General features: G+C 51.4%; 2 protein-coding genes across 13 annotated transcripts; both read right to left on the reverse strand.

Annotated features, from left to right (window-relative positions):
• Window positions 1-15,247: 15,247 nt before the first annotated feature.
• LOC104369038 (RAD18 E3 ubiquitin protein ligase) lies at window positions 15,248-70,144 on the reverse strand. Of its 6 annotated transcripts, XM_042799662.1 has the most exons (15): window positions 69,217-70,144; window positions 68,917-68,998; window positions 65,364-65,425; window positions 63,876-63,946; window positions 55,000-55,355; window positions 52,776-52,875; window positions 49,875-50,059; window positions 45,657-45,733; window positions 44,924-44,984; window positions 38,050-38,184; window positions 34,686-34,839; window positions 23,990-24,061; window positions 21,666-21,728; window positions 19,833-19,950; window positions 15,401-15,488 (listed from the first exon to the last, which is right to left on the reverse strand). In XM_042799662.1, exons 1-14 carry the CDS (start codon window positions 69,274-69,276, stop codon window positions 19,833-19,835), a joined length of 1,596 nt encoding a protein of 531 aa, XP_042655596.1. In that variant the 5' UTR covers window positions 69,277-70,144; the 3' UTR covers window positions 15,401-15,488. The 6 variants fall into 6 exon arrangements, with proteins under 6 accessions (XP_042655597.1, XP_042655598.1, XP_042655600.1 ...); XM_042799663.1 differs by lacking the exon at window positions 19,833-19,950 and having other exon boundaries at window positions 15,248-15,491; window positions 69,217-70,143; XM_042799664.1 differs by lacking the exon at window positions 19,833-19,950 and having other exon boundaries at window positions 15,248-15,488; window positions 69,217-70,142.
• Window positions 70,145-96,118: 25,974 nt separating this feature from the next.
• Window positions 96,119-222,987, reverse strand: LOC116960443 (SLIT-ROBO Rho GTPase-activating protein 3). 7 transcript variants are annotated; one of them, XM_042799400.1, is made up of 22 exons: window positions 222,565-222,724; window positions 161,041-161,233; window positions 155,578-155,740; window positions 145,156-145,218; window positions 139,389-139,574; window positions 137,858-137,986; window positions 126,865-127,086; window positions 126,268-126,369; window positions 125,815-126,012; window positions 124,462-124,546; window positions 122,014-122,041; window positions 117,045-117,075; window positions 116,298-116,358; window positions 115,808-115,885; window positions 114,565-114,699; window positions 108,896-109,001; window positions 108,390-108,617; window positions 106,849-106,928; window positions 103,991-104,171; window positions 103,267-103,416; window positions 102,571-102,898; window positions 96,119-100,237 (listed from the first exon to the last, which is right to left on the reverse strand). In XM_042799400.1, exons 1-22 carry the CDS (start codon window positions 222,629-222,631, stop codon window positions 99,821-99,823), a joined length of 3,231 nt encoding a protein of 1,076 aa, XP_042655334.1. In that variant the 5' UTR covers window positions 222,632-222,724; the 3' UTR covers window positions 96,119-99,820. The 7 variants fall into 7 exon arrangements, with proteins under 7 accessions (XP_042655334.1, XP_042655333.1, XP_042655335.1 ...); XM_042799399.1 differs by lacking the exon at window positions 117,045-117,075 and adding an exon at window positions 118,786-118,888; XM_042799401.1 differs by lacking the exons at window positions 102,571-102,898; window positions 117,045-117,075 and adding an exon at window positions 118,786-118,888 and having other exon boundaries at window positions 100,094-100,237; window positions 222,565-222,727.
• Window positions 222,988-240,859: the final 17,872 nt, after the last annotated feature.

Below are 240,859 nucleotides of genomic sequence, written 5' to 3' on the forward strand. Positions count from 1 at the left end.
CTCACCTCTCCCACTCCTGTGCTCACCTCTCCCACTCCCGGGCTCACCTCTCCACTCCCGGGCTCACCTCTCCCACTCCTGAGCTCACCTCTCCACTCCCGGGCTCACCTCTCCCACTCTTGAGCTCACCTCTCCCACTCCTGTGCTCACCTCTCCACTCCGGGCTCACCTCCCACTCTTGAGCTCACCTCTCCCACTCCTGTGCTCACCTCTCCCACTCCCGGGCTCACCTCTCCCACTCGGGCTCACCTCTCCCACCCGGGCTCCTCTCCCACTCCTGAGCTCACCTCTCCCACTCTCGGGCTCACCTCTCCCACTCCGGGCTCACCCTCCCACTCCCGAGCTCACCTCCCACTCCCGGGCTCACCTCTCCCACTCTTGAGCTCACCTCTCCCACTCCTGTGCTCACCTCTCCCACTCCCGGGCTCACCTCTCCCACTCCCGGGCTCACCTCTCCCACTCTGAGCTCACCTCTCCCACTCCCGGGCTCACTCTCCCACTCCTGTGCTCACCTCTCCCACTCCCGGGCTCACCTCTCCCACTCCCGGGCTCACCTCTCCCACTCCTGTGCTCACCTCTCCCACTCCCGGGCTCACCTCTCCCACTCCTGTGCTCACCTCTCCCACTCCTGAGCTCACCTCTCCCACTCCCGGGCTCACCTCTCCCACTCCCAGGCTCACCTCTCCCACTCTTGAGCTCACCTCTCCCACTCCTGTGCTCACCTCTCCCACTCCCGGGCTCACCTCTCCCACTCCCGGGCTCACCTCTCCCACTCCTGAGCTCACCTCTCCACTCCCGGGCTCACCTCTCCCACTCTTGAGCTCACCTCTCCCACTCCTGTGCTCACCTCTCCCACTCCCGGGCTCACCTCTCCCACTCCTTGAGCTCACCTCTCCCACTCCTGTGCTCACCTCTCCCACTCCCGGGCTCACCTCTCCCACTCCCGGGCTCACCTCTCCCACTCCCGGGCTCACCTCTCCCACTCCTGTGCTCACCTCTCCTACTCCCGGGCTCACCTCTCCCACTCTTGAGCACACCTCTCCCACTCCCGAGCTCACCTCTCCCACTCCCGGGCTCACCTCTCCCACTCCCGGGCTCACCTCTCCCACTCCTGTGCTCACCTCTCCCACTCCCGAGCTCACCTCTCCCACTCCCGGGCTCACCTCTCCCACTCCCGGGCTCACCTCTCCCACTCCTGAGCTCACCTCTCCCACTCCCGGGCTCACCTCTCCCACTCCTGAGCTCACCTCTCCCACTCCCGGGCTCACCTCTCCCACTCCCGGGCTCACCTCTCCCACTCCCGGGCTCACCTCTCCCACTCTTGAGCTCACCTCTCCCACTCCTGTGCTCACCTCTCCCACTCCCGGGCTCACCTCTCCCACTCCCGGGCTCACCTCTCCCACTCCCGGGCTCACCTCTCCCACTCCTGTGCTCACCTCTCCCACTCCCGGGCTCACCTCTCCCACTCCCGGGCTCACCTCTCCCACTCCTGTGCTCACCTCTCCCACTCCCGGGCTCACCTCTCCCACTCCTGTGCTCACCTCTCCCACTCCTGTGCTCACCTCTCCCACTCCCGGGCTCACCTCTCCCACTCCCGGGCTCACCTCTCCCACTCTTGAGCTCACCTCTCCCACTCCTGGGCTCACCTCTCCCACTCTTGAGCTCACCTCTCCCACTCCTGTGCTCACCTCTCCCACTCCCGGGCTCACCTCTCCCACTCCCGGGCTCACCTCTCCCACTCCCGGGCTCACCTCTCCCACTCTCAGGCTCACCTCTCCCACTCCCGAGCTCACCTCTCCCACTCCCAGGCTCACCTCTCCCACTCTTGAGCACACCTCTCCCACTCCTGTGCTCACCTCTCCCACTCCCGGGCTCACCTCTCCCACTCCTGAGCACACCTGTCCCACTCCTGTGCTCACCTCTCCCACTCCCGGGCTCACCTCTCCTACTCCCGGGCTCACCTCTCCCACTCTTGAGCACACCTCTCCCACTCCCGGGCTCACCTCTCCCACTCCCGGGCTCACCTCTCCCACTCCCGGGCTCACCTCTCCCACTCCCGGGCTCACCTCTCCCACTCCTGGGCTCACCTCTCCCACTCCCGGGCTCACCTCTCCCACTCCCGGGCTCACCTCTCCCACTCCCGGGCTCACCTCTCCCACTCCTGTGCTCACCTCTCCCACTCCCGGGCTCACCTCTCCCACTCCTGTGCTAACCTCTCCCACTCCTGAGCTCACCTCTCCCACTCCCGGGCTCACCTCTCCCACTCCCGGGCTCACCTCTCCCACTCTTGAGCTCACCTCTCCCACTCCCGGGCTCACCTCTCCCACTCCCAGGCTCACCTCTCCCACTCCCGGGCTCACCTCTCCCACTCCTGTGCTCACCTCTCCCACTCCCGGGCTCACCTCTCCCACTCCCGGGCTCACCTCTCCCACTCCCGGGCTCACCTCTCCCACTCCTGAGCTCACCTCTCCCACTCCCGGGCTCACCTCTCCCACTCTTGAGCTCACCTCTCCCACTCCTGTGCTCACCTCTCCCACTCCCGGGCTCACCTCTCCCACTCCCGGGCTCACCTCTCCCACTCCTGAGCTCACCTCTCCCACTCCCGGGCTCACCTCTCCCACTCCTGTGCTCACCTCTCCCACTCCCGGGCTCACCTCTCCCACTCCCGGGCTCACCTCTCCCACTCCTGTGCTCACCTCTCCCACTCCCGGGCTCACCTGTCCCACTCCTGTGCTCACCTCTCCCACTCCTGAGCTCACCTCTCCCACTCCCGGGCTCACCTCTCCCACTCCCAGGCTCACCTCTCCCACTCTTGAGCTCACCTCTCCCACTCCTGTGCTCACCTCTCCCACTCCCGGGCTCACCTCTCCCACTCCCGGGCTCACCTCTCCCACTCCTGAGCTCACCTCTCCCACTCCCGGGCTCACCTCTCCCACTCTTGAGCTCACCTCTCCCACTCCTGTGCTCACCTCTCCCACTCCCGGGCTCACCTCTCCCACTCTTGAGCTCACCTCTCCCACTCCTGTGCTCACCTCTCCCACTCCCGGGCTCACCTCTCCCACTCCCGGGCTCACCTCTCCCACTCCCGGGCTCACCTCTCCCACTCCTGAGCTCACCTCTCCCACTCTCGGGCTCACCTCTCCCACTCCCGGGCTCACCTCTCCCACTCCCGAGCTCACCTCTCCCACTCCCGGGCTCACCTCTCCCACTCTTGAGCTCACCTCTCCCACTCCTGTGCTCACCTCTCCCACTCCCGGGCTCACCTCTCCCACTCCCGGGCTCACCTCTCCCACTCCTGAGCTCACCTCTCCCACTCCCGGGCTCACCTCTCCCACTCCTGTGCTCACCTCTCCCACTCCCGGGCTCACCTCTCCCACTCCCGGGCTCACCTCTCCCACTCCTGTGCTCACCTCTCCCACTCCCGGGCTCACCTCTCCCACTCCTGTGCTCACCTCTCCCACTCCTGAGCTCACCTCTCCCACTCCCGGGCTCACCTCTCCCACTCCCAGGCTCACCTCTCCCACTCTTGAGCTCACCTCTCCCACTCCTGTGCTCACCTCTCCCACTCCCAGGCTCACCTCTCCCACTCCCGAGCTCACCTCTCCCACTCCTGTGCTCACCTCTCCCACTCCTGTGCTCACCTCTCCCACTCCCAGGCTCACCTCTCCCACTCCCGGGCTCACCTCTCCCACTCCCGGGCTCACCTCTCCCACTCCCGGGCTCACCTCTCCCACTCCCGGGCTCACCTCTCCCACTCTTGAGCTCACCTCTCCCACTCCTGTGCTCACCTCTCCCACTCCCGGGCTCACCTCTCCCACTCTTGAGCTCACCTCTCCCACTCCTGTGCTCACCTCTCCCACTCCCGGGCTCACCTCTCCCACTCCCGGGCTCACCTCTCCCACTCCCGGGCTCACCTCTCCCACTCCTGTGCTCACCTCTCCTACTCCCGGGCTCACCTCTCCCACTCTTGAGCACACCTCTCCCACTCCCGAGCTCACCTCTCCCACTCCCGGGCTCACCTCTCCCACTCCCGGGCTCACCTCTCCCACTCCTGTGCTCACCTCTCCCACTCCCGAGCTCACCTCTCCCACTCCCGGGCTCACCTCTCCCACTCCCGGGCTCACCTCTCCCACTCCTGAGCTCACCTCTCCCACTCCCGGGCTCACCTCTCCCACTCCTGTGCTCACCTCTCCCACTCCCGGGCTCACCTCTCCCACTCCCGGGCTCACCTCTCCCACTCCTGTGCTCACCTCTCCCACTCCCGGGCTCACCTCTCCCACTCCTGTGCTCACCTCTCCCACTCCTGAGCTCACCTCTCCCACTCCCGGGCTCACCTCTCCCACTCCCAGGCTCACCTCTCCCACTCTTGAGCTCACCTCTCCCACTCCTGTGCTCACCTCTCCCACTCCCGGGCTCACCTCTCCCACTCCCGGGCTCACCTCTCCCACTCCTGAGCTCACCTCTCCCACTCCCGGGCTCACCTCTCCCACTCTTGAGCTCACCTCTCCCACTCCTGTGCTCACCTCTCCCACTCCCGGGCTCACCTCTCCCACTCTTGAGCTCACCTCTCCCACTCCTGTGCTCACCTCTCCCACTCCCGGGCTCACCTCTCCCACTCTTGAGCTCACCTCTCCCACTCCCGGGCTCACCTCTCCCACTCCCGGGCTCACCTCTCCCACTCCCGGGCTCACCTCTCCCACTCCTGTGCTCACCTCTCCCACTCCCGGGCTCACCTCTCCCACTCCTGAGCACACCTCTCCCACTCCTGTGCTCACCTCTCCTACTCCCGGGCTCACCTCTCCCACTCTTGAGCACACCTCTCCCACTCCCGAGCTCACCTCTCCCACTCCCGGGCTCACCTCTCCCACTCCCGGGCTCACCTCTCCCACTCCTGTGCTCACCTCTCCCACTCCCGAGCTCACCTCTCCCACTCCCGGGCTCACCTCTCCCACTCTTGAGCTCACCTCTCCCACTCCTGTGCTCACCTCTCCCACTCCCGGGCTCACCTCTCCCACTCCCGGGCTCACCTCTCCCACTCCTGAGCTCACCTCTCCCACTCCCGGGCTCACCTCTCCCACTCCTGTGCTCACCTCTCCCACTCCCGGGCTCACCTCTCCCACTCCCGGGCTCACCTCTCCCACTCCTGTGCTCACCTCTCCCACTCCCGGGCTCACCTCTCCCACTCCTGTGCTCACCTCTCCCACTCCTGAGCTCACCTCTCCCACTCCCGGGCTCACCTCTCCCACTCCCAGGCTCACCTCTCCCACTCTTGAGCTCACCTCTCCCACTCCTGTGCTCACCTCTCCCACTCCCGGGCTCACCTCTCCCACTCCCGGGCTCACCTCTCCCACTCCTGAGCTCACCTCTCCCACTCTCGGACTCACCTCTCCCACTCTCGGACTCACCTCTCCCACTCCCACTGGGACAAGCAAAGCCCGTGGGGCAGTGCAGCCCCGGGCAGGGGCCCCGGCAGCTCCCTCCTCTCTCCCAGGAGCTGCTTCGCTCCGCGCACCGGACGGGCCCTTTCTCGGAGCAGTCGTGCCCCTGCAGGGACCAGACCGTCCTACGAAACCCAGATCATGCCCAGCTGGCTGGGGGGAAAATCCGATCTGTGCAACTCAACAGCACCGATGTTTGCCACATGGAGGAGAAACTAAACCCATACACGCTCGTGACTCTGCGCCCAGAGGCGATGACGACGTCTCCCCTGCTCAGACCACAAGCTCCATCCCACCCGTGCAGGTCGGACAAGTGATCCCGGGGGGCCAGGGCCCGCCCAAAAAATGAACCGGGGGTTTCGCCCCAACTCAGCGTTGCCTCTTGCTGCCACGGCACCACGGCGCCCCCCCCGCCCGCCCCGCGAGCACCAGAGCAGCTTTGGGCAGCAGCTGGCGGTGTGGATGCGTGCCCGGGGAAGGGGGCAACAACCTCCCTCCCCGAGCTGCGCTTAAAGCACGGCTTTAGGCTTTAAGCTTCAGAGCACTCAGTGCTAGCTCCAATTCCGCCTGCTCTTGGGAAGCTGCAGCACCCGGGTGCCCCGACTGCAGCACCCACAGCAGTGACACCCAAGGCCCTGGCAGCTTTGAAGCATTTAAATTATTCGTGGTAGAAACAACCTGCTGTGGTTTCAACTTTGATCCATGCCCAGCTACTATAAATTGGCCTTTTTTTCTGTAATTTTCAGTAATTTGTGTTATAAATTGCACTCTCTGCAGCAGCAAAATGATGATGCTGGGAGGCATGTCCGCCATGTAAAAGCAGTAATTAGCACTGTTCATCATGGGGACCCTGCCCGCCCTCTCAGATGCAGATCCTTAGAAGCATTAGGATGCATTTTTTTCTTGTGGTTTACTCCCTCCTGCTCAGCAGATGCTGCTGCACAAGGGCAGGGGAAGCCTCACTACCTGCACCTGCTGCTCCCTCAGCGATGCTCACCCGTAGCAGAGAGGAGACGAAAAATCCTGCAGGTTGTTTTCCTCAGCATCCCTCCCACATGTCAGGCTCCACTGAAATCCCTTCAGCTGCAGTCAGGGTCTTTCACTCTTATTTCTGGAGAGCACAAGGCGGAGAACAGCGGTTACCAGCCACAGAGTGCGAACAAGTATTTCCAGCAGATAAATTGTAAATTCCCTGTTGATAGTATTTACAGGCAGAAGTGCCTCCTGGAGCGCAAAAGCAGAGCTCAGATTTCGGTATCACAGTGAATTGGTTTCAAGGACCTGTCTAAGGACTGATCGCTACAGCTAAAGCTAATACACGATCGAAAAATCCACTGAACAACAAGAACAATAAATGTTAATTACTTAGGGGGTAGACACTGAAGTTCTGTGAGAAAAAACATGGTCAAACCTCCCTGAATACTCTCTGTGAATAATTTGCTCAGCTGTGATCAGGAGGTGAAATAAGTATTTAAAAACACAATTATACGAAACAGATTTTTAAGAGGCTTTTGTGAAGATTTACCGCGTAAGCAGGGACTCCAGCAGCCAGGGAGGAAGACGGCCAGTTCTGCGCCATTTGGGGGGAACGTTATTTTTAATGAAGCTGCTTTCTGACTGCAGCGCTCTCCATTACCGTGCCAAGGGCCTCCCGCACAGCCCACGCCAGAGATCGAAGCCCCTAGGAAAGCGGTTTCCTTCTAAAGAACGTGCAACGACTTCCCAAAGGCCCGGGACGGCGGGGGGAGCCGCTGCGGGTCACCTTGCTGGGTGACAGCGGGGGGGGGAAGCCCCGCTCGCCCGCGGACGGGTGGTCCCGGGGCCCTTTGCAGAGCCCCGAGCTGCCACCGTCCGCAGCCAACCCACCCCCCCCCCCCCCGGCTCCAACCCCCCGGATCGTCCAGGATCACTGGTCTCCCACATCCCCAGCGGTGCCGGGAACACGGGGCCCTGCCATGCCCCCTCCCCAGGGGCGCGGGGCGTCCCCGGGGGGCAGCTCCCCCGGGCTCTGCGGTGCCCGGCGGCTGCTGCTGCACCGCACCGCACAGAGCAGCGGCGTGGAGCGCGCCCTCGCTCCGAAACAACTCGCCCGGCGCTCGCCCATCCCCGGCTCGGCCAGCCAACCCCCCCCCCAAACAAACAAACAAATGACCAAGCAGAGCGGGCGCTGGAGGGGAGCGGCACTCAGGATTTGGGGAAAACAGCAACAGGCCGTTTTCAGGTGCACAGCCCGCCTATTTGCGTTTTAGAAGTGATCTCCAACCGGCCGCGCAGGGTGTCAAAATGCTGATTTAAAACCCCCTCGCAAGCGGCTGGTTTGCTGGCGGCGGCTCTCCTTCCCGCCGAAGGGCGGCCAGCACTCGCCCGTACGGAGCGACGCTCGGCAGGAATTGCGGCAGCGGGCGCCGTCCCCCAGCTCCGCTCGCCACAACCGCCTTCCAGGTGTGCAAAACTCCGGTTCACCCCCATAACCCCGGCTGAACCCCGAAACGCTGCCTCTGGCTTAGAACCGCAGTGGTTTATAGTCACGGAGTAAGTGGGAGCGTCACGCAGCTGCTCCTCTGAAGCCGGCACACGTGCAAACACGTTGGCAGCAGCAAGAAATCCTAAGGTAAAATTAAGAAACCAATTGTCAATTAGGAGCTCATTTAACCTCGCACTCCTCGGGGCCCTTCCGGGTGTGCGTGCTCACGCCTGCCTGTAAATAGCATTACTCACACAGAAACGGGAGCTTTATTTAGACTGTGCTGTACCTGGAGACCTTTGCAGTTCTCCACTGACAACTTTGACTATCATTTTCTCCCTACAGGCTGAAAATTTAATTTCACTTCTTAAAACATTCCCGATGGGGTTTTTTTGTTTGTTTGTTTTGCAGTTTAGCTTTCCTCATGTATCTGCTTTCACACGATTTTGTGCAAAGAATTCTTCTTGATCGCAGTGTTAACACTGACACACTGTTATTCGCTGGAAACTTCAGCTGTTAAAACGACCAGCAATAAAACTGTAGCACAACGAAGGATGCAGAGATTTTCCCAGGAAGACTCAAATCTATACCTTCTAGCACAAGATGCCCTAAAAAGAGAAGTTTCCAGCTCATTTCAAGTATTTACAGGCAAACGATTAAGTTATCCCAGCTGGACAAGTGTCAGGGCTGCGGCACGAACGAAGCCGCCCGCGGTGACTTACAGCCCTGCCAACGCCCCGGCAGGGGAGCAGCAGCGACGCTCGATGCGGCCTGAGCTGCGGCATCAGTCCAAGATGTAATTTTCTACCTGGACAGGCCTGGGCGATGGTTGCTAAGAGATTACCCGTCCCGAAGAGGAGGAGCTGTCGCTGGGGCCCTCGCACGCTCGGCGCGAGTCAGCGGGCGCAGGAGCTCCCGGGAGCTGCTGCCGAGAGCACGACGTGCTCGTTAGCGAAGCATCTTGCTGTACCCCAAACCGGGCTGAGCTGCGGAAACACCGGGCAAAGCTGTGCTTCACATGGAGCCTGTCGGACGGGGCGGGGGGGTAAGGGGAAATGAACTGCAAAACATTTCAAGCCCGTTGGCAGCGGAGATGAGAAGGCATCCAAATAGTCACCTCCCCACACCACTGCGATGGATTTAATGAAGTTAACCCGGCGCCCGGGAGTTAGAGCCCTTCCGCAGCAGCAGCCCCGTTTCCAGTGCTAACACCGGCGATGCCAACCCAGCTCCACACGCAGAGAGGAACAGGCAGGACAAACAATACCGGCAAATAAATACAATCCTTTTGTGATGAATCAATCGCAACGCCCACACTTGAATCTTCTCCCCCAAAAGATGGCAGTTTTCAGCTCACCTCTGCTGTTCTTGCATAAATCTGTACTTTTCTTAGAGAAAACACAAGGTTGGTAGGAAACCCGATGCCCCTGCCCCTAATTGTAGCACAACGTCATGTTTAGGCAGCACTCACCCTCTCACTCCCTAAGCAGTCGCTCACATACAGGAACCATCGGCGTGGTTTTGTGCACTGGCTTTTAACTGCAGAATTGCAAACACTTTCCAAACAAGAGGCTTATTCAGCATCTGTGGGCGTGCGGCTGAGACACCGCTGGGTGTCACAGCTGCCGTGCCAGGGGCTGGCAATGCTAAGCGAGGCTCCCCGACGCTTGCAGGGAAGCTGCCGACACGTGGGGAGGTTCCACAGAGCCTGGGGAGATCTGCTGTCCCATCCCCGTGTCCCATCCCCGTGTCCCATCCCCGTGTCCCATCCCCGTGTCCCCATCCCCGTGTCCCATCCCCGTGTCCCATCCCCGTGTCCCACCCCCGTGTCCCATCCCCGTGGGCCAGCAGCCAGCTGGTGGTGCTGGGGCGGGTGCTGGACTGGGGGTATAGCCAGGGTATAGCCAGTGGCGTTTCTGCCTATCCTGGCTGCTAGCGTGGCTGGCATTTAGGCTCCAGAACCTTCAGGGAGTTATCTAAAAGGTCAAACTTTGAGAAACATTTCAGGCTTTTTTTTTTTTTTTTTTCCCCTTTTATTTTTTTTCTCCTTCTTTAAACGCAGCTTTCGAGCTGGTTTGGAGGGAGGCTGGGTTTCACGGCTTCCTTTTTCAGAGCTGTACGCCAGCACGCACGAAACATCCCAGTGCAAATCCAGGCGTTTTCTAAGAAACGCATGGGAAGGTCACCTTTCACAAAATACAGGGTGGCCGAATTTGGCTGTACATCAGTCCAAACACACAGGGCAGATGCAGGCTGGAATTAGACTGAAATTAGCAACGGCTTTTTGCAAACAGAGCAGCCAACACGCCAGGCGGGCAGTGCTTGGGAGCTCACTAAGCCCCAGCAGTGGCCGCATTCCTGCACCCCCAGGCCCCTCGCCCCCCCGCCGGCGGTGGCTGGGGAAGCCCCAGTGCAGCTCCCGCGGCCGGGACTGGCGGCACCGGGTGGTTGCACCCCTGAAGCAACGGCCCCCCCAAAACAGCTGGAAGGCCGCCCCGAGCCCTCCCCGGACCCCCGCAGCCCCGCTTCCCAAGGGGAGAGCAGCAGCACACGCCCAAGTTTTGCACCCAGCGCCCGCAAGCTGCCGGTCCAGCCGCGCTCCTGCCCGGGCCCCCCCCGCCCAGAGAGGGATTCACGAGCTGCGCGGGGCGAGCGCGCCGCTCCACGTAGCAGAAGGCAGCTGTGAGCGCGAAGCGGGGCGCGGTAACTCGAGCCAAAAAAAAAAAAAAAAAAAAAGTTTGGTTTTGGGGTGCGTGGGTCGACAAAAGCCCAGAAGTGGCTCATTGCTCCTCTACGACCCTAACACACACCTGAAATAAGAGAATTCACAGGGGTGAAAAAAATAAAAATAAAATCGGGCTTGCAGGATCATTTCGCAATGGAGTCTTTCACTCATCAGTTAATACCCTGGAGTTTATATACGATACTGTCTTTTATCTGATTATTAAAATAATTGATTTTAAGCTGCCTGCACTGGAAATTTAAGAAGTTTTCATAGGGAAAGGAATGTTGCATTACAGTGTCCTCCCTGAATAACGAGTTTTGGCAAATAAAACAGTTAAAGCAAGGGAACTCTTAATTAAATTCTGCTTATCGCAAGCACGAGCTGGGATGGATTAGTTTCATTCGGTTTATCACACCCTGCAGCTCCGGAAGGCAGGATGGAAATCCCAGCCGGGCATCCCTCGCTGTGCCGGGGGAGCAGAGGGGTCGGGACCCCCCGCGGCCCCCTCGGTCCTCCCCCAGCCCAACTCCCGGCGTTTCGGCCGCGGCCCCCCCGGGCGGCAGCGCGCCGTAGCTGGGGAACGCCTCCGCTCCCACGCTAGCCCCAGAGAGCAGCAAAGGCAGCAGGAAACCCCCTCCGAAATCCTGCCCCTGCCTGCGGAGCCCTCGCGCCCCCCCCGGGGACTTGGCTCCCTCTTCACGGGAAGGTCTCCGGGAGTTGCCGGGGTGAAAGGGCCGCGATTCGCGTTTGGTGGGGTTTGTCCCCTCAAGACTTCGCTCCTCTAGTAACGGAGACGGTGCGTCCGCAGAATTCCTCCTTTCTACAAGGAAGAGTCACTGCGCCTTGCAGGAGGAAGGGGCACCAGCATTACGCTTGACTCGGCCACTTAATTACGTGAAAACAAATCCAAAAAAAAAAAAAATATATATATATATAGACAGTACAGCCAAGAGAGCCTTGAAAAGCATTTCCTCAGGTTCCCCAGACCTCCGCGCCTCTGTTCCACACAGCCCAGAACACATTCCCCAACTCCCCCCACCCCGGCTCAGCCGCTGCCTCAGCCCACGCGACCCACGGCAGCCGAAGCGAAGGCGCGGGGGGGGGATTTGCTCCGTCCCCTCCCCGCGGGCCCCCAGAGGTGACGGGCAAGAGCCCGGGGCGCAGCCGCGACGTTCGGATCCGGCATCCCGCACCGTAGAGCCCACCCCAGGCACCGGCCCAACCGCCACGCTGGCCACGCAGAAAGGGCAGCCGCAAGCGCCAGAACCGGTGTGGAAAAACCAAACGTCCCGAGGCTTGTATTTGCAGAAAACAGAGCAGAGAGATACACGTAAGAAATAAACATGTGGGGGTTTTTATTTTAACTGACAGCAGCTCTTTGGGGAAAGCCCGCCACAGATCCAAGGTAGCACCAAAGTCTGCGTTTCACTGCAAATGACAACAGAAGGGTTTATACTCAGAACCTATTTGCAAAAGATTAAAACACTGTTAGGAAGGTTAACGGTCTCGCTCTCTGCCCAGGCTGACAGGAAGGGAATCCTTCGAAGCGCCCACAGCAGAGGGATGAAGCTCTGGCTTTCTGCTTGGAGAAATAACGATTTGATTGAACGAATGGGAAGAAAACAGTCATTCCCAGAGCCGACGGCCTTTTCTACATCGCGGAGTATGGCTTCAAGGGCAACTTTTATCTTGTGCTCAAGCGCCAGGGGCCTGGCTCAGCAGCCCCCAGGCCCGGCAGGACCCCCCCGCGGCGCCAGCGGCGGCTCCTCGCCTCGCTCCGCTCGGGCGGGTCGCAGAACCTCGCGCCCCGGGACAACGCTGACGGGGGCTCGCGCCAGCCCCCGCCGCACCGACACAGCCGGGACGCGTGCTTCCCATCTCCTCTGCTGCTACTCACCCTCCCCTATCGATTTGTGTCCTGGGTTGAGCGAGTGGTGGAGTTTTTTGGTGGCAGGGGAGGGGGCTATCGGGGCGGCCCCCTGTGAGAAGCTTCTCGAAGCTCCCCCAGCTCCAAGTCAGCTCCACTTCTGTTTGGGAAATTGAGCCCATCAGCTGCGCCTCTGCGATAACGTATTTAAGAAGGGACGTGGTGAGGAGCAGTGGGACTGGTGAGGAGGAGTTGCTGCAGCTGCATGAACACCAAGGTCAGTGGAGGAACGGAAGAAGAAAGGAGGGGGGAGGTGTGCCGGAGCAGAGACCCCCCTGTATCCTGTGGGGAGACGGCAGGGCGGCCCCCCCACCACCCATGGAGATCTACGGTGGAGCAGACATTGATTTATGGCCTGTGGCTCCTGCTCAGATGATCAAGGTTCTGTGCCCGAAGAAGGCCGGGGTCTCATGGGAAAAGGCAGCCCCGCTGCTGTAATTCAGCGCTGGGAGGATTGCAGCATGCGGGGGAGTCCCACGCCGGAGCAGCTCGGGAAGGGCTGCAGCTGTGGGAGGGAATCCAGTCGGAGGAAGTTAGTGACCCATGACGGAGCAGTGTGGGGAACGCTGCGGCCCGTGGGAGGGACTCATGTCAGAGAAAGTTTGTGGAGGACTGTCTGCTGTGAGAAGGGGACCACGATGGAGCAGGGGGAACAAGTTCCGGACACTCCCCTCACCGAAAATAAGGGAAGTGGCAGCGCTGACTGCACCCCCCATTCCCTGCCCCTGTGCCCCTGGGGGAGGAGGTAGAGATATCGGGAGCAGAGCTGAGCCCGGGAAGAAGGGAGGGGTGGGGGGAAGGTGTTCTCAAGATGGGGCAATGCTTCTCACTGTCCTACTCTGTTATGTGTTGTTAGTGTCTGTAATAAATGTATGGTTTTTTTTTTTCTTCCCCTAACGAGGCTGCCTTTTGCTCGTGATCATAAAGGGGAATTTTTCCCCATCCCAGTCCTATCTCGAACCCCAAGCCTGGCTCTCTGTCCCTTCTCATTGCCGGAGGGGAAGGGAGAGAGAGCTGCTGCATTGTGGTTGGCTGCCAATCAGGCCTAAACCACGACAATTTGTTTCTACGAACTTTCCAGCCCGCACTTCCTTAAATAGATTAGACTATTTCTCCTTACTGGGCACTGAAATACGTTTTCATCTCAGAGCAGCAGCCCCTGCCTTTACCCGCAAGCGGCACCTGGTTCCCAAGCCGCCCCGGCAGCACATGTACAGCCCAGCCCCTGCCCGGGAGGGAGAGCTCCGGGGCAGTGAGGCACCGCGGGACCCGCAGTCCCGGGCAGCGGGCAGCACGGCCCCCGACCGCCCTCCCCAGGCCGAGCCGTGGCCAGCCACAACCGGGGCAGAGCCCAGCGGGCACCTCCGCGGCTTCCACTTACTGACCACACTCCTCTTGACAGCCAGATCTCAAGTCCTATGTTCCAACAGTACCAACAGAGTTTTCCGAGACTATTTTCTGCGTATGACAGCGGCCATCAGTACCACACTGAAGAAAAATGAAGTGCTGCTAACTCAAATATAATTAAAACGTAACGATAAAACCCTCCAAGGGATGCTCAGCAGCTGACAAACTGATCTACATGAATTTCAGACACACTGACCATTAGGCACGCATTTTTAATCTTCCCTGGCTAACCGCACAAAATGTAAATCTGTCTTGTATTAATTGCTATAGTTAAAAGGCACACCAAAAAAGGCAGAAGTCAGTAATTACTCTCTTTCAAAAGATGTGCTTTAAGACAAACAAACAAAATCAGCTTCCTGGTTTTCCTCTACGTTTACTTACCTCAGTGGATTTACTACAATTTATAGTCACTGCAGATTTAAGCCTGTTCTAAAGAAAAATACTGCCTGCTACCGTGGTTTGAGGAGGAATAGTTTAGGAAGTACAATGTCCAGTTCCCGTTACAGCTACAGTCTAAAGTCAAAAGACATGTAACCTGCAATCTTAAAAAGATTCTGTGCTTGCTTTGTGGAGCCCCCGCTGAAAGGCTCCCATCAAAGCTCCAGGGCTCCGTAAGAACACTGAGTATTTTGCATGGCTTGTATTTTGCTTACAAGTTGTATTTTTAAAAGCCTACCCTGTTGTTCAGGCTTTCTTTAATTGTATTGCATTACTTTATTAAAAAACTCCATCATCCTCTAAGAAAGACAAGATTTTTTTAACGTTAATGTTTATTTTAAAGTTAGAATACTTGATGTCCATTGACCTTCCAATTTCTTTCAAATTTAACGACCTTAAACTGAAATGACACATACTAAGGAGCAAGTTTACACAGACATATCTAAAATAAAAAGTGAGTTTCTGTAGAGCAGAAGTCCACCCCATCCCTCGGCTCCCCCCACACCTCCCCCCACGCCGAGCCAGGAACCGGTGCATCAGCATCTGCCCGACCCCCAGCAAAGCAAAACGCCGTCCCACGGTCCCAAAACTGCCGCCCCGAGGGCAGAGTGGGGCCCAAGGGGAGGCAGCAGGCAGACAGCCCCACGTCCCGCCGGCCCCACATCCCGCCGCCTGGCCCCACATCCCGCCGGCCCCACATCCCATCACCTGGCCCCACGTCCCCCCACCCAGCCCCACATCCCCCCCTGGCCCCACGAGCCCACGCAGGGCTCCGGCACTTCGTGTCCCATCTCAAAGTTCGAGGGCCCAGAGAGCTGTGAACAAAACACATCAGCACACCAATCCGGTTACCTTAAGGCAGTATGAACGACAGGTGAGAACTCGGCATTTTATTAAGCACCCAGATACACTGAAATCTGGGAGAAACTAAGAAGTATTTCTCAGCGTTAAGGCTTCTGCACGGCTTTAAGCTTCACAGCGCTGCAGCTCTAGCTCCTCTTCCGCTTGCTATAGGGAAGCAGTTGATTGTTCTCTGGCATCTGGGGCCAACGCAACTTCCTTTTGTTAACTCTCAGACCCAGAAAACTGCTGCTGGGGGAAAAAAAAAGAAGAAAAAAAAAAAAAGGAAAAGTGTTTTGAAGATGCTCTGAACAGAGTAAATCGTAGAGGCTGTACTAAAGCGCTGTGAGCGGTGCGTGGGCGCACACGCACGCAGGTGTCACGGGGAGGGGGGCGAGCAGGAACGCGGCTCTGGCTTCGTGTTCAAAGACGAGAGCACCCCGAAGCCAGCCCCGCCGGCCGCCCCAGTGCCTCCCCTCCCGTCCCCAGGGAGCGGCTGCAACCCTGACCACGGCTCGGCCAAACGGGGGAAGAGCCCCCGGCGCCGATGGAACCGTGACCACGTCCTGCCAGGAAAGGCTGGCTCGAAGCAGTCGTGCCCAGGGGCACAGCCCCCGAGGAGAAGGCCGCGTGGTTTTGGTCACGGTTACCCAAGAAGGAAACAGGCTCGCTTTGCCAGAGGCTCCTCTCGTTTATGGACAAAGAATTTTCCAGTGGAAACTCAAAGAAGTGTTTTCTTTTTAGTCACAGAGTTAATTTTAAATAAAAAACCTGTTAGGCCAGCCATATTTAAATCAAGCAGCTAATAACCATCATCCAGCCTTGGAGCTTAAAATTCCACATAGCGTTGACATGAAAGATACCGCCCATCCATCAATAGCTATTACTAATTAAACATTCCTTATAAATGAACTCTGGGTTTTTCTACCATTTGCTAGGATGAATCCATCCTGCGGGCACTTGGCTTAAACTGGGACTTCACAAGTGAAAATAACAGCGGAAAACTCTCAAATGCCAAAGTCCATGTCTCTGTTGACTGCCCCGAGATATATACCCGGGGAGATTAAGAGGAACAAGTCGTACTTCAGAGCTGGGCTGAGCACCGCGCTGGAAGCAGAGCTCCCGCGCCCGAGAGCACGGAGCACGGCCAGGAAGGTCAGCGCAAGTCCCAGCACGGTCAGATTTAGCCTGGAGCCCTGGGACGGCCGTGCCATCAGCGCACGTGCCTGCAGCCCTCCCACGCTGCAAACCTCCCGCGGGTGGTTTCTGGGGCCTTTCCCTCCCGGCTGTACCCTCCGCTCCCCGAGTTCCAGCCCCTGCACTCGGCCACTGGAAAGCATCACTCCCTTCCAATCTAGAAGCAGCTAAGGTTTGAAAAGTTAGTGGAAGCAGGTATTAACAGAGCCCCTTTCTGCACGTCACCCTTCTTGCTGCTGCAGTTCGCGGCGCTGCGTTATTTAGGTTCAACGCGAACGCTGAGGCTGTTCAGTGAAACCTCCAAGCACGGTAACGCGCAGCCAAAGGCAGCCCCACGCCGAACGGGAACGCACAGAAGCTAACTGCTGACGGGATTCATGAACGGCCACATGGGTCTTTTAAGAGTGCCATGACACAAATTATTTTTTGCTGTTAGATTAAGCTCTAAAGCAGCTATTTTCAACCAAACCCGAAGGAGCTATTGCACTTTGTATCCATCATACCCAGCTCCCGCACATGGGCTGTATCTTCCCTTCCAGGTCGAGGAGATTTGCCTATCTGCCTCCAGCTCTGCAGCTGTGCGACTGAACGAGGGCTAATTAATTAACCTCGGCAGTCAGGTCATTAAGAGCCACGGAGGAGCGGCACTGGAGCAGCACGCTCCGTGGGGACAGGAGAAACCATGGAAGTGACACACAAGCCCTTCTCCAGAGCATGTGGCTTTGGCCACTGATAAATGAAGGGTGGACAACCTGCACTAGCAATTAACAATCCCCTGTTAATCACCTTTGCTCTTCCCATCCCGGGGCGTTTTGCTAGCTCCTTACAGCCTCCGAGCCAGCCCGAGCCGCTCCCACCACCCACGGCTCCGGCGCGAACCCCTGAACTAAATTAGCTCCTAATGGTCTGCAGAGCACGTCCCCATGCCCGGCAAAACAATGCAAGGCTTCTTCCCCAAAACTAACTGCATTAAGTAAAGCTAAAACACATTAAGCTCTTAATGTTTTTTTTTTTCCCCTAAAATTAATTGCTGCACTTGCCCGCAGACCTATAAAGAGCAGAAACAGATACGCAGGCAGGGCTGTGAAAAAGGGGGATGGCTTACCAACTTTGGTTTATTTATTTGTGATCCTGTCAGATACAACCGGCCCACAGGTACAGTCTGAGAAGAATTGCATCGCTTACTAATGAACCGCTGAGGTCCAGCTTGAGATATCCTGTCTGCGGGTTGACAGCAAACTGCTAAGAAGTAATCCCCGAGATTCAGTAAATGATTTCAAAGATGATTATACAGTTAATACAGAGAAACCTGCCGGGGCTCATCTAGTGTGCTGAACTTGACGACCTATTTAAATCCAGGGAATATTATCTCTAAGCATCTCCAAATGCCCTCGTAGCTTACGATGGCAAAGTAAACCCTCTGTGGCAGCCTCCATCTCATACCAAATATCCCACTGACACAACTGTATTTGAGTTTAAAGTGCCCGAGGACGACTCACTTTTATTTTTACTTCCATAAATACTTCTACGACCCTGCCTCTGTTTATAGGTATTTCATACACTTTATAGATGACCTGACCACTTTCTACTGTCCTTTTGCTGTATCCAGATTTTGTTCTACAACGAAATATCTCACATTTTCTGTTTTGCTGAATTTAAGATAGGGCTCAAACATCAGAAAACAGTAACACCAAATGAAATGAGGAATTAATTATTTTCCATGCAAATAAAAAAATTTTAAGAAGACAACTGAAAACATGGGGAAGTTAATTACAACTTTTGCTCATCTAAGCCATGTAGTAAGTGACTGCTAAGCCAGAGAAGACACTGGTCGCAAAAATATATTTCAAGAAGTAACTGATTAAAATCAGTCTAAAGACCCGCCCTGCGAACACTATGCCCTTTGTCTTAGCTGGGACTGCCCACACGATTTATAGCTGCTTATGTAAGTTCACAGCGTGTTTAGATCAGACGTTTGTGTGATACTGGAGCCCGGGGCCCAAAGAGCAGCAGAGGTGCAGCACCCCCGGGGCCCGCTCGAGCACCCCGGAGCCACGGCGCTCCAGCCAGGCGCCACCGGGGCACCCCGGTGGCACTGCCACCTGCATCTCGTCACAGCCTTCACACTGACCCAGCCTCTCGGAAAGAAACAAATAACTAATTCTTGGTCAGTAACATTCTGAATCGGCCAGCGAGAGACAGCCTGTGCCCAGTACCAGCACCGGTGACTTCAGAGGAGTCTAAAACCAGCTTGTGCCTCAAATCCCAAGACAGAATTTGCAGAAAAACCAACCGGTGACCTATCTGAGAAAACACACACCAGCACAGGAATCACTCCACCAAAACTCCAGTGAAGTGTGACACTTCACTGGAGAGAAAGGTAACAATGTCAAAAAAATGCCAGTTAATGAGCTTCCACTTTATCGTGGGGAACTTGTGGAGGATGCAAGGTACTCAAACGGCTGGCAAGGGGAAACAGAATCGCCAGGCAGGGGGGATGGGACACAGAGGGGCACAAACCAGACCAAAACTTTTGTTTTTCACAGAACGTCCCCCAGGAGGGTCAGCTATAGCAAGGCCTCAGGTGGAACAGTATGAATACGGCACACTGTTCTTCCCCCCATCATTCCCTTCCCCAAAGGAAGCTAGAAAAGAAAAACACCGAGAGGGATTAGAGGCGTAGGGAACATGACTTGTACGGGAAGGGTACAGAAACTGCTTTTGTTTCCTCTGGAAAAGATAAGACCAAGGAGAAACGGTAATAGTCTTCCAAGGTGTAAAATTTCCACTTCTTACCTGGCTTGTACATGTCACTCACTCTGAAGCAAAGAAATAACCACCCTTTTAATGATGGCAGCAGTTAAGCACATTAACACCAGGAGACTGTGGATTCCTCACCACGGGACATCTACATCAACCCATTAACTAACGGCCCAGCAGCCCTTTTCCCACCACTGCATGTACGGGATTTATGAAGACACCAGACAAATGACTGGAAGCCTAGGAATTTAGCAAAACCCATCTGAGTTCCTAAACACCATCTGGTATTATTTTTACTATAGTTACAAGGAACACAAATGACAGCACCTGCAAAGCTTTAGAGAGAAAAGTATTTTCTTATTCATCCGACAGCTCTGTGGGTTTGTCTTGACCTGAACTTAAGCATGCTGGATGTCAGCTAACACCTTCAGACAAGAACACACATATCCTCAAACTCTGGGAAAAAACAAGAAGTATTGCCAATCCCAACTACTTTAGAGAGCATAATATAGACCCCAGAATGACACAGAAAATTAATTTTATCTTTGTCTTCTAAAACCAATCTCCAGCTAGTTTCCTCTGTACATTCTCCACCCCAGAAGTGCAGAACAATGGTTGCACACTGCGGACACGTACTCATCTCACTGGCACAGCTCCCTTCTTTGGCAGGCAGCCTCCTCCACTGCTCCCCTGGAGCAGAGGGCCCTTCCCAGGGAGCACCAATTTTTTGAATCCTGTGACTTGACTCACTGTCCTGAAGTGTAAAGGGCACAAAAAAAAAAAAAAAAAAAAAAAAAATCATCTGTTTTGATTACAAAATACACAATCGCCTTCACAAAAATACAATTCAGAGATTTGTGTTTCTTCCCAACACATCACGAAGCAGACTGATACTGTCATCTGCTGACACAAGAATGGGTTAAACAAGCGGTTGCTGCCCGGAGGTTTTGTTTAACGCAGCAATTTCTCGCTGAAATTAACATTTCACAGGTAATTCATAATTACACAATGAGGTGGCTACCAAGGACTTTGGCTGACCCCTGATCTCGTGATCCCTGACCCCTGTTTATCAGGGTCACGCACAAATCTTGTAGCAGATCTAGAAATACCTGTGAAAGGCAGTTGTGGCTGCTCACCCTTTGATACATGGCAGCAGCACCAGGTCATCATCACCGGGGGGACAGAGACCAGAATCCGCGATACCTACAGCCAAGTATTTCTGCCTTTACTGCCCGTCTCAAGGAGCCACTTGCAGGTGCTACAAAACAAAGCGTGCTTTTGGGGGTCCTCCCCGTAAAGCCCGCTCGCCTTCCCGTCGGGACGCCTCCCTCTGCATGACAGCCTGTATGGCTACTTTCTGTTTTTCCAGTGGCGCGCTCCACCACTGGCCTGTGCCACCACTGTAACCAAGGCCTTGGCACTGCTTCCATTAAAGCTCCTTAAAATCCATTAGGTTACCTAAACGCGTGTTTTAAGAGTCCCAAATGTTACATCTGTCAGTAATCGTGTATTTTAAGAGCCATCACAACCTATTGACCACATACGTATGTAATGGATAATAGAGAACATTGTGTCATAAATGCTCTTTAAAAAGCAGACTATGAGAATTAAATGCAGTATGGTTCCCATCACGCCCCTAAAATCAACTACCAAAGTGCACGTGATGTTTGGAGAGAGATCCCAGACCGAGCCAGTTTCAGCTCCAGGGGTGAACTGTTCTACTCTTGCAGGCTCCACCAGTCTTCATTCCTGTTTCTTTGTATAACCACAGAGCTTTTCCTTTGATTTGACACTAAACTATTCCAAATTTCACTATAACTGCACACCTTCAGCACCCAAATTTCCCGTATTTCCTCTGCATCTTCATGTATCTAAATTGGGTACTTCAGGAATCCTTGGATGGTTTCTTAGTACTTCTTTGTACAACACCTTGCACAGACAGACCCAAATTCTAAATTTTACCACTATATAATAGATGGGGATTTTTGGTTTTAAGAAATAAGATATTCAGATTTTAAAAACAAGAAAGTGCTGTTCTCTCTTCTTGTTTACTTTGAACAGAAGTAAATCAAAACAGATGCTGCAATTCCAGCATGTTCAACTTGACAGGGAGGTAGGTGAGACTGACAACAATGTAACTTTAAATGCAACAGATCAGATTCTTTTAGTTTTCCATAAAAATTAGTTCCCTCCGTTTTTTTTTTTCTTTTTAAAAAATAAATATTCATAATCAAGCATACCTTAGAAAAATTATTTTCAACTAGTCATCTGTGGATCCCTGGAGCACCAAGGCACTATTTTCCAGGGATCCAAAAACACTGACCAAATTGTGCCCCCCACAACTGTGGAGATTCTCTAAAAGTTTGACTTTTCAGAGGCATCTGCAGAAGACGTGTAGGGATTCCACAGACTGGAAACTACTGATCTGTATCAGTCGCAAGGACTTTACCACTCATATATTCTACTTACTTGGCCGAGGGTGCTGGGCATGTCTCGAGCTCTTGCAGTTCTCTCAGAATGTCTGAACTGGAGCTGAAGGGAAAAACAAAAGCAGATGTCAATTAGTTTAGCAACACCTCCTGCACAGCGGGGCTCTACCTAGCGAAGGCAGTACAGTCCGGAGAGGAGACGGACCTGCCCACGCAGCGCTGGCAAGGAGAACTCATTTCAACCAACAGCACAGTCCCGAAAGTGCTGTCTCTGCATCACAGAATCATCGGACTTATTACTGGATCTTATTCTCATTATTTAACATACAAGTCAATTCTCTCTGTTCATGTCTGCTTTCTGGTAACTGCAATAGCTTTATATTCACAGGCACCAGACAATTCCTCTGGAAAGGACTTGCAAGATACTTTGGTGGGTAAAGTACATTTCAAAGAGTAAAGGCACTTCCTTCAAAACGCGAGGCTTAGGCGTCAGCTTACATTTTGACCGTAACAAAAAAAAAAAAAAAAAAAAAAGACTCAACATCAAAGAAAAATCTTCACGCTGAAATTGTTAGCGACACAAATGCAAACTGCCAAGACCGCCGGCGCAGCCAGACCAAAGGCAGGGGAAGGTGCTGTGCCAGCCAGCACGGGGGCCGCGGCTCGCGGGGCTGCGCGAGGTTCCCCGTGCCGGCCCCCAGCGCCCGCCCGCCCCCGAGGGAGGATGGTCTGGCTCCGTGGTCTGATCGCGCATTCTGAGAAGAATACGACTGACCGCTGAAAGACATGTTTCATAAAGCTATTTATTTCTTAATTAAAATAATTCCTTTAAAGCTTTAATGGATGCTGTTCTTAAAGGAAAAAAAAAAAAAAAAAGCATCTCAGTGCCTTGGATACTGCAAATCGAGGTGAATGGGGATTGAATCGAGCTAGATGCATCATAACTTTTTTTTTTTTAAAAAAAAAAAAAAAACAACCTGCTTGAAAAGATGTAGTTTTTCATCTTCACACAAATTCACATTCTAACATGACAAGGAAAATACTTCTTTTCTAAGTCAGTATTTATACATTTGCAATACAGAACACAATAGGTCAAACTCGGTACCAGTGCTGGATGGGGGAGAAGCTTCAATGTAAAGCATTTAAGATGGTAGCTCAAAATAAATAAACAAACAAATTAATTAATAAGAACCACCCTACATCACGAGTTTTATGGCAAGAGGCTACCAACCTGGCTAACAATGCAACCAAGCAACTCCTGTCGAGCTGTTGCAGTAGTAGAACCCACAATGTCATCCCAGGCTGCTTTTCTAAGAACCACACCAACGCATAAAGTCTTTATGCTTACTGTGCTCCTTTTGAACACTTATGCCTATATAAAATTTAAATGTATGTTTTAGCCTTTTCTAGCAGCGAGGAGTTCTACGATGCTCCCTGGGCTAGGGGCCAAGCGCCCAGCTGCACAGCTGGAGGCTCCCATCGCAGGAACCCGGGGTCACGTCGAGGCGCTACCGTGACGCGGCTGAGCCCCAGCCCTGCCCGCAGCCACGACGCAGCAGAACTTTGCCCCCTACATCTGCACGTGTTTTACAGCACTCACAGAGGCCACTTAAATCGGCGTGTTATCAAATCCAGCTATCACTACTGCATCAACTTCGGAAGAACCCACGTGTGTGCAGATACATGCACGTGGGTACAAACACACACACGTGTTTAGTGAACTACAAGTATGAGCTCAGTGACACCAGTCAGACCCCTTCACGTGCTCAAAGTCTAACAAAAAAAAAAAAAAAAACAACAAAAAACCAAGACAACAATAAACCCAAACAACTCCACAGATGATTTCAGCCTGTATTTTAAATCAGAGAATTTTGCCAAATTTCAATAAAATCTGAATTAAGTGAACAAAATACCCTGGTCAATTATTGATAAATAACTTTCATCGCACGTTCAGACTCCGTGATATAAACTACTGCAAAATTCTCAAGTATATGCCAAATTGCAGGGTCGCAGAAATCAACTAACAAGTTGGAAAATGTTTTCTGGAACCTATGTTTCAAAAAGATGCCTGTCAGCTCAAACCCTCTGCATGTTATTGCAGAAATTACATAACAAACTGTGTTACACAAATAGTTGGGAGATTTTAGTGTAAACCACGGGACAGCACTTGGATACCAGTTCTCTTGGATTTACTTTAAAGGCTTTACAACAAAATTAATCCCCTGTTTGTTAGAAGATAGCAGACAAAAATTGTAAAGATACAACCCCCCGGCCATAACTTTATATATACATAGACACTGGTGTGTTTATATGTTTGCTCAAAACACGTAGTAAGGAAAACAGCCCGAAGATACTCATTCTCACAGGACAGACTCCAGCGTGGCAAAGCAGAGTCCTGATAACATGGACAACTGCTGAAGTTCACAAATGGTATTTCTGCCAAAAAAAAAAAAAAAAATCATTTTAAACAACGTGTCTCATACTAGAGAGGCTGTGTTTGCACAGAAGCCCCACGGAGTGATTTTTTCAAAGGCAGAGCCTGGGCCGGGGGAAGGGGAGAGCCGCTGGCCGCCCGGCCCCGCTTGCACCGTTTCAGCATCGTTTGTGCCCGACGGGGACCGCTCCGTGCAGACCTACGGCGGACTGCACTCCTCCCCCAGGACTGCGGCCGAACGGCCCGGCACGTCCTCTGCTCGAGAGTTACAAATTAAAAAGCAAGGACAGCTCTATGCACAACTTCCACACCCCGGCTGCAGGAGTCTAACATCTCAGCTTATTACCCGGCTCACAGATTTTTGAGAACAGAAGTTCAGCAAAACACTTAATATTACACAAATATTAACGCTACTGTGGCGATAACTACAGAAACAGCAACGGGATTTCAAGGGAGAAAAACACCACCAGAATGCCTTAGAGAAACCTTTAATGCGTGCATATTTGGTCATAAAAAAGATACCAAAAAACATCCACAAAGCACTGGTGCCACATGGAGAAAATTATTTTGAAACAAAATGGATTTAATGGGTCAGTGTGGCTTCCTCGAAGCACGAGCCAAGCAGGGCCGTGGCTTGGTAAGGCAGCTGTCTGCTGGAGCCGTCACAGCTGCCCGCGCTCCCCCGGCACCCAGCTCCCCTCTCCCCAGAGTCTGGGCTCAGGCAGCCGCTTACATTTTTTATTTCGGCAACAAATCTAATACAAAACGTTCAAATGCAAAACATGGTAAGACGTGCTGTAAAAACAATGTTGTATGGAGAAAGCTGTAAAGTCCAGCGGTTTTTTTTTTTTACTGTTAAAACCGTAAGTCCATCAAAAACTCCTTTTTGGTACACCAACGGGATGCCCAAGGAATGAGCTGTTATCATACTTCTAAATCCTACCCCAATGTACCCATTACGTTTTGAAAAAAAAAGGGAGGAGGACAAGAGGCTATTTGTGTGATTTTAGGTCCCCTAAAATAGAAAAAGAGCAGGTTTGATGCCTGAACATGATGTACTTCCTTGCCTTGAAAAATGTAGTGTTATTATCATTTATCACCGTGTTTGTCACAAGCAAAATAATAAAAGTGAAAAAATTTGGCTAACACTCAGGCCAATAATGCAAGTTCCTAATTTGCATGTGTAATCCACAGTCTGTGCCTACCAAATTACTTTAAAACCCAGCACAAAATGTACAAGTGAGCTACCACCTTCGCCTGTGCACGTAGATGTGAATGGGCCAGCAACTCACGAGCAATCAAAGTCCCTCAGCAAACCAAATCAACTTTTATGCTGTAACTGCATTGAGACGGAGGATGTATGTGTAACATAACTATATAAAACCAAGCTGCAGGGTTATGAACTTTCCAGCTGTAGCTAAAAAGCCCTTTGTTTCAGGATTTCTTCAAACAATCCCTTGTTCCGAGCCAGGCACTCAATGAAACAGTTCTCTGCATCTAGTCTCTCTTAAACATCAATTTCTTTTACAAAGACAGGGCAATTGCTTGATTTTGAGTTGAAGTAATTATATACCTTTCTACCACATGCAGGGGAAAAGAATTGTTTGAAAATTTAAAAAAATCCTTAAATATGCCAGACAGTTGAAAAAAAATAATCAAAAAAACAAAACCAAAAACATTTTCAACTAAGCAATAGAAATTTTGACCACCGACTGGGTGTTTCTTCCCCCCCAAAAAAATCTCCTAAGATCTTCTTGGTATTGAATGATTAGTCCTTACGCTGAAGAAAATTAATTAAATAAAAAAGAAACAGCGACCTCATTGCACATGTTGTTTCTATAAATTTTACCCAAAGAGATCACCAAATTTTGAATAGTTTTGTTAATTTCTTCAGTATTTTCTGCCTTTTCAATACCCCATAGATATCTACCAATATGGAGGAGGCCAGATAAAGCAAAACACATCTTCAGCCTTTATTCAGATTCCAAATCCAAGACAATCTCCCACAAGAGGTTTTCTGTCTTTTTCTTTAATACAAGTCATTATTCTATCCTAAGATTTTACGTATCAGTTCCAGGTGAGTAAAATTTTATGGCAAAACCACTAAAGTTCTGAAACTTCACTGCTCAAGATGCCACAGGCTGACAGACAAGGTGACAGGGTGTAAAGTGTTCTAATTTCCTGGACTCACTCACGTTTCCATGTGGAGAAAAGTGCAGCTCCAAGGACTCGAGCAATTCCCCAACTTTGCCTCACTTTTCTGCAGGATTACTTTATTCTGAGCACTTACAGACAATCAACCAAGAGTAAACTACTCCCTTCTAGACCGTCATTTCGATTTGACTTCTACCCTCTCCCCCCCCCTCCCTTTTTTTTTGGTTGTTAAGATAAACACACCACCTTAAAACAGAGAGAAGAAACCTGACATAAGTGTGAGGAACACGTCTCATTCTAAAAATGAAATTTGTTTATTTTAAGGCAGATTAAGTTCCTTCATGGTGAACAGCCAGTGTCCTTTAATCAGTCCATCTTGCTGTGCATTATGTACTTCGCTCTGGCATGTGTATTGTGCATTTTTTTCCCTCAAGGCTGCCATGAGAAATGAGCTCCAGCCCGTCTCATTTTACCAATGTCATTTGAAGGTGAGCGCCCAGTCGCAAGGAGTGAGGGAAAATGGTTTTCTCCACCTTGCAATTCCGCTTCGGCTTCGACGTGCCTGTGATAAACGGTATGAGTTTGGTGATGGAGATGCTGCAAGTCCTGCGTGACATCCAAGATAAATGGTTTCCCACGGGGTCTTCCCTGGCTTCCCAGCACCCCCTCTTCAAACCACGCACCCCTGAGCACGGCTTCATCTTCCTGCCCGTGGAGGGGACCAGGTTCGCCAGCCTTGACCTTCCCGCAGACTCCCCGTGCAGGGCCCTCCTCTCTGCTAAACCTTACACAGGTTCCACTAGTTCACTGTTTTTCTTGGCTCTTTCCAGGCTTTCTGCGGTCCCTTCTGCGGCTCGAGAGCATGCCTTTGAGGCTCTGCCTTTGGGAAATGAAAAGATCTGCTGGATCTATCTAAACTGCTTTCCCTAGGAGCCTGGCAACAGTCGGGCCATCGAGGCTGAAGCACTGGAGAGCTCTGGGGTACTATCGCTTCTGTTTTGGGGGCTCAGAGGTGTGCAAACCCCACGGCTCTTGACTAGGGACTGATGTTTTTCTGGATACGTGTCATAGATAATCATGTTTCCCCCCCCCCATCTGAGGTCATCTGCTGCTACCATTTGAAATGACTTCTCCAAGACAGCCTCCATCATGCCTCGCAGTTCGTGGCCATTTGTTAAGGCTCGCCGTTTTTCTAAGGCAGGCATCAATCAACAACACAGCAGAGAAGCATCAGCAGCCTTCCACAACAAACCCGTATTAGAGGCGAAAAATCAAAGGGAAACCACTCCTATCTAACACTGGGCTATATATCATCTCTGAGCCAAAGCAGTCCAAGATTTATTAACTCAAAAATGTACTAGAGAACTGAGACCGGCAGTTATTCCCCCGATCAACACATTTTCACATACTTCTCTCATTTGACAGTGATGGCCAGCCTAGGGACCAGGACAACGCCTTCTTTAAACTCAGGCTGAAGCAACTGCCCGGGAAGAGCTTACACAGCTTTTTCAACCATTCCATCTTGTCAACAGTCTCTTTGAGAAATTGATGTCTGCTGAGAGGTTTTCAGAGGATTGCTGCCATCCAGTGAACTCCACACTAACTGAAGCATAGCTCCCTATTTCTACCTCTTCTTCCACTGATGAACTAAAGCCCAAATTCTGCAAAGCACACAAATCCAAGACTAAGTGACCGGCTAAATCCAGATCTTAGATCCTGGTCAACAGATCCTAAACTTAATGCCAAAAAGGCCCACTTACTGCAAACGAGGCCCCTTGCGTGGGCATGAATCTCACCTGGCAGACGCTACAGTCGCTCTGTGTATTCCAACAGCAGAGAGATTTATACAAGCTGCAGATACACCACTTTTCCACCAGGATTTCAAAATTAAGTCACTGGGTTTCAGTGTACACCTCAGTGTCTTTGACAAGGCCAACAATATATACTGTCTGCTGTTGCAAGTCTTTCTAGTCATCAAGAACGGCCATTTCCTTCTAACACAAAACTTTAAACAGAAATAATTTGTTTTAAAAACTGAGTATTATCCCCATTATATAAAATACTTTTAATAGAATATTTCCTCCAGATAGTTCATTAACTGGCTTATCACTGTCCCACCTAGTTTCTTTTCCAGTTTTCCTATTGTTTAAGTAGTTGCATAAAATTTGGCATCTGTCCCAGAAAGTAAAAGAACACAATGGGACTATTATCTGGAGCACTAAAGTTCTATGAAAGCTTTAAGTATGGCTTCATAGCTTTGAAAAATTATCCTTTAAAAGCCATGGCTTTGTTTTGGTGTTTATCTGTTATGCACATTTCACTCTCTTGGTGGGATCATCAATTTATGAAGAGACCAAATATGTTTGGGTCAATGCTATAACCTCTATGCATGACCTGCACCCTTTTTGCAGCAGGTGTAAAATTTTATCAATTGCAAGTACCAACTTTTGAATAATATCAGTACATCAGTGATTACTGTACAATGTATGAATTTCTAATATTAACCAACTGCTTCCTTAGCAAACACTGGTGCGAGATTGACAGAAAACATAAGAATCATTAATTTCTTGCAGCAGGTTTTTACAGAGCAAGCATTTAAATTCTCTGACTTCAAGATTGTTACGTTATATTCTATATGCTGCTCAAAATCCTGATTTTCTTTTGATCCATCATAACATCAGCCCTCCAGTTAGAAGTACTCCCTTTATAAAAACACAGCATGCAGACTTGGACTTCCAAATATATTTCAAGTTTTGACATTTCAATGTGAAAAACATCTACCCTTGTCAAAGGATATCCTCTTATTATCAGAAATAAAATACAAGCCTCAGAAAATCATTACTTGGTACAATAGCACAATGCTACTTAAACCCTCGAAATCTAAATCATTCTTTTTTTGATTTGCGTTATATTTATTTCACTACAATTAGCAAAACATTAACCCCATGGTAACCAGAGTGAGAAATCTACCTCTCTCTCGTGCAGTTTCTATGACTATACCTACTTCTTACAACCCCTGAAAATCCTGCCATAATCCAGGTGCATGAACTAACGCCCTAGTCCAGGTCCAGAAACGTGTGAGCAGCATACTGGGAGCGTGAGCCGCGGCCCAACACCGCGCTGCGCCGGCCGAAGGCAGGCTGTGGGCACGGCAGAACCTGACGTGTCTCCAAGGGCCAAACACTGGGACGTTAGACCTGCTGTTTTTTCAGAGCAGCTCTCAGGAACAGAAACAGTAAAGACGAAAAGCACGTTTAATTCTTCTTCATAAGCGTTTCTCCACATCAGTCTTTGGAGAGGGGTGATCCCTGAAACCTGTTTGTTTCCAAGAAAACACACTGAATTGTTCTTCAGAAAGTACAGTTTGGCACAAGGAACACTGTGGTCAAACGAGAGGGGACTTCCACGCATCACAAAGCATCACTTTCCCCTCTAGCTGAGCATTGCCCCTCCAGCAATGAGAAGGGACAGAGAGCCAGGCTTGGGGTTTGAGATAGGACTGGGATGGGGAGAAATCCCCCTTTATGATCACGAGCAAAAGGCAGACTCGTTAGGGGAAGAAAAAAAAAAAAAGAACATACATTTATTACAGACACTAACAACACATAACAGTAGGACAGTGAGAAGCATTGCCACATCTTGAGAACACCTTCCCCCCACCCCTCCCTTCTTCCCGGGCTCAGCTCTGCTCCTGATATCTCTACCTCCTTCCCCAGGGGCGCAGGGGCAGGGAATGGGGGGTGCAGTCAGCGCTGCCACTTCCCTTATCTTCGGTGAGGGGAGTGTCCGAAACTTGTTCCCCCTGCTCCATCGTGGTCCCCCTCTCACAGCAGACAGTCCTCCACAAACTTTCTCCAACATGAGTCCCTCCCACGGGCCGCAGCGTTCCCCACACTGCTCCGTCATGGGTCACTAACTTCCTCCGACTGGATTCCCTCCCACGGCTGCAGCCCTTCCCGAGCTGCTCCGGCGTGGGGCTCCCCCGCATGCTGCAATCCTCCCAGCGCTGAATTACAGCAGCGGGGCTGCCTTTTCCCACAAGACCCCGGCCTTCTTCGGGCACAGAACCTTGATCATCTGAGCAGAAGCCACAGGCCATAAATCAATGTCTGCGCCACCGTAGATCTCCATGGGTGGCAGGGGGGGCCGCCCTGCCGTCTCCCCACAGGATACAGGGGGGGGTCTCTGCTCCGGCACACCTCCACCCTCCTTTCTTCCTCCGTTCCTCCACTGACCTTGGTGTTCATGCAGCTGCCGCAACTCCTCCTCACCAGTCCCACTGCCCGTCACCACGTCCCTTCTTAAATACGTTATCGCAGAGGCGCAGCCGATTGGCTCAATTTCCCAAACAGAAGTGGAGCTGACGTGGAGCTGGGGGAGCTTCGAGAAGCTTCTCACAGGGGGCCGCCCCGATAGCCCCCTCCCCTGCCACCAAAAAAACTCCACCATTCACTCAACCCAGGACACGATGTATTATCTTCACTTTTCACTTCTCTGAGTACAAAAACAAGTTTGGATGTAAAGGATGAGAATCTACAGTGTGTATGTAATGCCCTAAGGCACACCCCAGAGCCCAACTGCCAATTAGACAACGTAAGGGGCATGTGGGGGGGTTGATCACAAAAAAAAATCAAAACACACACAAAAAAAAACAACCAACAAAAAACTCCCACCACTTTGTTGAACTTCTTGATCATTGCAGTAGCTAGCTTCCAAGGTTAAGCAAACTGCCCTATATTTAAAGAAAAATAAATAGAAACCATACCACACATACAAACCAGGGGATATGCACAAAGTAGGAAAGTGAAGAGAAAATCCCAGAGAGATTCTGAAAAAACAATTCTGTGCAGACTCTAGTAATTCTGTTCCTGTTCCACAGGAGCTGAATTTAAGAGTAAACCACAGGGAGCTATTAAGCATGGGTTTTTTTGAAAGAAGGTCCAAATATCTGTGATACATATCCACTGGTCTGTACAACTGAGAGGTTCTGTGTTTGATTCAAGAAGTCTTTGGAAATATTTCATTTGGAGAGAGTGAATGTGTGAAATGAAGGAATAAACAACTCTGCCTTGAGCCAGACATAGCACAAACAAATGCACACTGTCCAACAAAATCTGCCAACTTGGTTCATGAAAGCACATTCAGATCATTAGTAACTGCCACATGCTAATATCCTTTAGCAAGCTTTCTTACAGTCTCTTAGGCACACTTTCATCCAGACTTTAAGTTGATACACACAAGCCTGCAGACAGAAAAAGGTAAAGAATAAAAGTTGTACTTTGATGTTAGAGGCCATGGGGAGAATCATTCTCAACATTGTTCACACACCAAACTGGCAGGGAAATAGAGATTTAATGATACCTTGGATGAGCTAATACAAGCCCTTTCTACCTCCCAAGAACACGCTCTGTAAGATTAGAACTCCAAGCTTTCCAAGGCCCTTAATGCCAAAAGGTTAATTTGCAATCAGGAAAAAAAAAAAAAAAAGTATAATAGGGAAGAACAGGAGCACCTTGTTTAAATTCTGGATGAGGAGCCAAGCTGAAGGCATTTATTTTGTGAAACCAACATAACGATCAGAGCTCAAGGGCGACTGCAGCATCAGGCACGGTGAGGATGAAGCAGGTCCCTCCATCACCTGCACACCCATCAAATGTGACAGCTCGTACAGACCTTGCACTACCCTGGGGGAGAGCTTCTGCCCGGGCTCCTGCCCGCCACCGCCCCCAGCCCCGCGTCAGGATCCGGCTGCTTCCCCAGAACTGCCTGGCCACGGCAGAGCGGCCACGGCCCAAGCTGCAAACTGGACAGCTGAGGCTTCAGGAGTACAAACCCAGTCTCTGGAACAAAGCCACAGGGCTGGTGTCTTCCCTTCTAAGTGAGCCCTGAGGAGCTGTTTTCCCAGGCCCATTTCATCTTTCAGTACGGATCCTGAGTGGAGCAGCTTCAAAGAGAGATGGTCACAACCCTCACAGTGCAAGCTTGCAAGAGCCCGGCAGGAGACGCATCTCCCCCTCCAGCTTAGGGCTTAGTTCTTGGTCCATTTCGAAAAGGGCTTCAGCGCTTAAAATCAAGAGGGCTCTGGCTGTGGATCACAAGGCACCGCTGCTAAGCCAGGCACCTGCACGCTGCCACGGGCAGAGTTTAAAGACAATCTGACCTGTGGGGTCCAGCACCAAGTCCTTCCGACTCACTGCCCCGCATGCTGCTTCACACAAAGCCAGTTCCAACACCCTCAACTCTTCTGAGGTTTCAGAGGAGAGGCTGAGAGAGCTGGGGCTGTTTAGCCTTCAGGAGAGAAGGCTCGAGGGGATCCTACCAATACACAGCAACACCTGATGGGAGGGAGCGAAGACGACAGTCTATTCCCAGTGGCATCCACTGACAGAACAAGAGACAACCAGCACAAACTGAAACACAGGGAATTCCCACGAAACATAAGAAAAAGCCTCTGTGCTGTGCGGGTGGTCAAATGTTGCAGCAGGTTGCCCAGGGAGGGCCTGGAGTCTCTGTCCCCAGAGCTGTTAAAACCTGACGGGGCACGGTCCTGAGAAGCCTGCTCCGGCTGACCCCACTCTGGGCGGGGATGGACCAGAGGGTCGCCCAGCCCCTGTGATTCAGCGTGTCCTACTGAGACCTGTGGATTCTGCTCTGAAGGCCTGACCTGAAAATAAGACGCTCAAATATCAGGTATTGCAACGTGCAAGTCTCCATGAGTCCAGAGCACTGGACCCTATAAGTAAAGAGATTACCGAGGAAAAACTATCATCATTTGCACGACGTCCTGAGAACCGCAGACAAAACTAGTACATCAGTAACCTTAATGGGTTTGTTGTTAAACAGTGGATACAATGAAATGCTACATTTATCAAATTTATAGTAACAATTCAGGCAGAAAGACACATACAATAAAGAGGGGAAAAGCCACCGGGAGGGGAAAAACTTTATTCGTATATAACACAAGCTTGAAGCCAAACAAAACCGTAAATGGTATTTTGAAAGAGCCACAAAGACCCTTTGTGCCTCCACATAAATGACCGGCCCAGCCAGCGTATTGCTGTTTACAGACAAACTTTTACTATATGCTCCCTTTAGTTCAAGTAAATGGAAACAGGCAGCAAAACCTGTTCATATAAAACAAGGACATTTAACATTTGGAGCTCTCTAATCCCTGAGTTAATCTCTTTCCTATGTCTTCCTAGGCTTTCATTCACGGTTTAATATTTACCTTTGTGAAAAGCTACATCTTTAATCCCCATGCTGACTTTTTAAAACTCTTTGTGAACCAAAGTGAATTTAGAAAACTTTGTCCCTGTTAAACTTTTCAACAACTAAATTGTTCTTTTAATAAACAAGGATGAAGCCAACCAGTATATTATTCTTAATATGTGCAGAACAAGGAGGAAGAGGCACACACCATGGGTGTAATGGGTGAGAAATTAAGGAATGTTACGCCTAGCTCAGCTGTTGACCTTCACCTACTTCCTCTGATTATCTTCCACTTCTAAACAAAGGAAACCTTTTTATTCCTAGTAATGCGGACCTGAAAAGGGTGCCCTCTCCTCTCATTTCTGTTATCAACAAGACAGCAAGATTATTTTCAAGATTAGCTCTCTTGCTTTTAGACACATATCAAAAAACAGTTATCCTGTATTTGTTTTCAATAACTTGTCCTCCATAGACTGGGGCCACAGCAACCAGTATAGCAATAGGACGTTTATCTCAATATTCATCTTTGTCATCTTTGAAGTAGTAGATAACAAATTATGATCCATGAAGATCTTAGATACAAACACAACCTTCAGAAGCTAGACAGATCTTATCAGCAGTAACAGCTGAGTGTCCTTCCAATGAAATGATCATTGCGCTATCAAAGGCATAAAATCTTACATTATTTATAAAGCCTTCCTGAATCCTTCATTTTCTGAAACCACTTATTTGCAATTTCAGGAAGCAAAGCTAAATGCATGAAGAAAGAAAAGTGAATGGCTGTCAGGACTTCAAGGTTCAGTAGCATTCTACCACTGACTGCAAATCATGGGTCACTTAAACTCTATTTCTTACAGCAACACTCAAAGAGCTACTGAAAGACACTATATAAATATTTTGGACCTCTCTAAATAAAGCTTCAAACAAAAGGGAAGATGATGCAGTGGAAAAGAAACACCAAACCTTTTCCTGGTTCCACAGACATTCCAGTCACTGTTTCTGAATCAAAAGGAATACTCACACTGCCACCCCTCTATCAAGTCACTACAAAACTATTAAAGGAATTCTGAATCTATTTCAGCTCCATCCCTCAAACAACTGAACAGCCAGAAACAGGGAAGAGAATGAATCGGTAACCACAGATTAGGAACCCATCCTAGGAAGTCAGATATATATATATATTGCTTGAGGTTACTGGCAAAGTTTTTCCATGTTTGGTCTAACCTAGTACAAACCAGGGAGAAGAGACTCTTCTTCACCAACCTGCTTGTTGAATCAGATGAGAGTGAGAATGCAGGAGAGACTGATCTCTGGCTTTCCTCCAAGGAATGAGATTCACTTTTGCCATCAGAAGTTTCTGTTTTGATTATCTGGGTTTTTCCAAGGACTATAGCTGTATGATGCTCTTCTCTATGCTCTACCAAGAAGAAAGGCAGAGATTAGCAAGAATGACAAAGCAAAATACTATTGCTTCAATTTTTGCAGCCTGGAGATAGATTTTAAGAAAAAAATAAGTTACAGATATTTAAATACCAATGCCTCATTTCCACATAGATGCTTCCTGAAACTCTCTCAGTTTCAAAGGTTTCTTTTTCTGCATAGTAACAAACAAACAAAAAAAAAACCCCACAAAATAAAAAAACCCCAACAAACAGCCCACCCTCTAATAAGCAGAGGCTGAAACAGAAACATTTCATTGTTAGGAGTTTCAAACACAAACAAGGACTGAAATAAAGGGTAAAGCTATTTGTCACTTTTCATAAGAGGAAACTTTATTTCAGAAATTAGCAAACACTTAATGAGACAGCGCTGCTGTTCGCTGCTTCTTGCCACCAATTCACTTCACCCACTGCATGAGACAGCTTGACAGCTTTAAAGTTTTACAGGTCAAGTTAATAGGCTTGTTTTCAATAAAAGGAGCATTACAATTTATTTCCTTATGCATCTAAGACAGATGTCAATTTAGATAGTTGTCATTCCCATTTTTTAATAGGAAAAATCATTTCTAGACAACACATATCCGACACAAATTGTAAAAGCATTTATTATGTCAAGTGTTTTTAGCTATAAAAAGATGAACAATTCTCTGAAAAAGATACCTTCTACCTCTCCAAAGAGTAAACAAATATAGACTAGAAAGTACGATATGTAAAGATAAACTACTCTTACACCATAGCCACAAATATTTTTAAACAAGTTATTTAACTAGAAAGTTGCACAGGACATTCAAACCGTATCGAGACTCATCTCATGAATAACCCTTATTATGGCCATGCACAGAAGTGTTCTGTCCACCCCCACGAACCAAGCTATACCCCCGCCCAAACCCCTTGGACTTTTCTACCCCTCCAGGAATGATTTTGACAGAAATGGCCAAACAGAACTGTAATTAGAGTGTGGAGGAGCTATACAGTCTCTGAATTCAGCTACAGCTTGCCCTTTCCCTTCCACTAAAATGCATAATTAAATATTTTTGTCTGTTGAAAACAACTGGCAGATTACAGTGAGTCAGCTGTCCAACTAATGAAACATTATTCTAAAATGAACAGGTTAAAAATAGCAAAGGGCCTGTGCAATAATGGAACCCAGAAGAGGTGTATCACAGGTATTTATCAAATTCTTATGGTGCTTCCCCTTAGGCAAAGCAAAACCTTATGTTTAAAAGTTATAAAATATAAAGACTGAAAATCGAACATTTTAAGTTTAAATATGCAAAAGAAGATGAGGTAAATCAGGAACTGATGATTAAAACATCACCAAAAACAGAGCGAGATTTTCAGGATTTATGTTACACCAACCAGTACTACAACAGAGTGCAATGAGAAATATAAAGGGTTTTTAAAAAAAAAAAAAACAAAACAAAAAAAAAACAACACAAAAGTATGTTTTAAGTCTGTACAATTCCACTACTTCCATGAGAATCCAAATAAAGTGGGCAAGGAATGCATACAAGCCTTTGCTCTTCTCAACAGTTATGCTTTCAAACGGCAAGTCATCAGACCACTGCTGGCTTTCCTCCTTTCACGTATTATAATTTTCAGTGTAATGAAAAGGTAATTGCTGTTAATAAGGAACACTGAGGAAACAGGCTTTAGGCATCTGTTCCTTCACTCATAAATCATCATCTTGTTTTGTTCAGTGGCTTACAGTCCACCAGGTGCAGATGTCTGGCATAAAACTAGAAACGGGAATTTCAGATTGTTGAAAGCTCAGTGCACAAAAAGCATAATGAAAATATTGCAGGTTTGTCAGAACCAGACAAGGTGGTATCATGTCCCTCAGTCAACGTGATACAGGATGGCACGCCTGATATAAGTTATTTTCTACCTGAGCACTCTTTTAGAAAACATATATGGCATTACTTCAGCTTCTCAAAGTCTGCTGTTCAGTGCAGAAAGAAAAGTCTTACACAGAAGACAGAAACCCAGTAATTCATAGTAGCCAATCTCTCCACAGAGCATGGCCAGACATTAATATTTCAAAGTCTGTGATCCCATCATCTAACAACACACTGCTTCTGTAATGCAATGTAAATTATGTCAAACAAGATAAACTTTACCTTGAGATTCCTTAATTTTTTACCCTTCACATGGCAGTGATTATGAGTTGCATCAAGGTCTGCATGAAACGGTAAGGATAAAATTCATACTATTATGAACAGTATGCTAGAGGAAACAGCCCCTGATGAGTTCAGCTCAACCCAGGAGAGCAGGGATTTGTGAGAGCTGATGCAAACTGAACTGCCACGCTTTCCCAAGGATAAACAACAGTGCATCCAATTCCGGGCAATGGAATTCTCTCCAAAACTCAGTGTCTTGAACAGATTATAATTCCACAAGTTTTATTAGGTTGAGGAATGCTCTTCTAAATCACACGTTCAAAGATATATGTACACTGCCAAAGCGGCCAGTCACATAAACCAAATGAGAGTGCACAAGCCTATAGGGAACAAGTTAAAAGCACACATGGGTATTTCTTTGATGCTGTGGGTAGTGAGGATAACAAACATATGCTAGATGTTGTTCCTAACTCAAAGAACTGAGTAACTGCAGCTCTGCATTCCCACATTTCACTGTGTTGACATATATAAACACACAAAAAAAAAGAGAGGCAATATACTGTATAAACAGTCTGAAAGAAGCTGAAGTATTTTATTGCTTCAACCTCGGGATAAATAAATACTTGTTCCAATCCACACAAATACCTTTGCAGTCCCAAATTATTGGCTCCCTATCACATTAATGATACAGGAAAGCTGATACCCATGCCCACCTTCATCTTACAGGTGCAGATTGCCACATGCCCACTCTCCGCAACTTCAGTAGATTTGGATTGGAACACAAGATCCCATTTCAACCAGCTAATTAAAATTTGCACCTAAATAAAGCACATCTACACACAATCCCATTCAAATCAAACGAATCCTATATTCGTGACGGGCTGTGCTTATGTATCACACTAAAATCAATGGCAGTCAATCTTTCTAGGGTCTGTTTGATTTTCATGCTTTTTGTTTTCCCCTTAAGGGCTGTGGGAGAACAATGGGAGGAAAGAGCATTTCTTTGGGAAACCTCCTACTCGTTAGCGTGGATCGAAGAGGGGGACTGTATCAAACAATATTACTAACCTGTGGCTGGTGGCAATTCTTCGACAGTGACTTGCTCTTTGTTTTGAGCACTTTCTGTTTTCCTCTTGCCACTTTTCTTCCACCGACTATTTATCTGATTCACCAAAAACTGGAATTCATCTCTGTGTTTCTTTCCTGAAATGTAACAGTGCATTACTGACCATTGCCACAGAACTCTTCAGGTATAGCATAAAAAACGAAAAGGACGTGAACAGAAATAAACACAAAATACTGAATTAAAGACATTTTTGTTACAGTAGATAAAAACAAACTCATCACTGCAGTGTTCCATATTCTGTTAATGATCCAAAACTGTGTCTATGCTTTTACAGTCACTCAGCGGTCAAGAACACTTGCGCAGATGAAAACTTAATTTCTGCCCAGAAGAACTGTGTTTCTTTCTTCTTTATATTATCTTTTTTTCCCCTAAACTTGTTAAGTATTGCAATTACCATTGTGACAACATTTAATATCGTAGTCGTGGCACCAAGCCTGTCAGAGCTCAAGGAGCATGCAGACAATGCTCTTAGTCATATGGTTTAGTTCTGGGTAGTCCTGCAAGGAGCACTCTGCTAGAGAGAGTAAAATCTCATGACTACTCTGCCAATTGCTTTAAAGTCGCTTTGGGTTTTTTCCCCCGTTCCTGCAGTAAAGCAATGTCGAGAGCTTTTGTGTCATGCTTATTATACTGGTTTGATTCAGATCCTCTGAATCACAGTTAACTGCTCTTTGGCATATGCTTTGCACTTCCTATAGCTTAGTACGTTTTAAGCAATCCTCTGGTATTCAGTTAAAGCAATGTTGTTTTTTAATCTAGATAATTCAAATTCTTTACTTAGGCTGGGAAAATACCCAGTGTCCTCAGACAGGCGATGCAGATTACCTGGCCCTCGCTGGGCACGAAGGGAACACGTTGTTTTCCTGACAGAACACACCAGCTTCTACTGAAACAGCATATTTGACTGTAGCTACCCACAGGCAACACATCATGAAGCTCTATCAGTCCATAAGCCTGGCTTTATATGGATATGGTACAGTGAAGGCAGCAAACGAATTTCCATTTTTTTGGAAGGTCTTTCAACAAAACATCACTCTGTCTCAAAAGGCCAATTGTGTTTCTCAAAGTAGTTCAGGTAAAGTACTCCCCCCGGCGCCCCGAGCAGAAGGCGGGCGGCACGCTGCCAGGGAAGCTTCCCCGCCGCCGCGCTACGGCCACGGACCACACAGAGCAGCTGCCCGGGAAAGGGCAGCACACCCTGCCCCACGCACACCACTGCCTCTCCTCCCTCCCTGCTCCCACGGAGCTGAAGGCGGCTTCAAGTCTCCGCCCGGCAAACGCCGCGCGCGCGCGCTGCCCCGTTACACGTGCAGGAAGGACGAAGAGAAACCCCGGCACAGAGGATGGGCGGCAAAGCGAACGGGAATCCTCAGGATAGAGAGCCGAGGGCTAGCAAGGGGCAAACTGGGCCACCTTCCACCCAGCCAGCCCAGCCGGGCCCGCCCCGCACTGCGGGCGCGCACACGCTTCCCAGCACGCCACCAGCACCGAGTGCAGCGCCCAACCGGCGGCAGCAAAGCCAATGGCCTGGTGAATCGGGGCGCTTAGACCCCAACTCGGAGCTCGGCTGAAACAAAGAACTCCCTCAGAACTTTTCTGTCTTGCTTGTTTGCTTCTGTTTTCCTTTTTTTTTCACATCAGTCTCTGAACTACCTCCTCTTCCTCTGCAGGGAGGGGGGGGAGAGGCAGGAACAACCCGACCCTCCCCACGGCTGCAGCCTGGCTGCTCCCCGTGTTTCCAACCCACGAGGCTCCCCCTCTCCGCCCCCCTCCTGCCGCCCCCCCTCTCCCAGCCCGGCCGTGGGGTCTGGCTTCCCCCCCCCCCAGCACCCCTGACCTCAAGACCTCCACCACGACACGTCTCCCCACAGCACCGCCCGGCCTCGGCATCCCCCTGGGCACAGACACCCCTCGCCGCGCGCCGCACGCGTAAATCGTCGCTGCACCTAACCCACACCTGCGTCCTGCTGCGGCGGTGGGAGCGGGGAAAAGCCAAGATAAAATCCTATCGGGTCCTGCCCCACAGAAGGAAACAGATTTAGAACCGACTCCCTCTCCCTGCGTAGCTGAAAACGCCACATAAGGTCAACAACTCTTTTCATAAAAAGAAAGTTCTTGTCCCAGATCCTTCTGTTTAAGCCGCTGCACATTCATTACGTAATTCCTTTGGTGCTTCAGTTTTTCCAGTATTACTATTTTTTGTTGTTTTGCTCTATGGTGTAACTACAAAGCTTTTCATGTAAAAAAAAAAAAAAAACATCCTGGCAAAACAAGGCACTATTGGGATATGCTGTAAATCATCGCTGTGCTGAAATGACATACCACACACATTTCATAAAACTCCAGGCATTTCAATAATAAAACTGCAGATACAATTACAAATATTTAAAACTCAAGAGATAAATCAGTAAGCCTCCGAATAATGTTGCAAATTACAAGATTTATGACTACCTTTTTTTTTTTTAATTTATCTCTTCTCCTGTAGATTTTTTTAACTCCCTTAAATAGAGGCCTGACCATGAAAAAAAAGTAGAATGAGGTTGACATGGGGTTGAGGGTGCCACTGAGCTCCCGAGGAGCAGAAGGAAGGTGCTGCAGGGGACAGTGCATTTAATCGTACCCACCGAGCGGGGCAGGTGCTCAAGCAAAGCTTCCAGCTGGCATATAAACCACCCTCAAGTTCATCGAGCCAAAGATATTAATTGCTATTTCAAAAACTCTTCACACACACAAAAAAAAGTACCACCAATATCATTTGCAATTTGCTAGGATCCTGGGAAATTGTAAAGAAAAGAAGGAGAAAGGTTTTATCTTGCTTTTCAACAAGGCTGTTTTGTAACACCAGTGCGTTGTGTGTTTCATATGGAAACATGTTCATACACAACAAAAAGTGTATGGTTGGGGTGTTTTAATCAGAAAATATGTCAGAGTTAATTAATTCATTAACTCAGCTGTGAATTAGGGACCTAAGGGGCAAGTACTGTAAATTAAAAGGAAAAAAACCCCTTCATGGTATCATACAGTTTTTTAAAGTCCATCTGTGCTACAGTGAAAAAATGACGTTTGACAAAAGTTCTTTTAATCTCTGTCCTCTAATTTTAATGTAAAATTCTTCCTTCATGCTTATGATTTCTTCCCTATTGCTTTTATGAGGAATCATTTGCTGACATTAGTTAACATTTACCTCTTTGGCTATCACTTTTTATTAATTTTAAAACCATATGTTCCCATTAAAATATTTTTCTATCTTCTCTTTTTTCCTCTTTCTTTTTTTTTTTTTTTTTTTTTTTTTGAGACCTTTAAATGTTCAATTAAGATGCCCGAGTAAAATTTATTCACTTGGAGATCTTGGTAATTTTGAAGTCATGGCCTTTTAACAATATAAACTCAGTAAATTACCCACTTTCAGAAAATTAAGACAGCATACAACAGATCCAGAGAGCAAGAGGAAGGTCAGGCAACGCCAGGCCCGCAGCGTGGAGGTGGCTGGGGGGGCCCCGCTCCCGCCCCCCAGCCCAGTGACGCAGTCCGACCGCTCGCCAGGTCGCCACGGGAAGGCAAGGAGGGCTCCAGCCTTCCGAGGGGCTCGGCGCACGTCCGAAATGTTTCAAAAAGCAAGTCAAGCGGGTCTCTAGTACGGGCTCAGTTCTCCGGGACAGCACGGCCCTGCGACGCACCCTGCGGCACCGCGCCGGAGCGGCACGTCCCGCGGCAGCTCCTGGGCCACCCCCCGGCACCCCCAAACGCTCCCGGGCTGCGGGACAGGGAGGGGGGGGCCCTGCTCCCCGCCGGCTGGGCCCCGGCACCGCCCCGGGGCAGCCCCTGCTCGGCAGGAGCGGAGCGGCTGGCGACAAGGCACCTGCCCCGCGCCCCGGGCCTCCCCCCCTCCCTGAACTTCGGATTTGGTCTTTCCAGGGCTACTAAAGCCCCCCCGGGGAAAAACACCCAGTTTGGGATTAATACTTTTTAAAGTATCTTACTTCTTGGTTGGGTTTTTTTGGTTGGTTGGTTTGCTTGTTTCTTTTTATTGCTAGAGATTTCTGCATGGCAAGAGAAGAATTATTAACCAACTATTTGGAATCCGAGGCGAATGCTTAAGATTAAAAATCACAAACAGTGCATGTACGCTTAAAAATATATATATTTTCTCAGGAACGGCAACAAAAAGCAAGGGAAAAATTTGCTAAAGATTTAGGCCCTTATTTAGCCTTCAGAGAAACGCAACTAAAATCAACAAGGCTAAATCTAGCTGCATTATGGAGTAATTTATACGCCTGAAGCAACGCAAGGAAACACAGGAAATATGACCATATTGCAGATTTAAATACACCCTTAAGTATAATCAGAACAAGTTGTCCCTTCGTTGCTTTGCTCCTCTGTGGCTCAAAGCAGAGAAGTTTAACGTTCTTTGAATGCTGTTTTAACGTTACATGGCTAACCACCACGTTTGGGGGTGCGAGCAGCGCGCAGGTGAAGCAAAGCGAGTAGGAAACAACAGGAAAGAAACTGTGAATAATAAAACACCACTAGGGAGCTAAGTGCAAAGCAATGCGATTTAAAACCTGATGTACAAACAAACCAAGAAGGGTCAGAAAGTCATCTGTAAAAAATCATTAGCCTTTTCTTTACTAAATTACTACAATAGGATGCAAGTCCTGTAATCTTCACCTCTCACACGAACATTTGCTTCTAAACTAACCGTAAAGATGGTTAGATGGTTCCACAGAGAAGAAAACATTATTCTCAAGTTTGATCATACAGTAAGGAAATGACAGTTTAAAATACGGTGCTTTCCCAGGCTCAAGTTAAGTAGGAACCAGTTCTCTGTTGAAAAAAAAAACAAAAACAAACAAAAAACAAACCAACAAAAAAAAACCACCATCAAAAAAAAAACCACACACAACCCCCCCAAAAAATACAAAAAAAAGGTCCCCCCCACCAAACAAAATTGTATTATTGAACTATAGCTCTCCCTGAGATATTTTTCTTAATTTTTGTCTCTTCTTTCCCTTAAATATTTACTCCAGCTACACTTCCCAGAACAAATGCTGTTATTCTGTCAGGGCAGAAGCAGGTTTAACAACCAACACAGGCACTGGTTCCTTGCACACACAGAGGGAACTCAGTATGGAAAAAAAAAAAAAAAAGGAAACAATCCGCAACAACAAAACCATAAAAAAGATGACCCAGTCTGCACTGAATCCCAGCTGCCTACACAGGAGGGAGGGGAAGAGCTCAAAGGAGCAGAGTATGCTTTGTAAGAGATTGCTTCAGAACCCCGGGGCTGGGCGGGAGGGGAGAGCAGGAAAGGGTGCAGGAAGGAGAATGAACCTGCGAGTGCTTGTGGAGAGGGGTAGGAAGGAAGGGAGCGAAGTGAGGAGCACTGTGAAACCCTGGGTGAGGTGAGAATTGCGGTATACACATAAAATAATGGAAAAGCATTTTTAGCTCAGTTAAAATATACTTTTTGGCCACTTGGACAACTTAGAAGTGTAAAGAACTCACTACTGAGCTCACATGCAGCCATTGAGAATTTCAGAAATGCCGTATTAAACTACCGTGGCTACATTGCTTGTCGTTAATGTCACTCTGCACTGGACACCAAACCTAAAAAATAAGGTATAGAAAGAGTAAATTTATACAAACATATCTGCTACAGGATGAGTTAGAGGACTTGGGAAGACCAACCACCACGCAGAATACAGGTGCATTTTAAATAAAGCCAATGTCTGATCATTACGAGCGTAGGGGAGAAGGGAATATCTGAGTAAGAGGAGAACCCAGGATCTGTGTTACTGGGTATATACTGGTGAGCGCAGGGCCAGGACAGCCAGCGTTCACCCCACCTTGCCAGCCCCGCACGCTCCCTGTCTCTGCAGCGGCCCCAAGGGCTCACAGCCAGCAGAGCTGCCTGCAGGGCAGGAGTCATACCGTGCCCAAAACCTCAACAAAGGGAGAAAACAACATCAAACCCAAGGCTAAGAAAATTCTACACGTATAAAAATATTCAGGAGTCCATGCCATTGTTCAGAGAGACACAATAGTAGGTAATAAGCTGCTTTTTTACAACGAGTGACTTAATACAGACATATTCATATGCTGCAATTCCAAGTTCTAACAAAGCACAGAACCGGCAAACTAATTAACCAATTTACATGAACCGCTGAGTAATTCAGATTATTCTCAGAACATGCCAAAAAATCTGGGGCAAGGAAGGGTGCAATCTCACAAGCAAAGCACGATCAGCCTTCACTGCAGCCACGACTGCTCTTCTGCTCTTCAAAGCCAGCACGGCAAGAATTGCACGGGTCTCACGCAGCGCAGGACGCTGCAACGGAGCTCGCGCTCCAGGTGGCAGCCCGGCGGGGCCCCACGCTGCCGGGGTCTTGGAACCTCAGAGAGGTTCTGCAACTTGCTTCTCCCTGAGGGTTCCCAGCGAAATCGTACAACCACGCATCACACATCCAGCCCGGGAGACACAAAAATGCTACTCTGCTGTTCTTTATGTCCAACGCGCACAGGAGGAGGGTTAAGAGGGCAGGTAGAAGCGGCGGTGTGCTAAGGAGGCAATCAGGTTCCATCTCAGTGTTATCCGGCCCTGGCAGTGAGTTTTGGCAAGTGGCAGTACTTAATGGAAGCTGAGTTTCAAAGAGGTAGTTTCAGCCCCAACAGAGAACTTCCAGCTTTGATGTATTAAATTGGGGGCAGGGGAAGGACACACACATGAAAAGCATCACTTTTGCGTGTATATTTTGGTACAAAGGAAAACAAGGTGAATTTAAAAGCAAAATTAAGTGAAACTTGCGTATTACTTACGATAGTCAGTGTGGATCTCATCTATTTCTTCCTCTGTCTGGTCCTTTGTGAAGGTCAAGATCTACAGAAATCATACAAATGTTTATTTACAGAAACAAAAGGTTGATAAAACTACATACGTTAAAACTAGAGGGATCAGCTGCCTGTTTCCCCCCACCAGCTCTTACTGTCGCATCCACAGACAGTAGTATATATTTAAAGTACATACGCTGTTTTGCTTTGCTTTCACAAAGTCAACAGGTCTAGAGCCAAGGCAGCCCATATAACACCCAGCATGTGTGGACCATAAAGTATTACCTAATAGTGTGCAACAAACATGCTCCAAAAGTCACAAAAGTATCATATGTTATGGGAAAAGAACAGGCACTATTGCTGATACAGAAGCAAGGAATTTACTTGCTAAATCCTAGAGGATTCTAGGAAGCAAAATATTCCCCACGCTGCCATGGAGGGTCAGAATCCTCCAATGTGACCAAGAGGAACATTTCTGAAGAGTTTTTACTGCAATCAAAAAAATGCCCCTACTCAGATGGCTCAGGCATAGAACACAAAGAACTGCCCATGACAAATGACTGGTATGAGAAAATCATGTTGACTGTAAGATGGTGTATGCAAATTCCAACATGCAACCTGGGAGTTCCCATAGTAAAGTGACAGGCAAACATGCTCAGTGCCCACGCAGCGATTTCCCCTAGCCACCCCCCTTCTTTGAGAACAAAGATAATTAACTCACATTTTCACTGGGTTTATTAAATTCAAGCTCAATCCGAATCTTCTCATTCTTTTCCAGCTCTTGAACGACCTCTGCAACTGTTTGAAAATACAAGAAGGGGCTCACTAAAACAGGAGCTCTTAAATAAAAAGAGGTAATAGCGCTGAATGAAACCGCCATGAATTTAAATCATGCAGAGACAAACCAGCATTAGCTCTCCAGCAGCGCAAACCTGTCCCCCACGCAGGGGCGATTCCCAAGGGGATGGTTTTACACCCGTGCCCAGCAGAACCGTGGGCCTCAGCCGAGGAGTCCCGCAGCAAGCCCCCAGACCCAGCAAGCCCCGAGCCCGCAGGCTCTCAGCCACCTCCTGGGCCATTGCTCTCATCTCCTCTGTATCAAATTCATGGCAAAAAGGAGTCTTTTCAAATCATATCCGACTCTTACTCTAGCACACTGTAGTGTTTCTGTGGTGTGTGGGCATGTCTTTTTTATAAAAGTGTTTCCATTTTCTAATGTGTCTTTCAATGGAAGATAAAATAATGACATCTACTCTTTAGCTTGCTTTCACCTCCAAGGACGACCTCCCAAGGCAACACAAACCTCTCTGCAGGCTTATGTCCAAAACCCATAGTCCAAAGAGGAACCACAACCTACTCTAACAACCGGGTTAGACACCTCACAAATATATAAACAGACAAAACTGTGTGTTAACATTGTAACTAAAACTACTGCTATTTTGACATTTACAAATCTGTTTCTACACTTAACAGCTTTCGCAGAGCTACTAAGTAGCTACGGGTATTTATTAAGACACACACTTTCACTAGACAGTAAAGTAGCCACAGTAAAGCAGCCAGAGAACAAAAGCTTACTAAACTGGGAAGGAATGAGACCTGTTCAAAACCAGTTTAAGCAAAATCCAGCAACTTGGCACCTGTGTTTCCTCAGACGCTCAGCTATCCGTATTATAGAGTGCCCTCCGGTTCACTGCTACCACTGAAAACGCATGGCTGCACCTCAAGTGCGAGTTTAATAACTCGCCCTTTATAAATGGGTATTGAGCCAGCACCGAGCCCCAGCTCTGCAGCGATTAGGGCGGGCGGGCTAAGGCGCACCAACACTCCGGGAAGCTCTTCAGGTAGCTAGCTGGGGCGAGCGAGGCAGGGACGCGGTGCTGCTACTCAGCAGCCTGAGCCAAAGCACGGCCCAGGGAGCCCAGTGCCCCCCGCACAGCCCACGGAACCGCCCGTCCTGCACAGCACCACCACCAGCTCCAGCACCAGCACCAGCTCCAGCACCAGCACCAGCTCCAGCTCCAGCACCAGCTCCAGCACCAGCTCCAGATCCAGCACCAGCTCCAGATCCAGCACGCCCAGAGCAGACACGGGGCCCCTGCAGAACCAGCACGGGGCCCCTGCAGAACCAGCACCCATCCTGCACAGCACCAGCACCAGCTCCAGCACCAGCTCCAGCACCAGCTCGCCCAGAGCAGACAGGGGGCCCCTGCAGAACCAGCACCCATCCTGCACAGCACCAGCACCAGCTCCAGCTCGCCCAGAGCAGACACAGGGCCCCTGCAGAACCAGCACCAGCTCCAGCTCCAGCTCCAGCATGCCCAGAGCAGACACGGGGCCCCGGCAGAACCAGCACCCATCCTGCACAGCACCAGCACCAGCTCCAGCTCCAGCATGCCCAGAGCAGACACGGGGCCCTGGCAGAACCAGCACCCATCCTGCACAGCACCAGCACCAGCTCCAGCTCCAGCATGCCCAGAGCAGACACGGGGCCCCGGCAGAACCAGCACCCATCCTGCACAGCACCAGCTCCAGCACCAGCTCGCCCAGAGCAGACACAGGGCCCCTGCAGAACCAGCACCAGCTTCAGCTCCAGCTCCAGCACGCCCAGAGCAGACACGGGGCCCTGGCAGAACCAGCACCCATCCTGCACAGCACCAGCTCCAGCACGCCCAGAGCAGACATGGGGCCCCGGCAGAACCAGCACCCATCCTGCACAGCACCAGCTCCAGCTCCAGCTCGCCCAGAGCAGACACAGGGCCCCTGCAGAACCAGCACCCGCCGCCCTCGCTCAGCACCAGCCCACTCCCCGCTTTGCTTCAGACCTGCCCCCGTTCCTGTTGAGCCGCCGGACAAGAGCGTACCTCCACGGCCCACAGCAGCTTTACAACTACTCCTGCTGCTGGGGGAACCCAGGGAGGGGCTCACAGTGATTAATTAAACTTCCCAAATTAACATAAATCGTGCAGGATTGAAATTCTGACAGAAGTGCTGTTCTCACAGACTTAAACAACGAGCTTCCTAAACTTCTATCGTTGCTGAAGTCAAACACAATCTTAACTGTGTGCTGGTTCTCGTCCCAGAGACTTTCTGAAGTCCTAAAAAACAATTTCTGGAAACATTTATGTTTATTTTCATAAGTGCTTAGGCACAAACTAAGCAGTAACACTTGGCACCTAAACCACTTAGGCACTTAGCCTTCTCAGTCAAGTTCTTAAAATGCTTAAAGGAGCAAAATGAAAAGGCAAACAGCGCTGACTGCAAACACTTTTCTCATAGACCTGCTCCCACAATCGAAGCCAAGAGCTGGCAAGTGAAATCAAGATTTCAGAAAGCAGGAGCCTAAAGTTTAGGTGCTAAATTTGTATTTATAGTCCTCAGTGACTGACTTCATTTTTCAAAAAGCCCCACATCTGGTGGCTTTGCCTGTTCAATAAAAGAACATACTTTTATTTTTGAAATGCCACAGGAGAAGTTGTGGATATTCAGCATTTCCAACAGTCCGATCACACGTAAACCCACATGTGCACGGAGTTAATGTATGAGCTTTTAATATTCATTTGAAATAAACACCTCACAGTCCCGCTGCTGCCACTGAGACCAAAATGGTGTCTGGTCCAAATAGTTTCTGAGCCCTTCAATACATGCAAAAACATTCAGAATTCTTTACAACTTCTGGAAGAAATGGTGAACCGGTGCTTCAGGGCTTCGGTCTCCCTGCGCCCACAGAAATGAGAGATGAAACCCAGGGTGGGGACGGCACTCCTCATCTCGCTGCGCGCAGCAGGACTGCCCTGGCAGAGCACAGCCTACGTCCTGCACCCAGCGCAGAGCATGCAACCCAGCCAGAGGAGAGCTCCCAGGAGAGCAGTATCAGAACGTGAGCCTGTTAGAAAGCTCTTTAGAAGGACTGTTTGCCATAAGCTTCTAATCAAATAATTACAAAAATAACTATAAACCCATCTCTCGCCCACGCCCAGCAGTATATTTGTGCTGTTGCTTGTGTCACTTGCAGAACTGAACTGAGAGATGACGAACGGCACATCGTTTTAGAGATGTATATTTTCATCTTGCATAAAATAAAATACAACAAGATGAGCTGGGACAGTTGTCCCTCTAGCTCATACATGCTATTCAAAATTTTTAAAATGGCCACACTGCCTACAGAACCAAGCAGCACAAATTCCCTACTCGGATCTCATCCTCCCTGTTCCTGCCCCGGCGTTTTCCAAGCATTAAGCCTAAGCACATGCAAACAACAGACCACTGTTTAAAGGAAGTTTATATTGCACTCGCATTAGAGACAAAAACATACTCTCCTTATCCCACAGAGCCATTTCATGCTACATATAGTCTGAGTTCAATTGTATAAAATTGCTGCCAAACACCTAAATTGATATAAACTCCAGCAAAACATTAACTCTTTCTTCTTAATCCATTCTACCCTTATCTATCATCTCCAAAAAGAAATCTGATTTTGAAATTAAATCCAATAAAAACATAAAAGTCTCAGTGTATAGGAGGAAGAGAACAAATTCAGAACAGAAGATAAATTAATAATCCATTCACTTACTAAGAACCTCAGGTATTTCCAATTTTTTGACTAAAGCCTCAGTCTAATTTGGAAGCACTCATTAAAATGCAAAGTCAATAAAAACACAAAACATTTTTCAGAACAGGGTTAGTAAACCAGGCAGTATCAAAGAAATTCAACACAAACATATATCCTTGCTGGATACTTCCAGAGTATAGCAACACATTTCTGGTTTTCATTAAATTTCCTTTTTTTGCATGAATCTTGATTTCTGTAAGATAAATTCTTCCAGCTCCAGTTTTCCCAAATATTCAAACCAGTCTTATTCCTCCCCTGAGAACTACGAGAAGGAAAAATGCATACAAATGGTCTGCAATGGTAACAACTCTCCTAGAATTTCTAACCTACCTGATTTGGGATTTAGAGAATCACACTGAGCATTATACATGTGCACAAATTCTTGGTGTTTTTTAATAAGCTGCTGTCGGGTCCCACGGGTAGACAGTCCATGTTCCTTTAGTTTCTTCTTCAAATCACGATCAGAGAGCAAGTTGTAAACAACTTTAGACATAGGCTTCCTTTTGAGAGCTGAACTGCAAAAGGAAACAAACTTTTTTTAATTAATACTCCTATGAAAATCAAAATACCGACTTGCATTTTTAAAAGGTATTTTACCCACTCTGGGTGAGAAATACCCGAAAGAATCATTTCAGCCATGACAAACACACAATCAATTACACAGGGTATCACCGATGCAACAGCTCCAGGAAGCCAGAAGACTTTTTCCATCTACCAGAAAGAAAATTTCAAACGTGCAGAAAGCAATAGGTCTAGTCTGATTTTCTTTAAGAGATGACGCACACACTCCTCATGTAACAAGCACTGCAGCTCAGTTTTTAATATCTACAGCAAAGGCTTCAGAATCACAGCAGCAAACACAGTATTGTTCATCTTCATTAGGCTCAAGCCCCACATTTGCCCTGAATTCAAAGGGAAATGTACCGAATTCAGATTGCTGAAACACACGGTTTCTACCCAAGTACTGGCCATGTCTTACCTGAATGAGTTCGTGAAGTTTTAAAAGCATTAAAACTGCAAGCCAAAACTTGAATTAGATTTCTCAGCTTTCTGGAAAAAATGACTTTGAGCGAGATAGTCATGAACCTGAAAGCAAATCTGTAGTTCCCATCTAACAGAAGGGTAGTTTGGTAATACAGAAAGTGGCATTAAACAGAAATAATAGTGCTCTCGGATAAATAGCATCTAAACTCAAAACTTACTCCTTCACACTGCCTTATGTCAGAACTCAACATTCCTGGCATAGCTAGGGAAAGCACCTTAATCACAGAAAACTGCCATAGACAATTCAAGTCCTACCACAACTTTTGTCATCTAACATTCACAGAACAGCTTCCTTCTGCACAAATGAGCTCAGTCAGCCCTACACCTCCTGGTGAAATAACACTCCAACTAGCCAACAAAGGTACCAAAATCCATCTACTGCCTCGCTCGTCTGCTTCGACTTACAAAATCCACCAGTTACAGAAGAACAGCATTCAGTTAGACACTTGTCTTCCTGCAGCAAAATGAAGTTCAGCTACACTGCTCTGAATTACAGAGAAGTTAACAGCTTTCCATTGTGAAAGCAAGAGACATTTTAAAACTTTATTCAGCACCTTCAATTTATCACACTGAAAATAAATATAAAAGTTTTTTTTTTTTAATAAGGCTTACACAAAAATTGTCATTAATGTACTCTCACATAGCCCTTGTAGCATAGCTGGCAAAAAAAAAAAAAAAAAAAAAGACTCATTACCACAATACACTCTTCAGGAGAAGACTTTTTTCAGATTCTTTGGGGAAATATAAAAAAAATCATTGAATAATTAAAACTCTAAGTCCTGAAAAAGCTTTGTATGTACTGTAATTCACCAGCAGCATGACCTAGAAGAGCGATGACAGCTGTGTGAGCAGACAGATACATGAAAACAATTCACTAGTTTTGAATCTTAAACGTTTGCAGGTGGCATTTTTTCCCATCTTTGAGAAATGCAGTGTTCTTTGTGAACACATGCTTACCTGTTGTAATTACTCCTGTGCAGGTTTGGGGGATTAAAATATCAGCACCACTGAAATACTGCTCAACTGTTAAAGCAGGAGCACATGGCCTGCTATGTTGCGAACAAACAGAGCTAGAATTCCTCAGAGGAGAACTAGAAGCGTGCTGTTCCTGAAACCCAAACAACACTGCCATAAAACAAGTACATTGCCAAAAAGCCAGCATTTAACACACAGTAGCCAGTCCTGAAGGAGAAGTATCTTGCACGATACTTTCTTAAGATTCAAGCAGTCTAAGTAAAATAAGCAAAATTTCAAATTCTGTTAGGGACATGGACTTAACACCAAATAAAGATTTGGCTTTTATTTCCATCCATGAAGAACAGAGAAGACACTAAAAGCATCCCAAATTAAAATTAAAATGTAACATCAGATTATAGTATTAATTTACCACGTATTTAACTTCAAAGTCCTCTAGCTTATAGATTGCATTCGAAGCACGACTGGGCAAAATAAGAGCTTTAGCATAAAATTACTTTCTAATTCAAGGTTTGGAGGAATTGGAAATACAAGCATGCAGTAAAACCCTCACAGTTCTTGTCTGATCAGTTAGAAATAGTAATGGCCTAAATTTATGCTAGCAAGTAAAACAAACTGAAATCTATACTTCTGATGTGAATGTGGCGACCGTGACAAATTCTAGGGCGGAAGCATAAAGTCAAAGGCACGCAATAATCTGTGGGAATTGAGATCTTAAAGAAACAACCTTGACTGTGGCAACTTGAAAAGAACCACACTGAGCAGAGTAAGGTGCAGTTTTTATTTTTTAACTTGACATCTAGTGAAGGAATTCTATTTTGACCCATCTGAATTGATGGAAGTGATTAATTCATCAAGTAAAAAATAGGAATAAGTGTTATCTAAGTAGAATTTTAACGCTAGTGAGCAGGAACATGGTGAGAATAATGGACAGACTAAGTTTTAGTCCCTGTGTTGAATTCTTCAAAACACTGTCGAGTGTTTTCTCGCCACTAAAAGCCAAAAAGTAATTTTGCTGGCAATCCACATACTTTCTTGAGGAGAAAATCACCACTATCATATTCATACAGGGATTTTAGAGCGATCTATACAGCAGGTAACCAAGAAACAAACACAATCTACTGTATAATAACCCATCAAATAATATTTCTTATTTCAGCAGTGCAGACAAATGGCTACATGCATGTAAAAGTTCTTAAAGTTGCTTCTTACCTTCTGAGGCTGTCTTTCTTCTCTCCTCTTGTCAAGCAGCCATCCAGATGTTTGTTTATGTATTGTTCTGGAATAGCAACCTCACAAACAGGGCACTCCACTAAAAGCAAGGGAGAAGGCATTTACTAGCATGAATATTACAACACAGAGCAAAAGTTTGCATCTGAAAACCAAATTGCTGATTGAAGAAAATGAAAATCCAGAATTCCAACGTTACTTTTTTAAAAGACCTGGCATGTCTATCCAGAATTTTAATTTTTAGCTCTCATCTTCATTTCAGAACACTTATTTTCGTCACTATATAATATCAGAATGGTTTACATCTTCCTTGCAGTCAGATAGAATGGAATCTCTAACAAAAATCTGGAAAAATGTACATACTACACAGAAACCTAGGGGCTAATATAAACATAGGCATATTTCCATGCTAATGTGTTTCACTTTTGCAGTATTTCAGTTCTAAATAAAGGAAGCTGCTTCATTTTAATAAAACAGTATAGCACAAACTTTATTCATATTTAACATGATCTTCCCAATCTACAGCTCTCATCAGGACTGTCAATACATGAGTTAACTCAGGTTCAGGGGAATCCTACGATCCAACCATGCCTCACACTCATTCCTTAGTGCAGATTAGTAGATTCTGGGACTTGGGCTCACAAATGCCCTACAGCATGGTCCCACCCAACTCAGAATTCTTCTTGCATCACATTTTCAAGGAGCACCTATAAACATTACCTGTAAAGACAGTCAAAAACCACAGACTTAAAATATTCATCTTTAGCAATCACATTATGTCCAAAACAAAAGGCTACCTTTAAATGAACAATATGAGAGATTCTTTAACCGGCATCCTCTGTATTAGTATGAAGGAAGTCAGTTTTGATTTAAAAGACAAAACAAAAAACAACCTATGACAAACACAGTAAAATGTTGTGGGAATTGTGAGAGTTATCTGGTTACACTGCTTTGCAATTCCTGGCTCCCATGACATCATATTCTAGTCAAAGGTTTAAAAAAAAGCTGGGACAGTAACATAACACAATAGTCCTGTGCAGACTATTATTGTGTTTGTAGTTAACATTTCAATTCTTAGCACAGGAACAAATAACACTTACTAAAACCACTTCAGCATTGCCTCATTTCAAGTCTTTCATTTATATTGTCTGACCAACTATTTTGCAGTTGTGGAAATAATTTCAATGTAGTACATGCTTGAAGATTTAATAAGGTCATAAAATGGTAAGCAAGTGAAGATTTCAATTGCTCAAGAATAAATGAGCAGTAAAATTTCATAGGAGTTTCAAATTACTAACGCTAGCAAGTCTGATGCGTAAAAATAGGAAACGACAACTAAGTTGATGCCATTCTCATATGGCTACTTTTCTGGCTGTATTACATCTTTAAGGAGCTTTTACCTAGCTAATGAACAAATATAAACCTCAGGGTTCCAGTTGAATAAACCATTAAACAAAAGAACGGATAAATGCAAACTAATAAGAATCAGTGTTGTACTCCTACATGGTCTTTTATTTTAATTTAGGCTTTTAATTGGGTCAATAGGACGGCTGCATCATGTCAAAACTAAGAGGATTCTGTCATTTTATTGTAGTTGATTAGTATAAATGGGCATTTCCATGCTTTCAAAATAAATTAATCTTAACACTGTAGAATTACAAAAGAATAAAGCAGATTACTTTCTTCTGGAAGGCATACGAACAGGAATATTAACAAAACTGAAGCCATGATCTTTTTGAATGTGGGTGCAACCCCTCAACAACCATATTATAAAATACCTTGCTTTTGGTCACTTAAGGATACAAGAGCAGAATGAATGTCAACGTTGTACGTCTCCTCATTAAGGGGAAGGAGAAGAGAAAATGACTTCATTTTTTTACTGAGCAAGTCTTGTGCAACTATTGTTTTTTAGAGTCGTTACTCAAAGCAACTGGAATCTGTAGGCATTGAATTTCATGTAATTACTTGGCATCAGCCCAAGCTTCCTCATCAAGAATATGCTCATAGCAGAGCCATCCCCCATGAGCAGTAATGTGAGTGCAGCAGTCAGTGAAACGGGAAGCACCTGAACACGCCAGCACAGATCAGAGCCATGCAGAGAAATGAGACAAATGCCACTTACCGAAGGTACTCTGATGAATACAGCCAACCACAACCATGGACTTGGGGAAGAGAATAGGACAAAACCAAAAATTAAGCGTCTCACCTTTATTGACTACTTTCACCACAGATGTAGAAGGCTTTTCAGGACTTTTGGTGCACTCAGGCCTCTCCTGTGATCCCACCTCATTGTCTTTACCATCAACCTCTGCAGAACTGCTGTAAAGGTTCTGATGTTCCCCAGTTCTGAAAATCTTCTCATCCGTTCCTGCCAGGCCCTCTGACTTTGTTGAAGTGCAAACTTTTCCCTTTCCCAAGAAACTGTCAATCACTGACATCTCTTTTTTTAAAGCCGGCCCAGAAAAAGGACTGCTAACACAGCTTTTGCCAGCCGAACGCCTGCTACCAGCCAATGGAGATGACATCAGCGGAGCATCCAGGACCAACTGGAACAGCTGTTGTCTAGAAGCACCCAGGAGACAACATGCAGTTAGCTATGTTGGACAGCATTAGCTTTTTCTTTGCAAAGAGACCAGAACGAAAACAGATGGAGCTTTCCCTCCATTCCTTCCTCCCTCTCCCCCCTGCTCACACGCAGCACTCGGGAACTGGCTAGCCCACACAAACCAGGAGCAGGAGCACACCAGCTGAGCCTCACTATGCTCTACTGAATCTGAGAATTACTTTGCAAATGGAATAAAATGCCTCTCAAAACATCACACAGGACACAGTAAAGAACAGAAAGGTTTCCCCCTTACTTGAAGATGGTAAATAGCCATTTTCAAGTGAGAGTACTTCAAGCACTGTGTCACACAGCTGTGACAGAGGCTCCTGAAACCAAAGAGCTTAGCAGAAAGCGTTACCATATTCCTTCTGTCCCTCCTTACTGTGCATCTCCCGAACACAGCTGCTCCCTGCCCACCCACTTGAGCAGAACCCCACCAAGAGATAACTGCATGCTTGTCAGGTCTGGAGATTTAGCACCAAGTAATCTAAACTATTTCAGTCACATTTCATGATGATCAGCCAAAGAGCACAAACCCTCCATTCTTTTTTCATGTGAAAATAAGAGGGAAACATAACTGCCCTCAGGAACAGCCCACTTCAGGCTCCACCAGAATACTTACCACCCGTCTATGCATGCTTTATCCCCCAACTCATACTCCCTGCCCTCCTCAGGGCTAGCAAATATCAAGATGCAATTTAAACAGAAGTCTCTTTTCAAATAGACAAACTTGTGTTTTATCAGCAGGAACGCAGGAAGGCTCATCCTCATGTCTGTCTCATTAGTTCTTTTAGCTTTGAGGTAATACAAAGAATCACAAAGTCACAGTTGTCCTACTTCGGCAACTGCGTAAGATCTTTAAAGCATGTCTTATTCCTACTCCTGCCCCAGGGGCTTTTGTAGAATCCTATTTACCATGTATTTTATGCAGCTCAATCTAAGATAAATTAAGCCAGTGACTGCATCCTTGGCAGGGAGATGGCACAGCCTGCCCACATACCTTGTGGTTCACTCACTCCTGTACCACCAGAGGCAGAGGGAAGGCTTTCCCAGCTAACACCAGCAACAGACAAACCACAAGTCCCACTCCTATTTTGACAAGAGTCCTCCACATCCTGAGGGTCACAAAGAAGTTCCTATCATCCAGCCAAAACCAGCTGGCAGAAGCACACATGCAGTCATTAGCCTTTAATCCAGTGCTGCATCACCCCTTGGCCACCTGCGCACCGTTTGCTTGTCCAGCTCTCCAAGAGTGCCAGGCCTGCACGGCTGCCCAAGCGCTCCTGAGCTTCCTCCCTGACTTGCTGCCATTCTCAAAACCATCACCTGCCAAGCCCCAGCCTGCTGCATCGCCAGAAGTTCTACCCCCAAAAAAAAAAAAAAAAACAAAAACCAAAACAAAAACAAACAAACAAAAAAAACACCCAACAACACACACCAAAAAAAAAGCACAAAACCAAACAAAACACAAAAAACACAAACAAACAAAAAAAAAGCAACTACAGGAAAAAAATTACCATCTACAAGCTCTGGCAAACTGAGGCAGCTTACAATAAAAGGGAAGATTTTAAAGGAAAGGCAGCATGTCTCTAACAATAAATGGAGGAAATCGGTTCCCCTCAGAGCGGTGCTCTGTCCCCACTTGTTAAGTGCGGCAGAGGGGACCTTCCCTTCTCTTTGTAGCAGGAGAACACAAGTGGAAGGGAGAGGAATAGGGATAGCTTCCGAGGATGCTGAGGAGTCCAGGAGCCTCTGCCCAAAAAGGCACACTGCATCCCCACGTGCCTGCGCCTCCAGCGCTCCGCCCCGTGCCGCAGCGTTCACCGGTGCTGAGGAGCCGCTGGCCCAGGGCAGTAAGGATAACGGTAACTTCTTCACGAGACAAGTTACAACGACACAAGATGCTGGGTATCCCTCGGATACGAATGCATGGCCCCAAGAGACCACAAACACCACCAGAGTCCTCCTCCTTCCCATCTAGAACACATTCACTTTTCCAAGCACTAGGATTTTTACTCCTGCCATTGCTCAGCGAGTGCATGCTCTTTATTTAAATGCCACAGCTGTACAGCTTTGATTGTGACAATTCACTGCACCTGAGGAGACAAAGCCTGTGGAAGTAGAACAGCTGTCAGTCCTCAATTTGCAAAGTTTTTAACTCAGAAAGCATAAGTAACAGCTGAAACAATTCGCACTACTATTCCTTTTCTGTTTAAAAAAAAAGAAAAGGGGGGGTGGGGACAGGACTGTAGGTGAGGTACCTACATAATGCACACTGCCATAGAATTGTTTCTTACAGCACTTTCAAGAAGACAAGGCCCATAAGAAGCCTGAAATGCAGCTATGCTCTCAGATTTTGCAGTTGATGACACTTCAGTATTGGGTAACTCCTTAGAAACTTTTCAGTCTTTTAAGGTAAAGATTTTTCATGTCTAAGAACAACTAATTCAGAATTGTCTGTACATATATCTTTTAAAAATTAGTTCATATAAGTCACCAGGTAACCCCGCAATTATACTCGCTCAGGGTAAGTTCCTGGGGAACCACCCCAGCAGCCAGCTCAGCAGACCAGAAGCTCTGCAGTGGTTATACTCAAGCCAGATTCAGAAGCCCGATTTGGGGTTTAAATTTCCTGGATTACTGGATGCAATGACCACATCCGTCAGTGGCAATTCACATCTGTCCCAAGACTCTGGCCTTCTGCAGTGCAAACAAGTGCAATGAAGTGTGGCAGCAAAACTCTGTTTTCCTGTCTGCTCATGCCTAGATATGGACTGGAAGTTTCTCAGGAGGTTAATTCCCCGGCTGCCACAGACACAGAGTAGTCTAGCTACTGTTGGCGTAGGATCAGCTTCACGGGGAACGCAGGAGCTGGTTAATGGCAACACGAACAGCGTGCCTTCACACAGCCCGGCCCCACGGCCGCTGTTTACAAGGGGGGGATTTCATCCAGAAATATCGGGAAGGTCTGACAGCCTATCGCTGCCCAACACAGCCACCAGCAGCAAGAGTTGGCAAAGTATCTCATTTTACTGCAGATAAATGCACAGTATTCTTCAACTTAAAGGTAACAAACTGTAGCCTCAGAAGACTTGTCCCACCACAGATGGTTATACTCTAGAATCAGGTCCAAAAATGAACAAATGAGCTGCCTTTTATTCCTAACACACTTAGGCAAAGTTTAATCCTCAAAAGGATGCTGCTGGGTGTTCTAACAAAGATGTACTCTCAAAAAAAAATTTTTTTTTTCTTTTTTGAGCAAGGAATTTCTCTTTTGGTTATGTAAAAGTCATCTATTTCTTCAGACTCCCCCAGGTTTTCATAGAGGCTACCTACCATTAAAGCAGCTAATGAAAGTCAACACATAGTCTTATCATATTATTCTTTTGGCTTTTAAGCAACCATTTTTACACAAAAGCCCAGCATCCTATGCTACAGCAAGATAAATTCTTTGCTGCTCAGATAACATGAAACAGATCAATAAATGCAATCATTTGGCATCGTATCAATTTAGCTCTCCCATAAAATAAAGAACGATATAAGCTCAGAAGGCAAAACCATCAGAACAATTAGCCAGTTGCCTATACTCATTGTCTTCATCAAAAGAACATAACTGATCTCCCTCATCTTTTCCGTGTATTTTCTAATGCTTTTGAGAGCTCCTCCACTTGTCAAAGTAACACATTCGACTATTTGTAGCTCCCAATTATGTGTTTATTTTTTGACAACATGCATTCACTACTTAGAACATATTTCCCAGTGTGTTCATACTAGCTGACAACACTCCTAAAATTCAAACTTCACATCAGTTTATCTTTTCACCAGACTTAAGAATGCCTCCTGTATCTTTTTCTCAACATTTCTTTCTCAGGATGTATCACAACAGTACAGCCTGCAACACCTCCAATTCTCTGAAGCAGAGCTTTTCAGAGTCTGACCTGTCCCTCAGGAAGGCTGCCGGGCCAAAACACAGGTTTGGGGGTGGGTCTGGACCCCAGTCGCCTGCAAGGCCAAGCAAGGGGCAGCTGAACAATTCCGGTTTTAAAGGCTGGAGGGAGGAAGACAGCCCCGTGGGCAGCAGAAGCAGGCGGCAGACACACAGCAAAAGGCTCAGAGCACAAAGCTCAGCATTTTTGCAACGTGTCCTGTACGAAAGGATAGACTTCTGAACTCGGGAGAGTGTCTCTGGAGCTGATGGGATGGACTGCCCAAATAGAACACCATCTCACTTCAAATGCAAGTTGATAACATTTGCATGAAGGCAGCCAGAATAGGGAAATCATCCGAACAGAAATTTCAGAATCTGTAATAAATTGTCTCAATAACATATGATCCGATATAAAACAAAGAGAGATAAAAACTGGAAAAACAATACAAACCCCAAAATCTATCCTAACAATAATTTGATAATAAAAGTTGCTTTAATTGTATCATTGGTCTACAAATAATCATATGGAGCTTTTCCTCTTACTGAAGGATAAAGACTTACGAATAGACTTTCCGAAGGGATCTGATCTTGGCACAGAATCAACGGAAAGAACACTAGAACAACAATATGAAAACTTGTTTGCCAAAGCACACATGAAATCTCGGTATGTCCTTTTTTTTTTTTTTTTTGGTGGGAAAATACAGAAAATGCTAGTACTAAACTCAGAAGAGGAGAGAAGACTCCCAGACTGGCTTTTCCCAGCATGTGGTATTTTGGGCCCACTGAGCAGCTTCACTGGCTGCGTGATGACATCTAGTGGACACCCCACCAGACCCGCACCCCACCGACACCCCCCCACACCCCCCAGCTCGGCTCCCCACACAGCCCTGGGCTCTCCAACAGGACCTTTAGCAACCAGCCCTCCCCTCCCTCAACGCCCCGAGCAAATTACTCAAATTCCTCGGTATTCACAGAAATTCTGATAGTTGTCGGAGTGACTCCGACAAGCATGACCAGACTGGAAGGTTCATCCCCGAGACAGCCGGCAGAGTCGAGGGAAAGCAGGCAGTTGATGGAGAAGTCCACCCACCCCCCCCAGCCTGTCCAGCTCACCCAGACACTGATTCTGCTGGTAAACCTCGGGACAACACACTTCTCAAAAAGCTCTGTGTTTTGCATGCAGTTTTCAGCATCACCTATTATACTCGTAATAACTTTACACAAACTGCTATCAGTTCTGAGAGGTTTATAGCAGATACTCTTTCACCCTCCTGGCACAAAAGCAGCAAATGCATCGCAGCTGACAGACCTCAGTTTAAGAGCACAAGCAGCACACGTTAAAGGCTGAAAGATGACTCAACAAGATGTCAGCGAGTCCTAAAATGCACTGTTAAAACCACTACCCAAATCTTCCTAAGAGACCCATCCTCTTTAATCGCTGGCTTGGGTCAGGACAGGGAGTTATGCTTCTTGTAGTTTAACTAAAAATGGACAGTCCTCTTAATATGCTGTATACAGCACACTCTCTCTGCCAGGCATGCTTTAATAACAGTATAAATATCTTGCCATTTTTTTTTTTTCTTCAGAGCTGCAAGACCCACAAAAAAACCTTCCATGTCCTCCTTCATCAAGATCCTGGTTCCCATTTTATGGTCCATTTACTTCTCCCTTGACGATGCAGCTATAAAGCAGAGCAAGTAGGTGGGAATGTAGTGCTTCCACAAGCATTCCAGGGAAGAGATGGGGTTGTGAATCTTCCTATGAACAGCTCACACGGGGCAGTTCTGACTGTACTAAAGGACAGTTTCTCTCCTTGAAATTCCTTCTGCACTCCTCCTGGAAGTTTAATCAGTGTGTTAGAAATGACAGTACCTGCTCTCTTGAGCACTCAGAGTGGATGCGTTTATTCCTCTGACTCACCAGCTATCAAGTAACCCTGATTAGGAAACTAAGATATAAACTTGAACGTAAAAGCACATTTTTCTTCCCTATGCACGAGAAAAAGCACAGATCGTTTTCAGCGAGGACTAGTAGTTCTCTACTTATGCAAGTATAATTTCTATTGCTAAATTTTCTAACTAGGTGATGCAGAAACTGGCAATTTTTATCAAAACCACCTCTTTATTAGAGGATGACGAAATTCATTTCAAAACAACCCCCAGACTTTACGCTTATTTTTGAAAACACTGGCCTCATTGCTACTGATAAAAATACTGCTCCTAAAGGAACAATGGTACAAGTAGCAGTGCCCATCTTGCTCACCTGCCCCAGGCAGCGACCAATTCTACCTGAAAAGCAGAGTACAAGGCAATGGAGCCCTGAGCCAAGTGCTCCCTTCCCTCCACCTGAACACAAGGACAAAGCAATGCAAATTCAGAGATATTTAAGCCTATTCAAAACTGCTCCTCTACCCTTTCACACAGAATGTAACACTAATGGGCCATAACGAACTAAACAACATCTTCACTTTTACTGGGCAACAGCAGAGTCCACCACTTCTACAGGGAGGAAGCAGGGCTCCCAAGACAACACTCACTGAGCACAAATAATCACAAAAGCTCTGATTCTGCACACACTTGTGCACAAGCTAAATGCTGAGCAGGAGTATAAATGGGATCAGCACTCAGGTCTGTTTAGAATGATTTCCATTCCACGCACACACTGACCTTGGGAGCACAGCTCTCACTTTGCTAAGTACTACCAACATTAACATTTTCTTTCCCTACAGGTCTGACTTAAGAAATGTGTTTGCATTTTGTGAAATACTGAAAAGATTTAAGGCCTGATTTTCATAAATGCTAAACTACCTGCGGCTCACAGTCAAGTCAGAATGGACTCGAAGAGCTGAGCATGTTTCAAAAATCAATGCCTATGACTTTGGATTTGTTTTGGGGTGGGCCAAAAGGAAACAAAGCTGATGGGAAAGGACAGGGGGAGGCAGCCAACATCACCAGGGCAGAAACCAACGATGCTCTTCTGATTTAAAGGTACTCACATCACATAACGCTCTCCAGCCAAGCAGTGTTCCCCTCGAACTCAGGACCGTCTGCAGAGTAAATGCAAACCCAGGCTGAGAGAGGCACGAGCGTGGGGTGCCCAGCATCCGAAGAGACACGGGATTTACTCGCTATCTATATTCCTCCTATGAGTCTGATTTATTAGAGCAGTTAGAAAGCAATTTGTTGTTGGGCCTTTCTTACCGAGATCAAGAAAGAACCCTGCACTGGCTCTCTCCCACCTCACCCTCACCTGGTACACAACAGGACATGACCGTTTTTGTCTTATTGATCTAGCTTTACGTTGAGAAATTGATTGAACTCCAAGTCACAAAAGGAAAGATTAAACTACTCTGACTGGTAAGATTTATACCAATCCATTAAAGCAGTCAAAACAAATTAACGTTTAAGATTCAATATCATAATGGATCCAAGTCAGCACTACTTGTTCCTTGTAAAATTAGACATTAAGAACAAAAAACAAAAAAAAAAAAAAAAAAAAAAAAAAAAAAAAAAAAAAGAAAAAGTAATCCATTTATCACTAGGAAACAAAGACAGAGTTTGAGATAAAATAATGAAACTATAGAATTTCAATTCTTCAAATAAAATCAATTCAATCTAATAGTGGTCATACAGAATATTAGATCTCCATCACAGAGAAATGCTCTCAAGAAACAAAGCCATAAACTGAACTATATTCCTATCACTTATGAAGCCAAGAATCTCATTGACTTCAAGTTCCAAGTTCATTTCAGAGAAAAAGATGATAGTGTATTTGTCTCCCATAGACACAGGAATACCTACAATATACCTAGCAAATCACTGAGCTGCTACTAATCAAAATAAAACAGAGAGATAATACAAGAATTCTCATATCTACTGTGATAAGCATTAACTAAATCATGCTTATTCTGTTGTTCCTGTCTTTCAAAGGGACAAGCAGATCAAAAATGAAGTAAAAGCAAACATCAAAGTGGCTAAGAAATTCAGGTGAAAGTACAATACTCCATTCCTTCTCTTATCCAGGAAAACTCACATCTGTGGTCCCTCAATACCTACATTTTTCCCATACAATTACTTCACAACGAGAATTCTCTTGCAAGTTGAACATTACCACTGGACAATATCTTTCTGATCAGAATTTCCCTTGAACACATAGGAAGGATCTTGAAAGAAAGTATTTATTACCATTATTTTCCCTGCAGAATCCTGACACGTCTGCTTGACTTCCTACATGTTGGAAGAGACGGTAACTTACACAGCAGCTAACCAGAAACAAAGCCAAAATAAGCTTACACAACCTCCACACGTCACCTGAGCACACAGTAACCTTCAGCCAGAAAACTACAGGATTTTTCCAAAACCATAAACGTTCATCTTTTGATGACAACAAAAAGATGACAACGTTTCTGTGACACCACAATTTTTTTCACTGAGTCCTCACACTGCTCCTTGCTCTGCTCCTTTACAGGGACTCCTAGCCTGGTCACACAAAGTAATCACATGTGCCTTTCCAGCTGCCAAACCAGAGTGTTCATAAAATTACAGTATACCTTGCAGAATTAAAGCTCTGTACCACTTCATCCAACATCCGGTTATTTTTCAGGTCAGATTCCGAGGCTGCCTATTAAAAAAAGAGACAAAGAAAGAAAAAGGAAAAAAAAAAACAAAAACAAAAAAAAACCCAAACATTCAAATGCAGTGAAAACAAGTACCCAGAAAACGTTCAAGTGATCAATAATCTGTTTCTTGGATCAACGCCTCAGCTAACCCCCCACTATACTGCTATGTGAATGAAGATGTATAAAGCATAAACATTTTTTCCTGAAAAATATCTCAAACTAAAATAACTGCCTGAGTACTGTAAGCCTGGAAAATTATAGGTAATAGATAAAAATGAAGCAACAAAATCCACTGTACCCAGTCTCCAACAATGCTTCATTGTAGCCTGGTTCGAATTATTTTGAAAAGCAAACCAAGGATCCCATGAATGTGATAAGAACCTTAAGCAACAAGGCATGAAAACTGATGAAGGGAAATGTTAATCTTCTGATTGTGGAAAGAAAATATTAATTTAGAGATGGCTTCGTGCATTCGATTAATTCTTCTTAAACAATTTCTGATTTTTATCTCTCTGGCTGTCTCTCTCCGCTCTTCTTTTTTACAAAGCTTTTATCAGTCTTGCCCATATCAATACCTGTGATTTTTCAGAATGCAGTAGTAAACCACACTCCAAGTAGTCTGGTCTTGTTCAAATGTTTCAAAACTAGACAAGCTACACCTAGATCTGTTTTCCAGTCTTTGGTTCATGGTTTAAAAACACAGAAGAAACTTACTTCTATTTTGCCAGTATTCCTGAAGTGCCTCTCATTGTTTTTAGGCAGCTCACCATTTTTAGGAGTTCAATAAAGCCCAATTGGCTTAAGATGAAAAGTTAGATTAAAGCCTAGAATAAACTGCATTCTGTGTTCTTTAATCAAAAAGGGCCTTGAAGTCAGACTGTAACAATCACCCACTTGCAGAGCAGGCTGAACCTGCCTCTAGTGCTTTTGACATTCAACCTACTTCTCATGGCAAATGCCTCCTCTCCCCGGTGTGTCACACAGTCCTCTCATCCCCAAAACGGCTCCATAGTACAGTCAGGGACTTTTAGGACTAGGTGGTCTGTGGACACTTGTAAAGACTCCTGGAAAGATGAAGTGAGGCCACTCAATCACGGAAAATTTAAGTGCTTAAATTTCAGCACTCATGTTTTAAATGATGGTGTATTTTAACAAATTAGGAGGCAATGTTAAATGTTTCATGAGAGCCTGTACACACAGCTCTGAGCCAAACCCCAGGTTTGATGCTTCACCTACTTCTGCCTGTGCTGACAGAAGAGTGGCTCTGAAACGAGAGAATTTCAGCTGTGAGAGCACCACACCAAAGAGCTGCTCACCAAAAGGGAGGGTGTTATATATGACCAGAGTTAATTATTTAGCATAGTCCAAAGGGAAAACTCCTGAGATTTGCTGAAAAATAAACCAAAGAAAAACACTTACCACACAGCATGTTGGACACTGAGTTTTGTAGGACAAAAACTTGCGTATACAAAGGGAACAATCTGGAAAAAGGAAATATGTAATTTTTAAACAGGCATTCTTCCAAATGCAGTTCAACATTCTTACCAGTATATTTTCTTGTTGTACAATATATGCAAACTATTCCACAACACCCCAATATTGAAAATACGTAATTTTTCCAACGAATTAAGATTACCATTGTAGCAAAAAAATCTGTATTTTACACAAGCATCTTTCAAGATTTAATCTCAGTCGCTCTGTCAAAAGCAGATGCGTACTTCTGTTTCTCTAACACAAGACAAGAAAACCTCAGTCTGCTACCACTACAAAGCAGTGTGTTTGCACTGCTCACTCCCACACCACCGCTTTTTTTTTTTTTTTAACATGACTGATGTTAGAACACTTTCATCTTCCTGCATAGCCTCACTCAAACTCACTATCCCCTCTTTTTTCCAGGTTCAAAACAATACCAACCTGTTGTTGAGGGAAAAGGCTAGAACGGATGGGAAACAGCACTGGAACACTGACTGAGAGACCGCTTAAATGTTTCCCAGGAAAAGCAAGTCATACTATCATCCCAGGATGCTTCAGTAGACTCTTTGGTGAAATATGCCAGAAGCTTCACTTTGTCACAGTAAATTCCTGAAATTAGTCTACTTTCTCTACTTATCTATGAGCTTTCATAACCACTTCCAAGATGCAAAAAGTTTCATCGCTCTCCAGCCAAACAGACATCCATTTATGAGATCATTATTGGTCAGTCTCAGCACTCAACACCTAAGCAGGTATATTTCAAAGATTCTTCGTGAAGGAGTCTGAAAAGCAGCAGGAGCACTAATGCACTAATTCAACACTTAAAACCGCAAATCCATCTAAATACTCAAAGATTACGTTATATAGTAAGATGTGATATGGGGCAAGAAATCCTTTAAAACAATAAACAAACTTTAACTGTATGAATATGAATCAACTGTACCAACATCCAACACCCCGTCACGTTCTGTAAGCAATGGGACCGGCCTGTTTGCAGCCATCCCTGCTCACAGCCAGGGCAGCTGAAGCCAGTCTGGGGATAATAAATCACACAAGCTCTCAGCACTAACGTTTGTGCCCAGGGCTGGCTCTGGGCCCGTGCAGAGAAGACAACGGCCTCCAAGTCTGTGTCCCCAGTCCCTCCTCTCCCATCCGCTGCCTCTTCCTATGGGAGCCAGCCCCGCCGTGGCTCGGGTCTCAGCCTGCCATTCCCGGGGCAACAAAACAGGTCTCTGTCTGCTGTAGATGGCTCATACGCCAAGAACTGAATGGTACCACAACGTTCACTTCCATCTGCACCGACAGGCCAAACCCACCTGTAAAACCACATCTACCAAATTAATTATAAGACTCAGTCGCCACACTGTATTTCAGCATACAGAAGAGAATCCTGAAGTATGAATTTCAGCTGACAACCATCACTGGATATTTAATGCCAACGACAGAATGAAAGTGTACAAGTCACTGCCAGCAAATAACAATCTCTATTGACTTTAATCTGGAAGTAGCAAGGTTGTGAAAAGAAAGAGGAATAAAACAAGCCTGACACGAGAAAACTCAGTAGTGCCACAATTTACACACCACATACCGAAGACCATAGGTTTTTTTTCAAGTGAGCAAGCAATTCTGAAACCTGCTTAGCTAGAAGCATAGTAGTAATTTCAACACACTTTGCCCGGTTAGACATCCATATTAAAAGAATACATTCATCTTCAGCTGTTTTTATTATCTGAAAGAAATATGAATGGCACATCTACTGTCACTAAAGATACAGCCCAAAGCACTGTGAAAGTTAAACAGCTACTGTCAAGAGAGCTACCAGTCACCCAAGAACGAGCAGAGGAGGAATTTTAAGTGACTACAGGTGCAAACAGATTAGAGAGATGTCTAGAATCCCTGTAATAGATCAATAAGAAAAAAAGAAGCCAAAAAAAATTTGCAAGCAAATTTTTCATTTATTCACAAATAATTACTCATTAATGGCAGAGGGCTTTTTGCTCCAATTTGCACAATCTCAGTGGACTGCACAGATGACACAGAAACACCTGAGTGGAAAATACTTCAAGGAATTTTGATTTATTGTAGAAAACTTAGGCTTTCTGCAATTTGCAAGGGGAAATTAAGCATGTAATCTGTTGAAAAAGAAAACTGACAGATTCTTTTCAAAGTTAAGGGCCTCTGAACCCAGCTGTGTCACAGGCAGGCTGTCACACCAGCTACTGCAGAGAACTTCCAGTGCTCCCCACCATAACTGTGCTGTTTTCAATGGTGACAGTTTTGCCAAGGTAAACTAAATTTCATTGCCAAACTACAATGTCCTCCTACATGTAAGGAAGCGGAAGTGCTACAGTTTCTGAACAAAACAATTATAAGCATTTATTTTAACGTGAGAAAAGGCAATGTACTTCTCCCTAATGACACTCTCAGTAAACTGCTTCGCTACCACGTTCCAGCAGGTATCAGTCTGAGGCAGACAGAGCAGCACGGAAAATTTTAACTCATAACACTTAATGCTCTCTGCCATACAGCTTTGCATTTTGTTCCGCCCTCGAGATGTTAGGAAAGATACTAAACGAAGAGCTGTAGGAATAGGCGCTGTTTAAGTGTATTAACCCAGATGACACGCATTTGTGCTGACAGAAGGCTGCAACCGTAACCGGATGAGGAAAGGTTGCTGGCTGCTTCACAGCTTTCATGCAGAAGAGCTCCTCCGAGGCAAACGTCCTTGCTGGCTAAGCTGTGAGTAGGAGAGCTACATGTTGTATAAAGGACTGCTAACCTCTGCTCCAGGTGCCAGTAAATAATAAATGGTCAAATGATGACTTGTCTCTGAAACTCTAAAGGAGAAAACTCTTTTCTGAGGACATTTATCAAGAGTTTTCTGTCACTTGGCTCAGGTGCAAGAGGATTTTGCCAGACAAGGTTGTTCTCCAGTCTTGTGTTTCCTGGGAAAGAGGTATGAAAACCAAACCATTCACTCAAGATTTCTTTCAGTCCACCCTCCTCAGCCCTACCTGCCTGCCTTAATCTGTCACCTGAATGACAAGTCAGGCTTAAACAGGGTCACAGGGGCAAGACCCACTCCCATCACAGCCACCCCGGTTCTCCCTGGAACATACGGCAAGGTGCACTGACACGAAATATGTTAATTCTAAATGCCACAAACTCCCAGAATACAGGAAAGAACAACCTCACCGCCCCCTCAGTGACTTGCCACACTGAATGCCCCATTTACCTTTGCTCCTACTCGAGCAGCTTTTATTTAAGCAGCTGTTTTGGCGCACATTTTATTAAAACCCAAGTAAATGTAAACTGCAACCAGCAAGCCAATAGCGATGTACGCATTGACCCTCTGTAAAATACGTCAGCGACAGGGCAGGAAGCAGCGATTTACAACGCCAAACAAGTAAATTTGGGGGGTTATTTTGTTTGTTTTTTTGCGCGGCCCCCCGGTGAGCTCAGCCCGCGGGGCCGCCGCGCTCCCCGCGCCGCTACTCACAGTTGTGCGAGCACTGGGGGATGATCATGGCAACGCTGAAGTAATCGAAGCAAATCCCGCACCGCAGCAGCTCGTCCACCGCCTGCGAGAGAGAGCCGAGCTCAGGCGGGCGGCGGGGCCGGCTGCCCCCGCGGCCCCGGGCAGCGCCGACCGCGGCCCCGCGCCCGCCATCCCGCCCGCCGGCCCGCCGGCCCCGCGCCCACCATCCCGCCGGCCCTCCCGCCTGCACCCCGCCCGCCATCTCGCCGTTCCTCCCGCCATTTCGCCGTCCCGCCCGCCGTCTCGCCGCGCCTCACGCACCTTCAGCGGGGCCAGGCTCTCCGGCCACGGCGGCTCGGGCCCAGGCCGCTGCTGCGCCATGGCCGCCCGGGCCCCGCCGGGCCCCTCAGCCAGCGCCGATCGCCCGCGCCGCGCCCGCCGGCCGGGCCGCGCTTCCGGCGCCGCTGCGGCTGCCGGGAGGGTCGGTGCGGGGCTGGGCCGGGGCAGCGCGCCGCCCGCCCCGCTCTGTCGCGATAGGGACCGCCGCCCGCCCCGCTCTGTCGCGATAGCGGCCGGGCCCAGCCAGCCTCAGCCCCGACGCGGCCCTCCGGGCTCCCGGCCGCTCCGCGCTTCTGCTGGCCTCTAACCGAACGCTGATTTGGGAAATCCTAAAATCCTGTTCACCGAAGTCATTTTTCAGCGCCACATGCATCGCCTGCCAGGCGTTCTGAACACTGAAGAGGGAAGACACATGGGAAATTACAAATTGTCAGTAGTGGCAAGGTCTGTGACAGGACTGCTTCATGTAATAGTGTCTCGTTCGTAGTTGTGCTTAGGAACCTGCCTAACGAAGGAATAAGGTACGCCTTATCTATGATTATCAGGCTTGAGCCTGGCTGCTTACGTGGTTTAGGTGCGGGCCTATCTAGGAGAAACGAGATAACGGCAGAAGGAGGCTGAAGCCTGCACGACTGCCAGATGGAGCTGGTTCTGTGGTCTCAGCTGTAAGGGAAAGGGGAAGACAGAACCCAGTTCACAGAAAGGATGCTGTGATGAAGATGAGGATGATGAAGTAAACGACCACCCGGGGTCCTACAAGACCACCCCGGGACTGTAACGCACGTGCGGAAGTAGGTGGCAACGTATTATAATGATTTCTTAGAAGAGTGATTAATATTGTAATTAGTTCTTGGAAATCACGTGAATATGTAAGTGAATTGTGTATAAATAGCATAAACTCCACTCCGGTGGTACGTGTATTGGGAGGAATGATCCCCCTTGCCTCCAACACATCAAATAAAGAGTACTGCTTAATAGCTATTGCGCCTGTTGAGACTGAATCCTCCACTTCAGCACCTTCCTCTCCCCTTTTTTAATGCACCTGTGGAAGGTACCTCCTAACACAGACACCCCCAAAGCTGCTGGAATAACGTCACCGATGGCTGGGCGTTCATCGTGTCCGCGGCGCTCCCGCGCACAGCTCCTGGATGCAGTATGACTCGGCCACCGTGACAAGCGGTTTACTCGGGTGACAAATGTGGTGTGTCACTGAGCGGTCCCGTAAGCTAGACGGGAGAGTCTTCACCTGTATCCCCCAGGAGATGTTCTAAGACACTGTGTGCACGAGATTTGGAAAAGCGGTCCCCTGCCTACCTTCCTTCCTTTGGCAATTAACCTGCTCCACCACCTCACCACGCGTCCCGGTTCCCATTTACGTCTCTCCATGCGGGTGTACGTCAGCCATTTGCTATGGGAACAGGCGCGCAGGGCTGTGCTGGGTTGCCATGGAAATGGGCATCATCACCGTCACCTCCGGCCTGGGCATGGCCGACTCTGGCTCTTCGATTGCCGCAGAGGGGACGTCGCAAAACCCAGGCTAAAAATACATGGCCTCGTGGGTGACAAACAAAAAAAATGGCAGGTAGCAATGGTCGTGGCTGAGCAGTGCCGGTGTGGGTTCGGAAGGTTCACTGATTGCCCGAGGGTCTGGGGGAAATTAGCACAGTGCCGAGGGCCCGCAGGATAAGACCACAAAGTGCACTGTGCTGCCTCGGCGCAATCCAGATTTCAGAAGCCGGGCGCTGAGCAAGGCAGGGCTGGTCCCCTCGCAGACCCGCCGCGGCAGCACGCCAATACGCTCCATGCTGCACACTGTCACGAATATTCCTGTTGACTAAATTTGTTGTAGAAGAGGTTTTCACACAGATGCACACGCAAAATGTGTGTTTACTCATTTTATATATTAGTCTGCAGAGCAATAATGCCTCCCTTTGCTCCCTTCATTTCACAGGTTTAAGCACTTCACCTCTGCAGCTGCTGCTGACACAAACGTGCTGCTATCTGAAAACCATGCGCACAGATGCCTGATTTGTCCTATAAGTTTTTGTAGCAGTATAATTTCCGTGGGCTTGCTCCTGATTTGTGCACATCTGATTTTTGAATCAGCTAAAGTCAAGCTCCATGAACTGGCACTCAGTTATATATATATATATATATATATATAAAGGTACTTCATGACCTACATGATGGAGGTCATCAGAACTTACCTCCATGGTCTCTGCTGGCCTTACACATTACGAATCTTTGAATTTATATATTTGAATGGATCTGATTACTGTCTGGCACTTGCTGAAAGCGCTAGAATTTACAGAATAATTTCATTGCCATTTAAGTGCCCATTCCTTCCACCTTAAGGAATCCATTTCTTCTGCTTTCTCTGCGAGCTGTGAAAATGCAATGTATCAAATCCCTTACGGGATTTCAATTTTCTGTTCTTCCCTCTCATACTCCACAGATCTCGCTCCAGGTTCACACACTTTCTGACATGAGCTTATTGGCTGGCAATTAACTCGCCCTCCCCAGGAGCGGACATGAGGGTTTCATTACTACAGCAACATGTTTATTTTTTATTTTGGTAGACTGATGAGTAGCAAAGGGCAACGAGTTTATAGCCGAGCACCATCCACACAGGCTGCCACTGAATAAGAAGGAACTGAAACTATTTCTATGGGGAAAGCACCGTCTCCAAAAAACTGGATAACCTGTGCTTTCACCTGAATCCTCCTCCATTACACCAAGAAAGCTGCAGGGCCCAGACGTTAGAGCGTCCACCTCTGTGGGCAGCGAGGGGCGAGCGCGGTGCTGGGGCCGCGGGCAGCGTTTCGCAGAGCCGTCCGGCGGTGCCTCTGCTTCGCGGTGGCTCCGTGCCGGGGGGTGTGGAGAGGCAGGACGGGGTGCAGGGACGGGGCTGGGGGCGCCGCAGCCGGGGCCTCGCCCCACCAGAGGGGCCGGCGGTGTTTGGAGGCAGGAGAGGAGGCTGCGGTTGGAGCTCTGTCCCGCGGAGCCGGGGAGGCCTCCCCCCGGCCTCGGCAGCTCAGAGCGTGGCCGTGCGTGAGCATCTTCCCCGCGGGGCACGGGCCTGGGCGCCGTCCCATCCCGGGGGGCGGCACTGGGACCCCCGGGCCCCCCTCCAGCCGTACCGGGCTGCCGCGGCAGTTCGGTCAGGCAAAACTTCCCGGCTCCCCGGGAGCAGAGTTCCACCCCAGGGCTCCTGCGGAGCGAGGACATTTCTCCTCCTGCGTAGGAATGCTTCCCGCTGTTTGACTGGCGCTTTGGACTCCCTCCAGTGTAGCAGTACTAAGCTGGTTTATTTTGCTGAGCCACCAAGCCACAACTTGTTGTTATGCACAGAACACCAAAACAGAGAACATATAGTCTCCTCCCGACCCCCTGAAATATCCGTTTAAATTAAAATAGCAGTTTTTACCAACCTGCATTTCTGTAAGCTTATTGCCCTGTTTGGTTAGCAGAAATGTATGGAAGAGCTTAGTAGGAGATGGAATAGCCCAACATGAAGCAAATCTCCAAAAGCTACTTATTTTCCTAAGTACTGTTGAGACAAAGAGGAGATTTAACTGGCATTTTACATAGTTCCCAGCTGTTTGTGCACAACTTAATAATGTAAAAATTGCTTGTTCCCAAAGGCGGCTCCAGCCCCAGTGCTGCTTACAGAACTGGTTGTTTTCTCTCTGCTCTGACAGACAAACGGCTCCTCTTCAGCTGCCCTCAGTAAATCACTCTTCAAACAAAATACTCCACCAGGCTCTGCCTCTCATACGTATGTGTCACTGGATGTACTCTCTGATAGAAATACAGATGCACCATGGAAACAAGCCTCTGGGACATGAGCATGTAGACTGGATGAAAATCTGCAGAAGAACATACTGTACTTCAGAAAAAAAACAAAAAAATCAAAACCCGAACCATAGAACATTTTGAATTGATTGTTTCTAAATATTTTCAGAGATTCTTTAACATTTAAAGCAGTGGAAAGTTTCTCGTCATGTCATTCCTAACTAAAGAGGAGAAGAGCCTGAATACCACGAGTAAGTTTGTTCAAAAACATGTAATATTGACCTAACTCTGCCCTTATGTTAAAGTTGGCGGTAATTTATTGATTTCTACATGACTAAATTTAGTTTGATGATGAGAATTCCAGAACAAAAAAAAAAATCCCGCCATGAAGTACTAACTCTTGAGATGGCACTATACGAAGTCCCTGTCAAAGCAACCCTTTCAATAGCAACCCGAATTAAATATTCACCGTGCCAACCAAAACAACAGCCCCTCCGCTCTGACCTCTGCCAGCGCAGGGAGCCGACCAGCCCAGAGCGCAACGCGAGTCAGCCCCGAAACACGGCTCAGCCCCACCGCTCGCCCCAAAACCTCCGCTCCCTTTTGCCTGGGCCGGGCTGAGGGCACCGCGCCGGCACGGCCGGGGGTGCGAGGGAGCGCGGGGCGTCACGGGCACGCGTGAAGGAGGCTCAGCACCGCGGCACGCACTTGCTCGTTACTGCCAAAGCTTGCTTACCTGATAGCTCGCACATCAACCGGCATCGTCCTTTTGTAGTAGATAGTTTTGTCTAAAAAAACAATGCCACCTGAACGTAACTTGTATTTTGTCTTGTTTCTACTTTCAAAGTTTTGTAAGCAGTCGGGATCATGATCTGTAAGTATATACATCTATATTTTAAGCAATACGTACAACCTTTGTCATTTAGCAAGTCACAAGGGTTCAAGCACAGGGGGTTTAAATGGAGTCGTTGCTGGAGGTAGAGGGGCGTATTTTCAATGTTTAATAAGACATTTCTACCCTAGTTTTATGCTTCGAGTAAAATGTAACCCCGCTGTGACATTTAATGCATTAGTAACTGGTAGCACAAAGCACTTTATTTTTTTTTTCCCCCTTCAGGAATCTGTTTGCAGTCTATTTCCCTCTAAACCAGCCCTCTCGGAGTGACAGAAGCAGAAGAAATCATCTCGTCTCCCCCTCCTCCATCAGATGCTCGGTGCAGCCTTTTGAGCAGGGTGCCGAGAGCCGGCGCGGGGGGCTGCGGGGCCCCTCGCCCTGGGGCGGCCGCAGGGAAGCTCCCAGGGGCAAGCTCAGGGCGAACCACACACGAGAGGGACTCGCTGCTCATCTTCGCCTTTCTGAGGATATTTGGGGAGAACCTGAGTGTTCACACTGCGGCATCAGGGTTGGAAAGAGGTCGCAGAGTAACTGGCCGAGAGCTGCAGCGGTATTTCAGACCCCCCCTTCCCAAGCACACTGCCAGCACTGCTTCAAAGGTCTGCTGTCAGAGTTTTATATGGAAAGAAGTGCGCAAAGCTGGGATCAGAAGTCTCTCTAGAGTGTACTCAATTTGGCTGCCTTAATCTTCTAATAATAGTCACTATTACCCAGGTTGTCATTTAAGAACTCCTCTTGACTATTAGAAAAAAATGCAGAGAGACTTCTCAGGCATGAAGCTGAAGAGAAGCGTTTAAATGAGACATATAAATTACTTTACTGAAAAGTTCACTCTGAAATTATGGCATTATTGTACAAAGCTAAATCTCTCTCTTCTTTCACATACCACAGAAGGGTACTCAGTGTTAGGACTGGCCTGGGATGGGGTAAGAACAAAACTCCCACCAGCGCAGCAATGCTTGGTTCTTCCCTCGCACATCCCCAGGGGCCACAAACATTTTTCTGTGACCTTCCCAGGATCTGGTGCAGACCACCAGCGTATAAACACCTTGCAAGACCAGGACATAAATATTTCAAGTACTGCGCTAATATCAATGTATTTATCCTCTTAATAATCCTGCATCAGAGACGGCATTTTCTGTTTTCACAGGCAGGAAAACCGGGACATTCCAATGCTCACTGTCAGCATCTAATTCCTAGCAAATGTCTAGTGCTTGTGCCAAAGTTCTCTTTTCTGAGACAGAGAGTCATCAGAAACAGGAAATTCTGTGCTTTTTCTCCTTCTTACTTCAAGGCACAATCTGAAACAGTTCATTAAAACTAATAGCATTAGTCTAGCAAGACAATGAAGATTTGTTTTCTGCCATATCCCTTTCAGAGACAGGAGGCACCGAAGAAATTTAACATTTCTGCTTGCAGGATTTTTCACGGCAGTGAGGTGATGCAGTTTCGGTACCCGGGCCAGACGCGCTCACTCGAGCGGCGATGCTGAGCGCGGCCCGGCCCGAAGCAGCTCCTGGGAGCAAAGGGCAGAACCGGCAACGGGTCAGCGCCGGGCTCGCCAGCTCCGCGAGGAAAGGACCCGCTGCCCGGCGCGTGCGCGTTTCATTGCCCAGTGTTTTAGCCGAGGACAGCAGGGAGTGAAGAACAGCATGGAATGAAACGTGCCTACGTTGGTATCAAAACCCCTGCTCGATCCTTCTCATGGAAAGAAAGCAAAGGCCAGAAAAATAGTGAGAAATACATAAATAGCAAATCCGGACGTCATGTACACGACTGTGAACTCGGGGTGCTTTGTCCTTAGCGGACAGACAATGAGCTCCCGGGGTGCTTTTCAGCCGGGAGGAGCACTGGTCTGTAGCACAAGGGCGGCACAAGGCGCGAAATCCGGGCCGGGCTGAGCGGCCGGGGGGTCAGACCTGCGGCCGTGGAAATTCATTGCTGGGAGTCAGTTGGGCTGGAGAGGAGCGAGCCGGGCACATTCTCCGGTAACAGCGCGCCTGGCAGCCCAGCAAAGGGCAAGGGAACGAACCGCCCGGGACCCCAAAGGGCCCCCGGCTCTGCAGGCACTTCTCAAACACGGGCCTCCCGTTCTTCGAACCAGCAGCATGCGAAAAGCCCCCTGAAATTAATAGATGACTTGTAATGAGAGAATACGTTAGACCAAAAAGCACAAGCATTTTCACTAAACTTTCACAAGCTCTAACTGCTGATTAAATAGTTCGGTTCATCCTATACCACCCGCTTGGCAAAGGGCTTGACCAAAGAACTATTTTGGGTGACAGAGGCAACGAAGGGGCTGATCTGCTGGGTAAGGTAATGCTGCCAAATGCTCCGAGCATCGATTCAAGTGATGTAATTAAGCTTAGAAGTAATGGAAAGTTAAGCTTTGTGAATGCCACTTACTCGTTTCCTGACAGTGCCTGTCAGGAAATACTTCTGTCCTACGTGTTTGACGCTATTTGGTTCAGTATAGTAACCTGACCAAAACCCACTGTTCTCTGTGGTTCGCCCTCGCAGAACAGCACAAGCGGAGCCCGGGCACCCCTGGCACCGGGGCATTTTATTCCACATTCCCATCATTTCCTCGGAGAGCTGCGAACCTGGCAAGTCAGAGCACTGCAAGCGAACAGAACCGCCAGGTAGCAGCGATCCACGCCGCTTTGAAGCACACAGCACGGAGGGTATTTTGCACGACAAGGCACTTTCTGAAGGAGACGGCGTTGCGCGGCAAGATGTTTTATGGCTGCTTCTACAAAATCCAATTTAAACTGCAGTTCATTTTTAGTGGCAGTTTACAAATCGATGATCGGCATTTCCAGCCGACGCTGGGGCCCTGCAAGACACTCGTGTGCTTCACAGCCTCCTCCTCTTCCTCGGGGTTTCTGCGCAGCCCTCGGCAGCCTGCGCTGGTGCCCGAGGTGGGGACGGCACCGCAGAGCCCCCCGCGCCGGCACCGGCACCTTCAGCCTCCCACCGCGGCTGCCCCGCGCCGGCTGGGTTCCCTGGCAGGTATCGGCGCAGAGCTCAGGCCTCTCCCCAGCTCTAAACCCCCTCGTCCAGCTCCAGGCAGGGACCACCCCTGCCCCGCGCCTTCCTCATCTGTTAGGCTGAGCAGGGGCTTGGCGCGACGGCTGTTAGCACCTACAGCGGCGAATGCGACCGGCTGCTGTAGTGTCTGCAATTTATAGTGCCATTTTTGCCATGCCTGAACATGCAACCGGAACAAACCCGCTGCACTATGCACTTCATACATTGCTGCCCCACGAAAAGTTCTCCTGACGTGCATTTTTTGTTTTCACAAGGAATAAGACTTGTTGTAATGCTGTAGCATCTCCTTGAGAGGTCAAAAATACGATCTTCAAGGCGGAGAGAAGGAGCAAGTTATATATATTTGAATTATGATCCATATCCCAGTTCGCTCACAGAATCCCTTCTCTGCATAGGACGCAAAGGCCCAAAAACTAGAAAGGTCTTTTTAATTATGCCCCACCTTTTCGTTGCAGGACAAACGGACAAATTAAATCCCAAGTGCCAGAGCTGCCGTTACACACACGAGGACCCTCAGCTCGGTCCTGCTCCTCCAACTGGGCGAGCGCATCCTGCTCACCGCAGCGCAGCATCAAACCTCCCCGAGCTTTGTCAGGCCGAGCAGCCGTCACCAGACGGGACCCAAACGCACCGTTAGTCAGGCTCGGGTGTCTGCAGCCTGCTCCTAACTTGGTTTTGATGGAACAGGGAAGCCTGCGCCTGCTGAACAGGGAAACCAGGAACCCTCTGAAGGGCCATTACAAAAACAGACCTCAGCAGCCATGGAACGTAACTTTCACGAGACAGAGAGTGCCTTCCACTCAAATCCTGGGCTTAGCTTCTGCCCCACTCAGCCTCTGCAATCAGACTAATCGTGCCCTCGGGGAGGCCGCGGGCGCGCTCGGCGGGTGGGGGGTCCCCGGGAGGCGGCGGCGGGGCTGAGCGAGCCGGGGGCCGGAGCCCCCTCCCAGGGCCAGCCCTGCAGTGCCCCCGGTTTTCCTGCAGCTGTTTAATTTGCTGTGAGATCCAAGGCCAGGTTCATGAGCCAGGGTGCTCACGGCCCGTGTGCTGGAACGGGTCTGTCCCCCCCGGCGGAGGTTACACTGCGGGTGGCACCCCACCGAACCGCAGGCAGATCCCTCCTGCCGCTACTGAGCTGCACCACCGGCCCGCCAGTAGCTGGTCGTTTCACACAGAAATGCCTTGAAAGCACAAACAAAATCCCTTTTTTTTTTTTTTTTTTACGCCAACTTCAGTGTCTTTAGGCCAATGTAAATCAGTGGAAAAAATCTTGCAGTATTACAGAGCAGCATGGAAACTTCCATGAAAAAGCTGTTAGAGTTAGTGGCTGAAGGAGCCAGAAATAATATTTAAACTTTGTCTTGACCTGTTTTGAGACAGACACCGTGAGTAAAATCACTCTGGGCATTTCTTAATAAACCGATGCTGATCGAGTTGGACCTGACCTAAGGGCAGCATGGAATGCCAGTGACTGCCTGACTGGCAGCTCGGGGAGAGGAGGCGGCAGACGACCCCGTCGCAGCCCTGACTCGAGACAGGGACACAAATTCAAATAATAAGCCATCGATGAATTAGCCTTTGCTGGTTTTGGTCTTCTGCCACAGCAGATGCTTGTTGACGTTAGAGAGCCGTTGTTCTCGCGCATGCAGATACCTCCCATTTGGACACTGATGCTGATCCAATAAATGTGATGAAAATCATGAGTAATCGCACTAGCTCCGAGTTATTCCAATATAAAAACTACTGAACTGATAAGCTGTGCGCTTAGATGCACTGGTAGGTCTGTAATATTTTCCATTCTATTTGATCACCTCCAACAGCTTATTCTTTTGGCAGCTTTTTGGTTTAGAGCCTCTGTTTGGCTGCTTGGTTCTCTGCCTGGGTGCAATTCCTTTTTTTTTCCCCAAAAAAACCACTGAAGCAAGTTAATTCAGCTACTTACAGAAAAGCAAGGATGCTGTGTGCTTTTGAGAAATACTACCAAGCCAAAAGACCCCATAATTAGCATCCCAGTCCAGGAAAGGCAGCGCTAAGACCCTTTGTTTCTCAGCATGAGATTACTTTACTTTCCAGTGCTCAATTTCTTTTAGCAATTCCCTATGCGGTTATTCCTTGTCTCTGGTTGTGCACGACATTCAGTGCTCTCTGTTCACCCCCAGCCAGAGCTGCAATTAAGGTAGCAGACAGTAGCTATCAAGCAGGAAACATTTTGTATTCCCATGCAGAGGAAAAATGGGTAAAACAGGTGAAATACAAAGTCAAAAATGTCAATACATTAATTGAAGTGTTTCTCAGGTGGTATTTCAGCTCTCTCGTGCAGATTTAGCCCTTTTCAGCTGAAGGGCTTGGGAGCAGAGTTCAGACACAAATTGCTCCCAGCCTCTTGTGCCCTGCATCTGCTGATTTGCCATCGAAACGCTCAACACCAGGACTTTTTCCTTTTGCTAAAGATGACGTTTGGTTGATTCTGCTGCTGTATTTGTCATTTCATTGGCGCCTTCCCCTGTTCCTGAATGCGAAGCAGTCCTCAGCCTCTGCAGTGCTGGGGTGGCACAGCTCCCCCTCTCCACGCTCCCCCCGTGCCGAGGCCGGGAGCAGCACCGGGCTGGGGCAGGCAGCAAACGCAGCTGCAACTGGGAGGGGAGGCTGTGCCCAGGGGTCGGATTTACTGAAGATCCTGCAAATCCCTAAGGGAAGGTCCACGGGAATCAACCTCTGCCACGCAACCGTGTTTGCAATACTTACAGCCACCACGAGAACATCCCCTCTGCCTTGGAAACACAGCAAGTGTTGTGTCAGGGCAGAGCAGCACTTCACCTGGCTCAGTCCTACGGTAGCTAAAATACGGTGCTCTGGAGGAAGACAAGACAATGTCTAAAATACTGTATTGGGCGAACATACCAGAGGGGGAGAGAATCTTATTTCCTGCGCTTGGCCTCGGCAAAGCTGGGCTGGATGCTCCAGAGAAGGTGCTGCTGCAGCCAGGACGGGCTTCGTGCCGTTCTGTGAAGGGGAGAGCCAAAGGGCTGCAGGTGCATCACCAGCACCTCCTCGAAAAGACCCTCCTCTAGGAGGAGAGAACAATTTGGATAATTGAAAATGCCCTTGATTAACACACGGAGAGGGCGAAGGTGGGTCCCTGCACCGGCGCTAAAGAGGCTCAGGTGGGCTCTTGTCCTCCCCCCACCTCCTTTTTCACGAGCCAAAACTACGGACGGGTCAGGGTGCCCCACACTTCAGCGATGCAGCCAGGACGTGTTCAGCACAGAAACCACCCCCGAGCCGCCGTTCTGGGGGGGAGACATTGCTCCTGGGATATGGAACTGGGGAGGGGCTCGGGATGAGGCTCGTTTTAATTTCACTGGCTTGCTGAGGGTCCTGAGAGGGTCCTGAGCTGTGTCTCTGTGTCCAGTGGGCCAAGCAGTCCACTTTCTAACGCAATTAAAAAACTTCAAAAGTTATGTGAAGAGAAACACATGACTTTGACAGGAAAAGCCTTTGAAATTGAATCTAAACAAATCTCTAGCCCCACTCTTTTCTGCTCAGTGGGTGTTTGTGGAATTAAGGAAAGGTTGCATTCCCCAAAAGAGTTGTTTAAATAACCATTGTAAGAGGCAAGTCTGTGTTGTGTCTTTTAGATGCCGTACCTTTAGGTAATAAACATATTATTTCTTTCTGTTCAACCACAGCAGCTCTGAACAGCTTGCTTTGCTATGGCAGCGAGGAAAACAGTTCTTTTGCCATCTCCCCTCATAAGCCAGAAATCTTTTCAATTTTTGCCATCAAGCCCTACAGCTGGTCATGGACGTCCTGCCCGGAGCCCCCCGGGGGTGTGCATCCACCCTGCCCCTCCGCCAGCCCGCGCTGCCGCCAGGACCAGTCTGTCCCAGTCTGCCAGTGGTCCCCAGCACCGTCTCACCAAGGCGCTGAGGGGTCTCCAGCAGCCACTGCAGAGATATTTCCCTGAATCACAGCTTTGCTTACTCTGCCTCAGCAAAGACTCTTGCAGCTCCTCGTGCTGCTGTGTGTGTCACCTACAAAGCATTTATCTCTTCATTTTACTGGGTTAACTGCTGCTCATCAAATAAACACGCTGTAAAATAGCTCGAACGAGGGAACTATGAACAGACAGTTTTGGCTCCCGGTCAACTTAGCCTTTTTATGCCTGGATTTATGTATTAGAGTGAAACTACACAGGGAAAGAAAGAGCAATATACAACCAGAGCACCTGAAGAAAAAACAGCTCCAGCCACTCTGTGGTACTTGCAGTGCAGAGTTAGAGCACTTCTGCTGCTGCTGCTTCTGTTTTGCCTCTTTCCTTTCCTATAACTTAATCTTCCAAGTAATGATTCTTGCAACATAGACATTTCACTTTAATAAATTCAAAATAAAGTGTTTTTCTAATTCAGTGTCCAATGAGAGTGAGTCCCCCCTCATATAAAACGTAATAGATGGTTAATACTTGCTTCCCCACTAAAAATTTCACTGAAAAATTTGTCAGCTTTATCTGCAAAATCAGGATACATGAACTTGCATGATATTTGCCCTTCTTTAATTTTCAATTTAATCAGACGTCTCTGCTAATTAATTATCTATGAATGAACGAGCAGCAGCAAATATATTCATACACTAACGTATGACCTAATTGTCATATTAGGTCTCCAGGGCTGGAGCAGCTCCCCGGGGAGGCCGGGCTGAGAGAGTTGGGGGGGTTCAGCCTGGAGAAGAGAAGGCTCCGGGGGGACCTTCGAGCGGCCTCCCAGGGCTTAAAGGGGGGGGGGGTACTCTGGGTCAGGGGGTGGGGGTAGGATGAGGGGGGACGGGTTTAAACCGCCAGAGCGCAGATTTAGATGAGATCTAAGGCAGAAATTGTTCCCTGTGCGGGGGGTGAGGCGCTGGCCCAGGGTGCCCAGAGCAGCTGTGGCTGCCCCCTCCCTGGAAGGGTTCAAGGCCAGGTTGGACGGGGCTGGGAGCCCCCTGGGCTGGGGGAAGGGGGCCCTGCCCAGGGCAGGGGGTGGGACTGGGGGGGCTTTGAGGTCCCTCCCAACCCCAACTGTTCTACGATAGGATTCTACAAAGTACTCGAAAGTGGCTGTAAATTGTACCAGGGACACTGCAGATGCTGGGGTCCAGAGAAATGAGGACAAAATAGGTGGTTTCCACCAGTCCACTAGCTCCAGATCTAGAGGAAAGGAATTACCATGGCCATAGGGCAAATTTCCACATCCTCTTTGGCAGCGAAGCCCCCTCTGTTGCTGTCGGCCCCTGAGGCTGACGCAGCCCGGCTCTGCCGAGGGCTGCCCGTGCTCCGAGGGGTTCCGATCCAGGCCCGCGCTGTCGGACACCACGGCCACAAGCCTGAATTTCCCATTGGGAAAGGAAGACTGTCTTCAAGTACGAATCCCCAGCCTGTGTCACCTTTTATAATGAAACGGGCTCTACTTTCCCATTTGCAATGAGATGTAAACAGCTCGTGCTTCCGACAGCTTGGCCTTTCATCCTGGCTAATTTGCACATTTGTATTTTGAATAAAACGGCGCCTGGCCGCTCTCCCCGGCTCAGTAATGAGATTTTCTGCCCATCCGACATCCTGCACACTCAGTGGCTGACATGTTTTCTAGATTGCATAATTTATTGTGGCTAATCAGCCTCACTACTGGCTTCTTTTTTCATACATCAGCTACTGGTAGCAGTCAGAAAATGTTCTTTGCTATAAAACACTTTGTTATCATACTGAAGGTCTCTTCTGGGAAAGTGAGCTACTAGGACAACAAAAAATGGGAAAGCAGGTTCCTCCTTCTTAGCAATGCTTCCTGACGTTTCCTTTTCCCATCTAACTTTGAGGAAGAAATGGTGCATTTGACTGATTCTGTGGAAACCTCGTCTCTCTAAGCTGTTCCCGAAAAAGATGAAAATCTCTTTCCTGTCCCCACTCCCAAAATGAGGGGTTTTCACCCCACTACTGGGATTTAAGCCCCCTGGCTCGGCAGCAGCACTCATGCCAGGACCAGCCGGTGCCGAGGGGGTGCAGAAGCGGGGCGGGGGGTCCTGGTGTGCAGGGGGTGTCAAACCAGGGAACGCTTCAGAGAGTCCCGGCCGACACCGCTGATTCCCAGGGTTTTCCTCAGCTTAAGAGTATGCAGCACGATTTATGATTTCTTCCACTATCCGTGCCTACAGTGAACAACACAGGTAAGAAATTCAGGTGAATAGCTGCAAAATAGACTAAAAGCCAAATTACCTGGAGCCTGGTAAACAATATAGCTCACTGTCCTGCTTTCAAAGGAAAAAAAAAACCAAAACATTTAGAGTGACTCTATTCTTTTTACTACTAAAATTTCACTCGGAGTAAATCACAATTCTCTGCTAAACGTCTAATGGGATAAAGGCAGAGGGATGGCAGGCAGCAGCCGCTGAAGAAAAATGGAAAGAGGCTTGCTGAAGTTCGCAGTGAGGAGGTGGGGGAAGGTGGATCCCCTCCCGCACGGACAGTGACGCTGCTGGATGGCAGGACAGAGCCCGCGGCCCCGTTCGGACAGGGCAGGCTCTGGGAATTACCTCGCCTGCACACAGGCTGGTCGGTTCTGCTCTGCTGCCTGCAAGCCGTCTGCCCTCTGGTTCCCATGGGCGTGCAAGCCAAGAGGAGATGTGTTACTCAGATCCGTGAGTCGGCTTGCAGAGAGGCAGCTCAAGAGCCCGTTCTGATGAGAAATAGAGAAAACGGGAGCAGGGCAGCGTGACGTTTATCCACTGACGATACATCCTACGAAGCAGAAGGGATTTTGTTTCTCCAGGGTCCCATCTCGCCGCCCGTGCAAACCAAACGCAGCGCGACTTTCTCGCAGCCAGAGCACAAAAGCTGTTTCCCTCCTCCCGGCCCACGACAGCCCACGGCCCAGCTCCGCAGAGATGGATCGGGCCTGGCGGGAAGGCGCCGGAGCACCGGCAGCCTCGGGACCCGCACCGCGCGTTCGCGGAGCCGGGCGACTCCGTCAGAGCCGCTGCCCGTTACGGTGATGAAATGCTCGGGGTTTAAAGCCCGTTCTTCCGAAAAGACAAGGAGTGGACTGAAATCTTAAGTTCTCCTGGCCGGCACAACCGCCGTCCGAAGGACCACGCTCCGCACCAGCGGCGAGCACGGCCCCGGCCGTGCCGGGTCGCACCGGGACGGGGTCCGGCCGGGTGCCGGCGCCCAGCGGTGCCCCTGCCACCTCTCGAGCCCAGGTGCGGGGGGAAGGCGAGCTCCAAAAGGCAGGAGGGCGCCCCAGCTCCCTCGCATCACCCCACGCACACACCCCCAGCCCCCGGGGCAGAGCAGTTCGGACAAACTATCGCTGATGAGTCTGGGGTAAGACGCACGCAGGGTTTGACGCCAACGGTAAAAAATAAAAAGCCTCGTATGCTGACAACTGAAACACCAGGTAATTGCTTAATTGAATCCATGGTTTCTACCTTGGTACAGAAGCCGGCAGCACTCAGGCTAAAAGCAGAAGTCCATTAGTAACGCCAGCAGCAGTTTACCTCCCAGAGCGCAGAAAAGCAAACCCGGAGCACGGCCCGGGGCAGAGCGGTGTCTGGAGACCTGAGGGACACGCTGCGCCCGTTCAGCTGCTTCAGCCCCGGCCGAGGGGAGACACGAGTGCTGGGGGGATCGGCAGCGGCTGCAAGGAACAAACCGTCCCCGATTCCCCGGCCGGCCGCGGCGGCAGCGAGGTCCCTGCTCCGGCGTCCCCGGCACGGAGCAGTGGGGGGGCAGGGGCACCGTGGCCCCTGGGGCCAGGCAGAAAGGTCTGACCCGAATGTGGGGTCACACCCCGCAGATCTGTGGAGGAGTGGTCTGGAAGAATGGCAGCCCTCGGTACATGCACCCCCCACTTTCTGCAGCTCCTTCTGCAAGGAAGCTCGTTTTCAAGCAAGATCCCCAAATCCTCAGGCCGAGGAATCCCTGCTGGCACCTTTCTGCCACGGACACATGAAATGACACGAGTCTAGACAGAGACTCAAAATATCCAGAATCAAGAGAGCCATGGAACAAAGCAAGAACAAAAGCACTGCCAGAATGGGGAGGTGCAGCCTGAATGAAATAACGTCCCGAGGCCGGTTTAGCTGTCAGGCCTTTAAAATATTCCCTTGCACTTTTCATAAGACAGACCAGCCACAACGTAATTTTCCAGGAGCTCGCCAATACACATCCTTAAACCAAAACGCTGCAAACCCTCGGTGCTGTCATGGTGCTTGCTGGCAGGGAGCACGGGCGCGGGGGAGGCACGGACACCCCGGCCGCCGGGCAGGGGCTGGGGGGGGGGGGGACACGGCCAGTGCCCCCCGAGGCTGCTGCACCCCAGTACTGTTACTGGGCAGCTAATTCAGCTGTCAACGCTGTACATCAGTAACCTCCGCTTTAAAACGCAGATAATTGTCCCCGCTAAGTCAACTCTGGCAGGAACAAAGCCACCGCGCACCAGCCGGGCCGGGAACAACAGGTTTGGGCTTTGTTGTTATCGGCTCATTTCAGCAATGCAGCCGGGCAGCAGAGCGGGCTGTCAGCCCGATCCAAGGCTACTGGGAAACACCGCGAGGTAGGGGACTGCTCGATGCGAGGTTTGTCCCCAAAAGACCTATGAACAATGTATAACGTTTTACAGGAAACAATCATTTATATAATCCCCTGTGAACTTCTGTTGCCAGGCCAGGGGAGGAGGGAGAAGGGAAGGCATTCGTCATGCACTAGCAGATGTTTTGGCTTACGTAAGACTTTTTTTATTTTCCTTTCTTTTTTTAAAAAAAAAAAAGCTGCATCTCAGCCTGAGGCTTCTTGAGAGCCCCCTCGGCGTTGGCCTTTTCAGTGGTGGGGCTGTCAGGAGGTCTCGGGACTGCAAAGAAAGCTGCTAAGCCGGGGCTCTGCTCCTGCAAGGGATAATTCAGTCTCTTTTGCTGAGCAGCACGGCGGGGAGCTGCTACGGTGGGAAGGTGCGGAGGTGTCTAAGCCACCAAGGAACACAAGCCCATGTCTCGGTGGCCAAGCCCTCGGCTTCGGGGACCCACTGGAGCCTGTCCCCGAGCCGGCACCCGCCACGGTTTGGGCTCAGGAAGGCAAGGGCCCCGTCCAGAGGGACACGGCACCCCGCTGGGGCTCCCCGCTGTGCTGCAATGCACCCACCTCTCAACCTGGTGAGGGGGAACAAACACACACACACACAAAAAAAAGAAATTAAAAAACAAAACAAAACAAAAACCCCAATCCTCCATCCTGGGCGCACACAGTGTCCCTGTCCCAACTGTGCAGCCGAGCCGGGGCTGGGGCTCTGTGCCCGCCGAGCACGTCTCCTCAGCTCACAGCCCGCAGCCAGCTCACCCCTCCCGGGCAAAAACACGGCAGAGGAACGTGGAGACACCAAACCTCCCCTGGGACGGGCTGCTGCTGTCCCAAGAGCCCAACCCTCTCTTTTTTGTGAGCCCCGCAGAGCGCCCGAGAGCCAAGTAATCAACCAAAGGCTGTTAATAATCCCGTTATTATGGCTCTGTGGCCATTTTCCTTTATTCGTGTGTCCCTCCAGCCCTGCCGTGGGCTCAGCTGCCGGCCCACCCCCGAGGGGCTCGTGGCCTCTGGTGTCGGCTCCTGCCTCCGAGCCGCTGGCACGGCCCCTCGCGAGCCCCCAGCTCCGCGCCACGGCTCCGGCGGGCGTCAGCGCCTGCCCAGCCATTACGAAAAATAGGATTTTTTAAAAAGGCTTTTATGAAGGGGACGAAGAAAGGGACGCGATGACAGTTTGGCGGCAGAAACTCATCACGAGTTTTGTCAGCTGCCACCAGCAGCGCGTAAGGGGATGGGTGAAGCTGCTCTGTCAAGAACAGTTACTGCTTGTACGTGGAGTGGGAAGGCTGGGGCTGGGGGCCAGCACCACCGCCAGCCCTTCCCACGGGGACCCTCCCAGGTAGCACGGGGCCGTGTCCCGACACTGTGCGAGTCCTCTGGAAGAGCAGCCAAGGCATCTGCGCCAAGCTCTCGCTGCGGAGCTCCTGCTCATCTCATTTTCAAAATCCCCCAGGCGTTGCTTATCTTAATTAAGACATTTATCTTTGTTAAATAGGATCAAGCACATTTGCATGTCCACAGAGACCTGTCTTACTCATACTGATGGCCACTCGGGTGGAATTAGGAGCTGCCAAGAGGGTGTCTGGCCTTTGGATGCTGACAAGGGGCATTATTAGATTTAAAGGGCTGGGATAAGTTCTGCTCCAGTGCTGGAGCTTCATTTCTGAGCCACAAACCTCCATTAATTTTGCAGCATCAATCACTCCAAGCCTGAGTCTCTGAAAGATTTCTGGGGATGGAAGAAGCATCTCTACGGCACGGAGCAATGCTGGTTTACCCGCGACGCTCCCGATGCGTGAGATGTATTTAAAATCCAGTAAATTCCATTTCCTGCATTTTGTTCTCGTGAAACACTTAAGGCAGAATGCTCCACCAGCTGTTGCCTTCCACCCGGCTGACAAGTGACGCGGTCCTGAAGCGCACCAGGAACGCAGCGCTGTTTTTCAGCCGAGCTGCAATCATAAAAGGGTGCCCAACTCCACACAGCTCTGCAGCGTTTACAGAAGATGGATAATGCTGCAGTCCCTGAGGCCTGCTAAGATCTAGTTTCCGGTGTTTCTATAGAGAGGGAGCCTGTAGGTGTATACTAAGGGGGAAAAAAAAATAAATTAACAGAATTTGGGGAGATGCTCTTATTTTTCCCTCTGCTACCGCAGCCAGCTTAGGCACAGGGTACAACACACCTTCCGGGCCGGAGCAGGTCAGGCCAGGTGCACGGGTTCAGCAGACGCTCTGCAGCACTGAAACCTGCCCTGTAGGCATCGCGGCTGGGGTGGCTCTGCAGAAAGCCCTCCCGCCTTAGCGGCGTCCCGAGCGAGGAGGAACGCACCGCCTGAAACCCAGCACGAACGCAGCGGCGTGAGCTGGTGCCAGTCCCCCCCCGCCCCGCTCACTTGCTATCGCCAGGCAGATCCAGGGGAACCGACTTTTTAAAAAACGCTTTCCCAGCTTCAAGAATCAATCTCGTCGTCTGGCAAACCCTTTCCCCTCTCCGCAGGAGGTTAAACATATGCTCGCAGGGAACGCCTCCAGAACACGCGCGCACCCACTCAGGAAAACCCCCGCTGCGTGGGTCGGGCCGCGCTGGCTCCCGCTGCTCTGCCCGGCAGCGGCAAACCCACGGAGGGCAGCGCCGAGGGAAAAACACACAGATGGCCCAAATGGTCCAGCCATGGGCAGTGAAGGCCCAATTAATATATACCCCTAGCAATTAATAATATATACCCTTAGCAATTAATAATATATGCCCTTAGCAATTAATAATATATACCCTTAGCAATTAATATATACCCTTAGTAATTAATAATATATACCCTTAGCAATTAATATATACCCTTAGCAATTAATAATATATACCCTTAGCAATTAACATATACCCTTAGCAATTAATATATACCCTTAGAAATTAATATATACCCTTAGCAATTAATATATACCCTTAGAAATTAATATATACCCTTAGCAATTAATATATACCCTTAGAAATTAACATATACCCTTAGCAATTAATATATACCCTTAGCAATTAATATATACCCTTAGCAATTAATATATACCCTTAGCAACACGGCCACCACAATGGTGCTGGCCAGCTGCTGGCAGGACGGGCAGCCCCCGGCGGGCTGGAGCAGGGCGGCAGCTCCCCGCAGCCGGGCCCGAGCCGAAGGCAGCGGCGGGGGCTGTAAAATCCCTCCCAGCTGGGCCCCCCCGGGACGAGCCACCGTCCCCCCGGGGGCCCCAGCCCACCCGCCGGAGGGGATGCTCCTCCAGCCTGCCGCAGGCTTTGGGCACGCCGCCGCAAAGGGCTCCGCTGGTCTTTCAAACACGGCGGGGAAGGCTTCACCTCATTTGCTAAAAGCACTTCGATGTCTTTACACAGGAAAAGAAAAAAAAAAAGAATTAAAATTTATTACTAATTTGGATTATTTAATTCAGTCAGCAAGACTGAAAGCGTTTGCTGCACTTCAAGTCCAGGTTCAAAGCATTAATCACTCTAACTTCTGCCACCGTTTCCTTTACATTTCATTTCTACGTCATTTTTTTCATTCATTAGCTATGAGCGTGACAAGTGACAGACCGCCCTTAGGTGCCTCTTTAAAGCACATACAGTGAATAGTTGTTGGATCCATCTAAGGATTGAATTACTGGATCCACCTAAATAAAAGGCAAATTACCCTCTGAGCATTTCTTGACAATTAATTACCGGAAAGATGACTGGCGGAGGCCAAGGTTTCATTTCAGCACTTCAGAGCGGTCTCAGGTCAAACCATCAGGTCCTCGGGCACTGCCGCGCTCTCGGCACCAGCGCAATGTTTCCAGAAGCATTTGCAAAGTTAAAAATAAGTGCTGTGCTATTGCTCTTCACCAGTGAGGAACAGGGCTGCTTAGTTCAGTGTTTTCCACCCAGCCCTCTCCTTGGTCTTCTTATGGGTTTGCACTTAATTTTTTATTAGAAAAAATTATCTGCCCTCAGCCCATTAAAAAGCAGGACTGGGGAACAAAGGAGCCCGTTCAGTCCAAGATGCAGCTGTGATACCGCTGGGATCTCTGCCTCGTGCAGCCCAAAGCGGTTCCAGAAGGTGAAAAAGGATTTTTTTTTAATCTCGTTTTTTCCCAAAGCCAACTGAGAGGGGGCCAGGCACCCCCTCCCAACACCAACCCCATCCCCAGCCACAACAAGGGACTGAGAGTCACGGGTGAGAGCAAAACGCTGGGCAGGGCTCCTCTGGGTGCTGGGGAGCAGCTCCTGCCTGCCTATGAGGGGGTAGGGCTGGGGCGCGGGGGGATGAATGCTAGAGGCTAAAGAAAGCCAACAGCACCCACCGCAAGAGCAGCTGGAACAAGGCAGAAGAGGTTGCTCCTGAGCACAAATTCTTCTGCGTTCATTCTACGGTGTCCTTGAAATCTCCTGCTCCTTTCATCACACCTGTAAGCAGCTTTGCTGTTTGCTGTGGATGATCCGGTCCTAAAAGGGAAGGACGTAACAACAGGGCAGGCATAAGAGAAAGTACAGTGATAGAAGAAGAAAACCGAACACAAGACCACCCGGCTGCCCAGCCGGCTCTGGAGCCCTCCTGCTCCCCCCAGCACCCCCACGAGAACACGGCGCCTTAAACCAGTGGCGACGTGCTCGTACCCATCACATGTAAACGTAATCGAGTCCTTATCCCTTGACGCTCTCGCACTGGAGGCGAGTTGGGCCCACTGGTGAGTGCACGGCCCCGCTCCCAGCCCGGCGGCTCGGGAGGGTTGGGGGTCCCTGCCTCGGGGGGGGGGGGGGGGGGGTCAGGCTTTAAGCGCAGCACTGCCAGCCAGTAGCGACTCCATCCCTCGGCTTCCCCAGCCAGCCGTTCACCTGATCACACGCCCAGCAGCGTGTGCGTGTCAGTGGGTCGGAGGGAGGATCCGTGTGTCCCCACGCCCCGGGGTGTGCTGCTGTCCCGAGACCCCTCCCGCACGACCCCGCAGCCAGGCTCTGCGGTCCTGGCTTTGCAATGGCACAACCCGCACCGGAGCGGGACCAACACCACTCACACCTCGTATCTCTCAATCTCAAGAAACGCCCTCGGGGGCTGCTGCTGGGCTCTGGGACTGGGGGGGGCCCCGGGGCAGCGCAGAGCAGCTCGGGGACAGCACGTGGGTGACAGTGCCGGACCCTCCGCTGGCCCCCGACCCAGCGGAGCAGCCTCTGCGTCCACGTGCCGCTTCGTTAGCTGCAGAGAGAAACACCTTAATTCAGCCTGCCATTTGCCACCCCGGGCTGGTCTGGTTTATCTCAGGAGAAGTCAGTGCTTTACAGGGAAACACCATTTATTGAAAAGAAGAAAACAAAAGAGATGGACGAGGGACCCACGGGAGCTGCTTTCCCAGTCAACATTGTCTAAAAAACAAATGGGTCCCGCTGCAAATCAAAGGCACTGCCACATGTGCACCATGAAATACTGCATTCGTTCCTGCTCAGCCAAGCAACAATCCCCAGCCCCTCTTCACATTATCGCTCAAGAGTAATGTTGTCATCAAGTTTGCTATGACAAAAGGTATCGCAGCAGAGACGACTCGCTATGATGCATGTATTTCACAAAAGACAGGCTGCTCCAGTTAGAGCAACCTATTTGAAAAAAGAAAAAAATATATTAAATTCCTCTCCCACAGAATCAGAGGCTGGTGTGGGTGGGAAGGGACCTCGAAGCCCCCCCAGTGCCCCCCCCTGCCCCGGGCAGGGCCCCCTTCCCCCAGCCCAGGGGGCTCCCAGCCCCGTCCAACCTGGCCTTGAACCCTTCCAGGGAGGGGGCACCCACAGCTGCTCTGGGCACCCTGGGCCAGCGCCTCCCCCCCCGCACAGGGAACAATTTCTGCCTTAGAGCTCACCTCAATCTGCCCTTTAAACCCGTCCCCCCTCGTCCTACCCCCACCCCCTGACCCAGAGTCGTCCCCCCCCCTCTCCTGTCCCCCCTTTAAGCCCTGGGAGGCTGCTCGAAGGGCTCCCCGGAGCCTTCTCTTCTCCAGGCTGAACCCCCCCAACTCTCTCAGCCTGGCCTCCCAGGGGAGCTGCTCCAGCCCCCCCAGCATCTCCGTGGCTCCTCTGGCCCCGCTCGAGCAGCTCCGGGTCCTTCTGCTGTTGGGGGCCCCAGATTACAGATCAGCTTCATTTCTCCATTGACACCGCTGAGTTAGTTCCACTCAAAATGCATCAAATTTCTGATCTGGGGGACAAAGACAGCAAGTTTCAGCTGTGATAACTGTCTTGGATAAGATTTATAGTCAAGCTTGAGGAAGAATTATTTAGGAATCATTTGTTTGTGGCTGATTTTCCCTTCTAATAAAATACCCGAATCTCAGTGTTAAGAAGTGCTGAGAAAAAAAGTTCTGGAGAAAGTTTAGTTCCTGGGCCGTGCAATATCTGCCCCTGGCATCAGGACAAAACCACACTGCCAAATACTGGGGAATAGCCAAACTAGGTGTTTTTTAAAGCACCGTTATTCCGTAGGCAAAGCCTCAGGCAGGTGCAGCACCGAGGCTGCGGGTGACGGCGGGGGACCCCCCCCAGGGGCAAACGGCCGTGTTTGCTCCTCTGCCCCCCCCGGGGAGCCGGGCACCGCGTGGGCTCCCTGGATCGCATCCCCCCCTGTGTCACACAGCGGGCATCCACAAACGGAACTGTGCACGCACATGCAAATCGCCATGCAAATCGAGTCTCCTTTTATTTGCATATGCTGTTAGATTCACGAGGCAGCGCTCAAGTGGACCTGGCAGATAATTACAGTGCAATGCATAGGCCATAAATACACATGTTAATGTCCTTTTTGGTAACTACTGACGGAGTAAACCGGGTTAAAGGCACAGTGGGCCCCTAAATACCAAGAGTCAAGTGGTATTTAACACCCAAATGGTGACTTTGCCTCCACTTTCCTCCCCCTTTTCTTTTCTGGCAGAAATCTTGGTGGAGAAAAATCTTTTATAGCACTTTTGTACAGATCCCAGTAATGGGAACCTCTGAATTGTTCTACAGTACGGTGCAGACAAAAGTACCCATCTTTCAGAAACCAGCTTTATCTCATTTGTAAAGCGCTTTGAAACCTTTATCTCAAGCCTTGCCTTTCTCAGATAAAAGTGTCACCAGCTTCAGTCAAGAGAAAAGATTGAAGGATGCGTTCACAAAAATACAGTGAATTCTTCCTTAAAGGCCCCTGGTGATTCAGCTAACTTTAAGTTTGGAAATACCATCTGAAAATAACGCACTGGTTTCCAAGGGCTCAACTCCCACACGTACAAACGCCCTTCCCAGGGGCCGGAGGACACTTGTGTTCTGTAAAGCGTTGGGAGGGAAAAAAAGGAAAAAGCAAAGAAAGGGGGCTCGCCCCCCGCGTGCCCACGGGAAGGGCTTTGCTGGGGGGTCTCCTCCTCTCGCCCCCAAACCCTGTGGAAAAGCCGCCGTCCCCGAGGAGCGGGCCAAACCGCTGCGGGTGGTGCCCGGGCAGGATTTGTGCCCCGAGCGCTGCGCAGGGGGGGCCTCGGTCCCCCGCCAGCCCCACCGCCCCCCGCAGAGACGCGACAGCACCTGCGCCCACCCGAGTGACTGCCGCGGGTCCCAGCCGGGCACGGAGGGGGCTCAGCCCCGCGGCGGTGACGGCCCCTGCGCCGGGCTGTGCCCCGCGGGAGCCCCTCGGCAAGGGCGGGAAGGGGCAGCGCCTGGAGCGGGGGGGGGGGAGCCCCGCGGGGATGTGAGCCGGGGTGGGTGACCCCCCGGGCCGCCGCCGCCGCCCCCTCCCGCCATCTCCCCCTTCTCCCCCATCTCCCCCTTCTCCCGCCATCTCCCCCATCTCCCGCCATCTCCCCCTTCTCCCGCCACCGCCGCTTTCCGCCATCTCCCCCATCTCCCGCCATCTCCCCCATCTCCCGCCACCGCCGCTTCCCGCCATCTCCCCCATCTCCCGCCATCTCCCCCATCTCCCGCCATCTCCCCCATCTCCCGCCACCGCCGCTTCCCGCCATCTCCCGCCGCGGCGTCTGTCGCCCCCTGCTGGCGGCAGGGGGGGGCGCGGCAGCCGCACGTGGGCCCCTCGTGCGCCCCGGCCTCGCCCCGCGTTTCTCCGGTCGCGACTCCCCCCCCATCACAGGGACCCCCCCCCCCGCACCCCGGGAGCTGCGCTGGCGGCGCTCAGCGCCTGGCACCCCATCCTGCAGGGCAGCAGTGAAGGACAAACCCCTCGCCTCGCCTCGCCTCGCCGCGCCGGCCGGCATCCCGCACTCCCAGTGAAGAGCCCGGCCTGGGCCCGCAGCACCAGCAGCCTGGAGCCAGCCCTGGGCTCCCTCCCCAGGGCTAATAATTAATGCTGAGAAAGGATCAGTGGGCCACTGCCCTGTGGGGGTGCAGGTCCAGCCCCACCTGCAGCTGAGCCAGCCCTCTCCCGCACACCAGGGACGGGTTGAAGAAATCAGGGAGGTCTGGGCTCCTCTGCACTGCCGGGACGGGGAGGAAAGTGAAGTCGTGAACCGGCGGCAGGAAAAACAGTGGGAAAAACCATCACACTGACTAAACAAACCGCCCGCCGCAGCCTCTCGGGCGTGGGGCGCACGCTGGCTTCGCTGGGGCTGTTTGTTCGGACACGGAGCTTTTCACCCGCCCAGCAGGCAGAAGCCCCACGCAGCGTGCCGGCTCTCCGGGGCGGGAGGCAGCGCCGGTGGTGGCGCGGGGCGGTCGGGGTGCTCCGGGCGTGCAGAACGGCTTCGCACCTCCACAGCCTGCGCCGGGACCCCGGGGGGGGCCGCGGGTCCCCTGCCTGCCCCGGGCTGCAGCATCGCCCGCTTTGGGGTGAATCCTCCCCGCCCTGGCGCTCCCCGAGGCGGCAGCGGGGACGGGCTCGGCTGGAAAGTGGCCGCAGCCCCCCGGGAGGGAGAGGCCAGTGCGGTGGCAATCGGGGAGAACGGTAACAGGGACTGAAGTGAGGGTGCACACAGGCGGGGTGACGTTACCCAGGGCCGCTCATCACCCCGGCTCGTCGCGGCGCGCTTGAGCAAGGCTGTGGCAGGCGCACGTGTGGGGCCATCACGGGCTGAATAAACGACTCCTGGCGATCCCAACCGCGGCCTAACGCCGCCGCAGCCGGGCCGGCGGCTGCTCGAGCAGGAGCTGCAGCGGGAGCACCCACGGCCCCGGGACACTCGCTGAGCCCCGCCGCGGCGGCAGGTTTCTTACGCCAAACCAGCCTTAACAAAAGCGAGTTTCTAAAGGGACCTGCCGCCACCACGGGAAGGGCCTTTGTCCGTCTCCTTGGCTTGCGTGGCCCCCTGAGCCCCCTCGCTCCCTCCCTTTGGAAGGAGATAATCGCTCTTGTCCTGGTTGCAGCCCCCTGTTTGCCCCTCCAGGGATAATTAATGTCTGTGTAATCAGTTTTCTAAAATAAAAGCAAGCCTACTCTTCAAGCGCTTCCCTGCCAAAGCACCCCCCTGCATTTCGAGGGCCGTACTGACCCTGCACGGCTGAGCACTAATGCGCCGAGCTGCTTAGAGGGGCTCACGGTTGGGGAGAAGCGAGGCAGCAACGACGGGAGATCGAGCCTTGATCCCCGCCCCCCCCCCAAAAAAAAAGCACAGGGAGGGTGAGCGGGGCGGGGGGGGCAGCGGGGCCGCTCAGCCCAGCTCAGCTCCTCTGGGGTGTTCGCCCCCACCCAGCGCACGAAGGCTGCTGGGGGGGATTCCCCACCCAGGACGGGCTCTCCCCGCGGGCGAGCGCCCAAACCACCCGAAGGTGCTCTCACCGCAGCAGGAGGTTTGCAAAGGGATTTAATTGCCCGAGGACGGGGGCAGGCAGGGCGGGCTGGAAGCGATTCCTGCCCCAGGAGCCGGGGGGGCACGGAGGGGCCCTTCCCCACCAGACCTCGGCCCAGGAGCCCAGCGCACCCGCACGGCCCCTTCCTCAGCCTTTAACTACCGTGGCTTCAGCGCAGGGAGCTGCAAGGCAAAGAGCTGTTCAAAAATAAAGGGGAAGAACGCTCCCGTTGTTTCTACCAAAGCGCGTTTTAAGTAACATTTAGGAGGAGAAACGACACCGCTGACCCGCGGGGCACATCTTGGCTGGCGTAGATGAGCACAGGTCCTCCCACACCGGTGGAAACAGGCAAATTTGCGCCCTCTTGGAAGCGCTGGTTGGTTGGTTTGGGCTTTTATCTTTTTTTTCTTCAAATTGGCCTACACCTCTCTTCCCTGCGTACTTTCACCATATGCCCAGGGCTGAGAGGAAAGAGCCCATCTGTGCTCTCAGCGGTTCGTCTAAACAAACACAGCGGAACACACGAAGCCGGCCACGGCGAGCGGCCGCGGGCCTGGCTCGTGGCTCGGGGGGAGCGGTGGCCAGCAGCCCCACGGCTGCCCGCCGGCCCGGGAAGGTGTGGGGGGGCTGCACGGGGGCTCCGGGGGACCCCGCACCCCCTCCAACAGGGCTGCAGGGCACGAGGGCTGGGGCAGTGGGTGCAGGCGCGGGCAGGGGCCGGGGCGCCGGCCCACGCCGCTCCCGGAGGCAGCAAATATTCTGAAACTACAGCCGGTGCTTTTTTGAGAAAAGTTAAGCAGTTTTATTCAACGGGATGAGTCCACACCCAACCAGTGGCTTCATCTACATGGCATCATCAGCATACAGGACAGAGGACCCACTCGGACGCTCTAGCTGAACGGCATCTCACCATACGTCACAGAGACAACACCAGAGGAGGAGGACGACCGTTACAAGGGGCAGGCAGCCGGCGGTTTCCGACGGCTTCCCGGTGTAACCAGACCCATCCCCACCAGCCTACGCAGCCCAGCCACTCGCAAGCAGATCAGACTCGGGACATCTACTGCCGCACCGTGAAAACCACACCACCGCTAGTTAAATAACACAGTCCAGGGTTTACAAAAAATGACCTACCAGGGGTACTTCAGCCTAAGGAAGGAGGTGCACTGCCATCACCACCCCGGGGCCCGGCACACCTGCGCGCGTTGCTGAAGTCTGTGCGGAGGAGAGCCCGCCGGGGGGGCCTCTGCTTTCGAGTCAGCAGCGTTGAAGGCGACGCCGAGCCGCGGGGAGGGTGGGCGAGGGCTCGAGCTGCCCCTCCCCGAGGTGGCCGCGGGCCGGGCCGGGCCAGGCCGGAGCAGGGGCCGCGGGGACCCGGGCGCAGGTCGGCACTCGCTCTGCACAGCAGAGAAACGACGGCTCCGTGCAGACGCCCTCCTCCCGGGTGGCAGGTCCCGGGGGAAGGCGGCCCCGCGGGGACGGCGCTCCCGCCGCCCGCTCGCGGCAGCTGCTCGGCCAAGGTTTTCACAGTGAAAGCCCTGCGAGCTCTCTGAAGCCGACAGTCTTCGCGCCTTTAGAGAGGTATCGAGGATCAGGGTAAAGTTACTCCTAGAGCCTGAGCAGGTTCCAGTGATGATACTCCTGCAACGTGCGTGTCTCAATTTTGTGCCAAGCTAGCTTACAGAAAAATACATTTCTTCCCTTAAATTTACAGTAGTTAAAACTACAATTTGAATACCATATTAAAAAGGGGTAGTAGTTTACTCTTCAACAAAATGTCTTGGTTTTCTTTAAAAAAAAAAAATTCGAAAGGACTTTAAAAGCAATCACCCCCAGCACAACGCAACTGTACAAAGGAAATCATGATGTGTACAGCTCCTAGGACATTAACTCCAAGCATTTGTTCTGGTGCTCAAAAAGGCACTTAAAGATAAGAAAACAATTGTATTAAAAACCCACAACAAAACAAAACAAAGGAAAACGAAAGGCAATAATTTAACAGAAAGACGCTGGAACTTGTACCGTATCTTCAAAAGTAAGAAGGGAAGAAAACCCTAATAAAATGGTTTTGCTATCAAGTCATCTTCGAAAGTATATTAAAAAAAAACCCAGAAGACTGGCAAAGTGAATGTTCTCCAGGAACTAAATGAAAAAAAAAAAAAAAAAAAATACTGGCAACGAATACACAGCGCTCGTGCCAAATGGGTTTCTTCCCTCCCCCTAAAAGCACATTTGCTGGTTCATTACTCGACCAGACTGACAGACTGTTTGAACATCTGCTGCCCGCAATGACAGAGGCATTGACCTCAGGGTTAGCCTAAGTTAGGAAAGGGGGGAAAAATTATGAAGAAAAATAAACATCAATATGAACCAATTGTGGTAATTACAAATGTCAACAATGTTAACAGACAAGTACATAAATACCATTTCCCCTTACAGCATCATACGGAGGAACAATGACAGAATCACTACATACAGTACTTCTCCCCCACTGTACACTGAAAGGTTAGCTTTGCGGCTTTGTTTTTTTATTTATTTTATTATTATTATTATTATTATTATTGGGTTTTATTTTTACATTGAGCTACCTACTAAGTGCAAAGATTTGGTGAGTGGCATTGGCTTTCATCTACTCTTAGCCTATTTTTTGTACAGTTTACAAGTGAACAGTTACTTTCCAGCATTTCAGCGAGTACAGCGATATATACAGAGCCCGGCCGGGGCGGGCGCGGGGGCAAGCGAGGGGGCTCGTGCCCCGGGCACGGCCCCGGCCCAGCCGCCCGCTGCCTTCGGGAGGCCGGGCTGCTCCGGCGGGCACGGCAGCGGCGCTGGGGGGAAGAGCAACAAAAAACCCCCGGGCAGGGCCGGGAGGCTGCGGGGGGGAGGCAGGAGGAGCGGTGGCTTCTTCGCCCCGGGACAGACGGAACGGCCGAAATCGGAGAGAGCGGGAGGGAAAGGGGAACTTGACGGAGCCGTGAGCGCGGCTCCTCCGTGCTGCTGAGACACGCGACGGCCCGTTTCACGCCGGGGCTGCACGTGATCACGTGGAAGTGACCGAATTAAAGCACGGGTCATTGCGTGGAAATCTGTGCAGGAAGAAAACGACTGCAGGAGAAGCACAGAGTGTCTTGGATTCAGCGCTGACAGAAGAGACTCGATTATCAAAGTACCATGCAATCCCCAGCTCTTTCTGCATATTTTTTCTCTGGGTTGAATGTTCAGAGGAAAAACAAAATGTAGATTCTTTTGCATAAACTCAAACTGTTGTATTATATAGTACAGTACAGAAAGTGCAAAGTATCACCCCATCAGATCGGTTCCGCATCTGATATGGTCAAATATGGCTCATGCTTTTCATGCAAGAAGACGCAGTCTGAATCAAGACTCTCATGTACTGCTGTGCAACTTCAAATAAAGGAATGCTGTTGTACCAAAGCCTCCTCGTCTGTTTAGTCCCATCTGTTGAGATACCATTAAGGTTGGGCTTTTTTTTTTTAAAAAAAAAAAAAAAAAAAAAGATAAAGAAACATGTGGTGAGAAGGAAACGAAGCACCTCAAAACTGTGTAAGTTACTCTACTTATGCTTTACCACAGGCTTGTCACTAGTCCTCGTCCATTCTGAAATCTTCAGGAAAACCGGAGTCCCGTGGGCCCCGCGGTGCAGGCAGGGCAGCACCGTGCCCCGTGCAGCAGCAGCAGCGTCCTCCTGCCTGCCCGAGGCCGAAGGAGCACCCCTCGGTCTCTGGCCCCGCTCGGGCCGGGTGCCGCCGGCCGGGGAACCACAGCGCACGCGAAGGCGTCCCGGGATTCGGCTTGGAAAGGCGCTCCAGCCGCCCTGACACACACTGGCATTTACGAAGTTCCAGCTCTCCTCCACAGGCCAGCAGTGAACAAAACGCTCTGTATCTTCCCCACTCCCTGCCTTCTTTTTTTAAATGCCGAGAGGTGCAGAAAATAAATTCCAGGATTGGCCTTGTATTGCTCAACGCACAGCTGCTACGCACTTCCACGCACAACACGCACACAAACAGCCTGGAAAAAAACCCCAAATCAACCCGACATCTCTAACGAGGACATTTCAGAGCCAGTTTCTGAGGTAAATCTACTTTTTTTAAAAAAGCCACCGAATTCTGTACACTTAATTTTTTTTTTTTTTAATATATACTTCTACATATAGAGTGTGTTCTCCAGTGCCAACACATAGACCCGCCGGCCGTCTCCTCCTGCCGTGGGACCGCAAGCTTGGGAAGTGTTTCTGCATGGATGGGGGTGTGTGTGCACACAGACGTACATACACGCACGCACACACACACACACACGTATGTACAATCAACCATCAAGCCTAGGCGACGCGCTTGTTCCCCTTTTGGAGAGGCTCCTCTCGAGCAGGGTTTGGACCTCCCGCTCGGCCGAGCGCGGCTTTGCCGAGCTGCCGGCCGCGCTCCCACCGCCGGGGCGCTGGCTCTCCCCGCGCCCCAGCCTACATGGTGCCCGATTTATCCGCCGAGCTGCTGGGGAAGAGCTTCTCGGTGGGGGTGACGGCGGGGCTGCCCACCCCCGAGCTGCTGCTGCTGCTGGAGCGGTGCTGCACCACCGGCCGCACCGGCCGCATCGGCGGCGGCCGCAGCTGGGCCCCGGCCAGCCGGGCCGAGAGGGCCGGCTTGAACGTGGTCATCATCTCGGTGGTGGAGCTGCTGCTGCGCCGCATGGCCGCGTCGGGGTCCCGGATCAGGATGGTGTGGAGGGGGCTGGCGGGCTCCGAGTTGGCGGCGCCCATCGGGGGGTTCTTCATGGGCTCCAGCGTGTCCAGGACCACGTCCGGGGCCTGCTTGGCCGTGTTCTGCCTCTCCAGCTCCCGCAGCTCGTTCAGCGCCGTGCTCATGGTCTTCTCGATGTCCTGCGAACGCCAGAGACAAAGGGAGGTCAGCACCGTGACGCGGCACCGCCCCGCTCTCCTGCGCCCCGCCCCGTGGAGGGGCCCCCCCCGTCCTGGCACGCGTGTCTGTGGTGGTGGTGGGGGGGGTCTCTGACCTAAGACACGGCCTCCAGGCAGAGCAGGAGCTCTGGGAGAAGACGTCAAGCCCAAACTCTGGCTGCGCAAACGCGCCCCACGTCTCCCAGGCCAGCGGGAGTTTGGTCGCCAGCTCCAGCGGGAGCAAAGCCCCGAGCACCACGAGGGAGGGGGCGCACACCGCCGAGACAGGCCACCTTCACGCTCCCCCGCAGCGCTGCGGCTGGTTTTTCCCCAGGACGGGGGGGTCCCTGCAGCCTCCCTCCGGCGTCCGGGGCCTCGGCTGCCCCCGCGCGCGCGGGGCGGGATGGCGTGGGGCTGGCTGCGGCGCCAGCAGCACGACGGCAGCTCGCCGTCACCAGGGGAGAGGCAGGGCAAGGCCTGGCGCCGTGCCTCCCCGGCATGGCCTCCACCCGTCTGCCCGCGGGCATCCTCCAGAGCCCGAACCCAATTCGACTGGAAGTGCCCCTTTAAAGGAAATTCTCTAAATCGCCTACAACGGCAGTGCTGAGAGTCACATCCAGAAACAGAGAGGCCCTAGCTTGGCTTCACGGAAACCCGCCTTAACTGAATTAAGGCCACTAACTCTGGAAGAGACCATCTGAAAAGTGATTCAAGGCACCTGAATCGATTGTTTAAAAAGTAACTCCAGTTAACCCTCCTCACTGTCCTTGCGTAGACAAGTCCTTAATTTTATAATGCGTACAAAACGCCCGGTGAGCCTCAGATGACGCTCAGAGGACCAGCGGGAGGGAAATAATTATCAAGTTACCTCCACTTAATTCTATTAAGCTGTTCAGATAACGAGTGAAAATATTCTCCCAGAGCTAAGCCTCAGGACTACCGCGTCCAGCAGTCCTACAGGCTCCAAGGTAAGTGATTATTTACAGCGGCTGAGCGAGAATCTTTTTCAAGGTCTAGAAAAAACAACCCGAAAGCCAAAAAACCAGTGCACGTCGTGCTCCACCCTCAGCATTCACCCACCCCTCCGGAGGCTCCCGGACCCCGCAGCCCTCGGGCAGGCGTCCGCGGGCACTGCCGGGGGGTGCCAGGCTGCTGCCCACCGGCCCAGCACGGGGACGGCGTGCACGCCGCGATCCCGTCCCAAGGTGGACGTGGGTGCCCCAGCTCGAGCCATCGCCCGGGGCACGCGCCGCGGCTTTGGAAGACTGGTCGCGCCAAAGGCAAGCTCTCGATGGACAGAGAAGCTGGGTAGCGTGCCGCACAGCAAGAGAACAAGGAGCGTGGCTGGTGGAAAAGCAAACAGGACAGGAAGAGCTCTTCCTCTCCGCAGTCGCCATGAATTATCCCACGGGACGCAGCCGATGCTAGGTCAGCCGGCCCGCCAAGCCCCGCGGCACAGGAGCAGCTGGTGGGCGGTGGGCACCAGCCGCCCCACCAGCTGCACCCCCCGGCCGGGCACCGTCCCACTGCTCGCGCCGGAGCCGGCACGAAGCAAACGGCCGGGAAGCTGCTGGGAGCGGCACGCCGAGCAGCCTGGCCGCGGCGCGCCCGGCCCAGCCCTTCCGACACGCCGGCGGGGACCGGGCCTCGACTGCGTGGTCCCCGAGAGGCTGGAGAATTCTGCAGCCTGCTCCGTGAAGGGAGCGCTCCCCGAGGTGTGAACGGGCTGGGCAGAACTTGGCCGGTCCCGGGCAGGGGGCCTCCGGCCAGCGACAGGGAGAGCGGACCTGCAGGCTGGGCTGGGGGTAACGCCGTGGAACCGACGGCTGCGTGGCTGGAGGTGTCATACTGGGGTTAGAGTAACGTTCTGAGGTCCCAGCTACAAGCAGCCGGTCGCAAAAACCTGAAGCACTTGTCTCCAGACAAGCACTGAGCACCAAATTCCGATCTGGCAAATGCAGTTTCCTCCATCTAAGCTCCTTATGGAGCAACAGATGAAGATAACGCGCTTCCCCCCCTGTGGGAAGGGAAGAGCTGCCAGTGCGTTCTGGTGGCGGATCGAACGTTTCTGTCCATTGTTTGAAAGAAACGAGGTTTGTGGAAGGAGGCATTATCTTTTAGCAGACCAGCTGGTACAGCTGGCAAAGCAGGCAAGCTGTTGGCTGCTCATTTTTATCTTTAAACCACCGCAGCTACAACAGCACTGTAATTCTGAAGTGCACTGAGACGGAAGGGGCCCTGCGGCGCTACCCAAGTGACTTCTGTTTTAGCCTCTCGATCCCTGGGCACCGAGAGCCACTTCACAACCCTCTTACCTCAGCAAGCGCTTCTGCTTCTAGAGATTTCTGATCTCCGAGACTACTGTGTCTAGTCGATCCACAGGCCGGTCTCAGCGGGTGGCCATCAGACAAGGCCTTCCTGTCTGGGAAATTGATGCTGCCTGCACTGCCGAATGTCGCCATTCTGCGCTTTTCGGGACTCTCAATCCTGCCCCTGTTAAGAGGTATTTTGTGGGGGCTGCTAGGGCAGGCCGCTGCTCGAGGAGGAGTGTCTATGCCAGGACCCATCCCTCGGGGCGGGCTGTGGGTGTCCCCCCCGCTTCGACGGCGAGGGATAGCTGCGCCGTCAGACCTCAATCTCACTCTGCAAAGAATCCATCACAAGACTAGGTCACCGTCCGTCAGACCGAAAGCGTCTGCTTGCATGCTGTAAGACAACTGCTCGGCTCTGAGAGTTCAGATCAAACCAAACTCGAGCCTTTCGGCTCCAGAAGAGTAAGGCAAGAGGGAAGACAGACATTATAGCCAGCGCCAAGAAAGGGACAGCATTGCACCTTCTTTACTTGTTAAGATCTACATTAGCAATGCACGTGAAAACCCGCTCCATGCTCGTATTATTCTGCAGTGCTTGCTGGAGCCTTCCCTTCTGCCTTGCCCTACACCACACGCTGACTCTCCCCGCGTGTGACAGCGACCACCTCTGTGTTCTCAGGAAAATGAGAGTTTCCCTACCGGCCCATCACTCCGCCGAAGCCATAGTCCACAATATGATCCGTCGGAGACTGGATGTCGTTCTTGGAGGAGGCTTTATCATCCAGCAGCGGCCCGCTGCTTGCCTCGCTGTCTGCCTTCTGGCTGAGGCTGTCGGAGAACGCATCATCCCTAAGAAAAGGAGACCCCCATCAGCAACGGGGCTCTGCCCCAGGAGAGGGCCCAGCCACAACCAGCATCTGAGCATCACCACTGCACCAGCTCCGGACTTTGTTAACGAAGGGCTGGACCAAGGCCACCACTTCAGACAGCACCCGGAGCTTGGAAAAAGCGACCATGGCGTCTCCATGCCCCCCTGCGCTGTAGCTGCCACTTTAATGACTCTGGGAACAGTCCTTGTAACAGAAGTGGCACCCACGAAGGACCCTGGGGCCACTGAGCAATGCCAGGGCAACGTGCAGAGGGGGCCAGGCCAATATTAAGCCTGGGTCATGCCACTCGGAGGAGCCAATGTTAGATGGGGCGCGGGCACCCTGAGGCAGAGTATTTAGTGCTTGGCTTTGTCAGCTTGAACAAGAAACAGTCTGAGCCAATACATGGAGAGGCAGAAGCGAACAGGTCCAGCTTTCTCACCAAAGTCATTAAGCCTGGGGAAATCTGACCACCTATTTTAGACGGCTAAAGATGAACCTCACGTAATTATGTTATTTTAACACCTTGGATCAGCACACGGCGCTTCACTCACATGTCTTGCACCACGATGTACTGGTGGGGTATGAGGCCATCCACACCGTTATGTCTCCCCTCCCACCAGTCTTCCGATGCGCGGTGGTACAGGAGGAGCGAGGCCCCCTTCTTAAAGGAGAGCTCTCGCGGAGTTCGTCCAACATAGTCAAACTTTGCTATGGCTTCAATCTGCTCCACTTCTGCAAAGGAGAGAAGCACAGGCAGAGAAAAGCTTAGTTCAACAATCACAGGGGCACAGTAAATCCTAGAAAGAGGCATCTCACCAGAACAGCACTAACGCCGCTGCGCTAGCTTCCCGAGAGCATCTTACACTGAGGACAAACCATCTTATTTTTAGACTCATCAATTCATTTTGCTCTTCTAGCCTCTCCGGAATTTCTCACAGACTTGCAAACTACCAGAAATTACAAAAAGCTACAAACCAGATGGGAAATAGTCGACATTTCCCTGCGTCCATATGGCACCATCACTCGCACTCCCATTTTCTACCTATAAAGGGATTTCTTCAGTTACAGAACCCCATTATCCTCCAGACCGGGATCTTGTTAAGCTGCGTCAGATACTGTGATCAAAGCCCTGTTTACCTTCTCTCCCTTTCCTTATCCTGGAGACAGTTTGGCCTGAATTACTGAGGAGTAATGAATCCCCCTTTGGGGATCCCCATAGAAACAGTGATACCGGCTCTGGCCAGGCAGCTGCTCCGCATCACCCCCCCACATCTGCAGACCTCCCAGCACCCCAACTTCATCACTCCGCCACTTTTTCTAACTGAAGTTCTACCAAACGCCAGGGATTCACAGATCAGGAACTCAGGGCCTGAAGTTCAGGAGGGCTGAGGCAGGACTTCACTGCGGGAGGTTGTGAGCACACCAGGAGCCTTTGAGCCCCCGGCCAAGGGCATCACCGTGGGAGCTGCTGCTGCGCCCAAAGAGGAGCCTGGTTGGAACTGAGGAGCCCGTGGAGGAGCCCAGCTCTTCTGCAAATCTGTTTCCAGCTGGGAGCACTGAATCCCAGAGAAACCGCTGCAGCGATTGCAAGGCGGCGACAGCGTTTCTCTCTGCACTGGCAGGAGCAAACCGCACTCCACCTCACTTTGCTCTGAGACAGGGGTGAAAAAGCAGGCTGCCACCACTCGACCACCTCGAGCCGCTCTTGGAGCCAGCACGCAAGCAGTTAATATAACTTGATTACTTGAGATACCCGATCATTTTAAACCCCACCTGGAGACTGGCAGACGGGCGATCACAAAGCCAAACGGGGCAAATCCGCCCAGTTCCTCCAGATCTGTCACGTTCTCATTAAAACACTGAAACTCGCTCTGCTCCGTCTGCCTCGGCACTAACCGCAGGCTCGGCATCAGCAGCGCTCAGGATGCGACCTGTCACTGCTCAGTGACAAAATCCACACAGAGGAAATGTAGTGGGGGAGGCTACCAGGACGGCTTTCACAGCCCTGATAAAATACTGAGTTTCCCAGCAGGCAGGGTGCGGGGAAAAAGGAGTATGTAAGTTCACAAAATAAAGCTAAGCCTCTTCTCTACACTTGCACCACAGTTAATCACGCAGAAACTCCAATCAGAGCTATTAATGTGACCGCACAAGCATAAAACTGGCTAAATGGCAGCTTCATCTCCTAGTCCCGTGGGCTCCTGTCGGTAGCTGAAAGCAGGTCCCGAGCTGTCCAGCCCAGCTGCGCCCTTCCCCTCCTCCCCACCACGCCAGCCCTCCGGCCTCCCGCCAGCCTTCCGCGGGGCCGGACACATCCAGGGAAACCGCAGCCATCAGGAAAGCAGGAGAGGCATTCAGCAAAGTCCTGCCATCCGACGGTGCCGTGGGGTGTCCCGGACCCGCCCCGTGGCCGCGGTGCCAGTGGCTCCAGGGCGCAGGAAGCACAGCGAAGCGCTTCCCCCTGCTTCGGTGCCGCGTCCCGGAGAGAACACGCTTCTTTCTTGCCCAGTTCTGCCAGGACCCCCGTTTCCACGCCTGCCTTTGTGATCGCCGTGAGCTTTGCAGCTTTTAGATGCTCCGAGCTGGTTTACACAGACGTGCAGCCAGGCAGGAGCTTACAGAACGCGGGACCTGAGCCTCCTCCCGCGAGTTGCACAACACGGATGATGCACCCAGTTGCAAGGGATTCACACCCGGCTGCACCCATCCGCACGGTCCTGGCTCACAACACACCCTGCTTCGCCCTCCAAAGCCAGACAGCTCCACGGGCCTGACATGAGCAAAAACGAGCAGGCGGGTGCTTTGTCACTGAAGGAAACAGAGCCGCCTGTGGGGAAAACCAGGCTGCAGCTCGTTCAAATACAGGGGCATTCAGCTTCTGCCAGGGAGAAGGCTGCTCAACAGGGGCTGATCCACGGCCTGAGGAAATCAGCTGAAAGACCTCCTCACTTCAGAGGGCCCCAGCGGGGCCACTGACCTTCACTGGTGCATCCAAGGGCCTGGAGCAAACAGAACTGGCCCCCCCATGCCAGCCCCCATCTCCCCTCCTGTTCTCGTGAGCCACTTCACACAGCGCGTCCTCACCACCACGTGGCTGCACGTAAGAGCAGATGACAAAGGAAAAAAAGACTCGTATATGGGGTCAGTGGAATTTCTTAGAACAGCTCCGCAAAACCAAGCCCTGTATCCTGCCACGGACGGTCCACGTACAGCCCGTGGGGCAAACCTGCACGCGACATTGATTAATATGGATGCTCCTTACTAAGCACACAAACCCAGCATCCCGCACTGGAGCGCCAGACACTGGGGCAGCCTCTACTCTGACCAGGAGTGAAGCGCCCGCTGCTCTCCCCCACGCACAGCTCGGCCAACCCAGCCCCAACCGCCCGCTGCTCCCGCCTGCGCTCACCGTCATCGCTGGTGTGCGGCTCCGTGCCGTTGTCGTGGTCAACCTCATCGATGGTGCCTGGCTCGCTGTGCGGGCTGTCGCTGAAATGCAACACACCGCGCTTTCAAAGACAGACCGAGATTCTGCTCCTAAGGCACTTAGCAAAAGTCGGTTGTTGAGGGAAATTCTGGCCCCGGTGATACTTGAGAGTTGCGTTTTTAGTTCCTCATAGGACCGAGATGGTCATTTTAAACCACAGCAGATCTCTGAACTTGCTTTGGGAGCAGCAGACACTCGCGATCCTCAGGCACAGAACATCACGTTCTGTTGCTCATGGGTCTTACTCATATTTGGCAAAACGAATATAAAGTCATACCAAGTTTAAGTGTGCCCCTCACTCATTCACAGTGAGTTTTCGCATTTTATCTTCCACTGGCACCAGTAAGGATGGTGGCAGGTGATGAGCATCAGGGAAGGTTAGGTCTCAAAAGTGTGTAAAACTTGCACAAAAATCAGTTCAAGGCTCTTATAAATACTGATTTGTTAAAATTCAGATCTGAATGTCGGTTTAGAATTCCAGCATCCTCCAGACAAGTGTGTAGTACCACTTACACTTCTAATGTGGAGTTTTTTGATGGAGTTTTCCTACCCTGGGTGTACCAAGTCAGGCAAATTGTGCACCAGAAAGACAGGATGCAATGCAATCGCACGCGGCTGATCCCATCCACAGCTAACACAAACTCATCCGTCTTCTAACACTGACAGGAACTGGAATGGTCAGGTTCACTTTGGGCTAAGGGACTTCATCCAACTAGCAAATGGGACTTTACTCAAAAATTCCAACCTAGAAGGAATTTGGAATTGACCTAAAATTCTGCTCTGCTCTGAACACACTTCTGTGAATCTGCAGCTAAAAGAATCTTCATAAATATTAATATTCATACTGGAAAAAAGGTTCTCCTGAAGTTTTTACTGAGGTTTATAATGCTGAGTCAGCGTAAGAAAGAAATACTCAGTGAAACTGCCTACTCTTTTTAACTGGCAAGGCTAAACTCAAAAGCAAAACCGATGTATATAAGTAGAGACTAACTGGTTAGGTGTGCAAAGTCCTCCTAGTTTTATGAAGGTATTTATAATGAAGAACCATGCAGACAGCCTGGTGTGGCATCAGATTCTTAACCAGCAGTGTCAAACAGCACAAGCATATCATATATATATCACTTGCACTCCTAATTCATAGCATTGAACAGGGATAAATGCAAAAAAGCATGCCGCTTTTCTGCAGAGGGGCAAATTCACCCCAGTGCTGTGCTCGGCTGCCCTGAATATTAAGTCTGAACTTCCCCAAAGCTCTCCTCACGGCCCATCCTCGGGGGATCTGCTCCCGAGATCCCTTCTCCTACACTCATGTGAGTGGGGCCAGTCCTGTGTGTCAGGAATCAAGGCAAAGCTCTGCACTTTGTCACGGCTTCGCTCTGAACGTACAGTGCCGGAAGATAACCCCAGCAAGGGGATCTGGCCTTAAGTTCTGCAAACAGTGAAGTCCTGTCCCCGCTCCTTACCAGTACTCCTCCCCTCCAGTCATGCACTTCTCATAGAGAGGTCCTTCCAGCTCTCTGTGGCTGGGGAAGATGCCCTCGTGGTTAATGATGATGGTTTTGATGACCTCGTTGACATGGGCCTGGCAGGACACCGGATCCTGCCCATCTGGAATGTGCATCAGCGTGGGCCCAAAGCAGATGGCCAGGTTGTAGGGATCCATCATGTTCTCATCGCTGTACTGCGACAAGCTGCAAGCACAAGCGTTAGGGAGGGAAGGGGCTGACTTTCCCCGTTCGCTCAGAAAAATCTCCCACCAACAAACCCCCAGCACCCAGGAAAGCAATGGTCACGGAGCTGCACGCCTTCCCCAGGCACACAGCCATGGCTAGGCAAGGCTGAGGAAGCAGCAAAACACAACTGCCCGTGGCAATGCCAAAAAGGAGTCATGCAACAAAGACAAGGAAGCCCTGAAAAAAAAGGAGGGCAAGGAGAAACTCAGTGAAAGAGCAAAAAACCCAAGACTCACTGATTAAGGAAAGCAAAAAGATATCTCATGACAACGATGACAGCCCGAGGCAGAGTGATGATGATTTGCTGGATCTGGTGTACTCTCTCCGTGGGGTTCTCGATTTCTGGAACACACGGACAGAAAGCACATCTTTAAACCTTCTCAGGACCAGACCACGTGGCACCAGAGGGACTTGCTCCAGATCTAGGAGCCCACTATGCAAGGAAAACAATAGCCCGTTTCCAGGTTTGAGCCACTGGTTTGGCACTAAGGCGCAAGCAGAGAATCGGGCACAGTGCTCTTCCATGGGTGAATTCATACATATGTTCAGATTCAGTATAAACAGCAAATGAAGACATTTCCACGGTTTCATTTTCAGAATAACTATTTATGCATTATTTAGTTCATTCCTCAACAACCACTCTATTTCTCACAAGCCCGAGTCAGTGTGGCACTGGAAAACGGAGCACCCCTTGGTTTCCTAGTGCAGGTTTTGAGTTACCCAAGTTAACCATCGGGCCCTTCTGAGCCCTGCTGCTCCAGTCTCCCCCTGGTTTTACCAGGAATTTAATCAGAACCCATTGCGAGTCAGCACTTGAAGATTCACTTCTCCCCACAGCAGCGCACAGCGCCCATCGCTGCTATCGGAAACCAGCTTCTCTGGAGGCAGGAGGGTGACTTGGAGCCACCTTGCTGCTCTGCCCGCCCCCCCCTCCGGCAGCCCCCCCTCTGCCAAAGGGTGCCGCAGCCCCTGCAGCCCCCCCACAGCCCCCCTGCAGCCAAAGGGTGCCGCAGCCCCCTGCAGCCCCCCCACATCCCCATGCAGCCAAAGGGTGCCGCAGCCCCCCGCAGCCCCCACACAGCCCCCCTGCAGCCAAAGGGTGCCGCAGCCCCCTGCAGCCCCCCCACATCCCCCTGCAGCCAAAGGGTGCCGCAGCCCCCCGCAGCCCCCCCACAGCCCCCCACAGCCACAGGGTGCCATGGCCCCCCTGCAGCCCCCCCGCAGCCCCCCCACAGCTGCCCCCTTCACCCGCAGCGCTGCGGGAACCCTGCTCCAGGCCCAGCCCGCCAAGCAGGCTCAGCACCGTACAGGGTCAGTGGCTGCTCAATATATTATGTAGGGGGTTAATCCTGTGGCTTTTATTTTACAGAAAGCAGACAAAGAGTATCAAAGCTTTCCTGAGAGCAGTTGGCTTCAGATGCATGGAAGAGATGCTTACTCTACTATGCTGGCTCAGACTTTGACATTTGCTAGTCATAATAAAATTCACTGACAACATGTAGCTGAGCTGCCGTTTATTCGAGGAACAAATTGTCTTAAGGCACTTTTTCACTTAGCAAAATGTTTCAACTGGCTGCAATTCAGGGGAATTAATGGAGTAATCATCAATCACTCTACAATGCAGGCACTCCCCTGAACGAACCTTTGCAAACAAAGTGCCTTTTCAATCCATCTATTTCTCATGTGCCTTTGAGAAACGTTTCCACACGAACTCTCACCACCTGTACACAAAAGAGCCAGCCTTTCGCCTGCCCCCAGCAGCCTGGCTCCCCCACCCCATCGGCAGGGAACCACCCGGCCCTGCAGCTTCGAGGGGTGCTCAGCGGCCCTGCGACACACACGGCGGCTCCCGCTGCCAAAACCTCGCCCACAACACCTCACCGGGAAAGAGCGCCTCACCGGGAGACAGCGCCTCACCGGGAGACAGCGCCTCACCGGGAGCGAGCGCCTCACCGGGAGCGAGCGCCTCACCGGGAGCGAGCGCCTCACCGGGAGCGAGCGCCTCACCGGGAGCGAGCGCCTCACCGGGAGAGAGCGCCTCACCGGGAGAGCGCGCCTCACCAGGAGACAGCGCCTCACCAGGAGACAGCGCCTCACCAGGAGACAGCGCCTCACCGGGAGCGAGCGCCTCACCGGGAGCGAGCGCCTCACCAGGAGACAGCGCCTCACCGGGAGACAGCGCCTCACCGGGAGCGAGCGCCTCACCGGGAGAGAGCGCCTCACCAGGAGACAGCGCCTCACCGGGAGCGAGCGCCTCACCGGGAGCGAGCGCCTCACCGGGAGAGCGCGCCTCACCGGGAGAGCGCGCCTCACCGGGAGAGCGCGCCTCACCGGGAGAGCGCGCCTCACCGGGAGAGCGCGCCTCACCGGGAGAGCGCGCCTCACCAGGAGACAGCGCCTCACCAGGAGACAGCGCCTCACCGGGAGACAGCGCCTCACCGGGAGCGAGCGCCTCACCGGGAGCGAGCGCCTCACCAGGAGACAGCGCCTCACCGGGAGCGAGCGCCTCACCGGGAGAGCGCGCCTCACCGGGAGCGAGCGCCTCACCGGGAGCGAGCGCCTCACCAGGAGACAGCGCCTCACCGGGAGACAGCGCCTCACCGGGAGAGCGCGCCTCACCGGGAGCGCGCTCCTCACCGGGAGCGCGCGCCTCACCGGGAGCGCGCGCCTCACCGGGAGAGAGCGCCTCACCGGGAGCGAGCGCCTCACCGGGAGACAGCGCCTCACCGGGAGACAGCGCCTCACCGGGAGCGAGCGCCTCACCGGGAGAGAGCGCCTCACCAGGAGACAGCGCCTCACCGGGAGCGCGCGCCTCACCGGGAGCGCGCGCCTCACCGGGAGAGAGCGCCTCACCGGGAGAGAGCGCCTCACCGGGAGCGAGCGCCTCACCGGGAGAGAGCGCCTCACCGGGAGCGAGCGCCTCACCGGGAGCGAGCGCCTCACCGGGAGACAGCGCCTCACCGGGAGAGCGCGCCTCACCGGGAGCGAGCGCCTCACCGGGAGAGCGCGCCTCACCGGGAGCGAGCGCCTCACTGGGAGCGAGCGCCTCACCGGGAGAGCGCGCCTCACCGGGAGAGCGCGCCTCACCGGGAGACAGCGCCTCACCGGGAGACAGCGCCTCACCGGGAGACAGCGCCTCACCGGGAGAGCGCGCCTCACCGGGAGAGTGCGCCTCACCGGGAGACAGCGCCTCACCGGGAGAGCGCGCCTCACCGGGAGAGAGCGCCTCACCGGGAGAGCGCGCCTCACCGGGAGACAGCGCCTCACCGGGAGATAGCGCCTCACCGGGAGCGAGCGCCTCACCGGGAGAGCGCGCCTCACCGGGAGATAGCGCCTCACCGGGAGACAGCGCCTCACCGGGAGACAGCGCCTCACCGGGAGACAGCGCCTCACCGGGAGAGCGCGCCTCACCGGGAGCGAGCGCCTCACCGGGAGCGAGCGCCTCACCGGGAGAGAGCGCCTCACCGGGAGCGAGCGCCTCACCGGGAGCGAGCGCCTCACCGGGAGACAGCGCCTCACCGGGAGAGCGCGCCTCACCGGGAGCGAGCGCCTCACCGGGAGAGCGCGCCTCACCGGGAGCGAGCGCCTCACTGGGAGCGAGCGCCTCACCGGGAGAGCGCGCCTCACCGGGAGAGCGCGCCTCACCGGGAGACAGCGCCTCACCGGGAGACAGCGCCTCACCGGGAGAGCGCGCCTCACCGGGAGACAGCGCCTCACCGGGAGAGCGCGCCTCACCGGGAGAGAGCGCCTCACCGGGAGAGCGCGCCTCACCGGGAGACAGCGCCTCACCGGGAGATAGCGCCTCACCGGGAGCGAGCGCCTCACCGGGAGAGCGCGCCTCACCGGGAGATAGCGCCTCACCGGGAGACAGCGCCTCACCGGGAGACAGCGCCTCACCGGGAGACAGCGCCTCACCGGGAGAGCGCGCCTCACCGGGAGCGAGCGCCTCACCGGGAGCGAGCGCCTCACCGGGAGCGAGCGCCTCACCGGGAGCGAGCGCCTCACCGGGAGAGCGCGCCTCACCGGGAACGAGCGCCTCACCGGGAGAGAGCGGAGCGAGGCGGCTTTGGGACGCAGTGCGGTGCAGAGCCCAAACCGCTCAGCTGCCTTCAACCTTTCTGCCGTAATTCCAAATGAGAGAAAGCGTCTGAGAGCAAAGGTGGCATCTTCCTGAGCAGCGTTTCTCAAAGAGAGAAGGTTCCTCCAGTCTGTTTAGGTTGGGACACCTATCACAGACAGCCTGCGTTTATGTGGCAGAAAGTCAGCACTTCATTTCAAATCTGCCCTTGATCAAAAGGCAGCAACAGCAGCTGGATAAGAAAGGAAAGATGAAGATAAGGAAAATGCTTGCTGAAATGAGAAACAATATATACAAGAATACTATCCAGCAAACCAGCAGATGATGTTTGCAATGAAAAGCTCCCAAAAGCTTAACAAATTGTGCAAATTGGCATTAATTAGGGAGGGTTTCAAAGCACAAGCCCATCTGCAAGCACAGTCACACCACCAAGCACCAGGCACATTTCCTGGCACAAAAGGGCACCTGTCCCCTTCTCTGCGGGCTCTGCCCCCTGAGGGTCCCTGCTCTGCCTGCTGTGAGCCCCTCGGGGAGGGCAGCCGGAGTGAGCAGGGCAAGTCAGGCTAAAAATCCCTGGCCGGGGCACGAAACTGGTGCAGGAACAGCTTCGTTTGCCATGTTACAGGTGTGCTGCACCGTCTAACACATCAAAATTGCAAAGCAATGGTGACTTTCCTAAAGCTACTACAGAAAACAACTGTTCTTGAAAAATAAGAGCACATTCTTCTCCTTCTGGAACAAGCCCATCCCTGTGTCACTCCCCTCTAGCTATCGTCTGTCTTTCTTGACATCCCTAAATCTCTCGCAGTCACGCACGTTAAGAAGTGGGGAAGGAGCCCTGAGCAGGGAAAGCTGAACAAAGGACTTCAGCACATGTTCACAGTCGCTCCCCCGAAAGCTACCCACGTACTGAGACACTTGAACCCCAAACAACCCCGACGCCTCTCCTGTAAAATAAAGTCATCCTGTAGCCAAAGTGCACAACATGCTCCTCCATCATCTCTGAAACATCACATTCATTCTGTCTTCTTCCTTTGCCCCAAGGGAGTACTTTCCATGACTTGCCAATAAATAAATGTCATCACTACAAGGTACTGAGAGAAATAAAGCCCAGCTGGGATATCTGTTTCTTCAGTTGTGGAGCTGGAAGGAGAATTCGGGACAGAACAAGAAGCGACCAGGCTCTCCCTGACATCGATCCCAGACCTTCCTGATTAAAACCCGTCAGCTTCCACCTCTGCTCATATCCCAAAGCACTTTCCGGTTTTCTTTGGGACGGGAAATGCACATAGCAAACACGTGGAGAACCGCTGATCGAGTGGAGCTGAAACCACGTCTGCAGAGTCAAGGGTTGAAGAAGCTTTCTAAGTAGCCAGGAGTTCTTGACCTTCACTATGTTTAGTAGCAGGTGCTGAGCCAAAGCAGCAAAACCCCGCTGGGTGCCTCTCCGTTGCCCACAGAGATCCGAGCAGGCAGGACAGCGCCCGGCCCTGTTCGAGCAGCTAATGACCCCTCACACAACCCACAGACGTGTGCCCAGGCTTGCTGCACGTGCAGCCCGCGGGCCTGCACTTGGAGAGCACTCTGGCGGTCCTCGTGATGCTGGGAGGATTTTAAAAGAGCCAGAGCAAGATGTTTTATCTCTCCCTCCCCTCCAGCGTGGCCAATGCACGCTCGTAACGTCTTTTCCTAACAACTTCCACTGCAGACCTACAGCCCTTCTCACAGCACACGCTGCTATTTGCAAAACTCATGGGTACTTGCTCCCCGTTTATTGCTTCTCTTGTCCCATCCTATTCTCTGAGAAGAGCTGCCACATGTACTTACTTATAGTAGATATCAAATCTTGAAACCTTTCCTTGGGAAAGAGTGGGTTTTCCAGTCCTCGGAAATACAGCTTCAAGACTCCAGCCACTGAATTAATGTCACGTTCATTTTGATCATCAGCAAGGGGATCTTCACCTGCCCAGAGAAGAGTTTTTATTTCCAGCATTACTGTCAAGTCAGACTAGGACAGCAAGTGTTTTTTCCTAACTCAGTGGAAACCCCAAATTTCCCCCAGCTCAGAAGAGTGTGTGCACTGGTAATGCTATGCATTTTGCCAGCAAGAGGAGATTTTAATAAGGTATTCTGTTACACGGCATCGTGCTGAGACGTGCTATAGTCCCCCCTACAAAACCCCAGTTTATTGTGGAGATTTTAAACCTTTCCTGAAGATGTTATTAATTGGCTCTCTTTCACAGTTTCCAGCCCAGTGCATTTTTGCATTTAAGGCAACAGCTCAGAGAGCTGAGCAGATCTAAAGGGTGGTGGGTGAAAGCCTGAGCAGACAGGCTTGGCTGGAGGATGCAATTATGCCTCTGGAATAGACTGAATGGTTCTGGATAACATTGTACCAACTTAGATCAGGGCTTTCAAAACCTAAGGGACTTGGACACAGATTCCTCTTACACCGGATGTGCAAACCTTCCAGCCTTTGACAGTCCCACCACTGCTGCGTTCGCTGGCCTGGCCACCCTCACCCCGATCCTTCCGAGGCTGCTCAGAGATTAACGCCAGGGGGGCCGCTACCCCCACCTGCACCGTCCCTTTCACAGCTTCACCTTCGCTCCGTGCCAGCAGGATTGCTCTGCCCCCTCTTGCCAGCCTTGCACCTGCCATGGGATTTTCTCAACAGAAGCAGGGGCAGCTCCACAACCAACACTGCCTCCAGGTACACGTGGCAATGCTGCTCCTCCCTTGACAAACCGCTGCAGGAAGCAGGATAGGGATCCCCAGCAAACTGGTTTATGGCTGAGGCTTTTACGCTCTTAATTAATGACTGCGGAAAAGGTCTCTGCACCTACCCTTACTTCTCATACTCTTTCCCTAAGTGACTCTCTGCTATTGCTGGACATGCAATACCGAGACACCTAGAAGGGGAGAAAACCTCCTCGTGTCTCGTAGCAGAAAGGCCTTTAGCACAGGCTTTACACAATGTCTAATGCACCCAGCACACACTGCAACCCCCACCAACGATCTCTGCCGGGACACGGCATCCCAGCTGCAGCCTCACACCCTGGCAACACACCTCTCTCAAAGGAATTCTTGATGTCGTTGACTTCCACCTGGGAGCCAGGGACTCTGAAAATGCCCTGCTGCTGAAGGCCTAGAAAAGAACAACCTTTTAGAACAGATTTCTGTAACTGTCACACAGCACTTTCTGGTAAAGAACAGCAGAAACTAGGGGTTGATGCACCCAGAAATGCGCAGAGCATGAAGGGGACAGCTTGCTACGACTCATTTCTGCTCACATTCTCCAGTCAAGGTCCCCCAGAGCAAAGCGCTGAAAGGGCTCCCGTTGGCTTGGGGCCTGAGCGAACAACTGAACTTGAGTAAGGGCTAACAAGACCTAAATATTTGCCAGTCATCCAATGCTACATCACAGTCAATGCCACTGTAATTACAACTTGAGACCACGTAGCAAGGCCTGCAGGAATCTCTGCTATACTTCACTGCTAACTACAGGTACTTAATTTCCTTGGCAGAAAGGTTTTGTTGATATTACTGAATCAACTTACCGTACAAATTGATGTAACGAATGCAGCTTTCTACTACAAGCGGAATAGCCTGTCCTGAATCCTTCATGAACAGAAAGGAAAAAGTAAAAAATTACTGGTTTATTGATAACAAAGCACAGGAAATGCATTAAAGATTGCGAAAACAGAGATTTGAAGATCAGTGCTATTGAGTTTAGTGAGAGGACAGGCAAGAAAAGGAGGCATTACACACATCAAGCCATCAAAAAGTGCTGAATATAGTATGTGCAGTCAATTATGCACAAAACAAGCTTTCACTAGAGCATGTGAAAGGCTGCTGCTCACTATCTGGTTGAGACAGGGGACTGATGCAACTGGATCACAGCTATTCCGTTTCAAAGGTGTAATGCTGAGCCAAAATAAAACTTGCACTATACCTATCTGATGAAGTAAGCTTCCAGTAACAGAGCTTACAACAATATTTCCACCTAAAGAAAGAGCCATTGTCAGCAGATGCTAAAAAAGAAAAAAAAAAAACAAACCAAAACACCAGTGTGTGAAATGAACTGCCTGTATCTGAACCTGTGATGAGTTTTGGCTTTTGTTTCAAAGCTGCTTCTCTCCAGGCCCCTTGCATAAGGAGCTCAAGGGGGAACATGAGCCGTGTCCGACTGCCTAAGTGGACATTTATTTTCCTTAGGGCCTTTGTTTGGCTGTTTTTCCAGTAGAGTACAGTTGCATCTCTCTGGTTAATTTACTCCGTCTCATAGATGGGCCTCCAGTAAATACCTGATTTCTCGTTCGCGCATTCCTCCTTCCTCTGAGAACACAAAAAAGCAGCAGAGCAGGAAAAAAAGAAAAGATTAAGCAAGGATAAGTTCGGTTAGAGGTAGGCATCTCTTTCGGAGGCCATGAACGCTCAAATGCAATGGCAGCTTAGCAAGGTCCGACCCCTTCGGGCTGCCCACCCGCCCTCCCCAACCCCGTCTGGCCCGCTGCACCCCAGCCTCGGCGACCGGCAGAAAGAGCCTCTCGGATTTCTTCGCTCCCTGAACGGGTGGCACTGGCAGCCCCAGGACAAGCCCCAGGACTCGCGGGTGCCCGCACGTCTCCCACGTCCCCCAGGACACCCCCACGGCACGGCACCGTCCCCCGAGGACCCCCGTCCGCTCGGAGAGATCCCCACTGCAGATAATTCCTCCTCCACAGTGCTGAGCAGGCTGGACTCTAATGAGCATTATTTAAAAAAAAATCAGTTGAAGCAAGGAATAATTACAAGTATTAAAGAGATTACCGGCTTTGTCAGCCAGGCCCGTATATTACTAGTGACAGTGTGCTGTTTATAAACACTGCCCTGAGGCTTACGGTTGCACTAAAAGAGCTTGTAAGAATAAACCGGAGCCAGACAATGCCTGTTAGTTTACCTAAGCCAACAGTTTGTCACTACTGCTTCCTACAGTATTTTCACTAAAACTTTCTTCAGCACAGGATTAAACACTCCGAGCAACGGGAATGGCATCGATTCCTTTGGAAAGCTTTCCAGCAGCCAGGCAATAGCAAAGTGCTGGATGTCAGAAGATCAGCAGCCAGACATCTGGAGATACCCTTCGGGATGAATCCCATGTCCACGCCTCTCCGTTTTTCTCCTCAAATCTCTCCTTCTGGGCAATTTCCCGGGATGAGCAGGGCCCAACGTCCCCTGCCGTTGGGGCTGCACTAGCACGAACCGAGCTCATCTGAGCTCGCCCCGGCCTAAAGGAAGAAAATCCTTCGGCCCCCGGCCGTGAAGGCCGCGCGCTGCGTGTCAGCAGCCTCGGCCTGCGGCGCCGCAGCCGCCACACAACCTGCCGCCTCTCCTCTCCCGTCCCGTCCCGTCCCGTCCCGTCCCCAGGCAATGGCCGCCCGCGGGGACAGGCTGGCCCACCGGTACGAGGGGGCCGCAGCCACCCCCCACCAGCCGCTGGCACCGAGACGAGCCAGCGGGGCTGGGTACTATCAATCTGTTTTGTGTAAGGACGAGGACAGCACGTCTGCCCTCCCACACAGCCGCCCACACGCACGGGGTTTCAATACCGGGCTGCCAGTCCTCACAACTGGGAGACGCTTTCTGGGAGCTTACGAGCTGCTTTATCTTCCTCCTCAGCCACGGGGGAGGACGACCACCAAAAACGCGTGGAAAAAGTGAAGGTGGAGGGGATCCTTTGAGGGTGCTGGGGTGGGTTGTGCTTGCTGTCTGATCCCGGGATGGGCAAGAGGGCCCCGCGCCACACAGCCGGCCAGCATGGCCACCGGCCACGAGGGACGTGGGCACGCAGGCGGGGACGGGACGGGTAACGCCGGGAGCGCACGAGGGGCGAGGACAGCTATGGAGAGAAATCGTCACCGAGGCAAAGCACGCACTGGCCACGTCAACTGGGTGCACAGCGGACAAGAGACCCCGCCGAGGAAGGAAAGCAGCCAGCAGTTAGGACAGGAAAGCCACCATTACATTCACAGCGTTCATAAACTCTTACTGTCAGTCAGCGAGTACCTTAATGAACGTTTCCATATTGCCGTTAAAGAGTTTATGATTATAGACTGAGAGAGGCCTAGGTCTCCTCATTTTCTGTGGCTTAGGGGGAAGACATGGGGGCCTGGGAGAAAATGGAACAAAATAAATCAACAAAACACCAACATAAATGCAATGACAGGGTGAGATCTCAAAGGTTATGACTGAGAATAAGGAACAAATCAAACAAAACGATCCCTCTGTGAGGACTCGACACGCGGCTCCACGCACTCTGCAGCCGCTCACGCTTCAGCATCCCCTGGGAGCCGGGGGACCTGCAAAGAGCTCGGCTCCGCAGCGCCCGGGGACGTGCCCTCTGCTCACCCCAAAGCCCTGCCCAGCACCCCGCGGCAGGCTACCCCAGCGCTAACTTGGCTAACTCATTTTGGGGCCAGTGCCGCCCGGGTGCTGCTGGCAGGTCTCTGCACGGGCGGCAGAGCGAACCTGTGGGCAGCCCCGAGCAAAATCAGAGCTCTTCACTGTGAGCTGCACGTCTAATTTCAAGTCAAGGTCAAAACTGGAGCCTTTAGGTAATAAATTCAAATTAAATCTTGATAATAGAAATATTTAACAGCAATAAGCCAGCCTACCCATTACTTTCCATCCCCGTAATCTTCCAGCATTTCCCTATCAGACAGACTCTAACCTCAGCTGCAGTCACGTCTAGCAATCTAACCAGCTGTTGCTACAGGTCTCCTGAAGAGTCCTGGTTCCTCCTGTAAAGAGCAGTGGTCTCCAGGAATCAAGACAGTAACCGTACCAACCACCACAGCTTGAACAAGCAACGGGTGATCGGGAATGCTCCTCATGCAGCACTCGCTTCCTTCAACAAGTAATAAAGATGCTGAACACAGCTGGTTACAACTGCCTTTTGGTAGCCACGACCTGCAGATACATTTCTCCCTCTGAGAAGCCAAATATCAAAACTGCTGCTCAGTGTTTGTGCTAGTACCAGGGATGATATTTTGGAAGTAAAACAAAGACGATGGTGCTCAGCAGGACTTTTAACACCTGCCTCCTACCTCCAGTTCAGCACTCTGCCAGTCTGAAAAAGCACAAAGAGCAACTGGAAAGTTCAACCGATTCCTTGATATATCCAAAACAACCCACAGCTACCCCTGGAAAACACTGGGGTACTCCTGTTTATTCCTAAATGGATCTCATTCTGCTCACAGAGGGCCAGAAAGAGGAAAGTGGGAACACCTCCACCTCCCTGTAGCTAACTTCTTTTGGGAGACATTCACAGGGATGCGAACAGTCTTGCATCTTTCTGGCAGGCGTTCCCAAGGTTCAAACCACCAAACAGAAAGGTGAGCCCAGTCAACACAGATGAGCAAACCCACCAGCATGTCTGCAAGAACAGAAAAGGTGGGCATGCGTGTTGGGACGTGGCGTGCCCCTACCCCACTAGCTAGTGACCGAGGGTCCTCATCAGCCACGGGGACCAGACCTTGAAGGCCCCGTTGCCTCCAGCAAGGGTAACGGACACCTATTGCCTCTGGAAACAAGGCCACGGAAACGTGACTTATTTTAGTGCAGGGATCGGGACTTTGGAGGGCTGCTTTCATTAGCGCTATTCACATTTGGATTTCTTCTTCTGATAATGAAGGACATTAAGACTGAAGTGCCTGGATCTAGAAAAGGGAGAAAAATAGCATAAAAACTCTAACCAATTTCTGATCTGTCCTCTACCTCCAGGCTGTATTGATGTCTGTAGAGGAAAGATCATGACTGCAAACAAAAAGGAGTGCTAGGAGCCTTCATGCAAAAGTTCTCACAGAGCAGAGTCGAATGGACACGTACAATTTACATGGAGCTACGATGCAACGGTTGTGATATGCTGGTGTCTTAATCAGATGCCTTTCATTAAGCAATTTGACTGTACCCTCCTATAGCTTCTAACCACTCCCTCAGCTGGTAACTGAGGAGCAGAAACCACTGCTGCCCATCCGAGCGCCCGCCCGACTCTCAGCTGCAGACCCAGCGCTGTCTGCTGCCGCGTAAGCTCCCCTCCCCGGGGATGCCGGGGCAGCCCGGCCTCCGGCTGCATCTGCCGGGAAGGTTGCTCTGCCTACACTTTCTGCGCTGCCTCACACAAGGACGAGATTGTCTCTTGTTTGTTTTCCTTTGTGAAGTAAAAGCAACTGCTGAAACAAAAGCAAACAGAAGCAGCAGGGAGCTGTGCCATCATCCCTCGTGTAGGAGGCTGTTATTCGTTCCTTTGATTGTTTTGGCCTGCGACACCACCACCCCGCGGGCACCCACTCCTGATAAACACAGTACTCAAGAGCAAATTCTCCCCATATTTTACCCAGCCGCTTGGGTGCCCGGCACTGCAGCCCCCGTGGGTGCCAGCCCTGGGCCCTCTGCCCGGCGCGGGCAGCACAGCCCCCTCCAGCCCAGGCACAGGAGCGAAGCTCCCCGCCACCCTCGGCAGAGGCAGCCCCGGCTTCGCCATCTGCTTCAGCATTTCTAACATGGAATGGGGCTGGGGTTTGGGTTTTTTTTTTTTTGCTGGTATTGCAAGTTTTATTAAACACTGAAACAGGGTTGTAAAAAGATAACAGAGAGAGGTTGTACGTGTTCTGGGGAGATGTTTGGAGGCTTTGCTGGCACACGTCTTACTGTTAGAAAACCAGCACACTCCTAGCAAGCCACCAGCGCTCTGTGGAGATGCTTTATGGACTGGACACAGATCAAAGCCTCTTCCCTGTCACATCCACTATCTCCTGCTGTAGAGGGATGAAAATCTGTGAATACAGGCATGTTCGGCACTCCTAGGCAGAGAAGCCAGAGCTGGAAGAGGCTTTGGGGGACGTATCAAAGTCCTCAAAGGAACAGGGATGGTAGGAAGCGGGCAGACACTGAACACAGCCCAACCTCAGCTACGCTACAAGGCACCGCACCGTGCTGACACAGCACTCCCAGGCACTTCTCAGCCAGAAATTACACTGCAGCAAAACCAAGGGCCTGTTTGTCATCGCCCTAATTAACCCACTTCAGGCCATGCAGCTGAGAAGCAGGGCAGTGATGTGGGGAGCCTGGGGTTGCCTGCCCCCCCCGGCCTGCCAGCACAGGGCGGCTGGAAGATGGTTAAATCCGAACCCCGCCGAGCTGCGCTGGTAACAGAGCAAACCAGCCTTCCCCCGGCCACCCTCCTGCCAGAGCGAGCCCTCCCCAGAACCAAACGAATTGGAAGAAACTGCTCACCTGGTCGTTCCGCATTCGGCTCTTTCACCTAGGAGGAAACACAAGCTTCCATCATCTCTCCACATTAGTCACCACCAAACGACCGTTCAAGCACATTCGCACGGGCACTCGCACGCTCACGGCCGGCTCTGCGGGCCCCGAGTGAACGGCTTTGGGCAAAAAGCAGCTGGATGGGCTGCGGGCCCCGCAGCGCGGGGAGATGCTGAGCTGTTTGCTATCCAAGCCCCCACCACTAAAAGACAGAAGTCCAAGACTCAGCCACAAGAGAGGGAAAGCGCCTTCAACCCCCACTGATATCAAAGGCTTATTTGCAGTGTGAAGCCCATCTTGTAAATGATCAGATGTGCGGCAGGTCCTCTGCCATTAGTGCTCGTTTGCACTAGCTGGGGCCTGGCCAAACCCAAGCAGGAAAGGGGCAGCCCCATCACAGTCCTGCGAGATAACAGCCCATCTAACCACCACCAGGCGGGCTCTGGTCTGGCCGTCAATATTCTCATTCCCTTCGCGTACTTTTAGGGCTTGGATTTCATATAAAGAGCAGCGTATCACCACTGATAAGATCTGTTCATTTTTTCAAGTATTTGTCAATACGCTGAAAAAAATTAAACTAACTGCACATGCTGTTTGTGCCTCTCTCCCAAGGCCAGGAAAGCTGATTTATTCTTCCTTTTTTTAAGGCACATAAAAGGAAGCATTTGGCTGCACATGCCTCCTTCCTGCTCTCCCTTGGCACCCGCGGAAAGCAAGCTTGCAGCCAATTCCTCACTGAAAAAGAAAAGAATTCCACACAAGTGTTTTGCAAATCCAGACTTCTTCCTAATGAGAATCAGCTCACGCTGAAACGCAGCATTTGGCATTTCTGGGCTAAATATTTGCTGAACGCCTACATAGCAGGATGATGCCACGGCCCGAGAGAAATTCAGAAAGTTTTCATTTGAAAATCTTCCACGGCTGCTTTCGCACAACTCTAGAGAATTAAAACACCTGACCCTGTATCCCTCCTCCTAAGCGTGGCGTTAGTATGGCTCTCGTGTGAGAGACCGGGGTGGCGATCCAATTAATCTTCACCCGGTTCATCACTTCTTGCCCCGATCCAGGGGAGCCCGAGGACTGGATGGAACACCCGGAGCTCCCTCCCGTGCCTGTGGTCTCGGGAAGAGCCCAGATGGGTCCCATCTCAGCGAAGCGCCTGCTCCGTGCCCCCGCCGGCGCCCCAGCTGGGAGCCAGCCCGCGGAGCCTCGCACGGCCCTGCCACGCTGCCGCGGAGCCGGCCGCCCCGCCGCGCAGGGGCCCAGGGGCTCGGGCGGCTACAGGGGGTGCCGAAACTCCTGAAGTACGCTAACGGAGCCCTGTGCGCCTACCCTTGCAGCCTTCCTGCTGCTTACAGCTGGTGCCTCGACTTGGCTCGGTGTTCACGGAGTGGAACATACCACAGGATCGAACTGGCAGCTGGATTTTAGGGCTAAATAAATTTGGCAGAGAAAATGTTTGGCAAAATAGCCAAAAGCAAGCTGCTAGTATTATTATTATTGTTATTATTATTATTAATAATAATAATAATTATCATCATCACCATCATCATCATCATTATTATTATTTTCCACTCTGAGATGAGGAGTCCAATTTTTGCATTGTTAAAAGATGACCATGGACCACTCGTGTATTTTGATTTAAACATAGTCTCTCCTGTTGGAAAATCAGGACACTAACTCATCTCCATCTTCTTTACACTGGAAATAATGCAATTTTTAAAAACCCTTTAAAAGAGCTAAAATCTTCTGCCGGGGACATGGCTGCACATCACTACCCCAGCAGTGGCGGATCCCACCTGGAGCCGCTCGCTCCTGCCTCCCTCAGAAGTCACTGCCCCTCTGCTGTACGAAGCCTGTTTGTGTGCATGTGCTCTAAACCCCACTTGTGACGTTATCTGGAGCAATAAAAGCCTGCTACGCAAAAGTTAGCTTTAAAAACAAGGATGATTTTGCAGTTCTGGTTTAGAGCAAGTAAAAAAACCTACGGCCAGGGGGGCAAGGGGCCTATTAAATCAGCAAGGCTGCTGGCAAACCCGTGACACAGAAGCACAGCATCAAGGACAAGGAAACACGTGTGTTCAGGGCCGCGCTAAGTGGGGAAGAAGGGGTAGAGGAAGGAAAAAGGCAGAGGGTTGGAGCGGGTGGGAATCTCTTTACTGAAGAAGTAACACAGCACTTTGGCACACAGTGTAAAATTCAAACAAATTTCTCTATGTGCCCCCCCCAAGAAAGGTGGGAAAAGAGTAATATTCCTAGGAAATAATGATTTTGCATGTCACTGGTTAAACTTAGTAGAGGCAGCTACTCAGTCACTCAGGCACACACAGACAGCCGCTAAGACTGAAAGATGACGCCAGGTTTAAAGTCATCTCGTGTGACAGGAGGTTCCTCCCCGGACCTAACCCCACCACTCACCTTCTCCAAGAGTCTGCTTCAGCAAGTCGTGTTTGGCCTGGAGCTTCGTGATAAGGTTACTGCCATTCAAATACTCTTTGAATTTCTGGAATTAAAAATAAACCGAACGAGGTGGGTTAAGACTCTTGGCAAGAATAGTCCGTAACTGATGTACACTTTTGCCCGGGGGGCTGCTGGAGGGGGCTCAGCACGGCTGACAGGCTCTGTCAGACGCCGCAGGGCTGAGCACGGTCTAATCACTTCTCACTGCTCCAGCCACAGTCCTGATGATCTTATTAGCCCGGTCTCCTTGGTGCTGCATCTGCTGCCTGGCAACGCAAGGAGCTCCCAACAAAGAGAGTTCTAAGCAAGCTTGCTTTCGTCAGGCCTCTGGGAACAGCCTGGAAAATCAAAGAGGCTTTCCCTCCACTGACAGGAGCTTTGCCTTTGTGCAGACAAGTGATGCAGAGCGAGAACTCCCAGTGCATGAGACCGACCCAGGCCAGGGACCATCGGACGCTTTAGGCACTGGGTGACACTAACTGTGTGGCACAACTTCTCATTTCACTGTGAGACCGTCTGACACCCGGCAACGCTCAAGAGCAAGCAGTTTTACAGATAAAGACAGAGAAGGGCAGAGAGAAAATCCTTGCAAAAAGCATTAAAAAAACCCCAAGCACAACTCACAATGAAAACTGCCGTTGTTTGGCCCCCGGAGTTGGAATAATACTACTGTTAAGAGAAAGCAGAAGCTTTTTTGTGCATATGCAACGTACCCCAAGGTGCTATTACCTTTAGCCTACCAACCATGCTTAAATGAGGGCTGCTTCTGCTGAGCGGATGGACGGCTTATGCCTTACACTTCAAGCACCACAACAGAGAAGCTTCGGTCCGCCTGGGAGCGAGGCACCCGACCACGGCTGCCCCGGCAAGCCCGGCCGTCGCAGCCCCCCCCCAGCACCCTGCGGGGGATGCCGGGGGCCGCTGGGCTCAACCGCGGGCCCGGGGCAGATTTCAGCTGGGCAGGCCAGCAAAGGAAGGTTTGGCAAATGGATCAAAATTGTAAAGGCCTCCAGGAAGGGTGACACGCCGCGAGGCTGGCTGGTGTCTGCTGCCCTGCCCTGAGCCGCCACTCCCGAGTTGTGTAGGGTTTTGGTCACAACTGGTTGCTCCAGTTGTTCCTTCAAAAAGACGAACAAGGCAGACACTGGCTTGTCAGTCCCTGCCACTGAGATATGCATTCCGACCCCAGATCAGACAGAAGACAAGTACGTAGAGAGACTGAATTAGTTCTTGCGCTTCACTAATGAACATTTAAAATGGGACTCGGCCCTAGCAATTAATGCTTTGAGTCCTGTATGGCATGAGACTCACTGTAAAATAGAACATTTCGGTCTCCTGCTGGTTGGCTCTCCTCTTGGCGATGTTTATTTTACTCATGTAGGTCTCCGACGCAGCTGATTTGACCGACTCAGTGGAGCGACTGTGCTGGAAGGCGTCTGAAACGTCAAAATCTTCCACCGTCAGCATGTCCTGCAAAGTCTGCATTGTGGCATCCAGGGTTTTTCGCACCTATCAGAAACAGAAGACAGCGTGGTTTTGAAGCGGACTGGGGAAGCGACACATCTGGAGCCAGAACCACCGGCCAGGGGGCAGCTCCCAAGTGCCGGGCTTGCTCTTGCGCCAGCCGCAGTCAGCGGGAGCTCTCAGCGCCGGCACTGGAAGGGCTCCACACCCGAGCGCACCGGGAACCCCCCTGTGCAACGGGCTAAAGGCTGAGCAACGCTGCCTGCAGGGCCAAACACGAGACCCAGAGCGACTTCTTACCTCTTCATTCTCTATCTTGAGGGTGGCTAGTCGCGACTGCAGCTGGTGGTACCGCATCAGCAACTCGGTCTGCACAGGCTGCTGGGCGCTGACCTGACACACCTGAGACAGGAGAGCATTCAGAGGGTCGGGCACTCACCAGACACACACGTTTCAATCCCTAAGTTATTCTCTCCAGCACCCAGAAGCTCCTCACAGCCTCCCGGGAGGCCACATCACCCACTTGCTAATCAGCAGTGCCCTGGACCTGGGCCAGCACAAAGCATTTTCCACCCGGCATTTGAAAGCTGCACTCTGAAGTCTTCCAATTACGGCAGGTAAATCAAAGCTCCACTTTACAAATCTGTTGGGCACTTCAGCTGACAATCACGCCACAGGCTTCCTAATTGGGAGAGATGTGGAGCAAGAGGCAGACTGAAAGGAGGAGCCCTAATGAGCCGACTGTCTCATTAAGAAAGGAAACACGAATAGCAGTGTGTGAAAACAGCACCGAGGGGTAAGGAGTCAGAAATAACTTAACGGGGATGGTTAAGAGGAGGAAGCCAGCCCAGGGCAGGCTGCGAGGCACCTCTGCAGCCCCCCCGGCGAGTACGCTACCTCGTCCCCCATGTGAGGCTGGAACTCGAACTTCAGCGGAGGGCAGAAGACCTGGTTGCACATGTCCATGATGGTGTGCTTGTCGCTCCGTGCATCCAGGTTGTCCACGGCGTTCTCGATGATGTCCAGGCCCTCGTGGCGGGAGGTTTCCAGGTTGTACTCGGCAGACAGGTACGTCCTGAAGGTCCGAGCGAGGCTGGCGTGGAATCCCAGATCACAGCACTGAGAAACACCGAGGAAGGGTCTCATCACACAGACACTCCCACCCTTGCTCTGGAGGGTCATGTGTCCATTAAATGCCCGGAACAGCACTCTGTGTCCCAGAGAAACACCAGCCCTGTCGTACTGGGGTGTATTTAACAGCATACAGCAATACCATATGAAAAGGCAAGAAGGAAAGAGGACCGAAGGAGGCAAATATAAGGGAACAAACAGCCAGACAGCACAGTGACCCTGACGTTCAAGCAAGATGGCACCAAAAAACGTGTCCTGCAGTACATGCAAACCCTTTTATCCTCACTAGGAAGCTGCCTTCTCTCTCACGACAGAGCAGCTTCTCATGCATAACTGATCATCTGCATGTTCACCTTGGGGAAAATGATATAACTCAGAGCTAATTGCTGCCAAAATACTGTACATTAGACAAAAGCCTGTTTTTAAACTCTCTTCTCAATATAATTGAGTTTGGCATGTTAAGTATAGCTACAGCACAGGGATTTGCTGCTATGAACGCTTAATCACAGCTGAGCAAAAAGCAACTCTTAGCAGCTCTCCTCCCCGTCCCCAACGGGAGCCCTGACACCACCCACACAGGGCTCCGCTCCGCCCCGCAAGTGGGGGGCAAGGACGGGCACTGAAGCAGCACTCAAAACGTGGGGGTCAAGAGATTTTGTTCTGCGGGGAAAGGCAAGCCAGAGAGGAGGCTGGAAGGCGGAGGAGCGCAGCGCATCAGCCCGAGCCACGCTCGTGGGGCTGGAAGGAGAGCGCAGCGACACAGGAGGGCTGCAGTCCACAACCAAAGCGCGTCCATCTCTGGGACGCGAGAGGGCTGGAGTTCCTGGTAGAAGATGTAAGGTCAGATAACTGCGGCTTCCCCCTCTGCGAGGGGTTTCATAACCATACGTGCCCGTCCCCCGGCACAGCGCGGGCACTGCTGCCCGCCCGGCACGAAGCTGCTCGGGCAGCTCGGCACACAAGCACCGTGACCTGCAGGGACAGGCCCGGGGCTCACAGGGACACCTCCGTGCGAGAAACAGAGGGACCCCGTGAGAAACACCTCCTATAGCTCGTAGCACCAAACTAACCGTTGCCAGCAAGTCACCCCGATTACATGAAAAGTACCACGGGACAACCTGTATTACAGAAGTTAAGATGCTTTGCTGCCACGCGTTAAGGAACGAGTCGGAAGTCCTCCCTGTGTGAGCTGTAACCAAAACCACCCCGGCACAGCACAGGCGTGTGGCGAGCTGGCTTCAACCCCAATGCAGCCCCGCCAAAACCACTGCCAAGAGCACAAGAACGGCACACAAAGCTACAGGCAAGAGAAGATTGCTAGCGTAATCTCAATGACCCCAAACGAAGCTAGCTTTTCGGCAGCAGCAGAACCCCCTGTGGGGAGCTGGCATTTCAGCGGCACCTTCTCCGGCTTTACGCACCCACAGGCATTACTGACCCGATGCAGAAAGGCACAAAAAAGTGTATTAGTACTGATAAACTCCAAGGGAAATGTGAAAACTCAGCTGGTGCCACAAGCAGCTCCAAAGGAGCTATCTCATGCTTTCTGCTGGTCTGAAGAGACAACCCTCACCTCAGATCAAGTCACACGCAGAGCTGTGTTTGGCTGAGCCTGTGCTAAAAGCAGCAGTAAAACCGTAACTGGCTGATTCCCGCTTGCAGGTACACGAGCACAGCCTGCCCCTCCCCACCTAGTCTTTTAAAGCTGTTAAAACCACACATGCAATAATTGGGATTTTTGCAGGAAGTGTTGGATGGTCATAATCCACCATTTATCCTGCTCCTATTTAGCTTCCAATCTTATTAGTTGAAAACAGGGGCAGTTAAGGAGTAATATAGCTCTGCCTTCACGAATCAGCGAGCAACACAAAAACCAAGGAATCGGGGCAAACTTCTGTTCACCACTTGGGGCAGGGCGAAACCTCGTTCTAGCACCGCGAGCCTCTCCCACGAGAGACTTTTAGCAATCACGCCTGTCCGACCGCCCCGGGGCTGCTCACAGGAGCGGAGGAGCGGGGCGATGCAGCTGCCCTGCCCTTCGCCGCTGTGCCCGGGCGCACCCTGAGCACCCCCCGGCCGCTCACGGCCACGAGAGGCGAGCTCAGTGCTCGGACCACGAGCCCCCACGACCCGCTCGGCTCGGGCGCCGCAGCTCTGCGCCCTGAAAACAGGATTGTGCACGTTTCCCAGCGCGCCTTCCATCCCCTCGCTGCTGCTCCCCCACCCCCTTGGGAATTATTGCTACTCGATTACAAAAAAATCATACCAGGAGAAAATATCTGCCACCGATCAAGGGTGGGAATTCCCGAAGTATACAAAACTGAGCTATTACAAAGGAAAATCGCTGAATGCCACAGAATCCGTGGAGACAGAGCTCGGGGTATTGCCAGATGCTTTTGAGAAAAAATTCCGTGTGAAATCTTCCCTTGACTTTGATGCTGAATTCGCGCTGAAGCTAGCAGTTATTTGCAATGCCCAGAAATCAGTTGCAACTGAAAACCAGGGCAGGCGCTTTCCTGACATATTTCGGCCCTTGAAGCCTCTGGTGATTAGCGCTGCGCCGGCTGCTTCACACGCCGGTGCCCAGAGAAGAAAAGACAGAGCAGGGACTTCCACAAAATTCCCAGAGAAACACACAAAGGGGAGGGGAAAAGAAAAAGAAAGAAAAGAAAGACTTCAAACTCCTGCTCCCAAGCTCCAGAACAAATGGCATTTTCTCACCCCTCTCATCCCTTTGATGGAAAAGAAATTAGAGCCGCAAATAATAATCCTTAGCCCTTCTTCAGTGCCTTTCATCTGAAGACCTCTAAGCTCTCTGTATATTAATTCATTAAGTCTGGTAACACCCCTGCCATGGGTGGAAATATTACAGTGTTCAACTTGAGAAATAAACCCGACAGACACCCTGGAGCTCAGGCAAGCTGGTTTTGGCCCAAACGCTCCAAATGTGTGTGTGTGTGTCCCACTGCAGAGCTGCACCCGAGGAGGGGCCGGGGGCTGCAGACCTCCGCTGGCCATTAACCCCAGCGCCAGTAACGCCGTTTTAGACGCAGGAGTGGGCACAGAGAGGCACGAAAAGGTTCGCCCGAAGCCAGGAGGAAAGCCAGCCAGTCTCCATCCCAACAGGAGCATCCCAACGTGTTCCCTCGGGCGGCCGCCGTGTCAGGCAGCCACGGCAGAGCCAGCTCCTCCCCAGGACTCGCCCGCGGGGGCCGAGGGTGAGCCCGTGCAAGAAGCAGGGCTGGGGTGGCCTGAAGGGCCGGGAAGCAACCCGTGCCACCGAACTGCACCAGCACCGGGGCACGAGGCACGCTTCTCGGAACAAAGCAACAGCCAGCGGGAGCCCGAAGCACCCGGCCCCGCGGGGCAGCCGCCGTCTCCACGAGAGGCAGCGGCGGCTGGAGGGTCTGCAGGGACCCGGTGGGGTTTAACACAAAATGATGAAGCTCTGCAGAAATGCTGAGGGGTTTTACACAGCCGGGGCCGCGACCGTACTGGGCTTGAGAGAATGAAACGCTTCCCCAGCTGCTGACGCGTGCATTTCATTTCCTCGCTGGTTAAATAGCTAAAAGATATTTGATGTGTCTGTCACAAAGCATGAAATAATGTTTTACCAGGATAACATTTGCACTTGGCCATGGCAATGCTGGGTACTACGTGAGAGCCTAACGCGTACCTGAAAGTATCTTCAGATCTTAGGAGGAATGTTCAAAGAGAATACAGACTCCTTCTGCTCTCATTCAGTTTTTTGGAGAACATTTATTTGCTAAGTATTAAATACGGAGAAAACAAAACGGTCACACCTCTGCAGCTGGAAGTCACTGCACGTTCCTCAAAGCAAAACAGCACTGAAACAAACTCTGTTACAAAAGGTATTCCAGCCAAGGTATGAGAAAAGCTCATAAAAAAGCAACGACAAATGGGCTCTGCACACTCTAGGATGGATCCGGGCAGCAAAGGAAATTAAACCACACCAGGAGAAGGCAGAAAGGGCTGAGATGGATCAGCAACCACAAAGAGTTGCTCAGAAAGGATGGGAAGGAGCAAATAAACGTGAGGGCTGCCTCCCTTTGATGATTATTACTCCTGATATTCCCCAGCAGGTCTGACGCTGGGCAGGAGCCGGCCACCGGGGACGCTGAGGTGCGGCGATGGGGGCACTCACCCCTGGGAAGCGGGGGCAGCCCTAGAAAGCGCGCGGGTTTAAATGCAAAGGCAACATCCCCCAGAACGAGCCCAGCTGCGAAGCTTCAGCAACCTGAGCAGCTCCTCTGCTGAAGGCAGAGGGTGCCGAGGGAGCCCGAAGCCATCCCGCATGCAGGTCCCCTCGCCGCGCCGGGGTGCGCTGCAGCCCAGCACCACCCGGCCAAACCCTCCCCCCGCCCCCCAAAACGCCGAGGCGGCATCGCCCCCGGGGACGCCCACGCGCCGAGGGGGGGGCTGCCTTTCCCCCACACCCACTGACAACCGTGTTTTTAAAGCGTTCCCCGAACGGAGCGAAGGGTCCCGCGCGCACACCACGGCCTGGCTGGCGGTGCTCGACAGTTACCATAAATCTCTTCCAAAGGAACAGTCTTGGCCCATCACGCTCACTGTTTTGCCTGAGGCAGAAAAGAAGACACAAAAACTCCCGAACAACTGATTTATTTTTAGCCTAACAGGGGATAATGTGTGGATACAGCAGGGGAAGGATGGGATCCTCCCTGACCCCTGCAGTAATCAACTCACGCCCTGAAGCATGAGATTTGATTACTTCTAATCAAAGGTTCCTTAACTATAAGTATTGCAGAGCCAAATATTATGTAGTCCTTTTCGAATTAAGCTAGAGTTAATTAACTCTATGGTCCCCAGAGTAGGTTTCTTTCTGGAGGATTCTTAACCTACATTTATTTTGCTCCTTAGCCTCTCTACAGCCTCTCTCCTATGTGTATTTCCTGAGCGGTTTAATGGGGTTTTTGGTTGTTTGGTGATTCGGGTTTTTGGGGCTCAGGGTTTTCCTTTGTTTGAGGGGAGGTGCTGCTGTTTGGGTTTAAGATGAATGCATGGGTAAGTTAATCTTTTAATGGACGAGACCTTGAGGCTATTCTTCCAAGCTACTGGGAAAAGCAGCCCAAAGCCTCAAGAAATTCTTTTCTCTAAAGGAAAGTACTGTTGCTTTTTTGTACCAAGCTAACAAGGTCTATCAGACAAAGACTGACCGTAGTAGTCTGTCAGTAAAATTTACAGACTGCATGACACTTCTAAATCATGAAACAATCAGCACATGCGCTTCATTAATTTAGCAAGCCAATTCCAATGTCTGTGGCATCCACATGAGGAACAAATTGTTTACTACATGCAAACTTTGGCAAAAAATGTAGTTTTACCATATTATTGAAGCCATGACCAGCAAAATTTAAGAAATGTGTATTGGTTGGATTCTTTCAGTTTAATATAGTACTCGACGAATAACTTAGTTATTAGAATACGATGATTTATGGTTCCTGCTTACAAAGAGGTAGCTATTATAAATAACCTGCATATAGAAGAAGAGTAATAGATGTTTACTTAACCAGGGTACTAGTATATGAAAAAATTATGTCAAATTTCTGAAAGGAGATCAAGCAAATGCACTTCTTTTTCCTCCTCTCTCCATCCGCAGAAGCTCTTTGATGAAAAAGACCATACAAATCTCATCCTTTTTCTTCCATTTATGCTCTTAAAATGCATGAAGCTTTTAACAGCATATGGATATTTCTGGTTTTATTGCCCATTTCCACTGACAACCTCTGCCCTGCCCGGGCAATTCACACGCCAGGGATGCCTGGGGCTCTACAAGCTCAGGCAGGTTGTGTTGCTCCCCCGTTAAAGCTCGAGGGTTAACTCCAAGGCGAGCCCAGCGAGCCCTGTGTGATCGTCACCAGCACCCACCGCAGCCTCCCAGCCCAGAGCCCCTGCACCCAGGTGGCTGCGTGGCACCTCCAGTTCCTCAGCCCCGCAGGTCAGTGACAGCAACGCCTAAAAACGTGTATTTTCTATTTCCCAGAGCTCCGTGCCCGGCGGCGGGGGGAGCTGAGCGGCTCGGGCGCATTCCCAAACTGCCTCTGCGGGGAGCAGGGACACAGCAGCCGTGCAGCGAACAGCCCTGGGCCTCTTAAAACAGCCTAATCCCTCCCGGTGGAAGCTGTTTATTCTTTTGATTGCCGCATTATTGACTTTCCTTGAAACACCCCGAAGGCAGATCAACTAGCTGCAGCTTCCCGGGAGGGCGGCAGCTTGGCCTTACAGACGCTGCTCCGCGCGACGGTGCGGTGACGGCGACGCTTTGCGTGGGGTTCCCACGACAGAACAGACCTGGCTCTTCGGGCTGCCAGGAGCCCGGTGTCCAGCGGAAAGCCCACCCAGAGGACAGCGTGGGAGGAACCTCTGTGGAACTGAAAGGCTCTTTGGGCGGGAAAAAATGCTTCAAACACCAGAGCAAACCCCCAGAAGAGCCCCTCGGCTTGTATAAATCGGTATCTCTTCAGCAAAGAGGCGGTGGTGTCACGCAGAGCGGCCCAGGCCAGGGGCACATCCCCGCGCAATCACACGGGGAAAGCGCCGCACAAAGCGGAGCTGCTGCCGGCGCTGGCCCTGCAGGCACAGACGTGCCCAGGCACTTACCCACCGACGGAAACGACGATGCCACGAGCTGCAGGAGATGCCTAAAAGCAGATCCCAGTCAAGCGGTCTGTGGCTTCAGCACCTTTGAGTCTCCCTCTTATCAGGGAGGCTGCACCCTGCGCCCCGCAGGCAGCCACTGTGCTGCAGCCAGCCCCAGGCCTGAGCAGGGGGCAAAGCCCCGACTAAAACCTGCTCGCTCCTTCCCTGCTTAACCTCCGCTTCCCAGGCGCCAGCAGCCTCACGCCCTGGCCTCCCCAGCACCCAGCGCCAGCTGGAAACCAACAATTCTCTTTATTTGCTCTGCTCTCTTCCCTTTCTTCCTCTTTTTTTATTTACAGTTATATTATGCATTTATACATACATTGTATTTTCCAGCTTCTGCCCTCTCAACAGTGCTGCAAAAGCTAGAGCTTTACTGTGAGGTAACTACACCCAACTGAAGATTTTTGGCATAACAATTTGGACTGTTGTTTCTGTTTCCTAACTCCACTAAGCATCACTTGACCATGTGAAAAATGACAAGGCCATCAGCTAAGTTTTCTAGGGACTGAGCAATTTGGCAGTAACGTGCAATATTAAATTCCTCTCCTTTACTTGCTTGTCTCAGATATGTCAAACACAGTCATCCACAGAGAAGCAAGCTGCTGTTTCAAAAGGATTTACAGGAGGCTGAACAAGTTTTGGTGGATCAATACGCATTGAGGCAGACTGCTACATTTTACTCTGTTAAATCTAGCAATATCTTTCATGTGACCACTTCAAAATATTTTGCAGCCATTTCACACACAACTCCAGAGGGATGGATAAGCAGCTTTATCTCCACTTCACATATGTGGCCAAAGAGATTAACTTGGTCACATAGCTAATGACAGAAATGAGAGACGAGCCCAGGCGTTTTAATATAAACACATGCTTCTTTCGAGGGAAGAGGCACCACTTTAAATCCAAGGCCAATTTGATCTGTCTCTATACTCTTCCCTTCTACAGGACAAAACAAAAAGGCCACTGGAGAGGGGGGATAGGCGTGCTCTGTGCCACTTCACAGCTCCTCTGATCGAGTTTTACATTTCTCATTAAAACCGCAGCCCTGGGAGGACTCTCCACCCTCTCCCAGAGCAGCTGGGACCTCCTTTCTCACCAGAGCGGGAGGTTAGCAGAACGGCTTTGTTATAAAAGTCACTGCTCCGTGGTGACGCCGAGGGCACAAGAAATGTCAAGGCTGTGCCTAACAGATGACACCGAGCCATCTGGGATTTGGGGGAAACGCTGCTAAATTAGCTGCTGCAGTGCCCTGACGGTTCAGATTTGCGTACAAATCAAAAAACCGCACGCGGCAATTTGTGCTTGATGCGAAGGGTGTGCGAGAGCCCCCCATCACCCCCCCCGTGTCCCGAAAAGACAGCCCAGGACGTCGTTAGTCATCGCCCCTGGTGAGGCAGGGTGGAGGAGCCGGCAGAACGTGCACGGCTGCAGTACACGGGCAGCGCTGGGATCCCACGGGAGCGTGGCCAGATGGGTTTTGAGCTAAACCACGACGCCCCTCCGCGCTCCCTGTCTCCCTGCTCCCCCCCCCGGCGCCCAGGGCCCCGCATCGCCCCGCTCTGCTGCAGCCCGGCTCTCGACCAAAGGCAAAAAATCCACCTTCTCTGCTCGGAGCCCCTCCGCTGCGCCCCACAGAGCCGCAGGGCTGCCCCACGGGGCCGGGGACGGCCACGGCACGGACCCGGCCTCTGCCAACGGCACCGCCGCGCCGGGACTGAAAGGCACCAGCTTGGCGCTGTTAGAGGTACTAAGATTAAAACACTATCTTGACAACTACATCTAACAATACGTTTCCTTCATTTTCCTTTACATGGATTACAAATCTACAGAAAGCCCCACACTGCTGGCTCCGATGGCTGTCGTGCCTTTCGACCAGTGGGATACAGGGAACAGGATCCCCTTCCTCTGGAGCATGCCGAGACCCTTCTCGTCATGCTCTTGCAAAATACACTGAATATGTACAAAACCCTGTTCAGATAAACTGCTCTTCCTGTGGGGTTTTAAAATTAGGGCACTGCGTGTAGCTCACACATCCGATATTTTGTTGTCTTTGGTGAACAGAATATATAATTAGGGGAATTTAGCTGCACAGTGTTGAAGATGCTCTAGTTAAAGTCCCCTGAAGGGATTCCTGGAGTGCAGAAGAAAAGCCATCTGCTGACTCCAGTGGAAGTGTCAGCAAGGAAATAAAGTTGGGAGGAATAAGATAAACAGCCAGAACTCAGCAACTCTCCAGGAAATCAAAGTCCTCAAAACTTCATGAAAATATGTCATTCTTGCTTGAAAAACAAACGAGCGGGCGCGCGTGAGAGAATATACACAAGAGCAGAAACCCGCAGATAAATCAAGGTGCTATCATTTCTTGACGTTCAAATGTCTCCGTGATTGGTTTAATTAGTTTTTTAAATGTGGCTAGATACATCTTAAACAATAAAGAGCACAAAAATAACACACTAAGAATATTTTATCATATCTCAAAATCTCGAAATCATCAGGAGTTTTGCATCAGGCTTACTTTAAATAGTGCTTAGAAGAATAAATGTTAGTGGGTTAGTAAAGGAGATAAACACTCCAGCACATTTTAAAATTATACATTTAGGTAATGAGGAAGCCAGAAGATTAACTCGGTAGTCATAGGTCAGTTATTTATGCGCTCATTGAAGCAACTCTAGCAGGAAGAATCTCTACCTCACGCAATCTCTATCACTATGAAGATGCCTATTAGAGGAAGAAATGGAAATCCCTTCTCTCAAATAATTTAAAAACAGTTGGTAGGAGTCGCTGACACACACGCACGTTCAGTTCCTACCACCACTACAAAACCTGCCGCCAGCAGTTCCCGCCCTGCGGGCGTTCCGTGCGATGAGCCCTTCGGACAGAACTGGGGGGGCACCTTCCCGCGGCAGGCAGGCCCCTCCGCGGGGGCTCAACCGCCTGCGTGGGGCTCACGGCACCGAGGGCAGCTCACGCCTGCTCACACTGACCCAAACCGCACGTAGCAGAAAGAAAAAAAAAAAAAAGTATCTTCTGTTTCAACAACAAAACCAAGGACGTATCTGATCTTCATCAGTGTTGATCCCTTTCAAACGCAGCCCAATCGATGGGCAGGAGGAGACCTCAGGCTCCCCTGCCTTCCCCAGGGCAAATTCCCCTCCAAGGGCTCTGGGCTTGGAGAAGCTCCGGCTGCGGGACGTCCTGCCGCCGGAGCCAGAGCAGACGAAGCCATCGCCTTAACCCCAGGCAAGCACCACGCCTGCGTGGTTCCGAGGGCAGAGCCAGCACACGCCGACAAGCAGGGCTTAGCCTGCTCGTGATACGGTGTGAAAGGGGCAGAAAACGTTCAAGCAATTTCTGGTTTGTAGCTGGTTATCTGACGTGCCTGAACCACGCAGGTCAACCCAGAGTCCTCCACTTGTGCGCTCAGCAAAGTGTTTGGTTCAGGCTGGTTCATGCCCTGCAGTTATAATGAAAAACTCCGTCTTTTTTTCCAGACACTGATGAAAGAAGTTTGTACGTAGCATAAATACGAATCGATTAATTTGTTGTGTGATCATGTGGCCACCATAAAGTTCAGAGGAAGCTGACTCTGAGTGTTGCCCAGGGCAGCTGTGGCTGCCCCCTCCCTGGAAGGGTTCAAGGCCAGGTTGGACGGGGCTGGGAGCCCCCTGGGCTGGGGGAAGGGGGCCCTGCCCGGGGCAGGGGGGGGCACTGGGGGGGCTTTGGGGTCCCTTCCCACCCAAACCAGCCTGTGGTTCTATGACTCCCATACAACAGCAGCTCTAGCTCTGCTCATATAAATGCCTACATCAACCACAGGGGAAGTCAAATGAGTGTGTGCAGCTGGGAAGAAAGAAAAACACCACAGGGAAAAGGAAAAAAAAAAAAAAAATAAAAAAAATTCCAAATTTACAGCACATTTGCAGGCCCCGGTTAAGCGTATTTTCAAAGCCCCAACAAATACGCCTTCATTACCACCACATGAGAGGGCATTCAAGGACCAAACCGTGCTTAAGATTTAGCTGTGAGCTTATCAGTAGAGAAAGGGCAGGATGCATGCAGGGGAGGAAGCACTTACATCAATGAGGTCAGAGACATCGTGGATGTAGTATTTACTGACAGCTGCGTTGGTGGCTGCCAGGTTCAGCAGGTAGTCATTCCTGGCTTTAGTACACTTCAGCTTGTTTTCAGAATATTTGGCTTGTCTCTGAAAAAGCAAAATGGAGTGTCACAGCACAAATAGGATGCTACTTTCACAGCTTCTCTTGCTGCGGGGCCCCACAGCACCCTACAGCCAGGGCGTGATGCGTTAATTAATAAAATTTGGTATCGGGTATGAAAACAGGCACCCTTGCCAGGACGGAGGAGATTGCATCTGAACACCCTTGGTACCATCAGCCAACGCACGACGAGCGCTTTCTGCTCAGATGTACCCAGCGCATCCGAGCACAGCTGCTCTTCCTTTATCTGTGCATTCGTGGAGGTTTTGGCATCCATCAAAATTAGAGGGCCAAATTTTCCTCCCAGAAACGCTGACATACATTTGGACTTGCTCCAGATTTATGCAGCTGTATCAAAGTGGAATCTGGCCCAGAGGCCCAAGCTACAGAATTTAGAACAGGACCCAGAATTCAAAACTCTGTAGGAAAGCAGATGTGCTCAGATCTGGAGCATTTGCTCAGACAGATCACTAGTCTAAAGGTTTAGCACAAAAGATTAACCCTTCAGAAATCGTGCTGCTAGACAATGTCTCAGTGCTGGGACAACGCGTGAGCAAACACATCCTGGCTGAGGAAGCCACTGCTTTTCCTCTGAAATTAACAGAAAAATTACAGTTTTGGAGATCCTGGGGTCTGGGGGGATTTGCTGAAGCCAGAGTGGAGTTAAGTGTTTTGACTAGCAAAGCCAACTAAATGCTGCATTTTAACTCCCAGACCGTCTGTGGAGGAAGAAGCACTGTTATTTTATACATCCGACCCCTTTTGTTGCCTGCCACAAGTCTCCGACTGAAGGAACCCTGGGGCAGCTCTTGTTCACTGTTATAAAACGCGTTTTTGAACCAAGTCAGTCACAAAGAAACCACAGGGCCCGCAGCAGGGTCCTGTGCCTGGGCCAGAAAGCCTCGCCGTGACCGGTGCGGTCAGCGCAGCCGCCCGGGTGCCAGCCGGGGCGCGGCCGAGCCCCGGGCGAGACCCAGGAGCCGCGGCCGGGTACAAGCACGTCCCACGTCCCACCGCCGGCCCCCGCCCCGCTCAGCCCTCCCTCCCGCACGGCTCCCGTGCGGGCCCACCACCCCCCCAGGGCTGCACTGCCCGATATCCCCCCTCCCCATTTCTTGCCGAGCCGCGGCCAGCCCGACTCTGGGTCAAGTCCTGGCTACCGGCCGGTTTTGGCTCTTCTCCACAGCCAGGAAGCAGCGAAGAGGCTCGTCACGGCCTCCCTGGGCTGCCCTTCAGCGAGACGCACACACGAGGCGATGTCCTCCCTAAGCCGTCCCCAGGGACACCGGAATGGCTGCACGGAAACGGACGGGGCTGGAGCCAAAGCCTCCCACCCGCCGGGAGCCCCGACCCCCAGCCTGCCTCCCCCCATCCTTCCCTCGCACCCACCTTCTCCTTCATCTTCTCAATCTTCTTGACGGAGCTCCGCCGCTGAGGCCTGTCCTCGTGCCGCAGCAGGTTCACGCTGATGTCCCCCGACTTGTTGAACTGCTTCTCCTCCTGCTTCTCCGCCTCCTTCAGCTTGCTCTCGGCGCTGATGCTCTCGGCGTGATACATGTGGTAGGTCTTCATCACCTGAGGAGACGCAAGTCTGTGAGTCGCCTGCCCCAGGAGCCATCGGCGCACGAGAAGATGGCAGCGTGGGGAACTCCGCTCTGCCAGGGCTGTCCGAGCCCGCTGTGGCATTAAGGAACGGCAAGGTGGGATGGAAAGGCCCGTAAAACTAACCCCCTCGCTAGCCCTGTCCCAAAACGGTGCAGAGCTGCTGCAAGAACTGTTACCCCTCCTCGGTCCCCGTGGCAGGGACAGGCTGAGATGTGCCTCCAGCACACACCTGCGTCCAAAAACCACCCTGGATCCTCCCACAGGGAAATAACTTCCAGTGCTTTGCAGCTGGGGTAAGGGTCTCCATGACACGAGACTGTGAGGAGGCCAAGGTCAACCTGAAGTTACTTTTGACCCAACCCTTCTGTTCCTACGCTTGAACTTGCGAAGCCAACCCATCAACACAACCCCTGCTCCACCATCCTGACAGCAGGTCCCGTCTTGAAGGTGGAAGAGCTGCAAGTTCCGAGCTGAAACGGAGTTTGTCTCCTGTCACCGCTGAATTCTCCTCTTGCTGCTGCCGGTAAGCAGAGTCAGTGCCAGGGTGGGCTGCAGCAACACCCAGTCCTTCCAGTTCAGGACGGCCTTCAGTAACTGGGCAGAGCGCTGACCTACGGCCGGGCGAACGCCTGCAGGCGAAGCTACCACAGCCTCTCCTTTCCAATACAAAAGCCCAAAGGGCGCACTGTGATCATTTTAATGGAGCCGGCAAGAGGAACACATCTGCTCTTCTCTCTTTATGCCTTTAGTCACGCTGTCCCCTTTTATCACCTCCCTTCAGGATCTGGATGCTTTATTTCACGTTGCCTCGCCAAGGCGCGGGATGCCTGGCCTCCTGCTGCAGGTCGCTCTCACGCAAAGTGCCCGGGCACCGCCGGCAGCGGCACTGGGACGGGCTCGCCTCGGGTTACAGAGGAGCAGGAGCCCACACAAACAGAGGAACTTTGCACAAGCCCTTAATGAGGAAAATACAGAGTTTTCCTCAGCTGCGGTTGTCAGCAGGAACCAGGAGTGTTTAACTTGGATGAGGTTAGGCTGAAACATATGATCTCTGCTCTTGCCAAGCACAAACGTCAGCTGCAAACGAGCTCCAAATGCCGCATCGAAGCCTGCACAAATGTGCCATTGCTGGCAGTTACGATTTTAGGCAACTGGAAGGAATAGTAAGCAAAGGCTTGTGCCTTGCTTCTGAGCTGCTTTATTTCAAAATCCTGCAAATTACAACACAGATTTGAGCCACACATTTCAAACTGCAGTTTCTGAAGTGAACGTCACAGGACACACACAAAACAGACGATTTGGGGTTTTTTTCTTAAGGACAAAGACTAGAGGGCTTCACTGAGCCCTCCTCATATTCAATGTTCCCATCTTTTTGTGAAAAACTCAAGAGGAGAGTGAAAAAGAGAAGTCCTGCACTTCAGTGCAGTTGGGCACTAATGAGAGAGGTTCCTCCAGCACCCAGAGAGGCCCTAATGCAGCGCAAGAGAAAAGCCCACCAATTGAACAGTGGCCCAAACCGCATGACCTTTTTTTTTTTTTGAAATCGAAAGGTTCCGAGGCGGTTGCCTGGCCAGAAAAACTTCAGCACAGCTCATCGGTTGTGCCCGTTCACCCGCGGCGATGCAGCTCTGCAACGTCGGCAGCCGCCGCCACCCGGCACCTTGGCACAGCCTCCTACTGACTGACTTGCTAACGTCGGGAGAAGCTTTCCCTAACAACGGCCCTTTCCCCTCCTCCGTATTTTCTCCCTATTTGAGCCTGAAAAGGTAACCCAGGAACCAGGCTTAAAAGTCCTCTGACAGTCTCTTTAAAGTGCAGAGGACCTAATATCCATTATTTTCCCCAGACTTCAGCGTCCCTGTTGCTTACGCAGATGCCTTTAACAACTTGCTGTGCTGACTGCGCTCCGCATCAGCCGCCATGCCACACAGCTCGCGCTTGGAAATTCGGGGTGTATTTGTTTTAATATCTGCCTCGACTTTGAATGGGGACTACCTGCACTGCAGCAATCAGCACTTTGATCCGCAACTCCCTCGAGCCTTCTCGGCGCCTGCAGTCGAGTCGCACTGGTCCCTGTCTTACACTATTGTGTCACAAAGAAAAACTGCCACAGCTGCGTCCCTGGGATCTTTTCTGCAAATAAGTTAATTAGCTGCAGTGGAGGAAGAAAAATATGTTCCAATGTTCATTGGTTATTTAACAACGCAAGTTGTCTTTTCCAATATTAATAACACGTTCTGGATAAAGGCCATTGCCAAAATACCAGCCATAAATGGCACTGTTTGCTGTCTTCAGCTAGCAGCCCCTTACGTTTCTCAACAGCCCGTCATCACGGCTCTGACCCAGCAGAGGAGGCGGATCAGGAGCTGGGTGACCCGTCTGAAGCGCAGGCTCAGGCCCTCCCGAAGCCGAGGAGACCAAAGGACAAGCCCAGCACACGGGGTGAAGCACAGATGAGCACGGCCAGGGGTGAGAGCCCGGTGAAGACCCCAGCCCGCTCCGCGTCGGATGGAGCCTGTGGCACAACCCAAGGGATGCCCGCAGTGTGAGGTCTAGGGAAGGGACAAATCCATCAGGCCGACGGACGCCGAGCTCCACCTCCCTGCTCTTTTAAGCAAGCATGAAAGCAAACATCATCTTTACAGAGCGTTTCTACGGCGTGGTACGGAGCAGCGTATCAACACGCTCCTACCGTGCGACAGTCGGCGCTGTCTACAGCGTGACCCCTGCAGAAACCCCCCGGCGGCAGGGCTTGCTCCATCGCAGAGCTCCTGAGGGAAAGGACAACTCCCTCCAGCCAGTTCACCTCCTGCTGCACAGGGAGTGGTGACCATTATTGTTATTTTTAACCTGGGTAACTTATCTGTAGATATCATTCTAATACATACTATTAATTTCACAGTTATTAGTCCTCTTCCATAACACCTTGCGACAAAGAACGGCGCTGGTTCACATCACGGTACTTCCACGGGCTTCGGGGTGCTGCCTTCGGCTCAGCCACGTCCCTGCATTATGGCAAGCAAAGCCCGTGCATCAGAGCCCACTGGTAGTGCCACACACCACATCGCCGCCGGAGCTTACAGAAAACACTACCCGAACAGTGCTCCGGGGTTACTGTTTTTCTCACCCTAATATTTTGGCCTGACTTCTTCAGATAGGAACGCATGCAATACAGAAAGGGACCTGCGAGCGGAACCTCCAACCTTTACAGACTCCAACTTGGTATCTGTCTGCTAGAGACTGCAAGCAGGAATCAAAAGAATGGAGCTGGCTTTAATGCACAGCCAAATTATTTCTGTGCTAAACTTCTCACAAGCAACTCCTGCTTCAGAATGAAAGTCATCTACTTCCGTTTTAATTAAAATCAGCATGGTTTTGTGGTTTAGTTTTTTCCACTCAGAGTCCACAAGATGACTTGCATCAGAAGAGCAACAAGGCTGAATTAAAATCGATTTTGTTATTTTGGGTTAAGTTTGAGACAGTGAATTCCTGAGAAGCCTGTAAAAAATTATATAGTTTCCACACAGTGCACAGAATTCCCCTCTGAAGGGCTTAAAAAGCAGCCTGGCCAGGGCACAGACGTACTGTGGATACAAGGCTTGGCCATAGGCAAGATAAACGACTTCCTTGTGTCGACAGCAGACAAATGACATTTTAGAAGCAGCAGCTTGGTGTCCTTTGAGCCAGGGATCCTTATTCTGTATCTGCTTTTGTCAGCAGCCACAGTTATTGAATGTGCTGCTCTCAGATACCCAGCACGTGGCAACGAACACACCAACTCCAGATCAGCCCTGAAGATGCCCCGAAACACCACCAGCACGCTGGATCAACCTGCAAGCCACGTATGCAATTAAGCCTGTTCTACCTGATGCCTCAAGGGCAGAAAACTACTGATCGGAGGGCAGCTGGTTTGCACTGAACAGATCCAAGATGAGCTGGTTTGCCCAACAGGGCCTGGTTTTGTTTCATGTTTCATCAGCGTTTCTGAAATAAGCGTCTCTTCCCTGCTCCTTCCCAGCCAGAGGACACAGTCGGTTTGTTATCTCAGCAGCAAGGTCAGTTCAAAGAAAACACAAAGCTCTTCCAGCCGTTCCAGTCTGTTTCACCACGCAAACACGTTCTGCTCAGCACGCGGGAGCACAGCACTGAACGGGGGGAAATCTCAGCTCCAGGGAAGACGAGTTTTGCCACAGACTCAGCAGGCGCAAAATTGCTCTCCCTGCTCTTCTTGGCCAGCAGCACGCACTTCAGACCTCAGCACACTTCTGATCCTCAAACGGAGCCAACCGTGTCCCGCAGGTGATGCTCCTGTCCCGTGTTTGGGTTCCAAGCACACTGGTCCACAGGTATTAAGGTCAGCCCAGCCCTTGTTAGCCTTTCCTTGTTTTGCATCTGTCACGCTGCTGTTGTAATTAATCTTCATTAGTCACCACCAGTAACACAGATTGTGACATTCAACCACCGACAACACACCCCCAAATCTCACACAGGCTTCTTAATCCAACCTGGCTGTCCACCCACACTGCAGGTCCAACAAAAACTGAATCCTTCAACAAGCAATGCTGAAACAAACCTGCTAAGAGAAGATTTATGGCAGAAATTTCAAAGAGTATCATTCATGCTTTGTTGTTCAGGCCTATTTTTCAAAAAGATGGAATAGAATGATTGTTTAGGAATAAACCTACTGCAGTGTTATTTATGTACCAGTAACAGACACAACCAAAGAAAGCAAATATATCCGCTCAATTTTCCAACACAAGACAGGCTTTATGTTGCTTTGTTGATCCTAAAGCACAAATAAAGTAAAAAAAAAAAAAAAAACCAAAAACAAAACCCAATTGCTACAGGGCAAGAGACAGAAGCAACACAAAGTCTTTTACTGCCCTACTATAAAATCCTGCTTGAAGAGCAATATCCTGAATAACAGTGTACGATTTCACCAGGAGGCAGACAGACAGCTCCGCAACCAAAGTGCTGCTTGGAGCAGGGAGCTGAAGCTGAGCACATTCAGGCTAAAAGTTTTATGCATTTCCCAGCAGAAGATCATGTTCAGCCATCATCCAGAGGCCAGGCTCACGTGAGCAGGCTGGGTTTCAGCCGCAAATCGGCACTGCCAAGCCGGAGCATGACTTCTGAGCCATTAGCGCCTAGCAGAGGTCACCAACCGAGTGAAGACTGGAAGGGGCCCGAAGGCAACGCGGCGCGGAAGGCCCGGCGGGCGAGAGCACTGCAGCGACCGCACCGCACCGTGCCCAAAACATCTCCATTTATGCTGAAGTGGAACAGTTTTGTGGCACGAGCCGCTGCCTGAGGCGGCCGCAGAAGCCCTTCGCGGCAGGACCGCGGGGATGTCCCGCGCTGCTGCCGTCAAAACCAGTGAAGAGTGAAACGTTCCTAACAAAGGCGAGAGGCTGTGTGCAGGATGGCAGGAGGGGGAGCGAGCCTCCAAGTCACCGAAACCCCGAACAGGCATTTTGTTCTAACAAATGACATTGGCTACGTTCCCCTCGCTGCACAGGCCAGGCAGGGGTAGGATCAGCTCAATACCCACCGTGTAAAGCTCGTTGGTGACTTTCAGGAGTTCTTCATGCATCTGTAGGCCAATTTCCTTACTCTGGAAGACAAAAAGAAGAGTGGAGATTCTGTTACGCTCACAACATGCATTTCTGAAAGGAAAATACATTCTGGAGGGAAAAGTAAAACTGTATGACTTCCAAACACTACAGGAAGAAGAAATGAGGTGACAGGTTTTTTCCTGGCTGGCTGACCAAAGGCACACGGAAGGTCTCCAGGGCTGCCAGAGTACCGGTACGGGACACCGTGGCACCCGCAGAAGGAACAGCCTGGGGACACTGGTGAGCTGGTAGGACGGGGAAGCAGTGAGGAGTCGTTCTCCTCTTCTTAAGCCAAGTGACCAACCTGATCCTGACAAAGGCAGAATAACTTGTTCGAGCCCTTCCACCCCGGTGCCCAAGCGGCTCCAGTTCATCCCCAGCGAAGGCTTCCACGCCCATCCCACGGCGGACACCAGCACAGCCACCCCTCCGTGCCGGGAGGGTTTTCCTTCCCCCCTCTCAGCCGGCAGCGCAGCCGCGGACCTTGGCAGCACAGCTGGCTTCAGGTGATGCCCATCTGAAACCCTTCCTGCCGCCTCGGAGACCTGCCCTCCCCTCGCTCCTCTGCCAAACACGAGACTCGCCATTCTTTGCTCTGCAGTGGTGCTAACAAAGCCACGTACATTTTAATTATTATTTAAAAAAAAAAAAAAAAAAACAAACAACAAACAAAACAGCCCCGCAGCATGAGAAATGCCCCAGGAGCCTTATTTACACCACTTCAGAAATCCTGTCTAATGTCCCTCCTGCTCTGGGGGCTGAAAGGACAGCATCAACAGGGCTGCCAATCCACATCTGGGCTCATTTTTTTTTCCATTTCTAAGCATTAAGACCAAAATACAGGATGGCCTCCTCTTCCAATCTGCCGGTGACAGTGAAGTTTAAAAGTAAACTGGCATTTTGATTTCCTTTAATTTTCTACAAATCCTTAAGAAAATAAAATGCGTGATTATAAACATGAATACATACAGTACAGCAAATCCCCACGCTATTTCAGAATTGCTGCATTTCCATTTGAGGTCAATGTTTGCCCACGGATCACCCAACCTGGGTTTCAGAGACCATGATGAGGAACATCACACAATTAAATTTATTTATCCTGCAAACGCACTGGGATGAATCTAGAATTACAGACAATATCGCTTTGCCCTTCCACTGGCAGCATTTATCTCCAGCCCACAGTCAACTCACTGTGCGGATCTAACACGTAACACCCTACCCCCCTACCCGGCCCCCCCCCGGCCATTTTGGGGACTCATTTCACATTAAGGCTGGCAGAGTGCACAAAAGCTGGACTTGGTCCATAGCCAGAAGTGTTTTATAGCTTGACTTGGCCCATTTTTCAACAAAACCTGTGTTACTGGATGCGGGTGAGTGGCTGTTGCACTCTCCACACTGAGCTGGCTGCGTGTTAGTGGTACATTAACTCCTCTGTATAACTTAAGTTATACAATAAATGTTCGCGGGTACACAAATCGCTTAGATTTGCATCCTCCAGTCATACTGTATCACTTGCCAATCTATCTGGATTTGATAGATTCATTAGACACCTGTAGCTAGACTTGCAATTTCCAGTCAATTTTGATATTTCAGAATGAAGATTATCAAGGCTTCCCAGCCCGAGCATTTCAGGTTTTAGATTCACCTTGACCATGACACACCCTTCCCAATTTGTCTTCAGCAGTTCATTTCCACTATTCTGACCTGCGTGAACCAAACTATCTCTCAAAAAGGACATTTTTATTACCAAATTGCTACACCACAGTTATATAATAAAGTGTCCAATTTCACAACCTCAACAGCCAAAGTTCAGCAAGCTTGGGAGAAAGCTCACTGCAAGTGTAAGAACTCATGGCAAAACTCCCTCCACCCCCTGTCTGCTGAAATCCTATTATCAGTTGTATTTCCACTTTTCTTGCCAGGCAGGATGAAGCAGATCCAGTCGCCTCCCTCCTACAGCACCAACATGGCATTTCACGGGAGAGGCCACAACTTGGGGAGCTGCTGAACATTTAAGCTTGGCTGCAGATCAAGTCAACTCCCACTCAGAAATCCAGCGGTTGGATGCTACTGTAGATGTGCATGCACTGCTTTCCTGCCTCCCTTGTAATTACACCCCAAATCTCTCTGTGGAATCTTCTTGGCTAGAAAACTTTTATTACAGCTTGAGGATGTGCTTAAACTAAGTACAGGCACCTCTTTCCCTGCCCCCAAAAAACCAAACCAAACCAAAGAAACAAACAAAAAAAACCTCAAACCAAAAAAATCGAGCCGTTTCTTTCAGATTTCCTCAAATAACTCCCTGCATTTTTATGCACACAGTCAGGGAAAACAACATCCCACCAGCTTCTTGGCTGGGTGGCTAAAGTAGTCCAGGACACAGAGAGGTCTTCTAATTAAAGGTAACTGGGCAACCTACACACTCGAGAAGTTTAACCGTAGATTATTAAAAGTCAGAATGGAACGCAAAGAGTGAAGCAAGGAATCTAATGAGCAGAAGCGCTCTGCATTCAGTGACTATCCCGTAATCACAGTTTCTCTGTGAATTAGCGTCGGGGTATTGGGAAGAGCCCCATCCTCGACCGAGGCACGCGGCTCCCACGGCCACGTGCGCGAGGTGCCAAGCAGATGCCAAATACCAGAGGGTGCCAGGTGCCCCCAGCCACCTGGAAACCGCCGGCCCCCTCCCTGCCGACACCCGCAGTACTTGCTGGTCTCAGAAGTCTCACGGTGGCTTGCTAATAAGCAACAGAGCCACTAAAAGCACGCAGCCCTCCCAGATACACCCCGAACAGGGGCCGTGCGAGCCGGGGTCTATAGAGGGGGCTCCCGGACCCCCAGCTGGCAGGAGGCCAGTCGCACACAGCCCCTGCGCCACGAGCTGGAGCCCGAGCCCCAGCCCGAGCCTTCCCAAAGCAAAGGGAGGAGGACGGGCCCACGGGGCCCAAAGGCAGCTCCCGCCTCTGCCCCAGATTTCCTGTGCGGCGGAGGGCAAGCACTCCAAGCCGTCATTTCCAAACCTAATTTTAGGCTCCTAAATAGAGCAACAAAAAACGGCTCAGTTGTCAGCAGCGCGTCGTTCCCGCGAGTCACAACGACACGGGGGGGACCACGGGTGGGTTGCTCCATTTCGAGGCCCGTTTGCTCACAGGCACGAGACAGCAGGCACCCCCCGTCCCGTGGCTGGAGAGCACAGTGGTCCCCGGCATCGTCAAAAGCCTCCCAGCACCCGAGGGCAGCGCCCAACCTCGTGATGCTGAAGCCTCTTCCAAAGGCAGGCAGGCAAGAAGCTGGAGGACTCGCCTCTCCTCTGAGTTTCCTGCCTCCCCTTTTTATAACAGAGCAATTACATTTGTGTGTTTATGGGAGACAATGCCAAAACGTCATTCCAATTCCCTGATACCATCCGCAAAACCCAAACTCCAATTTAGCCGCTTGCTTTATGCCTTCTGCTCCTACTAAAAAACACAGTTGCTTGCTGGGATAGCAATGGCTTCAGTTTAGCAGGTTGATTAAAATCCCTGCTGCTGCAGACAAAGTAACGGGCAGAAGCAACACGGACTACTGGCAACGAAGAATGCTTATTTTCTAGACAAAGAAAAGAACTCCCTTCCACCCAGACACCACTTCATCACTAAATCTCCATCCAGGACACTGCAGTACGGGGCATAATTAAATTCACTGTCACGGAACGTAATTAAATCTCACACTGGGGAATAAGGCAGCATGGTTATTTCGGACATAGCAACGCTCTGTCTCAAATGTATAATTTCCTGTATTCCATACTTAGAAGCAGCAGCAAACTCCTTTCCTTCTGCCACCGCAGGAGGAAAAAGGGGAGACAACACCTGCCCGGCGGCGGGGGCCGGCGGCACGTCCCCCACCCCGGGCTGGCCTCTGCCACGAGGACGTGCTGCGGGATTTCACGGTGACGGAGGCTCACTGGGCAGCAGATCCAGTCGGGCCTCTGCAGCGACACGGCTCAGCACCTCTGCTTATTGCCTGCCTGTTAGCAACACCAACACGCTTGCGCCTTGATAACCTCCTCCCGCGCCAGGAACGGGACTCACACTGGAAGCTCCGGGGAAATCTGCCCGGTGGAGTTTTCTTCCTCCCCTTTCCTCCTCCGCAGGGCTTGCCTGTCCCAGGAAAGCTGCTGCCGGGAAAGAGGAGCCAACGCCCCAGAGCCCACACGATCCCCCCGTTTCGCCCATTTGTAACCATGCACCCCAAAGGCCCCCGCACCGATCTAACCAGCGGCGCTGTGGCATCCCGTGGCAGAGATCCACGTTCCTCTCTCAGCCTGGACACGCAGCTCCTGCTCTCCAAATGACACTGGGCCCGAGCCGAAAAATCTGCAGAATTTTATCACCCTGCTTTGGAGAATGGTAGTTTCTGCGCAGCAAGAAGCCATACCCGCTAGAGGACAATTGCCCTTTGTCACGGCAACTATAACCAGTCGCTGCAATGAGTAAATGATAGCATTATTGGGTCTCTTTATAAAAATGCTGGGACACATTTAATATCCCCGTGGGCTCCTCCTTCACTGTAACAGCCATCAGCAGCGCAGCCCCCAGCCTCGGTATCGCTAATGGAAGACATTGGTCCTGGGTCTCTAGACTCCAGCAAACTCCCACTATGAAAGCTGCCATGTGTGTGTGTGTGTGTATATATATATATATATATATATGTATATATACACTGGCTTCAGACCAGAGGGTCACAGCAGCAGGGCCAGGTGCCAGGGAAACACCTACTCTACGCCGCTATTCCTGCCCTCCCATCATCAGCACTGACGGGATGCAGTTGGAGCCCTCGATCATAGCAATATGTTAAATACTGGGTTCTGAAGCATTGCCAGAAGAGGAAAGATGCACAGTTTAACTGCTGGGATAAAATACAAGTAGGGGGGAGTTGGATTATAGCTGTGTAAAATTACATAGCTTCAGTGAGCAAGGGTTCGGCTGAACAACTTGAGTTCAGAGAGTGAGGCAAATCATCAAAGACAGGAATCCTGACTTTGTGTTCCACATCTGGGAAGGGCAGAAAAGGAAGGGGAAGAGGGAAAACAAATCACTGGATGGGAATAACTGCCCATTCTGTAACAAAAGGACTATCAAAGTCCAAATCCAGATTCAACTCACACTTTGTAAATGGTTCCTGCCTTTCCAAATATCAGTGACAATCTCTGCACTCTGCCTCAAGACCACCTTTGGCTGAATCCCACAGTTCAGTACATTTTTTCTGCACGCATTCAAGAAGGAGACAGGTTTCTGCAGTTATAATTGGGACTTCTCTGGATGCAATTCAAAAATGCTCGAAAAGGCCAACGAAAAGCCTGCGGATTGCTTAACCGACATCGATCACTGTGCTTAACCAGCAGTGCCAAGACCGTCCACGGACGCTCCTGCAGACAGGCGGGTTTCTTCCCTCCGGAGTTCTCCGTTCCCAAATCCACCCCCGCCACCCGTGACCGTCCCGGGGACGTGGCACCGTCACAGAGTGAAGCGACCCCGCCAGCTCCCGCCCCCAGGTCCTGCCCGCCAGCCCCCGGCGCTGCCCCGCGCCGGGCTCGCCGCAGCCCCAGCCCCAACGCTCCGTCCCGCGATGCCACCGGGCACGTGTTGGGAGGGAAGGAGCGGAAGAAAACCCAACAGGATTCGCGATGCAATCGTGCCATGGATTTGCAGAGGATTAACGACGTTTTCTGCTCTGTTCCCTGCAGCTCCTAACTTTCACTGGATTTCTTTTTTGACCACTAGCGAGCGCCGAGCTGGCATGCGCGGAGCCTGGAGCTTTGACTCCAGGACTCGTCCAAATTTAGTGCAGCGCCCAGCCTTATGCATCTGAGTTGGAAAGCTGCTTTTCCTTATGTGCAGCATTTGACATTTGTCTACATATGATTTTAGGCACCACTTTATTACTAAATTACTTTGTAGCACACATAGGCACACAAAGACACTCAACATGCACATATATGTATGTATGTGTGCATTAAGGACACCACTGCATATATTTTATACAAACACACACTTATTTAAAAGTTGTTTCTTCTGTATTTAATTCCTCTGTCTGCCAATTTCAGGAATCCAATCCTCATTTCTTTTTTGTATTTTCACTATAAGCTTTACTCATTTCCTTTGCTGGCTTTGCAAGGTTTTTTTCTAACTGTGACTTAGGGCCTACAGCTTCTTTTTTTATTTTCAAAGTGGTTTGTTTTGTTTTGTTTTTTTTTTTTTTTTTTTTCAACTTATTCTAGTTTTCTGTTCTCCTCGGGTCCCAAGCTATTTTTGCATATCAGGACCACCTCAGTAACAACCTTTCCCCTCCTTGATAAAAACATACATACTTGGGGTAAATAACGTTTCATAAGGAACTGACGGTATTTCCCTAAAACCAGAGTTTCTCCTTTTCGGGTGTGCCGAGCCAGACAACTGCCTCAGACACCGGCTACACGCTGCCGGCAGCGCCTACGGCCACGGCGCTCCGCGACGTTACAAACAAACGGACAATGAGAGCAGGGCTTGCCACTCTCCCGACAGGGCCGCCTCCTCGCTTTCAAAGCTAGCAAAGCTGCCGCTAATTAAGCCAAAAAAAGGGAGGTGACCCGCGAGCAGAAGGCGGCGGGACCCCGGGCGCAGAACCAGCAGCCCCCAGGTACCGCTGCAACGCAGGGCACAGCCGCGGCCACGAGCACCCCGCAAAGCTGTGCTGGCACAAACACAGCCACGGCAGGGACCCCGGCTCGGACCACCCAGCACCCGCCGGACAGCAGTGACTGAAGGACTGTAATCCAGCTTCTCCTCTACCTTTGATAATCAACTTACGCGTCCCGAAAGCCCTGGGGCTGAGGGCTGTGCAAGCCAGCGCTGACCTGAGCTGAGGCGAGGTCAGACCCGGAGCTGGCTCACTCAAATGTCTCCGACTCAAACACTCAATCCCCAGTAGCTCCTCTCTCCCCCTCTCTGAGATTTTGGCAAGCCAAAGGGCCCGCTGGTCGCCCACGGCGAGAGCCGTGCCTGAGCGATGCCCGGGACCGTCCGCGGGGGGGGAAACACTCCAGCAGAGAGGAACAGAACACGACGCCCCAATTCGCTGATGAACGACCCCCGCTGCTGCCAAGCACTTCCAGGGAAGCCAAGGGGAGCAGCAGCTCAGCACCCTGCACCTTCCTTGGCAGATGAATCCGCACCCATCAACTGCTTCTCATCTACGCGCACCCTCGTAGCCCAGACACCAGGGCCCGGCTCCCCCGCCGAGCTTGTTTACATTTACATAATGAAAGCACAAAACACAAAACCTTCCAGTTCCTCCGTGTACCCGCAGCATGTCACAACCCATTAATAAACTCTAGATGGGAGGAATTTAAAGTGACATCTCTGGAAAAAAAAAAAAATGTTACCCTAATTTACCATCAAAGAGCAATCCAGAACAAAACCGAACAGCTGAACCACAACTGCGGGTGCCCTTAACCCTTCCGGAGCCGCTTTACTTGCCCAACGGCCCTGTACGGTGCAGTCTCCCCAGGAGGAGTGCTTCAGGCACTTTACTCATCATACTCCAAACCAGACCAGATAAAACAGTGAACGACAGCTCCTCTGAGCAACCTCCCACCAGCTTTAAGGCTGGACTGGATGTCTGCAAAAGCCTCCTACCAGGGTGCTCGTATTGCACACAGGCGCCGAAGGCTCCTCACCCGTCACTGCTGCAAAGAGGGAACCGCAGCCCCAGACCCCTTTTGGGCACAGTGTGCAATAGATGAAGAAAAAGAAATAACCTGAATATCCCCCAAAGGCTATTCAGCCTCCCTATCCACACTAAGAGCAAATGATGACACAAAATAAGCCATTTCCATGATTTAGCTGAGCGTTATTTCCAGGGACAGGTGAGTCCTGCTACAATTTAAACCTCAAGGGACAAATGCAAGTGACATCACAGATCCCCACGACTCTATTGTAAAACCTCCTTTTGATTAAAAGCAGGAGCTGGCTGTGGCAGGCTGCAGATGGGAGTCAGTGCTACTCCACCTCTCCTGGCAGAAGATGGGGGAAGGAGAAACCAGGAGCAACAATTCCTATAGAATAAGTGTTGTGCCTTAAAAGCTGAAATTTAAATTCAAAAAAGAGAAGGGAAGGAGAGACAGAGGAAGAGGAAACACAAAGAAATAGTTTTGCTGATTGGATTAAATACTCTATCAACTTGTCCTGGCTGAGGATTAGCCTACTATAAGAAAAGACTTCAAACATTCCGTTTATGTCCTTGTTTGAATGTTGACTGGATTTGTCCTGCGGTTCAAAGTGAGATGTACCATTCACAGACCTAGGAAGGGTAAGCAGAAGGGTAGTCTTAACATACATCTCAGAAATGGATTCAGAGTAAAATGCAAATGAGAAGGAAATTTTGAGACAGGCTTAGAGCTGAACTAACTGATATACCCCAAATGTGCCCAATTTCTGGAGGCCAGAAGGACAGAAAAAGGGATGATGTCTCGTATCAGATCAGTAAATGCAAACCTGACCTTGTGGTTTAATTTCTAGGTTAGATCTATACACTAGAGGAAACTGGCCATAAAAATACCACATTAAATTTATTCTTCAACCAGGCTAAAATTTCAAGATAGCCACCTATCTGAGAGCCCTTCTCCTGTTTGAAGAGGCAGGCATCCCAGCAGGCTCACCCTGCTCACTAACCATGGTTCTTCAGCTACCCCTGTTGAAAACAAGGGACAAAAATGAGGAAAAACGTAAGAGCCACAGAGGCAGGCAAAAGGTCCCTCCAGCCCACCACGGTATTCCCAGGGGCAGGCATTAGCAGGTGCCCAGAAGGGAAGGAAAAGCGATGCCACCAAGCACGTTCACGAGGGGTGGCAGCCCTGCAGCTCCTCACCCGGACCCCCGAGCTGCCCCGGGACCCCCTTCCCATCCCTCCCACTGCCCGAGGGCTCGGCCACATGCCCGGCTTTCAAAAACATGGCACGAGGCAACAAACACGTCCCACGGCGCATAATATTGCAAATGTACTAGAATATATACAGTATTAATGATGTTAAAGCCTTTCCTTTTCACCTTCTGTTCCCGCCCGGTGCCTGCTGACCGCCCGTGGCCAGCACGACCAGGTCCTCATTCCTCCCGACTGCTGTGACTCTTCATGCTCTGCCCATACTACACACTCCCCCCTCCTCTTCAGCTGGAGTCCCTGTCCACCTGACTGCGAGATTCTGGCAAGTCTTTGATGCTCCTTTTTAATTTGGTTATCATTAATAATTCTGTATCATCAGCAGACTTTATCATCCTACCATTCATCCCGTTTCCAAATAATTTATTAAGAACTCCACTGAAATTTGCCTTCCCTTTGTTCCCTGCCTTTTAACCAGTCATTAATCCACAAAACAACCGCTCATTATTATTCAACAGCTTCTTCAAGAACTTCAGTGAGGGACCTTTTCCAAAGCCCGTAAGACACTGAAGGTACTGTGCCAGCTCCTGGAAATACCTCCACTAGATTTCTGAGGCACGACTCTTCTCTTCAGAAAGCCATGCTGACTCTTGTATCTGCCTACATGCCTGTCATTCTGCTCTTTGCTAAAGTTTCACCCAACAAGTCTGTTTTTAAAGTCAGATGGCTGATCTGTCCTCTGAAGCCCTCCAGGAGTCTTTAAAAAAAGTCATCACGTTTTCCACCTTCTATTTCTCTGGCACGGACACCAGTTTAAGCGTCAGGTCACACCTCACTGCTAGTCACTTGACAGTTTTATATCTCAGTTTCTTTTAAAATTCTTGGGTAGTATTATCTGGAAAGACTTACAAGTGACAGTCCCTTGTACAGATTTGCTCTGCAACATCTAATGACAATTCAGTTGGATACGGTTCCTCCAGCTGGTAACACCACCACCCCACCAAGAAAAATCTCCAGTCCAAGCTTTTCTATAAGGAGTACCAAGCTACAGAAGCCAGCTGAACTTTGGCTGTTACCTCAAAGCGTTTTTCCACCTCACCCATGTATTCCCCTTCACATTCTGCAGCAGGTTTCTTTCTTGTGATTTTGGAGAAGTTTTTGTTAGCTTTATGTCTTTAGCAAGTTGTCTCTGAGAATTGTACTTGGCCTGCCATACTGTGGTTCTACATTTTCACTGTCCAAAATTTAGACTCCTCTCTAGTTTTCTCATTAAGAGGTAACGTGACATTCTACGAAGTACACGTTACCTTTCTCTGCTTTTTAACAACGATCGCTTTTTTGTACCTTGTTAGATTTTTGGCGGGGGCACAGTTTTGTAGAAGTCCACAATAAACTTCTATTTGAAACTAAAATGCGAGGATAGATCCCCACTGAACAGAACCCTCCATCGCAGCTTTGGTCACCTTTTTAAAGAGCCTGATGACATCCTCACTGATCTGTGACAGCCGAACAATGACATTGTTCATGAAGATGTCGTTCAGGGTGGCGTGATCTCTGCTCTCTCGCCGGGTCTGCGTCAGAACCAGGTACCAGCAGTTCACAGGGGAAAGCAGGTGCTGATCTTTCCTAGGGAATTGGGAAGAAAATAAATCAAAAAGGTACTTAACTTTCAAACGGCTGCTGTCAGCATATTAACATTGCCTTCCCCCACTACCTGCACCAGCTAGAACCCAAGAGATGGCCTCTGGGCTGCCTCCCCCCAGTACACCGCCGCCGCATCCAGCCAAGCACCCGGTGCCCCTCGGTGCGGCTCTCGGGGAGCCAGCCCACCCCTCCAGCCCACCCCCTCCCCACCGGCCTGCTGGGGGTCGCCCGGACACAGCATCCCCCCTCCCTCCCCTCCCTCCCCTCCCCAGGGCCGCGGTGCAGCTCGAGGGGACATTGCTGGGGGCGGGGGGGCCCTCGGTGCAGGTCTCACCTGCCCGGCTGCCCACAGCCGCACCTCTCCTCCGTACGGGAAGGGTGCTGGAAGGGCTCTGCTGACACTGAAGCTCGCGGCCTACATACGATACAGGAGGGTTTCAACCAAGCCAAGCTGCTCTCTCCCGCAGCATCCTCCTCCTCTACCAGCCTCCCCCCGCTGCCGGGGCAGGACAGAGGCTTTCTGTGCAGGGCAGACGGATGCTCCGATTCTGACCCCGGGCGCTTCACTCCACGCAGACAGAGCTGGATCTCTGCATACAGTCTGCCCTGCACCACTTGGTGTTTCTGCCCTGCCTCAACTCCTTGGGGCACCCAGTGCACTTTCTGGTCCGCTGCCCCATACCTATGCTTTAAAAAGGTGTGCCCTGCAACAGGTCAGTTAACAATATTGCACTAACAGCGCAGGTACTCCGGGCAACAGCTCTGAAGGACCTGAAAACACACAAGCCAGAGACAACTCAAGACCTGGTCCCCTCACCCCAGCTGAGTTGGGAAGCCCTCTGTGGCCCTGCTCCCATTTCTAGGAGCCTCCTTTGGAGTTTCCTTCAGTCCTTCCAGCACTTCCCCGCAGGGATGTCCGGCAGCACACACCAAATCAGAGCCCCAAGCAGATCCCTCCCAAGCTGGGTGCTCTAGAAGATGGTAGAGGAGAAGAGACATCCCTGGCAATCCCTTCAACACTTTGCAAGGGCGATAGGTTTGCTTCTTTTTTCCACTTTGCGCTATTAATACAGCTGTCACTTCCATTTCAGAAGGAGCCCATTTGCCACACAATCTGTTGTACCGCATTTAGTCCACTAAACAGTGCTGGAGAAAATGTTTGGCATCCAAAGTTAACACGAAGTGTCTGCACAACGTGAATACTTTCATGTATGCTGAATATTTACAATGGTCTTAAACCAACTCGCGCTGCAGACAAGAGGCTGCCGTGCACGGGAGTGGGTGAGCTGAAGAGTCCCCGGGGGCCACGCAGCATCCTCAGAGCAAGCTCATCCTCAGGAGGCCCCGCTGGGCCAGACCCTGCCCAGGGGCATCCCGAGACCCTGACCCGCCTGGAAGCCAGGGGTGGCCAGAAAAACTCTCTTTTGAGGGAAGTTTCAGGAAAACATTTCCCGCTTGCTTAGCACTTAACTAATTTTGACATGTACCATCTCAACACTGAGAGAAACCTGCACTGCTCTCCATGGACTGCTTTCAGTCCTGAAGGCAAATTAATCAAAAGCGAATCAAAACTTGCAGAAATAATACAACTGCAAGAAAACCTTCCACAGTGTCCAAGAGGCACTCTGAGGTAGACCCTCTAAACGAGGCAGCCACGCGATTTGTTCCCAACGTTCCACCCGCGCTGTTTGCTCTGGTCAAACCAACGCTTTCCTGCGAGAGGTGCTGGCTGCAGAGGAGGGTCCCCCTCGGGTGGAGGGCTCCCGCACCCCATGGCCGGGTTCAGCCCCAGGGGCTCCTCCCTCCCCAGCACCTACAGACACGCGCAGGCTGCCCGGGGAGCACCCGCTGCTTCGCCCTCCCGGGAGCCAGGTCTGCTGCACACCCGGGCTCAGCGAGAGCCCTGCCCCAAAACCCTGGGAAGGGGAGGGGAGGGGAGGGGAGGGGAGGGAAGGCGAGGGAAGGCGAGGGAAGGCGAGGGAAGGCGAGGGAAGGCGAGGGAAGGCGAGGGAAGGCGAGGGAAGGCGAGGGAAGGCGAGGGAAGGCGAGGGAAGGCGAGGGAAGGCGAGGGAAGGCGAGGGAAGGCGAGGGAAGGCGAGGGAAGGCGAGGGAAGGCGAGGGAAGGCGAGGGAAGGCGAGGGAAGGCGAGGGAAGGCGAGGGAAGGCGAGGGAAGGCGAGGGAAGGCGAGGGAAGGCGAGGGAAGGCGAGGGAAGGCGAGGGAAGGCGAGGGAAGGCGAGGGAAGGCGAGGGAAGGCGAGGGAAGGCGAGGGAAGGCGAGGGAAGGCGAGGGAAGGCGAGGGAAGGCGAGGGAGGGCGAGGGAGGGCGAGGGAGGGCGAGGGAGGGCGAGGGAGGGCGAGGGAGGGCGAGGGAGGGCGAGGGAGGGCGAGGGAGGGCGAGGGAGGGCGAGGGAGGGCGAGGGAGGGCGAGGGAGGGCGAGGGAGGGCGAGGGAGGGCGAGGGAGGGCGAGGGAGGGCGAGGGAGGGCGAGGGAGGGCGAGGGAGGGCGAGGGAGGGCGAGGGAGGGCGAGGGAGGGCGAGGGAGGGCGAGGGAGGGCGAGGGAGGGCGAGGGAGGGCGAGGGAGGGCGAGGGAGGGCGAGGGAGGGCGAGGGAGGGCGAGGGAGGGCGAGGGAGGGCGAGGGAGGGCGAGGGAGGGCGAGGGAGGGCGAGGGAGGGCGAGGGAGGGCGAGGGAGGGCGAGGGAGGGCGAGGGAGGGCGAGGGAGGGCGAGGGAGGGCGAGGGAGGGCGAGGGAGGGCGAGGGAGGGCGAGGGAGGGCGAGGGAGGGCGAGGGAGGGCGAGGGAGGGCGAGGGAGGGCGAGGGAGGGAAGGCGGGCGAGGGAAGGAGGGCGAGGGAAGGCGGGCGAGGGAAGGCGGGCGAGGGAAGGCGGGCGAGGGAAGGCGGGCGAGGGAAAGCCAAGGAAGCCCACGCTCGCTGCCGCTACACTGCACAGCCGAAGCCTTCGCGTATGTACTCCTCCTCGTCCAAGATGTTCTCGCCCACGGGAGCGGGGCTGGTGCAGCCCACCTCGCCACTGGAGCCGTGGAGAGGAAAGCACGGCGACCCCAGAAAACCCCTGCGTGCACGGACAGACAAGACCACCGGGCAGAGAAGCGTGAACGAGTCCGTCAGCCCGGAGCCACCAGCCGCAGCCCAGCAGCACCGCGGCCCTGGGCCACAGCGCGCTGCACGTGGCTGCCCAGGGACAAAGGACCTGCTGGGGATAGCGCATCTCTTCGGAGCGTCAAAAGCCTCATCGGAGTAATGACATTCATGAGCAAGCTGGGGAAGCACTGCGGATGAACCTAATGAAGGGCAGGTACAAAGCAGCCTGGAGCACTGAGGGAGTCTCTCTCACCACAGAGAGAGGCAGGGAGGACTCGGCAGAAGTGTGTGCTGAATGCAAGTGGACCCAATTAACACCACCATTACCATCACAAACCACCAGGCACTTGTGCCCCGGTGTTTTGGAAAGGCGGAGAATCATTGTCACTGCAGATTCTGCACAACAGCATCCTTCCAGCAGCAGAAGCACAATAAGCCACGGCAGTGCCATAACACTGCTCTCAGCTGACGGGAGAGGCACACACGCTCCCCGAGCCTTCGCGGGCTCCATCGCACACCAAGAGCACCTTCCCGAGCCCGCGCGGGCCAGCTCCCTCCCCAGGACAGTTACCCCTGGCGCAGGACACCGCAGCGCCAGCCAGCGCCGCACAACTGACGAGCGACAGTGGGATGCAAAAAGCCCAGACAGCATTTGAATGGCAAATCATTTTCAGCAGACTTCTGCACAAGACAACAGTAAAGCCTTGCGCACCAGAGAGACCAAGTAAACAGATTAAATGGGATTTAGTAATATGGAATAAATAGGATTTAGTAATGTAACTGCAGAAGTCGCTGCTCTTTCAGCTGAAACAGGAAAAAACAAAATCACAAGAGGTTAGAGAAAAAAAAAAAAAAGACTGAAGAGCCAGGGGCTAGCAAGGTTAAGCGCATCAGACAGGCAAAACCCTCAATTTTCTGGGAAAGGAGCTAAACAGTGGCTGTCGTTGTCGGCCAGTGAAATGAATGACACTGGTTTCATGTCGAGCAAAGGGCACAATCCCAGCTGAGAGACTATTTCATGGACACCGCTGTCAGAAGAGACAGAGATCAATGCTGTGGCGGGGGGGTTAAGGTGGGACCTTCAGCTGACGTGCTGCATGGGAAGCAGCCAGGACGAGCATCTGCCTCTGTGCTGCCCCGCGAGAAACGCCGGGGAGGGCCTGTCGTGACAGGAGGAAAACCCCAGCAGCCACCAACGCACTGGTGCCAGCCCCGAGCCCGGCCCGTGGAGCCCGGCCCGGCGAGCGGGCACCGGCCGCGCGGGCACCGGCCGCTCCTCCAGCCGCGGAGCCGCGAGGCAGCCGGCCCGCCTGCCGCACCAGCTGCGCACCCCGGGCTTAAACCCTGCCTCCAGGTTGGCTTCGGCTTTTTTGGTTGGGTCTTCTGCTGGTTTTTTTTTTTGTTTGTTTGTTTTGGAGTGTTTTGGGGGGAGGGATCCTTTTTATTTTAGCCAGCCTTGAGAATGTGATTCAACTGAAAAGAGGCTGCTTTATGAAAGCTCGCACATATTTGCACATTCGCGGATTTTACAATTATCATCATCAGCTTGAGTTTCACACAATTCCAGCATCCAGTTCATACCTCCCATTTCAAAGTTTTGTTTCAAAACATTTCCACTACGGATTTGCCTGCTTCAACACTGTATGGGTGTGTACACAGAAAACATACACACTTCATTTTATAAAACTGCAATAGATTAGATTTCCAGAAACTGCTTCCAAGCGTGAGCCTGTAAACAGATCTGTGTGCAATGTGGGGCATTCCAACATCCAAGGGTTGGACTACATACAGAAACCAGGGTTTATAAAACGGGCCTACCATTATTTGCATAATCAAATCAGCGGCTGAATTCAAGCCTCTTAAAAAAAAAAAAAATAATCAAGGGGCTTGACTCCTTCCTAGTCCCCGATTCATATTTCCATTGTAGTGCTCAAAGAAGCACATAGTAAGTCTATTTTGGGCAGCACAGGTCGGTAATTGCTGTGGTGGAAGCCTTGGAAAAAGACACGGCTAGTTCTTTTTGTGAACCCCGCACAGCGCGAGGACAGGCGAGGTCACCACCGATGCCATCCCGTTTGCTCCGCTTTCGGACTGTGCAGCTACAGACAAACATCTCGTGTTGGAGGCAGTCTCCGGCCCATCGTTTTGCACCATTCTGCCCCTGAAAGCACCCCCTTACTTGAACTGGTGCTCTCTGGAGCTGCGTAGCTTGGAGGAGAAGCGTTCCGCCAGCTTCTCCAGGCTCCTGGAGTACTCCAGCTCGATCTCAGCCTTCCTGCGGAAGAACTCCTGCAGGTCCTGCAGCAGCTGCAGGCGCGACTCCGACTGCTGCTCCAGGCATTTGAACTGCTCCACCAGCTGAGTTCGGATTTCTGCGTGCACACAAGGGAGGAGAAAAAGAAAATACAGCGTCAGCAACAAACACTGGCCAGGAGAGCTCTCTTTCCTTGTCTCGGAGCAAGTCGCGCAGGCTCTGCTTGAGGAGGCTCTCTCAAGAGCCTCAGGTTTAATTCAAGGCTTCCTAAAGCCAACAGATTTTGATTTTTTTTTTTTCCAAGTGAGAGCTGAAGAATTTCATTCACCGGTCTCATACTAAAACCTTGTTCTTTGTCAAAACAAACAGTTGTGTAAGTACACAGAGATCAACCCTCAGAGCTTTTCAATTGCCTTTTTGAAACTAAAATCATACTTCAATTTATCTAGCACTACCTGAAATCCTGTACTCTTTGCATATAAACTAACATATTATTTCTTGACAAACGATCATTTGATGACAGAGCCCCGGTGCTGTACGCACACACTCCTCACCCAAATCCCCCCAGCGCTGCCGGGTTCACTGGCAAACCAAACCCATCTTTGGCTCAAAGGCTTAAAAAAGTCTTTCAGACCCTTGAAACACTGGCTCACAAAACACGACAGACTTTATCTGTTCCAGGCTTTTTTGCCTTTCTCAGAAGGACCCTGAGCCGCGGTGACACACGCCGCAGCCCCCAGCCTTGGCCGGAGCGCGGCTCCGCGGGGCGGTGGGGAAGGGCGAGGGGAGGGGAGCCCTGGGCAGGCTGTGCACACGGACGGCCTCACGCACGCTAATTCCACTCGGCACATCGGGTTGATGTTTCTCCTCTCTGTGTGTCAGAGTTGCATTTTCTCGCCTCGATCAGCCTCAGTTTGAGGCTACTCCTCTCCCACGGTAAAGGACCAATTGCACTTTTTCCAGCTCCCCCTTCTCGCGTAACACAGCCGAGGCGGCCGCTCCCCGACACAGGGCTCATCCCGGGAAGTCGGGCAGGCACCAGGGAAGGAAACGCTGTCCACGAAGCGCAGTCAGACCCTTCGCCCTCGTGGCACGGGGCGTGATGGGAACACGCCTTCGCTTCCCAAGCGCGGGGAGGTTTTTAGCAGCCCTCGGAAGCGCTGTGCAGGGAGCAGGAGCGGCAGCTGGGCTCTGCCCGGTGGGAAGGGGAGCCCCACGGGGAGGGGGTGTGCAGAGCTGGAAACGGGAGGGAAAAAATGAGACTAGACAGTAGGGAAAAAATATATATATATTCAGAGTAAGCACAATCAGGCTGAGCAGGCTTCCAGAGGGACAGCTGCGCAGCGGAGGGATCAGAGAAGCCGGAATCACAGAGGTCGGGTGATGAGACGGGTCCATGCAGCGACTGCCTGTTCCCAGGCCCCGGGGGGGAGAGGGGGGAGCAGCCCCCAGGCCCCCCCACCCGCAGAAGGCAGTGCGACACCTCAGCTGAGCGGGCCGGCTCCAGCAACAGCGCGTTGCTGCACGTGCTCACCGTGGAAACTCAGCTGAAACTCGGCCTCCAGCCCACCTCGTCCCCTCCCCGGCTCCCACGGACGCGCGGTTCGCCGCTGGCCTCACGCTAGCAGTACCGGCACCACCACCAACTCCCTCTCTTCTCTGCTAACGCTGTTTTTCCCTTCCCAAATTAGTGCCTGGAGCCCCTCAAGCTCTGCAGCCCGCCAAAGGGAGGGTGAGGCCCCGTCTCCACCTGCCCTTGGCCCAAGCACCCCACAGCCTCCTTGCAGGTCTGTGCAACCCAGAGGGCGAACCCGGCGCCCGGTGAGCCACTCCCGACCTAAGCCGAGAGGCAGCTCTTCAAACATCACGTCTGGCTGATTTATACACACTCAAACTCCCGGCCCTTTTCGGGAGACGAGGGTAAGGGCGGCAACAGAAGAGCGAGAGCAAGGTGATTTTGGTGGCACCAAAGCTCACCACTTCAATTCGCATCCCACCCCGGCTCAGGCAGCGGTGACAGCTTTCCCTCCACCACCTCCTGAGCTCGCAGCGCGCTGCCGGTTACCTCCCAGACTCGGGGCCTCGCCAAACAGGACGAAGCACGTGTGCACGGCCACGCACGCGGGAGAAGCGCGGCTTGTGCTCGGGGGGGGGAAGCTGTGCCTCGGCGCTCGCTGAACTGGGCGGCCCCCAGCACATCTCCGGCTCCGTTATCAGCCCAGAGGCCCGCGGACACCACGGGAGGGAGGAAGGTGACCGGTATTTGTAGGCGCTTGCTTGGTTCAAATGCTTCTCCATGCAGCTCGGGGATCTCGCCTGCACCGGGCTGGCTGGCAGCAGAGGAAGCAGCTCCCGGGACCGCAGCGGGACCCCCCGGCCCGCGGGCACCTTCTGCCAGCTCTTGGGTGCCTGGATTCCCCGCAACAGCGGCAGCTGTACTTTCTCCAACTTCTGGCGCAAGGCTGCACCACGTTGGACTGCCTACGCGACAGGAGGACTCAGCCTGTGCTAAGGAGGAAGTCTTAAAACTGGTAGAGCTCTTTGGCAAGAGGGGAGACCTCGTCCTTGGCTCCTTCTGCAAATTCAGCTCAGTAAGGTGACAAACAGTAACTCACCCGCCAAGTGCCACAGCAAACTAAAAATACCTGTACTGCCTGAGCACATGTGCTTGGAATCGCTGCATCGGAACTGGGAAGCTCAATGACCAAGACAATACAGTGATGTCATTCCAATGCGTGAAATAATCTCCAGTATGCAGACAGATAGATAGACAGACAGACAGACAGGTATGTGCCCACAAGGCAGGCTAGCCCTACCAGTCCCCTGCCAGCATCACTGTCCCACACCTTCCCAGCTACAGCAAGGTCCTATCCAATCATTACTCCTTACCGCATGCTGAATTAATTAAGTAACAATGATGCAAAGCACTGACTGAAGTCACAAAATATTTATAAACAATGTCAGGCTCTTAAAATTTGTGAGGATCCCAAGTGAAAGAGGTTAAAACTGCCATTATAAGAAACTGGCAATCTGGTATTTTTTCAACATTTCTTCGTATAACAACTGTCATGTGAGACTGAGCCACTCCCAGCCTGACAGGTGAACGCAGAGCTGCAGAAACAAGGACACCTGCAGCAATCTCATTACCGGGTAATTTAACGATGGCAGTGACGGGACTGGAGGCTGCAGGCTGCGTGAAGGTCACCTGAACACCAAAAGCTCCTTGGAAATAACAAATGCTGAAAGCTCCAAAGTTAATCAGCCACCTTCCATGGGATCCTCCGTGGGCACTGCTTTTGCAGCACTTTATGCTCTTGATATCGTATGAGAGGACAGCGCAATCGTTCATAAAAACGCCCCGGAGGCTGATACACAGCCTTGGCGAGGGGCTCGACACGCCGCACTTGGCCACTAGCGGAGCCGCTGCTGGAGGCTGCCTGGATAACCGGGTAACCACCCCTGCGCACCCCAACTCACCCGTGACCTGCACCCACCCCGTCGGCGGACACGAGGACGCTGGACACGGGCGCCAGAAGGGCCGAGGAGGAAGAGAGCTGAGCACCCCTGCCACAGCCGCTGCCTCCACCCGGGCAGTGCTGCACGGCCTGGGCCCCCCGGGCCCCCCGGGCCCCCGCTGCACACAGGCAGCAGCCCTCACGCACAGCTGAGCTGCAGGGCAGCCTGAGATGAAAGACAATCCCACCCGTAAGCAAGGCCAGAAATACCCTTTTAAAAAAAATATATATAATTATATATACGTGACTGCTAAATAGATATAATAATACATACGTGGGGTTTATATATATATTAACATGTATAGATGTTAAATATATATGGTTGCTATATATAATTAAATCTAAATGGCTGCTAAAAAAATTGAGAAAGGAAATTCAATTCTCATGGCAAATGAAGTCTCAAAATGACTCATGTCAGAGCGTCTCGGTTTTTACTCTTGCATCAAAATAAGCAGTATCCTATTCTTACGGTGTTCAGCACCGGGCTGAAACAGAGCTGCACACCTCGCAAACGGCGCTGCTTCTCCAACCCCTCTTCTTCACATTTGCACTCACACGCAGAAAACAGATTTGCTCCCCTCGCAATGGCGCTTTCTCTGGGGAGAGGGGAAGGATGTGTTAATGCCACACAGCAACATTTAGCCCGGTTTTGCTATGGAGCGAGATGGGAATGCCTGAAGAAGCGGAATGAGCTTCCAGAAAGCAGTACTCGGTCACCACACCCGAAAGCTGGTCGGGTCCTCGGTGGCTGGGACTCCAGCATTTGCTGAAAAACAGCCCAGGCTTTACAGGAGGATCACACGTGCGCCGCGCTGCAGCTCTGGTCTCATTGGGAAGACTACTTTTCAGGGGCCTGGTTGTCTTAGTTTGGGCTGAAATAGAGTTAATATTCCTTTTCAGGGACTAGATGAGTGCTGTGTTTTGGATGTAGCTTTGGGTTTGGTATGGGAAGAATGCTGATAGCACACTGATGTTTTCAGCTGCTACCGAGACTTCAAGGACTCTCCGACTCCCCATGTCCTGCCCGTGCGCAAGGGCACGGGGAGCAGGGAGGGAGCACGGCCACAGCACCTGACCCAAACTGGCCAGTGAAATATTCCATATCATGGCACATCATGCTCGCTATATAGAGGAGGGGTGGTTGGGAAGGAGCTCTCTGGCTTCCGGGATTGCGACTGCGGGATCTTGGTATCTCGGGGTCGCTGGCCGGGAACGGGGTGGGCATTGGTCAGCGGGTGGGGAGCAATTACGCTGTACATTGCCTGGTTATATATTTCTTTTTTTTTCTATCATCATCATTGTTCTCGTTTTATTGCCATTATTAAACTGTTCTTATCTCAGCCTGCGAGTCTCCCTTCACCCCTCTAATTCCCCCCCCCATTCCCAGGTGGGGAGGGGGACGGGAGGGTGACCAGCTGCGGGGGTTGGCTGCCCATCAGGCCCAAACCACGACACTGGTGGTGCTGTGCGAGAGCTGCGCTGCTGGGATCGAGAGAGGACGAGCACGTAGGCAGCCGTGGTCCCCAGCAGCTCCCCGGGGCCGGGGTGGGGGATGCGGGGTGGGGGATGCGGGATGGGGGATGCGGGATGGGGGATGCAGGCGGGTGCTGTCAGCCAGGAGCTGGGCGCAGCAGCGTGCCCACTCCCCGCTCCGCTGCCCCCCCCCCCCCCCCATCACACAACTCCTGGGGTCAGCGACAGCTCTCGCTGGAGCTGAGGGTGGCTGAGAGAAACCGCCTTTGAATTAAGCCTCTTAAAAGCCCGCTGCTATGTTGCTACAGGATACAAAGGTACCAGTTTCGTAACAAAACATTTTTAAAACCTTCACGTTCCCCTGCCGACAAGAGTTTCCTTCCCACACAAGGTCAGTGGAAATTTCATTACATCCCATATGGATTTTACATTCCCACTCCTGCTGGTGCCAACACAGGACTTGCTTTACAGAGCTCTGCTTTCCTAAGCAAGTTTGATAGAGATTTTTATTTAAACCCACACAGATTTATCTCTAGTTCTCTCTTCCTAGTGGATTACAATCCAAGGTGGTCTGCAGAACAGCTCTTAATAACCCTGACAATGCACAGAAACACAAGGAATATCAATAATGCTTGCCCAATTTTTTTAATTTCTTACCTCTTCCTATTTTTTTCCAGATCTGAGCGATTGCTGCTCATCTATCTCCGTATCAAGGAGGACTCAACGGAGCTGTGTCGGTCCCACCAGCGGGTGAGGATGCTCTTGGGCACCCAGGCATCAGCAAGCCACAGTTGGACCCTTGTCAACAGAATTTCTTTTTCCCCACTCCCGTAACGCGTCGCTTTGACACTTTCAAGTTTCCTTGCAGAAGTTCAGCCAGGCCAGAAGCATCTAAGCGTGCAGAGGCCAAGGGCAGTCTCTCCAGATGTGGAGAGCCCGCTAGCCGTGACCCTCAAGCCACTCGGCTATGCGAGTCACACAAACAAGTGGAGATGGCCACTGACCCCAGGAGCTGCTGCTGCATGTTAAACGGAACAGGTTTGAGGTAGAAAACAAAAATTAAGGGCTGCTAGCATCATTAATGCAAAGACAGAAGCAGTAACAGCGAAAACAACATTCTTCAGTGCTCTGGAGGTCTCCGAGTCAGCCGCTCACAAACACAGCCCCCGACAGCGCCTGCATTGTTGCTCCCCTGCTTCCATCAATACTTTGCTGCTGCATTTGAGAGGTGGTCTCCTTTCAATTAAAATGAACTTGCTCTTAAGTAGCCTTTTCAGATAATCATGAAAACATACAGGCAGGCAGAAAAGCCTTTTCCCACCCTTCGTGCCTGCTGCCTAGGGAACGGGCAGGAGCACGCGGAGGACACCCATTCTCTCCTGCCTGCACAGTGGAGCTGGGGACCAGCCCCCCGACAGAGCAACCACCATCTGCTGTTTGACCCCAACACCGTCCATCCTCCCCTCGCCCTCTAACCCGGCCTGGGGAGCACAGATCCCAAACCCAGCAGGTCTCTACTAACGTCCAGCGTGACCCCTTGACAGGCACCCGTGGACAATCCAGACCAAAACCTGCACGGTCTTTACCAGCACTGTCTGCAAGCAATTTTCTGGCCAGCAGCATCCACCTGAGCTGCATCAGTCCTGTCTGTCACGGGGGGATTTAACACGCCTTTAATTCTAACCTTCAACTGAGCACCAGTTATGGTTTCCATGTTAGGCAAATATCTCTTCGGGTCCTGACCCCAAACACCTTAAACTCTGGCAGACAGAGCTAGACAGCAGAGGACGTTCACAGGAGGAGATCACTAATTGTGCTTCTGTAATTAGAGGGAGGGGAGTCATCTCCAGGCACTCCACTGATGTGCCTCTTGGAGAACTGGCTGTTAGAAATGACTGGAGTGAAACAAAGGCAAAGCACAAGCAATTAGGAACAGAAAACTTCACATTTTCTTGGGCTACAGTAAAGCCTACAAAGAAAAAGCTAAATTGTTAAAAACCTGATGTGCCCCCACCATCACTCAAGGATTAACCCCTTTGTTCCTGCTCTCAGCTGAAGGTTTCAGGCAGGGCTGCCCGCACGGCTGGTGCACCCAGCCAGGACACCGGCAGCCCTGCACGGGCCAAGCAGTTGCCTTCTCTCTCAAATAACTGGAAACGGGAACCCCCCGGCTGAGCGTTGGGCCCCGAGTGATCCGAGTCAGCCGCCAGAGCAGTGCCGCAGCTCCAAAGGGCTTTGCTCTGGCTGCTGGGGAGTCGGGGGCAGCTGGGAAGGGCAGGCCCAGGTTTGGACTGCAAACACTCCCATTTGCACTCCTCTTCCCCAAAAGCTTCGGAACGAGCCATTAAAACCTACCGAAACCCCATCTGGGGTCAGCCTGACCCTGCAGCCGCACGCTGCCGCACCACGGGCACCGGGAAGTTGCAGCAACAGCAGAAATGCTTCTACCCACAGTTAAGAGACGGGAGACACTGTCATGCAGTAGCAGGCTGGCAACTCCTGCAATTCACATAATGGTGGGGCAGGTCCTTAATTACACTGAATAAAAATAATTTGGCAAACTAAAAGGAAATGGGATGCCTCCAAGAGCATCACTAACAAGTCATTCTGTGAAAGCTAAATGTCCCTCAAAGAAATGACCCAAACTGGGCTCAGACACTTTCTCGGTTCAACTAGTACATGGGGCTTTTTTAATATCCCATGTTCAGAGCTTTCCTTGCTAAATTAAAGATAAGCTCCTTGCCGTGAAGGCCAAACCTCATGAGGAAAACTCTCCAACTCTGGTTTCTGCTCAGCACCATCAGGATGTGAACAGAAATGCTGCAGGTCTGCAGGTAGAAAACAGCCACCTCGCAATTTGTGTTTCTGAACTTTAAATTTATAGGAACTTTTGGTAGAAATCAATAACCAAAAACCTACCAAACTGCTTTAGGAAGAGCTGAAAACATTTGCCAAAAAGCATAAATCAAAACATTAAATAAAATTGTGTAACTGGTTATGTTTCCAACAGTAGTTTGTCTGAAATGCTCCCATGATTTAATTCACAATATATGGAATCACAAACAGTGCTAACGGAGAACAAGAATGAGCCATTCTGCAAACAAGTGTGCGAAAAACCTCCGAGTCCCCTTGAACTCTGCTGGACAGCTGGCTTTCAAGATTTGCTGCTTTCTTCCTCCCAGTTTGTTTGGTGCTGTTCACAAGAAAGGAGTTTCCACTGTGAGCAGTCCTGTTATTTAAAACGCAGAATCAGAGGTAGAAAATGCAAGAAATATGATTTCCTCAGCTCTTTTGAAACACAGCAGCAGGAATGTTGGAGAAAACAAAATTCCTTGGCAAACCAAGGAGAGCAACAACACTTAAGATGGGCTGTGGGACTGCTAATTCAGCTGAGAGGGGGAAACATCTGTAATCAGAGTATCTGGGGATTTGGCTTTTGTAAATATTTTCAAATCAATTAGCCCCCACGACTGCTCGTTATTCTTAGGCCATGCACGTAAACACGTGAGATGTCAGCAGCAATCAGATTTCCCGAGGAGACGCGCTCCAGCCCTGGGGCCCAGCAGCGGCGGGCGGGCAGACAACCACCACCACCACTGTCACCACCACCACCATTGTCACCACCACCACCATTGTCACCACCACCACCACTGTCACCACCACCACAATCACCGTCACCACCACAATCACCGTCGTCACCACCACCACCGTCACCACCACCACCACCACATTTGACATGGCCCAACGCGGGGGAGCGTGGCCCTGCAGAGCCCCACCATCAATCCAGACTAATGAAATCCCAAACACGGCAGAAGCCCCTCGTCAGTCCAAGACCCCCAAGAATGCTCACACCCCCCCGAAAGCCAGAGAAAGGCTTCTGAGCGCAGACGGGGGACGCAGAAGGAAAGCGAGTGTGGCCGGCACAGCCAGCCCCGCGCACGGGGACGACGGGCACGCGAGTGTCAGAGACAGCACGGAGATGAGAAAAACGCTTTGCATTCAGCTTTTGGCGGGTTTGTAAACGTATGGCAACATTACAAAACTTTTTAAAAAAGAAAACAAACAAAAACCCCCACACCCTACCCAAAAGCTCAACAGAGCTATTCAAAAGCCAGCTCAGGAAAACAGCAGCTGAGAGCATATACGGCTGCTGTCTATGGGGCAGGAGACTCAATAAAGGAATAATTTATAACTGAATAAAGAGTATTAGCGTAAGATAAATAGACATAAACTTGCCATGAAGAAAGTTTGGTGAGAGATTGGAAAAATTGGTAAGATTGTGAGTCAGCCAGCTGGACGCATGGGATCAGACGGAGCCACCCTGGCAGTGGCAGTCGGTAACGCCACGAACATAACCCGGTGCTGCTCATGACCGACTGCTGGGGGGGATGGCCAGGTCCTTGCTGGCCCCACGAGCCTGCGGCTGGGCAGGGGGCCCCGAGGCGGCACGTTTGGACACGATGGTCACTGCAACGCTGAAACTCTGTGTGTGGTTTGCAGCAAAACAGCGTGCTTCTCCAGCGAACTGCAAAGAGCTGCACGGAGGAAGCAATCCTCCCCCCAGGGGTTTCGTAACGCGAGGCGCTGTTCCGCCTCCGACAGAAGATTTACAGTTGCTCAGGTGGCGATTTGTACCCGGCGTCAGCGTCAGCGGAGAAGTCTGTTGCGCAAAGCGACATAAAGATCTCCAGGGAAAGGTATTTTTTGGCTGCTTTCTTAATACAAGACGGGTCTCCAGCCCCGGAGACGTGCAGCTCCCTGTGCCGGCGGGAGATGGCAAGGCCGTGCCCGGCCCCGCGCGCCCCCGGCCGAGCCCCCTTCCCCACGGCGCGAGGGGCCGCGCAGAACCACGAGCAGCCCGGGCTGAGGGCACGTGGCTGGTCACCAGCAGCAGCTCACGCCCTGTCCCGACACGAGGCGATGCTCAGGGCACTTCTGTTGAGCTTCGGGGAAAAAGAAGAAACCTGCAGATCGTTCACGCGATCACCACCACGGCAAGACTGACCGTCCTACCTCGAAAGCACTCTGCATTTGGGTTGGAAACTGGTACTCACTGGTGTGCCAGCAAAAGAGTAACGGGAAGGCAATTCCGCAAACCTTTAAAGACTTCAGAAAAGTGTTGTTTGGGCTAATGCTGACATCTGGGCCAGCAGACTGGGGTCAGTCTGATGTTTTCCTCTCCCAGGCCGTTCACCTCATCCACTCTCTAGTGAGGACAACGCTGGCAGCCATGCACAGAGCCCAAGAACGATTACACACATCCAAATAGCATACCTCTGACAGCACAGATGCTGCAGTGTTGTACAAAGAACAAAATTATTTGGGACAAATCATGGCCAATTTGAGCACTCAGAAGTAACTTGCTTATGTCAAGAGGTCAAAACGAAGGCAAAGCCAGTCCCACCCTCAGCTTGCTGAAGGATATTTTCCATATTGTCTCATTTTCAAAATATAAGAATTAAACTCTACATAAATGTGACTAGATCGATGCAGCTTTTACCAGTGATATTCATTATTATTATTAATATTATTCACTTATTCCTTGTGTCTTCATACAGTTGACACATTCTCCTGGGCAGCAGATTCTCTGAATTTCAGGCATTTACAAACACCATGTTGAAATCCCAGCCCCAGCTGAGACTGTGGCAAAACTCCCATCAGCTTCAGTGGAGCTGGGATTTCATCCTTTGGCAGCAAATGGAGCAAAAGAGACAATCTTGCTCTCCAGCAGTTATTTTGCAAGTCTCCCCCACTCCCAGTAACCCCTGGCTCCAATACTTCTTACCTCAAATGCTGATAAGGGCCAAGCTCCTTAACTGGCAGCAGCCACAGTGGAAAGCACCACCAGAAGTACAGTGCTGATTCGTCATGTACTGCTACTCTAGAAATTGCTTTCTTCATAAGCAGTAAGACATCTTAAACAAAAATCAAAGGAAGTTTAAATGAAGCAACCGCAAGCTAAGCGGCGGAAGGTACGACGGTTCACAGCTGCGTTTACCTTTGCTCGTCCCATCTTAGGTCAAAACGCCACACGGGATGAACAGTTGCACTTTTTGCTGCTGCACCTTCAACGCGACGCTCACGGCCCAACACCGCGGCTCTGCAACCACCCGCACACTTACTCCAGTAGCAGAAACTCAGTCGGGTCCCGGCAGAGCGTGTTGCCAGAAAAGGCGAGACCACACGCGGGAGCCAGGACCTGCCCCTGGACCCGTTGCAGAGTTCACACATACAGACAACGCAGGACAAGTTTAGGATGGACCGATTAAAAAAACCCCCAATTTTACAGGGGCAAAAACCGGTGCAAAACAGGCGGTGGAAAAACCCAGATAGTTAAAGACTCGTGAAGGTGCACAGGCTGAATTGAAACGCGAGAGACCGCAGGAGCCGAGCGCGCTCCGGCGAGGGGGAAGCCTGAAGCCGCGGCGATGCAGCGATGCTCCAGCCCCCCTGTCAGGGAGATGTCGGCCGCGGCACACCCCCCCCTCCCAGCCCCGCGCCGGGGCCAGGCTCCGGCTGCTCAGACACGGACAGACAAAAGCAGAGGTTTCTCTAGCAACGTGCTGGGATGAGAGCTTTGGGAGCCCCCCTCGTCCCCAGCCCGCGGTACCGCGGCTCGGCCGGGACAGCAGGCCCAAGCGCTGCCGCCGGCCCCGGGGCTCCGGGCACGGCCGCCCACCAGCCCCGGCCGGGCCGAGCGCGGCTGCTCCGGATGATCCGTCCGGGAGAACGGCCGTCCTCCGCTGATCTTCCAAACGGGCAGCCTGGGACAGCCGTTCCACCAACATATGTTTCGCCCCACTGATTTGTGACAAGTGAGAAAGAATGCTTGGCAACAAAAGCCATTATTTCCCTCACAACTGGGAGCAGACCCAATGGTTTATTGCAAATACCGCATGGCAAGTTGGACTCAGAGGAGAGTCCAATTCTTCTACAAATATGGAATACACCAAGAAGGCCTTTTGACTCCCAACTGATTTTATTTCCCCCTTCAGATTCCTCATGTGCTTCTTCACTAAAAGCCCAGCCCTCTTCACCATGGAATTACCCCTTATGTATTTTCTAATGCTCGGTCATCCTGCTTTTCAGCAGTACACAGCATTTCCCTTGGGAGAGCCCTCACACACACACCCCTAGTGCACCATTAGCCTGGATTCATCATTAAAATGCCCGGGGGCTGTTACACCACCCAAACCCCCGTGCTGGCAATGCCGGGGAGCGGGGCTGGCCCCCGGACAGCGACGTGTGTCTGGCGAGAGGGGAGGCAGGGCAGAGCCCCGAGAGCCCCCGGGGCGCTCCCGCACCCCGGCACCGCCGGCACGGGGCCCTCGGTGCTGGCGGACGCGGGCGAAAGCTTTGGGGAAGGCACAGAGCAAGCAGACAAGCCTCCCTCCTTCCCTCGCATGTCTTTATTAACAGCCCTGGCTAGGAAAAGGCAAGAGATTTGGCTCTTAGTAAAACAAAGAACAAGGCAAGCCTTTTATCTGAAACTAGAAGTTTTGCATTTAAAAACAAAAAAAAAAAAAAACAAAAACAAAAAAAAAAGAAAACAAACCAACAAAAACAGAGGGAAGAAAACACTTCTCAAGTCTAAGAACCACCCATGTGGCACTGGCGTTTTTCACACTGTTTTTTTCATGCGATTTTTTTCATAATCCCCAGCCTAAGGGAGCGCCTCAGCAGGCAGCCCGCTCCCGGAGGCAGTGCCAAACCAGAGGCACTTCCACGGAACAGCCCCAGTTTCGCCTTTGCACCGACACTGAGCCCTCGCCTTGCTCCTCGCGGCGCTGCAAGGTAACTTCTTAATTCGTAATTACTAAAAAAGGAAGTGAAAGTGTAAGAAATTAGATCTGGAACTGAGTGACTTCCTCCCTGCTGGGCAAGCCCCTGCCCCGAGGGAGCCCGGAGCAGGGCCCGGGGCAGCGTCCCCGGGGGGTTTGGAAGCCCCAACTATAGCTCAGGGCAGCCGGGGGCAGGAAAACATCACCGTCATTCTGCTGCTGCCCAAGCCAGCTCCTCCAGGAGCTGCTCGCTCACCCCTTGGGGGGCACAGCCAGGTCCTGGGGTCTCCTGCAAGCATTCTGGTGCGTGATGAGCTCCCTACACCTGCAGGACAAAAGCGGCCAAGCCATGAAGATAAATTCCACTTCTATAGGGACACCTGCATAAGCCCTTTTAAACAAGGCATCCTTCCCTTCAATTAACCCCAACCAAAGCAAGGCGGTGGAAGTGCAGGGGCTGTGCTGGTACCCTCGAGAGCGGGGCACGGTTACGCCGGGGGGTAGGTGCCCAACGCCGCGTGCCCCACGTTATAACACCCTGAGACCTTCCGCCGCCCGCGTGGCCATGCCCGAAGGGGGAAACCCCCCCAGCTTCTGCCCCCCAGCAACGCAGCACCCGGGCACGAGGTCACTGCCTTCTCCTGCTGACTCTGGCAGCAACACAACAGGAACACGCGAACTACTACTGCTCATGGCTTATTTTCCTTTCTCCAGTCACTTACAAACTTTATTTCTAATAAGACTCCCCTGAAACCGAGCTCACCCACAGAAAAAAAAACGAACAGCTAAATAACTGGGCTTGGCTGTTTTCTGCTGGTCCCATTTCCTGGGTGCAGCAGCCCTGGCCAGCACAGGTACACACAAACTGTAGGGTGCGTATCAGGGTGCACTGTCGCGTGTTTCACCGCCCTTCGTTCGGTTTTGCCATTAACATTTTAACACCGTGGCCAGCCCATCATATCAGTGACTGCAAGAATTTTCTCTGCATGCGTCCTCTCTGAGAGGCCCAAGTGGAATGTGGGTAAAAATGGATTTATAACGGCTTTCTAGCCATCTGCACGGAGCGTAAATCCCACCTACCGCCCTGCACTCCCGGAACAGGGTCCTGTTGCCATCCCAGCAGACCAGGGGCCTCCTGGCCCCACGGGAACTCAGCCAAACACACAAAAGCTGAGGCAAAGGCAGCAAGCGTTATCCTTTGCATGAAATCTGCTGGCTCCTGTACCCTGACAGAAACAAGCCTCCCACCACAGGTAACCACTGGCGAGAGGGGCTCGGTGAGGTGTTCACGCTCTCCCCGTCTGAGCAGCCGATGCCTTTGCACAGGCACAACACGCAGCAGCTCTCTGCAGAACAACACAAGCCAAAGGGTCCACCGCTGTGATGCTCCAGCTCTCCCAAGCACTCGTACCCTAACAGGAAACGTCACCGGCAGAAAAAGAGCTGCCAGCCAAGTCGGCCGCTTCTTCTTCCACCGCTCCCCAAGGATCTGCGGAAACCAGACCGAGCACCCGGAGAGGCCCAAGCAGATACCAGCACGGCGGTCTGGAGAAACATCGAGAGCTGGAGGAAGCACCAGGCATTGCTCCCACTGCCCACTCCTCCTGTCCAGGCCACGGGTCTGTGCTGGGGCTCCTGGCACACACAGCCACGTGGTAAGAGGAGAGACGGGGAGGTGGATGCCGGAGCAGAAGCCGTCCCAGCTCCTCTCCTCCGCCAGCACGACGTACAGCCTGCTGCAGGGAGGACTCAAGCCACACACCACCCCATACAGCTGGTCAAGGCCTTAACACAGCACGTAAGCGGGACCTAACAGAGAAGAAACCTTCCACGGAGGTGTGTGTGCACCCCGGAGGGGCAGAGCCCCCGACCCCGAGGCTCCCGGCAATGCCTCCGTTCCGAGGGCTCCCCCGGCTCGCAGCACTCCTGGGGTCGCTCTGCTCCGAGGGAGCTGCTCTCCCAGCTCCACATCAAATATGAGACAAACTCTTCCCCCTCATCCTTTTCTTCCTTCTAAATGAAGCACGGGACACCAGTGCAGCAAAAGCAACAGGTTAGGCCAGATTTAAGAAAACACTGGTAATGTTTTTTTTTTTTTTCACATTGCTATTCAAAATGCAAATGAGAGAGTCATAAAATTTTGAAACAAAGCAACTGATTCATTTCTCTGCTTTTATACTTTAAGAACATAAGTTAGTAAGGCATTCTTCATGAGAAAAGAGGATTTAAGAGTAGAACAAACCTGATGAGAAATAGGTTATGAACTTCCTATACTCTCTGGTTACAGCTAATACAGCTATTTTCGTTTTACTGTTAACCGGCACTTCAGAGAGGGGAATTCCATCCCACTAGAAATGATATGCCAGAATTCATGGATCTTTCTAGGTCATAAAATATCTTCCTAGATGACAAACAAGCCTACTGCCACAAAATAATTAAAGACAAAATGCAACTGCTAAGGCAGCACAGGCTCCCACTGCAGGAGATTCTACACGCACAAGGCTTCTCACTCAGGCGTTTGCTGCTGTGCAGGACCTACAATCAAAATAATCAGTGGCTTTTAAATTAATCAGCAGCGGTGGGAACAAAAAGGGGAAAAATCCAACGCAAGATGCAATGATGACTTTTCTCTGACCCATACGCTGAAAATTTTGTGGCATCGACCTTTTCCCCAAGAAACCTCTCAAACCAAGTTAGTCCTGGTTCCAGCAGGCACCATGCTTTGAGAGCACTGAATTTGGCTTAAGCTGCATGTCACGTCCCCTTCCTATGGCCAAAAGGTGCAGTACACAACCCCGCGGGAACATCCCAAGGCAGCCGCGAGGCAGCAGGGCCGGGGAGGGCTCCCTGCCCGCCCCCCACCAGGCCCATCGCCTTCCCAAAGCAGCTTCAGCCAGGATCTCCCCGGACACGGCAACAACTGACAGCGGAGCCGGCCCCGTTCCTGTACCCGGAACAGTATCGCTCTGCCAGTAGAAACACTCCTGAAAACACAAGGTTTTGCCCAAAACAATGTGCTGGGACTGAGCTGCAGCGTGGCCAATGTTGAACTATTTTGCTGAGCGTGCAGCAGACGCTGTCAGCGGACCCCTCCGGCTCCCTGGTCTGCCCAGGCTCTTTCACACCTCAGCTCGTAGGAAGGAAACCTTCAAAACCAACAGCATTATTTCCATCAGCCTCTCCTCCCCATCACAACAGCACTCTGCCAGTAGCAGCAGCAAGACCGGTGCTTCTTTTTAAGTGTCTGAAACACCCTGGAGATGCTCAGCCCACCTTTACCGGGGGAGATCCTCCTCACACAAGCCACTGAGCAGCCCCTTGGTTTACATAGGGAGCAAAGGAAGATGAGGGCAGCTTCTCGATGTCTGAGAACAAAGATCAAAGCTGAGGTGGTGACAGTGAAGTCTTGAAATAATTAAAAATAAGCTGGGCAAGCACTTAAGAACAAGGAGCCAAAGCTCTCCCGCAGAGCCACTGCGGCAGCAGAGCTGGCCGGTTGCTCCTCACTCATCCCCGCTCCTCCCGACCCACGCACACGGCAGCCACGGCGTTTCTCATCAGCTTCTGTAACCCAAACCTACAGGCGTTACGGACGAGCCGCCCGCCCAGGCTGACTCTGGGTGCAGGTCTGGAAGCGGGCAGCCTGGCTCTGCCCAGCAGCAGGGGAGAACAAGTGCTCTGGGTGGAACAAGGCGCCTGGTTTCCTTCCCCTTGCACACAGCGCTGCTGAGCTCGACGGCTCTGCCCCGCGAGGACAGCCCGTGTTCCTGGGACAGGCGAGGGACAACATCCAAAACAAACCAGGGTTTATTCCCAGCTTTAGCAGAGCTTCAAGACCAAAACTTTCCACAGATAAAGACTGCCTGACAGCAAACATAATGGTGTGCTGCAGCGACGTTACACTTAAAGGAGAGGCAGAACTTCAAGCCACACACACGTGCACCAGGCGGGAAGCATGAGCCCTCCATCCCAGAGCCGACGGCGGGAGCACCCGGAGCAGATGCCCACGGGTGCTTCCTGCTCTCGGCGTGAAACAGGGTGTCATCGGGGGGTGCCACAGTCCTTCCTAAAACCTGCTTCCAGGAGACAGCCCCGCTGGCAGGAGGCAAGGCCACCGTGCTGTGGAAGCAGGCTGGGAAGCAGGCAAGCCCGGAGCAGTACGGCTCGTGCTACCTCACTGCTACACTTTTATCACAGACAAAAGGCGCTTTTGATATTGCCTAACTCTAACAATTAGCAAAGGGAAATTACTTCTTAAAAAAAAAAAAAATAAAAAGCTGAACTTCCAAGTCAAAATATTTTTTCCTAATAAGAAAAAATTCAAGTGTGGACAAAACACACCCAGATAAATCCATAAGCAAAACTGGTCCTCAAGTGAATGTACTGCAAATTTTTCCATGGGGCGTCAGTTGTTCTCACGCACTGCGTAAATGCCAACCCCTAATGAATTCAATGCGCTGATGACTACACTGTTTTCCAAAGAACTTGGCAAGATGTTCAGCATTATTAGAGAAGAGAGGAAAAAAGAGCAGAATTCAGTTATTGAATACCTTATCTTCCAATAACTGCAGAAACGTCCCAGTCCCATCGAGATAACTGTGGGCACTTCCATCAGAGGCAGGATGGTGATACAGGAAGGACTGACGGGAAGAATGGCCAAATCCACACGCCTCAATCTGAGCTTCTCGGTGGAAACATTCGGGGGTTCGAGCTGCTCCAGGACACACGCAGGATCCTGCAGTTTTCCCTAGTCCCTCAAGAACTGAGCCGCTTTTGTCCTGCCCCCGGCCGGGACTCATCGCTCGGAGCTTCCCCCCAAAGACCCAGCGGTCCCAGGTGAGCAGCGATGCCGAGGGCCACGCGCAGGCTGCACAGTGAGCTCACACAAAATTCCGGAGCCGTGGATCCCACCTTCCTGACTCCTCCCCGTTCGGGTACCTTTGGCACAGGTCTGTATTGGCTCAGTAACGCTTGATAGGTTGTTTTTTCTTTTATCTGCCCAGTCACTCACTGGAAGGGGAGAATTCCAGCCCGGAGAGCCGCCCACAGCAGCAGCACCAGCTTGCGCCAGGCAGCCACGCCGTCCTTCCGGGCGACACGGTCAAACCGCCACCGTGCTTTGACATTTTTATTCCGGTTTGTGGGTGCCAGGTCTGCACCCTCCCTCGGCCACCCGCTCTGCCCCGCGGGTTGCTGCAGCATCACTGCCCCGCTCGGCCACGGCACGCACCGTCACGGCTCCTCACCCTCGGCCCCGCCGCCCCTGCCCTGGCACGCCACACCATCACGAGCCCACCGCAGCCACATCTCCTCCGACCCGAGCCCTGTCACAGCCACGGGAGTGAAAGTGGGGACTGACTGACTTCAGCACAGAGCCCAGCTCCAGGCACAGGTCCTGCCACGCTTCGTCTCGCCTGCAGACCAGGGCCGATGGACGGAACCTCTGCTTCCTGCTCCAGCGGCAGATCTGGTCTTCAAAGAGCAATTTTCAGCAACTGAGCAGTTGAAATCTGCAGGGAAACCTGAGTTTACCTTCACCATAAGGTCTCCTCTTCAACTGTAGTCTCTAACAAGCTTTAGCCAAAGGGTTTGTGAAGAGTACAGAAAAGCCAACCACATAATACCTTAGAAAAAAACAGTTCAAGACACTGAATTATCCATGTAGGAAAATACTCCTCCTTTTCAGAGTAAATGATTATTTCTGAAGAATAATTTTCCTCCTTCCTTAACAAAAATTGCCATTTCAGCCAGAAATCTCTCAGGATCTTGCAACGCAACTGCTAACTGAAAGCACATCTCAAAACCTGACCGTAACACAGCAAGTGGGAGCAAGAGCGAGCCAGTACGTGTGCGTGTGCGAATGTGAGTGTCCCTTCTCCCAGGGACGGGAACACGGAGGCAGAACCCCCGAGCCCGGGGGCGCACACGGAGCAGCCCTGCAGCGGAGGCGCGGGCAGGGGATCGGCAGATCTGTCGGGGAAGGGCGCCCACCGCAACGCGGAAGGACAGCAGCGCCTCCCACGCCGCCCAACGGCCAGGCGCGACGGCCCGCAGGAGCTCGCGGGGCGGGATGCCCCCGCGAAGGCGGGCGCAGGCAGGGACCCCTGCCCACAGCCCCCCCGACAGGCATCCGCGGCCCTTCGGCCTCAGATATACGAGGCTCACAGCAGAGCAAGGGACGGCAGCAACGACGGTGGACGAAGCAGCCAGAGATACGCAGTGGAAGCCAGGAAAGCGCAGCACCCAGGTAACAAACTCGACACCCACCGTCAGCACTAGTTTTGGCAGAAAGCGTTAAAAATAGAAACGAAGGTAAAAATCACTGTACAAGTAATTTAGTGTCACAAGTCCCTTACTCATCACTTCAACTAGCTAGGCTCTAACATCTAGAGTCTGGAAAAACGGGATATAGCCCACCTAAAACCACTACCAGGATGACTCCAGTGCTGCTGAAGGTAGAGTTCATCCCAAAGCAACTGCAGCGAGAACACATTTAACCCGCCTCTTAAAATACACCTACTCTTTACGGCCACCTCTGAGCAGTATGGAACATGCGCTAGCGGAGATGGAGCTCGTTAAATGGAAACGAGGAAAGCCGAGGAGGAACCAAATGAGAAGCAGAAGAATCGGCCCTGGCATGCAAGAGCTGGAGCAAACCCACAGGCTCTGTGCGGATGGCAGCTCGGCTGGAAACCATGCTCTGGCCAGCTCGGGCGGCTGCGGGGCCAGGAGGCACCTGGCCAGCCCCGGTTCGCAGAGGGGACCGGCTCCAGGGAGCCTGCTCTGGCCAAAAAAAATATCTGCAGCAACAGAGGAGAACCTGTTTCCACAGAGCGGATTTTCAGCAGAGCTTTGCACTTTTCAGGCTATTCAGCAGCGGTATCTGAGCTAGCTTTCTCAGACCCACCCTGGGGTAACTCCTGGCGCTGACTGGCACTCAGCAGAGTCTGCTTTATTTCACTCTCTACCACAGAAACTAAGCAAATGAACCCAGACTGGTTCTTCTCCCTCCCTCTCTCCAGGAAGAGAAGCATGTGCGCAGCCAGAGTCCATGCAGCAGGTATTTACCCACGTCCTTGTCTGAGAGGTGTTGGCAATGTGGCTGACCCTCACTTTCAAGCTGTGGTTTACCACCAGTTGCTGCTGGGACCGAACAAGCTTTGGGGGATAAATTTAGGCAGCAGAAATGCCTATTTTCGTGTTTGCTCCTGCTTTGTAAGGAGGCCAGCCAGAAGCAGGATTAGTGTTCCTTGGAGAGCAGCAGCAAAGCAGGTTATAACCAGACACGGCTCCGCTCGCGGTGCCTGAGCCCCGATCCTGCCCAGGGCTGCGGCCCGAGCGCCCGCCTGCAAAGTGCAGGTCAGGGAATGATTTGTGTCTTGCGGGGGCCCCTTCACCAAGGATGCTCACCGGGAAACCAGCACAACGCACACACCGCGCGCTGCTGTATTTGCTCTCCTCGGAGCGGCACCCAAAAAATGCGGGCAGTGCTGCCAGCCTTCCAGCCCTCTGCCCTTCTCCGTAGAGGAGGTAAGAGCTGCAAGCCTCCAGGGGGAGAAAACTGCAGAAGCTGTTTGGTCACAGGTGGGTTTTGCCGCGTCAGCAGATATGCTAGCCAGACACTGCCCACCGGACAGACAGACAAAAGTTAGCCTTTATCGATACCAGCCCAAAGCGCCCAGGGAAGGAGAAGCGCAGCTCTCCGTCGAGTTAGAGCCACACCACCTGAACCCCCGCGCCCCCCAAACACAGCGGCCTCCTCCGCCTCTGAGCCCCCTGCAGAAGAGGAGCCGGAGAATAACGGAGGTGCCTCCCGGGAGCCCCACGGGCGATGCCTCCGCGTCCTCCCGCGAGAGCACGGCCCGCGCCCGGGCAGCACGGCCCAACACAACGGCCGCGGAGAGCCGCAGTGGAGGAGCGAGCCAGGTCAGGAGGCAGCGCCGGGCTGCGGACAAGGGATCCAGGGAAAACCAGCGGCATCGCCAGAAGCCGTGCAATGGGGGAACGGGCACAGGAAACGTAACCGCGTTGCCTCTGCTGTTGACTTTCTCTTCAGCCGCTCCTGCCTGTACGAGAAGCTGCCAGCAAACCTCGAAACCTTCACTGCTGCTCCTTCTGTGCTAACAGTGCGTACACGTCTGATTAGAAAATAAACAAAAGCTGGCATCATTAATCTGAAATTCCAGCATCACCCTTCTTCTTGAAGTTATTTGTAGTTGCAGTTAACTAGTTTAAAGTTTTCCCATTACAATTAAAAAGAATACATTTCCTCTTTCACAGGGTCTTTTAAGAAAGCATAAAATGAAAAAACAGCAGGTAAATGAGAAAACCAGCAGGGTCAGGCACGCCAGAGGAGGAGTAAGGGTGGAAACTCTTCGACCCTGATCTTCACAGTAAGACAAGGGGAAAACTCTCCCTAGGGCAAGGCCAGCAGCCCCGGCACCTCCCAGACCCCCAGCCAGGCTGGGAGCCCTCTGGGCAAGCCCAGAACTGGGCGCACGCCCCGAGGCAGGCTGCAGCCCTTTGATAAAAATAAATGGGACATGAAATGTTTGTCAGACTGCCAAGTCTGATTGGTCTCTCCACTCAGGACTATATTTTTCCATCTTTATAAAAAGATAAAAATATAGTTTTCGTCTCACTTTTCTATTCCTCCGTTTCTTTGATTTCTAAAGAGTCTCCATTCCACATTAACAACTTTAGAAGGGCCACATAAAGCTCTGTACAGTATCACTGTCAGCAAACCTCTAAAGCCTATTTTGCCATTATCTCAAATGGAGGTATCTGCAGGGAAGTCAGAAAGCAATTAAATGAAAACTCAGGCTCCTTTCATCAAAAAAAAAAGGCCACGGTTTGCACAAAATTCATTGCAATATGTAAAAATGAACACAAGGACCTCTACCCCGACACCACATCTAAGAGATGACGGTGGGAGCTCGGAACAGGACTTTTAGGTTTTTAGGCTGGGGTGTTTTTTTTTTATTTTAAAGAAAGTAGGAGCAAGTACATACCTACAATATCCCCTGAATGCAGAGACAAGTAGTAGTTAAGAAACAGGTCTGCTGTTGCAAAGCTAAAAAAAAAAAATTAGGCAAGCATGGATGAGCTTTATAATTTTTCCATGAACCTACAGCTTCACTCTTAACAGCAGGTGACTTTGCTTTGGAGAGTCTTCTGAGAGAAGACGATGACCAAGTTCACATGAACACAGCAGGTACTATCTGCTCTCGCTATTCATAACAATCCTGCACATCGCCGGTGATTTAAACCGTGAAACGTGTCGGTTCCCAGACTGTCCCTGACTTCTTCCCATCAATTGCTTCCACAGTTCTGCTACCACCCCTCGACATGCAACCACCGCAGGGACAGCGGCTCCAGCAGCATCACTGGCCACAACGCCCCAAAAAAAGATACTCAAACTGGTAGAGCATGGAAATAAGCAGAAAACTCCCTCGCCCTACTTTTTTCCATTTTCAACCCCAAATTCATAACTGAACACAAAATAAGGAAACTCTTTGGAGAAGCAGCAGTCTCTGGCAGCCCAAGAGGGGTCATGCTCTTCACAAAACCGATCCCACCGTTTTTTTGCAACTGACGGTTACTGCAAAAAGGAAGGTTAAAACGGTGCAATTGCACAGAAGAAACTGTTCGGTGAAGAGTCGCCTAAGAGGACGACGAGTCGGCAGCTCTCCGAATGAAGCAGCGAGCCACAGCCCCCGCACCGCAGGACTTCCCTGGGGACGAGGAGCAGCCCCTCGCCCCGACACAGCAGGAGGCTCCGGTCCTGGATCGCCCTGAAGCCTCTGCAGCCCTGCTTGCCTGCACGGCTGCCCTGCCCAGCCGGGGCGACCCGTGGGTGAGCAGCAAGCAGTGACACCCAGAGACGCCCGCCCAGCGCCGGCCGGGAGGCGCAGGGCCTTGCGCAGGTTCAGGGCAGCACCGCGCGTCCCCCCGGCTACCTCTCGCCGTCAGCAGAGCTGCGCCACGGGGCCACCTGTAAGCACAGCAACATAAAGACCAAGTCCAACTGACAAGGAGGATATGGCCTACCACAACAGATTAGTTAAATTTTGAAGACAGCCAGAACGGCGAGCAAACCCCCTACTGCTGTCATCTACGAGATCGTTAATGACCCATTCCAATCACACCCTTTCTAGACATGCCCGATCGGCTTTTATACGTCTTTATTTAACTAACCAATCCCTGTCATCACTCGATTGCTCCCTATTTCTTTTCCTTTAGTCTTCTCCTTCCTAGATTTTGTGAGGGTTGAGCAGCCAGCTCTAAGAAGAAATCCATGTAGACCACAGCAAAAGGAATTGTTCTTTCTCCATTAAGGAGAGCAAGCATTCTCTGACACAAAGGGATATTCTGTACTAAAACCTGCAGATGCACAACGTGCATCCACGTACCAGCAGCCCAAGCACCCTCTGTGAATTACAGCAAAGTTACACACGGGCTGAATTGGTCACATCTCTCTCCACTTTTGTCTGACCATAAGCAACACCATGGAAGTAAATCTCATTTACTGCCCAGTACACCCTGTTGTCTGGGCTACATGGCCCTGTATTGATTACACTGATACACAGGGAGGGATAATTTATAGGACTGAAGGCGGAGCGAGCCCAAGGAAATAGCAACACTACACTTTGGTGTGGTTCTGGGTTTGGTTTTTTTTTTTTTTTTTGTTTGTGTTGGTTTTAAACAAGCCAAACTTCAAAGAGGTCCATTCCAAGCCTCCAGACGCTCCTGGAGAGTCTCTGCTGGCCCTGTCTTCGGGGGGGATCCCTGCCTCCACCAGCACCTCCTGCTCCACGGCCAGGGACTCTGCCCCAGGGAGCTCTGTCCCCAGCTGCTAAGCAGGAACAGGATGACAAAGAGGGAAAGCGAAACAGCTGGCTTTGCTGGGTTTGTTCCTCCTCTATTTTTTCGTCTGGAGTGCAAGAGATCCGAAAGAACTGGTTAAAGCACTAAAGAGAGCCAAACAGATCTGTTGCTGTGTTTCTTCAAGATTTAAGAAGAACAAAAGGAAGCTGCACAAAAACAGATGGTGGGTTTTTTTCCCCCCAGAGAAAACAGATATTCTGGCTGCCCTCCTGTGCAGGCTCCCTCAGCTCCAGAGGCTTTATCTGCCCCTCTCCAGCACGACAGTCACAGCGCATTCAGCGCCGGGCATTGTCTCGGTGGGATCGGATGGAGAAAGTCCTTTCTCCACTGAATGCCCCTAAATGACGTAACCCAAGCTTTGTGGTTTGGGGCTATTAAGATGCAAAGGAGAACGTATTCAAACTCGGAGAAAGAAAGAGAGCTGTACAAGAATGTGAATCATGCCCTGAGTCATTGAAATGGAATAAAGGAGAAGATCATTAAGTGGTTCACTCCAGCACCTCACATTCCTTAATCCAGACATGGAAAGATTTCACAGATCATTAGGAGAGCGGAGCTTTACAGTCAGTTACTAGAGTTAGCCTTGGGTATCCGCTACCCAGCTTCTTACACTGTAGTAACAGGATAAAATATTATACATGGAAGTCAGATCAGATTATTCAGCAGTGCCTTCTGGCCTGAAAAAATCTGTGCATCCACGGATCCACTGAACCTATTCTCTTCCAGGCTAATGCTTTACATGCTCTACATGCATTAAAAGTATATAATAATGCCTTAAAGAACTATTATTCTAATATCTCAAAGAAGCCTGTAAATTGTAATCATAAAAGCCTCAATCTCTGAGAAAGAGGGAAGGATTACCACATTAATTTTATGGATAGGTTAAAAAAATCCTTCCCTTGGACTTCTCTGCCACTGTTCTTTCCCCCACCATGCCATTCCGTGATGGAAACGAGCTTGAACTTCAGTGCAAGGCCAAACTGCTCAGATTGCAAGAAGGACACAAACAATGACAAGTAAAAATGAATTGCAAAACAGTAGACTCAAATTTAGGAGTGTGTAGAAATCAGCATGTCTGACAACAGCAGTTGCCCAATTTCTTGCGTTTGCTCGATCTAATGTTCCTAAAAATACCACGGGCAGACTCCCTAAAGACTGCAACCCGCGCGGACGTGCCCAGCCCTCCCCAGGGCACCGGCGCTGCCAGCTCGATGCCGGCGCGCTGGGCGTCACGTCCCTTCTCACAGCCACCCAGGGAGGCCTCCGTCCCAGCCAGCCCCCGACGCCTGCCCACCTCCCCCCTGTGCCACCCCCACCAACGCCGATCGGGTCCCTGGCAAAGCGAGGCAAGAAGAGGGCAAGCCCAGCTGAGGGAGGCTCGGCAGGTTCCGCGGGTGGACGTGCTCAAGGTGAGAGCGTCACAGCTAACACCCACGGCAGCCAGCGCGCTGGTCTCTGCTGATGCGATCCTCAGCCGGTAAATCGGCACAGCTCCTCCAACTGCAGAGCAAATTTGCACCCCGGGAGGTGAGTGGAGTCAGCTGCCGCGGGCACCGGAGCAGCGCCGGGCACGGCTGCCCGGAGCACAGCCCAGCTCCCCCGCAGGCATCCCCGGGCTGCTGAGCAGCCCACACATCGCTTGCTCAGGGGCCAGGCAGTTTGGCAGGGCATCAGCTGCTCTTACTCTTATTAGTAAGCAGAGACTTATTAGTATTAAAGAAAAACCATCACAGACAATAGCCTCAAAGCTGTGCAGGAGCAGGAGAGTGCTGCAGTGTAACAGGCCAAGCCGTGCTCTGGTCCCGCTGCTCGGCGCGGAGACGAGGATCCCGTCACCGGGGCTGAGCCGAGTACAGCACACTGCAAGAGAGGGAGATAAAACGCAGGGAAAGTCAACATGCAAAGCACGCTAGGGGGGAGGTTCAAGCAGCCCTGAACTGTAGAGAAGCCTGAGAAGGGCTGCCGAGGAGAAGGTTAGCTGTCAGACTGTATAACCAACCACGAGAGCGCTCCGGATTCCCGGCACGAGAAACTCTTTGGAAGGCAACTTACGCATCCTATACACTTGCCTCTCCGTACAGTCCCTCACTCTCCGTGGGTGGAGCACCACACACACCTGAGGCTGCCCAACACTTCCCACTGTAAGTGAAAGAATGAATGAGAGTACCTGAACACCCCGCACACACGCTGTCTATAAACACTAACCAAATTGCACAAGAGCCTGACTGTTCTCGTGTCCGTAGCAAGCATGGGCTCCTTGTACGTTAGCTCACAGCTCACCCAGATCCCAAGGACTGCTACAACTTTTCCTCAGAGCACTAAAGTGTTTCCCCCTTTCGAGTTTTGACATCCCATGAGCTGCGCTCGTGTCCTGAGCCCAGCGGGACGTGGGGACCTCACCTGCGTGTGCCAAGCAGAGATCAGCAGCAGCAGCAGCGCCAAGGATGGGACCAGCCCATCCTCAGCAGATCACCCCGAGGCTCTGCAGCTCCAGCTGTGCCATAGGGCTGGAAGAAAAGTAGTGCTAGGAGCAGTGAACTTGAATCTCCATTAAAATGTGAAACTTCCCACCGTAACACCTGAATCAGTGGCTTTGTAACACAGACTCAGTGGAAATGAAGGTAATGGGTATAGCTCCCAGGGAAAGGGTTAAACCAAATCACCTGGAAGTGTAACGGCTGAGCCCAGACCCATGCAGGGGGAAAGCCTGGGACAGGATGGTACCAAGGGACACATTTAAGAAAATTATGCCTCCAGACAAAAGAATCCTGTGCGTTTCCAGGGGCTGACTGTGCTTCGCTTGAAGCATGTCCTAATCACCTAGAAACACTGCTCCTCCACGTCCTCCCGGTTAATTATCCTCACTGCGCATTTGCAACCCAGCACGGAAGGGATGGGTTGAGGGCAAGCCCAGCGTGCTCTGCCTTCAGCAGCACAGGACCGGGGAAAGCCTCGGCTGCTGCCAGGCAATCAACCAACGGTGCTGCTTCCTCCAAAGCCTCTGCCTCACAAGAAATCAGCCAAACGTCAGCCCAAGGCTGACAGTCCTCTTCACTCCTCCTCCTCCTCCTTTCCCAGAAAAAGCGTAATACTGGAAGAGCAAGGGAAAACTATGCCATGACCAATGAAAGTACATTGTCCTCGGATCCAGCCAGCTCGGAAACCGCAGAGAAGAAGCATAAAGATAAGGAGGAATTTCACCTTTCAGTGCCTCTGGGAGGCGAGAACCAGGACAGCGCTCCCCAACCTCTGGGGAGCCGGCCTCAGGCTGCTGGAGCACAGGCAGCTCTGGCACAGGAGAGGGAGGGGAGAGACCGGCTCTGGGCTTTGTCAAACCGAACGGAACACAGCTCTGCCTGGGGTCCCAGCCTCCCCAACTCCCCCTCCCAGGGCTACAGGCATCAGACGTGCGCGGAGCACAGCAGCGCCCGCTCCGGGCCGGGGCCGGGGCCAGCCTCTCGGCCCCCCCCGCAAAAGCAGAGCCCCCTCCCACCCCCGACTGCAGCTCCGGGCAGCCGTCCACGTCAGGAGCAGCCAAAGGACATCTCACCTGCCAAATACAGCCCGCGGGCCTGCCGGTCACAGTCTTTATCACAGAGAAGCAGTTAATAGAGGATTGATGGGTTTTCTCCATCCAAGCCAGCAGACCCTTTAAATGAAGGGAAGAAATTTCCTCCAGAGCAGGCAGGTCAGCACAAACTGCAGCGTTGCGCTCTGGGCACCAAACCTGTCCCAATTTTGAGAGTAAAACACTCTCATCAAATAGTAAACTGCTCCATTCTCATACGCTGGTCTATTTTTAATTGAGTTCAGTTTTAGGGTGAAGAAAGACCTGCTGTACATTATTATTGCACTGCAGAAGGAGTGTGTGGATATTCCAAAGGTGAAGAGCACGTGATAGAGAAACCAACAGCTGTGGGGATGCTGTCTCCAAAGGGCATTCCGTACCAGACAGGATCCAGCCAAATACTTCACAACCTCATCATGAATTCATCATCTACTACAGACCTGGAACATGTTTCAGGCTTCAGACAGCTCAACTTGAGGCTAATAATACGCATCGCGTTGGGATCATTGGATTGTGCAGCTGCCACCCACAAAGTCGAGATAATCGCCCTCGCTTGCTTCATTTCTGTGAGAGTCATCACATCCTCTGGTATGAAGTGATCACACTACTCTCTTCCAAGGGAGGGAAAATCAGTGTAAAGCACATTGTCTCCTCTCACCATCTTCCCCAGCATCCCAGGCTTTATTTATTAGTGTGCACAGAACCAGATGGTTATAGATAAACAATACTAATGGAAGCACAAAAATGGCCTGTTGTAGTACAAGAGCGTTAAATTCCCACCCACAAAATAAGAAAAGGCACCAGTGCTACCACGGTACTTGGGCAGCTCACAAGAGGCAGCAGGCAAAGGCACTCGATGTGCACCCATGGACGCGGCTTTTTCCTGAAGCACCATCTGAACAGGAAGCGCTCCCCACAGCTACAGCTCTGGCTAAATTCAGCTGTCTCTGCAGGTGTCCGTCACTTCTAGAAAAATAACCCCGCAAATATTTCACTTTATTCCCTTGGTATGCACATAGTCAGAGTTTCTGCAGGGCTCTGTCTGGAGGACTCTCCTGCCATGCTTGCCTTTTATCACGCAGGCAAGGAAGACAAGATCTGGATGTAAGCACTCCTTCTGTTAAGGCGGTGTTTAAAAAAGAAAGTATCCGCCTTCTTTTCTGCTCACATTCAGATATGCAGAATTCTCTGATTCTCTGAACTCATAGCCCTTCATACAAGGCAAAAATATGGGGCTTTCAGGTTGACTGAGGTACCAATCAGATAACATTTGCTTAAAAAAAACCTAACACATCACCCTAGCAGGGTAAAGCAAATAAAGGTTTTAATTTGTTTATTTATTAGAACTGCCACCTACCTAGAAGCAGATCCAACCTTTGTTCAAAACTCCTATGCAGCATCAGTGGCCACTGCCTGACCCACCATTCCCACCTCAGCTTCCCACCAGTGGCGTGGCTAACGAGGGACCGCAGCTAATGAGGGACCACGGGACGTCCTCACCCAGCCTGTGCCCTTCACGGGGTCACGGAGCCTTGTTTGAACCTCAGGCTGTGGACACAGCTGCCTCTCCTGTACCGCACTGCTGACACATTTCCCTTCTTGGATCTGAGACTGTGAGGCTGCTCCTTGCATCTAGAATACATCAGAGAAGAAAGCAGGCCCAGGAACTCCTGTATTAATTATCTGCAATAGCTTTATTTCAACTGCTGGTCATCTGCAGAGATGCTTGCACATAAACATCGTGCTGATGTTCGTCCACACAGCCCCGCAGGCGACCGTGGGGATACTCTGGCTGGAAGTTAGCAGAGAGCCCAGACCTTCGCAGGCGACAGAGCTGGTGTCTGTTTTTTTAATGGATTCCTCCTGCAGCAGATTGCTAATTGCTCCTGATTTTTGCTCTTCTAAAATAAGCTTAGACTGCAATCTGCATAGATGTTGCAGAAAGGCTAATGAATTGCCCGCCCACCTGAAATTCACACTTTAGCAAAACACACAGGAGGAGGCAGGCACGCAATCAGCCACTAGCAACCCTCCCTGGGCCCCTGCCACCCCCTGCGGACGCCCCTCGGTCTTAAGATGTGACCCCCCAATTTAGAGATTCGGAGACATGTCAGGGACCCAACAACGCAGCACGGAGCCAAGGGAGAGACCCCGAACGCAGGTCAAAATTCACCGCGGGCAGGTCAGCAGAACACCCTGTTTGTGGGGGAGCCTGCCCGTGCCCGGAGGGTGTCGGAGCTGCCCGTGGTTCACCTCCAGCCCGGCCGGCAGAAGCCGCGGTGGCAGAGCCGATGGATCCCGCGGGGCCAGGAGCACCCCCAGAGCCCACCCGCAGCAGCGGGGCTCAGGGGGCGAGCAGGGCACCCGCGGGGGCTGCTCCAAACAAAGCAACGGATCCTTACCCAAACTAAGTACCGAAAATGAAGACCGAGAGGAAGTGCAAGAAACCACATTGCGGCATCACTCCATCCAGAGCGGGGAAAGCACAGGGAAGCGTGTTGGTGGGCACACCCCGCAGCAGTGGGGGAAGTGGGAGGTGAATTAAACCTGTCAATCCCTGGTTTCTACCATTCATTTAAAAAAAAAAAAAAAAAAAAAAAAAAAAAAGATATGGCTGCAGATGTCCAATCCAAGGAACAAAAGGAAGCAATTACATAAACAAATTTCCCTGTAAACAAACATCTCATATAACACATTTTATGACTTTATCACCAGATAATCTTCAGTAGCAAAAGCACACCAAAACGTCATTTTCCCCTTCAATCTTTCCGAATTGTCAGCTGTGACTGTGACCCCTTCAACGCAGCCTGGCTGTTTAGCACTAAGGCACACTGCTCCAAAGCCTCTGCCAGCCAGCACTGCTTTGCCTCTGCTTTCAGACACACCACCACCACCCCTCCTCCATTTGCAGCTCCACGGGAGGATCAAAATGTTTTGCACTCGCTAAGCTCTGTGATGCTCCCATGGACCAGAGACTTGCTGTCACGTCAAAGTAGGGGAAACTCACGCATGGAGCCTGTAAGCCCTTTATTTCCAAATTTCCTGCTACACAAAAAGCATGCACAGTTGTAGCTATACAGAAAGCCTCCAGTGAGTACAGAAGTCCCACACTTCAATATCCCCATTCCTGCAGAGTCATGGCAAACCCGGATGATGCACGTGTAAATTGGCACGCAGATGGACATACACACCATCTCACACGTATGGAAAAGCTGGCAAACCTTCGTGCTAAACTCGGGCTGCCTGTACAGCAAAGGGGCAAGGCGGTGGCAGGGCAGGGCTGCCGTGCCCTCCCTGCAAGGCCAGCCCCGCTCACCCCGTCCCATATCACTGCCGGGGGGAACTATCTCTCTGCCTGCCCACAAACAGGGACAAGGCAGCTTTACTTTCAACTCTTAAATGCTTAACTTGGTGAAAAAAAAACAACAGAAGAATAAACAATGCAGATGCTTTCACTATAAAGAAAAGCCCTACAGCAAAGCATGGGTAACAGAAAAGCAAACGTCTCCTCCAGACAAGTTCTTGGAAATTAAACCATTCAGTACACAAGGGAGAAACATGCTACCTGCCCCTGCACTAGCAGCACTCTTCACACCACTGGCTCCCTCCGGCACAGATCTCCCTGGCAGAGCAACTAACACTAAGACCACTACTGCCCTAATCCTAGCAAGTATTAGGAAGGCTATCGCTGTTTGGAGCCTATGCGTTACTGGTTTTAAGGTCATGCAATGCTTCCAAAACACAAACAACCCCAACGCATTTCAGCATTCGTACGCCTCCCCAGCCTGCTAGGGCAGAAACCCGAGCTGCCCCCGAGGGCCGGGCTCCAGCCTGGGAGAGGGCAGCTGCCAAACCCATCCCAGCAGTGCCATGCCTCTTCCCCAGCCTCCAGCGTCGCCCCATTCATTTCTCCAGCAGACCCGACGCCTCCCTCCCTTTCTCCACTGCTCCTTCTTGCTGCAAACACAAATTTCAAGCCTTAAGGATTAGCCAAAAATATTCCCATTTATCTCCTATTCTGTATACTTCCTTGTTTGCTCTGTGTTTTACTGGGAAGACTGCCTTCATGGATGTCCCAATCCTCCCCCCTACTTTGGTATTCCTATCATTTAAGGCTTCTGCTTGCTTTCCACATGCACATTTCCCATCACTACTGCCCCAGCTATAGCACATCACACAGGTGACGTTCCAGGAGCCAGGGGCAAGCGCCGAAACGCAGCTCTCCACAGGAACCTCGCAGCAATGATGCAGATAACTAATTCTCGATCCTGCCACCCTTACTGACCTTGTCAGTGCTCCCTGTGCACAGCGACATTGAGGAATCGAGCCTTTAACCCATACATCCCTCCCCTGCCAGCTGAGAATGGAGTTCAGCCCCCCCTGCTCTTTCCTCCCCGTCCCCACTCGGCATTCCCCCCTGCCTTCTCCATCTCCCGACGTCCAGCTCTTCTGCCGCAAGCACTGCCGCCCTGGCACGCGTCCTGCTGAGCAAAGAACAGTCGCCGGGACCCAGCACGCTCTTCTCTGACATCTCTCCCATTTGCCCTCATCTGCTTGTCAGGAATAATTAAAAGATTCCACATCCCATTTTATTTACTCAGGTTAGACTTGCAGCAGGAACAGCCCTGTAGGCACCCCTTCAATTCCAGTCACCCCGGCCCTGCTGCCTTGCTCCTGAGGTGTCAGCCATCCAGCCCCCGGTGAGCACGGGCCCCGAGTGCATCATCCTGAAGGTGGTCGGACCCAAAACTCTGCACTTCTCAAAAACAGCACACATAGCTAGCTACTGTAGATTTGCTGTGTTAAAACTCTGAAATAAGGGCTTATTTACTGCTGTGAACTCTCCCGCCACAGAGTGCTGGAAATACAGATGTAAAAGCAACAGCATCATTGCAGCAGTGCATGTGAAGTCCATGGGAATCTGCATGAGCTCCCTTCCACCACCTGCAGAACTGAAGCACAAGTCTGAGTCACCGTTTCAGCTTTTTCATTAAGCCAGCAGAGGACTTAAAGGAAATCAACCATTTAACTCTGTACGATGCATCTGGAGAGCACCTTGTAATTACCAGTTCTGGTTCTCTTCTATCTGACAGCTTCTCAAAATATCCTGCAGATCTCTCAGTACATCCCAGAGTCTCCCAGCTCACTTCTCCCCTAACTGCAGCTGCTACATCAGCCACGGTATTTATATCCCCTCTCTCTGCCGATTCACTACCATTCCTTGCTATTTAGAAGCTTCTTTAACTAAATTTACTTTTGACATCATCACATTTATCGCTCAAGCATGTAATTCTGACGCTTTGCCCTTCCAAAGCTGATACAGAAGAGACATCCTTTGCTTCTTTTTGGGCAGACGGGTGGAGGGTATCAGGTATTTCCATGGGGTGCATCTTCTTTCCTCTTACCCCCTTCAGAAGTTCAAAGGAACAGAACCTGGCTACATCTGTTAGAAATAATACCAGTTTGGCAAGAGATGTGAGATCACGTAGGGCAGCCAACTCGGAACACGCCTGGTTTGACCCAGGGGGCATTTATGAGCAGAGATGCAAAGAGCCACTGAGCTGCTGTTGTCTATTTTGAGCCAATGGACAGCTTCTTTTCAGTCCTCTCCCCTGGGTATCTTTTCATCTGATCCAAGGCTGCTTATTCACACTATGCTAATATTGCTAACACGAACTTCGGCTAATTGGAAAGAGAGTAAAGCAAGCAATGAGAACTGGAAATGCGTTACAAAGAGAGATGAGGGGTTTTCCACCGGTTGGTCAATTAGAATTGATTGACAATTGCCAATTTTTAAAATTTATATTTCCCATGTATTCATGATAACAAAAAATAGTCTGTTCAGAAATTATGTTTCTTCAACAATCAGGTCTTGTTCAGACTGAAACACCCACCCTCCTTTTCTGGAGCACAATCCCCAAACCTTGGAGAAGACCTTGGCCTAACAGACTAGCACCTATTAAGAAATGGCCAAGAGTGCAGGATTTAGAACATATGTGTATTAATGCTTAGTTAAAACAGAGGTTTTAGGTAGCAGCACTGCCTTACATGCACCATCAGCTTGTAATGCATTGTTGTATGAGTCTGTATTCCATATGGAAAATTTTTTCCAAGCTCTCCTAGAACACCCTGCTGAATTACAGGGCTTCTCTGGGCAGGTATTCTGAATGTCCCTTGGCCCCAGGATCATCTCTAGGAGTCAATATCTTTAGGCAATTTCTAGCACATTTTTAGGACAGGGTTTGACACTGGAACAGCCTTCTAAAAACGCAGAGAACTGACCCTTCCCTGACCAGCTCCCAGTAGTGACTGGTCACAGGCTCTCATCTCCTTTTTGAGCAGCACATTTGTAGTCCTGAAAATTATTCTCTTCCTCTATCTGACCTGCATGATGGGAAAAGGCTTCTTCTCCTGATTTGTCAGAGAGTGAAAAAGAAGTAGAAGTACTTTGGAAAGTGTTTATTCATCATTCCTGCACGTATGAAACCCCACTGACAGCTTGACAGAAATCTGGCAAAATGTTTTCCTTCTAGAGTAAAAAAATTTTTTGAAGTACAGAGTTGTTAGACGACTACCTCATGGTTATCAAAGCACACAATGAAATGACCTTAACGACAACCACAAGTCAAGCTTAGCAAGACGACAACTTAATGTTCTTCATATTTGCTTTGTCCAAGTCGCTTGCAGGCTCAGCTATTTTAAACGTAATTCCCTGGCCTATATAATACATGTAGAATATTTTATACGTTGGTAGCATTCCAAACACGTGCTACCTTTTCTGCTCTAACCTGTCTCTTTGTTTTGAAGGCATCGAAGACAATTTTACTCAGCTTAAAACAGCAGAATTCAGAACCAGCAGATCTTCGTGAGTGCTCCTCCCCGGCCAGAGCGCAGCTGCCTGCCATCACGCTCCAGCCTGCACCTCTTCTCTTTCCTGGAGCCGAGCTCCCTTTGTGCATCACTCGGTCATCATTTATTCTGGTGAACAGCATTACAAAGGACGTCGACCCAGTTCTCACGGCAAGCGCATCAGCTCATTTGGCAGCACCTTTAACCTCTGCCCTGCAGATACCAATCACCACTCGCTTGGATTAACTCTCTTAAAAAATGGGCGTCCTCCAGCCTCCTCCTAAGGCCGTCCTTTCCATGCTTTGCTCCGTAAGTTATTCTCATTCTCTCCCATACATCAACTTGCCCAAATTTATGCGATTCTGAAATTTGTTTAGCACCACCTCTTCACTCAGCAGCTAGACCTAAACTAAAGCCTAAATCTCCTCATCTCCCCACTCAACACACAGTTATTGTATAAAATGCCTCCTCCGATTGTCTCTTGCACAAGACAAGCAAACCAGGTGTCCGGGAGGACCAAAGGCAGCGTGGGAGGGCAGATGTGGGTCTGTGCTCTCGTTGTGCAGAGGCAGGGTTTGGCCCCAGAGCAGCCTCTGCCGCAGCACTGGTGGGTGTGGGATCCAAACCAGCCTCCCCATGCACAGCAGTTTATTTCAGCACAGGCTGGGGACACATGCTGCCTCCCCACCCCTAAACTGTCTCTTCTCAGTCTCAGCACAAACCCCGAGCTCCCGATGCAGGGAGCACGTTCTCCCTCCGCTGCACTATTCTTCTTGCGGTTTGCACAATCTTTTAATAACACAATCACAAAACCCCACTGCCCCAGCCCTCTGCTGTCAGGGCTCTGTGGGGGTCAGCAGTCCCCCTGCCACTTCTCCACCTACTCGGGCAGAACACTTCCCACCCAAGTCACCTCTGACAGATCCCAAGTATTTTCAGTGTTACTGAGACACAAGATGGACAAGACACCACACAGGAACAGCAAGGGCACGTTTCTGCACTATGGGGTGCCTGTCAGACCGGCATCAGGAAAGAGCAGGCATCTTATAGTCTCAGGGGAGTGAGATCTGTCAGTCCAACCACAGAGCACCTTACCCCAGCTCATCCCACAACAGCTATTGATATGGTAATGCTAAATCAAAAATAAATAAAATAAATCCCTAATGGGCACTGGTTTTAGAATTCAGCCCTGCATATTCTTATCCCTAAGTGTCATGGAATCTCACAGATACTGAAGACAAAAACCTTTATTTCAAACTACCCCACAGTTGTAAGGTACTACAGCACTACTGTAAAGGCAGGCACCACAGACTTCATGATCAGGACCAAATGTCAAAATTATCATCTGGGAGTTTTTCTCCACAGCAGCAGCAGCTACCTGCCCTTTTAAACCCAACTGCTTGGTACCTGTTCCTGTTAATCTAAGGTTTCTCCCAACTGAGCAGTATACTTTAAGCCAAGTGGCAGGAGAGCCAGAAACATGAGCATCCTCAGCAAGGCAGCAATCCCTTCTCCCTTCCCAGCACCGTGAGAGTGAGGCAGGAGCAGCCCCTCGATGCTGCCAGCCGGAGACGGGCACGCCGCTCCGTGGGCACCAGTCTCCATCAGGCAAAGAGACGCTGACATCTCAGGATCCCACACGTACCTAACAGCAGCATAGCATCCAAAATGACTTTTCACAGTTTTGAGCTGCTGTTCCTACAGCCCTGGTTCCGTGCCACACACCCCCCCCCAGTCTCCGAAAGGCACCGTCCATCCTCCTGCCCCGTCGCTACCAGGCGTCTCTTCCGTGGTACATCCACCAGCAGCAGAGCAGGCAGGTCGGGGGATTGTTCACCTCCCACCTATCACCCAGCGCCTCCTGAACGAGATTAAAGGTAATGCTGTGATTTCTGTTCTGCAGAGGGCTCGAAGGCCAGCCGAAGGGCCGCCTGGAGAGGCAGGAGGGGGCTCCGCGGCCGGCAGACAGCCCGAGCCGTGCACCCCCCAGCTGGGCCCGGGCTGCTCCAGCCAGCGTGCCGCTTCCCTCCCGGCTCGGGGGGGCCAGGGCGGGAGCCTGGGCAGCCCCAGCTTGCTCCAACTGCTGCAGCAGAAGTGCGCTCCAAACCCAAAGCCACCAAGCACCGACGACAAGCCCTTCCTTGCCTGATGCGAGATTTATTTTAAAGAGTGTTGCGGCTCCTGATTGGCAGTGCCAGACAAAACCTGCCAGGGTGAACAGCTCGCCATCAACTTCTGAGAGCACTCTGTGGACTGCAATCTCCCCTGGAATCGCACCTACAGCTGGAAAGGGGGAAACACGGCACCGTCGGAGCAATTCCCAAGGCCCCGGACAGTGGATCTCACGGTAAGGGAAGACATTCACACTCTTCTTGCTTCAGTTCATTCTTTGCTATTGCACATCTATGCTTACCAAACTGAAGCACTTTTGGTAGAAAACTCTATTTCCCTCCTATCCTTATGCCTTTTTTAATATAAAATTTAAACCAGACTTTTTTAAATATAAAATTTTAAACAATTAAAGGTGGCAACATGCTGCGACTGTTCCTTACATGAATTCCTAATTTTATGATTACATCCTGCCATCAGTGCTAGGAATAAACAGAAGTCTACATTCATACAACAACCGTGTTTTCTCTGTAACACAGGCCTCTGTGGTGGAACAAGTCCTGATACAGCACACAGATTCAGAGCGCGTCCTTACTTGAATGTGACAGCACAAAGATGAAGCAGCAAACAAATAACGTAGGGGACTCACTTATTTAGCCGTCAATAATGAACGTGGAATGTGCTACGGCGTATTAATGACTTGCAGCAGAATACACAAAACCTGCCTGAGTAGCATCCCAACTCTGTATCTACTACCACGCCACGTTATCTGAGACTAATCAAACTGACACCCACCCTCCCCTGCACCTGACAAACACTCCTCAAAAGAAATTTCTTCTCAGTTACTGAAATTTTGTCAGTGTCAGCAAAATAATCCAGGAACTATATATGATACAACTCGCTGGTATTTGGTTTTTGTGCAAGAACCATTCCTTTTCTCAGACTCTCACAATAAAAGATGGTCTGTGCTGGCTACGAACAGTCAATATTGACCAGTATTACTTGAAGCTATTAGGCTGTTCCTGCAGAGCAGCGCCAGCTGATCAAACACTGGCAGCAGTCGTGCACAGGAGCAGTTTCAACCTCGGTGGAAAAACGTAAGATATTTATCTCACTGAATTGAGAAAACAAGGCTTTAACCGCTGAAGCATAGCGAGCACTAAACCAAAATAAGGTCATTACTCTTCTCTTCCAATATGCATATGACCACGGAAGCCTCCATCCCCACTCCACTCCTCATTCTGTCCTCTAACCTAAACCTATTCTTGCCTTTTCTTTCCCTTCTCTAAGGATTACTCACTCAATATCTTCGTCTACCAGGGCACTCTTATTTCACCACATCACAGTCGGCTTTCAGAGCAGCAACTACCCACTGTAACTCAGAGCAAAAAGAACTTAGTATTTTTAGGCCACGCATTTTATGTGATACTAGGTTTTTCCATCTTCATTGCCTAGTTCAAAGTCAGGAAAGACCAACAGTGATCTAGAGATATAACATCTGACAGCACTGCAGAGATATGTGACCCCCAAAACAGACACTCAGATCTGACTGTACTGTCAAAACCTTCACCCTGCAGAAGAAACACACTGGCCACGGCAATGAGGGAGACTTCAGTGCTCATCCCTGCGGCCAAAGGCGGGCAAGAATTTGCTGTATTCCTAAACTTCGCATGCCCCCTGATAATTAAATCACTTGAGAATTTAAACCTACCTGTTCAGGGACATGCAAACAACTTTTTAATAGTAGAATGGCCTAGCACATCTTTTTGTCCATTTTTATACTTAGATAATCTTTTTCCTTGAAGAGGTACAGAATTGAGATTCAGAACATAAATGGACTTCTGAGGTGGGGAGCACATTTAACAGATGGCCTTTAGCACTAACCATCAAATTAAGTTCAAATAATTGCAATCTGAAAGAAAAAGCTGACAGTGACTTGACATTAAAATGCATCTTATTTCTTTTGTGCCATATCCTTACTCACTTTGACATATTATCATTCCCTTCTCCTCTCGCTTGCTTTTCAAAACTGATCTAAATTAATGTGAATTTGTAAAGGTTAATTATTCCTATGAATAATTAGTGCATGCTAATAAATGCAAAATAGGACAAAATGCTAAGTTTTACCAGCACTGACAGTTCTTGGTCATGACACCCACTCCAGTCTCCAGTGAAAGTACACATACTGAACGCTGAAAACAGAACAGGGAGGATAGTGGCATCCTTACTGCAAGAGCAAGGAGTTACTCTGTACAGCACAGACTGGCAGAAGCATACGCCCCGCTTTTTGTCTAAAGCATGATCTTACCAAAGACTGGCTGGTTTTCTCTTAGCAAAATCCTATAGGAATCTGTATTATTAAAGATATATGATAGAAAATTAATAGGACTGTTTGGGCTGGAAGGGACCTCAAAGCCCCCCAGTGCCCCCCCCTGCCCCGGGCAGGGCCCCTTTCCCCCAGCCCAGGGGGCTCCCAGCCCCGTCCAACCTGGCCTTGAACCCTTCCAGGGAGGGGGCACCCACAGCTGCTCTGGGCACCCTGGGCCAGCGCCTCCCCCCCCCGGCACAGGGAAGGATTTCTGCCTTAGAGCTCACCTAAATCTGCCCTCTGGCAGTTTAAAACCATCACCCCTCGTCCTACCCCCACCCCCTGACCCAGAGTCCCTCCCCACTTTTCCTGCCCCCCCTTTAAGCCCTGGGAGGCCGCTCGAAGGGCTCCCCGGAGCCTTCTCTTCTCCAGGCTGAACCCCCCCAACTCTCTCAGCCCGGCCTCATAAGGGAGGACAAAAGAGGAAGAAGGTATTACCAAGAAGAGGAAGACAAAGATACTATCAAGAAAAAGAAGAAGACATTGCCAACAAGAGGAAGAAAATGGAAGGTTGCACCCCTATAGGTACTTGTCATTAACTCTCCCTGTCCCGCTCCGCTGATGGCCACGCAGAGCTTGGTGCCAGCGGGCACCAGGTCCCTGCAGGGCCAGGGCAAGCGGCCGGGAGCAGGAACCGCCTCGAACCGACTCGGGCACTGCCGCCAGATGTGACACTGCAGGCCGTGCTCCGCGGCACACCGTTCCACCGCCGCACACCGTTCCATCGCTGCACACCGTTCCACCGCCGCACACCGTTCCACCGCCGCACACCGTTCCACCGCCGCACCGCACAGCCAGCCCCGCACATCGCCCCAAGCAGGCATCTAACACTTATAACTTCCATTACATTTTATTAAACTGAATAACTGCACACAGCACTATTTAGAGGAACCTCCAGCACACTAATTGGATTAAATGGCACACAAGAACAAGAATAAACATTTAAGTGCCTTCTTAGCAATGGCAGGAAGCTCCACAAGTAAGGAGTTAGATACTGCTTAAAATAAATAGCAGTTTAGAATTCTCCCCAAATTACATTTGCAACCTCCTCAAAGTCACGACAGACGTTCTGGCATCATGACGGGAAAGACACGAGTGAATTATGTGAAACATTTTAAATCCAGTTGGAATCCAGCCCACCCTTATTTTATTAGTGCACTTTTTAAGAAGTTTAACATGTAATAGTATAATGAAACTAAAAGGGCTATTTCCCCATCTTTTGAAAACAAAAAAAAGAAGACAAAAAAAATTCAAAGCCACATACACAACCTTCATATTTGCACTGTCTATGCAGATCTCCTTATCAAAGAGAATTATAAACATGGTACAGTCAAATTAGAAGAAGTGGGATGGAAAAAAACATTCAAGTTTGCCTATAAGGTTTTTTTAATCAGACGAATTACTAAATTATTAGAGGCTGAAACACTCTTAGATGGCTCTCCCTGTTCCTGTCTGTGACCCAGATATGTATATAAGCACTCCCTCAGCCCCAGGTCTCGGAAGCTGCCTGGAGCTTCCCCTCACCTATGGGGCTCCAACTTCAAAATCACATCCTGAAAACACCTTCTGCTGCAAAACTGCAGGTGTGTGAGCTAGAGTCTGGGTCTGAGCAGACTGATTTGCACTCACCATCTCAATCACACTTTAAACCTGCAAGCAGGAAATCAATTTCAGTATGTTTTGAATTTGTAATCTGTACTTATTTTCATTAGGAAAGAACAACTGATTATCAGGGGTGGGCATAAACACAGCTTTCTGCTACACAGGGAGATCCACCTATAGCCCTACACACATATTTAACCACTTTTGTAGCTTAAAGCATGTTTACTCAGCTATTTAATGCTTCTGGTTTTATGATGTTAAAAGGCATTCTTAGTGGATTAAAGCATTTCACAGCTACTTATTAACATAATTTTGACCTGTCTCACCTAGAATGGTGAAGCGGACCAGAAGATATCAACCCAAACCAGTACATTGTTTAGGGGGAGAACCAGAGCACCCAGCAGGACCACAGCTCCTTCCCCAAGGAAACTTCTTGTTTTTAACCGATGATCAAATGCCAGAGTGGGCTGCCCAGCGGGAGCCACAGCGGCTGTGCAAGTTGCAGAATACCCAAACAGAAGGGCCCAGACATCCCGAGGCATCTGCTCTCATCAGCTCTGGCAGAGCTGGTCGTCGCTCAGCACTGAGATGGGAAGTCAAGGACAGGGCTTGGCAGTGGGGAGGCAGTTCAGTGACCAGTGAGCTGCAGGATGAGGGGGAAATCCACTGTAAATCTTCAGAAGGAAGGCAGAGAGGAAATCAAGCAACAGTTTAGAGTGACAAGTCCTTGCCCAGCGCACCTCATGGACCTCCAGAAGGATCAAACAGCTGAGGCTAGCAGGGACTTCTGGAGGCCTTCCACCAGCCCAGCCCTGCTGCTGGGGGTCAGGCCAGCTCGAGCAGGCTGCCTGGGACTGCATCCAGTCAGGTGCTGTGCATCTCCAAGGACAGAGATTTCACAACCCCAAGGCAGCCCACTCTAGTGTTAGGTCACCATTTAGAAACAAAAACCCAATCAAATAAAAAAACGACCACATTTTAACTGTATGCTTTGTATGCTTCATCAGAATTTGTATTTCAACTTTTGCCCACTGCCTGTTGCCCTTTTACTGGATACTGCTGATGAGTCTGGCTCGGTCATCTTCACTCCCTCCCATCAGATATTTATGCACATGGATAAGATCCCCCAAGCCTTTTCTTCCCCAGCCTGAACAGTGCCAGCCCTCCCAGCCTCTCCTCATGTAACTGATGCTGCAGTCCCTTGGTCATCTTCATGGCCCCGTCCTGTACGTGCTCTGGTGTGTCCACGGGTCTCTTGTCCTGGGGAGCCCAGCACTGGACCCAGCACTCCAGATGTGTCTCACCAGGGCTGAGCACAGTGGAAGGATGACGATCACCTCCCTCAACGCAGCCAGGATGCTGCTGGCCCTGCTTTGTCGCAAGGATGCATTGCTGGCTCATGCTCAACCTCTTGTCCACCAGCACCCCCAGGTCCTTCTCTGCAGAGCTGTTTTCCAGCCGGTCAGTCCCCTGCCCACGCTCGTGCCTGGGGCTGTTCCTCCCCACGTGCAGGACTTGGCACTTCCCTTTACTGAACTTCATGAGACTCCTGTTGCCCACCTCTCCAGCCTGTCGAAGTCCCTCTGAATGGGGGACATGTTCACTTCAGAACACACAGCAACTTCCTTGAAAGCATCAGTCAAGTATCTCACGTGGATGATTGCCACAATGATTGCTTTCTTCACCTGGGATACCATGGGACTCTTAAGAAAAGTTTTATGATTTATCTGAAGCTATTTTCTCCTTAAAGTCTTGGTGCTTCCCTGTGCTGCCCCTTCTACTCAAGTTCTGGCTTAGCCTAAGAGCTAACAGTTTTTCTTCATAATGTAATTTCCCATTGCTGAGGCCAAGCCACACATCACTTATTACCAAGTCACCCTAGCACACAGAGCACAACAGCCAATGCGGCTAATGAGGCTGTCTTAAACAATATGATAAACGCATATGCTGATGAATGAAGGCACCACTGCTTTTCCATTTGTGCACCTCCACGAATGATGGGTTGTAAAAGCGTCACCCACCATCCATCACATTGAAACCTACTCATCAGGTCCAGAAAAAGCAATTCACATTTCCCTCTCTCATTCACAGAGCCATAATGGGTATAAAAGGAGATTTATGCCACCTTTTAAATTCTTTGCTAAGCAAAGTAATAACACTTTATCCCATGTAACCATTCAGTTTTACAAAGGATGTCTACTCGGTTTAGCACAGGGCAGTCCAGATGTCAATCTGACTTACAGGGGAGTTAAAACAGGTTTAGCTTGGATCCATCGTATACCTAACTGGTAGAATTAAAGTACGGTGGAAACACAGCTCCAGTGTCATGGTTTCATTTCAGGAGGGAAGTTTTGCTCCATCTGGAAAAGACGAAACTGGAAGAAGACACGGTAACAGTCTTGCCCTGAGTGAGGGGTTGTTGGGCAAGGGTGGCGGATCAACTGGTCTTCATGAGCACCGAGGGAAACATACAAACAAGTCAGCTTTTCGCAAAATAACATTTAGCTTAAATACTGGGAAAAAAATGGCTTAATCAGAAACAGTTAACGGACAAACCAGGGAGGATGTCGAATCTCCCACCACTGCAGACTTTTATCAACAGCTTTAGATGAGCATCTGCCAAAGATGTCTACGCTGTCAGGAAGGACTAAAGATACAGAAGAAACGTTTTTTGGGGGGGAAAGAATACACAGTTTAATAAGTCAGTGGATAAACTACCAGTTTGAAGGGAGGAGGGTTGAAGTCGGCAGAGCCAGGGGACACTCTCCCGCCTCCCCAGACCCGCCGGTGGTGTCCGGGCTCCCCGCTGAGGGGCGCATGGGCCGCCATGTTGGCGGGCCTGCGGCAGTGAGCGCCCAGCTAGCCTGGGGCCCCGACCGTCCCCAAAACTCCCCTTGCAAACACACAAAAATAACAGTGAGCAGTACAAAAAGGGTACGGCTAATATTCTAGTGAAATAAACATGAAACTTCTCCCCAGAGTTGCATGCTGCCTCTCAGAAGGAGGGGCGGGGGGGTGCCTCATTCACCCGAGTATACAAAGCAGCAGCCAGAGCTCCCAAGGCCTTTATCATTTCGATGGCCTTGTGCTCGCTCCCTTGCTTGGGAAAAATCACACAGAATGGCCTTCAGGGAGCTAATTAAGTAAAATCTGCTGAAGCTGAGGAAGGCAGCAGGCAAGGGCCAGATCAACCAGGGGAGGCAGAGTCCATGAAAGAAAACATCTGAGACACTTACAAATAATCTTATTTTTCTAACAACACTGGTAAAGTACTTTTAAGATGACAACCGAGATTTTTAAAACTTCCAATAAAGGTATAAATGTAAATTACGAACAAATATACTATCACCTCAGTGAAGAGGCAGAACATTATACATTAGTATTATAGGTAGAGCTTACACACTATTATTTCCCTGAAATAGTATCAGTCTATATGTTATGTCACTGTATCTTATTAGGGATTAATTCCAAACCCTTGAAACCAGCAAAAAAATCTCCCTTTCATTTAGGAGCCTTCGACTCAAACCAACACTGAAACTGAATAAAACAAGGTAGGGAAGTTGTCCGCTCCTGTTTTATTGTCCAAACTAAGCACTGTGCAAATCTTGAGGTAAATTTAGCCATAGATTTCATTAATAATTATAAGCAAATTAACTTTTTAAAAAATACAGTAAAATTGTTAGGATGAACCCCATGTAAGTGTTAATGGATTATTTACTCTCTCCCTCTCCCACCAATAAATGTCACACGACCCATTTACACATAAATTATGTCCAGTAAGTTGCCTCCAGCTAGGGTATTTTATTAACTGCTGGATAAAGAACGGCTGTATAATATAGAGCTATAATTACATTTTAAGGAGAAGATCAGCATCATCATGGAAGTATGATTTTCTATCAGGATTCAAAACTAGTGAACAAAGTCAATCCCCCATGGTAATAACAATGTACAGTCCCTGTCTCCTTTTGAGCATCTCCGCATTTCTGTCCTGCTTTAAGAGGAGTCGCACAAGCGGCCACACTCGTTGGCAGGGCCGCGGGGATCCAGCTGAAGCCAACGCATGCTGATCAGCTGCTGAGAAACAGGACAGTAGCCAAAATCTGCATAACCACCTTACAGCACTATCCACCCTGCCTGCAGGACACAGCCGCTTTCAGCACACCGATTCTCAAAAGAGCAAAGGAACAGAAAATACAGCATTATTTTACAGCTGCAATGGGCAGAAGAGCTTAGCCCTGATGCATACTGAAAGCTCATGTTACAAGAGATGATGCAAGTTCTCTTTTCGTATTGCTATTGTGCTTTGTCTCGGCATTTCCTCTTCCTGCTTTTAGCTGTCCGCTCTACTCAGTGGTACATCCTTATCTGACCGATATTTATAAAGGACCAAAAGAGAGGCTGGGGTACTTCAGAACATACCTCTGTCAACAGATTACCAGCAAACCGTCACTATGAACTGTAAACTATGTCTATTCACAGTATTTTGTCAAAAAAATATTTTTCCACATGGGGCTTTGTATCTGCATTTTTCAACAATAAACTACAGCCTGTTAAGCAGGAGGAAAAAAAAGGGGGGAGGAGGGAATCCAAAGGCTGTTATTTGTCTCTAATGAATTTCAGAAAATTTCTCATTAAAAATCTGTTAATCCTGCCAGCAACAGGAAACAGGCACTGCTCAAGAGTGACAGGGAAACACAAGCACTAGTTCTGGCACGATAGCAGCTACCAATTTCAAAAAGCCCAACACCAAAAGCCCACACTGATGTGATACTAAAGACCTGAGCTAAAAGAGAGGGTTCAAAGACGACCATCATTATTTCTAGCACGGGGCAACACCGCACAAGAGCGGGCACAGCAGCCGTTCCCGTCTGGCTCCAGCAGCCGCTGTGGGCACAAGCAGCTCCGACCCATTTGGGGAACATCTGTTACCAAAACGCCGGAGCCGCAGAACTACTGCTGGCCAGAGCCACGATGCTCGTGGCTTGGGGCAGGTCTCCACCATTCTGGATATACAGCCACTGAGGACTCACGGAGCGACTCCACGCTGCTGAACCGCAAGCCAGGGAGCACAGAGCCCGGAGAGGAGTCAGGGGCACCCACTGCCCGAGCCACCCACCCCACTGCCTGCACCACGCGACAGTGCATTTCTGCCACAAAATGATGGCAGCGATGTATTTTCTCCAACAGACCTTTAATTGGCCAAACAGCCAAAGATTATTTCCTGGCACTGACAGACAGAGGCAACCCTCCGTGAGAGGGATTTGGGTTCAGCTCACCACAGTGCTACCAAATACCCCCTTTGACTCCACACACCCAATTTTCACAGCTCATGTCAAGGGACCAGCAGATACCAGACACCTCAACAGTCTGGCCCACCATCTCAGCCCCTGGAGGTAAAATGAAAGTATCCTATCCCACACTCACATTGCAAGACTAGTTCACCATTATAGAAAACGTTCAGTTACTATGGTGATGGGGAATCAAAAAAAAAACCCTTAGATTCATGTAAACACAGGTTTTCATATGCAGATTGCAGTATTCTGTACTTCCAGTTCATACAGAATTATGAATTTTCAGTTTTTCAGCCAGCCAGCAAAAATTGAGTGATTATTTATAAATATAAAAGTTAAATCTCATTCCTAGATAAATTACAAACAAAAATAGGTCTAAATTTATCATATACATTATTCACAGTGACTGATTCACTCACCTTCAGTTATACGTTGAAACCTAGTCATGCTAATTGTAATTACTTAATTTAGGGGGCAACTTTTCCCTGTTTCCCTCATGCTGCATTTGTTTACATATGTATGTCTCTGGTTTTTACCCTGTGCGGATAGCACACATAGTAAACAGGGAATAGAGGCTTTTAGTGAATGCTTCTAAAATTCACTATATTCAGCTTTGAACTACTGGCCTGAGGGTGAAATCAGTACTGATTCATAATGTCTCAGATCCTTTTTAAGCTACAACTGAACATTCATAGAAAAACAAAAATAGTCTGAAACAGTTTTGGCTACTGGTTGTGATGGTTTTTAAGTTCCAATGTCCTGACACCAGTCACCCACTTTTCTCCTTTTTTGAGCCTTTTCAAAATTGAGTTCCAGGAACACACACAGAAATAGGAGTCTTGCACCCCCAATGCCTGCCTACTTCCCTTGTCTATTTTCTATGCGAAACCTATCAGGAGACTGCAGCTTTCAAGAAGGAATCTAGTCCTACATCAATTATTGAACAAGTTTCTGGAAGATTAGGGATCAACCGGGCTCCTCCCTAGGCGGGGAGTCCCAGCCACTGCAGCCGCTGCATTAGCACCCTCCACGACCTCGCACACTCCAAACACACCGTGAGGCTCCATGCTGGCTGATAGCAGGATACAGCACTAATTCTATTTGGCTTTCATAGGATTTGTTACTTTAAACATGAATTCCCTCTGTCCTATGAAGAACACACCTGCAAACACGCATGTGATAAGCTATAGCGTGGCTCCAGACGATGCCGGCACAGGAACCCTTCAATAACTCAGCAGCAGCAATAAAGGCCTCATGTTATTCTGGCAGTGCTATCAGGCAGTCCACAACCAGATGGATGTATTTGTAAATAAGGCAGATCAGTTTTGTCAGGTTCTAATTGGTTTTAGAACAAGCAATTCCCATGAAGACAAACAACAATTAAAGAGCACAGAGCTCCCACAGTGTGCAACACTGAACGGGTTTTACGAGAGGGACAAAAGCAGAGGAGAGCAGTGGAAGTGCTACCAATGGCCCATCTCAGGATGATGCCACCTAGGAGAACGGGAACACCCAGCAACACTGTCAGGGTGATTCCAGAAGAAAGCAGAGCCTCTTCCACCTCCTCCATGTCTGGTGCCTATTGAACCTGCAACTGGAGCCAGAGCAAACACCGTGGCAATTCAGAACCTACAAAGATCGGCTGTCCTTCCATCTTGGCAAGTCATCTGGAACGCAAGCTTGTAAGGAACAGTTAAGCTAGTGGGAAACTCAAAGGTCTTCACACAAAGATGCTACTGGGGACAAGGGGTTATTTCCAGCAAGCTCTGGACACATGCAGTCTGGTCAAGAACTGGTCAAGGAAGAGGTCACTGAAGATTTTTTTTTTTCTTTCAAAGGCATATTGTCACCATGAATTTCTGCAGGTTCGGTAGTTAGTCTGGTAGCCATAAACGTCTTTTTTATTGTCATTGTGAGGTAAACCATGGACAAGGACACTGCAGCAAACAGTCACCAGTGACAACGTGACCAGCCTCCACATAAATTCCTGGCACACTGACGAGACTACACGCACTGGGAACCAACTGGGCAGCTGGGGTCCGCGCCTGGCTCTCACACACAGTCATGGAACTAAGAAGACCTGTGACTATTCCCATGACCAACTGCCACTCTCCCGCAGAGCTTATCACCACGGTTTTGTGCAAACTGTCAGAGCAGCTGGATTACCTCCACAAGAGCATGCTATGGCCGATAAACAAGGGCCCCATTTCACCACATTCAAACCAAAGAACCAGTTCTGCTGGTGTGCCTCATCTCTAATGCTCTGCCCGAAACCCTTCAAACACTATCCGTCCTTATGAAATCTCTCAGGTGTCACCCACTCGGAGAGAGACAACATCATTAGCCCCATTCTCCAGGTAAAGCAGCTTTGGTGCAAAGAAGCCTCACCACTCAAAGCCAGCCTGGTCTCAAGCCTGGCCCGGGACCCAGGAGTGCAGACCTGGGTCCCCCTTGTGCCCTCCAAAATCAAGGAGATACTCCAAGCACGTCCACTGCTGCCCACGTTTCCATAGTGCCACAGCACCCAGAGGTACGACATGTTCGGATGCAGTAAGATGCACAGCTAGCTGGACACGCTACATCGGCCCTAGAATAAAAAAGGACATTTGCCATGAGCTGTCAGAACCCTGGCATTATGCCCTCTGAGGTGACTGGGAGCATGGTCGTATCTGTGTGAAGTAGTTTCCAAGAAAGGTTCTTGAAAATTTTTTTTTTTACAATCCCTAATGAAAGTTTAATTCTGAAGAAGTTATTCTCTGCTTTTGTGACCTGCAAAATTATCTCCTTCCGCCCCGTGCCTCGGGAGAGGTATGCCATCTGCTATACATTCCTCTCCCATCTGACACGGATGTCTTCTCAACGCATTTAAAAAGCATTTGTAAAACAGTAAGCAACTACATCAACAGCACAGTCCGCAAGATGTACGAGAACATGCCGTACGACTAGGAGGAGAGGCAAACAACGTGCATTTCTTTTTTCTTTTTCTTCCCACTCACCCTCAGTTTTGAGCTGACCTCTTACATGAAACAGACTATTGTTATTCCAACAGTGTATCTCAAACTGCCATCCCACAAGAACAATGACTACATGAGTATTCTCTTTGTTATGGTTTCACTTTCAGGGGTTTATAAATATGACATTTTCACTTACAGTATGTTTGCTTATTGTTTCTTTAGGGATTTTAGCAAGAGTAGGTCAAGAGCATAGGAGCACTGCGCAGGAAAACATGTTTTTAAAAACATGAATCACTCAGAATGCCATCAAGCAAGGATGCTAAAAGAAACAAAAAATGCTTTGGAAGAACCTGCTGCTGAGAGCCTGCTTCCCAGTTCACTTGATATACTTTAAGTTAAAACTGGTTCACTGCTATTTATTTTTGTTCAGCTTTTGCCACACATCCAGAGGTTCTTCCTGAACTATCCGAAAAATACAATTACAGTAGAGATCCTGATTTCCAGTTTCATTTATTACAACCACAGAAGTCTCAGTCACTTTAGTGGTAAAAAAGAACAGGGCAATACGAAAGTCCCTACAAAACATTTGGTGGAAAGTAAAATGGTTAAAGGAAAATCTGGCAAAACAAAAGGTTAATCTTGCAGAGTTTCTGTCTATGACTGTCACAGTCACTTCGAAGAGCTCCAACGGGACGTCAGTCTTCCAGTCTCCTCTGGGAGCCACAAGGACCGCACGACACCTTCGCCGTGCACTGCCAAGCCGTTTGCTGCAGCAGGACCTGGACAATAACTCCATCTTCTCCATCTCTGGCTGATGCACATGCCTGGCCCTGGCCACACCACCCAGCTCAGCTCCCCTAAGGTGCGAAACAAACTCGTTCCCAGGGCAGACTGCGGCTCCCTGTCCCACGTTACCCGTATTTCTGTACGCCTAAATAACTCGCATCTTCCTACCCACGATGGATGTAACCTCAGACTGCAGCCTGCTCTCTCCTGGAGCTGCAGTACCTCTCCACAAAGTGAAGTTACGCATCACTTGCACCATGGTGGTGAAGATCCATCCATTTCTGCACCAGAGGAACGCTTCGTCCTGCCCCGAGGAGCCGACAACCTCACTTGCAGACAGGAAGCGGCAGCTGAGCCGAGCGAACAGGCAAGAGGCAGCCAGGGACCTCCGCGTCACTTACCGCCACAGAATCAGCCGATCAGATGGGGTTTTAGACCTCACAAAACAACCAAGCTTCAAACAGATGGTTGAAGGAGAATCACGCAGCACACACACTACCCAGCTGCTGCGGCAGCACAGGAGACACGTCCGACTGATGCACAGGCAATTTCTGGTGCTTGTGCAAGACCCGACTTCTGTTCCTACTCCTAACGACCAGCCTCTTGCCTGAGTCTCCATGGCTCTGCATCACCCTGTCAGCCAAATAGGCAGAACACTCCTGCCTGCCTCTCAGAAGCACTGGGAAAGTAAGATCATTAATACTCTTAAACATTTTGAAACTATTGCACAGGTATTTACAGAAATGCCAGTGTTACTTAATCCAGTGGCCTCTCTGCGCGTTGCTTTGATGCTGCAGGGGAATCTATAATGTGCCCAGCCAATTGTGTAATGCTCTACACAGGGACAGAAATTGTTTTCTGATCTCTCTAGCAATCACATTCCAGCCTGAAACATGATATCCGATTGTGCTGACCTCAGCACGCCTAACTGTACATAATATTGATTGTAGAAGTACTCAGCCCTTTTGAAAATATCCCCAGCTCCAAAAAGAAATAATCATCAGGCAACACTGCAAAATTAAAACACGTCATGACAGTCCCACCTATTCATGGTGGACTGTAACCCTACTGAGCAGCAACGTGCAAATAACCTCCCAGTGAGCAATGAGCACCCTCCTACTGCTGCAGTGCTTGGTCGGGCAGCCAGCAAGGGCTTTTACCTGCAGGAAGAACCCACCAGAGGAGGAGCCTCTGCCAGACTTCCCACGGGTGCGGACGGGCTCCCGTCACCCCGCTGTGAAACGCGAGGTGCAGGATTCACCCCAACTCTCCTCAGCCTTGCAGCGTACACTGCGCCCTTCCCCGCGCTGGCAGGGGCTGTGGCACCTGACCTCCAGGGCACGGAGCACCAGACCCCAAAGTTGATGGGAGACGTCCCACCCATTCAAGAGGACTTGCTTCCAACCCACAGCGCTACGTCTGACAGCGGCCAAGTCGTATTTTCAAACAAAACTCCCTGTCTTTTGGCCAGAGCAGGACTTTCCCACCCCTTAACGGCCATTCAGGGCTTGCTGTCCCCCCGGAGGGGTCAGCACGTCCTCCCAAGTAACCGAGGTGAAAACAGCTGCCTACAGTAACATTTTCTTAGAAGGCACAATGCATCTTCATCAACTAACGGCGTATCTCCTTCCAGTGGAGGCCACTGCTGCTGCGCAGCCCCCAGCATCCTTCCAGAGACGCCGCTGAACAGACATCCCCACCCGGCTTTCCAGGGCTGGAGACACAACTCCACAACCGCCGCGGGTCACCTGCTGCAACACCTGCATAAACCTGGGGTAACGAACGGGCTTGCGAGGGCAAACAGGAACAGAAGATGGGGAGTTTAAGGAAAAGCTAAATCTACTCTCCGCTCTTGGCAGGACAATCTTGCAGACAGTATTTCTTCCTTCGCTAACTGACCAGCTAAACACAGTGTCTTTTGATACTCTCACGCGGCTTTAGTGTGTCGTTTCCCACTAAGGACACAGAGCAGTTTGCCAAAAGGCCAACAGCACTGCTGTGGTCTCGTCCTGCACTCGGCCCGCTGTCTCACACCCCATTCCCACTCCGGGGCTGCAAGCCCAGGCAGGACTCGCCTGCACAGGCTTCGCCTCCTGATCATCACTGGCCAGCAATGCAACTCCAACCTTCAAGCTCTCTTGCAGCTTTAATCCTGCTACTCTGCCAATACTGTAAAGTGACAGAGGAGTTTTTTTCTCTCCATATCAGATAAAAGTTTATACCTTTACAATTTCGAAAACTAACAAGCTGTCTTGGATTAAACATCTTTTAGGCTCTTCCAAAATATCAAATACCCATTTTTCACACAGAGAAAATCTTGAATTCTCTCCAGAGCCTTTGCCAACACAAAAGCTTTAGACTACCACAGCAACAGTTTGATCTCTAGTTCTTATTTTTCTGAGTTCTTTTGTAAACTCAATGATTAAATTACAGCATCATCACAGAGTTAAATTTCCATGAGGTAAAAAAAAAAAAAAAAAAAGAGGGGGGGGGAAGAAAGTCAAATACAGACTTCTTCCCAAAAAATAGTTCATTTAAAGCCATTAGGTCACTAACGCTGGACCACAAGTCCTACCTATTGCAGCAGGACCTTGTCTGAGCCAGAAGCTTTAAACATCACCGTCAATATAAAAAGTAACTCACTGCTGCGAGTTCCCTGGGATCTCAGCTGCTGGCCCACTGTACGCTTACGCAGACAGCAGCTTTTCTGAAAAGCCTTCAGTCAACCTGGGTATGTCAGCTCTCACCGTACAGTAAGGTGGAATTCTAGTCACCTTGGGCAGGGGGAAGCATTGTCATTCCATAGCAAGGGGTTTTATTCCCATGAAACCATTACTGATTAATCAGTGCATTCAACAGAGAAAAATGTTGCACACATACAAGGCCAGCAACCTAAAATTATTTAACTGGTGATCTTGAGCTAAGAAATCTGTTCTTGAGGTCACCTTCTCTAAACAGGCTGCTGCAAGCAGCAGCAGATCACCTCAGGCTCTAACCACGCCACAGAATAGCCTCAAGACCACAAATAACTCTTCAAACAAATCTAATCAGTGCTACAACATCTAGAAGAAAACCAATCTCTGTGGCTCTTCTATGGTGAAGGGGAAGCCACTGTTTCCAGAAGTCCATGATGGGGACTTCTGCTGTGGTCCTCCAATATGTGATACTGTTCCACAGAGCTGGGCCAACAGACAAAGGCAGTGGAAAACCAGGCTCCCTTTCCCCTTAGTGGGAATCGTTAAAGCCAGACCTCTATCTCCTGATCTCTGGTCATTTACATGGGTTTGTATCCCATTTTCTTTTTTAAATATTTACGCTTACAATACAAACAAGACAAGACAGTACAACACTAAGTCTCACCTAATCACTAGTTAGCTTTGCTATCTAGGTAATAACCAAAGCAAGAGCCATATGGATAAAATCCTCACCCTGGAGAGCTGCAGCCCAGTGCTCCCAGGAGCAGCAGGATTAGCAGCCACCCGAAGAGCCACGTCCCCTCTTCTCTGCTTTACAGACAGGCCACTGAGGCTCAGAGGCCAGGAGGGACAGAGCTGAAAAATTAGGGATGCTCAACCAAGGAGCAACCTCCTCTCCTTTCTCATCTATCTGATACAGACACAAGCGAGAAACTGTAGACAATTTAATTCTACACTTGCTCTAAGAGAAAATTACAGAGCTTTCCTGCACACCCACCACTGCTACAAGACGGAGCAATATTTTATAGAGCTACTTGGAGAAGCAAGATGCGTTAGAGTAACTGCAATCCCTTGCCACATAAGACTGTTCCTCCCAAAGGCCTAGGTGAAAAAGCAAAGTAAAACTTTTTTTTTTCCCCTCCCCCCTCTTCAAAGCTATTCTTCAACTCCAAAGGAAAGAAAAGTGATAGACACTAATGCAAATTCTTTTCTGAAGCTGTTGGACACGGAGAGGCTGCGTAGTTTTTCTAAACTCCCCAGCTCCCAGACTAACAGCCTGCAGCACCAAATGTCTTCATGGAGGACCTCCCCTGAATGTCAGCTTGGCTTCAGCAGCCAGGAAAGGACATCAGAAAACCAACAGAAACAGTTCTGTCATTCGGGGAGGCACATTGTTTTAAGGCAGCTCAGCAACCCAAGATGTGTAAGCAAGAGAATCTTGCAGCTGTCGTTTTCTCCCAGCTTCCAGCTCCCTGGTCCCTCCAATCGCTCCCAGGTCAGGGGTTCCTGCACTGGGGAACTCAGGCCAGGACAGACAGACAGACACACCGCTCCACAGCCACATCCCAACACCAAGAGGCTCTGCTGCTGTTCCCATCAGAACAAGACCTGGGGACCCACCTTCTAGAGGAAGCTAGGACAGGGGCACCAATATCCATACCGGAATTATAACACCACCACCCCTTTTTATACATCTTTGTTTTTAAAACAAAGGGAAGATTTAAAATAAAGACGATGATTTAACACAAAGGGAATGATTTAAAACAAAGAGGATGATTTAAAACCTCTCCCTTGCCGGCATGGATGGGATCCTAACAGCTGCCTCCTCACTGATGAGTAATGACAACACTGGGATAAAGAACAAGGCTGTATATTCCCTGGCCTGGCATGCGAGGGCTGCTGTGCTGTTGATGGTGCCATTTTTCACATGAACTCCAAAGCCAAGCTGCTGACTGCTCACGGTCATTAAACAATCCTGCAGCTCTGTGGCAGCGAGAAACTATCAGCCTTATCACGCCGACTCGGTCCCAGCCCAGGGAGTCATACTACAACTACGTAAATTCTCTCGGTAATTTTATTTCAATACTCCACTTTCTCTCCTAAAATTGTGTTGCAACAGGCTGGTCAGCAGCTGCCTCTTCCCAAACCACTGCAGCTGTCATCCAGAGGTGAGAAAAGGGACACCAAAATAAGTCATCTCGGGTCAGTTTTTCAGAGAAAAGTTTACAAATCAGGCTCTTGGAGGCGTGAACAGCTTAAAGTGCATCCAACAACCGCAGACACGAAGCAGGAGCACTGGGTGAGGACTGGAAGCCCTAAGGAGGCCATCAGTAACAGGTACAAACCATTACTACCGCTGTCACCGCGTGGGTTCATGCTGTTTACTCATTTCTGTGTCCTCCTTTGCTGCTATGATACACACCAATAAAATACACAGAGGTGGGGCACGTACAGCACAATAGTTGTTAGCAAGAAACATTCATCTTTTTTAAAGAGAAAGATTGGCTGGCAGCTCAGCAAAGGCCTCCTGGGATTAACTCGCCACCCAGGCTGTAAGAAAGGGGCCATTACCTCACTCCCGTTTTGCACGAAGGTTGCACGAGGGCCGGGAGGGCAGACGCCCCTCTCGCGCCCGGCGCTGCCGGCTCGAACCGCCCCGGGAGTGCGGGGCATTTCAGAAGGTGATTGCGGCGGCTGCCGTGGGTGGTAGCTTGACAAACAGCTACTGAAACAAAGCCAAACTCAGGCACGAGAAAATTTAAGAGCTCGAGGGGGAGGGTTTCCCCCACCTTCAATGGGCCAGCAGAAGGAGAGTGTAAATCCTGCTCCTGACAGGTGCCGAAGCCATGCACACAGAACTTAAAATATTACACCTTGCAGAGGCTTATAAATATCTGTTAAGCACCTGAAGCACATTTGGTGCTGCACTCTTACGGCCCCTAAAACTCTTCACCTGGAACCAGGACTAGCTACAGGCCATGAGCAAGTGTTGTAAGAGGTTTTTACCCTTATCAGGAAGAAGGGTAGATTGATAAATAATGCCTGCGGCACCCAGGTACCTGCCAGCCATCAGGAAAGAAAATAGTCAGGTTTACAAGGATCGGAATACTTTTTTTTTTTTGCTCTACTGAAATCAGCTCTCAGCAGAGGCGTCAGAGCACCGCAGGACCCTTCCCACAGGCACACCCCACACGTGCTCCCGGCCCTGGGCAGGAGCTCCGGGACACTAAGGGAGCCCCCAAAGCAGAGCAAAGCCCAAAGGAGGCCTCTTCATCACCACCGCGCACTTCCAAGCATGGCTGGGTTTCATTTTTTTAATACACCAAAAGGAAGTCACCCTACTGAAAGAAATCTGAACCGAAGCCTGCCCGCCACACCTGCAGCCTCCCCCCAGGAAGCACAGGCTCTGCCCCCGGCTCTTGGCGGCAGGAACGGCCGTTGGCTTCCACTTCATACGGATGCTTCCACGTGAACCTGAGGTTTTAACATGCACGGCTGCTAAACGCGACTTCTGCCCCATTCCAGGGCTCAGGCCACACTAATGAGCCTTAGCCCAGAGCTCACCACGCGGCAGCAGGAACACAGCCTCCCACTCCCACAGTCCATCCGTGGAAGTACGCCACGAGGTGCTGGGAGACGAATCCCAGCCCGGCAGCAGAAGCCAGGGACCTGGACTCGGCAGAGGCAAGTCCTGCAAAAGGTTCGTGGCTCGTCCCTTGGCCCTTCTTGCCGGCTTCTCCACCTTCAGAGAGCAAGCAATGCTTTCCCCGTATCCTGCCAGAGGCACCTCCGCTCTGCTGTTTGCTTAAACAGCTTCAGCTGGGGCCAAAGAGCTGTGTCTAACGAGGAAAAATCCCACTTGAGTGACATCACCTGTCTTTTTTTAAAAAATCACCCCACATTCTGCTAGAAGGCCAGCACCCAGGCTTTCAAGGCCCCCATCCTGCTCGCCACCCAAACGGGACCACGCGCTCGGCGTCTTTGGGTTTAGCGATGCCCTGGCAAGAACCAGCAGCCGCGGGGCCTTGGCACACCCCGCCTGCACCGTCCGCCCCCGCGGAGCTGGCGCCCAGAGCAGCGGGCACGGCCCGGCCGTGTCCGACCCCAGCACGGCGCCCGAGCCCCCGCCCGCGCCCCCACCGCGCACTGCCGGCTCCTGCTCCCCTCCCGCCGCAGGGCAGCCCGGCATCCACGGCGTTTTCGGAAGGTCCATCCCAGTCCCACCAGGAACCCCACAGAGCTGCTGCTGGTCGGTCGCTGCCCACTCAGTTGAACCATCCCAGCCTCCGCCAAAGCGCCCGGGACCTTGGCTTTGGAGGAAACATCTCCGATAGATTCAATTTGTTTCCATTAGAGACTGCCAATTAATCTTTATTATGAATCACATCTATACTTCTCTGCTATTCCCTGCACATGGCCCTCCCTGTCCCCGCTCACGGAGGTCTCGTGTAAAACCCATCTGTCAAGACCACGCTGTCAGACCCCACTGAGAAAACACAGAGGGTAAGTAGAAGGTAACAACAAATAAATCTATATGGGAATCAACCGAACAAGGAGCAACACTGAGCAGTTATTCCGAAGCCTCACGGTAGAAACTAGATCTGATTCATCGGGATCTGCTATCTCTTGCAGACGTCTCCACCGAAGCGGAGGGAGCTATGCCAAGGCACGCCAGCTGGCCCTCGGGTCACACTTCCCCACATTTTGTGAAACAAGATAATTAAGCCAATGGAAATTTTGTATCAGTTTCTGCAATTCATATTTAAGAGTTCCCTACCAGCCCACCCAAAGGGGTGGAACTTTCTTCTCTTTTGCACAGAAGCACTTATTAAATGGGCTGTCAAGTTTCAAGCCTCAATGCCTCCTCCAATTGGGAGCCAAGCTTCCCTCCTGAGCAAGCCATAACCCCAGAAAATAATCTGGTGGGGGAATTTTCCCAAAATTTTCTGAGCAAAGTGGAAAGAGAGCAATAGGTAGGAAATGAGAAGAGACATAAAAGAAGGGATGCGGATACTGCAATAGAAAAAGTAAAGTGAGGCTAACAAGCAATGATAAATTAACATAAGCTGCAGTTCTCCTATGAAAATGGGAAAACACACATTGGGTTTTTTTGGCCCCAGGTTTGCAAGCCTTTTTAATGTTTTTATACGCTAAATCCATCAAAACTCTAGTTCTATTATCAATTTACACATCAACTAAGAGTCCCAGAAGTGCAAGAAATCATCCCTTTACCACTGTGCAGCCAGATGCACCATTTAAAGACTACCGTCTTTAGGATCGCCAGGGATGCTTTTCACCTGCCAGCCATATGACAAAATGCTGCTACTGACTCACAGCAGTCCTCCTGCCAACAATAACCAAATAGATCGTAGAAGGACCTGAATTTTGCCAGAGTTAAAGAAAAGCTTCAGGAAGCAATATGAAAATTGAACAGCCAAACAACACAATGCCCCATTCTCTGCAAGATTTACAAAGCCGTACCATAGATGGTTGCATCTACAGAATTAAAACAGGTTAGTTCTGCTGCATTAAAGCAACAAATCACGCATCTGACAGTAACAAGAAAAAGTCATTTATTTATCTTTCTGGCCAGATAGACCAATTAAGCTTGTACATCTGAAAACACTGGCTTTAAATTGTGCATCCAAGGATCTACTTTATTCTGTATTCCTCAAGTAGCTTTAACGTGGCAGTTGTAAATATACAGCCGTAGCTTTATTGGCATTTATTTTTAATGCAACTGTTCTTCTCTGCAAATCTAAGAAAGAGAAATAAGAAAACCGGCCTCCTAAAAAGTATCCTTAATATTTTCTTCCTGGTACCATCAAGCGAGCACCTGCTGCCAATCCTGGGGCCAGCTCCTCCTCTCCCGACAGCTGATGAAGGATGGAGATCAGGAGCAGGACGGACGGACCGACAGCACGAGAACGGAGAGGAGAGAGCTGGCCACGGGAAGGCGTGTGCTCGGGAGGGGCTGCGGGGAGACGTCCCCACGCGCAGGCAGCCGGCGAGCGCTGCGGGGACAGCCAGCCCGCAGCCAGGATTCGGGACCCCCGCCCCCGAAAACGGAGCGGCACCGGCCCGAGGCCTCGGGCGGCCTGCGGCACCACCAGCGCCCAGTGACCGTGCCCCAGCTATCGCCCCCCCGGCGCCGGGGCAGCGGGCAGAGCCCGCACACACCCTCCACCCTCTCTAAGCATTTTCGGGACAGCTCCTTCCCACCACGCAAACACGCGGTTCTCCGGGGAGGGAAAGAAGATACAGGGTCGTTACGGCTGATAAATCACCCCTGTGCACGAAGATTATTCACCAGTTAAGCTCTACTTACGCCGGTCACGCTCCCCGCACTAAGTGTGGGCTCATCAATTCTCCCAGCGAGGCCGCGGCACCCCGGGGCGCGGGAGGGCAGGGCAGGGCTCACTGACAGCCCGGCCCCAAACCCTGCAGGGCCTTTGTGCTGCTTCCCAACCGCCCGAGCAAGAGGGCTTCCAGCAAAACTCACCTAAAAAAATCAGTCTAAGCAACACCTTTTTTTTTTCCACCATGTCATCCCAGTCGCCTGTCAGGCTCCTCTAGTAACACCTGGGCACCTCCGGGGTTTTTATGACTGCAGGCACTGCTGGATGGTTACTGCCTTGCGAGAGCCTCTGCGCTGGCAGATCACGCTGCCCAGCACCCTCACCGCCTCCAATCCTCTCTGACATCTGTCCTTGAAACGCATTTTAGACACAGCTCTGCTGTGAATTACTGCCACTTGCACCCGCGCCGATGTTCACGTGCAGGGTTTTCCACCTTTCTCCCTGCTGTTTTCTTGACCGTGCCGCGGGGAACACCACTGTGCTGTGTTCAGATTTCAGCCTCATCCTCCATAACAAGATATCACTTCAGGTCTTCATCTTTTATCATCTTTACATCTCAGCTCTTCTGTGCCAACATTTTCTTTCCATTAGCCTCCCTTACCACCGCTCCCCCCTTCTTTTCTTTCTTTCTTTCTCCCCATTACTTCTCCATTTCAGTCTTTCTCTGGAGATTTGTGTATCCACCCTCACCAGGGTAGCATGGGTTTAGATATGACCAGAATAACCACTAAATCCCTGAAGGAAGCGAGCAGGGCGTCCGGGGTAAGGAGGCGGCCTGCATGAAAGCCCTGTGGAGCCAAGGGAGGCCAGGCCTTGCAGAAGGGGAGCAGAAGCGGAGGTGGGTGTCGGTGGTCGCTGTCGCAGCCTCCGCGGGGGCTTCGGACGACGACGAACCCGACGCCGGGTTTTGCTGACACCGATGACACACGGATCCGTTGCGCTGGCACGCGCGGTACGCGACTGACCGCCGCAAACGCCCCATTCCCCCGCCGAGCGCCCTGGGCAGCCGGTGCTCCCTGGCTCCCCGCTAACGCCACGACTGGCCTCTCACTGAATCTTCCTGCCCCGTTTCTTCCGCTGCCCCTATTTAGTGGTGAAGCACAGGCTACAGCAGACCCCCGCAGCAACTGCCCTGCAGTCGGCCGTTCGTCCCGCTCCGACCCCAGGCGAGGGCCAGCGCCGCCCGGGGCCCCGCAGGGAGGTGGCAGCGAGGGCTGCCAGGACCAGCCGCGAGCACCGGAGCCCCTCCAGCTCAGCGAGGCCACCCCGAGAGCACCCCGGTCCTGTGCCGGACCCGCCGCGCCCGGGGGGGCAGCACCTGCAGGCACCACCGCCAGACCCTCCCCACCTCGCCCCGGCTTCAGGAGCAGGTGAACCCCGGCCACACCCAAATTAACCTTGATTCCGATGAAAATACAGACCGAATACCCTACATCCGAAAAGGGACATTTCTGGAGGTGTAATTAGGCGCAGAATAGTATCAAGGAAATTATTACCAGCCCGTCGGCAAACGGCCTTACAGCTGCCCAAAACGTGACGGCTGCGGTGCAATAAAACACCCTTATATACAACCCCGGCATTAACTGCCTAACATATGGAAACCATGAGGCTACAGAAGTCAGGCCAAGAATGATCACGGCAAATGAATATTCCAGCTACAAACAACAACAAGAAAAAACACTGGAGAAGTCTGCAGCGAAGCTTTTGGGAGAGATCAGACCCAGTCCTGCCCCCAGCTACCCCCGGCACCCCAGAGGCAGGAACCACCGGCCCAGGACACCTTCCGGAACAACATGGAAACGCGGGCCAGTCTCTACCAATAAATGCAAATCCCCTCCCGTAAAACAGAACAATACCACAGGCTAAAAGAATATTTCATCTGCTTAACTGCAGGGTGCAATAACATCAATTTGCCCAAATTACACACAAGCAGAAAGGTAATTGGCACTGAGCAGAGCATGTTGTGACTGTTACATCACTCTTCAAAGCCAACTACAAAAGACTGAAATGCAAGAAAGTAAACAATGGCACGAAATCAACAGACAGCCCCTTCCCCAAAATCCTGCCATCTGGCATTGCACTGCAGCATTTAAGCAGCTATTTTTCCAGAGCGGTGTATGTGCAGATAAGACATCCCTCAGCTGAGCTCGAGACCCAGCATGCCGAGTGACCTCTAGAGAAAATAGGAAAGCTGGTGAGTTTGCAGATTCGTGGGTTAATTTGAAGAAAAGCTATTTTATATTTTTAATTAACTCTGTCATAAGAAAATGGTGAATGCATACCTATATAAAACAAACAGCCAAAGGAAGATGGGAGCCAATTTTATATAATAGCAGGGGGACTCAAAGGGGGCAACTTAATGAGAAGGCATTAAGTAAGCAGCAAAGAATCCTCCAGCTGAAAGTGGGAAAAGGAATTGTCATCAATTAACAGAATTAGGAATTGTTGCAACAACGAGTAGATCTACAAACTGATGTTATCCAAAAAGACCAGTTCATACACTTTGCTACTGATACTAAAAATCCTATTTCTGTAACAGAGAGGTGGCTATGCAGACTAATTTTTTTCTGTCTGACTACACACACTCATACACATACGGTGTCTTTCACCAGACTGCAGACATTTGTGATGTTTCAGAGGGTACCAACTTTTCCCCAGTAAGTCTAACCGCAACAGGAATTATTTTGGAGCCTGACGTTTGATGCTCAGCGGTCTCCGCAGCCGTAACCTTTAATTGTGTTTTTCTCTGATATTCAGAAATAAAGCGGTCTGCTTCAAAGGTCTTCGTCCTGCGATACCGGCGCTTGCACAATAACGCCTCTGTCCCCCGGACTCGCACGGCGAACTTCCTTACATAAGACCCGCAGGATCAGGGCGCTCCTCGCCACCGCTCTCCGCCCGAACCCCCGGCCGCCCCCCGGCCCCGGCCCCGCGCGGCCTTCGCCCATTTACCACCCCCCCGGCCGCCCCGCGCGGGGGCTTTTTGGGGGCCGATTTACCGATTCCGGCCGCCCCGCACGCCAAGGTGTGTGTGTGTGTGTCCCCCCCCCCGCCGCGGCCGGCAGCTCCCCGGGTCGCTCCGCGCCCACCCCGGCCGCGGCTCCGCGGGGCGCGGAGGCTCCCGCAGCCCGCCCCGCCCCGCCCCGCCCCGCCCCGCACACAAAGGCGGCCCCGCCGCCCTGCCCCGCAATGCAGCGGCCCCGCTCCGCACCTTTCACTTGCGCCTCGTAGTCGGCGATGATCTCTTTGTCCTTCTTGAACTTGCCCTGCGATGACATCTTGCGGGGGGTGGGGAGGGGGGGGGGGGCGCGGGCTCCGCCGGGACACCCGCGCCGCTCCGCGCCGCTCCGCGCCGCCTCACCCGGCCGCGGCCCCGCCGCCGCCCGCCGCCGCTGCCTTCATTGGCGGCGCCGGGGGCACCGCGCTCCGCCCGCACCGCGGCGGGACCCGCAGCGCCGCCAGCCGAGCCGAGCCGGGCCGAGATGAACCGAGCGCCGCCGAGATGAACCGAGCCCAGCCGAGACGAACCGAGCCGAACCGAACCGAGCCCAGCCGAGACAAACCGAGCCCAGCCGAGGCGGGGCCCTGGCGCCGCTCCCGCGCTCAGGTTGCGCGCGGGGCGGGGCGGGGCCGCCGTGAGGGGCGGGGCGGGGCGGGGCCTCCTCCCACTGTCTCCTCCCCCCCCACCCCCGCGGGAGGGGCCGGGGCGAAAGTGTCAGGCGCGACGAGATCCGCAGGAAAAGGGGGTTGGGGGGGGGGGGGGGTCCCCGTCCCCCCCCGTGTCACCCCACGGCCGCTCCTCCCGCCTCCCCCCCCCGCCCCGGGGCGGGAGGGTTTGGGGCGCTCGTTTCGGCCGGGGCGATGCCGCGGCAGCCGCAGAGCCTTCTGGCTGGTGCCGTCTGTTAAAACCCCGCCGGGAAAGCGCCGGGACGCCGCAAACCCCGTCGCGCAGAGCGACAAACAAAAAGTTTGGTTTTCCAGGAGCAGGCCCAGCACACGCGTAAAAGGCCATTTTGAGGGGAGAAACCCCTGTTCCGGGTGATGCTCGCGGCGCATCGCCTCGGGGTGCGCCCGCGGGCTGGCCCGGGGGGGGCGGCGGTTCATCCTCCCGCCTGTTAATCCACCAGTGCCACAAGCCCGGCCCTGGCTCCTTGGCCGCTCACTGAAAGAAACACGTGCATTTTAGGCAAATCGTGTTTGGAGAACACTTGGCACGAGGCCGGGCTCTGTCAATGCCGCTCCGTGGGCCAGGCTGCCCCCCTGCCACACCGCTCCTGCTGCTCTTAAATCCCTTCTCCCCCCCGGACACCTCGATTTCTAGCGCCGTGCTTCCCCCCCCAGGCTCCAAAGTCCGGGAGCCTGGGAGGGAGAAACTAAAAGTGGGACCCAAGCGAGGTGCTGTCCGAAGCCGCGGATTGCCCGGCGAGGACGCGATGCAGCTCGGGGGGGTGCCCAGGCAGCCCCAACCCCCCCGGGGGAGGTGGGGCGATGCTGCGGGGCCAGGAGTGATGCCCGCTGCGGGCAGGCACAGCTCGGGGGCCCCCAGCACCCCTCCCTCTGGGCTGGGAGCCGAAAGCTCACGGCCAAGACAGCTAAATCAGGGGCATGAATGTTGGGAAGTCTCTTCTTTGTGGGCACCATTTCTGCAGAAACAGAGCCTTGAACGTGACCGTGACACAGACGTTCGCTGCAGAGCCCCGGGCACGGGGGACCAGGGAGCAGGTGGACAGGAGAGAAAACCCCTTTGGAAACTAAGGGTCTGATCCTACTGACTTCTCCAATTTCATCCAGAGGCTCTTTTGAGAGAGAGGCAGCACTTGAACAGATTTGTCATGTTTTGTTTAACAGCTGGGAAAAAAAAGTCAAAGGTGTTCATTCTAGCAGAAGCAACAATACTACTGAAGGCTCTTTTCCAGGGGTTTTCTGGTTGAGTAGGAAAGAGTAGCTGGGACCCAGTGTCACGAAAAAACCCACACACCGTTGTCAGCAGTGAGTTTTTGAAGCGGCACGCACTAGCCCTTGCGCTGGCCATGCCTGCCTACCCGGCCTCTGTGTGGTTTCTCTGTCCAGCCCCAGCTACGCTCCGATTACTGCTCTGCACAATGAATCCTTTTGTTGGTATCTTGTGTGGAGTGAATTCAGGGAGATTTGATGATTCACAGCTATTCTGCCAGCTTACAAAAAATAAACCAAGCCTATTAAACAAATAATTTACCTAGGCCTAGCAGGCAACACAGAAGAGCATTCTGCATTTCCAGCAGCCGTAGAAGGACCCGGAGGGGAGGGGGCCAAAGCAAGCGGTGCTGGGGGAAGCGGCAGCCCTTGCAGAGCGCCGAGGCTCGGGGCTGTGGGGCTGAGCAGCCGTCGCACCCCGGTGCTGCGGAGCTCCGGGCCCTCGGCAGAGCGGGGACAGCACCCGGCTGTACACACCCGCCGGGCACGCGCAGAGCCCGGAGTCTGCAGGACGAGCTGTGCTGCACGGATGGAGCGGGGGGATGCGCTGCTCCACCAGCCCCGGGGGGCAAACCCCTCTGGGGGGTGAGCAAGCGGGGACGGCAGCCCGGGCGAGAAGGGCCGGGGGCACGAGCAGGCGATTCGGTGGAGCTGCTCTGGGGGAGCCACTCTGTGCCAGCCCGTGGAGCCACAGAGCAACCAGGGTCCCCAAAGCTGCAGAAGTGGGGGGCGAGGCGGGAGGAGTGGGGCGCAGGGCAGCCCCACACACCCCCCGCTCTGCAGACCCCGACCCGATGGAGCCGAGCAGAGCGGAACGGAGGAGGCCAAGCAGGGAGGAGGCGTGAGAATGAAGGCTCCAGCACAGGGCAGGGAGGGTGCAGCCAGGACGAAAGAGGCAGGAGGGAACAAGTAGAGAGAGAAGGAGGCTGGACGGGATGGTGGGGTGAGCTGGAAGGATGCAGGAGGGACCCGGGTGCAGGACCTGCTTCCCTGGTGTCGGCAAGGCCGGTGGGGCAGGATTAGGGAAGCGTCAGCGAAGGAGTGTCGACACCTCGGTTCAGGGCAACAGGGAAGTCTGGAAGAAAAAACAGCAATTGCTGAACTGAGATAAAGAAGAGGGGCGAGGAGAGGAAGCTATTAATTTGGGGTGCGGAAGCCAGGGAGCTGCGCCCACTCTGTGCCCGAAGACGTGTCTGTCCACGAGCTGTAAACCCGGAGCAGAGCAGGGGGCACGCCGGCCCTGCCTCTCGCTCTGGTTTTGTTCACATCACTCGCCAATACCCTGAACGTTTGGTGTCCAATATCTTTGAAATACAATTTAGCTCGGTCTGAGGAGTTTCACGGCACTGAGAAGGGTGAGATGGGACAAATGAACCAGCTGGCAGTACGACACATTATCGTTTAGTAGAATGGACGATGCAGAAGGCAGACAAGAACGAGTCAAAATGCTGTGTGCAGGGAGGCGGCTGGAAGACAAACTTATCTCCAGTGTTTTGCTCAGGTTAGGTGAGGAAATTTTGGTGCTGGGCAGTGTAACAGCTGACATGGGGAAATGGAAAAGAGATCAGAGATCTGTTAAGCTCCTAGCAGCTGTGATAATGGAAAATAGAAAAATAACACAAATTTGTACAGAATGGGAACATGGCAAGGTTTTTCTCTGAGAGGGATTCTGTCCAGAAATTCAGATGTGTAACAGGCCTCAAGAGAGGGGCGGGTAGAGCGGGGCTGGGAGCTGATCCCAGGGTGTTTGGGTGCAGGCATGGAAAAAAGAAAATAGTAGGACATTGTCACTGAAGAAAGGAGAAAATGGGAGTGTCTTGGGCATTTTACTGGCCGTAATAAATCACCTATCAAACAAAAGGTTCAGGAGATAAACCTCAGGCCGCTACAGAGAACCTGCACAACCTCGCCGCTAACACGCTGCTCCTCTGCATGTCCTCCAGCAACAGGAGGTCTCTGGAGAGGGTGTCGTTGGGACGTGAAAGGATCTGTCGTATACAACTACAGTACGTAATTTCCCAAAGCAAGGGAAGCTAACTTGCATAACAAGGACATGCTTGTGAAGCGCAGGGATAACGATGCTGTGTTCCTTCACAGCAAAAACCAGAATGGCCGGGACCTTATAGTTTGGAGCTCGCTCTCCGCAAAAAAAAAACCACCAACCAACCAACCAACCAACCAACCAACCAACCAACCAACCAACCAACCAGAAAGAGAGAAACACAGGCCATTTTATAACAGATTAATCCCAGAGGCAGTTACTTCTCCTTGTAACAGTCACAGGTATTAGGAGAGCAAGTACCAAAATTTTCTAATAACCAGCTGTGTCATAGGACAGCTTTTGATTTTCTTGCCAGATTGGTTCAAACGTGCAGCTGCCTCTGAGGACAAAGTTGAGTACCTGAGGATGTTAAACATCTTTTATCAGAATGGTCCGCAGTACAGTGGTGAAAGAAAAAAATACAATCAATCATAAAATTATATAGTAGCATCAGGATTTTCTGCTATTCAGGTATCACTAAGAATAAAGAAGCAGCGATGTCTGAAGAAAAATAATCCGATCACAAATTAATGATCTTTAATAAATATCAACGTCTAAGATCATTTGTGGAATTTCTACTTAAAACAGCTTTTTAAAGGGAAGGATTACATTATAATTCACTCTGTGACACTTTCAACACAGATTTTTTAAATGAAGGATGGGATGGGATGGGTTTTAATCATAATAAATACTTCAAGCTTGAGGTATATAGAGAGACCAACAGTAACTATGGCAACGTGGTCACTCCAGTAAGGCTAATGCAGATTATTTCCAGGGCAGTAGCCTTGTGTGTGCTCAGGAAGCAGAGGTAATGTTTGCTTAAAGCAATTCCTAAATTAAGGAAAATTCTTTAGGCAGAAGCTGTCTTGCACTGTTTGTTTCCAGAGTTGGACTGCAAGTGTTTCATGATACATGCTTAACATATACACAGCCACCTTGGAGGAGTATGCAAATTCTGTTTCCCGAGAGATACTGGCATGCTGCTGCCCTGAGGCAGGCAGACCCTCCGGCCACACCGGCTCCCCGCCAGTGAGGCCCTGCCAGGGCAGGCCCCGGGCACGGAGCTGTGCGTTAAAACCCTTCACAACTTTACGTGCATAAAGGATCAACAGCCGCGGCGCCGCCGCCAGTCGCCCGTCCCAGAGCAAGGCGGCTTGTGCTCCGTGACCCCAAAGCTTCCCTGGTCCTTCTGCCTTCCCGAGATCCTCGGCAGGCAGAATTCCCCGTGCCATACCTTGGTTTGACGGAGCTGGGGAAGGGGATGGCCTCTGCCTTCGGTGTGTCGCAGGACCCTTTGCGACCGATGTGGGAAGCTGCTGTAGGCAGGCTTGGTGACAGCAACTATTCCAGCTCAGGCTCAGGAGTCGCCAGGAGATGCAGGCTCTTCCTCGGGTGGTGTGACCTGCAGCGAACCGCTGAGAGCAGCCGGACTCGGGGAGGCTGCCCTCGCAGGAGAGCACCCAACCTCGGCGGGATTGCCCGTGGAATAAAATCTACAAGAGGTGAAGTAGGGAGCCCCAGTCCAGCCCTGACGGCCCGTCTGCTCTGCGGACGTTGCAGGGCACTAAGAGAGCTGAACTGCTGGAAAAAAGACTTCCATATACACGTTTCCCAGTGTAAGAATAAACTGGTTGGAGTCATGTAATATGGAAGCTGTTCGCACTGCACTACATCACCTTTGGTTTTTTGAACTTTATATCCTCCTTCCTGCCAGCAAAGTGCTGTCATCTTGTCGTATTAACAAGAGAACTAGTTCCCCCTCTGTGCCCTTTTTTATCTGTGTGTGCCACTGTCACTTGGCGCTGATATAGCTATATCGATGTATCCTGCCTTTGCACCCAAAATAATTGCATCCAAGACAAACCTTGATTTCCATATGCTGTAAGTTTTCCATGTGAAAACTCTGGGAGACTGCAAGGCTTGAGACATTCGTGAACCATTTGAGATGCTCAGATGAAAAATGCATTGCATTTCTCTAGGACAGTACTGGTATGGTTCCTTCACCGGTATAGAGCTGGAAGAACAAACTAGGGAGCAGATCTGGGAAAAAGCAGCCCCGTTCTGCCCATGTTTCATATTGCAACTGCAGCAGGATCCTGATAGCCCGCCTACTGCACTCAGGGCCTGCCTCACTGACTAAAGCTCTGACTCCTAGGCGTAACCTGTGGATTTCTTCTCTTCCCCTTTCCCACCAGGAGACTGGAAATAGCCCTTCCCAGGACCCCCACAGTAAGCAGCAAAATACCCAAACCCCATAACTGCTTCGCTACAATCCTGGAGAAGCAGAGCACGGGAGAGAGCAGTGTCCATGGGGTGATGCACAAAGAAAAGCTGCAACTGTAAGGGGGAAAAAAAAAAGGAACCAGAAGCAGTTGCTGTCACTTCCAGCTACGGGCTTCCTTACACCACGCAGGTTCTTCCAGTGCCGATCTACAAGGACGGGCTGAGCTGACCCCCAGGCCCTCTGGCAGCCGTCCTGGGGGCGATGCTCAGCTCCAGCCGCGGTGAGGAAGCAGGGCCGGGGGCCCCTGGGGCCGGAGCTCTCCATGTGTCCTGCAACAACGGCCCTGAGCCAACACAGCAGCACTGGGAATCTCTGGGGAAAGTGATCCGCTGTGGGCAGCGGCCAACGAGACTCGGTGCAGCAAATTTACCATAAGCAGCTTCCACCATCTATTCTCCAGGTTATTTGCAGTTTACCTTCACTAAAGTCCACGGGTAACAAGCCTATTTTTACCGGGAACTCTTAGCAAAGAGGGCTGCTTTGCCTGCCGAACAGTTTGCATAGGAGGGTGTAATTTGGGAGCCAACGTGTTCCTTTTCAGGTAAAGCATCCCAGAAGTTTGCTTTTTATTTTTATTTTATTTGAGCTTCCAACAGCTCAGTCATAAGTAGAAGGATATCTTCAAAAAATACGAGCGTAGTATCTTTGAAGACATTAATATTCAGAGAAGAAAAAGAGCACTCTAAAAATATGAGCCCATCTGGATACCTGTCTTTTTGACTGTTACCATTTTTAAGCCTTTGTAGTAACAGCAGAATGTAGCATTACACTGGCCAATAATTCAAGTCACTGTAAGAAATGGGAATATTTACTTGTGACTGAAAGCACCAGGTATTATGATAAACAACTTGGCAACAGCAATTCTTCCCAGTAGGTATAATTCTCCTGTAAAAGGCGTTTGAGTCACAATCTGCTCAGAAGTTGGCGTGACTGTGCAAGGCCAAAGTTGCACTGCACGTTGCTTAAGCAGTTGCGAAAGGTCTCTTGCTAACAGCTTCCTGCTAAAGATCTGTTACCTCTTATTTCCCCGGGGAGATTACCCAGCCCGTGCGGTCAAGGCCGCCTGCCCCGACGGCACGGCGCGCGGGGCCGCGGTGGGAGGGGGCTTGGAGACACCCACCCCCAGCGCAGGAGCCCCCGAGCCCACCCGCGTCCTTCCTCCGGGAGAGGAAGATTCACAGCCGTGCCTGCAAAAGCAGGGGGGGGGTCTGTGGTCCCAGGCTCTTTAGGAGGGACCTCGCCTGCTCAGCGCTCTCATTTCCATATTAACATCCAAGGTGTGCATCCGAAACCCGAGCAGCTGTTCAGGTCCTCTCCACAGGACAGGTTGCAGTCCTTTGCCCTGTACCACTTAGCCCACAAATAAGCGCTTTTGCACATGAGCTTTCAGGGAAAAAGAAACAGGAACCTTGTTTCTGGTTCACTCCGTTGCTCTACTTCCTTAGATTTAATCTTGCGCTAAAACCACGGTGGCCCAGACTTCTGCTTGGGCCACCCCCTCCCGTACACACTGTGCTGAACCTGAAGCTGTCACAGCTCCGCTGTTCGTTACGCTCCCCCTAATTAAGAGTAAAGCTCAACACGTAATATTTCAGGTGTGAGAGTCACCCCCCTTCCCCGCCATGCCCTTGTTCCTCCCTGCCTCCCTTTCCCCCCGTTCCCTCCCTCCCCACGGGCGAGGACTCCCCCACCCTGCCCCCCCAGGAGGAGCAGCCCCTCCCCGGTCCCGCACCGCCCGTCTCCTCGCCAGCCTGGCTTCCCAGGGCCTCCAAGGCTCCCGTACCAACCTGTACAATTTCTTGCAGCCGAATTTCTGGTTTGGGTGTGATTTGCCCCGTGCGTTGCTCACAGGGGAAGGTGCTGCTCTCCCCCGGTCACCCGCTCCCAGGAGCCCGTCGCAGTTTTAGCAGCGGTCCGCGTTTCGTGCCGGCCGAGCCAGGCTTCGCCGGCCTCTCCTCCCCTCGCGCCCGGCTCCAGGGCTCGCCGGCCCGGCGCGGCGCCCGGCACGCGTGGCACAGGCGGTTCCCGCAGAACGGCCGCTCCCAAGGCCGTCCCAGGTCTCCGAGCAGAAGTTCTCGGGCTCCGGCAGCGGCGGGTCGGGGCGCTGGAGGGGCCGGTGCCACGGTGGTTTGGCGTGGGCAGCACCGAACCCAGAGGTGCCGGATCCTGCGGCCTCCCCTCCGCCCGCCCTGCGAGAAATAAACGTGGAGGGCCGGGGGAGAAGGAACTGGAACGCAGTATTGCTTTAAAAACAATTTTAACATTCATAAATTCAGACGAGCTCTGCTACAGTAGCTTAGATGATACGTTTCTGATCCACGCCATTGCCATAAATTGAACTTCGCCAAAACCAAACTTGCCAAGAACTGTTTGTTTCTTCTTAAAGAATATTAAGGCTTTGGGGATTTTGGTACAGCGTATGAGTTGTGCCTTAAAATACATGATGTCCACATGCGGAAGAAATAAAGCCAAGAAATCCAGTGTCTGCAATCACCCACTGGATTTAAATAAGTTAATTTGATTTAATTGGTTTCTAAGGGGAAGGAGGAAAAAGCAATGCAGGAATTCTTGTCACAGGAAGGCATGATTTCTATCTGAAATCTAACACAATTAGTGGAGTAGGATTCAGTTACTGAAGGCAAAAAAAGAAGGCAAATCAAGAGTCAATTGAGTTGCTGCAAAATTTAATATCTTGCTGTCATCTTTGTTCTTAGTAGTGAGTTGCTGTAGCAACAGACCAAAAAAAGAACTTGCACCAGAGGAGGAGCTTGCTGCTCTTTTAACAACGTCTTTTTATCATCCCTGAATTACTGTTTATGAACAATCAATCACATCCAGCAGTATCAATGACTACAGATAGAAGGCCAGATCCTGCAGATAGTAAGCCTATCGCACAAAGAGCCGTGTTTTCAGCCCCTCTCTGTCGGTTATACGATGGCAGTTTTCTTTTGTAGGACTGAGCCCATTTTTATCACATGCGAGATGCAGCTACTCCTCGACCCATTTACATCCCCGCTGGCTCTGCACCTTGCAGATTAGGACTGCTTGTGACTACGCATCCTATAAATACGAAACAGCTTTTCCTACCACTTTTTTTTTTTTTTTTTCCTTCCAGACACCGCAGACGGCACGGTAGCTCGTGAGGAGGGGGCACGGGGTGTCCGGCCGCAGCAGCTCTGGGGCTCGTTCGCGGGGAGACCTTCCAGAGTGGGTCCCACCGGAGCCGAAGAAACGCTCCGGCGCCTCAGTGGCTGTCAGGGGCTGACTCGCCTTCTGACATTTGGGTCACTGCTGTTTACTGTTTGCAATTAATTTAGCCACACCGGATCTCCATTTCTCCATCTGCAATACGAAACCCACCAGTCGCCTTCTGGGGCGCTTTGGGATCCAGAACCCGTACGCGCAGGACGGCCGAAGCCTGGAGCTGCGTTGGTCACGGGCGGAGCGCAGCCGTGCCGGCGCTTTGCCCGGGGACGGGGCACATCTGCCTGGTGCCCCTGTGAAACGGCCTCTTCACCGCCCCCTCCCCAGCCCAGTGGGCCCAGCGTCCCCCAGCCCGGGCGCGCTGGTGGTGCCCGGACAGCCCTGCCACGAAGCAGAGGCACGGCACGGCATGGCACAGCCACCTCACGTGATGCCCGATTCCACTGGCCAGCACTGCACAGAAATAAGGGTTGAGAAGGCGTCCCCCCCGTTCACAGCCCGCGCCTCGGCGGGGCCAGGCGGCCCCAGCACCTCCATCGGCTGGCAGCAGCGAGGGGCACGGGGCAGGAGGAGCGTGCGGGTGGGCGCGGGGCCCACGGGGATGGAAATGGGGTCTGATCTGGGACTGCCAGGTCTTGGGCGTACCCCTTCTTCCTCGTCTGCCAGTGGAGTTAGCATCGCTGCTTCCCTCTGCAGGGTACCCCCGTGTCTGTTGATGCAAAGCTCGTGTGCGGGCGAGGTATCGCTGCTGTCCTGCCTGCCTTAACGACCGCCATCCACACGCTGCAGAGATTCAGCCTATTCTTATTTGGTTGGGGTTTTTTTTTTTTTTTAAACCTCGCCCTGTTGCTCCTTACTCCAGCATCTCCACCCTGCACAGCGCTGCGGCGCAGCGAGTCCCCTCTCACAAGCGCCGGGGCTCGCCGCCCTCGCCGGAGCGACCCCGGGGCTGCCCTCGCGCTCCGTCCCAGGGGCGCAGCACCCTGCCTGCCCGCGGAGCTGCTCGAGCGGCAGCCGGAGCCCTGCTTGCACCCTGGGCTGCGTTTCTTGCTGAAATGGCTGGGGCCGCAGGCGCTGGGAGGAGGGAACGCCGGGCACCGCGCTGCCCGCGGCTCCCGAGCCCCTCGCCTCTTTGTTCCCAGGCGGTGGCAGCGGCCGCTGCCCGCTCCCGCGTCGCTGGGGGCTTCCAGCAGAGAAGGGGAGAGGAGAAAAGGAAAAGCCTGGGAAACTGAGACTGCACTGTGCTGCCCAGACAAAGCGCTATTGTTCGGGGGGCTCAGAGATGCATTTTAGTAGGGCAGGCTGTCCTCTGCGGAGCGCGGCCCCGGAGCGGCACACAAGCCGAAGGGAAGCTGCGTGTGGGGCTTCTGTCTAAAGTGACAGCGATTGATGAAGGAAAAGGGGCCAAATGGAAAACACGCCTTTCAGGGAGAATTTAGCCCTCTCATTAGAGCTGAATAGGGCTGGCCAAAGGGGCCTTCTCCTGGAGAAGCCCTGGGCTCCCGCCACATTCACAACTTCATTGTAAATTCCAGCACGACACTGTCATTTCCTGAAACAGAGTGGAAAGTTTTGGGGTTTTTTTTAAGCACCCCTTCGCAGTAACACTCGCCTGAGGAGGAAGCCCTTCCTCTCCTGCACTGCTCAGCCGTACAGCTCTCCAAACCTGCACGGGGAGGGGAAGCAAAGCAGCCAGTGCTTTTTTCTCTTTTGAGAAAGAATGATCACAGAGGACCTTGCTCACCTAATTATTATTGCAAGAATTTTATCTCTTAAAACAGAGGAACCCATGTTCTTGTTCCAGTTTAAGTACTGCTTAGGGCAGTGAAAAGCATTGATAAAAGGGAAAACATGAGAAGTGCAGCAAAGAGAAGATCCCACATCCCTCATGCCGCATCCCCAATCCCGAATCCCCCCATCCCCCATATCCCATCCCGCATCCCCCATCTCTCCCCCATCCCGCATCCCCCATCTCTCCCCCATCTCCCATCCCACATCCCCCATCCCACACCCTGCACCCCCTCCAGCAGCCCCTGCCAGCGCAGGCTCAGCCCCCCACCCCATCCCAAGGGGCCCTCCTGGCCGCTTCCCAAGGGAGCGACGGCTTCTCCTCCTGTTTTCGGTCAGGGAAACATCTCTACCGAGTGCCACCATTCAAACCGCCAATGGCACACCGAGGCAACAAAACACAAGTGTTTGTCCTGTCAGCATTCACTCATTTCTTTGTGCACAGCCCTGCGCCGTGCTGCTGGAAGTGTTCGTGCAAATGGAGTCTCTGCAGAAAACCCGGCGTTAGCAGGGAACCCAGAAGCAACAGCAAACTGGGAAACTTTCAGGTGTCCCAGAGGCTTGGAAGGAAGTTGTGCCGAACAGCAAAGGACACGGCTGCTGTGCTGTCACACACCACAATGCGCGATGCAGCAGTAAGCCACCGGCGTGCGAGGAGCAGCCTGGCCGGGAGCGGGGCCGTGCACGGCGCGGGGGGCCGTGAAAGGCCCCCCCAGAAGGGCTGTGCCAGAGCCCTCCCATCGCTCGCCGCTCCCGCTGACCGGCACCGCCACAGCTCTCCTCCCCGTCCCGAGGAAGGCTGGCCAAGTCCCAGGCTGGTTTCTCAGCCCGTGCCGGTGTCTCTGCTGCTGCAGCCTGGCGAGCGGTGCCCGAGGCAGCCCGGCCGTGCCCCTCCGCAGCGCGGAGGCACTCGGGCTCAGCGATGGGAGGAATTTTCTCACAGCTTGGAGCAAATTAAAGCTCCTCGCGCTGCGCAGCCCACAGGTCGCGCGCGTGGCTCCGCACAGGAAAGGCTCCGCTGCCCGGCCGTGGGGTGCACGGGGGTGCACGGGGGCGCGGGGGGGCTGCGCGGGGGCAGCAGCCACCGACACCCTTCACAGAGCCCCCGCGGCCCGGCCCGCGCACCGCGGCAGCTCCGGCAGAACGAAGGGTCTCGTTACGATACCCGAGGGCTTGGTGGCGTAGGAGCAGCCCACCTGGAGGAATGAGCTTTCCACAGGGACTCGGGCTGGGCACGGAGAAATGGGTTCGGTGCATTATTCGTGACTGTTTCGTCCCATGGATTATCTGCCACTGGGCGTACACGAGAAAACACTACCACTTTCAATTACAAGTTCCTTCCCAAATTTCTGCCTTCAGTATTAATTTAGCAGACAGGGATTTTCTGATTTCCTCCACCAACTCAGCTGAATGCAAAGTAGCTTAGGATAATCACAGCTATATGAGCTGAAGGGCCAGCGTGAAGAGGGAAACAGCCTGCACGTTCAAGGGCTGGCTCTCCTGGGTTTTGTTGCAAAGGCAGACAGAAAACTGTTCAGTCTGCACCACTGCAACACGCTCTTTCTAGCAGTTTTTATTTCCTCAGACATTCCCTTCTGCTAAGGCCAAAATTACACCCAGACTTGCTTTGTAAGGTAAAGCCAACCCTTGGTACAAGGTGTATAACAGCGCACGCACTTTTGTATTTTCACTTAGTATGAAAAGAAGAACATTGGTTATTGTTGTTGTTATTATACAGTTATTAAGCCTGGACTGGCTTAATATGGATAAGCAAAAGAGGGAAAGCAGGCGAGGCAAGGTGAGGCAAGGAAAGGCAAGGACTGAAGGAAAAAGATGGGAGTGGTAATACAAGAAAGAAGAAAGGAGAGGCAGAGGTGAAGCAGGAGGTAACTGGCTACCTGCTCCAAACTGCCGGCACAGGCCCCGTTTGGAGAGCAGCCCGACCCGTGCCAGTGCGCAGCCGCACCGGCGGGCACATCCTCCGGCAACGGGAGCGAGCCCCACGGGCGGCTCCCGCCCAGGGCCCGCCTCACACACCTTGCACATCCTTCCCCTTGGCTGCGGCTCCGTCCCGGGAGCCAAACCAGGCCGACATGAGCACGTCGGCACCTTCGCATCGCGAGGGTGCAGCCGGGAGCTGTGCCAGTCGCCAGCCGGACGGGTCCGCAGGCGGGGAGCAGGCAATCGAGAAGACCGGGAATGTTTTCCAACTGCAACGCCGAGCTGCAAACTTCCTAGCGTCCCCCCTTCGTTCGCAATAAACAGGTAACAGCTGCCGAGAGCTTCTGCCCAACGAGGAAACGCCTCTGCAGCAGCTACCGTGCCCGTGCCAAGCCCGGCCCACGGCTGGGCATCACCCATCGCCCACGGGACAGTGCAGTCCTCGGTGGAGTTCCCTCCACCCTCCCCTCCGCAGTGTTGCCTGAACACGCATTTTCTTCACAATTAAACAAAATTCAAGTCGCTGCTCTGGCCAGATAAGGCAGCTGCTTTCTAAAACAAGCTGCAAGGAGGGTGAAACTCACCCCCAGCACTGGTGAGGGAAACGTGATTACCAGCAAAGGTTGGACCATATTAATTCTATCGCTTGATCAGCAGCAGGTGTTGATTGATCATCCCAAAGCCAAACCTGTGTGAGTTCTGGGAGAGCCTGGCTGTTTTCCATCCAGCTCCTCGCTGCTGGGTCAGCAGCTGAAAAACTGGATTGGAAAATAGTCGAGGCTGCCCGTGAGAGGAGGGGTGGCTGGAAGCGCAGGGAGAGCCTGGACCTGCAGCCAGCACCAGGCTGTGTGCTCCGTGCTTCCCCAGGAACCGCAGCAGGGTGGGACCACGACGACAAGACGTTTAGGGCACCACTGGAGTCTGGATCAAAAGCTGCCAAAGTCACAGACCATCTCCCGCAGGCTTCAGTTGGCGTTAGGTCGGCTTCAGACGCGTTTGGAGGAGGGCAACGCAGAATTGAATACACTCCTACAGCCCAGAAATGTTGGATCTGGCTGAAGAAAAGCCAGGCTCCCTTCCAGCGTGTACAACCAGCCGCAGGTACTGCTGGCACGCCGCCCTGCTGCAAGGCACAGCCCCCGCTGCAAGCAGCACTGCCGCGGTGCCACAGCAAAGCTGCCCCGCAAGCGCTGCAGCCTGAGAAAGCCCAGGGGGCTTCCCATTGTCCAAACAAAGCTGCTGCTTGGGGCTGGAGCAGCTGATCCTCCCTCTTTAAGCAGAGTCAGGGTTAATCCACGGCGCTACTGCCAGCTCGATCTGCCCTGCTGGCAGAAAACCTGAACCAAACAGGGTCGGGCTGATAGAGACACACCTTCCCATCGAGAAGAAAGGCTATGTACTGTGGTGGCATAAATCAAACTTTCCTGGAACAGCTGAAGCAACATAAGCACTTTGCTAATGGGTGCCATATCAGCAGGCCTGGAACTGGCCAAGCGCCCTGCCTGGGTCTGCAGAAGGTCCGGGGCAGATGTGCACGGCCATCAGCATCAGCATGCCCAAGCCACGGGCTGCCACCCTCTGCCACCCCACCACCTCGGCTGCGAGGGCAGCGATGCTCCTTGCAGCTCGCTGCTGGTGCCGGCACCTCGGCACAGAGCTGGGGCTCAGCACGGAGCTGGGGCTCAGCACAGAGCTGGGGCTCAGCATGAACAGGGGCTCAGCACGGAGCTGGGGCTCAGCATGAACAGGGGCTCAGCATGAACAGGGGCTCAGCACGGAGCAGGGGCTCAGCATGAACAGGGGCTCAGCACGGAGCTGGGGCTCAGCATGAACAGGGGCTCAGCACGGAGCTGGGGCTCAGCACGGAGCAGGGGCTCAGCATGAACAGGGGCTCAGCACGGAGCTGGGGCTCAGCACAGAGCAGGGGCTCAGCATGAACAGGGGCTCAGCACGGAGCTGGGGCTCAGCACAGAGCTGGGGCTCAGCACGGAGCTGGGGCTCAGCATGAACAGGGGCTCAGCACGGAGCTGGGGCTCAGCACGGAGCTGGGGCTCAGCACAGAGCTGGGGCTCAGCACAAACAGGGGCTCAGCACGGAGCTGGGGCTCAGCACGGAGCTGGGGCTCAGCATGGAGCTGGGCCTTGCAGCGCCCGCCCCGCTCACCGCCACGGGGACCCTGCCTCTGCCGGGGGAGCGGGAGCAGCCGCCTTTCAAACCGCCGCAGTGATGAGCTGCGGGCACATCTGCCTAGGCCCGGGGTGTGCTCTCCCCTGGTTGTGCCTGCAGAATGCAAAGCGACTCCAGAAGTGACGCGAGGACAGCGATCGCCTTGTACGCTTTGTTTTAAAGCTCTGTTTTCTTCCCTCGACTCCCGGCATCACTGTGCTTTGGGTTTGAAAATTTGTGTGCATAGTGAATCTAATTTGATTTTTATCACTTTTGTCTCCCCCTTTCTATTTTGCACACTACATTAGGCTTTTGTTCCAGTGCAGTTAAAAGCAGATTTACTGTTTGATGAGACGGTGCCTAGCAGTGGCTGGCAGAGCTTCAGAGTAAAGACAAGTGTCACATAATAGATATGCTATTTATAAGCTGGGGAAGCTTTCACAACAGGGAGACCCAGGAGAGCAGGGATTTTCAACAATAGCAGTAAAACCAATTGTACTTGAGCAGGTTCTTCTAGCTGGAGAGCTGCACTATGCAAAGATGAAGCGCTGTGTTCGCTAGAGCTGCAGCAACTGTGTGGGCCGGTGTCAGGAAGGCTCAGAGAGTTCTGACAAAAATAGCGGCCCTGCTGTTGTTCAGTTACACCCTGATGTTTCCCTTTTTTTAAGCTCACCATGTGTTGACTGACTGTGCTGCTTTCGCAGCCCCGTGAAACACGAAGGAGGGCAGAGAACAGCTTGTTTGTCGCTGGCGATCTGTTCCAGTTATCCTCTGGAACGCACTGGGGGCTTGTCCCAGCAGAGCTGTGCATCACACCGCCGCAACCCAGACTGGGCCGGCTCCTCCTGAGATGCCCCTCGATGAGGAGCATGTGAATCCCTCTTTTTGGACAAGATCAGGAATGTCCTGGCATGTTCTAAGTATAGCCACGATTGCTTTCCAGAGAGAAGGCTGCACTAATTTGGGTTGGCACTGATTTGGCCCTAGTTTCTCATGTGCCAATCATTAGGATATATTTCCTTTTCCTGCCCTCCCCCTAATCGCTGCAGTAAGAAAAATCTGGCTTATAGTGACAGTGGCATATCCATTAGCTATTTTTCAAATGTATACAGATTCATAGATGCTTAAATGTACTTAGATTCAAATTCCTCGAGCAGGAAAAGAGGACAAAAGCTATTTTGTCACAAGATAATAAAAAGTACACGGTATAAGAAAAGCTACTGGTTAAACAATACCAGAAAATTTTTTAAAAATTACTGTGGGCTTCTGATATCTGTATTTTTCAGTCTTAAGGAAAAAGACCGCCCTCCCAAAGCAAGCAAAACGATGCTCAGAGAGGCTGTCCTAGAGCTGAGCCAGACCTGCCGCGCACCGAAGAGCAGGGTGCAGGCGCACAGCGGCTCAGAACGCCGTCCTTAACGATTCCCCCGGCAAAACAAAGGCGCTGCCACTTAACGAGAGAGGCACCCGAGCAGAGCCCTGCTTGGGGCTTGGTGCAGCCCGGCCACGGGGCTTCGTGCCAGGCTAAAGCCACCTGCCGTGCACCACTGCTGAGAGGGCCGTGCCCCCCGCCGCCTCCTCAGCCCCCCTCTCCATCCTCCTCCTCCAGCTGGCACCTCCGGCAGCGCGGTGACCCGGCTCCCCGTGCTGCTCTGGCTGGGGTGCGAGCCTGCCGAAAACGGGCTGCCATCCTTCAGCTCACCCACGTTAAAGACCCCCTGAAATGGACAGTAGCAGGGTACGTACGCCAGTGGCAGTGTTCCCAAGGTGCACAGGACCTCTCAGGACTACACTACTCCAAAAAGGAAAACTTCCGTTTACTGAGAGCTCTCCCAAAACACAGCCCGGAAATCAAGGCGCTGACCTCTCTGAAAATCAAGAGTGAAAGGTCAAGTTAAGCAATCTCCAAAGGCAAAGTGGAGACACAGCCTACATGCTTGGGGTTTCAACTTCTCAAACAGCCACATGGGCTTCTTTATTCTTTTCACTACTAGCAAATACGGCAGCGACCTTGACTACCTGCATCAGGCTTAGGAAGGATCTATGTCTTGTCGCACTGGAATTTCACCGCACTGCAGAGGTGTGACACCCAGTTAGCTCTCACTATAAAAACACATCTCTCTCCGGTAAGGACACAACCCTGCTTTGCAACTGTGCCAAGGCCCTGGCATTGCAGGGACGTGCACTGGATGCAACAGCTCCAAAACTCGAGGAGTGGAGTAAACCACATGTGTAAAACAGGAATTCACCAGGGCTCTGCCAGCTGTCCATATGCCCAGAATCGGTGCAAAATGTTGCTGTCAGATCTAACTGGCAACCTCAACAGTAACACAAACAACAATACAGCCTGCTTGCTGACAGGGATTCCAGGCCAGTATTTTCATTTGTATGAGAAGCAACATGTTGGGGGAGATTTTAATTTAAAATAAAGGCTGAAGAGATAAGAGTTTTTTTTTTTTCTTAATTTAGAATACTTCAAAGAGGCATTTAGCTCTTGAGAAAGAGATAATCCTGATATTCCTGTCCTGACAAAATGAAAATCAGGCCAGAATGAGGTGAGAGGGAACAAAGGCGCAACACAAACGGCAGCGAGCAGCGAGCAGGGGACGGACAGCGGTTACCCGCCCCAAGCCGCGGGGCCGGTGGGTGCTGGGCCGGGGAGCACATCGTCTGGCAGCACCCACACACCACGACCTGCACCCCCAGCACGCCGCACCCGAGCTGGGCAGCCCCGGGACTGAGGCTCAGGCAGACCTTGGCGGTCTGGGATAGCAAATCATTCTTTCATTGCGTTTTTAATTAGGTTTCCCTGACAAAGCCGCAGAGAAAAATCCTGAAAAATATCATCCAAGAGCATAGTAAAGGCTCAAATGTCAATGACGAGCGATGTCCTGAGCTGCTGTTGTTTTAACTGTAATTTCGTTATTCTAAAGGAAGCATCATGATTTTCAAGGACTAACCCGTGATTTTCTAATGCTCGAAGTCTGACTTTCTGTGTGACACATCAAATGTCAACCGAGTCGTACGTATAAGCCCACCCTTCATTCTCGTCGCAAGATGCTGATTTACCTGCACTCGGGATATTATATTTTCCATCCTCTCTCACACTCACTCACTCCTCTCTCCCTC

Source organism: Tyto alba, unplaced genomic scaffold (genome assembly GCF_018691265.1).
Source record: "Tyto alba isolate M040663 unplaced genomic scaffold, T.alba_DEE_v4.0 Super-Scaffold_3, whole genome shotgun sequence".
In the NCBI taxonomy this organism is placed as follows: Eukaryota; Metazoa; Chordata; class Aves; order Strigiformes; family Tytonidae; genus Tyto; species Tyto alba.

Coding starts and splice junctions, on each gene's coding strand:
- LOC104369038 (XM_042799662.1), bottom strand. CDS start 69,276: ATGGCGCAGCAGCGGCCTGGGCCCGAGCCGCCGTGGCCGGAGAGCCTG. Junction 50,060..52,775: donor AAGAAAGACAGCCTCAGAAG/GTAAGAAGCAAC, acceptor TTCCTTTTGCAG/TTCAGCTCTCAAAAGGAAGC. Junction 21,729..23,989: donor GCCACGCTGGAGTCTGTCCT/GTGAGAATGAGT, acceptor TTTTCCCTTCAG/CTCCAGTTCAGACATTCTGA.
- LOC116960443 (XM_042799399.1), bottom strand. CDS start 222,631: ATGTCATCGCAGGGCAAGTTCAAGAAGGACAAAGAGATCATCGCCGAC. Junction 155,741..161,040: donor TCCAGAGAGCACCAGTTCAA/GTAAGGGGGTGC, acceptor CCAATTCCCTAG/GAAAGATCAGCACCTGCTTT. Junction 126,370..126,864: donor AGCCTCACATGGGGGACGAG/GTAGCGTACTCG, acceptor CTCCTGTCTCAG/GTGTGTCAGGTCAGCGCCCA.